Below are 217633 nucleotides of genomic sequence, written 5' to 3'. Positions count from 1 at the left end.
CCCATGAGGCTTTTGTTATTGTCTCTCCCTGTCCAGCTGAGGAGGGGAGTAGCAGAGCAGTCAAACTGCCACAGCACCCCTTTTGTTTCCATCTGGCTTTATTTCATTTGTGTTTTCCTCACTTGTACTCTGTGGCAGACCTTAATGTCAATGCCTGCACAGTGAGGGCTTCCAGCTAAATATTATCTCTAAGAAACAAAGCAGATACAAATTATGAAGGGCAGAGATAAGGATGATTACCCTGCTAGCACACTGAGGATACAGGGCCCACATGGCCAGTTGCTGCATCAACCATTTGATGGCTAAACTGGCTGCACTCCCATAAGTTTCTTTCCCTTCTAGGACAGATGGGAGCTTTTGAACTGATGGGGGGCAGTGAAGCATTGCAGCTTAGTCTTGGACCATTACAAATTACATAGGAAAGACTATTTGTTGGAGGGAAGCTTCATGGTTTGGAGGGAAAAGTGGAAGAAAATAAAAAGTCAGGGAGATTTGCAAGTGATGTACCACTGAGGAAATGGGAGAAATAAATACAGATTGAACATGAAGTAAGAACTCTGAATTACCTCATTTTAAAATCTTGAAAATATAGGGGAAAGGTCTACTGTTCTTGTGTCTAATAAAGCATACATAAGTTTTGCGATAGATTTTTGTGTTTGCAAATTCACAACCTCCATGGCTCAGGCTGGTTGTGGTCTTAATAGTGGGGTGTCCATTTAAAGCTACTGTGCTATTGCATATAAAAATCAAAAATAGGGACTCTAACCTCAGCACAACCACTGATTCCTGACCACAGCCCACTGCTTCTACCCGGGATACTTCAAAGACTGCTGCCTGGGCCATCAATACCCTGCTTTAACAGCTAGATCCCACATGCTGGCAATGCTCCCAGCACAGGGAGCAGGTCAGTATCTGATTTTTGCTGGCCTCTCCTGGGAAAGCTATGGGAGGTTTCTTCAGAATTATTTTGTTCCTTGCAGTTTTCTGTTAAACAGGCTGACGCTGGGTCTGCTGCAGAGAGAGGGATAAAAAAGAGGCTTTTGTAGCATAACAATGCGGTGTGCTGATGTGCAGTAGGCAATTATGTAACCAACGCTAAATCTTTCTATAATTAGAACAAGCACCTAGTTAGAGTGATCAGAGCTCTTTTGTGTGTGCCTGCACGGGGCTGTGCAAGAAAAACCTTGGTTTGAAAGAAAGATGCTGGCTTGATTTCCCTTCCCTTTTCAACTGGTGAATAAATTAAATCTCAGATTACCCCAAATTGCTGTGAAAGATAAACTGTGAAAAGTGTTTCCTTTTCATTCCTGTTGAAGACATTTGCAGCCCAGGTGTGAATCTCATGAAATGCAGATGCAAACCCAAAGACTCAGCCTCTCTGTCCCAAGAATGGAGCAACAAGAACAGCCAGACTACCTGAAGAGAGGACAAAAGGTCAGCATCAGCCCTCCCTATTGAGAATCGATGTCTTTTTTAGATCAAATTTGATGAAGAACATGACAAGATATCAGCAAAGGCTCACTTGTACTAGATATTCCTCGTGTATGGAGAGGAGGCGTGGGAAAAGATAACAAAACAGTCCCAGAAAGCATGTGATCCTATGGTTTTGTGGACCCAGAGAAGCATCTTAGTGGAGATATGAAAAGGTATGGTGAGAAATTGCTACCAGAACACCTTGACCCTTTGAATCTTCTGAACTCCATCCTGTGGATGGTCAGCAACACAAATATTGAGGCAGATCTATCTTCTGCAGCTATAAACGAGTTCAATTCTAAAAATCACTGTTGCAATGTCAATTTGTACAAGTTAAAGATGTGGCATGGGGGATCTCTACTGCTAGAGATCTGTACTTCTGAAATATTTTCTGGTTCTTTTCTGATTTGGTCAGGTCACCAGCTGAAATATTACAAATCTATCTGTATAATGGTTGACAGATGTGCAAAGCAAATGGAAGATAGGAAATGCAGCAACCTCCTACCTGTAGGTAATTCCAGAATATAACATATTCACAAAGGTCTTCTGACAGGTCAAACCCACCCCATTCTTGGTCTAACTTAAATGGATATTGGCAGGTCTTGCCTTTATATCAGCAATAGAAAGTTCAGAGCTGACTCTGGAAGCCATAAAATTTTTAAATAGCATCTTCTTACCAGTCATACTGTACAGAGCCAATATTTGGATAAAACATCTCTTAACAAAAACATGCCCATTGCCTAGGGTCATTCAGTCCCTGTGACTCAGTAGTCACCAAAGTCTGAATGTGACAATAGCAAGTGGTGTGCTCCTTGGAGAGCAGGGCTTTACATGAGCAGCAAATTCCACTTCTACCAGTATTTTGTTCCTTCAAGGCCTTTGTTCAGCCTTGTGTGGTATCAGTTTAGACAATTGCATGCCACCTCCATACCCCTCTCTCATAATTTCTGTTGGCAAAAGAAATTCCCCTTATTTTATTTGCTAAAGCTGTTGGTGCCTAAAGGGCACTTCACTTCCTCTTGCAGATTTTTGGGGAGGGTCAGTGGGCCAACATGTTCTGTGTGAAATGATCTTACCACCTGGAAGTGGAATGTTTCCAAGACCTTTGCAAAACACCCCCAGAGTCTGTGGTTTTTGCAGAAGTAATGAGAACATTTTTGCCTGAGAAAGTTTACTTTTCTACAGTATGCAAAAAAATAACAGAAATTAAACCAACCTTCATTTCAGTCGTTTCAGAGAACACAGACATGGCTCGAAGAATTTAATTTTTTTTACAAAAGCACTAATAAACCTTGTGATCTTTTCCCCCAGCTGTAATTATTCCTTCTAAATGCTGACTACAACCCCTAAGAGAATGTGAAATGCAGGCGTTGTTGATGTGGCAAACCTTTCCATCTAGTTAAATTTCTTCTCTTTCACTGTTTAGCGTCCTACCTGTCCATAATTTATCCCTTGAGTTAAGAAGAGTAATTTATTTTGATCATTTTTATCCGACTATGTGCAGCAACTGGTAGGCATACAGATATCTGATATTAACAATAGCTTATTCCATTACTTTGTATCATCATCTTCATTTGTTACAAGATATTTCATGAACCATTTAATTCTGGATTTGCAAATGTGAAAATTGCTGAAGTAGATAAAAAAGGTACAGAGGATTTAACAGTCTAAATCTACCCCAAAAGACTCCTCAGAACGCATCAGAAATATGTTATTAAAACCAGCTGTGATATTCTCATTAAACTAAAAATGTCCCTGCTCCCAACCTCCATAGAACCTGAACTCCTAACTTACCATACTGAGGATCATTTTGGCACAGTCATTTTGTGAATAGAGATGCATATAGAAACCTGGTATCATTGTCCAGAAAGATATTGTCCAAAAAATATCCTAAAACAGATAGGATAAAACAGATAAAAACAGAAAGGAATTAATACTTTTTTTCTTAGAGAGAGATTTCTATTTGGGGAAAATATGTTTCAGATTCTCAGAACCATTCCTTGCCTTGTGTTTCTTTTGAGAAATGCACAGAATAAGCTAAGTTGGAAGGGACACACAAGAACCATTGAGTCAAACTCCTGGCCCTGCACAGGACATCTCAAGAATCACACCATGTGCCAGAGAGCATTGTTCCGATGTTTCTTGAACTCTCTCAGCCTTGGTTCTGTGACCACTTCCCTGGGGAGCCTGTTCCAGTGCCCAGCCACCCTCTGGGTGTAAAATCTCTCTCTGATATCCAACCTAAACCTCCCCTGACACAGCTTCAGGCCATTCCCTGGGTTCTGTCACTGGTCACCACAGAGAAGAGATCAGTGTCTGTCCCTCCTCTTCCCCTTTTGAGGAAGCTGTAACTGCAGTGAGGTCTCCCCTCAGTCTTCTCCAGGTTGAACAGACTAAGTGACCTCAGTCACTCCTCAGAAGGCTTCCCCTCAAGGCCCTTCACCATCTTCTTAGCCCACCTTTGGACATTCTTTAATAGCTTTATGTCCTTCTTACACTGTGGTTCCCAGAACATCACACAGCACTCGAGGTGAGGCTGCACCAGTGCAGAGCAGAGCAGAGTGTGCGGAGTGGCAGAGCTCTGCCATTTGAACAATTACCAGGTCTGGTTCAGAAAAAGTCCAGACCTAGGAGATACATGAAGATGCACAGAGATCATCAGTTCAGAAGGGAATATTAACTTTTCTTGTCCCTCTGTGATTGTGGGACATTGAGTTTCATCTGACTGCTCCTGTATGGGCCCTGGCTGCTCAGGCTTGTCCAAAGCAGATCTGTGAATAATGAAACTGTCTCTTTCCAGAAGATTTCAGCTTTGATTAGAAGAAAAAACAGATCAAAAAGTGAGCACCTCCCACAGTTTTTCACAGGTTAATCACTCTCATTTTTAAGTATTCCAACCTAATTTCTCATTTGAATTTCCCTAATTTCCACTTCCAGTCGCTGGTTATTGTTTTGCCTGCCTCCGTGAGATGAAGGCGTGGCTTAATATCTTCCATTTCTAATTTGTACAAGGACATATACAAGATGATCAAATCTCCTCTCAATTTTTCGTAATAAACAAAATATACTAAATGTTTTCATTTGCTCACTCAGGTAATTTTTCCTTGTAATGTACTGGTCAAAGGACAGATAAATGGACTTAACCTCATTTTAATCTGGCAATAGTAATGTTTACCTCTTAAACTTCACTACAAAACAAATTTACTTATTGTATATCCCCTCCACCTCCAATTAACAATTGCCTTATAATACCTTTGTAGTCTTTTAACCCTCTTCTACCTCCCAGCATTGTTTTAGAAACTTGAAAACCAGGACAAAAGTCCCTCTAGAGTTCACCATACCCCTACTTCTACATCCATGGCCTGCATTATACTTTTTGTTATTTCTTAGCACATGAAGTTTGTTCTAAGCTGCTTGTCTCTCATAACCCTCATGGGGCCTTTTCAGAGTCACTGGTTCCCAGCACAGCCTGTACTTAACCCTACATTTCTTACTTACAGATATATGTTTGCAGAACGGCATGTTGAAACACAGCTCATTTAAATGGATTCTACTTACCAATCTAGCTCACACTGTATGACTCTCCTCCCAGTACCCCTGAATATTTTGCCACTCACTTTGAAACATACAGACTTTATGAATAGCAATTTCATATTGATAGCAAGCTGGTGAAAATGGTGACCAGTATAAATCATAGCGTGTCCCTTCCTCTGTAACTTCCTCAGAAATATATCATGCCACATTGATCCACTGCTGATTATTCCTTTGTATTTTGAAATGCCAGCCAAATATTTGTATTTTGAAATTCCCAAGCCCAGTGTCACGCTTCTTCAAGGGTTGCACTGTGCTAATTTTTAATCAAAACGTCATCAGAAGCAGTAGAAATAATGGGTAGTGGTGCGTTCCCCTCATACAGCATTAAATAATACTCCACAACAAAAGAAAGAAGGAGAAATATCAAAGTAGGAGGGATATAACACAATTTTTTCACTGAGACTAGTGTAACAGATGGGCTCAGAAGCCTTGGCAACTTCTAAGGGGGAAAGAAGGCTCCTGAAAATCAGGTGGCAGTATTGCCAGATTATGACAACAGCAATACTGTTACTTAATAAGTGACAGAAATGGGTGGAAGGGATGACAGATGAGTTTTGCTTAGGAAAATTATTGGTTAATGATGGGTGACAAAGTCTTGTATCTTTAGCTTTGTCTCAAGTGCTCATAAGACAGCAGGTATCTCAGAGAGAAGGGGACGTATCTGTCATTCACAGAGGTGGTGACAGAGCTGCTGTCACCAAAATGTTGAGCCAAAAGCTGATTCCCACTGGAGATGATGAGTTTGGGCATAGAGAGACTGCACAGGATTGCCCTTTTGCCCTTACCTTCCTCCAAATCTTCCCCATCCTAGAAGTTGTAGCAGATTAATTTAGCCTGCAAGAGTAGTCCACCCTTCAGATTAGAAGATGATATGGCAGACAAAATGATTAGAGGACTGCAAGACAGTTACTCTGCCATATCATATTCCTGCCTCTTATGGTATGATTTTTAATCTCTGATAGACCATATTTGTTTCTTTAGACATTCCACCCTTTTCTTCCTTTTCTGGCTTCTGTTTCTTTTCTAGATGAACTGTGCCCGCCTCAGTGGGACTCTTCTGCCTTTGATTCACTAGATGTCACATAACTGGTTTTTGTTAAATATGGTGCTATATATTGCCACTTTAAGTCAAATAGCGATTTTCCTATGTAAAGCTCCACCTAGCTCCCATGTATTACAACTTCCTGAAAAGTATTTTTCCATATTCCAATTTTTAATTATACTCTAAAGAGTGCACCTCTTGATTTGATTTCAAGAACTCCCATGTAGCATATGGATGCCCATTTAACATAGACAGCACAACTCCTTTTTAATGCAGAAGTTTTTCTATTTTAAATCAATATTTTTACGCCGCTTTAAATCTCTCGTCTTCCCTGCACTCCCATGTCCCAGTTCAACGATTTCTAAGCAGCAGGTATCACAATAAATTTTATTCCAATCCATTTGCTCTGTATTTTCTGCTTTTTACTGGGACATTTTCACCTGGATGAACTGTGGAGTTACTGAACTTGTTGGAGACTGTGTGAAGAGTGCAGGGGAGCGGAATAGGATTGCTGAACAAATAAACGGGTCTACTGTAAAACTACACATCCCAGGATGCTTTGCGGCCTGCCCGCGTGCGCCGCCGTGAACGAGTGCTGCCATGGAGACTACAACTCCCAGGCCACATTGCGGGCACGGCGCATGTGCGGGTGTCACCACCTTCCCCCTTCTCGGCGGCCCGGCTGCCGAGCGGACGGCGTACGCGGTCAAGATGGCGCTAACCAGGTGGGTCGGGCGGGCCCAGTCGGGCCGTGAAGGTGCTGGGGCTCTCCCCCGGCCGGGCCGGCAATTCCCTGCCGCGCTGCGGGGCTTCCCCGACGGGAGAGGCCGCGGTTAAGGAGCGCTCTGAGGGGCCGCGGCCTCTCCTGGGGAATGGGCCCACAGGCCGGGCCGCGGCCGCAAGGAGTATGGCGAGGGCCGGGCGGGCCTGGGGGAGTCCTGGCGGGAGGGGATGTTTGGCCCCTAGTCAGGGCTCTGCTTCTTTTGCGTGTACACTGCGGGTGGAAGGAGCTCCTCCATCTCGGTTGGGTCCGTGGTGTTTTCTCGAGGTTTCTTCACCGTCAGAGAGGGCGAGCGGTCTTTGTTATGAGTTGTAGTGTCTCTCGCAGGGCATGGGAGTGCAGTTCCGGTGGCTGCCCCGGAAAACCGAGTTTTTCTGGGTACTTTCTTCGTAAATGCGCAAATAGCTCTGTAGACAAAAAGAGCTGAAAAAGGAGAAGTGAAGAAATTTGGGTTCGACTTGCTCTTGGCAGGGAGGTGTCAGGCGTTGAGAGGGGAGGTTGTCAGATCTGTCTGTGGGTGTTTGCCTTGAGAGAAAGGAAGAGCGAGTCGTTGGGACTAGAGACATAGGAACATACTATTTCTTTCTTATTTGTAGTAGTGTAAAGAAAACCAGTGATATGTGACATTCCTGTTGGAAAAGGGGCATTGTCACTTTTCTGTTCAAACACAGTGTGGATGAATTTAGCACTAATTTTGTGAGGAATCTTCCAGAATGCTGAGAAAGCACACACTGCCTTTGCCACTCTAATTTCAGAAGTTTCTCACATTTATGAGTGTAATAGTCAAGTTTCATAAATAGTTTCTCAATCTGTAGAGAGTGATTGTAAAGAAAGAATTAACTTAGAAAGGAGTTGACTCAAACATAGTTGAGTGTCTATGAGTGAAATTACCAGAATCAACTTTTTATGTCATTCTCTTTTGGGTGCTGTCTATGGATGTCCAGTTTTTTGCCAGCTCCAACCCAGCTGTCCCAAGATCAGCTAGAGCTAGAAGAAAGAGCAAGAGCTCAGAGATCCAGGCAGACTGCTCTGGTCTCCTCACGAAGGGAACCTCCCCCATATGGTTACCGGAAAGGATGGATACCACGGGTCCTGGAGGTAAATATTTAAATTGATACAGTAATAGTGTGTCTGCTAAAGGGGGAAAAAATTCTGGAGTAGAAATAAACTCTGAGCACCTTGAATGTTGCTGAGAATTGTGCAAAGCCTTACAGTGTGCATCATCTAGACTGCTTCATATATTCTTGTGTTGGAAGAGGTTCCAATCCACCAGGTTTCTTAAAATATCTGATGGTAAACAGTATGGTCTATGTCTGCTTCTCTTCAGAGATTGTTGTGTTGTAATATAGGAATGCGACTGTGGTCCTTTGGGTTTACAGTCTCTGAACACAAGATTCCTGTGAGAAAGATAGCCATATTGTTCTCCTGTTAGTGTTAAATACACATTCTGGATTATAGATGAAATAAATGAACATGTGTGTATCAGTAAAGAGAACATTCATGTGTTCTGTTCAAAAAGATAGCTGCTGTTGGGGGACAAAGTTATTACAGTTGGAAGGAAACTTAAAAATTGGTCAAATATTTGTTGTTTAAGTATGTTACTGGCTGAAGGGCTTTGGACAATTTTGTGTTTCATTAATTGTAGTTTGTGCCAGTTTAATGTAATCTAAACTGGAACTGCTGAAGGTAGAAAGAAAATACTGATGCGTAGCTCTGATGACAAAAATGTTTTAGTAGTCTCTCACTGTGAGCTGGAAAAACCTTGTAATTTGAAGTGATCCTTGGCAATAACTTCTGAGACCTGTTCTGATGAGGCACAGGCCAGTGCTCTTGGGAACAAGCATGCCATTGAAGTTTTATTACACTAGTTCATGTATGATCCTACATTGTTTCCAAATGCCATCATTTCATCAGCTTCTAACAACATCAACATTTATGTTTGAGTGCCATTTTTGTAAATCTAACACTGTTCTGTGGTGATCCATGTACTTCAAACAGTAGTTCCACTGGTTCACTGAAAGAAAACATTCTTATATGGGTTCAGCACTTAGTCATATGCTGCATATGTATGATGTCAAAAATTATACTTTCATTATACCCAGTGTAGGTTTCCCTTCCTACGCTGTTGAGTGCTAAAGTTAATATTGTAGTGCTTATTCTTTCTTAATGTTAATAAAGATGTTTTTTAAGAAGCCAGGTGCTAAAGGTTTGCAAAGAGTTTCCAGCACCATTTATCCACAAATTAATACATATCCCAAAAAGCCTGTTAAGGGCTCCTTTCTGCTTCATAAAAATGTGCAAATTGCAGTAAATGCTTTCAAAGCATAGCCTTTGTCCAGTGACCCTGGACTGCAGTTGCTGGAAAATGCAAGACCTGCTCTTAATACATTATGAGTTATGGAAAAAAAAATTGAAGAACGACTGAATTTGATTCTAGCTAGTACTTTAACAACTAATTGTTGATTGTGAGACATCCAGTGGAAAACTTCTGATAATGGAAACTATGTTTCAAGGAGTATTTGCAGATGGCATAAGCACACTGTCCCTGTTTGGAAGTGTTCTTTGTCATTTCCAGTCTCAGTCCACTCTGTCCCAGTGGTGGTTACTGCTTGGTCACATGGTGAGCATGGAGGGAGATTGATGTGCTCAAGACACCTACTCTTATTTTTTTGATCTGTTTTGTTACCAGACTCCACCATGCCATGCCATTGCAGCAGAGAAAGGGATAGATGCTCATGCTGCTTTAAGCAAATACTTCCTACAAAGCATTGCATTTGAAACTGTAGCCTGAAGTTTTATGAATAGTACCACTGCATCCTCTGCGGTATTGAGCCAGGAAGATCTGCTTTAACAAGTCTTTTGGTTATCTGTTTATTAAATGCTTTTACACTAACAAGTTGTAGGAGAGAGGAATAAACTGTAAGAATATTGGGCTGTTGGGTGCTGGCCCAGTTTTCAGTGTATTTACACGTCAAAGTGTGGGAATGTTTCACACATGTAGCATTGTAAAGCTATGAGCTACAAGCTTTGAGAAGAGTGGAGTGCTTTATTTATTTTCTTCCCTTCATTATGGTGTGAAAAGCAACAGATAATCAGTAGAACTCTTCATTGAAATGCGCTCTTGTAATTTTAGTATCCACAGTTGCTTTATTTAAGAAGGTCAGTTTTTAAAGTTTAATTAATAACTCACATGAGAATTAAATACTTAATTTTGTATTGTCTGCAGCAGAGTGTTGCCTGCATATTATAGTCGGTAATATCTGTTCCTGCTTCATGCAGGTGATAATTACTGCAAGATGTCTCTACATTTCAGTGTCTTTTAGTAACCGTAAGTTCTCTTATTAATTGCTCTCTTACCAGTGAAATAATAAAGTGACTGGGGCATTCTTGCCAAGTTTTGTTGAAATGAATCTGCTCTTACATTCCATTTTGCATCTTTTTGACTTTTGGACATTCACTGCTTTTTCTTCTGTAGGATTTTGGAGATGGGGGTGCTTTCCCAGAAATTCATGTGGCCCAATATCCATTGGATATGGGTCGAAAGAAGAAGATGTCCAATGCTTTGGCTGTTCAGGTGGATGCAGAAGGAAAAATAAAATACGATGCAATTGCTCGACAAGGACAGTCAAAGGACAAGGTAATATTTCTTCCAGTATGTCAGGTGGCTCATATACTTGGAAAAGTTGTATGTACACATTGCATATACTTGAACTCATTGGTCTGGCATTAGCCACATGGATTATGTCCTCTTTTTTTGTTTAAGAATTAAAATAAAGTCAGACAGAAATTGTGACCTTCTCTGTAATATAATTAAGAGATAAGGTAAAAATGGTGAAAATCTCTACACAGGACTTAGTTGATGGCTTAGCAGTTTTCATTTTCTGATGAAGGCAAGAAACTGAAAACAGTTTTGTGGCCTCATTTCAGAAGTTAGAGAGAGGGAGCATAAAACTGGACAGGAAACACAGGTCAGCCTTTAGAATACTGCACCTTGTGTCTTTCTGATCCAGTATTTGATGCTTCTAGTTGTTTTCAATGTTTCTGGGTGTTCTGTTCACTTGAGGTCATAACTAGTTTTGAGGAGATCACGCACTTGGGTCTTCTAAGTCTACTTGAGGGAGTATTTACACCTGCCTTTTCAAGTGTAACCAAGTGGGCTACGTAGACTTCAGTGCTCTTAAGCAGGTGTTGGGGATTGGAAAACTGCTGAGGCCTGATAAAGTGTGTGACCAGCTGCTCCTTCCAGCAAGCATCTTCTGTAAACAGTAGGGTAACACAAAGAAAGTCTAAACAGAGCATTAACTACAGAGAGTGTTTTAGCTAATAGATATGAATTGTTGTTGTCAAAATAATTTGACTTCTTGGGCTTTAAGTTAGGGTGCCTCAAAAAGCTTATGGTTATGTAATGTGCCCCATGTGTTACTACATTTGAGGAAGGGAAGAAACCAAAATACAAATTTTACCTCTCAAACAAAAAAAAAAAAAAAAAGGATGGGGATTCTAAGAATACAGGGAAAATACTTCTAACAGATAAATTTGTTTCAAATATATCCTACAGCCAGTAGGATTTTATATTTAATTAGTACTCTTGAGTGTCAAAGCATCACATCCTTTATCCTATGCCTCATATGTAACCACAGTACCTTTGAAAAAGATGAGTGCAAACTGTACTGCATGCTGCCATGTGGAAGAAAATAGTTAGACTAAACAGAAGAAAACAGCAGTGGCAATATTTTTGAGGGGACTCTTCTTGGAGTTCCATCAGGCTTTATCTAATGTCTGGAATTATTTTTCAAGAAGAAGGTGTTAAAATATTAATTCTACTCAAAGAATTTTTTTACTAAATATTTGATATTTCACGCTAAGTAGAAATGTTGCTTTGTTGAAAGCATACAAAGTAATTTCAAGCAGATAATTTGGGGAAGCTGCGGGCCAAATGAGAAGAAAAAATTACTCTAGTTAAACCCTCATTTTTACAACTTGTCAAATACATCTTTGCTTACTTGTAGGATTATCTTTATAATTTGTATGTAATAGAGCTGTTCAGATTGGAATGTTTGAAAGCTAACTAGATGTGATAGTAGGCTTGAGGCAAAAGTGATCACAATCTTTTCCTGGGTCTTACTTGGTTTAGGGTTGGGAAAATGCTTCTTAACAGGTAGAGTTAAATGTAAGCTGGTAATGTTTGTCATATTTGATTAATGAGGACCTCTACTTTCATTAACTTTCCTTCATCTATAATGAAGGCAGTAATATTCTTTTTCTCATTCACCAAGATGGAATAGATGTGGGGCTTTTCCAAAACTAGGCTCTGTAGAACTGTAGAATTTGGGTTTCCTAAACCTGATCTCTCCCTTCTGTGTCAGGTTGATCTTCATTGCATCCAGCTGGATGTAAATGCTGAGAGTAAAGACTAAGTGTTGTAATTTAAAGGCAACTAAAACTGATGGAAGAATAGATCACAGATTGATAGAATGGTTTGGGTTGGGATACCGTTTGCCAGACTAGGTTGGTCAGAGCCTCATTCATTCTGGCCTTGAACTCTTCCAGGGATGGGCTGTCCACAGCTTGTCTGGGCAGCCTGTTCCTGCTTCACCACCCTCACAGTAAAGAATTTGTTCCTAATCCTGATTTAAACCTTCCTTCAGCTTAAAGCCCTTCCCTCTTGTCCTGTCACTACATGGCCTTGTAAGAAGTCCGTCTCCAGCCCGTAGGTTCCTTCAGGTACTGGACGGCTGCTGTAAGGTCTCTCTAGAGCCTTCTCTTCTTCAGGCTGAACACCACCAACTCTTAGCCTGTTTTCATAGGCTACAGAGGTGCTACAACCCTGTGGTCAACTTAATAGTCTCATCTGGACTCACTCCAACAGGTCAACGTTGTCTTTGAATTTGGGGCCTCCGAGCTGGATGCAGCACACCAGCTTGTATCTCACCAGGGCAAAGTAAAGGGGCACAATCACCTTCCTCGATCTGTTTGCCACGCTGCTTTTGATGTAGCTCAGGATAAAATTGACTTTCTGTGCTGCAACAGGTATTTGAAACAATTTCAATGGAAACAGCAGAACTACTATTGCTTGATTTTATTTGCTTTGCAGGAGAAATATTGGCAGAGATGTCGTAGGGTGCAGTTCTTTAGTGATCTGTGTTGAGTTGAATAATGTGGAATATTTTCTCTTAAGAGCTTCTGATAGTACAGCATCAGTAGGATTAGATACAGAAATTTCATTTTCCAGAGAGCTGTGGCCATTCATTCAGTATTTCTCCAATCTTAATACTTAGAGCTAAAAGAAACATACTTAGCCCGCCAGAAATGACATGGAGTTTATGAACCTATTCTAGGAGCTACTTGTTTGGTCTGAGTTATGAAGCAAATTTTGCTTTTGCTACAGCTTACGGATTTTTTGAAGTTGAATTTAGTATTCTGCCTTCTTGTAGAGGCAGCAGTTCCATCACCCAGCCCCTATCTCTAGATGACTTGTCAGCAGTTTCTACTATTGCAGTGGTTTATCTCCCTTGCATCTGTTTCCTTATGTATTTTAAAAAATAGTTGCTTTAGAGAATTTTCCTTGAAAAATGCTGTCATAAATGGTAGTCTGACAAGCTTTCTGTTTGGGTTTGGTAGAAAGTCTGCTAGACAAGAAATGCTGGATAACATTGACAGGCATTGATAGATCTGCAGATGGAGTTCCGACTGGTTGTCGAGATGAAGAATTTCTAGCATAGCTGTGTGGTTAGCTCTTGTGCTGCTGTAAATTCTTTCAGTACTTTCTCTACTTTCATTACTAAAAGCCAGGCTAAAATAATGCATCAATAGTGATATATTTTGGTGAGACTGATGCTGTCCCCTTATTAGGAAAACAAGAAGTAATCACATCCTGTGTTTTTGTGAATACAGAAGGAAGAGTGAAATCAAGAAATGGAACTGAGGTTGCTTACTTTTTTCCAGCAAGAATAACTTTTTGCTGAAGTTGGATTTCTTCCTCGTGGCTCAAGGCTCTGGCTTATTTGTTAAAGGAGGAAAAAACAATCCCAAAATTTACAGCTTTTTTTCCCCAAGATTGTCGATTCAATCAAAACAGTTACAAGAGAGTAGTTTCATTGTTGAACAAAGTCCTGTCACAGCTGTGAAACAGGTCAAGAGAAAATTAATCTAACTCAAATAATCAAGTGTTACTTACTCATAACTTACTTGCCTTTGTGGCTGAGCTTGGTTTGAGAGTTGGTTACCAGTTTTTTATCTGGTTTGTGTACCAGGCTTACAACCAGGTAATCTTAATGAGTCCAAAATTGTACATGCTTCATATGGAGAAACCATTCTTTGGCAAGGAAGGAATTAATGCTGCATTGCTTGATAGAAAATTCTTGATGTACATATAGGATTGATGAGCACTGTACGGGGCTGGTTGGGATATACAGACCAAAATATGCTGAGGATTTCTGTGTAGCAAATGAAGAAATTTCTGTCAAGACACTTGCATCTATTAAGTGCCTTGTGAGACTCTGAATGTGACTGATGTCTAAATCCTGCCATGTGGTACAGTATCTTAGCCAGTTAGGTAACATTGTTTTCTTTCTGATTGCAGTAGCATGCAGATTCCTAATTGTTGCCTGTTAAGGCTGCCCCAGCCTGGGAATTACATAACTGTAGCAAAACTTGGGGTTTTTCATTCTGCCTAAAAGGAGATTCTGCTTTTCAGTAGCAATCAGAGTGAAATAGCTAAAACACAGGCTGATGCTTCCTTTCAAATTTTGTGGATTGAAAAATAGTAGTGGGATGGGTACAGTATAATATCAAACAATCCCAGTCTCTTTTTTATCTTAGATGAATCAAATGTCTCAACATTACTGTAAAACAAGATAAATGTCTAGAAAAACAGCAGAAAAAGAATTCACATTTCTATCCGCCTCTTTGTACCATTTCAGAAAAGGATTACAATTAAAACATGCAAGTGTATCAAGTTTTTGATGGCAACAGAAATATTTGTATTTCTGTTAAAATAGATTAAACTATTTTAGGATAGTTTAATCTCTATTATATATTTATTCCATAATAAAGTATCTTGCAATTTTCATGCAGTACTTCAGAGTTTGAATAGCTCATGTAGATGATTTGTACCTCAGTGTAGTGTTTAGATCACTCTTGAACCACCACAGGGAGTACCTTCTTTTATTTTCTTTTTTTTTTGTCACTTGAGATGCTCTAAAGCTCCTTCAGCATACTTTGTTCTTCACATTCTTCTTCAGCAAGACACTTAAGTTAAGAATTACCTTAGAGGAACAGTTCTCTTCAGATATCCTTCATTCAGATCTGAGAAGCTAGAATATTCCTGATACTAATTCAAAGGATTAAAATTTTAGGAGTGAAGGCTAAGAAGCAGAAAATGGCTTTCATGTGGTTAATTAATACTGAGGCTAAAGGTTAATTTTGTAGTTGGACATGTACTGTATAATGAACTTGAAATAATAGTTCTTGACTTTTAACCCTTTGAAGTAAAACTTCCTATTCTGTTGGCTACATGTGAAGCATTCATGTAATGCAGTACGTTTTTCTCTGAAGGCATCTAATAGTGTTCTTTCCCTGTATTTAAAATTATTTAAAGCAGCCAGCAGCTAGCTTCATGTTGTGTGAAAACTCAAGTATCTATATAAGGGAAAGTGTCAAGACCAGATTTCTCAAATATTTATTTTTTCAAGAAAATAGTAAACATAATTAAATTTAAAAATCCAGATGCTAGAAAATACTTGTATCAAATTCTGGAGTAATCCTTGAAAACAGAAGTAAAAATGTACACGGTTTTATCAGTTTGGGGTCCCTAAAAAAGGAAAATACTACGAATGGGAAGCAGAAAACTGCTGTTTAATGCCAGTTCTGAGAGCAATTTCTACAATTACATTTAATCAGATTGCTTTGTTTCTTCCATTACTCAGTCTGTAAAATGGAGTCCAGAGTCTTTATGTAACCAGGTCTTCTATGGGAATAATTGAAAAACAGGTACTCGTAATGCATTTATAGTTGTATATTAATTTTAATTAGTACTCAAAGTATAGTCTAAGCCTGAAATGCTTCCTTTGATATATGTACATTTATAGTACATTTTTATACATTTAGTTCACCAGCACTAGTAAAATCTAATGTCTTCCAGGTTATTTACAGCAAGTACACAGATCTTGTGCCAAAAGAGGTCATGAATGTGGATGATCCTGAACTTCAAAGACCAGATGAGGAGGCAATTAGAGAGGTATTGTATGTACTGATGTGCCTATTTAGCAGTGGTATGCTTTATCTGTTGTAATGGGATGAGATGTACATCCAAAATACATGTGGTATTTTTTCTTCAGATAACAGAGAAGACAAGAGCAGCTTTGGAGAAATCAGTCTCCCAAAAAGTTGCAGCAGCCATGCCAGTTCGAGCTGCTGACAAACTAGCTCCTGCACAGTACATTCGGTATGTAGTGCTGGTGTTTGTGTAAGATGATGTGATATACAAAATGGATTAAAATTGGCATATTTGTTGAATTTCTGAGAACAGAATTCTATTCTTCTGTAAGGAATATGAAACTGGCTTCTGTATTTTGAATTCACCCACTAATGATCACCTAGTTTGAAAATGTAGAAAGTGTAGAAATATGTAGTTGGTAGAAAAGTGTAGTTTGAAAATGTTTGAAAGTGTAGAAATGTCTTTAATATGTCATGAGTTATGCCACTTTGGAGAGGTTACTGTTTTAGCAACAAAATACAGATTTGCCAGGATTGCTATTAATGATGATGCCCTTAAAGCAAAGTATTTACTGCAAGTTTCAAGCCACAACAAGACACATAGCTAAGTTCTTCCCTCACAGAAAATGAGCAGTTGAAGCAATTGGAATTATGAGGAGGCTGATACTTATTTATGATGATTTTCTGTTCAAACGCAAAAAAAAATCACAGCAGGGTTACACTTGGATTGAGGTTAATTATGAAAAAAGAAGTATGCAATGAGGTTCTTAATGAACAGTAAGAAGACACCAGGGCTTCACAGACATAGGTAGGGAGTATTGTGACAAGCTATGTCTGCTGTACTTGTTTTTCTTCTATTTCAGAATCTAGGTTGAAACAGAATATAGCCCTGAAGAGAAGTTCCATTCTGTCTGATGGAACTGAGTCTGCACTCAGTGCAGTATTATCTATGCCATTACCTGCTGCTGACATTCACAGTGGGGTAGTCTTAAACTGTTGTGGATAAAATGAAACCGCAGCTAGAGCAGTGAACTGAGTAAAGATGGAAGTGGGAAAGGACTATGTAGCTGTGTGCAGAGAACTGAGCACTCTGTTTTATTCAGGTACACACCATCTCAGCAAGGAGTTGCATTCAACTCTGGAGCAAAACAGAGAGTTATTCGGATGGTGGAAATGCAGAAGGACCCTATGGAGCCTCCAAGATTCAAGTAAGTATTCATGGCCTGTTCAAGGCAAATAGAAGATTCTGAAGTGCATTTGTGTGCAACATGCAGATTGTAATTGTAATTGTATTCTTAATTGCTCAGAATTAACAAGAAGATTCCACGAGGACCACCATCTCCTCCAGCACCTGTAATGCACTCTCCAAGTAGAAAGGTATGAAATGTCATAGCTGTTCTCAGTTTTGAATGCTTAGGTGGTTCCGAAAATTCTTCTTTGATCTAGTTAATTTCTGTGTGCTTACTCCTTACTGATCTTTTGATAAGATGTTAAGTGATGAACTTGGTGCCCAGTGCAGTCTTTTTTTTTTTTTTTTTCATTTGGGCAGTTCTGAAAGTAGCTGTCTTTTCAATTATCTTGTCAAACACTGAGTAGATGTCTCATATATTTTATGTAAGGCTGCATTGCTGAGTTTGTTCATGGCATGAATGAGTTAACCAAGGCTTTAGCCTTGGTACAGGTATGTTGCTTTTAGACAACACTGTTAAACTAATCCTTAATAACTCTAACTTCTGTCATTAAGGATTAGCTCCTGAGAGATGAGTGTAGTGGTGGTTCATCAGTTTGGTACAGCTTGAACAGCTGCTAAATGTGGGGATGTTAACAAGCTGGCTGTGAGTTACAATGAAAGCTTAAGAGGATGCTGAAGAGCTGTCAGGACTTTATTCAGTGTTGGCAAAGATACAGTGCAAAAATAAATCCCATGGCAGAGGGTTTGGGACCAGCTGATCTCTAAGGTATCTTCCAATCAAACCACTCCTTTATTCTGTAATCTTACTGCTGCCAAGAAGAGTTAGTTTTGTTGTGGAATCCTGAACTTTCAACTCTAACTTATTTCAATAGTTACATTTCAATAGCTGCCTTTGAGAAAGTAAACAGTATTTCCTTTTACTATAAATCTGAAGATGACTTTGCTTCTTCTCTTAAATCAGATGACTGTGAAAGAACAGCAAGAGTGGAAAATTCCTCCATGCATTTCAAACTGGAAAAATGCAAAGGTAATTAAATTGTCATAAATTTATTTTTCTAATGTTGATGGGAAACTTCTGTGAATGATTTAAGCTTGAATAATAATTATTTTAAACATCTAGAGTTAAGTAAACTGGCTGCTTCCAGCATGGCGAACACATGATGATACAGTTAATTTTTCTTCAATTGTCCAGTTGAGAGTATAAAACTGAGGGTGAATATGTTATTTCATGGCAGAGATTATACATTTTCAGGGGAAAAAATTTTATTAGTTAAAATCCCCATAATAGTGCAGTCCAAAGTCAAAATCTCTCAAGGTTGCAAAGTAAAGCCATCTAAACTGAAAAAGAGCATAGTATCAGACACCCAAGCATGTTTCTTTTTAATACTGCTGTCCATATTTCTGGGAAGTTTTCCTTGTTGCATTCTTTTGTTAATTTATTTTTTGTTTGAGTAGATATGTCTTGTCCCTTCGATTTTTATCAGTCATTAAGTTTATGTTTTGGAGAGAGGAGAACTTAGTGCTGCAGTAACTGGTCTAATCATTCTAAAACATACTAAACTGTTGTCCCAAGACAGCCTCTTCAATTGGAGGAAGGAAAAGCTGCATGTTTGGATGTTATTCTTTTGCTTATGCCCAACACAGCTGTCTAACTGGGTCTGATGCTAATTAGGAGATCAAATTTTAGGTTACAGATGCTAAAACCAAAGCAAAAAATTTTGTAGAGCTCATTAAAAAAATCTTAAAATATAATCTATAAATAATTTTGAATTTCAGCTTTGGAAAAATGAAATTGGCATTTAGTGTGTCTTACTTTTGCTGGCTGCCTTGTCCCTTACTTTCCTATTTTGAATCAGCTAATCTCTTAACAGGTATGGAAACAGTTTAGGTAAAACAATTTTTAAGCACGATATAGTAAAACAGCTTAGAGACTGGAGAAGCTATTATCTGTAGCTGTTAACACAAAGCAAACAATGGACGTTATCACTTGAAAACTGTCTTCCTAAGATGAACCTTGAAGGGAAGCTGTGATTCAGATTTGGTGGGAGGGTGGAATTGGAGTGAAGCTCTGTATTACCTGGCAAGAATTTGAAGTACATATGAAGAGGAGATCCATTGAGGTATAATAATGATGGGCTGTGAATTTTGTATGTTTTTGTATTCTTACACAACAAATATAGTAATGCTTGTTATAGCAAATACTGTTTCTGTAATTAACTGCCTCTCTGTTTCTACTGTAGGGTTACACCATTCCATTAGATAAACGACTGGCTGCAGATGGCAGAGGACTGCAGACTGTTCATATTAATGAAAATTTTGCCAAACTTGCTGAGGCACTCTATATTGCTGACAGAAAGGTAGTTCTTTAAACTGCTTTGTTCCATATAGTTTTACCATCTCTGTATGTCAGTTTCCTTCAGAAAATCAGCTGTGAATAGGCTATACCTTTTTCTTTATTACTTGCTTCTTTGCTAACGTGAGACTTAAGGCCTTATCCTGTCTCTGAATCATGGGCTCAGTGTGGAAGTCATGGGTCTTGTCTCTCAGCTCTAACTGCTGTGGCTGATGGGCTTTAAGCTTCCTAATTTTGACTTCATTTCTGTCCTGTTTACTAGCTAACTCCATGACAGATCTGCTTGTATCCCAGGTGCTATGCTTTCTGTAATTTTAACTGTGTCTTATTTGTGCAGGCTCGTGAGGCAGTAGAGATGCGTGCCCAGGTGGAGAGAAAGATGGCTCAGAAAGAAAAGGAGAAACATGAGGAAAAGCTCCGAGAAATGGCTCAGAAAGCCAGAGAGAGAAGAGCAGGGATCAAAACCCATGTTGAAAAAGGTACATTTCTTTGTTATATAGACGCTATGGCTTTTTTTAACACTCTGAAGTGTGGGTTTGGAGCAAAAATCTGAGAAATTATCTAAATACCAGCTGAAATGTCTAAGTATGGCATCAGTTCATGTCTTTATTGGTTAATTCACTGGCTGGTTTGATGGGGTGCAGGTTTGAAACTCACCATCAGTATTTTGGTGTATACAGGTTTAGGACACTGAGAATTTTGGAGTTAATAATGCATCAGTGCAAGTGATGGCTTTCATGGACTGTTCTAAACTGATTTTTATAAGCTTATTGCAAATGAGGAGCAGCTTTGTCTGGAAGAACTAAACAATCTTTAGGTTTTCCAGGGTGGTAAATGCAATATTCTGGCTCTTACACTGTTGTAACTGATCTTGCAGAGCTGCAATTTTGTTGGCCAGCAGGCCCCAAAGAACCGTACTGCCAACCTAACTGAATTGTCTCCATTGTGACAAGTCTTGCATTCTGGTTGAAATTACACTTCAAAGATCAGGATGATGAACTTAGCAGTTACAATCTCGTCAGAAGGTAGAGGGATATGGTCATATAATATGCCAAATCCTGTAGCTGGAATGTGCTAACCTCTTACCAAAAGGCTAGGGGGTGGCCAGCTGGAAAGCCACCCTGTTGGAAAGGACCCAGGAGTTGTAGTGGACAATATACTGCATATAAGCCAGCAGTGTGCCCTGGCAACAGTAAGGCTAAGGGAATACAAAGCTGCATCTGCAGGAGTGTAACCAGTAATTCAAGGCAAGTAATAATTTTAGACTGCATCTGGAATACTTTGTGCAGTTATGGGCCTCCAGGTACAAGAAAGACATTGATAAATGGGAGTCAGTTCAGTGGAAGGCCATGATAATGGTCATGGGGCTTGAGTGACTGCCTGTTCAGGAGATGCCGAGAGAATAAGGCTTGTTCTGCTAAGAGATGATGTGCCATTGGGGCCAGATAATGGGAAGGTTACCCACAAGGTCCTCCCACAGGTATTAGTAAATGATTATCAGAGCTCTTCACCAAGTCGCATGGTGCAAGTAGTCAAGAGTTGAAGTGGGAGGTTTCAACTATGTTTCAGGGAAAAAAATTTCACCATGAAGACAAACAGCAGTGGAACAGGTTGCCTAGGAAATCTATCAATCAAAACCTGCAATCTATCCTTGCAGGTTTTCCTCACCCGAATGGGAAAAAACCCTGAACAACCTGTTTTGAATTCAGCAATGATAGCAGGAGGTTGTGAATTTGACTCCCTTCCAACCTGAGTGATTTTCTAATTGATATTGCATCACTGAATGTTGTTCAAAACAGTTAAATCCCTGCATGTTTTAATGATATTTTTTTGCTCAGAATTATGATATCATGATCTGTAAACGTTTTAGGATATTATTTCCTAGACGGACAGTTATTCTCAGCTCTTGGAAGTTGGAAGAACATAGTTATTAGGATATGTCTGCTTTGACTTACCAAGGACAGTCACTTGCTTGGGCCTAAGAAAGACGTGGTGATTGTGTCTTCAATTTATTTAAAGTGTAACATTTTAAATAGTGCTAAGGGTCACTATGCTTCAGTAAAAGAATACTGAATTGAATTACTGTGCCGATGTCTGTGGCATAATTTATTCAAACTTCAAATGTTTGTCTATAATGAGCAATCTTGTACTTGTTCAGAGGATGGAGAAGCTAGAGAAAGAGATGAAATCAGACATGACAGGCGCAAAGAGAGACAGCATGACAGAAATCTTTCCCGGGCAGCCCCTGATAAAAGGTGAGTCACAAAAAAACGCTGGTTTATTCTTGCATTGGCACTGGCTTCCCCACTAGGGAACCTATTATTGAGCTTTCCTTTTCTTGATATTAGTGCCTGAATTATATCTTGTGGAGATAGTCACTGGTATGAAGCACAGTTTGTTCAGTGTATGAAAAGACATTTCCGTCTTCAAAACATAGAATTTTCCACATGAATGGGAGACAGGGGTGTACTGTGTTGGTCTTCGATGGGTTTTTCTTACAGGATTTCAGTACATTCAGGTTTAATTAACACATTGACAGCAAAGATTGAAACCTGAATCTTCTTATTTTGGTGAGACCAGAGTTATCAATAGTGGCTTTGTTTCTTGAAGCTGTTAATTTTAGGTAAGCTTAGATTTATGAAGGTAGGCTGAAATATCTTACTAGCTGAAGCCACTGAGATTTGAGTGCAAATGGTTTCTGGATGCTTAATGTCTCTAATAAGTTGTAATTGAATTGCTCAGCCCTTCCAGAATGTAATTACACTGATTCTTGCAAAAAAACAAATATGACATTTTAGACCAAGTCAGCTTGATGTGAATTGCAGATAGTGGAAAGCAAATTTAAATGTCATGCCCAGCTGAACATAACTTTTCCAAATGTTTCCTTTGCCAGGAGACAAATTTTAAATGTTACCTAGTAAGGAAGAACAACAGTCAAAATCTGGCTCCTGAGGCAAATCATTTGCAAGGAATACACGATCAGGTTGCAATTGAGCATGTCAACAAGTATGGCTTACTGACCTCATAAAACTTTCAAATTTTTAATTCAGGTCAAAGCTGCAAAGAAATGAGAACAGAGATATCAGTGAAGTTATTGCCCTGGGGGTACCCAACCCCAGGCCATCCAATGAAATCCAGTATGACCAGAGGCTGTTCAACCAGAGCAAGGTAAAATATCTTTTCACAGCTGTGTAACTTTCTATAAGAACATGCTTATCCTTTGTGGGTACAGCTAGACTATTAAAGGGAGCCTGTTCTCATGGTTGGTGTGGATACATTAAAAAATAAAATTCTTTACATAAGCAATTAGGAAACTATTGATTTCCTTTCTCCAGAGCCTATTAAAAAAAATATTCGAAGTGTATAGCTGGATTAAAGCATTTCTGTTGTGATTTTTCTCACTTGGGAGTGGGGAGAAAATCTATTTTGCCCTCAAGCTGCAGTGACCTCATTTTCTTCTCTTGTACAAATGCACTGACTGAATAGGAAATCTGCTTTCAGAGAGAAGCAAGTAAATACTTTCTATTCCCATTACTGCTTGTGTTAATATTGTGAAGATACAAACAGTTAACAGCAACATTTATTTTCCCTGAATTTTGTACTATTCAGAGACAAAATAGATGGGGCTTCAGCAAATCCCTCAAGAGACCTGCAGTTTGTCAATCACTCTTTTTCATGTCTCCAATGAAAGACTTGCAGGCAAGAAAGGAAAGCTGATGAACCAAAAATGAAAAAGCAGACACTTCTACTTTCAGAGTTTTTATAAGCCTCTGTGTGATTTGGATCAGTCAGCTTAAATCATGTTTTCCAGAAATTCTGAATAATACACATTTCTGTATGGTTGTACTTAGCTATTACAGACAGCTGTACTTGCAGGGCAGACTGAAATGATCCATTATTCTGAAATGCAGATGTCCTGCAATCCTTCCTGTTGCTATCTGGAAGAGTAGGACTGAAGATTCAATCCCAGACCCAAACCCACTCACTTAATGAGTGCTTGGACTCATTTGAAATCGGTCATAAATCACACCATGTCATCTTTATGTAACTATGTAACATCATCAGTCTATTTTGTTGTTAAAATAAGTTAGCTGACATTCTGTCGATTAACTTTTGCCGTTCTTCACAGGGTATGGACAGCGGCTTTGCTGGAGGAGAGGATGAAATTTATAATGTTTATGACCAGCCTTGGAGAAGTGGCAAGGATATGGCCCAAAACATCTACAGGCCAAGTAAAAATGTGGATAAGGACATGTATGGTGATGATCTAGAGGCTCGAATAAAGACCAACAGGTAAGGAAATAAATTTAAGAAATATTTTAAATTAGTACTCTGAAGATAAGTTAACTGAGTATCATCTTCTCTTGCAGGTTTGTTCCTGACAAAGAGTTTTCCAACTCGGATCGTAACACCAGAGGCAGGGGCAGAGATGGACCAGTTCAGTTTGAGGAGGATCCATTCGGTCTGGACAAGTTTCTGGAAGAAGCTAAGCAACATGGTGGTTCTAAGCGGCCATCAGACAGCAGCCGCCCGAAGGAACATGAGCATGAGAGCAAAAAGAGGAGGAAGGACTGAAAGCCTCTGCTCATTGAGAGGTAGGGAAATGGACTGCAATCTTGGACTTCATGCAAAAAGATTTTTCATATTGGGTGTACAGGAGGATGGCATTGTACCACAACCCTTCACAACTCTGGCCGTGTGGATATATACACACACACTAATTCTTCAGCTGTGTGAGGAGGGAGAAGACATGGAGACCACTTGGAAACATTTCATACGGGAATTAATTATTCTTTAGCAAGTTCTCTGACTTGGCTGATTTCCCATTGCCCAGCATCTCAGGGTAAGAATGTAGCCCCCTTCCTACAGCTTTAGTTTTTGGAGGTAGCTAAAGATTTAACTTGTCTGTTAAAAACTTTCCTGCTGTATATAATGATCATCATATGCTGTAACAGATGCTGGGGTATTAATGATTCAGTGTTTTAGTGTGGCTATACAGTTTATTTCAACAAGGGAGGGGAAACAGCTGGATTCTGTTTTAAAACAAGTACTCATTCATAGTTTCTCAGTAATCTTTATTTTAGTTTCTTTACATTTAGTGAAATAAAGCCTCCTTCCACTCACTCACTTTGACTCTTTCTTTGACTGTGTCTTCTACGGATCTGCTGTTTGAGAGTGAGCTGAAAACAATGGAAATTATTGAAATTAGCTAGGCAAGAAAGTTTGTTATTTTTCACTTCTGATTACCCAGGACATTGACAGAGAAAGCAGAAAATACGTTTATAACCAATTCAGTTTTGTAAGCCCCAAGCCAGGGCTTTCCTGACAGGAAAGTTGAGTATATATGCACAGCAGTTGCTAGTTGTACCACCAAAATGCATCTTAAAAACTTGTGCTTTCACAACTGGAATTAATGAAAAGTGACTATCTAAACTTAGCCTAGAAAGAAGTGGGAAAAGTGCTCATGTATTCTAGAGAAACCTCCATGAAAATAACTAATACTTGTGTTCTACTTTTTATTTCACTATAAAGAAGCCTCCTAGCTTGCACCTCTTGTGAGAGTATAGTCTTTGAAGTCCAGGCATTTTAAGTGCATGTGGCTATCCCTACAGCTTCAAGAATAAAAAAGCAGAAATTTTCAGGAAATTGACACTAAATACTGTGCTATTTCCAGTACCTAATGCGATAAGTGAATACAGATAACATCCTAGTTCAGCACAATTTATGAAGGACTAGCATACTGCCACTCTAATCACAGGTTAAGGGAGTCTTTTAATTTCTGCTCCCATTTTTGTACCACAGGGAACTGGCAGGTTGGTTCTTCTTGGGAATAGGTACTGAAGAAACCACAACCAACAATGACTTATGCAGCAACATGAACCATGGCAAGCAAAGTACCACAATCCAAATTCCACATCATTGAATTCTCTCATCAATTCCTTTTACTATCTTCTAGCATTTAAAGTCTCAAAATAAGAAACTAGTTGTCAAAAGAATATTGAAGAATTCGGACAGCCATTGACTCACTATCCTTTATTCCTTATCTGTCAACACTACTGTACACTAAATCTTGGGATAGCAGTGAGATGGCTTTGCTCTGCTTCTATGCTGGAGTGAAGCTGGAGAATACAGTTGTCTGGCTCTAGCTGACCAGTCAAGAACAGACATTTCTGTATGTGTACTCGACCATTATAGTGCCTTGATACCATACAGTAATACACTGAGATTGCTGAAGTGTTGTATTTTTTCCTTTACTAACATTTAAAAACTTAAAAGATGGAGAGAACAAGACCCTACACCAAAGTGAATTTAGAGTTGTCTTGAACACATGAAAGCAAGCACTTGATTTTTCCTGTATGAAATAGCAGCAGAAGAAAAATAAATTTCACTAAAGTTCAAAGCTTAGCATCACTTAGTTTATCCTGTTCCCCCTGCCACTCAACATCCAGATCGGATGTTGGAACCCACCCGCAGAAACCTGCGTTACAAACTGCAAACTAGCTGCATAGCAAATCCCAAACAGTTTTACTGCACTAGCATTACTTTAGCATAGCAGGAGTTTTTGGTCTTGAGAGTGATCTCGCTGGTATCTCTATGATCTTGACCCCTAACACCTCAAGCTGAGAGGAAGGAATAAACAGAAGTGGTAATGATTTTTAAAAACATTAAAAGCACGCTGAGTGGTAAAGTCCTTAACCGCACTTTGGAAAAATATGGTAATGTTTTCATGTTACTGTGTCCAGTTGAAGGCAGAATTCGAGTCAACTTGTCCCTTTATTTCATTAAAGGAACTGGCACATTACCTTGGAACCTTCAAGAATGTGGGGGTCCTTCTGTAACACATTCTGAACTTCTTCTGGAGTTGAGAATTTAATCCAGCAATAACGTCTGTGAAAGCCTGTATCTCTGTCCTAATTACCAATTAAAAAAAAATGCAATTACTACAGGAAATATTCACACAGGCTGTTTAAACCTTTATACAGATACTGAATTTAAGGATTCAGAAATTACCAGAGGAATTGTCACACTTGCTGTAGCAGGAGCCTTTTTCACACTAAGACATTTGCTGTCAGTGACAGCATGGGGGGGGGTCTAACAAAGGCTGTTTTACATCCCTTTCAATTTGAATCCAGCAATAGTAACAAAAAAATCATGATTTTAAGACACAATTGAAGCCTGGAATAATGTATAGACATTAGTTTCGAACTGCAGAATTTATCTACTAATTAAGCCTGTCATAACAGATCTGACATTTGGCCACAGTACTTGAAAAACATTCAGCAAGATAAAGCAGCTGCTTAAGAGACTACCAAGCAGAGTGCAATTCAAAATGACAAGCACTAACTGCACTTAAAATAAAAAAAAAAGTTATTTTTAGAAATAATCTGCCAGTCACAAAAGACAGTTGTCAATGAACATGTGACAGTGAGGAAAAGCCAGGTATATCCTATATATACACAAACACACATATACATATATAGCCTTCTAGCCCTACTCTGATCCCACTCAGAGCTCACAACAGCTCAGCCACTCGTCATCAGGCATAACTGGCGACACTTCCAAATCACCTACAAGGTACTGCCTGGTTTCAGTATCACAGTGATGTCTAAATTAGGCTGTCCACTGGTGATTCTTGTAGCTTGGGGTTTTAAGCATTGATGAAACTCCTCAATTAATCACTGACTCTAAACATACATGCATATTTTAAACAAACATTCACATACATCACATGAATCAGTGATGGAAGCTGGTTTGTGGCAAGCTACCAGACTTTGCAAGAAAAAAATGTAATCTGACCTGGGCTTGAGGAAAAACAAGACAGGCAGGCACCTAAGCTTCAAGTGTTCAAAACAACCAGCCTGTTTCAAACTCTCCATTTCCAAACTAATCCTCAAACTAATGGAGAGAGAACCCATCAGCTCACTAACTGAAATTCACCACAAAGTGTGCTTAAGTTAACAGGACTACTTCAAGTGGAGAAACACACACTAGGCAGAACCTTTACACTTTCAGAAATGGCCTGCAATTTACCTGCAAAGAAACACTTTTTTTGACTGTTCATCTCTAAAAAAGGGGCACTAGATACTATGATCCCTGACCTATACACTTACAATATAAGCAGCCAAAACGACAGAGGCATTGGCAGCACCCTGCAGAGGTTATGGGTTTTGTTAGCCCTGCATTCTGGATGGGGTCTGAATCCACAGCAAGAAGAAAAACGGTAGGTTCATACCCACACCTTTAGTTTTTGTCCAGTGAAACGAGGAACACAAAAACTTTATTCTGTCAGAAGAATGACAGAGAAGCTCAAAGCACTTTTAGATTAATTATTCAGAAATGGCAGCATCAACAGGATGTAAAGGACAAACAGCTCTGTAAATCTCTTTGAATGTCAGTGGAATTCACCAAGTTTAAATAAGGCCGAGCGCTCACAGGCAAATGGCGGCCCTCCTGGAAGAAGCTAAGGGTAGAGAGCACTGAAAACCTCAACAGAGTTCAAGATGAGGTGTCCAGAATGCAGCTCCGAGGGAGCGGGGAAGCTGCTTCGGGGCAAGGCCTCAGCCGCAGGAGCAGCCCGCGGCTCTTCCCCGCTTCGCCGAAAAGACGCGAACTGCGGCCCGGAGGACGCGCAGGTACTCACGAACGGCAGCTGGCACCTCTGCACCGACCCGAACTGGGAGAAGTATTCCTTCAGCTCCTCTGTGGGAAAACGCACCTGGTTACCCGGGCCCGGCGCTCCGCGCAGCCGCGCCGCCCCGGCCCGACCCCCAGCCGGTGCCGGCACACGCGGCGGGGCCGTCCAACCCCGCCAGCGGTGAAGGATGGGGGTGGGGAGCGCAGACTTACTGCTCGACACCGTCCAGGGAATCTCAGCCACGAAGATGTCGAAGAGCTGCCGGGAGCGGCGCCCGGCCGCCCGCACCGCACCGGCCGCCGCCATGTCGGAACGGCGGTGAGAGGGAGGGACGGAGAGAGGGAGGGACAGCCCCGCCCCGGCCGGCCCGAAATGGCGGCGGCCCTGACCCGTGAGGGCGGGGAGGATGCGTTCCGCCGGCTCTTTCGGTTCTATCGGCAGCGCGACGCGTCCGACCTGCGGGGTGTGGTGGACTTCTCCGCGCCGGGGGGCCAGGTAATGCTGGGCTGCTTCTGCCCCTGCCCCGCGGCGAGCGGCTCGGAGCGCGTCCCGCCCTCTGCGCGGTGTCTCTGTGCGGGGCTGTGGCGGTGTCGCTGTAGCCTGGTCTCTTCACCTGCTGTTCCTTTCGTGCCCGACGCCGAATCTCTAGTGCCGCCCCGCTTCTGGCTAGAGGACGCTGCACTCGAGCGCTGAGCCTCCTATGGCTTCCTGTTACGTTTTAAAAGTGAGGCCGTGACTCGAGAGGGGCAGCCGGGCCGGGCCCGGGGCCCCAAAGCCGGGCTCGCCCAGGGTGCCCCCGAGCCATGGGACGCTGCCGAGGGCACAGCCGCCCCGGCCAGCGCGGTGCCTAGTCACAGATTTACTACTTTTTCTTATATTTATGCTTTCCGTAATGTCTAATTAGCTCCCTACACTGCAGTAGGGGATCTTCCAAGCCTCTAATAAAACCACGTGGTGCCTTAAGTAGCGCAACTTGTGGACATAAAGCCCCCCAAGTTTCACTCTCGGAACTGACGGTGTTTCCTGGGCCTGCTAGCCCTTGTCTTAGCCCTTTAGTACCTGGGTGAGCCAGAATCAGCTTGACTTTTCTGTTCTGCCTTCCCCCTAGACAAGTTTCTTCTCCTTTCTCGCTCCTGTATAATAAATCAGTCATCAGGGCGCGTGCAGCTGTTACAGTGGGTTGGGGAATACAATCATCAGCACAGCTGAAAGTAGTAGCCATCATAGCAGTTTACCATGTCTTCAGTGATGAAGAAATTATCCTTAAAACTTGTCTACTCTTTTGTCACCTCACAAAAGGATGACACATATCTGCTAAAGTGTTGTTAACCAGGGATTTTCTACTTACGAGCTTATGTAAAAAAAAAAGTGAGGGATACAGTTAAAATGAAACTTTGCCTAATTTTTTCATAGTTTCAGTGCTTAGTCTTTTCTTTTTAGTGTTCTGTTAGGCTGTTTATTTTTCTGTCTTTTCAGACTATGATTTTGTGGTTGCTAGTAGAACACAAAACCTGTCCCATATTAAATTGTTAGAGGCATCAGAATTAACCAAGGAAGTTGTCAGCATTTCAGCCTTTCTAGAGCTTCCAGGAATCCTGTATTTGGTAAAGGATTACAACATTATGGCTCTTCTGGGAAATTCAAAGTATTTGAAAACATCAAAAGGATCTGTCTTCTCTCAATATGATTCTTTTTGTACCTGTTACCTTCTAAGATCAGGTGACAGCTGACTAGTGAAAACATCTTTTATTCCTCTTTCCCCCAGGTTAAAAACATCTGGCTTTTCTCTTTAAGAGCTACAGGCCAGGCAGATTGGCCCAGATAATATTGCTTCTTTTTTCTCAGTAAACTGCTTCAAGCAGTTGAGCTCCTCAGTGAAGTGTGACATACCCCATCTGCCCTGTTAGCAGGCTTATTTAACTGATTCAGCACATGTGTTTCTTCAGCACAGAAACATCTCCTGTTCTCCAGAAGCCCAGGCAATAGATGATGTGGAAGCCCTTTGAGTAGGCAGTGAGGTGTCAGAGTTTTAGTCAGAGGAGGAGCCTTCCTGGGGACACTCTGGACAGGACTGCAAAGTAAGATCAAGGCTGGCACTCACATAGCTGCCTTTGACAAAGAGCTGAAAAATGGGTACAACGGACTATATTGCCAGAAGGTGCTGTCCAGCAGTAGTTGAGAATTTCTTAGAAATTATGTGTATGTAATTTAGTCCTGTTGCTCAGAAAATGTTAACCAAAGCTCTCTGCTGCAAAGAGACTGATTTACACATACGCCACTACAGAGGCTCTGTGCAAAGATCTTAATTTGATATACATTTTAAGTTGTCATAGACAAAGTCTTGCAGTCTCTGCCTGTTTATTCCTACTGTGCCTGGCCATCTCTTTCCTTATATGAGCCTGTATCTTTCCACTGCTGCATGGAGAGCTGAACTGGGGAACTAAGCCAGAACAAAAACAGTGTGCCTTTACCTTGCCCTCCTCAGAGGGCATTTCCCTAAGTGAAGAAGGGATTGGGAGCAAGACAGAATGAGTTTGGTGGGTTTTTTCAGCAAATGTTAGCTTAAATACATGTGTTATTGCAGCTTAAGAGAGTTTGTCAAGTAAATGCATCTTGCCAAGCCTTGAGCTGTTGATCCTGCTGTTGGGAACATAATTGGCAGGGTGGCATTCAGAATTGACAAGGTTTCTGTAGTCCTTCTTATCTCAGCTTTGGCTACTTCATTGTTGTACTGTTTGTCCTTCTGCAAATTCAAGATGAGAATAGTCATCTACCCTATACGATCATGGGCAACTTGTATTTGGAATGTTCTTTGAAGGTAGAAAATGTTATGAGTATATTGCTCTCTAATGGAGGTTGATAATTATCAGAATGTTTTATAATGTGGAGGCTGTACTATGGAAATCGACAAATCATGGTGATTTTTTTCCTCATTGGTATATATTGTTTGAATTTTTTTATGAATGGGGGACATCACATCTCAAGGTAAAACCTGTAAGTACCTTTTGATTCTTACATTGAATCTGTCCTGGCTCTGTTCGCCCTGTCCTGGTCACAGCTGTTTAGACAGTAGTTCTGTGGTGGATTTGGCATTTTCATGAGAGTTACCTTCAGGCATGGTAGCACTCTTCCTTTCAGAAGCTATTTTTGGATGAGTTTTGTGTTTCTCACTCTTTTTTTTATCAGATCCATATTCTTTTCCAGGTGTTCAGATCACAGCTCAGTATTTCTTCAGTCAGTGATCAAGATGCCTACAGAGCAGGATTACAGCCAATTAGCCAGTGGAAAGCCTACGGTCTCACTGGTTATCCAGGTAGGTACCTCTTTATTTCAAGAAAAATTAAACATAACCTCATTGCTTTGAATTCATGCACTTTCAATCTTATCTTTCTTGTACTGCCTGAAAAAGCTATTTTGGTTTGCCTAAGTGTAATTTGATGTTGTAGTAAGTGCAGTAGGACAAACAAATCAGCTAAAGGGTGGGATACAGCAATATTTATGAAGGTGAGAAGAGCCAGTTGTTTCACAGTGAGATCAACCAGACCATAGCTCATGAGAATGGATTCCTGTTGCCTTTGGCACAGACTTTATTTCTATAGAATCTGTTTTTCCTCAATATATATCATGCACATTGGGTACATAGCTGAAATACAGTAGTTTCACAGTTGAAGTGTGGCATCTGCTTGTCAGTGTGGAATGTAGAGTACCATAAGTGCAAGAGAACCTTTTGGCCTATTCAGTATGCCAAGTAATTTCATTAGGCAGGTTCCTTCAGAAATGGAAATGTGTTTTAGGTTTGCAGTTTACCTGGTATAGTCACAGAGAGGTATTAGGTGGGAAAGCACCTCCAGAGGTCTAGGCCAACATCCTGCTTAAAGCAGGATGAAGTTGCAAGTTAAATCAGGATGCTGAGAGCTTGGTATGGGTAAATTCTGGAAATCTCCAAAGACAGAGATTATACACCCTCTCTGGACACCTGTATCAGTGTTAGGCCATGCTTTTTCCTAAACCTTATATCTAATAAAAATTTGTCTTGCTGTTTTTTGTGATTGTTTTCTGTCATAATCTTGCTGTGCACATCTGAGAAGAATCTGGCTCCTCTCCTGTCTCTTGCTTGTAGGTGGTGTTCACCAATACCATGATGTGTCACTAGCCCTTACTCCTGCTCACAGTTCATTCTCAAGGCAACCTGGCTTTGGTTTGGAGCTGCTCTTCACCCTTGGGCCGTACTGTTGTATGGGGTTATTCTGCACCAGATGCAGAATTACCAGTGTTGAATTTATGAGGTTCTCTTTAGCCCATTCTTCATTTGTCAAGGTCGTTTTCAGGGGCAGCAGTAGCCTCCAGCATATCCACTGCTGCCCCAGTTTAGTGTAATCTGTAAGTGAAATGAGGATGAACATCCCATCATCCATGTTGTTGATGTAGGTGTAGTTATCAGTCTTTGCCCCAGGATCAAAGAATGCAGCTCATAAAGGCTGCTGGTTAGACTCTGAATCATCAAATCACTGTTCTTTAAGCCCAGTGACCCAGCCACCTTTTGCTTACCTGTTCAATTTGCCAAAAAAATTTTTGGCTCCCAGTTTGGCTCCAATGGTGCTGTAGAAGACCAAGTGGTAAACTTTCCTTAAGCCAAGGTAAACATCATCCCCTGTTTTCCCCTTGCCTGGACATCTCACTGTAGCAGGTAGTAAGGCTGGTTAGACAAAATTTGCCTTCCACGCTGTCTATCCCCAACCACCGCATGTCTGGAAGTGGCTGCCATGAAAGTTTGCTTCATAATTTTATCAGGGATTTTGGTAAGGCTGATGAGCTTGTGGTTACCCAGATCCTCCTTATTTCAGGGATTTTTGTTTGATTAATTATGTTTTTTCTTATGTTTCTTTTGGTTCATTGGGATCTCAGTCAGTTACTGTGTTAATAGCTTTGAAGCCAGCTTAGCATTTCTGAAACTGAGGCAGCCATGCTATCCATCTGGCATATTTAATACACAGGGAATTGAATAACTTCAGGAGAAAGGCTTCTGCCTCTTCTTGCATCTGTAAATGTTTTGTTCCACTTACCTGTCATATTACAGCTGCCCTCGCTTGGTCTGCTTGTCATTTACTGTCTAAATGTCTTTCCTAGTAATTACATAGGGGGTGTGGGGAATCACAGGTGTTCTACTTAACTGCATTTCTCTTCTGCTTTGGCAAAAGAAACCTTTTACTAAAATGAAATACAAATACATTGACAAGTTATCTGTCCTGCTTAGAATCAAGTCATGTATGGACTTGAAGAGAATAATACTTTATCATTTTTCAGTTTCTTTTATCTGGACATCCTAAAACAGTAGGAGATGTGTAACCAGCTGTCCAATAGCCTTTTAAGTGAAGTAGGAATTTCTTTAGTTTTTCTATGAGCAAACGGAAGGGAAGTAATTTGGTTTCGTCACCACAGTACGCAGTGAAATAGAAGACTAAGGAATCTGGTTGAATTTCTATTGTGGTGTCCTGAGTTCTATGAGAAGCATGTGATGCTGTCTTTGGATCTTTGTAACTGACACTTTTTTTTTGAGAGGTTTTCCTTGTTGTTAGACATGTGCATGTCTTATCCTTCCTCTGGCTGAGGTTGGAGACCACTTTCATTAGGTGCAAATTAATTTGTAGTACATAGCAAAATAGTGCTGCAGTAAGAGAATTGCATCTGCTTCTTCAGGGCAGTTTCCTTTAGTATACAGATTCACAAAGAATAATGCTTTCGCCCTTGCCCCCTATATCTTTTAAAGCCAAGAAGCTCAATTATGTTGACTTTGAAGTTTGTCTGTGGTGTTCTTCAGTCAACTCAGAAAGTTTGCTACAGGAATATATTTCTTATTTCTTACTCTTCTCCCTCCTATGTGTGCAAGTCACTGATTTTAGTACTATTAGTCTTTGTTCTATGTTTGCATAGAATTTTATAGTAAAACTCTGTGAGAAGTTCAATTTCTGCCTTTCTTGACACAATAAGCATAGTAGTAACCCACTTTTTAGTTGTTACTGCTTTTGTAAACCTAGACAGTCTAGTCTAGGTCAAGGAAAGGTTTGAAGAGACATGAGCATGTTCTAAGTTTGTGATATAAAAGCCATAAAATCTGGATTCTTGTTCTCATCTCTGCTTGTAACTAACTCTCCAGGCTTCAATGCCTTCATTAATATCTGGGGATAATACATACATATTATAGTATAATTTCATGAATGTAGTAAAGTGCTTCAAGAGCCCCCCTTCAAAAGCTGTAGACAGGAAGGGCAGTATTATTATTCTGCTCTTTGCAGATGTCAACAGAAAGTAAATGTAATGCTTCTGGCAGAAAAACTTCTTATAGCCAAACCTGTCAGAAGGCTGCCATATTCTGAAAGTGCAGGGAACAGAATGAAGCGAATCACCATAAGTTATTAATACACTGAAGGCTTTTTTTCTTACCAGTTACTTTAATCTTGAGTCTGTGAGCTATGTTGGCAGGTTGCTCTTTTTGTGTTTTTATTACCACTTTCATAAGGCCACAAGGCAAGTTTATATCCTACTGAGACACCTAGCTTTGCTGCTTCTTTTTTCATCTTTTTTCATCATTTTGTATCTGTTAACTTGATATGACTGAGAAGTTCAAAAAGACACATTAGGCCGAAACCTTAAAACCTTCTTCTCCTTTGTTCCTCTTCTCTCTTCCACATCTCTCATATGGGCTGCTGCTTGAACCCTGCGTGAGGTGCCTGGCTAAATGAACACACAGAATAGCTGTGTGTCTATTTTGTTGTGTTAATTAACAATACCTGCAAAGTATTCACAGTCAACAACAAGCGCTTTGGGATTTAATTTGACTTTCATGCCCCTTTCTGAGTGTTACCATATCAAAATGCAAATATGGATATAACCAGAGTTACCTGGAAATAAACATGAAGCAAAGAGGAGGACACTTTACATTACTAGATACTTGCTCAACCCAGGGACTTCTTTCTGAATTAGAAGTAGGAAGACATTCAGAGACAGGTATAAAGTGAGTTTGAAGCACAGAAAGACTAGGCCAGAATTACTTTAAGTTCGCTGGGATTAAGAGAAAAGTCATGCTGAATAATTTTAAAAATAAAATTTACTCCAAAGCAATTTGGTTTCCATGTTCTTACTCCTCTATCTCCTTTACTCAATATGCCTTACATAGATACGTCCTTCATTGTAATTTTTTTGGACCAGTGTTGGCTGCCCTCTGCCTTCTACCTTGTGCCACCATTTGTTTTGTCTGAAAAAACAGTAAGTTTTAATTTAACAGTTTTCATCAGCTTGTATACACAATCAATGGTTGTATGTCTTAAGTGTTTTTTCACTACCTTCAACTTCTGTCCTTTGCTCTAGATTCAGAAAAAATACTGTAAAATGTCTAATCCTACTTCATCTCCATCCTCTCCTTTTTTCTTTGTGGTCAGGGTTTATTTTCATACCAAACCCTTTCCTCCCGGGCTGCCAGCGTCACTGGGTGAAGCAGTGTCTCAAGGTATACCCTGAAAAACCCAATGTCTGCAACCTGGACCTGCACATGGCTCCTGAGAAGACCACTGACCTGTGGGGACAGAGTAAGGAGCAGCTGAGGTAAATCCACTGTCACCTTTTGTGGTCAAAACTAATGATGCCAGATCTCACCTTTGAGAAGGTCTAAGAAAATTGAGCAGGAAAAGGAAGCTGAAGAAGATTGTGTACATGCTGGCAGAATGCAGATGGTGTCAGACATGCCAAGTTAAAGACAGATATTTAATGACTTCGTGTACATCCTTGTTAATTCTCTGCTTTCATTCTCAATGGAATTTTCTAGTAGCATATTGTTGTAAAGCCATTGGTTGAATGTTCAGTAGTGCCCCTGGCTGATGTGGTATTTGAAGCTTGCTAAGCTCAGCTACATCTGGAACCACGAAGTCCCTCTAGGCTTCAGTTTTCCTGAGGCAAAACGGATCCTTTCCAAAACTTCCCACTAATGGTAGCACTTCTTCCCAGTCAGCTCTTAGACCCAGTACACTATAGTTGAAACACTTTTAGTTGTACTTTCTTGAACTTCTCAAATCTACCAGTTTCTGTGTTCTTATTTTCTAAAGTATTTCTTTGGGTTTGGTTTTGTTTGTGGTTCTTCTAAATTCAGCATGACATTGAATTAAATATATTAAATGTACCATTTTAATGGCACTCCTGTTTCATCTGGAAGATTCCTTCAGGTTCAGAATTCTGTGGCTGATGCAGCTGCCTTTCCTTTACCTGATCTGGAATTTAGTGGAGAATTTGTCCTGGTTTTGAAGTCAAAAAAGGAAAACTTTGAAAAAGTTTGAACTTTAATAAAGTCACCTGTAAAAATACATGTAAGATTGTGTACTGTAAGCAGTCTATCTTTTAGCTATTTGGATATTTATCGTTATCTTATTGATTTCACTGCTTATTTTTCATAATGATTGTTTTGTGTTATGGCGCGATCAGAGTTCCTTACAATGCTTATCTTCACCTCAGTCTCTTAGTGAGGTTGACATGCTGAGGTTTTCTTCAAAAGAACTCTGGACATCTGCAAGATATGGAATGGCAAAAGCAAGATTGGAACAATTCTTCTGTTTGCACCTAGGAGGAAAGTTGTACTCTCACTTGCTCAGTCAGAATTAGTTACAGACATTTAGAAACCATTTTTGTGCTCCATCAAGAATGAAAAAGTGTTCTGTGAAAGGATTGTGCATTGTACCCAATGGCTGAAAAAAGTGGGGTACCTTTCCAGTTTGACAGGCCTCTTCCAGAAGTACCTCCTGCATGCAGAGAATGATCAGAACTGAGGTTAATTTGCAACTGAGTCCAGTTCAGTTGAAAACAGTGTTTGGAAGAGTGATGGCTGGCAGCAACCCTGGCAGTTTTATGAAGTACTTACCTGAGTTTTCTAGTGAACAAACTGCTGTATTTGTGCTTATACCTAGGGGCAGCACATCAAACTAGCCAGTCTCTCTTAGTATCTGGAGTAAAGGCTTTTCAGGGAGGCGAGAAACAGTGCTTAACTAAAAAGAGGTCTACTTCCTAGATGGGTCACAACTTTAATGCTATTTAAAGCCATCAGGAGAATGCATGCATGTGCTTGGGTCATGGCTTACCTCCTCTCTTCAGGATGCAGGAATCACAAGGTAGGGTGAATCTGTACAGTTCCTAGACATGCTTTCCTCACAGAGTGGAGCCTGATTATTTTCTCTGGTGTTGAGGACAGTTGAAAGCATAAAAGGGAATAGAACATTCCCATAAGGGAGATATAGATATGCAGATATATACATATATCTATTATTTTGTATAAGGAAATAGATGCAACAGATAGATGTATAGGTGTATAGATGCAATTATTACCAGCAAACAAGGGATCTTCAGTCCAAAGCTCTCATGCTGTTCAGTCGTTTTCTGACATAGTTATAGCAGACCTTTTCTATGCTTTCTTGTGGGATCTCATTGTTTCCAGATATACAGCACTCATACTTTCCCCTTCTTAGCAATTGCACATGAAATTACATGCAAAATAATCAAGTTCTGGGAATAAAGACTTGCCATAAGCATTTGGGCTCTTGCAGCTGTTCAAACATTCCAGCAATGTAGCAAAAGAAGGGCACTTTGGAAAGGCACATGCTAAAACTGTTTCATTATGAACATTGTTTGTGAGTTGAAAGATGTACAAGAACAAACTGTGGGCTCTCCCTTTTCTAAATGCTGTGTTACCTGCTTATGGGCTACACAGACTGTTCCAAGCAGCATGTATTTGACAGTTGCTGTGTTGTGTTTATGGTATGCAGTTGCTGTTACCCTATGACAGATGGAAATTGGAAAGAATATTATCAGTAATTAGTGAGTGAAGAAAAATTACTAAAGGTAAAGAAACTGGCCTTTTACTCCTGTTTCTGGTTTATCTTAGGAGTTATCAGTATGGCATAGTTGAAGGAACAAGCTGTGTATCCAGGTAGAAATGCACATTAAATGCAGATACTTGGCTGAGACTTGACCATGGCACCACAAATATCAATCCTTTTTTGTAGAAGAGAGCATATCATGCTGAACTAATAAGGCTATAAATGAGAGCCAGCCGTCTGGTATTGCTGTTTATCTTCTGACTGTATTTCCCTTTTCTGTCCTTTTTTTTTTTTTACCATAAACTATGACTTGGCTTGAGAAAAGTATGCTGAAATTGCTGGAATAAATAGACTAGAAGATAGATATGTATCTTCCTTTTTGTATTTGTCATTAACATATTTCCATCTGATTTAGTAACTTACACTCTGTAACTTTTCAAGGGCTTTTCCACAGTCTGTACTAGAAGCCACTCCTTGAAGTCTCTTCTTGCTGTCGTGACCTTCAAGTAAGAATGGTAAATTGGTGTGTGGCTTCAGACCACTCAGTCTGTGACAGCCCTTTACTTCAGGGCTGTCACATGAGAAGAACATTTCTTTGCCCTGCATAGCAGTCTGGATAAGGGGACACCTGCAGTCTAGACTTCTTGACACTGTGGTCATAGCTAGAGAAATCTTTACTTTTTACTGTGAGTCACTTTGTCCTAAGGACATTTTGTCAAAGTACCAAGTAGTAGAACTAACCATCCTTTGCAATGTTAGGCAGCATGCTATGCTTCACTGTTAGGCAACGCATTTTTCTTTCTTGTAATTTTCCATTAATTGCCTAGAGTATTTTTTCCTTGCATTTGCAGCTTTCAGATCTTCAGATTCTAGTCTTTCACTTTCAGGTGCTCAAATAGGACATGTTTAATTTGATTTGTTAATCTGAACTGCTCCTCGTGTTTCCATCCGATAACCTCTTCGGTACCATGTTGAAAATACAGACTTTCAAACTGACAACAGTTGGCAGTAGGCCCCATAGTTTGCACACATTCCATGAACTAAATTTTCAGGATCTTTGGAGGAAGAAAGTATTGGCACGAAAATAAAAGTTTAGCATTGATTTGTTTTAATAGCGTTGGCTGGTTTTAATAGGCTGTGAAATAGATGAATGAATCTCATTACTGCATGCTACACTACCAGAAGACCCCTTAGAAATTAACACATATCCTATATCTATGTTTTTTGTCTTTGTAGAAGGAAAGGTTCCAGTAAATGGGAGCCCAGGAGCCTATTGGAGAAGCTGCGCTGGGTGACCCTTGGTTACCATTATAACTGGGAGACTAAGGTATTGAGATTAAATTCTTCTCTTTTTCTTAGCCATAAGCACTCAGAATGGCAAACAGAGAAGGACATGAAGGAATAAAATGTTTATGATCCTACAAGACAGTCTTGAGCAAAGACACTAACAAACCATGCTTTTTAAAGAACATTTTAATCTGTATTGGTTTACTGTGAAGGGTTTAACAGCAAAAGTCCATTGCTGCATTCTGTCCTTTGAAAGTTAACATGATGGCATACACTCAGCTCTTAACCTGCCACTACTTCAGGGTAAGTGGCATTTTTACCTACCAAAAGGCATGATTACAAAAGCATTGCTAACACTTTAAGCTGAGTGTGACTTCTAGGAAACTACTCTTCTTTGGTGGGGTGAGCAGGAGCAAGAAGAGACTGCTGCTCATGTGATTTTGAATTTGAATGAGTCTGAACCACTATAGTGCATTTTTACCAACTAACAGCGATTTTGAGGATCCTGATCAAAATAAACTTTTTTTCATGAGACTGAGATAGATGGGGGCTGATAAACACTGGCAGAGTGACTATGCATCTTTTCTGTGTATTGCAGATAACCAAATCTGCTTGCAGCCTTTTATTTACCAGATCAACCTGTTACTGGATGACCTTAATAAAAGTTTGGTTATTATTTTCCAGTCCTCTCAGAATGACTTATGGGAGAGAGAAAAAGCAGATTTGCAACTGATTCCTTCGTGTTATTTATGGAGGAATAAAGATGCTTGTTTTGGGGCTGTGTTGATGAGCTACAGAACTGTCTTTCCATTGGCAGCTTCAGGTTGTGACTGAGAAGATCCTCAGGATGTTGGTACTAATCTTAACTGATTTAAAGTTTAGCATCTAGATATAATGATTAACTTCACAATTAATTGAATCTCTGGCAGTCTCAGCCTAGACCTTGAATTTAATGTTAGGTGGGAAATTTGCTCTGGTTCTGCCTGTCTTGTAGTCATTTTCTAGGTAAATGTGATGTCCTTCTCCACGAGTATCAGCCAGGGTTTTGAGTTCTTTTTCAATGTTTGTTTCCAAGTGTATTTGCTGCTCTGATGTGTTGGGTGTGGCTTTCTTTTTTTTTCCCTCCCCTCTCCTCCTTCCAGAAGTACTCAGCAAATCACCACACTCCTTTCCCCTCAGACCTTGCATTCCTATCAGAACAAGTGGCTGCAGCCTGTGGGTTTCGGGGTTTCCAAGCCCAAGCAGGGATCTTGAACTACTATCATTTTGACTCCTCACTGGGAATTCATGCGGATGAGTCTGAACTAGACCATTCTCGGCCCCTGTTATCATTCAGGTGAGTCAAGGAAAGCACACTTGAGTGTTACAGAAAGATCAATGGCTGTTTTCTAGGGCTGCATATGGTTATAGGAAGGCAGTATGATGTAGTTTGCTAACTGGGTACATAATCTTCACTCTCAGATGATCTGAGTAGCAGAAGGCTGTAGGTCAAAGACATAGGTTTTTCTTTAAGGACTGCTAGAATAGCATGGATGTAGTGCCTGGAGTGAAGAATTCTTTTGCAGAGAGCGCAGTTCTGTTCTAAAGCAGCAGAGTAGAGTGTCTGTTAGATACTAAAGAAGTATCTCTGCAGAGCTTCAAATATGGCAGGGCAGTTGCTCACACTGTGCCTGTCTTGAACCAGATCTCTTAGTCTCTTTGCCATGTTCCCACCTGAAAGTTGTTCTTAGGAGTCCCTCTGGTTTTTGTGATTGCTTGGGATGTTTTTTATAAAGGCATTTAACTACTGATATTTTCTTACTGTACAGAAAACTGTTCTCTACCTGATTTTTTTTTGTCTTCTCTCTCCCTCCTTATACCCTCTCTAGTTTTGGGCAATCCTCCATATTTTTGCTTGGGGGCCTGAAGCGGGAGGAGGCCCCAACAGCAATGTTCATGCACAGCGGAGACATCATGGTGATGTCTGGCTTCAGCCGCCTGCTGTACCATGCTGTCCCCCGGGTCCTCCCCAACCCTGAGGGGACAGCTCTGCCTTCGTGCCTCGACCAAGCTCCTTCAGACCTTCCTGTTGGCTCAGTCATTGAGCACAGCTCTGATGAGGATTGGCAGGTGTGTGCCAAGTACCTGCAGTCCTCCCGCATCAACATGACTATTCGACAGGTGTTGGCTGAGGGTCAGAAATTTCCAGAGGAATCTGGGACAAATGGAAAGGGCCAAGCACCCTCTGAAGACAGTTACCATGAGAACAGCAAAGCCAAAAGGCATAAACCAAACACACTCAGCTGAGACCAGGCAATCATACTGACATGGACCAGACAGGCAATCTCCATATGGAATTAGGAACCGGTGTCATACTGGAAGTCACTTATCTGTATGGTGGTTAATAAACTTGTGCAGAATAAATGTAGTCCTTCTTGCTGTAACAAATAGGTGGGAGGAGAAAAGGAATTTAAGAGGAAAAGAAGGATAAGTTCAAGACTTGTACTCAGGAGATTAACTCTGTTGGCATTTTGCAAATGTTTACTGCACTGTTTCCTTTAAAATACCTGTATGTCAGAGCACTTTAAGCTTAGTTAAGCTTAAATGGTTTAAGCTTTTGGTGAAGCTTGGTTTAAGCTTTAGGAGTGAAGCTTCTAAAGTGTTTTGAAATCATTGGGCAGAGAGTGTTACCAAAAGATACATAATTGCTATGTGATAGAGAATCCTGTTGGGCTTGTAAAGCTCAGCTGAAGCGAAGTAACAAGTATGAATGAGAATGGGCTGCTATGGGTGCAAGACCTACCTGCACTATTTTCCATATAATTACTTCTACAGGAAAAACGGGTTCGGTGGTCAGAAACTGGTAGCTCCTGCAAGCAGCACCTGCTGTAAGCTTGCTGTAGTCCTGTGCTCTCCTTTTGCCTGCTTGCATTCCCTCAACTGCCGCAGAATCTGCTTTTATGAATGGTACTGAACATCTTATCTCAGATTTTAGAGAGAAACAGTTGGGAACGATATCTGCTTCGAATATCTAGTAGCTCCCAACTGGGTCTCCTCCCAGCAGTAAGTATGTGACTGAGTCCAGTATCACCATTCTTTCAAAACTGCCCTCTCCTAAGTGCCTGTGTGTTACAGTTCTCAAGTCCCAAGCTAGCATATGTAAGGAACAGGATGACTTGCAAATAAAAGCAATGAAGCTATAAATTAAGTACCTAAAAAATTAATCAGTTACTATCTCTGTTACCCAAAGATAAATATATTGAAACAAAGAAAAGCACTAGCTTTTGTGCTAGTTCTTTTTAAGATTCAGACCTTCCTATCTACTTTTTACGCAATTTTAATTGTTGAAGTGGAATGCACTATCCCTGGGGTATTTTGTTGCACTTTCCCAATGAATAAACTTACTTGGTTTTTAAATTAAAGATCTCTATCAGTTTTGGGCTGGCTATTTTTTCCTTTTCTTTTTCTCCCTGTTAGTTATTTCAGTGTATTGTTAATGCTGCTATATCTTTTGTGCAGTTCCCTCCAGGCTTCTTTTGGATCTACTGCCTCTGCAATCTGCCAGCTCCTGTGGAGGAGCCCTGCATATGTCTGCAGGGCTGCTTTGCTTATGGGCAATTCAGGGTTTGTTGGGCAGTTGCAGAGAGGTGTTGCCTGCAGTATCAAAGTCCAATTTAATACACATGTGGCAGCTTTTCCTCATGGGTAAAATGTCTTGTCTGCTTATTTCATAGGAGGTGAATATGTGTTTGAATGCAGATAATTCTTTATACGATACTGTAAAGAGTTCCAGTAACTTAAGGTCTAAAATAATTAGATAAGAGTTTTAATATCTTACTCTATGCCAGATGTGTGTCCTTTCTGTAGCCTGGGCATGGTATATTTACAGCTGAGCCCTAAGAGAGTGAATATATTATGCAGAGAGGTTACATGACCAGAAAGGAAAGTTGAGTAAGTCAACTCGGAAAACAACAAAGCTCCCTTAGTTGCACATGAAGATGGAGAAGGATGGAGAGGAATATGTTTTCCTAACTGAGAAGGCAGACTGACTGTTCTTCACTCTGGAGAAGGAAGCAGAGATTGTCCAACTCATCATCTCTGATGATGAGACAAGACGGAGTCATGGACCTAGAAGGTGATGAATGGAAGGAGCTGTTTTCTTCATGTCACAGGCTGAATTGTAAGTTCATGGTTTTCATGTCTTTTATTCCCTATAAATATATAATTTATGACAAGCAACCATTTATGGTTCAAAGACAAGAAGCCATACTGTCTACTCTCTGCAATTAAAAATTTCAGTAAATCCTGCCAACTACTGATACCAATTGGTCATGAGAAGTATCCAGTCCATTGAAGCCTTATGTTTGTTTCTATGTGACTGAGTTGAGAATTTGTTGTTACTTACAGTCAAGCTTTTTACCTAATGCCACTGTAAGACAGCCCTGATCTAGTTCTGTATCAGACACCCAAAAAATGAAAAGTCCATGACCCAGAAAGGGAAATGACCCAGAAAAACAAAAAAGCATCAATGTACAAAGAGAAACAACAACAAGAGAGAATTTCCTAAACTGCCAGCCTAGCAGGATCATTGGTTCTGTGACCAGAGCAGAGTGGAGTGCAAGTGAGCAAACCACAGGACTTCTGTAGGCTCTGCAAACTATGCTTCCAGAACATAATTTCAAAGAGGCAGTAAGTCCTGGGAAGAAGGCAGGGAAAGGGCTGCATCCATTAATGCACTTGGGAACCACTCACCTACTTCACACAGCTTTTGGAGTCTGACATTTTCACTGCATTTACTTGGGTTTGTGATGACATAGGATTTTTTTCATAGCACTGGTCAAATTTTTGTATTTATGGGTACCACAAATAATTGTTTGTGTTCATATAGGTGCATGGTGAGATTATCTCTGTAGTTTGTAATTCTTCTGAGGGAGAGGAGGGAAAGAAGAGGACATCTGGACCCATTCTGCAAGAAAATTTATGTAATGAGTTGATTACAGGAAGATAAGCATGTATTTCATTCAAAGCCACCTGGAAATGAAGCAAATTGTTTATCACATGTATGCTGTTCATTATGTGATCTATAGATAAAGATAGCTGTCCAACAATTACTTGGTTTTTTTTTAATCCAGAATAAAGGGAAAATAAATCTCCAGGTAAATGAGGAAGTGCAGTGGGATGAATACTGGAAGCAGAAGAGGAAGCTGCCTGCACAAGCCAAAAATTTTCAGTCCTCTTGAGAGAACTGTGCTAGAACAATTCAGTATTACAACTGGACTGCTGGCTAGTTCCCAAGACGGATTTACTACATGGCCTCTCCATGCTGCCAGGCAGTAACTTATGGGCAAGGTAGTCCCTAAAGCTGTGCCTGCTGCTGGAAGGATTCTGATCATATGTATTTTTCCTTTGAGAGCTTGATGACATTCCTTCCTCACTGTTTTGCAGCAGATATTTCTACATATCGTAGTAAGGTGCACTTAAGCTCCTCTATCTTCCTGTGTGCTCTGCTGAGCTAGTAGGTAGAGAGAAGCAGGTGGCTGGGGAAGGAAGCTGGGTAGGGGCTGCCGAGATAGCAGCAGCATCACACTGCCCTGGCTGGGGTGAAGCTGGCCAGTATCTTACATAGTGCAGACAGCAGCTAAGATGTGTCTTGTTCTATTCATATAAGTTATTCTCTGCATCACACTTGAAACAGGATAGAATTAACACAGAAAAGAGACTTGTCAGTGATAAGATTGTCTTCTGCTTAATTAGGATGCAAAATTAATTGAGCAATAATTCAGTGTGCTCTAAGCATACTTTAGTTCTGATGAAATCATAAAACTTGCCTGAGTCTGAACACATTACCTCAAAAAGTTAACAGAAGTACATGGCCTGCAGACACTGATGATCCAGAAAAGTACATTGATAGAGGCCTCAAAAGACCCATGTATAAAAGGCTCTTTTTTTTTAAAATAATTATGCTAGAAGAGACTTGGAGAAAACCAGTGACAGTCATCCATGGGCTGCTGATACCTCCATAAATCATTGAAGACCAAAGCCTGTTGAAAATAGTCTATAGCATAGGTCAATAGGAGGCATAAGATGTGTCTGACACAAGTTTAGCACAGTACAAAACAAGTTTCATTATTTATACTCAGCAAATAATAATCACCATTTTCCTATACAAGGAACAATGACTAAGAATATGTTCATATGTCCTCTGGTAAAGTTGAGGTGAGATAAAAGTTGCTACTCTTTAAGTGACAGCTTTGGTCATACAAGCTATTTTCTTGCATCCTCATCTGGATTAGAAGGTAAAGGACCACGGAAATGGTGGTTGAAGAGACCTCTGGAGGTGTCTAGTCCAACCTCCCACTAGGAATTAGTGCTGTTGTCTACATGAGACTCAGAAACTGTCTGTCATGGAGACTCTACCATTTCTTTCAGTAACTTGTGCCCAATGCTGTCATACCTTGTGAAGAAATTTCACCAGAGTTTCCCAGAAAACAACCTCTATCCATTCTCTCTGCCTTTTTCCTACCATCTGTTAGCACCAGGAGTTTGCTGCCACTCTCTCTGTAACTCTTCTACAAATAATTGAAGTCTACATTTAGACCATCTCCCCTTTGTCTACTCTGAGCTGCATGGAAGGACCCCAGGAACCACAACATTTCCCCATAGATAAAGTGCCCTGGACCCCCACCTTTCTTCACTTTGACTCTGTTCAGAACCTTGTCTGATTTCAGGTGCTACATCACTCTCTCTCTGCTAGGGCTAATTTCTCTTATTATCAAAAAGCCAACAGCAAACTGACTTCTGAATCCTAGTTCCTAAATCTGCTGGATGCACTAGATTGACTATTTTATAGTGTCTCCTAAATTAAATAATTCTTCTTCCCATCTACATCATAACTAAATAAAAGTAGTAGTTTTTTGAGGTGCAGAATGAATGAGCTATGGTTCCCTATGGATTTCTGTTCCTGAAAAATTGAGTTCTCACTGAAGATTTTCATCTAGATGAGTACTTATATGTATTTTTTTTTTCCTATGTGATGTCCCTAGAGTTTAATACATGCACAGTGCACCATTTTCCTGAATCAGGATATTTATAGGGTCCCCTTTCCTCTAACTGGCTACCTACTACCTGCAGGAACTTTGCTGTGAAATTTATAAAATCTAACTAAAATAGACCAACATGTTTCAAAGTTACTGGACAGAAATGTGAGAACACACCAAGTTTAACACATCCACAACCCATTAGAACATATGCTTTCTTCCTCTAGGAAACCAGTCTCAAAAGGATACTTTCATGCTCTTAATGCAAGCTGATCTGGAATTCTGTTGCAGGTCTGCTTTGAAGGATTCTGCTCTTGACTTCCCAGAGAGAAGAGAAACAATCTGAAATATCAGAGTAATTTTAGTCCAGCGGGCACAATCCCCATCTGGTTCCTGCAATTATATCACACCCCACCCCCCCCACCCCCTTTAGAAGAAGCTGACTATGCACAGAGACTGAACTTAATCAGGTAAATGCTTATATCTCCAAGGTGGTGAATAAGTCTCTGGAGTACAGCAGGAAGTCAGATCTGATTTTTATTTGAAGCTAGGGCTTGTATTCAGATAGGCGTCATGGAAAGTACCACTTCCACTGGATCAGGGGTGAGGGAGAGGGGGGATAAAGTCTGGAAAAATTTGTAGTAGCCTTCTCTCTTTTATAGAATAGAGGTATTTATTCCTCAGGACGAGGAAGCAAAAGCTTGAACCTTGTGGAGACTCTTCCCATCTTGTTTTTTTCCAAGTCAGTAGAGATTATTCTGTGTCTGACCTTTTCCTGTGTGGCTGCTCAGTGTCCTCTTCCACAAAATCCCCATGTGTAGTGGAGTCTCCCCTGAGCTTCTCTGTGTAGCCTGACCCTTTTTGTCCATGTAATCATACATCTCAGCACTGGAGTTGTGCTCTCCTTCACCGTCACTCAGTGCTTAAATTTCCTTAATTCAAGAGCTCAGTGCTGCTGCCACCTGTCCACAATACAGCTTTTCTAATCTGTTTCAAAGCTTTTCCAAAGCATAGGTCAGGACCATTAGCCCCTAGAAGTTCAGAAGCAGAGCCAGTTTATAATAAAATGTGGGGAAACTGAAGGAGAGGTAATGTGAGGTAGCATTCACACTTACGTGTAGAAATGGTGCTTAGGGACTTGGTTTAGTGGTGGACTTGGCTGTCAGCTACAGCCAAGGTTTAGGTTTAAAAGTTAGATTTATGCTTGGGCTTGATTATCTTAGAGGTATTTTCCAAACTAAATAATTTTATGAATCTATGAGGCACAATGAAACACTATCCAAATATTCTTGTTGAACTATGTATAAAGAATAAAAAAGTGAGTCAGCCTCGAAGACATACAGTCTCTTTCTCCTCTGATGTTGAGAAGTCAGTATTTAACTTTTAGCTTCCTTGTAGGTGAATTTAAAATACTCACTCTGTATTTACTGAGGAAGGCCAGAAGAATCAATAAAGGCTTTGGCTTTCTAGAGGTGATCATCTCACCAATCATTCCTCCTCTGATCTGTGCTGAGATCTTAGATAAGAAGGTTTTGTTTTTGTTTTCTTTCTCCTTAACGGATAGGTTTCTTAATTAGGGTGGGGGAAAAATGACTGCAATTTTGCTGTGGCAAATTAAAACCAAAATGAGGTAGCAAAGAGCAGGATCTACAGGGGAGGGGGGGAAATCAGAGACAGCTATTGATTTGGAAATGATGGAGTAGCCAAAAGAGAGCACACAGCCTGGAAAGGAGGCTCATCTTTCAAAGCACTGCTCTTGCTGAAAACAATCAGTCCAGGCAGAGGTGTTGGTTGATGCTAAAGCTTCGGAGTTAGATTTGTTTCCAGACAGAATTTAAATTTTGGAAAGACTCACTGGTTCATAATGGTATAACTTCTTAGACAAATTCTGAGATTATGAAAGCCAGGAATCATGGAATGGAGCTGAAAAAAAAAGTAAACCTGAGTGGAGCATCAAGACATTTTTACCAGCAGTGGTAATAACAAACAGTTTGGAAATAGTTTTTTCCAAGGACAAAGTATCACTACTTACCATGGCCTGAGCAGGCAGAGAAATGGAAAAAAACATACACTGAATATGAGACAAGCACCAAAATCTAACATACCCTCACTACCAGGTGTTGAGTAACATGTCCCATCTTTTCTAGAACAGAAAGAATTGATTTGGCATCATCTTATCTGGTCCCAGTGACTGAGACCAAGCTTAGATACAGCTTTCTGCCACTCCAGTCAGTACATTTTCATTTTCACTGGCCTTTTCCCCCTTGACTTTTCAGACAACATTCCCCTAAGATTAGAGTCAGATGTTAGCCTGACCTTTTGTCAAGTTTAACCTAGAAAGGCTGTCAGAGAACTGCACCAATCTAGTGATGAGTGGTTTGAGTTTGTCACTTTGTTCTCATTGCTATGATGAAACCCGACTTGGAAGAATTGCTGATTGTCTGGTGTCTGTGACAAGTCAGGAAGATTTTAGCCACACTACTGCAAATAATCTGCAGCCATTCTAAACCCCACTGAATGCTGCACACAAATAAGCCTGTTTTCAGTCCACATAGCTGAAAACACACCTCAGGTCCTTTTAAAGCAAGGCTTTTGTTCCATCTTGCAGGAGAACTTCTGTTCTTCACAATGGCATTGCTCTATCAAATCCTCATCACAAGGCTGGTGAAAAATTGGCATCCCTTTTGCTTTTGGCGTAGCATGTGCCTTAGCATATCTTCTAGAAGGAACTGCTCCATGATCTTCCCAGGCACAGAGGTGAGGCTCACCAGTTCTCTAGTCCCCAGACCTGACCTGTCAAATATGAGTGTAGGGATATGATTGTCTCCAAGCCCTTTCTGGCCCAACACTGTAATTATGCTCCAGGAGAGATCTGAGTTTGGCATGCTGTTTTAATGGTTCAGCATTTACCTGAGCTGAAAGTGGAATGAGTCTGCAGACCAGCCCTGACTTGCATAGAAGTCTTAAGCATCAAAGCAAGTCTTGCAGAGTCTTATTACTACCACTGTCAAATTCACTACTACTTCTTTCCTTCTCTAAGATCAAAATTATAAAGAGGAAATTAAAGGAAAAGAGGATGCCAGGTGAGCAATCATAAAAAAAGTGAAGATATGGTATGCTCTTTCTGTCCCTGTGGCCTACTCAACCCCGCCTGCAGCTGCTAGCATCCACTGCACACCATCCTGGAACAGCAGAGGGGCTCAGTGCTGAAGGCTGCAATCTTTGGCTCCACAGATGTTTAATACTTCTTTTCCCTGAATTTCACACTAGAGATGCTTTTTTTTTCATGTGGCATGAAACCTACCAAGAAAACATGGATCCCATCTGGAGAGTGACTCTGCAAGTACTTTGTGTTTCATTCTATGAATATTATTTTCTGCAGCAGAAAAAAAAGTAAGAGAAAGAAGCATTATTCACATACATGCTTAATTGAGATCTAATGGCCAAGGTCAGTGCTCAGCCCAGAATAGATAGCAGAAGCCTCCTGTGATATATTTTTGTGATGAGAGGTTCATAGCACACAGACTGATCTATTATTGGGTTTCACTAAGAAAAATGTAGCTATCTCCTAGAATATGCTCAAATCTATTTTGCATCATTTCCTTTCTTTTTCATTTAAAAATATCTTTTCAGTGAGACCTCATGACCATGCAAATTAGCAAGTCTGTGCTGTGTGGAAAGATTGCTGAACCTCCACTGAAGTGCAGCTATTTGTTCCTTTGCCAGCCCTCTGCAAGATGACAATACCTGTTTGTCAGTGTCTAGAATGCTTTTCTGTGATTTAAACAAAAACCCTTACAGGGAAAAGATGAGTACTCTATGGAAGATGCTGCAATGGGCACATCAGTGGGAAGAAGCTCTGGACCATTGCCTTGAGCTGGGTTCTGCATGTCTGCAAAATACCAGTGCAGCAGAGCTGACACAATGACCTACTTGCTGGTCTACAGCACCTCCCTGGTTTCCTGTGGTACTTCAGCCTGCAGGACCAGCATGACCATCTATTTGGTTCCTGTTTCCAGCTTTTTCTCATGGGTCTGTGCAGGATGCATCAGTGTTGTTCCCCAAACCAAGCATCTTCTAACATTTTTAGTCCACAAAGCCTTTCCTCCGTCAAGTTTTCCTTATAGACCACAAAGTAACCATCACTCCAAACCTCTGAGAACACAGGAGAAACAGGATTTATAATAGCCTCACAGACCACTTAGAACTAGAGAGATGATGAAAGAAATAAGGCTTCTGAAGCTGAAAGGAGTAAGGTCTCTGCAGATGAAATACATAAGTCTTTGAGGAATGCACCTTAACACATGTGGTTATCTGAAAGATGCAGCTGTACTTTCTTTGCCAGGAAAACAGCATATAGGACATGATTAGATCCAACTAAGTAAGAACAGAGAACATGTTCCATGTGGGCATTAAAAGCAAGTGCAAAAAGGCTTTATATTCTGGTGCACCTTTGTCTCTTGTCTGTCCCTGGAGTCTTGCAGTACCTATTGCTGGTGAGTTCCAAACTCCTAGTAGCACCAGGATTGGAGCTGTTCACTGTGATGCTCCCTGGAGCACCTTGCAGCATGGGTGTGATGTCCTCCAACACACAGCTCTGTGCTCACATGCAGTTCGTGCCTAAGTGCTGGCAGCTGGCTCAGACCTCGCTGCTCCTGAGGACATTAAGTGGACACACAGAGCAAGAACCATAATGTGTCACAGTAATTTGAACCACAGCCCTTTTGTCTATGCACTGCAGTAGTGACCAGTGTAGGAGGTACCCAGACAGTGGTCCCTTCTACTGAAAGATGGAGTGTCCAGAAACCGCTCCATATCCTGGTGTTTACATTCTCCCAATCTGGAGACGGGGCAGGATGGTCCTCACCCTTCCCAAAAGGAGGGAGAGAGAGTTTGGGGGTTTTAGAGGAATGCACAAATATTATTGCCTGGAAGCCTGGCATCTGTCAGGGAGAGTATTGCAGTCACCATGGCAATTCTTCGCCTCATTTAACTGCCAAATGACCTCGTGTGGTTATTTGTAGCCATTCCCAGCACAGCAAACCCCTGCCCTCAGCCCACAGCTACACAACACAGCCCCTGCTGGGCAACACCGCTGCCCGTAGATAATATACAACATGTATGTGCTGAGAAATTCACACTCCTTCAGCTCTCTCCCCCTATCATCTACACCTCTAGATAACCACCCAATCCCTGCTCCTACAGCTATAGGTCCCTCTACTGCACAGAGATAAGGTGCTCTGGGAGCACAGGATCAGCACATGCATAGCCAGGCACCAAAAGATGCACCTACCCTGTCTCCCCAGCCTTGCCACCACACCTGCCTACAGCTCTTGTACAGTTTGTTCTTACATGCATTTTGTTTTCATGCTGTGGCATAAACAAGGAATAAATTCAACTCTGACCCATTCATTTTGCTCCATTTCTGCCTCTGACAACAACAACAAAAAGTCTCAGAGAAGCCTGAATGTGTCTCTGCGGAGCCAACCTATGGGAAGCTGGTGATCTGGTCATTTGGTGTTCCTGACTGGATCCTACTGCTCACATTTCTCAGCAAGTAACTACAGGAAATCAATCTTAGTACTGTTTCTCCTCAAAGAGCCATACACACATGACAGCTCCAGCTAACAGGGTCGCTGGGAGTCAGCAGGCACAAACTTGGTGAATTAGACCATAATTACATGGTCGAAGTATCCTTTTCTACCCTGTGCAGTGGTGAGTTTTAACAAGCATGTAACAAAGGCAGGCAGTCAGGGATGGCCCAGGACTGCAGGTACCTGAGTCTGACAGGGCAGCTGACCACCAAGACACACTTGTTACTGTTACACAGCTTGTGTGCTCTATTCATGTGGCCTGCAAAATGTGTTAGAGGGATGCTTCAGGCAAAATGTCTCCCTTAGAGAATATGCACGGTTGCCTGCCCATATCCTTTTGGACCTTTACTCCTCTTTGTAAATTTACTCTTTGTAAATCTTTCAAGCTTGCTGATTTCAGCTCTCTTTCTCCTGAGGTTCCCTGCCCTTCCTAAAAGCACCTCAATGTCACCATCCTTGAGCCTGGATGCCCTAATCAGAGTATGATCCAGCTAACACAACTAGACACGTGTATATGTGTGAGGAGAAAACTGAAATGAGATTTCCCCACCTGACTGCCCATCATCTCTGGACAAGACATCTCCAGTTCTCTCAGGACTGCACATCTCATCCTCCCCTATCTCCAGGAATTGGGAAGTGACAATTCACTTTCCCTCCCTTGCTCCCTTCTCACCCCAGCCCCATCATTGCTACCTGCACACCTGGCTGTGGCTGAGCTCACTCGTGCCTCCCAAGAGCGATCCTATTTTTAGCCCTGAAGTAGAGGTGGGACCCAGGCAGATCCACGGTGCTTGCGGAGCCCACAGCCAACACGGCTGCGGCTGCTCCAGCCCAGAGAAAGCACCTAATGCCTGAGCACACACTTCCCTCTTATGGCCATGTCCGATACAGCATCCACACAGGCCTGCAGCATCTGCACTGGAGATGTGGCTTTCCTGTGACTACTTAAAAATTTCCTATTAATTTATACCTATGAAATATTTCCCATAGGTTCCTCTTACACTTGTTGGACACAGACATGTCTCCCCTGCAGTCGAGACTCAAGCACAGAGTGAGCTTTGCAGCCCTGTCTGGCTGCTGCTGAGCAACCCATACTGCGAACAGAGTGAGTGGGAAAGACAGGAGTTCTCAGTCCCGCCTGCAGCATCACACTATTTCTCTGACGGAAGGCCAAGTATCAATCCCTGGTCCTGGGGTAGACTTCTCCTCTTGGTAGTGCACAGCCTCTAACCTTTTTCATCTCCTCAAGTTAAGTATGGTTTTTACTTCTTTTGACTTTGAAAGGAAAGTTTTTAACTCTCTAATTATGAGTAGTTAAGAACTCAGTTAAATTTCTCCTTTGCCCCATTGCACTGTATGGCAAAATCTCTCTCTCTGTCCTAGCTATAATAATATGCTTGCCAAAAAGAGAGACAACAGCCCTCTGTTTTCCTGTATTGACCTTTTTCTTTGAACTGAACTTCAGGTTCTTTCTGTGCTTCCATCACCCTTAATATTAGATTTTGTAATCAAAAAGCAGTTTGCTGCTCACATTAGTTTCCTATTATGTCTAATCTATGGTCATCTTCCTCTAGAAGGCTTCCTCCACAAGCCTGAAGAAAATTTTCCATGGGATAATTTTCTGTTGGATGAATTGAACTAACTCTCTCTCCACAAGTAGAAAGTTGAGCACTAAAAAAAACCAACCAAACAAACAAAAACCAAAAAACACCACAAAAACAACAAAAAAGCTCCTTTAGCCATATATTCTGCCAACTTGTCCATATTCTTCCTTCACTGTTTCTTTTTTTCTAAAGAGAGGTAGGAAAATAAGAACATGTAAAACTAGGCTTGTTACTGGAAAGGTGGCAAATTGCTCCTTCCTTCCTCTCCAAGCTAGGGTTTAGTCACTGCTCAGGTACTAGAGCATACTGTCCTCACAGTATGCTGTCTTTTCATATGCCACCTTTGTAATAACATCAGTACAGGATGAAATGAAAACTATCAACAAAGATACTTTCAAGGGAACATCATTTTTAGTTCTGTTGTTCTCATGGAAGAGGTGAATAAGGATGAACCTGTCCAGTCTCCTGCAGTACTAACAGCACTGTCAGAAGCAGCAGCAGCAGTTATGTTGCCCTTGAAGTCAGCCATAGCATCGTGCTCTCCTGGGCTCTGGGCCCTTTACCGGAGTTTCTCAGAGACCTCCACAGCCATGGATAAAGTAAGATCACATCAGCTCTGAACCTGTTTGCAGGGTTCTGATGGAAAGAGAGTAACTTCCATAGTCCCAACAGGTACATGCAGATCTTCGAAAGTATTTAAGCACCTAGAAAGCAGTTAGAAATACGGGCACTGAGGTCCTAATGAGGATGTAGTTATATTAGTATTTGGTGTTTTTGCTGATACAGCTGATGGTGCTCGGTAAAGTTCTGCTCAAAAAAGAGCCTCATTCTGCTGACATAAGCTGCCTGCACACAAGGAGGGCTTCACTGCTACAACTCTGCTGCTACAGCGATATCACAGGCATTTACATGTAAATTAGGGCTTTGTTTATACTGCACAGATGCAGCCTTTCACTTCATCCTGGATGGGGAATGGGGGCAGGGAGAGTAATGGGCTCACTACTCTCATATTTATGGACTAAGAAAGCAAGTCACAAACAAAATGAACTCACTAGTTCAGTATTACCCAACTTGGGTGTTAAAAAAGACAGAGATCCTGATCATAGCTTGCAACCATGGGACAGTTTTACTGTAGAGAGGGGGAGACAAGTGAGTCATCACTTGGCTCTTAGTAGCTTCACCATTATGTGAGGTCAAATTCCTGATGTGTTTGAGATGGAGGTGTTAGGAATGAATGCACCAGGGAGCCCTGAACACCTGAGCCCTGAAACAGGCATGGAGGCCTGTTTGGATGCACAGTCAGAAACTAACCTGAAGGCTGAAAGGTTTTAGTACACTGCTCCTCCACTCACCAACCTGAGTGGCAACAGGCATGAGTGACAAATAATGTCTGTGGAGGATGGACACGAAAGCTGAAGCAGCACGGGTGAATAGCTACACACCACAGGAACCAAATATGAGATCAGAAGCTACCAGAGATTACCTTGCTTCCAACTAGTGCCCCAAGTAAATACATACTGACTGCACCTCCATTCTGCCAGTACTCCTGTATCTTGACATCAGACCCTGCCAGGCCATATTTCCATTTACAAAAGGCAACGTAAGCCAAGAATAATGAAATAACTGATCACATTTCAGCCATTCATTCCCAAACATTGATCTGCATTGATTTGTCTGTGAACACCCCATGGAAGCCAAGATCCTTGTGCCTGACCAGTCTGTCAGATTTCTGCTATGAGGACCCTTCACTGAGCAGTCCTGCTGGATCATAGGGTGGTTCCACTGACTTAGTCAGGGACACATACCAACAGCATAAGGGAGACCCCTCAGTGGATCCTCCTCTTTATTTGAGTACATTACCCACTGCTGGTGGCTTCCAGTGCCCATGAAGGACTCACACATTTTATGGAAGAACACTTCACTAATATAAAACCATGACAGGCTAAGGTTTGATGAGTGCTGGTGATAGTATCTGACTGCAAAATCATATTCAAAGCAAAGTACACACAAGTTCTAATCCCCAGTAAAATATTCAGCATGCACAGTTTGGTTCTTACCCAATAGGTGTCTCTACAGGGGAGAAGACAGGTTCAGCCTATAAACTGATGGTTATGATGGAGTCTTCCCTAATTTCCCCCCCATTCTCAACTTACTTTTATACTACTTCTCTACATTTAGGTGGAGCCTGGGGGACTCCAGTCATACATCCCTTTATTACTTATTGGTTTAAAATTCTCTCATTTTGTTTTTAAACACACAGTCAAAAATATGGAGCACATGCCCCATGAGAAGTGTGTTTACCTCGGGAGTGGGTAACTTTGGGGTGGAAGTGTGTTTTAATGTTACAGTTAGGCTATGCTGAACCAAGTTCATCCAAGGAGAATGATTTCACCACAGCTGTTGACTCAGCAGCAGAACATCTCCTGTCTCCCTTGGCTTACAGGTTTTATGCAGTTTCTCAGCTGCAAAGTGCCACTGAGTTCCCCTCCCTGCATGGATTTCAACAGAGCCCAAATGAGGTGTCTCCACAACACCCTCTGCTCCATTCCCCTTTAGCAGGTGCTGTGGTTGCAGACTGTGGGTGTGGGGAATCATCATGGAATAGGTCTTGAGCATACCAACAGCATTCCATCCAGGGACCAGCAACTGTGTTTTATTCTGTAATTTTCGTACTGTTATAACCTCTATTATGCTGAGAATATAACCTCTCAGTTTCCTCTGCTATTACCCCCAGTCATCTTTCAATAGCTGGGTGAAATGCAGTGAAAGTGGATGGATGTTACTGCTGGTCTTACCTGAGCTATAAGATACAGTCTAGTTACATTGCAGAGAAACAGCCATCTCCGTTCCAAAACACTGCACAAGTCACTGCCCAAAGGAGGGCCAAATATCCAGAAAATTGAACTGAGGAGGGTGGGATGGGAACAAATCTTACTTTCAAAGTACTTGGAAGAAGTCTTGGGGACAGGGAACATAAGTAGAAGCAGATGAAGCATAGGAGGCTCCAAACAAAGCTATCTTGGTAGTCAGCCCTGACTAAAGTCTAGAGAAAAACAGCTCTTCGGTATGGTCTGAAAAAAGGTGTGGTGGTGCATGTCCCCTTCTTCCCCGCCTCTGGATGCACTACAATATAAGAAATGCTTGTCGGGCCTCAGCCTTAATGAAAAGCACCTGGGATCAGCTCCTCTTGAGCTTGTCAGAAACACAGTCTGTTCCCAGGAACTCATGCTGTCTAATCAGCTCCTGCTTTTCAACAAACAAATTTGGAAATTTACTTTTCTTGCCTGAATAACAACCCAAGTGTATCTTTGCTTTGAAAGCTTGATAGCATAAACAACTGGAATTGCAGCCAGCATGGAAAATTACTATGGCTAAAGCCAACTCTCTTGTGGCCCTACAGAGTGCAGTCCTAAGTGAAACTCTTGGAGCTCTCCAGGACTGCAGTGGGCTGTGACCACCAATCTACCTCTGAGTGGGACAGCTCTCAGAGCTCACAAACTTTCAAGTCTGGTACCCAATTGCTCCTTCTGGAACTTGTCCTTTTGCCATCTCCAAAGTTCACAACTCACCTCTCTGATCCATGCCCTGTGTTCAGGGCTTCCTGGTGCATTCATTCCTAACACCTCCACCTCAAACACAAACACTTCAGGAATTTGACCTCACATAATGGTGAAGCTACTAAGAACCAAGTGATGACTCATTTGTCTCCCCCCCTCTACAGCAAAAAACAGTCCCATGTCAGTATAATTCAATCTGTTTTGGTCAAAGGGAGAAGAGGCAGGAGGAAAATGCTTATATCCAACTATAGCAACAGGGGAAAAAATACTTCAGAAAGTCTACACTATGTGGTCCCCTAGTACATTTCTCTTTATTTCTCTTCCCCCCCCCCCCCCCCCATTATATTTATTAGTTTCCTCAGATTACTTCAACTCTGAGAAAGCCCTCCCCTGCTCATCCATAAATAAATCACCTGTGCCTCTTCCCCACCAGTGCTCCTCACCAAACACCTACTGCACCTACACCAAAGCCAGACCACTTGCACAAGCACTCAAGTACTAAGCAGGGGTACTTGCTGCTTTGATCCCAAAGTCCTTCCTAGTAACACTGGTCCCCACAAAGGTCCCAACCTGCAAGACAAGAGCTAGGACATGGCTCAGCCCATGTTAGCTGGTAGCTTTCTCTCACTGCCCATCAAAACCAGGTGAAGAAAGCTTACTACTGAGGTAAGTGCATACCTGCTTAGATATGGGAGTGGCCTCAGCAAGAAAAGGAACAAGGTCAAATACCCACCTTACGCTTGTTATTGCTGGGGCTGTGTTTGTACCCCTCATTACAAAAAGCCCTCTTGTTCAAAGGGGACAGGGAGACATGAAACAGACTGGACATGCACTGCTGCCTACAAATACACTGAGACCAGGCTGTGAAGCTTTCCTGTCTTTCTGAGAGAAGAAAAATGACTGTCTTTCACAGAAGCTAGTTCACTTGTTAGGTACTGTATGTTCATACCAAATTTGCATAAGATCTGTGACAAAGGCTCTAAGATGTAACTACAATACATAAAAATGACTATCAATAGTAGCAAATCAGAAAGAAAAGGATGAGACCATTCTCTCAAATTTATATGCTCAAACTTGATAACTCTTCATTTTGTTCTTCCCCTGTTGCTAAGTGCAAAGAAAAACCTCAGCCCTTCCCTGTAAATCACACTGGAGAAATCAAAGGTCACACTCTTCTATCTTTTCAGTGTGGGATTAAACACGTCTGGCTGTTTCCTTTCTGCCAACACTCCTGCAGCGCGGGAACTACTCCCTACTCCCTCACCAGGATTCATACAGGTGTTTAATAGCACACAAATACAGACACTTTGTGGCTTCCTTCCTTTTCCTTGTCTGTGTGATGCCTGGTCACTCAAACTGTACTCTCTTGTGTTGGTAATACCCACCCCCGAACTAAATACAGCATTTAGTTCACCTGGTCTTTGAACGAAACCAAACCCTGTCAGAAAACACCTTTGCACGTAACCCTAGTACGGTTTTTAAACAGAGTCGTGGGCAGAGCGAACAGCCGGGCAGCTCCAGCTGTCGGGGCCGACAGAGCTCAGCAGGGCGGTCAGCTCTGACCGAGGCTGCTCTGCATGGCTCCCTGCAAGAGCCTGCAATGTCCTGGCGGACGGCGGGCAAGTCACATCTCTTCTGAGCTGCTGGCGAGAGCATTAACTTTCCGGAGCTCTCACCCGGGGCTCTCCGACAGATGATTTCTTTAGGACACAGCCCAAGGCGTCCTGGAACAGCCATCCAGGTCTCGGAGGAGCCGCTCCGTTCATCAGCTCCCTCAACGCAAAACACCGAAGGGCTGTCCACTGCCTTAGCCTACCCCGGCCGTGTCCCCACTCCAGCACCAGCGTGCCCGAGGCACGGCTGCCGGCTTCCCGGCGGGAACGGCAGCAGCACCGACCCACGCGGCCCCCCATCATCCCCACCACGTGCGGGAACGGGCATGCCGGCGCTACCGGAGGAGGAGGAGGAGGAAGAGGAGGAAGAGGAGGAGGAAGAGGAAGAGGAGGAGGAAGAGGAGGAGGAAGAGGAGGAGGAAGAGGAGGAGGAAGAGGAGGAGGAAGAGGAGGAAGAAGAGGAGGAAGAAGAGGAGGAAGAAGAGGAGGAAGAAGAGGAGGAAGAAGAGGAGGAAGAAGAGGAGGAAGAAGCAGCTCCCAGCACCCCGTCCCGGCAGCCCCGCCACCACCAAGGCCCTGCCGTGCCGCCTCTTGTCTTGCTGTGCCTTGTCTTCCCTTCCCTCCCCGCGCCCTCCCATTGGGTGCCGCCTCAGCCCCGCCCCACTCCTCCCTCCGCCATTGGACGGACACTGCTTCTCGCTCGTTCCCCCTCCCTCGCTCTCGCGTTGTGATTGGCTAGCTATTCCCTTCCCCTTCGCTCCCCGTCCCATCTCTACCAAGTGATTGGGCAATGCCCACCCCCCGGCTCCTCCTCCCCACGGGCGTTCCGCTTTGCGATTGGGTGAGCGCCTCCCTTCGCCTTGCTCCCGTCCCACCCGGGCGCCGCGCGGGCTCTCATTGGGCCCCGGCCGCCCTCCTCGCACGCGCGCCGGCGCGTCCAGGCGGGGCCGTCCCCTCACGTGACGCGCGAGCCGGCCATTGGGGGAGCGCGGGTCGCGCTTCCGGTGCGGCGCGGCCCGGCCGGGCGGGGGCGGCGGAGCGGGCGCGGCGGGGCCGGCGCCATGGAGCGGCCCGAGCGGCCCCGCGCTAACGGCTGCGGCAGCGCCCACGCCCACGGCGCGCTCCGCAACGGCTTCGTGCGCGGCCCGTCTGGCACCCAGGTGTGCGCGGGGGAGGGAGGCGCCGGGGCGGGCGGGGAGCGCGGCGGCGGGGGGGTTCCCGGAAGGCACCGAGGTGTGGCTGTGAGGGATGTCGGCGGAACCCAGGTGGTCTGTGTCGTCGGCCCCGGTGCCTGGGGGTTGCCCATTCACCGCCCTGGTGGCGGCGTGCGAAATGACTGTCCCTCGAGTCACGGCTGTAACTTTACTGCTAGGCTTTTGCTGGTGGCAGAGCTTTGCACTTAAACCTCGGTGCAGCACAGTAGGTCCGTGGTTTGGAAGAAAAGGTTTTAGCAGTTCTCAGCACGGTTTAGTTGTTAGAGGTGCGGCGCGCGGGGCTGTGGGTACGAATAGCCCTGAGCAGGGACTTTCCTCTGGAGCAGAGTTAGAGGTTGATGCAGCACTGCCCGTCTGGCTCTGTTCGCGCCCTGTGGTGCGAGTATGATTCGTGCTTGCGGACTTCGGTTGTTTCTTGGCAAAACACTCAAGTTTTGTGTTATAGTGTAAGGAGCTTGAAGGTTGTCATGAAGTCAGCCTCAGCAGAAGGCCATAGGTTGTGTTTCCTTGAACACCTCAAGCTGCTTGAGAAAAGCCTTCGTCTGTCATCATCTCTCCTGCTGCTTCTGTTTTTCAGTCCTCTGCTATCTCTTCTATTTTTTCAGTGTAGACTTGTGCACTCACTGTGTGAACTGGATTGGGAACTGATGTAGGTAAAACAAAACTTTTTTTTTTTCTCTGAGTTTTCTTTAACTGAGGATAGTTACTGTATTTCTTTGACTGGATGAATGCTCATAATCTTGCCCTGGCCCTTGGGAGATACAGCACAGTACTGGAAGTGAACAAATGGAGGGAGATACAGTATTTTTATGTGGCAGCAGTGTCTGCTTGTACTGGTTCGGGGAGCCATGACTTTGGTAGTCCAGCTTTGCAAACACCACGCACTGCTAGCTATAAAACCCTATATATAAATCTTTGTAAAAAGACAAAGCGTGGTGATGGTGAGTGTTCTTCTATTCACTTAGTAGCTTGCACATGATACTATGCTCAGATATGTTTTGGAGACCTGGGGCATTTGAGATAACTTTCTAAAGGAGGCCAGGGCTCACTGGAGAAGTGGTTGTGAGAAATCTTACAAAAAAACCTGTAGTGGCACTGTAGTAGAGGATATAAGAAGAGTGTGGGAAAGTTTGGTATCTTTCTGGCAGCTGCTTCATGGTCAAACAGAGATTTATAATTAGGAGTATTATGTTATTTTCACTATAATTTTATGTGGGCCAACTTTCAAAGTGAGGGTCTGAATGTTAGAACTGGACTGGAAGAAGCAACTGTTTAGGGGAACTAATTATTTCCAGCTTTCTCAGACAACATCAGTGGTGTTAAGCTGCCAAAAGATGTGTTTACTGATATATCACAGATTTGGGTACTTGATTGGTCTTCTGCTTTTCCAATTTTGGTTTTTGGGCCTTGCTACAGAAGAAGGGAAGAATGTGAATGCTCACTTTATGTTGAATTTATTCATCTGTGCATGTATATACTAGGTACATGCCACATACAGCACCTGAGAATCTGCAACTGTAAGCAAGTACCAAAAAGGAGGCATCTTGCACAAAATAATGCAATTGTTACTTAGTAGGGAAAAAAACCCAAACAAACAGGAAAGTAAGGATGAGGAAAGTAACTTCTACAAGAAAGTCTTTCACGGTTTTTGTGCAAGAAATAAGAGGCAAAATGAGAACTAGCTAAAATGATGGGAGGAGGGGGGAGGAAAACTGTCAGTTTAAAGAGATGTTGCAGTCATTGACAATTTATCGGGAAAACTCTGGAGCTTCTGAGCTGAGAGCTTAAGAGTCAGGGTAGTGCATTACCATGCCCTCCAGTAGGGCTTGATAGTGCAGGAAAGCTGTACCCCTTTTTAACTATGTGGAAAAAAAAAAAAAGAAGTCCTTTTCTACCTAGGACATTTCTGCTCAGGTTATCTATATACATTTTGTTGGTTTTTTTTTAATTCTTGGTTTGTTTATGTTGTTTTGGGGGGTTTTATCCTAAAGAAAAGCTGAAATTCAAAGGTTTCTTTATGATACTCCCTCTGCCAAAGGTGATATTTGACATAGAGTGGGTTCTTTACTGTTACTCTAGCATGAACAGAAGAGGGTGAAATTGTTCACTTAATTTTCAAAGAGGTTGTATTTGTCTCCTTCTGAACTGCTAAACCTTTTTGGTAAGAGGAGAGGGAAGCTTGCTGCCTATGAAAACTGTGCAGTAACAGACTTTGGCTACCTTGGAGATTAATGAAATATCATCAGCGACTAGGAAAGTGACCATTTGAAGTTAGGATTCCAGCATAGTGAAAACATTCTGCTGAATTACCAAGATAAATAATAGCTCTTAGCTTTCCTGAGATGTCTTGTGTTCAAATTACTTGGCTTCTCCTTGGAGTTAATCTGTTTAGAGATTGAAATTCAGTGAATGCAACAATCTCATTATGAACACCTTAATTAAAAGAGGTTGAAGGACCATATAGAAATTAGAAATTGTGGAATGTTGGAGAAAAGTGACTTTTTTCTGACAGTGTACAGTTAAGGGAGTAGATGGTTAGAAAGAATAGTAATTTATGGATGAACTAATTGATTTAGAGCTCTGGTATAATACTGCACTATGCAAGATAAAGGCCTGACATCTCAAAGGGTATTGTCATGATGTGGGGAATTGAACATAGATAGGAGAAAAAGAGCAAAAGACATGTGAAGTTATCTCTTCAAGTTGTGCACGATTCTGCTTTTTATGCCCTGCTCTTTTGGAGAGAGTGTTGAGTTCAATATAAAAATGGTGTTTAGGAGCTACCAAGACACTTGGAATACTAAGTGGGGGAAATTTCTTTTTCTTTCTGCAATGCATTTTAAAACTGGAATGTATTTCTCCATTGGAATGTTTTGCATCTGACTAATGGTTTTCCAATGCTGCATCTGAAAAGATTTTTCTTTCTTAGAATAGGAAGACTGGGACATCTTTAATGGGAGAAGATGCCCTTATTTTCCAAAGTAATTTATTTGAAGCCACCTGTGATTATCTGAATCACAGAATCTGTGATTATTATTTGAATCCCCCTGTGAATCCACCAATAATTGTGAACAAATTATTAGTAATATGATTTTTTTTACTCCTTATTTGTGCTTCTCACATTGGAATGGTTGTGTTGTGCTTCTAGAAGTTAAAGAAGTAGTCTCAACCTAAAAAAATAAAATTGGAATGTAGGTTTTAGATATGAAGTTCTTAATTTCTGTTGTGTGCAGTATCTCCAAATCAGTTATATAGGAGCAGGAATTATATAAGCAAATTTTAATTTCACTGCTGTTTTTAGAAGGTTTTCAAATGCCATCCTATAACAACTTCCAGATAACATACATGCCTTTGTAAACAAGGTCTTGTAGTGCTTCCTCGGGAAGACAAGGAATAGTTTGGTTGAGAAAAGTGGGAGGACTGTGGGATTTGCGTTCCTTTAAGACTGTCACAAGTCCTGAATTCTAACAGCTATTAAAATGGCCAGCATAGATATTTCTTTCCTGGAAGCTTTGGTGTGGACATACAGAAAACAGCTTTTGTAGTCTTGTGGTTTGTTCTTGTTCTTACATAAGAGCAGATTGCTTATAGGTTCATCTTGTGGGATGCTTCAGGATGTAGGGCAACAGTGGTTTCATCCTGATTTTTAAGATGCTTTTGCTGGAATTCAAGTTAGTGTAGTTTCTTTCGGAGTGCACACTTAAGATGACTGTAGCAGATAGTGCAAGTTCTTCTTGCTGCAAGTGATTTAGCGGTAGCAGTGACGTGAATCTTGTTTCAGATGAAAATTAAGATAAGATAAATGTATTACAAATGGTTACTCTATCCACTGGTATAAAAAGGGTTTGGAGTACAGACTTGTGAGGTTTTTTCACATCTGTGTGCAAGTTTAAAATTAAAGTATTTCTGATGGAAAGAAAAATGATCATGTGAATCTAAATCTCATTAACTTCTTCATGACGTAGTGGTTGTTGCCCCTTACTCATCATTTGGGAGACTGCATCTTTCAAATGGTGTCTGGTTTGGAGTTTCTCAGAAAGATGCTGACATAACCACATCACTCTGTGAATCCAGTACAGGTCCCCAAGAAATGAAGGGGCTGCAGGAGCTGGGTTTGCACAACCTTAGGAAGAGAGAAGGCTTAACTAGGTGGCTGCAGGATATGGAGAAAATGGGGCCAGACTCTTGGAAGCATGTGGCAATAGTATGAGAGGCAACACATGGAGTTTGTAGGAATGGGAAATTTTGATTGCACATAAGGAAAAGAATTTTTCCCACGAGGGTGGTAAAATAATGAGAGAAGTTGCCCAAAGAGGTTGTGAAATCTCCATCCATGGAGGAGTTCAAGACTGTTGGACATGGCCCTTGGCAATCTGTTGTAATTAGCTCTGCTTTGAGTTGGGGCTTGGACATGATGGCCACTGGAGGGGCCTTCCAACCTTGGTTATTCCATGGTTACAGAGGTGAATTAATGGACTGCAGGAGAGTTTGTCCAGGTTTAGACATCAGCATTTAATCCCTGAACTCCTGTAAATATGGACGCCTTAGGGCTTGTAGCAGGTACTCTGAGGCTTATATCACACCTGAGGAAAGAAATCACTACTTTCTGACTCTTGCTTGGTTTTATGAGTGACTGTATTTATTGTGTTAGTAACGTAAAACTGAAGTGAAAAGAAATTTGTCTGATCTAAAAAAGACTGCAACCTTGTTCAGGTATTTTAATTGACTGAACTCTTTCATTTTTGAAAAAATGTGCTCGTGCAAAACGATGTTTTTCTACTACCGAATTCAGTTACAAAAGACTGTAAGCCTTTCTGGAAGGAATAACTACTCAACATTTTTCCTGGCTAAATGAATGCTTCAAGCCATCATATTAAATTAGTAGGCATAGTGCTAGTGTTGTACTTGTTGAGAATTTGTGTGTCTGTGCTGGTATAAAAACAAACGCCCATGGGAGCTGCTGATATGATGGGCTTCTCTTAGATTTGAGTATGTGCTACTGAGAAATTGGTTTGGGTGAAGTGTTAAAATCTCTTGATTACATTTGGACTTCTGTTTCACATTTAGCTGGTGATAAGCCTTAAATGCTCTAAGAAATAGTTGTAAATGTATACAAGTTATTTTTATTAATTATATCTACTTGAATAGTATATTTTTCTGTCTTAATTGTACAACAAAATCAATGTTTTTTCTAAATTTCATGTTTTCAATTTGTTCGGGGGACAAAAGCTTTATCTGGATTATCTGTTAACTTCTGTTTCTCTAGGTGGAGTGTAAAACATTGGCCCATCTTTAATGAGGTTTCCAGTTTTTTGTTTTGCCATCATTAAGAAATGAATCCTAAAAAAATAACTGTTTTTAATTCAAATGTATGTTTTTGAAGAATACTTATAGTTGAGAAAGCAGGAGTTGGAAGGTTTAGGAAGTAATGGGGTTTAATGTCTATAAAAATGAGATTGGATTCTGAAATATGTCAGGAAATGCTTTCAGAGGTATCTCAGGGCCTGGAGATTGACATGTCAGAGAAGCACTGCAGACCTGTTATGTCTTTTGAAATCTTTGTTGTAAATCATATTTAGTATTCTGTATGCCCAAAATCTGATGAACATAATAGATAAAGTTACATGTAAGGTTTAAGGTAATTTAAGGTAAAGTGTCAGAAAAATAATATATTCTCAGTAGGATTCAAATTGTCACCTATATGTAGCAAGCAAAAAACCCCAAGTTTAATTGCATCCTTTACTTGCTAATGGAGCGCAAGGGAGAACCCAAACCAAACAACTTTTAAAGATTATGAAGATTTGCACTGTTTTTGTAGATTTGGTAAGTGCATCTTAAACAAGGACTGTCAAATTTATTATGACTAACTAATTGTAAATAAAAATACTTGATAATACCTGTCAAGAGGTATTTAATTTTAAATGTACTCTTAAAGTCTGTTTTAAAAACAAGTTTATTTCCGCTGGGTTTTGTTTAAAGCTTAAAATATGATTCAAACCAGTTAATTCTAATTTTGGTAATAAATACTTGGTGTTTTTACCCATGCAACAGTCTTGAGATTTGAAGTCTGAGCAAGGCAGTGCAAGGAAAAGGGCTAGACGTGACAGTAAAACTACCACAGAAAATCTAACAGTTCAGAGCAGCTGCCTTCATGGAATTCTCACTGCTGTGGTTTCTGTAGTGCTGATTTCCTAAATCCTTTGTAATGAATGTGACCACTTTTGCATTCAGAGGCATACTCATGGATGTAGTCTTTCACAGTGTGTTTCTAAAAATAGAAGCGGCAAACCTGTTAGTAAAATTTCTGCAGCATGTGTGGTATGTGGCAATGAGAAGCTACTAAATTTTAATAAGAATTTAGCAAAGTTGTGTTCTGGCATAAATCATCTTTTTAATGTGTTTACATAAACTCTGCCAGGTTCTGAATTTGTTCTTCCTGTCAGCATGAAGTAAAACGTCCTCATTAATACAGAGCGCTGGACCTTTCCTGGATAGCAGCATTAAGCAGTTACTGTGTACTGCTCTCTTACTGTGTGCAGCATCTATTGCACTTGTAGCATCTTCTCTCCCTAAAGTGCATGCCTGCAATGCAAGGTGTGTGCCCACAGTCCTGTGGTAAACCCTGTGTGTTGTCTACAGTAGCATCTGCAAATATTCCCATGTTTCTGTATGGCTTTTGTCTTCTCACAAAGGATATAGAGAGCGTCCAAAGGAGGGCTACAGAGATGGTGAAAGGATCTGGAAGAAAAGCTTTACCAAGAGTCACTGAGGTCGCTTGGTCTGTTCAGCCTGGAGGAGACTGAGGGCACACCTCATTGCAGTTGCAATATTCTCAAGAGGGGAAGAGGAAGGGCAGGTACTCTTCAGTCTGGTGACCAGTGACAGGACCCAAGGGAAGTGAAAGAAGCTGTTCTAGGGCAGGTTTAGGTTGGATATTAGAAAAAAGTTCTTCACCTAGTGGGTGGTCAAGCACCATAACAGTGTCTCAGGGAAGTGGTCACAGCACCAAACCTGCTGACAGGGTTCAAGAAGCTCTTGGATATGTCCGTCAAATAGATGGTGTGACTCTTGGGGTTGTGCGGTGCAGGGCCAGGAGTTGGACTTGATGGTCCTTGTGGGTCCAGCTCAGTACATTCTGTGGTTATCATCAGACTCTGATGTGTTTTGCTTAGACCAGTGGAGTCCTTTCTAGCAGTAGCTGTGTGATGCTGCTGCTGCTCAGTAACTGCTGCCATACTGTATCATGTGATTTGCTTCCCCAAGAGTTTGGCCCAACACAGGCATTACCTGTGGCTGGTACTTTGCTGCCTTCTGTAACCAGCTGAGCTGTGCTCTCTGATTCTCCTGCAGCTGAGTTCCTTAATGTGATGGTGCTCTTCTGCATACATGTACTCTGCACAGTACAGGAAAGAGAGGTGTAGGGGAGCATACACATCCTTTTTTTGAGCCACGTGTTTAAGTGAACTCTGACTTTTCTTTGTACTTGGATATGCTGTATATTCTACTTCAAAGGTCATGGCTCACTCTATGATCTTAAGGCTTGTTGAAATCATAGAAGTCTTAATCTTCCACACATTTTTTTTGTCCTTCTGATAAAAGGAAATTAAGCACTGAACTGTAGCCACCTTGTTTCTTGGTCTCTGGAACTAAAATTGGTATTCTTTTGCAGCAGCTTTAGAACTTGCAGCATGTAAGCCTTCATTTGAAGGCTAATGTATGGATTTATAAGGTATTCTTAGAAAAACAAATAGGCTTGTCTTTAATGTGACTACAAATGTCTCTTCTGTTGTCATTCTAGAGCTTTTTTACAGTCTTATGCTTCATGAAGAGTTTGGAATTGCATTCAGTCTTTAATTTTTTGATGCAGTTAGGATAACACAAGCTTCTCAGCTGGTGTGGTAGCTGACATGCAAATTTAAGGATGTATTAGCACATAGGTGGAAGAACACCTATTGATTGGAGTATGGGTTGAATCAATACAGGTATTCCTAAAGCAGCCTTTCTTAGTGAAATATTTGGATTGCCCATATTGAATAGATTTTTTAGTTTTAGCATTTGTTACAAGCACAGGCACCTCCAAAGACCTAGAAAAAATTAGTACATTTTTATTCTGACTATGTTTGCATATAGATTTAGGTCTCTTAGTTGTTTTTTTTTTTCAGTAACTACTTTTTGGTATTTAGTAACCTCAGAATCATTATCTTAGGATGTAGCCTTTCATCTTTTCCAGATGAACTTCCAGTTACATGACAGAGACATGAGAAGCTTTTATGTGTTCTCTTGTTATTCAGTACTAGGTAATTTGTGAAGCAGTTGCTACCAATTTTCTGTCTGATTATCCACAAATCAGCTGCTGGTAGGCAGGCACAGGTGGCAGGTATTATAGTGTGCCTGTTCCTGAGCAGCTGCTATCACAGGCTGATCTGAAAGTGTGAGGATGCAAACTTCAACTTGCAATTTCCCAAGCTGTGACCACCTCCGTGGTGGTCAGAGCTTTGGTGCGTGGTTTTTCTTGTATCTGGATGCAACAGGATTGATAGTTTTTTGTACAGGAGCCATAGTGATACAGTTAAGCAATCCTGAGAATAGTAGAGAAGAGGCAGCTTCCATGGTTTTTCCTTTGTAGTGTTGGCTCACTGATTCTGCCATTGTCTTGGTGCTGCTGCCCCTCTTTCCAAAATCTGCTGCCTCTTGTTCACTGAGCTCTACTGAGTGACGTTGTGGAGCAGTGCTTTAAAGACTATTACAGTCTAATGAATAACCTTCTGCAAACGATTGTATTTTCAACATGGATCAGTTCAGTGTTGATGGGATGCTATACTGGTAATCAGATTTAGTTACTTTGGTTGTGCAAGCTGGAGGCTGGTGGAGATGGCTTAAAGTGGGAGTGAGTGGGGTAGGGGCAATTTCTTTGGCCAGGGCTGCTCATGAAGAGAACAGTTATGAACCTTTGGCCTGCATTAAAGCCTTGAATTGTCAGCACTTGAGCTGCAGTGTGGTAAGCATATGTTCCTACACTTGTGCCAAAGCCATGGTAATTTTCTGCCTTAAGCCACCACTGTATGCAGTGTGTTTTTAAAATAATGCTTCAGTATTAAACCTGGCCTCAAAGCACTACAAGTTAGTTACCTGTGTCTGTCTTTAAGTGCTGCTGCTAAAAGAGAAGTTCCTACTCTGTCTTTGGTATTTTGTTTCCATGCTAAGACATATTCTAAAGTCCCCACAATTATGGTGACCCAGTCAAGGATTTGCTTTCCTTAAAACTGTGTCAGCAGAAGGGAAGAGGTAGAAATGACTATCAGGAGGGAAGGTGCTGTTGTGGTTCATATGTGGTGACTGCATAGCTATAGCATAATTGTATTGCTAAGAACAGCCCCTTGCTTCTGAAAAATTGCTTTCACGATATTAATGACAGACTTGAAATACAGACTTGCTCCAGCACCTAAGATGAGCAGGTATCGCTTTCCAAATAACGTAGTGTCTGGTGATGCCAGCAAGTGTGTGTGCCTTACTGATTCATCAACTGTTGTAGAGCTTAGTACAATTCTACCTCACTTTCCCATATGATGAGTGACATAGGTAAATAACTGGTTTTATTCTGTCTGCTGGCCCAAACCCCTCAGGAATTATTTGCCATAGTCTCTTTCCTAGGTGTTGATGTTTCTTTGGTTAGTACATTTTAACAAATATATTTCTTATTTTTATATATGTGATGCTGCACAAAGGGGAATTATGTCTTGTAGAGTGTTATTTCATATGTAGCTATTCTATTATTATGCAGCCATTTTATAACATAGCCATGCAGAAAGCAATTTGCATTTATTGGATAGATTTCTGTGTTCTTGTTAATTCACTTATGAGATCTGACCTTTAACTTCACAATTTGAAAAAGTAGTCTAGTTAAAACCATGATCTTTTCCCCCAGTGTTAATATTGGGTGAGCACTTGCCTTATAGCTGTGAAGTTTTTCTGTAATAGTTGCAAGTATTGCATATTCCAGTAATTGTACTTGAGATAGACCCGCTGTATGTACTAGGCAGCTACTAAATCTCCCACCTTCAGATGACATGTAGGTAGCAAGATGACTTTTAGCGTGGATTTTATGCAGAAAGCCATGCTTTGTTCTGTATGCTGACATATATGCTGTGTTGAGACTCTGTATACAATGACTTTTTTGTCTGTGGTGTCATATCCACCTCATGGATGAGTGCAGTGTTTGTCAGCATCTTTAGGCTAACAGCTACAGAGACACGTGGATTGATTGTTTTGTTACACTAGTATAGGCTTCCAAGTGTGAGGATATATTGTTTAGATCAATAAAACTATTACTTTCTATTTTGTTTTTCTCTGTAGTAATCCTGGGATACATCACTGTTCTGCTAATTGTGCCCTCTTGGTGAAAGCACTTTTTCATTTTGGTTTGCCTAGATGTAAGCAATGCTCTGTATGTAGCTTTGAAACTAAATATTTTCATGAGCTGTTAGATTAAACTGGCTTGGATTGGTAACTGTGACTTGGGTTATATCAGCAACTTGACAACTTCATGTGTGGAGGCTGGCAGTATTTATTAATAATGGCTGAACTTAGCTGGGAGCAGTTTTTGCTGAGTGGTGGGGGATGCAGAGCTTATAACTGACCACAGGTCTGCGGACTACTCTGAAATGTCTATCTGCCTTTTTTTCAATTAATACCTCAGCTGCCTCTCTTTAAATCTTTACTATAGATAAATCATATTGTGCACAATGGAGGATTATACAAAAGGCCTTTCAATGAAGCTTTTGAAGAAACACCTATGCTGGTTGCTGTGCTCACCTATGTAGGCTATGGTGTTCTCACTCTCTTTGGATATCTGCGAGATTTCATGCGGCAGTGGAAGATTGAGAAGTGTCAAAATGCAACAGAAAGAGAAGAACAGAAGGTAATCACTGGGAAATAATGTTCGGTGGGAAATGATATGGCTGAGGCTTGAGTGTTTCTTTGGGCAGAAGTGATGTTCAAAGTTTTCTGCAGTTTTCCTTGTCTTCTGGATGCCCCAAATACTGTACAAATAGTCCTGTGTCATAAAAAATAATGTTTCTTTTGAGTTATTTTTCTTCAGAGTAGTGTCCTCATCTGTCTCAGTGCAAAGCTGCATCAACAGTTGCATCAATGTACTGAAAGATCCCCCAGCTTCAGAAACAAGAGTGTGGGGAAGAGAGACTGCGTGTTCCAGCATCAGTACCTAAAGAAAGGCTCTAGTTTTAGTTTGACACCAGTGGGAGGCTTTCTGATGCTGCTCTGATGGCTGAGTTTTGATTTAGAAATGTTATTCTTTTTATCTGAAGCAGTTGCAAAGAGAAGCTTGTGGGTCAGATCCAGAGCATGAGCTATATAACTTTAAATTCTTTTGGAGTCCAGAACACTAGCAGGTTAGCTGGTGAATAATTTGAGGTACTGACTTGTGGCTCACTGATAGTGGTTAGAAAGAATTAATTCATGTTAATACCTATTCACAAAAGCTTCTGTTACCAGATGAGAGGTCTTGCCTGCTTCAGCAGTTAGTCTGGAATGGATAATTCTGATTTTCAGTACTTGTAAATTATTTTTAGGGATCTTTATTCCCCACAGGAGTGAATTGTGTTTAGGAAGCTACTGTTAAAACATGAAGGTCACCAGTTATTTTCTAGTTAACTCTTTATGTGAGCCCTCTTAGAAAAGTGTGACTACCAGTGAGCTTGCTCCCAAGGTCTTACTCTTGCTGATTTGGGTTCTGTTTTTCTAAACTGCTTTGGAGAGCCATTGAGGCTTATAAAATGTTAAAGACTCCCTTTCCAGTTGCTGGTTTCTGTTTCTCTGTGCAGGCACACAAACAGTTGGCTAGCAGAAAATGGAGGGGGGGGGCGCAGAAAGGACATCTCAGTAAGGCTAAGGCAAACAAATAATTAAGGGTGGCAGGGAGGAACTAAGAAAGGAAAATCTCCTTTTGAGCTTTTTTTTTGGAGACAGCACTGGAGTAAAATGCATGTATTTTTACAATAGATTAGCTAAGGACCAGTGCCTAAAATTACCTCACAGTAGCTTCTTTCTGTGAACATTGTGAAGTAGAATTAAGCAGATTCATAGTAGGACACTAAATTCCAAAACAGAAGCATTCTTACAGGAGTTTAATAAGTAAAAGGCATTTCATATTGGTTAAAAGTACAGGAGTTTTAATTTACACTATTGCCAAAACTGACTTCTGGAATATGACAGTAAAATCTTGGTTCCCTTTCAACAGTTAAAATATCTGATTAAAGAATGCTGGTTAAAACTCAGCTTGAAACTTGATGTGTTCATTAGTGTCTTTTGAGCTACTTTGGTGGTTTATGGCACTTGGACATATGTTTTATGTGTCATGAAACATGACATATTTTTCTGTGTATAAAGTAGAAGTTGATACAGCAGAGAACAGTCAAAACAGTTGCAGAAAACTACCAAGACATTAGAATAAACATTTAAATATTGGTATGTGTTCATGGTGTTGAGGATTATAAAGGAGTAACTGAAGCGTTGGTGCAGTTACTCTGTACTGTAATTGTAACATTTCTTTTGCATGGTTATTGTGAAGCGCGTTTGTCCTGTTACCAGTGTGTAAGAACTGCTTACAGCAGCCCTTTTCTGTGGGAGCAGTCATGGCTCTTACATGAGTGAGTGTAAAAAAACAGGGCAGTAGGTCTAATTCAGTAATACATTATTGATATTAGGCTCTCAGTAAAGATTGCCACAGAGGTCCTTGAAGCACAGAGGTTGTTACCAAAGATTATCTTATTCCTAAAAGAAGTGAAGCCTTGAAGTTTTTTATAAATTAACTCAGCATTGCATCTTACCCTGAAAGACATTTGCTTAACGGGTATGTCTTCTGGACAGCTGAATTGAAACTCCTTCAGTTTCTGTGTTGGTTACAGCTTCCATGAAGAGATGCACGTATTCTGTCTTTGTTTTGTACATAGGATGTCTGTGGATTGAGCTAATAAGAAGTGCCAGTGAATATTGCGTAAGAACGAAAAATAGGAAATCCTGTTTAAAGAAGTTTTTGTGTTGGAGAAATCTCAGCTTAGTGTAGTTCCCCAAATCATTTCTCTAGCACTTAGATTGTAATAGCTGCTTCTGATATCAGACAAATAGAAAAGTGATCATGTGAGGTCTAGAACATGATACAGCACTTATCCTCACCCTTTGCTGCTGTACACTTTGCTTGCAAATGAATTGTTGAGAGCATGTTTTAGCATGTCTAATGTGGGGTTATTTTGGTGCAAGAGGTGGAGGGGGAGGTGTGTGCTCAGTTACATGTTTTGAAATTATTTTCTCCAATATTTGAGTCTCTTTGCTGGATAACAGCCCAGTCACCTTTTGGTAAGGAAATGCAGGTAATGTGTAGAAAAGGCTCAAAACTCAACTTTTTATTATTATTAATACATGCAAATCAGTGAACCCCTGTGATTACACTTGGATGCTTTCTGGCAGATTTGTGGAAATCTTTCCTCTGTGTGGAAAGTAACATTTTTATTTTTGAAATTCTGAAGAGCCCACTAGATTATTATGTTTTTTTTAAAGTGTCAAGCAAAAGGATTAGCCTTACCTTTTTGAAATAGGTCATAATTGCAGAGGTGAAAAGTTACAAAATTATGTAGTGTGAGGAAGTATTTTGTAATGGGCTGAATGAGCCTGTTCTGAAAATCACGGAATTGAACTATGTGGATTTTCTGTGGTGTGTTTCTGAAGGTGATTACATTTAAAACCATAACATAAACTTAGGTCCAAAATAGTATTAAAACAAACACAAGGAAAAGACTCAGTTTTTCTTTGTTATGGAGGGCAATTTATTTCAGTAGAGCAAGTCCTTCCTTAAATTGTCACTTAATGGTATATTCTTATTCTGCATCATAACTAGAAAACTGCACTTGACCAAACTTATTTAAAGAGCAGAGCAGGATTTTGAACAGGTTTGAGTTACAACTGTCTCTGATGGCAGGTAAATTCCTTGGAATTTAGCAGAGCCATACATTGATATGAAAGACTCCAGGAAAGCCTAATATTCACTCACTGTTGAAACACAAAAGGGTGAAAAGGGACAGATTTTTCTAGTACTGATTTCCAGGAAATAGTTTAATGGGTTTTAGCTTTGTTTAAAATATAGCCAGCTGAGCTTTTCCTGGAAACCAGTGTTGTGTAGCATATCCTCTCTGAAGCATTACTGCTCTGTTTTAAGCATGGATAAGTGGCAAGATTAACAATTCTCAATTACCCAGGAATCAATTTATGCTTACCCAGTTTAATGTGCTGTCTGGTCATACAGTATAGTTAAATCTGCAAAATGCTTCCAGGATTTTACAGGCTGGATGAAAATCAGTTTTACCTTTCCTCCAGTCTGATTTGCTTGTTGATTTCCTTATATGTTTTGTTTTTGGGAGTGGCTGTAAATGAGGCTGCTAACTGTCTAATATCCTGCTTCATGCTCTGTAGCTTGCTCAGTTAGTGTTTCTGGCATCTGGGGTTTTTGAACACGTGTTCACAGGAGTCCAGCTGTAGGAATATTTCAGGGGCAGTAAACTGGAGTCGTTTGTTCGATATTGTCTTAGCATCTGTGTAGCTCATCAGAGGCCTCCTGATGATACAAACATTACCCACAGTTATTGCTCCACTTTTCTTGACTGATGTAACAGTGAGATGAAACTAGTCTTTCTGCTTCCTTTTAGAAGCCTGAAATTTGTTGCAATTGTCTGCTGGATTTCTGTTCAGAGTCAGTTATGTGTTATCGGAGAGCACATTATGTGAATTGTCGATAAGCCCTGCTGGTGCTCATGGCACCATTTGTTAGATTAGGTGCAATGCTGTGAAAACTTGGCTCTTAAAGTAGCATAATCACTGCATTTGCATGTCCCTGTTCCCTGAGCTAAAGGCTACAAAGCTCTCATTATGACCTTCACTTGTTGCAATATTAATTTGGAGTATGATGTAATAATGGATTCCCAAATCACCTATGCTAAGGTGTTGCACCCTAAGGGAGGATTTTATTCTTCCCTTGATTTGCTTTGCTTTTCATTGAAATTGCTGTGCTTTTCAGGCTTCTAGGAGGCCACTAGTACTTTGGTTTCTTCATCCCCTCATTAATAGGGAATGTGTTCTAAGCTGAAATTGACAGGAATAGAGCTGTTTAGGATTTATTTAGGTCCATAAATGAAAGAACTTGCTGCTTTTGCTGCCTCTTTTGGGTCCAGTGTTGCAGTTGTTTGACTCTTTTAACCAGTAGATTGCTCTGAGAAGCAACTCCTAGAATATTTTTCCTCTGAATGAAACTGTTTCATCTCAGACTGATATTCTTAGGGACCCTTACAGCTAGGAATAGTGTTGGATCTGAAATAATATGAGAACTTGATAAAAAAATAACAAGATCTGAAGGCCGTTTAAAGGTGACAGTGGTTGCTTCCAGCCCTAGGACACTGTTGCAGCAGAGCACTGTGGCTGCATGTGTCAAAAATTTGAAATCATTGAATATGCTAAGGTGGAAGGTACCCTCAAGGACATTGAAGTCCAGCACTTAGGCCTGCACAGGAATCCCAAAGAGTCACACCATGTGCCTGAGAGGGTTTCCAAACTTCTCAATCTCAGTCAGGCTTGGTGCTGTGACCACTTCCCTTTGGGAGCCTCTTCCAGTGCTCTCTGGGTGAAAAGTATGGATTGATAGAGTTCATCCCTCCCTCCCCAGGTGTTTACTTTTTTGGTTCAAAGATTGAAAACATTAAATTAGCATGAGGAATTCAAGTGTTCTTTTTGTTGTACTATCTACTCTTCATCTGGAATGCCACACTGTAGAAGGATGGAGGAGGTAAACAAACCAACCAACCAACCCCCAAACCAACCAGCAGGCCATCTGCTCTGTATGCCAGCTCCAAAAGAGAGCTCTGAAACTCTGGAAGTCAGTATCAGTTTATAAAGGCACAATATCCTTAGCTTTTGTTTTTTACATTCTCAGATGCGTGGGTCCTGAGAACCCCTCAGTGGGGTTAGGATCACTGAGGAAATAGACAATCCATTTTTGCGTTATGCCAAAATAACACTTCCTGCTTGTCCTATTCCAAGGACCATTTTCATGAGACCTATCTGAGGTTTGTTGGAGGGAGCAGTACATGTATAGATAATGGAGGAGTTGACAGTGTGCTGATACCTACACTTAAAGTCCTTTACTATAATCCTACAACTTCATACTCTGAAAAACTAAAGCTAGTGTCCCATATTAAACCTTAATTCCCTTACCCGTAATTTATTCCTTGAGTTCTTATTGACTTAAAACACATTTTTTCCTTATCATAATCCAGTAGGTTCAGAGAACTTCTCTCCTTCACAGTAACTTTAAACTTAGTTCTAGTCCTGGCTTTTAAGATCATGCTTGTGTTACATATACTGGTGGTGCCAACTGATTGTGGGTGATTGTCCTTATCTCACCAGTTGAGCTTGTTACTGTTCTGGCCTTGTCAGCTTGGGTTTCAAAAGAAAACTCATCTGATGAGTAATCTGAAGTGGGATTGGGCTATATCAACCCAGGAATACCTGCTTGAGTTGGTATAATGACTCATTTCCAGCCTCCCCCTCCTAGCCAAAAACCTTGGCTAAAATACCAGCTGTTTCTCGGGCTCACATAGTAGGTGTGCTTAGATAACTATTGCAAAACTAAACTCCTGTGTGTAGATGGTTAAGAGGAGTTGAAAATACTTAGAAGCATCTCAGTAGATTATACTTAGATTTAACAAGTTTCTCAAGTGTTGATCTTCTAATGTGCCAGGGTTTCTTTTTGATCTCACTTCCCGCACCCCTCTACAAGTAACATAGCAGAGGGTTTGGGACAGGAACATGGAAGAAATAATTGCCCTTCTGTGCATCTTAGGTCCTAGAAATTTTATTCCCACTGTCTGTCTTTGAGAAAGGACATACCTGTGATTCTCTGACAGAGTGATTGCTAGCTAAATTTGGGTTGTTTTTCCATAATTGAAATGATGGAAATGAATATCTTTGTGCCTTTTTGGCTCAGGCAGATTGGAAATGGGTTTAGGTGCAGCTGTATCTGCTTGCCAAAAGTTGGCACTTCTGGGCTTGGTCTTTTCTGTGCAGCTGCTGGTAGGAGGATGCAAAGCTGTGAACCTAAATGTTCCTTTACTCCAAACTGCAGGGACAATGTTGTTAAAACATTAAAATAGGAAAGAAATGAAAAAAGTACTCCTCATGCATCCAAGCATTGTAAGAGGTTTTAAGTTCCTGTTTGTGTTTTTATCAAAAATCTGCCATAAATGCTCCAAGTTTTGCTTCAAATGTCTGGTACAAATGTCTGACACCATAGTACATGGTAAGATACTCTGCCTTTCTTATACTGTCACCAAAAATAAAATTCCTGTCACAGTGTTTGTGTTTTTCTTGCAAAAAAACAGGAATAAATGCTCTGCTATCTCTTATCTTTGTAATAAATTCTACTTTTTCCTTCTGTAGATGATTAAAAAGGTGGGTTTTTCTCCCCCAAGAGAAGCAAATTAATTATGCATTCTTATCTCTACTAAATGTCAAACTTTCTTTAATTAAATAGTAAAAAGGAAACCTGTGACTTTGGAGAAAGAACAAAGTATCCTTGAGTGCTCAGATGTCCTTGCTGCCACATAGTTTGACATTCTTGTATTATCCATTCAAGCCAATCACTTATTTTCCTGGAAAACATTGGAAGGGAATGTAAAATACGGGAAAGGCTCATTAATAAAAATCATATGGGACTTCAGTGTTGATAAGCTGTGCAGAAGAATGGTGCCATAATGTAGCTTATTAGCTTCTACTGAAAGCAAAAAATTGTGGAAGGTTCTAATGGCAATGTGCAAAATAATGCTAGTGGTGCTATATTAAATGCACTCCTTATGCACAGAATAAAATAGGGTAGAGCACCTTAGTTTTCAAAGTCTTTGTGTATTCAGTACAGCAGTGCATACTGTATGGTGCCAAAAAGCATGTTCCCTTGCTCTGCTTAACTCAAAGGCTGACTATACCTGTCCTGCAAAGATTATATGTCCATGATTTAATGAAGGGGGTTATTTTATGTTTTTGTGTTTTCTTGAGCTTTTTCATTACACCAGAATGACAGAAAATGATTATCCCTCTTATTTTGCTGTCATATATCTTTTCCTTTTACTTTGAGTGCTTTTGATGTGTTTCAGGACTTTGTCCCATTGTACCAGGACTTTGAAAATTTCTACAACAGGAACCTCTACATGCGCATTCGGGACAGCTGGAACCGTCCAATCTGTAGTGTGCCAGGGGCCAAAGTGGACATGATGGAAAGAGTTTCCCATGACTATAACTGGACATTCACGTGAGTTAGAATTGAAGAAAACACTTGCAAGACCTGTCTTGAAATACTGGGTCTCTAAAAGCAAGTTGCAGGCTGTGAGGTTAAAGGAGCAGTGAGTTATGAGCTGTATTATGAAATTTGGAGCTTTCTAGCGGCTTGAATCAGTAAATTTTGGTCTTTTAAGATGCATTTAGGCACCAAGGTAATGGTTTGGGTACTTTAAAGTACCAAGGGTACTTTATTAAGATTTCCTGGGCATAAAATTAAAAAAATAAATAAATTAACAATTAATTTATTAAAATTAATACCTTTCTGCGTGATAACAGAAACCTGGTGTGGATAGTTTGGATTGCACTGCTGCTAGTCACTTTGTGTTGATTTAGAAGTTCTGTCACTTGAAGTAAATGCTGCTGCTTGAACTGAATTTGAAAACATGATTGTTTTGAATCAGAACTGAAGTAGTCTGTAGAAACAAAATGAGAAATGCAATAAAAGATTTTTACAAATTGGAAATGACTTATCACAGGTTTGATGTGAAGGGGTTTGCAGCACACACTTGGTGAAACTAGTTATGTCTCTTCTTGGGTTTCAAGGGCAAGAGAGTTAAAATTGATTTTTTTCTGCTAAACTTCTTCCTTATTCTTCTTTGTCATGTATTGTTAGCACAGAAGTGTCAGATGTGTTTCCTTTCTGTGGCTAGAGGATATCCCGCTTGAGGGACTGCCAAGTTAATTGATGTGGAGTTGTTATTTTGTAATTGATAGAAAAGTTGTATGTTACTGGGATGGAGGGAGAAACATGTCAGAGCAACAGATGGTTTGAGAAGCCTCAAGCATTTTTATGAGTGACAGCAAATTCACCTGTAAATGAAAACTCTTCCTTCTGGGAATTAATTTGAGATTGTAAGATAGGGAGAGAATCTTTTTCACTGATTGTTGCAGTTTGATGATGAGAGGCAGTGCTGAAATAATTTATTGGTTGCTTCTATTGAGTTTTAACATTTCAGTGTATAGTCTAGGAAAGTGAAAAAATATCTCGTGTAGATAATTTTTAAAATTTTGGGTGTCCTAACTTGTGCTGTTTTTAAAACACAGATACACAGGGAGAGTGATAAAAGATATCATAAATATGGGGTCCTACAACTACCTTGGGTTTGCACAGAAGACTGGGGCTTGCCAAGAAGCAGCTGCTAAAGTTCTGTCCCAGTATGGAGCTGGGGTGTGCAGCACTAGGCAGGAGATGGGTAAGTTGGAGGATGATAGTATGTTCCCTGAATGTGTATTTCAGGGTCTGTATCTCATTGCAGGTCTTTGAAACATTAATTGTTTTAGCATTGAACTTTAGTCTAACTGATAAAGCAGCTATTACTTCAGTGAAGACAAATGGACTTCCTGGATTTAGTTTACATTGCACAGCAGTCATCTTATTTGTATTTTCATATATGGGGTTTGTTCAGTGTTCCCTTGCAGGCCTTTAAATAAAGCACAGCATGGTTGGTGGAAGTTATCTTTGTAAAATTTAGCAATAGTGAAAGCTTCTCCTTACTCTAAATTTCCCATTTGTTTTATGTGCAGGAAACTTGGACAAGCATGAGGAGCTGGAAAAGCTAGTTGCCAGGTTCCTAGGTGTGGAATCTGCAATGGCATATGGAATGGGATTTGCAACCAACTCTATGAACATTCCTGCTTTAGTTGGCAAGGTATGGCTTAAATCATGGACAAAAGCTCACCTAACAAGAATCTAGTGGTTAATTTTTCTAAAAGCTACTTGTTTGCTTTTGTGTTTCCTCAGTGGCAGTCCCTGCAGATATTCTCTATGGAAACTGTAGGTTGCAGTATGCATCTCTAATCATTGCAAAAATCTCTTTGTGAAACAGTATCCACGGAACCAGTAGCAGCCCAGAACTTTCTCTCTGGGAGAAAGCCTAACATGTTTGCTTCCTCAGGCTACTCCTTGCTGTGTGAAATGGTGGCTGATTAAGAGAATGATTGGCTGAAGGTATTTCGGTGCTTTTGAGACACTAAAAACCGACTGTGTCAGCTACACAGATAGGCTGAATTGCATGCTGTTTCACAGAGAATCTGTTATCTTTGAGTGACAACTAAAAAATCCTTCGACAAAGTAGAAAGGCTGTTTGACGGAAATAGGGTCAACTTAAAGACTCATGATGTTTACTGTGTGCCCCATAAAACAGTAGACAATTAGTCTGAGTGTCCAGTATCTCCATCTATGCTATTTTAGTTATTGGAAAATGAAATCAAAATGAAAGTTTTCTTTGCCTCTTCTGATGCAAAATACATGATCTCTTCACTCTTCCATAGAGTAAAATAGCACAAGTACTGGAACAGCTTTTTTTTTTTTTTTTGAAAATTATTCACTGTCAGCCAGATACCACTAGTCTATTGGAATTGTTTGTCCCTGTGTAGTGAATTATTTTCTTTTAATTTATTTTTTTTTCCACTTCCTGAGATTACTTCGTCAGTCATCCACTTGTGATAGCTGCAGATCATAAATTTGCTGCCTTGTTCTTCCTGGCAACTTTTCTTCCTGGTGATTCTCTTTTGATTTAGCTTCAGTGTCTTCCTGCATGCTATTTTTTTTTTCTTTTTTTGGTAACAAGGAAGTAGCACCGTGTACATAATGTGCCTTTCAGTCTGTTAAGTTTTAAATATCAAATTCTTTGCATAATAAAAAAAAACCAAACATTTTTGAGTCTGGTGCTAAAGAGAAATTCAGTGATTCAAATCTAATCTTTCTGGAGTCAAATACTTCTGCAGTGCTGTGAATCTCAGCAACATACGTTACTTGTGATGTGTCTTTTACCTGCATTTTTTGGCTGTTTGTCTTCCCATATCTCTCCTTTTTTATGTTCAACAAAAAAATGATTCATGATTTCTGTGAGACCTTTCAGATTCAGTACATAATGTCAGATACATTTAAGTAGATTGCTCATTTTTGTCACTACAAATTACTCCTTCCTGCAAACTTAATCTTTTTTTCTGTGTGGATTACTGTGTATCTTCAATACCTTATGAGAATACCCTTGAGACACCTTACTCACATCCTGAGTTTTCACCTTTGAACTTCAGCCGGTTTTACACCCTTTGAGAGAATTCGAACAGTACATTTCAAAGCATGTAACAAAACTGGTTTTATGCTCATTTTACTAAGCCAACTCTTGCCATAAATGGGTACAGCAGTCCATACTGGGTTAGACATGAGGATACTTAGTTTCTTGTACATTTGAAACAAAGTAGTAAGAAGCTTTTGCCTCCTAACAATGCAAGTGCCCTTATACTCGGGTGACTAGTCTGAACAGAAATTGCACTCTGGTGAAGAAAAGAGTTCTTGTCAAATAAACCATCTCACAGTCCAGAATGTTCACTAAATGTTTTTTTTTGGCTGGCTGAAGTTGCTTCTCACTGCACATTGGATTTCTTCATTGTCTGCAAATAAGGACACATAAATCCTGAATTTTGGCACCACCCAGTACACAATTAATTGTGTGTGCACAACCTGTTTGGCAGTGCTTTGATAGTCCTCAGTAAAGCTCAGAGATTCTCATGCTTGATTAAATTCTTGGGCCTTTTGTTTTTTAATGTCTGTTTGTGTCTTTTTGCATGTCCTACTTATGTTTTCAACTGCAGGGCTGCTTGGAACACAAGATATCTTTGAAGTTAATGGTATCTGGGCTTCTATATTACTACTTAATTACCTAAAAACAAGCTACTGAGTATAGTTGGTCACATACACCAGACCACCTGCTTTTTTTTCTGCTCTGTGAAATGCTGAAGCACTTAGTTTATGTTCCTTCTGAATCTTCTTTTAATAGTAACATATATAGTCTGAGTATCCTAGATTCATCTCTCTGCCATAATTTGATCAGCATAATTAGTCAGCAAAAGTAATTCAAAAGCTTCATCATTATTTAATTGATCTTTATTCACTATCCCTTGCTAACAGCAGCCTCTACTCAGCAGATGCTGAAAATAGGTATAGTTGGTGTTGTTGTATTTCAGCACTGTAAAAGCACCACTAAAAACAGTTCTTTCTGCACCTGGCAGTTCTCAAGCAGTAGAGACCCTCTGTTCACAGCCAAGTTGTCGTGTGCCTGGTACAGTCGCTGACAAGTATGCTGAGCCACAGATAATGTGAAATTTGAGGTTTACTTAGAAACTTTTAGACCATTTGAGCTAAGCTAGACTCTCAAACTGGCCTGTTTTGGATTAAGTATCATAAATATAGTCAATATAAATAGGTAATAACACCATTCTGTACTGCCTTTAGCACAGAGCTTTTCATCATAGTGCTGGATTGAGAGACTAGGCAATTGAGTTAAAGCAATGATGCTCAAAGGCTATTTTTTTGGTTCTCAGAAAGCAAATTGATTTCTATATATAGGTGAGTTGTAAAATTAAGTGCTCAGGACTGAATTACACGGTTCATTTCCATAGCACTCTGTAGTAAGATGTGGCATTCACTTCAGTTTGCCTTGCAGGATGCGGTGGTAAGCCTGATCTTCACTGACATATTTTTCTAGAGCCCAGGTATTGTTCTCTCCAGTTCCTGTTAGCCTTGTCCTGTATGCTTTCTCAAATGTAAATTTGCAGATAAATGCAACTGAAGTCCTATCATTGTAGTAGCATCACCCAGTCTTACATATAATCATCAGTGACTGCTATACTGTTCCAGTGGCTTATGTGGTCCACTACCCTCTCTCTAGTGGCAGACAGTACTAGACTAGTTACTACTTCTTCAGTTTCAAATTAATTTGTTTCTAATTGAATGTCCTGTTAGCAGAGGGTAAAAAGAGGCTGCTGCTGTTAATCATTTTAAGTCTACTTTCTCCACCAAAAGCTCTTGTTTTTATGGAAAAGCTTTTTCTAGGCAATTAATTTTTTTTTAATCTATCACTTTTCCTACTTTCTACCATTCAAGAAGGATACTAGTACTGGATTATTATATTCACGTTGGAAATTTCCATGCTTCATATGCCAAAATCTATGAAACGTGTAATGTGAATGTTTGTAACAGCAGTATGAACGCATGGCATTTGTTGCCGTTTCTGAGGAAAACCAGTCTTGAGCTTTCTCAGAAGGTAGAATGTTTCTAGGTGCATCGCAGTTCTAGTGCAGTTTCTTTTGTTCTGGAGAAAGTACTCCTGTTGTCTGGGACACTCCTTGTATAACTATAGGAATGCTTTTCACAGGCCTTTCTAGTAATTCCTATTGCAGAAAAGAAATCCTCTTGGTTCTTCCCTCAATCAGTTGTTATTAGAGAAACATGGAATGAGCATGTTTCAGTGTTAGATCTTCAGCATCTTTCCACCCTTTCTTGATTTTTTTAACTGAGCAAAGTCACTTCTAAAGTTGCAGCATGTTTACATAGTAATTGGAGTGGGCCAAGGTTATTTAGAAATATTGTTGCTCCCTTATATATTAATCCCCCAATATGCATACATTCCTCTAGTCCACAGTGATAATGCTGTGACTGAGTGTTCAGCATATCAGTTATTGACCTGTAATCATCACTGCTCTTAAAACATACATATCTTGTTTTAATGTTTGTCCAAGGATTTATCTTCTGGGTTTATTTGAAAAAGCAAATTAATTCAGTATCATGATTAATGGCTTCAGGAAATTTCTCCATTTTACCATGCAATTCTGTTTTCCACTTTCTGTCTCTTGTATATTGCCCCCACCTACATGTGGGTTTAATCAGTGGTTGCCTCCTAATGAAAATAATAGTGCAGCTTTGATAAGGCCTTTAACCTAGGTCTTCAGTGTCCTGTTTCTTAGCAGCACTGTCAACTTGCTGAGTTAACTGTGGCAAGCTGCTCTGCTCCATGTTTTACCTGACTGCATAGGAGGATTAGTACTCATCAACAGCATGAGATATTCAGGCAGATTCAGCTGCAGGACTTCCAGGAAAAGTGCAACTTGGGTGGTTCTCTCAGTTAAGTTGTGTATTTTTATTTGCCGTACTACCACTGCAAATTTGATCCTAGCAAGTCTTGCCTGAACTAACCTGTATTTATGTTAGAAATTTTTTTTCTTAAATGATCTTGAAGCACTTCAGAACTGAAAGGTATTGCATGCTTGGGTGTGAAATGTAACCTTTTCAATATCTTCCTCTTTCCCCTTCTAATTCAGGGCTGTCTGATTCTGAGTGATGAACTGAATCATGCATCACTAGTGCTCGGAGCAAGACTGTCAGGAGCAACTATTCGAATCTTTAAGCACAACAGTAAGTATCAGATGATGGATTCTGCCTTTCTGCAGATGCTATGGATCAGATACAGTATTTTGTATCTTCTAATAGCTGGAAGTCCAATTTCATGCAAGGGAAACAATTGCTAGTTACATTAAAGGTCAGAAGACTGCTGCTACTGAAAGTTGAATCAATCTGAGTCAGATTTTTTTAATATGTTCAGTCCCAACTAGTAACACTTTTATCCTGAAGCTGTTCTGGCCACATCTGCATATGGAGAGCATGCTACCCTTTGGCCAGTCTGGTGTTTTAAGATGGTTTCTGTTCTACCATGCTTGGGTTAACTCAGTGTGGTTAGACTTTTCTAACAGTGTGTCACATAATGCAGTCTTGTAGGGATCTGGGTTACAGTTTGGAGAATAGGAAAGTTTAATTTTAGGACTAGATGCTAATATGCTCCTACAGTAACAAAAGCTTATGATTGACTAAACTAGACAGTCGTGAATTGGCACAATGTAGTACTAAAAGAATTTTTGGGACATGAAGCACAGATTAAGTTCAATGAATTACTTACTTTAAGTATTTAAGTATTTGTTTCCAAAATACACAGAATTTTAAATTTCCTAGTTTCATCTTCCTCCAAAGGAGGTATTTATAAAAACTTTCAGGTTAAGACTACCTAGGATTTCCTTTTCTTGTTTTGATGAAAGAGGCATTGGTTGTTCTTGATTCGTAAGAACTACCTTCGTTCTTCAGGTACTCCTAATACTCCTTATAGTGTCAGTCTCTGAGATCACAATGACTCTTGCTCTCTTAGAAGTGTGTGATGGTAACAGCAAAACTTGGGTGACTATAATTATTTTTCTCTCTTTGTCCTTCTTGATAGTATGGATTCTCTCTGCTGTGCTTACTGTTTCTTTTGTGTTCGCTCTTTCTTGTTTTCTATCATTTGAATAATTTGTTTTACAAAAAAGTAGAGCTTATTGTAACATTCATTTTTTCTTTTTATTCTTCATAAGTTTTGGTTGCTGGGCAAGATCACAAAAGCTTTGCATTCAACTTCTGCATTTTTATGGACGTACTTCTAAGCATTGCATCCAGGTGCAGAATTTCAAAGAACATTTGTGACAAACATAGTTCTGGCTATGGGGAGAAGGACTTAGAAGCTGCTGTGATGAAAAATAGAAGTTTTGTGGGAATGGGCTACAAACTAGCCCTGGTGAAATTGTGGGATACTCTAGAAACAGTCTGGGTTATGGGTTTCTGTGGAAGAGAATGTAATGGCTGATTAGAATCAAGGCAAAATGCAAACAATGGTCTTGGCCTTTCAAGATGATATTCGGTTCATATTTCTGTATGTGTTCTCAGTCCTACTCTTGTTATACTCTGTGCTGCCTTTTTAATGTCATTTTCTTGAGATATTAGTGGCTTCATTCATATTCAGATTTTTGGAAATTAAGGGGGGGTGAAGTGAAAAATTCCCCTGAAATTCCTTGTTCAGTGTTTTTTTATTTTTCCCACCTTATTCTGTAGTTTGTCCTTTTTATTAAGACTCATCTTCCCCTCCTTCTTGGAAAATCAGAGTAGAACTTTATTTTCCATTGTTCTTCCTAATTGCACTAACCTTGTCTTTCCTTCGCCAAGAGACCTATTTGAGACAGGGACTACACTACTGATTTCTTCATCATTGACTTTCTGAATATTAGCTGTCTTTTATCCGTCCATTAACTGACCTACTTTGCTGTTTAGTTTTAGCCAAGATCTAGTTCACAATCACCTCTTGCTGCTAAAGCTGCCCTAGTCTACCTGTTCTCCTTCCATGATTAATTTGTGCTCTTTTTCTGCCCTAGTATTTGTTCACATTAGTTAGGTCTCGTAAGATCACATCAAGTGTTTGTAAGTAAAGCTTGTAAGATTTCAGAATATATTTCTATTAACAGTTTCATCTGTTTCTGATATGCTGATATTCTGATAGTTTCTGATATGCTGAACATTGTCCTCTTTCCTACACTGGTGGCTTTTTTTTCCCTTTTCTCCTTTGTTTAGAGGCTTTCTGTTCCCACTTCCAATCCCTTCAATTGTAAACAAAGAAATAAAAAACTACACTTGCCTTGCTTCTTTTCCTGCACTTTGATCTGTCTTCTGCTTATCTTTAATTGATTATCCTTGAACTTGTTGCATTCTAGCTCTATTCTGTTGTTCTATTCTGTATTATTTCTATCCATAAGGACATTCTTACTACCTAAATTGCCTTCTCTTTTCATCAGAATGAGATACGTTCCCTTTTTTATCCCCCCCAACTTTCTTTGTGCCTAATACTCTAACTTGTGCTTTTAGTTTAGAATGGTGAAATTTGTCCTTGGACTTCATAGAGTCACCTATTCCCTTCAATCTCATCCATGGGGCCTGTAGGTAGATGAAGCCTATGCTTATTGACTTGTATATGGTCTGTCCTTCATGCTGGAGCAGTTTGTGCCTTTCTGGAGTATTGCTGTCTTTAGTCATGTCAAAGTTCAAGCTGGTAGCTGTTTTGGTACCATTTAACAGTAATTTCTGGTGCAGATATGCAAAGCCTGGAGAAGCTGCTCAAAGATGCTATTGTGCATGGGCAACCTCGTACACGGAGGCCCTGGAAAAAAATTCTTATCTTGGTGGAAGGAATATACAGGTACAAACTATTCTTTATATTCCCAAGCCCCTCCACATGAGATCTAAATGCTTAGTGTGTGGGTTTCTTTGCCAAATCAAACTGTGAATATTGTCACTTCATAGTTATTCCATTAGTCTCATCTGTGAATTAAATTACACTGTGTATGTCTCACATCCTGGGCTTTCTGTTGCTAGAATTGTAGCTGCACCTGGTGTTATCTTAATGCTTCCCACATCCTGATTAGGTTGAAGAAGTTAATTAAATCCAAACTGATTATTTATATCAGAGCTGAGATCTTAAGTTGCTTGTCCATTCCATTCTTTCTGTGCTCACTAGATTATGCTAGTGTGAATGGAATTGCACAGATTTAATGTTTTTGCTAAGAATGAGTAGGAGCAGTAGGCATAGCTGTGTTAGGCATTTAAATCCTAGTGACGTCCAGTACAAAACGTGGTGTTTTGGAATGTTACTGATGGAAACATAGTTCTTAGAAACATCAGGTAAGTAGATGTCAAGTCAGAATACTGACATAAGGATGGAAGTAAAACTGAGATAATTTTATAAATGAATTATCACTGAACACATTCCTGTGCCCTAACTTCTGTTGCTGCTAGTGTTTAGTCTGTGTGTCTACATCCCAGAGATGCTGAACAGGTGTGAAGCAGAGATCTGAGCCCCGGGTGAAAGGAGGAGAGGTGCATCTCTGCAGACTGTGATGGGTCTAGCAAATTTTAAGTGCTTGTAATTACAGAAAGAGTAACGAAAGAGTAAAAAATGCAAGCTTACTGACTATAGCCTCTATAAGGTGGTCCCAACTATTAAATCAACTTACACTGAATTTTTGTTTCTCAACAGTATGGAGGGATCCATAGTCCGTTTGCCTGAAGTGATTGCTCTTAAGAAGAAGTATAAATCCTATCTGTACCTTGATGAAGCTCATAGTATAGGTGCCCTGGGTCCCAATGGCCGGGGTGTAGTGGAATATTTTGGACTCAATCCTGAAGATGTGGATGTTATGATGGGAACATTCACCAAAAGCTTTGGAGCTGCAGGAGGATACATTGGGGGCAAGAAGGTAAAAAGCTGGGAATCTTATGGCTGGTGGTCAAGTTCATTTGAGGCAGGAGGTGGAATTCTTCATTAAGCATTTAAAATTTAATCTATACCTCAGGTACCCTATTGTCCATTTGTTTCCTAATTTTGCATGCCATCTAATACTGTGAAAGTTGGCAGTGCAGAAGAGTCTAGTGTAGTAAATACCTCATAAATTGTGTAGTTCTCACATAGTCAGTGATGATCTGAGTTTGCAGGATGTACAGTAGGAATGTAATATCTTTCTGGGAAGGGCTAGGAGCCAGGAAGCAGGGATTTCTTGATGTTACTTTTAATGAGATTTAAAGGAAAAATGCCAAAAGCTTAAGTTTTTCAATGCGTTTGGAGGAAAATCCTCTTAGGTTAGTCTGGTAGAATTGATTTCCCCTGGGCACAAGCAGTTTGCTTTCTGAAAAGACACTTTTTCCCTTTTTCTTTTTGGGTGGTTGATTGTTTTGGGTTATGTTTGTTTCTTTCGAAACAAACAACATTTTGTTTGTTTGTGGTTTTAGGGTTTTGGGGACTTTTTTTTTGGCTACTGTCTCTTTCAGTTGGAGAGTGCAGCTAGAAAGTGTCGCCCTTGCCAAACCTCTAATTCTCAGAGGGATGGTGAAGACAATTCCCTGTGTCACCTTGCTCATATCATAAAATATCTGATCTCATAGATCAGGCTTCTAAGCTTTATTGGGGGGTAAAATTCTACCATTTTCCTACCAGGAAAATAATTTTTTATGTATTAATTGTGATAATTAGTTCCATCTATCCAAATGGAGATGGAACTTGGAGATATTCCTTGTTTACTACAGTTAGATTAAAATTACTTCAACAACTTCCCCAGAAAAACAAAGTCATATAAATCTTTTTCCAAAGGTAGTGAGCTGGTGGGATTGACTCCATGACATAAGATAAAGCACCTAAGAGTCCTTTTCAACTGTTTTAGCTACTGATGGAGGGATTGCTTCAGAGATAAGAGGCCTTGAATCCTCTTACCTAGTTTATTTCAAAGTCCCTTTAAGACTTCCTTTCCTTTAACTCTGGCCCTAGGCAGACAGCAACAGAACACTTCCGGGCATGTTTATAATACATATGCAGCTTGTGATAGCTACAGAGCTGTCATAATTAATTTTATGATAGCAAAAAACAGAATCTCTCATGGCATTCATACTGATGTTTGTAATATTTTAGCATGGTTTTGTTACAGTTAACAAGCAGCCTAGATGTAAGGTGTATTGGTCCTTTGCTCCTATATGAGCTGCTTTTGCACTCCAAGAAAAATAGAAAATGTGTTTAAGTGGGAAAAGCAGAAGGATTAGACTGAGGTTCGTGCTCTCTTAAATTATACCTACTGCTTTACTTATATTGTGCTGATGAATGAGAGAGATTTTGTGACCTGTTCCCTTGTTTGGTGGTTTTTGTGGGGACAAAAAGTGTATTTGGCATGATCCATAAACACCTATGGATCCTGCTTCCCACTATTTCATTTGCTTTATATTCACACTGTTATAATAAACACTTTTGAAACTCATCCTGGGCACAGTTTGAGTGATGCAAACGTAATGCAAACTCAGTTGCAATCCACTGCTGATGGTGTTAGCTAAACAAGTCTGTCATAGACATTCGTCTCTGATCAGCACACGTTCTTGCCCTGTGACATTATTTTGAGTTGTCATGTCCCTGCTATTTCTTGTAAAATTAATCCTTGAGATACTTGTTCTCATATGGGGTATTCTGAAAGAGGTTTTTTGTGGTGCCCTGTTTTATTGTGATTGAAGATATGACAGAAGAATTTCTCTGAGTGCTGGGAAGGTTATGTCTGATGCCTCTTGTGTTTTGCTAGGAACTGATTGATTACCTCAGGACATACTCTCACAGCGCTGCATATGCAACATCAATGTCACCTCCTGTTGTAGAGCAAATCATCACCTCTGTGAAATGCATTATGGGTGAAGATGGTACAACTATTGGTGAGTCTTTCTAGCAGTAAGCGTGTAGAAAGGGGATGCCAAAAAGAGGCTTTATCACCTTGACAGATAATACATTCAGTGAACACTTTAATAATTAACTATTAGTAATTCTACAGTTGGAATTTCTGGATCAGTAAGCCAGTTAACAATTCTTCTTGGCAGATCAACCTAATAATAGCATAAAGAGTTTTCAGCTAGAGGTAAGTCATCTTAGTCTTGTCTAAGACACACCATTTTCTTGTACTGATTTTTGTTCTCTGCTAAGGTATTCTAGCTACCTTCCTTTTCTTCCCATTGTCTGTAATATTATCTCCAGTTTAAACATTGCTTTCAGAGTATTTTGCTGTTGTATCTTTTACAGCTGTGTGCTGGTTTATTGCTGGGATAGTGCTTTCAATTTTCATCTCCAGTATAATTTGATATTTGCATCTCAGTTAAAGTAGATGTGGAAATGTTGCTGAATCTGAAATACCTTTTTACTTGGGGAGCTGGAGGTATTTTTTAACATCAGTGAACTTAATGGACTAGGAGAAGAAATTCAGCATATTTGTATTTATTGTCTTAGTTTTCCTGTTTCATTATAGAAATAAAAAAGGGTAAATTTGTACTACTCTCTGGGCACTCAAAGTCTTGACAGTTCCTTGTGTCTCATTTGCCTATGGGTAGCAGCTTTCTTCAGTTACAGCATGAATTAAATAGCTCTTTAAGCTGCCTTGAAGCAGAAATGGTACAGTTTACATGTTGGTTACTTTTCCCTCATAGGTAATTAAAAAGTAATGAGCAGCTCACACAGGATGCTGATGTAATTTGTTGAGGATCTGCTGGTGGTATTTAGTTCAGAGGCTCTTAGAATTCTAGCTGCAGTATATATTGAATTGTTGGAGCTTGAGGCATCTGGCCACGAGGTGGTGATGGTGTATGCTGAAGAAATGAATTGGCTTTTGAACATGCGTCTCTGATGAACCAACCTGTTGGATAATTTACAGTGGAAAAGCTCACTGAAGAAATGACTTGAGAATTTTCCTGTTTATAACAGTTTTCATTTGGTTTGCTTGTATTATCTGAGAACAGATTTAAGTGCCAGCAGTTGGTGGTGGTGGTTTCTCAGTAGAGACATCATCAGTGAGGCAAGTACATCTGGGCAGCAGCCTGTGTCTGTGCTAGCTTTGAGCACTTCTGAGTGGCCCATGTGAGAGACCTGTACCAAGAGCCAGGAGCTGACTCCCTGCTCTCCAGTACAGGTATTAAGCAAGCTTCACACTACACAAAAAGTTGTCTTGCTATAGTCTTAAAAGTAATTGTTTGAGGTTTTTATAGCTGATGATTTGCCAACAATCTGTAGTCTGCTTAGGCGTTGCTTGTTTTGGGTTTCTTCCAGTGTCTGTTTTGCTTAATGAAGCGGGAAGCAAGGAATGTGTAACTGATTTCTGTTTGCAGTATTTAAACTCAGGCATTTTTGTCTCTTTCTCAGGCTACAGTGTGATATTTGTTCAAGCCAGGAGAATGGATGTAACTTCCATTCCACACTGTTCTCCTGCCATTATGCCATCAAGATCCATCTGAGCTGAAAGGCAAACCGGATTAGGAACCAATATGGCAAAAAAATGAACTCAAAAGATCATTTTTGTTCTCATGTTGCTTAAAATGCATGTTGAGCTACAACCTAATAATTTGGTGCCAAGAAGTACCAGAATTCCTAGGCACCTATTTCTAATGAGAAAATGAGTGATTCTGGTGTTTGATATGTGTCTTGTTTCCAGGAAGTCTTTGCATATACACTTTATATAGAAAGTGCTTTAGCACTTTTCTTAAGTGATGGTTATAACAGCTGGAAAGCCAGAACACTGTCAAATCTCGAAGGATTTCTCAGCTATAGGTCTTGTGAAAGTGTTACTGGCTTTTTAAGCATCTAATTCAACTTCAAATTAAGATAAGCACCTTATGATGATTTCTGCATGAAAGTGCCTTCCTGTTTATTTTCTTCAGAGTGCTGTTTCCCACTCATGCATTTTTTTAAATTGCCTTAAGTCTTTAGAGATAATATTACTTTGTAGACCTTTTCTGTAGACAAAGTTGGCAAAAGTTCAATTGGGTGAACTAAGAAGCTGATTAGTGATAACAAATGTGATGACAAAATTTTTTCTTTGTCTAAGAGCTTTGGCTGAAAAACTTCTGTTTGGATTCTGTGGCATTACAAGTGGCACTCTGAAGGACCACCGCCTGCAGCTGGTTTTGACTGTGAATTAATAAGGAGTAGATGGATGCTGGTAATAGATGTGTTAACTTTGAAATACAAGTGGAGAAATAGTGTTACACTGGGTCACTGGTGAGCACCTCTGAATTGACTGTGCACTACAAAAATTTCATTGCTTTTTAGTTAGCCAAGCTAAACAAATCAGCTTATAGGAAACTGAGATAGGGCAGTGGTTTTACAAGAGCACTGGAGTTGGAGCTGGAATCAGAACAGTAGATGGCTAGCTCCCAACCTCATGTTGTGGACCACATCTGAATCTTTTAATAGCTTCAAAAATGCTTTCTTGAAAAGAGCCTTTGCGGCTTCTTTGTCTGCCTGCTTCTGTTTACCACATGCTATTTGTAAAACCTGCTGTCCTCCATGGCATCAAATCTTCGTGGAAATTGTCATGTCACATTGAGATATTCCTCAGCTACAGACTAAGTAATAGGAACCAAGTAGTTCTTGAAGATGAAAGAGTTTTTGTATATCATTTTACAAGGGTATGTTAGTTGCCTAGATTATTTCTAAATCTAAAGAAGCATCTGAAGACTCTAAACTTAAAATATAAGGTGTTGTAATTACTAAAGCCTTACATAACTAAAAAAAGTGAATGTCTCCTTTCAGATTTTTCCAGCAAGTTGCCAGTGACTAAATAAGATATTGGTAGGAGGCAGCACAGACAAAATACACACGCTGTGAAAAGCTTCTCTACAGAGAATGTAAGATACGTGCTTATGCGTAAATGTGCTGCCTTAGTTGGCACAGTAGTTTCCTTTTGTCTTGATATCTATTTGAATTCATCTGTTACTTCTTTGTACGGTGTATGCATGTAGGTGACTAGAAGACTTCAGTCACCCTGAAGACGGTTACAGCAGTCTAATTATATATGAATATATTACTTGTTCCTTCATCCAGACTGAAAAAACTACCCCAGCAGCTAAAGCAATAGCAGAGCCACCTTAGGGGTTCTTGGTAATGGTGCTTCCAGTACTGCAGCTCCTTTACATTATCAGATCAATACTCTGTTTGTCCTATTTTACTTTGCATTACTTGATTTGTACTGTAATTGGCTAGAAGACCATCATGGCATCTTAAACAAAACATACTTGTTCTGTGATCCCCTTGAGAATTTCTTCAAAGGAGCAGTCATCTTCAAGAGTGTTTAATGTGTTGAGCATATAGACTCTCTTCAGAGAACTCAGGTGACAAGGTACATTAATATCTTGTATATCGTCATATTTGGCTTTAATATATAGTAGAGCAAAGTGAACAGGAGAGATGGAGAAGTCTTCTTTCTGCAAAAATAAACTTTTGGAGCTGTTTTCCAATTCAAAGTCGCTATGATTGAAAACTTCAATGAGAAAGTGTTGCAGATGCATGTCAGAAGTTTGGTGAACATTGCTCTTGCTCTGTTCAGCCACAAAATGAATGGATGTCAGATAGTTTTGTAGATAAAGGAGCTTTTTAAACAATGATAATAAAAAGACACAATAAGCAGACTTTTCAGGGTCATAGTGTATACATACACAAAGATGACAAATTGACTCTTGGAATGGTGTTCTGGAACAGCCCTGTAGCATAGAGCCACTTGATTCTTGCTGTTATTTAAATTGACTGTAGGGAAAATGAGACAGCTTGGTTCTTGTCATGGTAAATGAGACATTGTTGTGATTTATGATGTTAAGTACTTGACCTGTCTTGGTGAATTTTTCAGCATCAATGATTTGGTTTGAGTTGAAAGCTGGATTTTTTGCCACTATGATCTCGCTAGGACTGGGAATCCAGCTGGCTCCTTTCTGTTATTTACATAAGAGCCAGTGACACATCCTGTACAACTGGAGTTCTGTTAGCATTGTAGCTGTTCAGGACCCAGCCTGTTTGTTGCTGTGATAACATTGCTGGGGGCAAGTGGAAGAAAATCATAAGTAACCCAAGTGAGATGAAGGCAAATCAAAGCATGCAAAGCGAAACCAGTCTTAGGGACTGGCTAACGACCTTCAGAGGTGAAACTTAGTTTGCTCTCCTATGTATCGAAAACTGAAGATGAGCCTTAAATCCAGGTGTATTTTAGGTTTCAACTAAAGCTGGCAGTACTAATGGCTTGTAACAGAGGTGAATTATTTCTTTCCACAGACCTTAACTCAGTAATAGTAATTATACCTCTTGACATTTGTAACAAGTTTAACTGACTTCCATGTGAGTTTTAGGAGGCAAATATTCCACACCTAGTCACAGTGCCATACACAGCATGTATAGAACAAGTCATGGATAGACCTTGCTCAAGATTTCTCTTAAATTTTGACTGAACGTTGTCTTGAGCACTGTATAGAAATGATTATTATCCAGCATAGTTCAGTGAAGGTAGCAGTTGCATTGGCATTCCCAGCTGCTAAACTACTGGAAACAAATAGCTGCTCTTTGAAGGCTGGTCAGTCAGTTAGCAGAGCAGAGTCACATTGGTATTTGTCTCAGGTTTTTGCACCTCCTTTGTGAAGAGCCAGTAATTGATTCCATCTCATCGGTGAAAACATTAAGAAAAGTTTAAAAGAATTCTATTCTTGCCATTGCTATGTGCAACAGTATTGAGTGCGTTAAATCAGAGAAGGCAGTTAAACCAATTATAACCAGAAGTAATAAGAATGTACAGCTGTCTTGGTAGAAAATTGAGCATAACTGAGCTGTTCAAATTCAGGACCATTGTTATACTGTTAATATGCCAGGGGGAAGTGTGCTGGGGAAGAAAAAAACAAACTAAGCTTAGATTGTCTGCTTAAATTCTGGAGGAGAAAGGAGTGCAATTAGTATTTTAACTTCCAAGTGGTTTATCAGGCCCTCAAGTGAAGATAGGACCTCAGCAGTTCAATCATCTGCCTAATTAGCAGGTTTCTTGAAGTTGGACATTTTGTAACATTACCTTTTTCTTTCCAAAGACAAACCGGAATTATATGCAAGTACAAGTGTAAGCAGTAATGAAGGAATAGCCCATGTTTCGGTGCCTAGAATTGAATTTTAAGTAGCTTATGGTGTATTTATAAATGAAGTCTGTACTTTGCCATTCGTTACCAGCAATCAATCCACAAATGGAACCAGTGGCTGCTGTTGTACTCCAAGGGGGAAATACTCCTTCTGCAGGCGAGGCTGAAAACATTCAATTATCATTAAAATCGGTTCATTTGAATTTCCTCCAATAATGCACTTGTTAATGAGGTGTTAAATTATCACCTTGGGAACCTGGGGACCAGTCAAAACTAATTCGAGCAAAGTGATTTTTTTGTTGTTGTTGTTGCTGCCCTTGAGAATCTCTAGCTGAGCTGGGAAGCTGTTGGAAAAACAAATACTCTGGGGGTCATAAAGAGAGTTTCCTGCTTCTCTCCAGGGGTCTAACAGTTTTAAACATCATTCTCTGTATTTGTACTTCCAGCTGAGGATCTTTTAAATCCAGCTTGTTGCTGCATCCCTACCTCCCTCCCACAGAGCATGGCAAGCTTCCAGAAAAACTGCTTTAACCTGGGCTGGGCAGGAGAAATCTTTCAGCCTTTGATGCTTTGAAGAGTGTTTACAGACGTTAGCAGGGTTGTACCCTTTGTGTTGTATATGGAAATGTGAGAACTCTTCAGTGCCTCTTCTTTTGGGCTTTATTCAACATTGTAATTTTTGTATAGGGCTTATAAACCTTTATAAGTGTACACCTGCTTTGTTCTCTTAACATTCTGCTTCTTGCTATTTCTGTTAAGATAGGAGTGTCATCCTATGTCTTCATAGACTAAACACTGATCTATCAGAGCAGAAATGCAACTAGAAATGTTGCTTTTTGAAGTAATTTAATTTTTCTTAATTTCTTATACTACATTTGATTTAAAGTATGTCTTGCTTTTTACTCTCAGTAGCATATGAGGTGCCAGGTTTCTACAGAATGCTGGTATGCTGCTCATACTGGAAAAGGAGAAAATACCGAAAAAGGAGAAAATATATATAGTATATATTGTTAGCAACAGCACAACTAAAATGCTTCTAAATCAGTAACATTAAGGTAAAGCATTTCAACAGGAGTAGTCACACATGAGGTGATGTGTGCTCTGTCTTTCTCTGGGTTAGTGTGAAATAGAGGTCATGGTTCCCGAGGAGGTACATGATTTACTAGAGCAGAGATTTTAGGAAATACCTGAATGACCCACACAACCACTATCTCTTATCATCAATCCTGGCAACTGCACCAGTTTTGTACATAGAAAAAATAATACTAGTATTGCAACAATGTGTGCAGTATAGAGACTTCTAGGAAAACTAAGTGGTATAATTGTTTCTATCTTCTTTGGAAACGGGCAATAGTCAGTAATGGAGCCCTTTCTGTGGGCTGTGTTAGGCTATGTGGGACTTGCAGGCCAGCTGAGCTACTGTCCATGCCTACTTTAGTGGGCTCTGGTGGAAAATATGTTTGGCATGAGGTCAGCTCATGCCATTTCACATCAATGCAGTTGACATACCACAAATCCCCAAATACAGACAATCTTGACAGTCTACAATGTGTGCTTGTGTCCTGCTAGAGTGCAGATGTTTGTTAATGTTTCAGAATTAATAAACTTTCTTAGTACAGATTTAATCTTTAAAGGAGGAAGCTGTCTGAAAAACCTGCATGCCAATTAATGTGTTTTAAGATTATATGGCCAGAGGAGAGGTTTGAGATTACTTTAAATGAGATTGAGTGGATTCTCAATTTTGGTATTGGGGTTTAGTTCAAGACAAATTGATTTGTCAAGGACAGGATAAACCAACCTGTAGGGCTTCTTTCTTCCACAGTAAGCTTCTGTTAATGCTCAGGTTATTGCCTAATTGTTGCGTAGTGGAAGAATTGTGGTTACAATGCTGCCTACACGGGGGAAAATGTGTTACAGAGTATGCATGCTTCTCAAGTTCATGTTGGCTAGCAGCTCCTAAGATTTCTTAACTGTTTGTCCATGGACACTGGGATTGCAAAAAAAAAAAAAAGAAGAAGAAAAAAGGCGCCAGTAAAATACTTCTGAAGCTTTTTAAGACTTCTAAGCATGCCTTCCAGCTTGTCAGCTTAATATTGTATCATATATGTGTGTTGGCAAACTCAGGCTCTAAATGGGTGGTGGAGAACTCATTTATCCTGCAACTAGCATCTCTAGAACTAAGTACTCTGTGCAAACAGATGTCACTCTTATGGAATAATTATACCAGGAGCTGGAAGCCAAATGTCAAGTACCTCCAATATGAAATATAGCTTGTCTTTTCTAGGATTATAGCTATATTCCTGACAAATATCTTTTTGTTCAGGACATGGCAGCATAGAGGCAATTTTGGGTTTTATGTGCACAACTTTGATCTTTCCAGTATCCTTGGAAAACAGAGCTGTTCAGGAAAACCAAGTCTGTAAATGTCAAAGGAGAGACAAGGTCCCAAGGGTTTAGGCCTTTTCAGGCACAAAGCCTGCTCTTCCACCTCACTGCAATTCCAGGTGGCAGGATACCAGAAGCTTCTTGCCAAATACAACTCACTAACTTGGGAAAGCTCAACACCCTCGCTGTTGAAATTATTGCAGAGTTTTAGGGTAAATCTGAGAGCACACTGTAGAAGTACAAGTATGACTACTATAACAGATACACAGGCAGATGTGGGCAACTCTGACTTGGTGAGAAATTTGCAGGCTGTAGTTTTTATCATAAGCTGAACTTGGCTAGAAGCATCTTTGATATCAAAGAGAAGCTTGAAATGTTGTGAAGGACCTCATTGAAATGTTGTGAAGACCTTGATTGAATGGATCAAAGTCTTCACAGAAAGATGTATGAAGATGTGTTCTGTGAAAGATTCAGGTGCTGCCTCCTCAATGACTTTGTACAAAAGCTTCCTATTAAAAAAAATAAACCAAACTAACTCATTCACTCAGAATGAAAGTTCTTAATTTTAGGACACATTAGTAAAGAGCACATAGACACTTGCAGCATCCTGTCTCTCCCATTGTGCTTTGTGTTAGGTGAAATTTGAAGCAATATTATATTGGGAGGTATATCAAAGTCCTGTTGAAGGACAGAAAGAACTTTGGAACTGAATGTGCTCCATTCCATAAGGTCCCATTTAGTACCACTGATGAGAAGTAGGTATTGAGGACTATTCTGTTCACTTTCTCTAGACCCGAAAGGGTTCTTCTGTGAAGAGACATAGTAGAAGGTAGTCTGTTTGCCAGACTGCTTTTCTGGATTTTCAGACTAACACAGAGATAAATACTTCTCTTAGTACCTTACAGTATCAATTACTGGTGAAAGCATACTTCTCTGTAGGATCTCATTATTACCTCGAGCTCATGGATCCTGTTTCATAGCACTCTTGGCATCATTTCTTTATAGAGCTGGCTTCTGTTCTGTTTGGCCAGAAGACAGTACTTAGTGTTTATGGCTGCCACCTCCCAAAGGAGGTTGTTGAAGAGTACACTAGTCAAACACATCCCATCCGTCAGGTGGTACCCCCTCAGGGATACCTCACTATCCAGATAAGAGAATGGACGCCCTAGCTCTATTTGTTGCTTTCTAGAGGAAGCTGATTATTTCTAACCAAAGCTGGCTATTTCTGACCAAAGGTGGCCACTTTGTAGGTGGCTGGTGCATCTTTTCCAGTGAATGACAAGCCTTGCTGTGCTGGAACTTGAGCATTAGTCCAGCTGCTTTAGCAGCAATGCTGTTAGAGGCTTTTACGGTGTTGACATGGAGTGTGACCAGTCAGCTGACTTTTGCTGAATACTGTTTCTTGCACTTAGAACATTCCTATCTGATTTTAAATTTAAGAGCAGCACTTCAGTATGTGGCTAATGCAGCTGCAGGGAATGAGGGTGAAAACTGTTGCTAGTCATCTGCAGTTAATTTGCACTGTTTCTTAATCTACCTTATTGCTTGTGATTTATATGATGTACAAATCCCTCTATGTGGCCAAACTGGCTTTGAGTTTTAAAAGAATAGATTAAGAACAATGGATGTTGTAAAACCTTGTGCTTTTATACTGATTTGATGTAAAATGTAAAAAACAATGCAGAAGGAAAAAATTAATTTTTTTGACCACCTAGCAAGAGTTCCATAGGGAAGCTAGTGTATTAAAGATCAGTCAGAAGAGCTACTGAATTACTGCACTAAAGCTGAGTACTTGGCTATCTTGTCCAGTCTATGGATTCTATTATGAACTTCTTAGAGATGTGGCTAATGGCAGGATAAATATACTGACAAACTAAACGTTAGTACTGTTAATAAATAATAACTTTTCCATAAAACTGCACAGACTACACTTGACTGCATTTCCCTTAAAGCTATTCTTGTATTTGAGAATTTTAGGGAAACAATTGTGCTTTTTTTCCTGAAACACAACAGAGCTAATTATTTTCCAAGTTTGGTTTTGGGAGGTGTTTCCTGTTAACACAGGTTATTCAGTGACATCGGGTATGGTTGTCAGACTCATCTTTTCTAATCCTATAGCTTTGGCTATAACCTGTGTTCTATGCAGTAATTTTTATAGGATATTAATACTTTTCATTTTTAGAGTACTTCATACTTGTACCTTCTTTCTTCATTATATTTTGAGAGAAGTGAGAACAGTTTGGGGTAGAAGAAGGCTACATGGCCACTTTGGGCTTTTTTGGTTGGTTTTGTTGAGGTTTTTTTGGTTGCTGTCGTTTTTTGTGGTTTTTTGGGGGCTTTTTGGGGTTTTGTTTTGGGGTTTTTCTGGGCCTGTTTTTGTGGGTCTTTTTATGGATTTTTGGGGTTTTTGTTGTTTATCTAGTTTGGTTTTGGTGTGGTTTTTTTGTTGATTAGTTGTTTGTTTGCTTTTTGGGTTTTGTTTTGTTATGGTTTTGGTTTGTTCTTTTGTTTTTTGGTAGGATTTTCTCCTTGAGGAAGAAGGTGTTAGTAGCTTGTAACCTGTTGATTCAGGATATGGCACCCTAATAGCCTGGTTGAGTCCATAGATTTTGGTACTTAACTTGGATATTTTAGTACCAAGGGAAACCTTTGTATAGTGTTAGGGAGATTAAAAAAAAATCCACTACAAGTGTTTGTCTTGGGATTAGTTCTTTTGACAATTCATAGTGAAATGAAGTGAAGGATTTGCATAACAGTGTCTTCATGGTAGATACCTGGTAAACAAGGGGAATTACACTGTGTTTTGGGAAGTAGATGTATAGGATCTGGGGTTTTTGATAACTGTTGTAATGGCATTTATTGGAATGGTGGGAGACACTGCTGCTGCTCAGGCATGGTCTTGGATCCATAAAATACCCTAAGTTTTGGGTTTTATGTATTCAGTGGGATTGAAGGCTCATACAAGGGACTTCAGGAATATTTTTCATAGCAGGGTTTTTCCTGACTCAGGGTATAAGTGTCCTCTGACTTCCCTTTAGATTTGAGGGTAGTCCAGCGTGTGACCACAGGAGCTGTATATTCTATACACATTTGTTTTTCTGTAGTAGTAATGTACTGTGAAGTGTTTAAAGTGCTTTTTATTTTAAAGTGTTGTCTGTATAGATCACACCTATTAAAGTTAAGCATTGTGCTTTTTCTTGGAAAAACTGGTGTGCACTGCAGCTTTTTTGTGTTCTGAGAAAAGAAATACTATTTTCTGCACTATTTCCTGTGGTCTGTGCATGTAGAGAATAGCCAGGCCATATAATATAGGGTGAACTCCAGCCTAACAGCAGCAGAATGGCAGAACTTGTGCTGACAGTATGTGAGTACAATAGATGCTTTGTTTTTTGTTTTATCAGTTTTAATGTGGACAGATTCAGAAGAATTTTTATGCTACCACTGTAAATGCACTTTGGAGATGGAAGGAGCTATTCCAATGCTAGTATTTTTGTTTTCCTGAAGAAGTACTTACAGTGCTGTCCTTTTTGTTCTTCTCATGCTTGACCTAAAGCTGATTTCAAGTTTTATAGTGACAGTGTCTTTCTATTTTTGATTATAGCACTCTTAAAATGTGGGAAGGGGCTCCTTTGCTCTTCTTATTGCACATGTTCAGCTGGAGGTGATAATCTGTCTCGTTCTATGAAGTTTTTTTATATCTGTATGATGTTTTACAATTAATAAACACAGTAATATTAGCTGAAACTAGGTGACTGCTACATTATGTGTAATGCTTCCTGCTTGAAATAAGGGGTCTTCATCACATATTTTTGTGTATATATTTAATAGCCATTCATATCCTCCATCTTCTCTTGTACTGCGTAGGAAAAGAGATTTCTTTACTCCTTTGTGTTGCTGTTCAAAGTCCCAAGGAGCAGTTAGCTTTGATACTGTCTTCCATTGTAAAAAATGAAGTCTGCACAAAACAGATGGAAAATATAGTTCACACTCTTTGTTGCTATGTTGTAAAGCTACTGAACTGTCTCCATGGAAGTAGATTATAAACATCCTTAATATAATATGTTTTGTCAAAGCTTGCACATTCCTTAACTTCTAAAGAAATGTGGTGTTTGTATGTGTTCCTGATGTTTTTGCTCTCTGTGACTTCAATTTGCCATAAAAGCTTGCCAACCTCTTTGTACTGTACAAAGGTTTGATTCTTTTTTTTTGTTTTGTGTCTTCTTCACTGATGCTTTCTATTCAGATTTTTAAGAGCAAAGATGTGATTTTTTTAAATTTCAGTGTCCATGGTATCATAATAAAAAGAAAACAGAAGGTTTTAATTGCTTGCTTTTTTTCAACAATTCAATTAATTTGGCAAGGTAAGTTTCATTGAAATTATACAAAGGTAATTTTTTTCATGATTCTGACTTTATAATGAAGGTGCCATAACTAGTTCAGAAGAACGGCCTGATGAGAGCACTTATCTTTTCTTTTTTCTCAGCAAGACACAAGAATAGCTGTCAAACAAGATATGTATAGCTGTCTTTTTAATAATTATTAATGCCTTTATGATGACTGAATTTATGATAATATAAAATCTGTATGAGCTAATGTGTAAGTAGTGTTAGTACAATCCCACAAATCCTCCCAGTGATTAATATGTACAGTTATACAATACATTTACCCAAGCAACGCTAACTTAATTTCTTTGTTCTGGAGGGATAACTCTAATCACAGTCTTTAAAATTACCTGTTGATCTGAACTAATGCTTTATAATTTCAATGACTGTAAATCAAAATTGTTAGGATGTAGGGAATTTTAGTCATGTGATGACAGTGCAACCAGATATAGTGAGCAAGGTATAAACAAACAGGAATAGCTATTGTGAATTGCATTTCAGAAATTGCTTTCTGGATTGCCCAGATGGGGAGCAGGGGGGAATTCTTGCAGGCAGTACTGGTATTCTTCAGCAGATCCTTCAGCTAGTGTCAGAGTTAGGTTGGCTGGTAATGTGCTTTTGTTCCTTTTGTTCTCACTTCCTATCAGAGTAGATGTGGTTTTTTGTCTATATGGCTAATTTATTTAGCTGTGATAATTCTAGAGAGAACTTAAACTGCTTTCAGTAGAAATTCAGCCTCTGGAAAAATTCTGTGTGAAAATATATGGTGGTAGACATGGAGTTGGAAATAGGAAACCCTTCTGGGTCTCATGAGCCTAGTCTCTCACTGCAACAGGGCTTGAAACATATCAGAGGAGATGAGTGCATTGTTACCATGAAATATAACTGTTTTTCCTATACAATTATTTGCATATGAAATAATTTTGTGTTCAGCCAGTCTTAATATTTTTTAGTTCCATAAGCACATGCTATTGCTTTCTTGTTCTTTTATTTTTATTGGTAAAATAGTGTTCACGGATAATTTTAGCAACTTAGTTGACCAGGCATTATCTTGAATTCTCCTTTAAGTGGAAAGGGCTTGTGTGCTTCTGACAGCCTTCTGACAGGAGGTGGTGTTTTGGTTTGATTTTGTTTGTTGTTGTTGCCTTGGACAAGATCCATTCTTCATCAAAGACCTCAAATCCTACTTCTGTCTAGGTGGATTTCCTATGAAGAGTCCTAAACACAAAAAGAGAGCATGGGATCTTTTCCTCTGTGTTGTGTGAACTTTAAAGTAGACACAGTTGCTATTTCTGCAGTGTCTGGTATTCCATTGAGTTAGTACTGGGGGAAAAAATTAAAAGCAAATTGCCAGATAGATGTGATTCTAGTAGTCATTAAGGAATCCAATGGTACCAGCAACCAGCAGTCTTTTTAGACTTTCCTAACAGTTAAAAAAGCAGGTTTTTGTAATTCAAAGTGCATTTTGACTGAAAAGAAGTGGCAAGGGATGGTATTATGACTTCCCATCTCTTGAAACCGAGTTATTGCAATTGATTGCAAGTTAGTATTACATTTGAGGACGTGGTTCTCTTTTACATGGATAACTCCAGTAGATTATTTACATGATGTGGACCTACTCTCTTATAATTTTTGTATCTTTAAAATCAAGGGACTGCTGAAGGTAAACTATGGGAGCAATTCCATTTTACTTTGCATGCTGTCTTGCATAAGGTAGAACCCTGCATAGATGTAAATTGGAATTGTGATTGTATTTGGGGCATGCTTTTGAAAGGGATTGAATTTTTTGTGGTTGGTTTGCTTTGTTTTTCCCTGATGTTAATTTATTAGTAATTCAGACCCAAAGAAATCTATGCTTGCTGCATGACAGGCTCTTGCATGTTAGGCTTAAATGAAACACTGCTGTACAAACTCTGTTTCACAGCATTCCTTAAACATTCTCTACAACCACAAGTTTTTCTGGCAGCCCAGGTGTTTTCAGGTTTTGAGAGAACCACTACTCCAGCAGAGCTTTTGGAGAGGTAGGCCTAGGGGGATGTATGGGATCCATGTCCTGCTGACTAGTCCTTCCCTGTTCTATAGGTAATGTTTATGCAGACTTCAAAGACTGCTTGAGGTCAGCAGATCATTTCCTCTGATTATCACACAGGGAGTCTGAGATGGTAATGACTCTGTATCCCTGTTTTGTGTAATTTTCTTATCTATACAGAGGGAAAGGGCAGTTTTTAAAATTAGGGTAAAAAGCACTGCAGCTCAAGTGTTAAACCTTGTGAAGGTTGCTGCTACAAGCTCAGTAGTTCTTAAGACCTCTTTTAAAGGTTAACAAATGTAAACACATGCATTTTGTTGAATTACAGCCAGATTAGGCTGTTAGTATCCCTTTAGCTGTGAATTCCTGAGGGCTGGATGTACCTTATAGAAGAAATAAATGGTCTGATGAAAAAGCTCCAGGTTCAGAGAGCTGATCTCTCCAACTACCTGAGTGTGTGGGAGGAGGTGCTGTTCTGGCCAGGGCATCAACTGATGAACCTCAAATAACAGCACAGAACTTCACACACTTCAGTGACAAATATGTAGCATGTCTCAAATGCCAGACTTGCATAGGAGTTATCCTGGTATTAAGACAGCTGAAATGTTTCCATATTAAATTACAAATAATCCTGTCTTTTGGATCTACCCAAGAGTTGTATGTTGTTCCTGTTGTGGAGCAATATTTTAAACAGAGAGATTTGAAAGTTCATCTGTTGAAATAGTCAGTGTATTCTATTGGTTGTATTTTTATTAGAATGTTGAAAATATCTGCTGTTTTTAAAAATGCTAGTCAGTATGCAAGCCATGATGTTGCATACCAGTGGAGCCTTTAAAAATCTGTATTCCCCAGAACTGTACTGTAATTCACTTCATTACAGCTCACACAAAGTTCAGCAAAATTGATCATTGGTGCCTTGTGTATTTGGTTAGTTGTGGGCTTTTCTAGGGGGTGTCCACTTGTTTCATTTAATTACATCTCAGTGCAGAAATCAATTTATCAGTTCATTCTGTGTGTCAAGAGGAACTAAGGTGTTTCAGTTAAGAAAATAGATTAATTCAGTTCCTGGCTCTAGAAAATTTGGATTAATTAGGAAATCTAAATTGCAGACTAGTAGGAAGACTCATAAGAAAATCTACATGAAAACTGTTCTGACATGTTTGCCCATAGAATTGTATTCCATGATTTTAATATGGTGTTAATTAGAAGGTGATATCACTTCTTCAGTCACTTACTGGAGCTGGAGATTGATCAAGAGGAAGATTCTGAACATGCTGCATTCTGGTTCTGCCTTGGTCTAAATGCTGACATAATTAGCACCACATCTGTGCTGTGGTGTAGCCCACGTTCTTTGGCTTTATTTTTCCAAGTACTATGCATGAGTTGATATTGATGTTTCTGAATGTATTTTCTTCATGTAAAGACGAATGCCTTCAGTTACCTTCAGCTTGGTTGGGGATTGACTAGTTTCTGTTTGCTCTACGTTTTTATTAACATTGCTTTAATAGTTGTGGCAACATTAATGCTTTCTAGCTGTTGAGGAATCTCAAAAAAGATGATTTTGTAGTATACTCTCTTTGTAATATGGCAGAGTTGGAGATAACTGTATTGTACAAAACAAAAAGAGTAAAAATGTTTTGTTATCAAGGTGAGACTAACTGTTTTGCGTTGGAAAACCAGCAAAAGCCTCCAGCTTGGAAAGGGCACTGAGCTTTTTCTTTTGTGCTTCTTTGCACAATGCGTGTGATTTGCTGCACACCTGTGTCTGGGCTTTGGAAAAGCCTGCAAAATCTCCTTTAAGGCTACTGCATAGGTGCAAGAAATGCCTAAAATCTGAGATCGGTTCTAAGTGTTAGTAAAAATAGATTTGTATCTGTATGTCTGTGGAAGTTTATCAGTTTATGTCTCTGTTGTTCTATGTCCCCACTGCATGTGCTTAGTAAGAGTGAACAACAAAAAGATTTTCCAGTGATACTTCAAGTTCTGGTGGGGTTGGACCCTGGTATCCTAAGGTAAGAGCCACTCTTGCTCATTCAGACAGGGAAGACAACTTATTCTTTCTCTGAAACTTTTTGTTAATGCACATAACTGTGCTTCTTGGGAGAACCAAAGGATCATGCTTTATCTTCTACCTTTTTTAATGGGTTGTGGTCTTCTGGATGTAAGTCATCAGCTACTTATTACAGCTTCTGGAGGTGATGAGCAGAAATTTATCAGCTGAGATTTTTTTGTAGTCTTGAATGCTGTTCAATTGTTGTGGTAGGTATTTTTGTTTGTTTGTTTGTTTTGTTTTTTGTTTTTTTTTTAGGAAACAAAATATCATATTTTACCATGATGTATTTTTCTTCTAAGGCTGTAAATCACACATAAAATAGAACAAAATCTATAAGAGCATCTTTCAGGCAACTGCTACATGAAGAGAAGAATATACTGATTTGATCTTAGCTAGAGAGAGGGTCAATCAAAAGTAAACTGAACTAAGGCATCTTTTAACACATTTGTTACCACTGTGGAACTGAAACTGCAGGAATATTTCTGTTCTATTCTGTTAGATGCAATTCTTGGAAATGGTCACTCTTGGGCTTCCAGCTCATGTTTAATTTCCCAAGCTAGACAGTTATTCTACTTTTTTGAGGTGAACAAAATGTTCTGGTGTTATGAAAAAAAGATGTGTTTCTTAACCACTTCATTAAATATGTACTGTTGAAAGAAGGACAAGTTGAAAGTCAGTTTCTGGCATGGAAGTAGGCTCAGAAAATGCTTTGAGTGTTCAAATAATTACTGCTTTTTATTTGGCGGGGTTTGAAACTCAAGGGGAAATTTAGTATATAGTGAAATTGATCCAGTTTCTTGCATTGCTCAAAGTGAAGGTACCATGTGGTTATGTTGTAACTTGTTTAATTATCCCGCAAGGTCCAGTCCTCTGAATTACTCCAGTATGATTGCCATGTGTTTCCAGATGTCAGAGGAGTGTCAACCTAGTAGTGCTTTGGTGTGTGACACACAACTTTCTGTTCTTTAGCAATTGCTTCCTAGTTAATTTTAGTTCTCTGTGCTTTACAACCTTTCATCCCTAAATAAATGTTGATTCTCTAACTTTTGAGATGCATTGCAAAGCAATCAATATCTTCTGTAGTTTACCTGAAAGGCCTGGGACTGAGGTGGCATTTTAAGGCAATATAGCTACTTTTGCTGTAAATTTTGTGATGAAAAAAGTCTATACAAAAAGCTTTTAAAGAAGATTCAAAATGCCTTTACTGTTGTTTTTTTTTTTTAATTGTATGTCAGCAACATCCTCTAAGACACTTGCGCTATGTTTTTAACAAATGGTCTCCTTCACTTCTGTGAGTCTAATGAATCCTGGAGCTGCACAGTGGGAGTCTTGACAGACTGGAAGTTACATTAAACAGCTTTAGGTTTTTATTGAAAGCATTGTCCTTGGTTGGAAGGAAAGGTAATTCTGCCCTGGAATGATAGCGGCCCCTCCTTTATTGACAGCACGCCACCTGGTTGTGATAAATTACATGGCTGTGGCAAGGCTGCAGCTTTTTGGTAGCAATGGGTGACGTAAAAGCTTTATGTCCAGATGGTAGAAAATAAGAAATAAAGATTGTTTATATAAATGGCACACTTCCCCGTGTATGGTGTCATGGTTTAACCCCCAATGAGTCACTAAATTTTTGGGGGTTTTTTAACATCTTTTAGATGTATCTCTAAAGGAAGATTTCAGAAAGCAAGGTATTTTATAGCATTTTTTAGGAGCTAGTTCTTGCTGCAATGTAAATTCTGGTAATCTGTTGAGGGAGAGCTTGAAAAAATGATGATGGAAGTCTTGAGTATTTCAGGTGTAATTCACACCATTTATTCTACTTTACCACCCAGGGATTGTTAGTGTATTTCTCACGTAGCAGTAAGAACAGTGCAGATTATTAAAGGGTTTTTCTCAAGAATTGGTTGTACTTAAACTTGTTTGTTGCTGTAGCTTCAGTGAGGTAGGTTCTTTTTCTGAGAGCTTGCCATGTAGTCAGTTTACATCTATACATAAAAGTTCAGAGTGCTGTTAGATAGTTTGTTTGCAAATTTGTTCTCCTGGCAGCTACTTCTTTTTCTTGCTGTCCTAACCAAAGTATTATTTCTTCTTCTAACCTTTTTAATTTTATGATACCATTTAATGGTATGATATGGTATGATATGGTATGATATATTCAGGCGCAGTTCTTATGCCCTGACAAAAATAAGCATCTCAGCCAGTGGTGATTATTAAACAGAAAGGTCTGCAAGAGTCTTGGAGGGTAAAGGCAGTTTTGGTTCTCAGAATGTCTGAATTAGAATTGTAAGACAGGCTTAAATGTTTGTGAGTAAAACATACTGCATGTGACTTCCTATAATGTCTGATGTGTTGAGAATGTTGTCTGGTACCTATTTCCAGACTTTATTTCAGAACTCAGTTTTAAATTATCTTGCCACACTTACTGTTTAGGGTTTAGAAATTTCTTCCATTTGTTGTTTTCATTTGTTTTAAAAATATAATCACAGCTCCCTGTGATGAAGCTTATTCTTGACAAGGTCTTCTGGTATCTTTTGTGAGGCTAGTTGATGCAGAGGAAAATGTCATCAACTAACTCTGCCAAGCATTTAAGTCTTTTTGATTTGGGCTGAGGTAGAGGTAATACCACTCAATACTAGTTCTTGCTTTCCTACTACTGCTTTTTTTGGATTTGGATCCTTGCAGTTATATTTGCACAATGTGGCATGAATAACATTTATCTTAGATTTAGATGTAAAGAGGAAACACTTTGAACCTGGCATTGCTATGCTTGTTATTTCTGTGGCTAGGCAGTTTGGACATGTATGTGGGGATTGGCCACAGGTTAAAATAACTCTGAAGCCATGTTGAGTTGTTACTAAAATTCAGTCAAGAATTCTGTGTATAATGAGTAAAGTACCCTGGCATGTTTGACTCACTGTTTGGCTGCCAGGGCACAGAAGAAGTGGATGTATATTATTCTGGAGTTTGGCAGCTTAGACCTTCACCTTTTGTGGGCAAAATGCCTCAGCAGCTTCAAACTATTTAGGCTAAAGCCTCATATCTAATATGCACAGTTTGTGGATGAGCAAAAGTTACAAAGTGCTCATTTATTATTAGTCTCTCAAACCAATAAACTTGAAATTTTATCCTCTATTGTGGAAGACAGCTTAAAGTACAAGGTAGAACTAAGTGTATGTAATTGTAGTGTGTATTGATTAATGTGTGTAATGTTTTCTGCACTTAGTAAATTTTAAGTCTTTAAAAATTTTAGGATTTACCAAAGAGGGAAAGTATTTCTGAAAGCTCAAACTATGAGTGTGCTCAAGCCTTGGAACATACTGCTCATGGAGGCTGTACAGACTCCATCTGTGAAGAGAGTCAAAACCCCAACTAGATACAGTTCTGGGCAACCTACTCTAGGTGATTGTACCTGTACAGGCAGGTTGGACTGACTGATTTCAAGACATCTATTCCAACCTAAAGAATTTGTGAAAAGTGAGTGGTACTTTCCATGTCAGTGACAGCTCTTTTGACCACTTGGGGACATTTTATATTTTTACACAGAGAATCATAAATCTGCAGGTTTTTTTACATTCCACCAAAGCCTTTTTCAGGGCCATAGGAGTGGTGCAGAGCAGATGTTTCCAGAGTCATTGTCTGTGCTAAAATCACCTCATTGTATTGACACTTGTAATGATATCAGTTCCTGATGCTTTATAGGTGATTTATGTTTGCTTGCTTATGGCCAGTTCTGACCTATGGTCAAAGAAGCTGACCTGTCCTTTGATGAGATTCCTTCTGATGGGCTTTGACAAGCCAATACAACATGTAACTTGGCCCATCCTACTAGACCTGGCCAGGTGAGGGTAATTCTAGCATCTCATTTCTTGGACAGACCCTAGATACATTACATACTCTCAGACCTGATTGAGCAGAATCACATCAGGAGATCATCAAAGCATTTGGAACCTCTGTCTGGAGTTGAATGGTGGCCATGTGTAGAACACTGTCACACTTAAAAAGGATATGCCAATCAGTAAGCAGGCAAGACCCAGGGGGACATTCTTACCTTGCCAAGTCAACTGTTTCGTGCCATGAACAAGCTGTTATGTGTCCCTTGCTCAGCAGTTCTGGAGTAGTTGTTTGATTACTGTCTTTCAGATTTACCCATTGTTTAGATAGGTTTCTTGCACCTTCATCTGATGTCTTACTTATGTCTTTGAGATGCCATTTTCTCCATTCAGTTACCCTGTAGTCCTGAAGTAACAAAGCAGTCCAATAAAGGTGTTTCCTTCAGTAAAAAAACTTCTGTAAGACAAATTCCAGTTTTCATTCCTACTATACTTACACACCTCATAAAGGTCACAGTCAGTTTGTCTTCCCTTCTCTGAGGATTACTGTTTTGGTGATCTTGCTGCAAAGGAATGGCTGACAGCTTTTAGTTGTTTTTTTTTGTTGTTGTTTGTTTGGGTTTTTTTTAGTTTTTTTTTTTCCTAATGATTCACTTTCATCCAAATCTTCTTGCATTTTCAATTTATTTAAGCTTTGTACTTCAGGTCTGAAGCTTCCAGTAATAGACAGCAATCAAATCTTGTTAAAGGCTTCAGTTTATCAGTGGCTGCAGTCTCTCCATGAACTATTAGGATTGGTTACAGAAGTCTTCTCTAGTAATGGAAGTATGCTCTGCTAAAGTATTCTAACATAGCCCAAAATCAGACACCCACAGGTCCATCAATCTTACATTTCAGTCGTGGCTTCATCAGAATCCCTGCCACTGGTACAGTATATGATAGTGATGCTACCTTTGATAAAGTAGTCCTCTATTCATATATGTTTTAAAGACTTGGACCCGTTGTTGGCTAATTGTAATGATAGGGACTGATTGGAGTCTTTTATCCTGATTTTTAGATTTACCTTTCTTAACAGTTGGTATGTTATTTTCATGCATAACAACCTTCCTCTGGGTCCTTAGTCCTACATGAGTAGGACTCATGTATGGCTGAATATTAGACTTGTCTCGATCACAAGGGGGAAGATGCAGGTTGCTATACAGTTCTGCCAAGTACAAATGTAAAAAATAAAGAACTTGATTACCAATGATGTATGTGCACACAGAAGATTAAACTTACATGCACACAAGATAATTAAAGAATAGGGTTATCAAGAAGTGATTTTCTTTCCACTTTAATGACTATGGATTAATAATTTCTAAGTTTCAGCTATCAGCATTTTCAGTGGAATTTACTAATTTTACATATTTGCAGCTATTACTAAATGTTTGGTGTATGCTTGGTTTAGGAGCCAAGGTTGGCCAGATTTGAGGCAGGGTGAACTATTAACCCATCTGTTTTTTTTCTGTAGGATCAGTAGAGTTCTACTGGTTTAATTTCCCTTCTCTTTAAAGCTTGAATTTTCAGGTCCTTATAAAAAGTATTTTTGCTGTAGAAAAGCTGACTCCTGTAGTTAGATAAACATTGTCTCAGTTTAAATCAGTTCATTGTAATACTGCCTTTACTAACTCCTTAATGTTTATTCATGCTGGTCTCCTTAGCACATGTATCTTATTTCAAAGTCTTTTCTGCTCACTTGGTAAAGCCTGCTGTTTGAGGCAAATTAGGACTAATCAAATAATTACATTATTATCAGGACTGTGCGCAGAGGAGTGGCCGTTTTTGCTGATTTTATTGCAATGTCATTTTGTAACATCTTTGTGTCCCCATATTGCAGAAACGCTTTGACATGAGCTAAGACTGTTGTGCTCACTGCTGTACACATATTTTCACTGCTCTAGAGAAGTTTAAATGATACAGAGAGCAGGACAGTATGAAGAAATCAGGCTTACAGATACTGTTTTATTGACTACAGCAAGGTTGGGCGTTGCTACTACTGTGATATTTGAAGTGCATATGCAGCCAGATCCTTCAAGTTCTTTTGTGGTCACCAACACAGATATTCTATTAATACAACAATAAACTGTGAAACATGTGCTATTTTGAACAATTAGTAGGATCCTTTGGCAAAGTGCCTTTATTGTGGCCTTTCTGTAGTTAAAGGGAGCTTAGGTGAAAGATGGGGATAAACATTTTGGTAGGACCTGTTGCAGTAAGACAAGAGGCAATGGTTTTAAACTAAAAGAAGGTAAATTCAGACTAGATAAAAGGAAGACTGTTTTTTTGCAAGGGTGGTGGAACACAGGCTCAAATTCCCCAGAGAGTGGTGGATGCCCCATCCCTGGAATCATTCCAGGCCAGGCTGGATGGGGCTCTGAGCAGCCTGGTCTAGTGTTAGGTGTCCCTGCTTATGGCAGCAGTGTTGGAACTAGATGATCTTCAAGGTCTCTTCCAACCCAAACTGTTCTGTGATTCTAACAGATTGCATCTCTTTCCTGACACATCAAGCAACATGAGCTCTTCTTGGTGAGAGCTGCATCTTTTTATGATGAAGTTCATGGGGAGAGCAGGCTGCCTTGGAATTCTCTAAATGTAGTTGGTAGTTGCAAACAAAATCAGAAAGGGCAAATATAAAAACACTCTTCTGGGCTCTGGAATATGCCAAAGGCTTCAATCTCACCAGTGCATATAAACTCAGTGAATACACAGCACAGGCACCCAACTGTTTTTTTGGCATGCCTTTAGACTCCACTGGAACTATTTAGTTTGATAGCAAATGCAATGACAGATACTTAATATTAGCATAAATTTTGTTTCTCTGAGACATTTTATTGCCAAGAATATCAACCATAATTTTTCTTTTCTCCTTTTTCCATTTCTGATTCTCTTTGGCTTTACCATTGCCAGTGTTTAAAATCAGATTTAGCTGTTCTCCTCTCTCCTTTAAAGCACTGAGCATTTTTACCATCACCTTTACAGTGGTTCCATACTGAGAACCCACATAATCCAGGCAAATCCCCTGCATTCAGTGTTGTTAAGAGCCACAGTTATGGTTAACTCAGAATGGTCACAAGCCAAGCCCTTCACTGCTCCTCCTAAAATAAATTGTTGCTTATGCTGCTGCCATATGGCCAACAAACATGAGCTCACTGTCTTCTGATCTCCTCGTCCATGCTTTCAAGGGTGCTGACTCTTAAACTGGTCTTCTCCCCCCATGTTATTTGTAGTTTCTCTCCTGAGTGGTGAACTTGGGAAGCGTGCAAGTATGTCAGAAGAATAAATAACTTGACTCAGCTGTCCCGCTAGTGTCTGCTGGGTGAATTCAGCACGGTCTTCCGGTGCTGCAGTGCAGCCCTTTTGTGGGGAGCACAGGCTGTGAGCAGGTACCATGGCTGGGGACTCCTGGGGTGCAGCTCTGGCCTCTAGTGGAATGGGCCTGGTCCTTCTGGTGGCCTCAGGCTTGAGGCATGCAGCCCAAAGACTCCTCCCATTCCCAAATTTGCTTCAAACCTGGATTCCCCACCAGCCCTCCGAAAAAACCCAGTGAGTTGATTCTGTCTTCTGATCGGTTTGCTAAATACTACAGTTTGAGTTATTAAGCAGTAATATAATAGCACTGAGTTAAGGAATTATTCTAATTACTTTCTTTAGGTTTCTTATTGTGCTTGGAGGTTCTCTTGGCATTTGCTGATGTGAGCTGGTTCTTCCTAGTGTAAAACTGGGGGAATACAGTATTCTGGCCCATACATTTTAATATATCTCTGTGCTATCTCAGCATTGTATAATTATATATTATACTTTTCTGAAGATCCGTAATGAAAATCTGCAGACAGCATGTGAAGGGGAGGATGTAAAATTCTTACTGCAAATACTGGCAGTGATGCAGTGTTCACGTAAGTAAACTTGGAGGAAACAAACTGAAACATGTGGAGTTGCCTTGTCACTGGAACTTAAATTATGAGATAGGAAAAGTATTCTGAAAGATAAGAAATCTGTAGGTAATATATAACAAAACTTTATTTATTTTGTATAGTAATGTCTCAGAAGAAACCAGCAAAACTTTGCCTTATGCCTCCATCTTGTTTATGAGCTGTTGTAAATCACTTTTTTTAGGCTGACAGAGTAGGCTGCTGTAGGAGGTCACTTCTCCCTTATTGTGTGGGTGAGTGATGCCTTTGGGTTGGTTGTGCAGGTGAATCACTGTTGATCCCTCTTTCTGCCTTGGGATGTGAGTTTGTGTCATGAGTCTGCTTTCTGACAGATGATGTTACAAGTCTCTTAAAATCAGCTCAAAAATCGGCACATGCTTGTTCCTTAAACATGCATGACAGCATTTTAACAACATTGTGCTCTCTCTGTCTCTTAGTGCAACCTTTCCTTAAAAGGCAAAAGTTTTGGAATTTAATCACTGTTGAAGTGGAATTCTGTTTAGTGTTCTTTTTTGGTTTAAAATCTCACTCTTAAAACTCTGGTTTTAAGGTACTCATTCTAGCCCCTAATAGGTACTACTTTGTTTCTGATCTGACCTTTGCTTCCAGTCAGATATTCATAAGCTGTGCTTGTCTTTTTTGCCAGTTGGCAAATCCAAAAACATTTTGCTAGTTTTTATCATCATGCAAATATTATAAGAAGTCATGCTTGACATGTGCTTTTCAGGAGAAGCCTTCAAGAGTAGAATTTTCTATATCTTCTATGAAAAACATGTTCATGGCAGTAAAAGGGTAGTAGTGCTTTTATGTCTTCTCAGAAAAAGACATTGGCTGTTGTGTTGGTTTTTTTAATGTTGAGGTATTTACAAGTATAGTGTCCAGAAAACAACTTGTCTTATTATGTTAACATTGCAAAAGTTCTTCATAAGCCCTTGGGAGGCAACTTAGCTTCTGAAAGCTTAGTGGAGAATCTGTTAAATCAGCAGAAGAATATTGAATTCCTGGTTGAGATTTGAAAAATGCTTGTTTCCAAAACAGAATATGCTGAATTATGTCTTTCACTGAAACAGCCAGCCAAAAGATGGAATTGTAGGAATAATAAACAGAATTAAAGAATAAGCCTTTGCAAAAACAAGGGGGTTTTAATGTGGAAAAATTTACAAGCTTGATTGTATAATAGCATCACTCTGACTTCAAGAAACAAACTTTTAGAGCATGATATATGTAACCAAGTTTCCCTTGCCAGTTTATTTTGATTTAGGCACTTCCCAATGTCTGAAAATACAGGCTTTTTGAAGTGGAAATTTTATTTTCTTTTGTTTGGCCCATTGATAGCAAGGTATATGGAGAAAAAGCTATGAACTGTATAAACTATACATGTTAATGAAATAGTGCTTTGTCTTCTCTGTCGTTGATAATGGTGCTCTCAGAAAAGCAGTAAGAGAGTATTGCAGCCTTATCCATATCCTTGCAGTGTAGGTTCTTTGTAGCCATAGTCTGGGGAAACAGGACACAATGGCATTGTATTGTTCTGTGGGCCATTGAAGTGGATTATTATTTCCTTCTCTTTGTTTTGTTTCCTGTGATGGAGGACTTCTAATTGTATATATGTCTGCTAAAAATTGTAGTAAGGTTACGTGGTTCAGGACTTCTGTAAAATTGGTAAAATTCTGTAAAATTTAGGTTGATCATGTAGTTTGGGAACAATGGTGGATTCTACAGAACTTAATGTTTCCACAAACTCTTTATTCTACGTAACAGTCAGTAAACATTAATGCTTAGGTTATAAAATGCCTTTCAGCATTATTTCCTGAAAAAGTAGGTTGAGATCTGCTGCTTTGATCTCTTTTCGCACTAAATGCATGCTGCTTTCCTTCATGGCTGACTTGCTGGGAAGCAGCTCTGTGGACAAAGATGAGGGGGTCCTGGTGGACAAGAAGCTATCCATGAGCCAGCAGTGTGCCCTGGGGGCCAGGAAGGCCAATGGTATCTTGGGGTGCATTAGGAAGAGCATTGCCTGCAGGTCCAGGGAGGTGATCCTGACACTCTGCTCAGCCCTGGTGAGGCCACAGCTGGAGGACTGTGTCCAGTTCTGGGCTCCTCAGTCCAAGAGAGACATGGAGCTGCTCCTGGAGTAGGTCCAGTGGAGGGCAGCAAAGATGATTAAGGGGCTGGAGCATCTCTCTCATGAGGAAAGGTTGAGTGAGGGAACTGGGCCTGTTCAGCCTTGAGAAGAGACAACGGAGAGGGGACCTTGTCAATGTACACAAGTATCTGAAGGGAGGGTGGGAAGAGGAAGGATCCAGGCTCTTCTTGGTGATGCCAAGGAATAGGACAAAGGGCAATGGGCAGAAACTGATGCATAGGAAATTCCATCTGAATATGAGGAAGAAATTCTTTTTTGTGCAGGTGACTGAGCTGCAACAGGTTGTCCAGAGTGGTTGTGGAATCACTCTCACTGGAGGTACTACAGAAGTGTCTGGATACAATCCTGTGCAGAGTGCTCTAGGCTGACCCTGCTTGAGCAAGGCAGTTTGATGAAATGACCCACCTTGGTCCCTTTCTTACCCATTCTGTGTATATATGCACTCAGAGCTCCCATAATCCCCGTAAGTATTTACTTGGCCAAGTACCTTCTTTTAGTTAGCTTTATTTTTATTTTTAGTTCTAAGAAAGACCAAAGCTTGTTTAGTTCTGAGAAAGCATTTGTACAAGGAAGGGAAAAGTTTTATTATGTTCCCTGGATTGTGGCGATCAGGGGAGGAGAAGACAAGAAGCTTGTTCAGGTGAGCAGTCCTATAGAATTCATAGTCCTCCTAGCAAAGTGTATCTGCAGAGGACATGATAACATCAGTAAAGTTGTGGTATTCAGTAGGATAAACTGATTGCTGGATAAATCCCTTCCATGACTTAAAGTAGCTCTACTAAGATAAATGATTCTGCCACAAAATAAGGATGGCACATCTATCAATAGTTAATACAATGCTTCTCACCTCCAACAGCAAGAATTCATAAGATGGGACCAGCTTGAAAAACAGTGTGAAGTGAATTACAATAGAGACTGAAAGCAACTTTTCCACAAAGAATTAATAGATTATTTTCATATTAAAGGTGCCTTATGGATCTGATATGAACTTGCTACAGTCTTCTTACAGTGATTTAAAACAGCTTTAATATGCACCCGACAATCTTGTTCGCAAAACCTATTTTTTGTTAGAGACATACTGAGTCTTGCCAGAGGCTGTGTACTACTGTCAGACTACATCTTCACAAGTTCTTACAGAATTCTTACAAATCTCTGCTAATAAATGTTTTCATTTCCTTGATCACATAATGAAAACTGAACCTGAAGGTGTTTGATCGCATTACTGCATGAGCTGTTATCGAGGGACAGAGTAATTGGGCCAGTAAATATGTATCACAAGTGGAATGATTCTGCATGTACTGAATTCCAATCTGTTTGTATCAAGAGGTTTTTTCATTCTACATTTTTCATTTCATCATTAATAACAAATATTTTCGGTTTTGATCGGTATGTAAGGCAAAGGCATGAAATTGCTTGGTTTAGCCTTTCTTTCAATGTTGACAACAAAGCTAATAGGTTAAATTAGGGCTGCAATAATAAAATTCTAATATTACTGTTGAGCATCTATAAGATTGGTTAATGAAAGAATATAGTGTAACTTCATCATAGCTGCCTAGTGTGAACTGGTATTTGTTTACCAACAAGAGCTTGTGCATACAACTTAAATTTTCACTCATTAGCAGTCATTTTTCAAGATGTGTCCTACTATTTTGCCTTGAAGTCTTTGTAAGAACTAATTAAAAATGTAAAGTTTCCCTTGTATTGCAGTAAGTATCTTTGTTTTTGATCCAGGAGGCAGTGATCCCTAGTGTGACAAGCAGATAAAATCCTGCCTGTGTGTGGTTTTGCCTGTCTGAAGTTGGTTTGCCCCTTTGAGTTCAGAGTCAGAGGGTAGTCTGTCTGTGTATAATGCAACATGCTTTTTATTTCTCAAGAAGCTGTGCTGATGAAGTGTTGCACTGTTTAGAACAGATTTGTGATTTCTTTCCAATTACTGTGTAGAGATCAGGGCAAGGGGAGGAAAACAAGTACATCCTGGTTGAACTGAATTTTCTTTCATGTTGAATACCATCTATGATAGCTTATTTATCAACCTTAATAGATCACAGAAATGTTATGCATACTAGATTTTTATGAGAAAGTAACTTCCACAAATTCTTGGGATTCTCTGTTGAGATTTTTTTTTTAGCATGGAATTAAGAAGTCAGTCACAGACATCAGCTCTACTGTCTTCCTTTTTATTTTTTTTCCCAAAGGCTGAGTTCATCCCAGCCTTGCAAAAATTTTTACTTGCTGAGCAATTGTTGTTTATTTATTAAACAGACTTTTGCAAATCTCGGTTGTATGGGAATCCTTGAGTATATGGACTGTTAGTTTAAGCATGAGTTTTTATGAGAGAATGAGGTTAAATACAGGTGACTTTCTTTGTTGGTGTGTGTCATTGGTAAACCCATTGCAAAAGGCTTTTAGATGTACTGTGGTGGAATGTGGAGCTCCCTTTTTATCCTGCTGATAATGATAGTCAATATAAACTCAATTTCTATTTCAATCAAGAAGAAATGTGTTTAATTATCTCTTACATAACAGAATCACACACTAGGTGAGGTTGGAAAGGTCCCCAGTGGGTCATTTGGTCCAACCATCCTGCTCAAGCAGGGTTACCCTTGAACACTTGGCACAGGATTGTATCCAGACATTTTTTTAATACCTGGGCCCCTCAGTTTAGGAAGGATGTTGAGATGTTCACATGCATCCAGAGGAGGGCAACAAAGCTGGTGAAGGGTCTGGAACATAAGCCCTGTGAAGAGCATCTGAGGGAGCTGGGGTTGTTTAGCCTGGAAAAAAGGAGGCTCAGGGAAGACCTTATCACTCTCTACAACTACCTGAAAGGAGGTTATAGCCAGGGAGGGGTTGGTCTCTTCTCCCAGGCAACCAGTGATAGAACAAGAGGACAGTTTTAAATTGCACTGGGGAAGTTTAGGTGAGATGTCAGAAAAAAATTCTTCACTGAAAGAGAGTTTGGCCAATGGAATCCTCTGCCCATAGAGGTGGTGGAGTCACAGTCCCTGGATGTGTTTAAAAAAAAGACTGGACATGGCACTTAGTGCCATGGTTTAAGTTGATGGGGAGGCATTAGGTTAGGTCATAGGTTGGACTTGATGATCTCAAAGGTCTTTTCCAACCTAGTTCATTCGGTAATACCTGTGAGAGTGATTCCACAACCACTCTGGACAACCTGTTGCAGTGCTCAGTCACCTGCACAAAAAAGAATTTCTTCCTCATATTCAGATGGAATTTCCTGTGCATCAGTTTCTGCCCATTGCCCTTTGTCCTATTCCTTGGCATCACCAAGAAGAGCCTGGATCCTTCCTCTTCCCACCCTCCCTTCAGATACTTGTGTACATTGACAAGGTCCCCTCTCCGTTGTCTCTTCTCAAGGCTGAACAGGCCCAGTTCCCTCACTCAACCTTTCCTCATGAGAGAGATGCTCCAGTCCCTTAATCATCTTTGCTGCCCTCCACTGGACCTACTCCAGGAGCAGCTCCATGTCTCTCTTGGACTGAGGAGCCCAGAACTGGACACAGCCCTCCAGCTGTGGCCTCACCAGGGCTGAGCAGAGTGTCAGGATCACCTCCCTGGACCTGCAGGCAATGCTCTTCCTAATGCACCCCAAGATACCATTGGCCTTCCTGGCCCCCAGGGCACACTGCTGGCTCATGGATAGCTTCTTGTCCACCAGGACTCCCTCGTCCTTTTCCACAGCTGCTTCCCAGCAGGTTGGCTGCCAAGCCTGTGCTGGTGCATGGGGTTATTCCTCCCCAGATGCAGGACCCTGCATTTGCCATTATTGAATTTCAGACTGTTCTTCTCTGCCCATCTCTCCAAACTGTTGAGGTCCCTCTGAACAGCACTCTGGGGTATTGACCACTCTTTCCAGCTTCATGTTCTTGGTGAACTTGTTGAGGAGGTATCTATCTCTCTTCCATCCAAGTAATTGATGAACAAGTTAAACAATACTGTGCCCAGTATTGGACCTTCAGGGACACCGCCAGTGACAGGTATCCAACTGGACCTTGTGCCATTGATTACAACGCTCTGGAGTCTGCTGTTCTTCCAGTTCTCAATCCATCTCCTTGTCCACTCATCCATTCCACACTTCCTGAATTTTTCTGTGAGGATATTGTAAGAGATAGTATCAAAAGTCTTACTGAAGTCTAGGTAGATAATATCCATTCTCTCCCCTCATCCATCCAGGTAGTTGTTTCATCACAGAAGTCAATCAGGTTCATCAAACATGATTTACCCTTACTGAATCCATGCTGATTACTCCTGAGCACCTTTTTGTCATCCGTGTGAATAGAGATGGTCTCCAGAATGAGGTGCTCCCCCACCTTCCCTGGGATTGCGGTGAGACTGACTAGCTGGTAGTTTTCTGGGCTCTCTTTCTCATTTTGAAGACCAGGGGGACGCTTGCTTTCTTCCAGTCCTCTGGCACCTTTCCTGCTCACCTGGACTTTTCAAAGATGATTATGAGCTGCCTTGCTGTGGTGTCCAGAAGCTCTCTCTGCTCTCTCAGTTGTGGATGCATCCTGCATGGCCCATGGATTTATGGATGTCAAGTCTGCTTAGGTTTTTTCTAACCCAGTCCTCCTTCACAGGGGGAGAGTCATCTTTACAATACTCCTTTACTCTTCCTGGTCTTCTGGGTCAGAGGTTCCTGAGGACTTGTTTTGTCCCTGAAGACTGACATGAAGGCATTCAGTAACTGCCTTCTCTGCTTCCTATTTTCATTATAACTTCTGGCTTTCTGAGCATTATGACCTCTAAAGCAGACACCTTCACAAGTGATAAAGTGTTATTCACAGAATCACTGAATATCATGAGTTGGAAGGGACCCACAAGGATTGTGAAGTCCAGCTCTTACATGAATGACCCATACAGGTATTGGATCCACAACCATGCTCTAATCATCTGAGCTAATCTCAGGGTCATTGTTTTAAGCTATGGGAACCTGTTCTGGCAGAGACACTGATTTACTTCCAGTGGTTGCAAGGAATATGCATCTCACATGCTTTCAGATTCATAATGGAGTACTTTCTCTAGGGTGTTGAATTTTTTTTTCAGGTACACACTAGCTGCATTTTTTAAAGAATATTTCTTACATTGTATATTTATGACAGGAGAGTGTTTCTCCCCTTTCGATGGTGTGTGACCTTTACCTCTGATACAATGGCATCATATTCTTTGGGAGATATATTTGTACTTTAGACTAAATGATGCCCAGGCTACTACAAGCAAGGAAGTGTTTTACTAAATTGGAAGAGCAGTCTTGATATGACTGCAGTAAACTTGCAAAAGGGTATAGAAGTACAGGAAAAGTTATTAGTTATCCTCTAATTTCAGTGTTGCTCTGTCAGTAGCTAGTTTAAGCTATTTATAGGACCTATGAGGGACTTGAGATGAGTTGATCTGATAAACAGTTCTAGTTTTTTTAACCTTTTGAAGAATTCAGTTCCAGTAATCATCCTTTTCTTCCTCCTTTCCTTCCTTTGCTGAAGGTCATCACATTCCAGTTTCCTAGATGAAAGGATGTTACCAGAATCATTGCACAACTTCTATGCAAGAACAATTGGCAACGTGGTGTCTGATCTGGCCTTTTTTGTGTGGTCTTAAAAATGCAGCTGCATACTGCCAAAAAAGCCAGTTGCTGGAGATTTTATACAGCCCTGGCAATTGTTCTAGGCTTACAGTTGAGCAGTTGTGTACAAAGCTCTAACCTTCAGGAGATGATTGGGCTGGGAAGGGATTTAGCGGTCCTGTTTGAGTGCTCAAGCACTGTTTGGGTTGCAAGTGGGAGTAGCAATAATACCTACTCACTGCTGTTTCCAACACTGCTTGGTTTGTTTTTATAGTTCCAGAAAACATGGTGGAACTGTACTAGCAGTTAACAGCCTGCTACACCAGTGTGTACCAGTGGGGCTGAACCAACAAATGGTAGTAGAGCCGAACAATGGATATGTGCTTGATGCAGAATATTGCAAGCCTTATTCAATTAGCATGTGGAATCAGTCTTCCAAATATAGGATTTTATAGTGGAGTAGGAGACTAAACTTGCTGAAGTACAGAGAAGAATACTTGTCCAGAATGCAAGGACAAAGACAAGGACAAAGGCAAGCAGAGGACAAGTAAGCTGTGCTCAATTTTTGTTTGATTCCTGGTGCTTTGTTTCACCACAACTACAGTTCTCTTCAGATGGTAGCAACATGTGATGGGTAGTGAGCTATTGGGTAGAGATACCACCGAGTATGTTTTCAGGTTCTTGGTAATATTATTGTAGCCACAAGTTTTTAAAGAAGTACTAATTTCATTAAATTACGTGATGACTCTAGAGTGAAGTAAAAGCTGATAGACTTTTGAGACCCACAGTCCTGAAGAAGGCAACATCTTCCAAAACTGTTGGTTGCTTTTAATAGGTGATTACATCTCTGTAGGGAGCTGAAAGACTCATTCTTGAGGCTTGTTTACATCACAAAACATGCTTCAATCTATAAGGACAAATCTAGAATCATAACCTTTTATATTGGTAGGAGTTTAAGGAAGACTGTGAAGTAGTTGCCAACTACAAATTAAGATTACTCTTTAATCTTTAGCCTGGAACGCTCTCAACAACATGGAAAAGGGTGTGAATGTATAGAGGGGAAGACCATTAATGTGATGAAATTTCTTTCTGCTTCAACACTGTAAACTGTGTGTTTTATGGGAACACAGAAAAGGTGAACGTATGGCAAAAGCTGCATTCCTTTTCCAGGGTGAGGGGCTGATCACAGCAGCTGTGTATGTTAACTTACTATTCCATAGTGGTGGAATCTGATTTGTATTTTGATGCAATTGTACATCACTGACCTGACATATCAGAAATTGTTGCATTTCTATATGTATGTGCAAATGCAGCTTTCTCAGAAGATGCCAAAATAGATTTTTTTCTGCATGTAGTTTGCTGTGGACACTTGTGTATTTATTGATTGCCTCAATATTAGAAATTCAAGTAGTGACCCACTATTTTTAGTATCTTGCAGTATCTAAGCCTGGTTCTTTTAATTTTATTGAGTTTGTTTCTTCTTTTCAACTTCATTTTGCAGTCTAGGTTATTTTAAATTACCAAATAATTGGTTTGAAAACGTAAGAGAAGGCTGGGTCTTCAGTAGAGGATCTGATCTGATGTGAATAAATTAAAAATTTAGTTTCATAAATTCAAGAAGCCTTTGTGTTTTACTGAAATCTTGCTGCTTTTTGGGGAAGAAGAATTAAGCTTCTAGAGAAACTCTGGGGGAGACAATATTAAGAAATAATGCTGTTAATGGAGAAAAAGAGATGTCTTAAGTGGCAGTCAGTGCTATTAAAAATACCAGCTTCTACCCACTTATGATAGGTCAAGTTTTGCAAACTTAACAGGTTTTCCCTTTTTTTTCTTATGCTATGCCTTTGATGGGTTTTTGCTTTTGATTGCCTGGTTGTGGGTGGAATGTCTGACACTCTTGGCAACAAATACTATATAGGTTCTTGAAATTACTTTTGTTCTGGCCTGGAGCAGAGCTGAGTGGGTGTTGGATGTTTCTTTGAGATCTGGCATTCCTGTTAATCACCTTATGTTATCTACAGCTTTAAAGGAAGATAATTAATGTCTAGCAACCACCTTCACTGTGGCATAGATCTGCATGCTGTACATTTAAGGGTTCAGTTTATGCATCACCCACCTGGGCTAGGCAGTGTTTGGGTAATCAGTTATCCAGAAATAAACATTGTGGACCAGAGACAAGTGAGTTAAGTGTTACTTTCTATCATCTCATGAATGGCATAGTGCTTAATCTCTTAAGCAACATCACAGTATTAGTTGATCAGAAATTTATTGTGATATGCTTAAGTGAAATAATGTGAACCTTTTTCTGAGCAATACAGGAATGTAGTACAGTGTGCTAGGCTAGAATTTAATTAACTGATAAATAGGTTGTTCTATGCATATATCTGAACATCTGAAATATTTAAATTTTACAAGCTGTCTAATGTCCTGTGTACTAATTTTGACAAATATCAAAGAATCCCTATGGAAATGGCTGAATACATGATAAATTGGCTGCTGCCACTTAAGTGAAGTGAGCTGGATTATCAGAAGTAATTGGTTTAATTTAAACCCAGCTCATTTTAACTGGAAAAGGTTAGGGAGCAGCCACGTGAATAGTTCAGCAAAGAGATCTAAAGAGAAAAGTAGTAATTTACAATAAAGCAGGCAAGCAGGATAAAATACGGTGAACAACACCGGCTGATTCAATAGGTTTCCATTAATTATTTAAAGTGTAAGCAAACTCTCCTTCAAGATGCAGTTACTAGTGAATTCTGATAAAAATTCGAATCTTGTTTAAAAGCAGGTAACTGCCTTTTTTTTTTGCCATGTACCTCTTGATTAAAAGAGAACCTGATGTGAGAAAACTAAGCATTACTTGGACTTGATAGTTGTGCCTTTCCTGGTCCATTCAGACGTGTCAGAAAATGCATGATTAATCTTGGTTACATGAAGGAGAAGAAACTGCAAATCCCAATTTGCATTTATTTTTAACACTTCCGTAAGCACAAGCAGGACATTAATGTCTTGTACTTTTATTTGAGGCCTTGTATTGCAGTTATGGATGTGACTTGAATTGAATTCAGTTTCACCTTCAATTCTTTTCTAGGGAGAGCACGTGTGCAGCAGCTAGCAGAGAACACGAGATATTTCAGGAGACGACTGAAAGAGATGGGCTTTATCATCTATGGAAATGAAGATTCCCCTGTTGTGCCTCTGATGCTGTACATGCCAGCAAAAATTGGGTATGTTTGACAGCATAACTTTTTACCCGTCTTCTTTAAAGCTAGGTTGGTGTAAGAATATGAAGAGTTTTCTAAACATAAGAAAAGATGAGTTTGACTTTTGCCTTTATGATCATTTCTGAGTCTTATAAAATATGGAAACTTTGAGAAAATCGAAGCTTGTAGCACCAAGAAATCACTTCAGGGAAACAATTTTGATTCTTTTGTCATGTTTTAAAGGCTGGGTTGTGTTTCCCTTATATTTATATGTAAAGTGTATAAATTTGCTAAAGAGGAGCTGAAATTGAATGGAAATTAACATTAAAAGTCACTGGAGGAAGTCTTTCAATTTGCTTCTGGACCAGAAGGAGCCAACTTTTTCCTTGATGAACTTTGAAAATTAGGAAAGGAAAAACAGTGGGGCAAGACATGATGGGACGCAACAACATGTATTTGATGACTCCCAAGTTTTTAGGAGGTCTGGATATAATCATTCAGGTATTGGTATTGTAAATACTAAAACAACTGTAGCACATAGGTTTTTAAGTGCTGATTTGTGGAGTGCTGTGTGGATAATTAAGGCTAAAATTCTGCAAGGAGGATATATAAAGTATATATTGAAAATATTTTCAACATAAACAGAACATTATTTCAAGGACAGGTTGGCTTTGGTTGCTTCTTTTCAGGGTCTGTATAATACAGTGCTCAATCAACACTTTCAAATTTGGAAAACATAATTTCCTATTAATATGTACTGGACATCTCCAGTGCTTGACTAGCTCAGGCTGCAGTCAGGCACTTTTTATGAAGCTAAATAAGGGTTCTCCACCCTTCTCAGTGTAACAAAGTTTTAAAAGGCCTGTTACCTTTGTGGGTGTTGCAGACTATACCTCTAGCACACAGCAGCAGCTGTTCCCACTGCCCAGTTTCTCTACCAATCAATACAATCTTTTCCTTGGAAATGTACATGGAAATATTTATTAGCTGAGTACTTGGGCCAGTATCTTACTTAAAATGAGCAAGAACAGAGAGCTCTGAGAGTTGGCCCTTAGGATCTACATTGGGTTTACTTGATCCTTTCTTTGTCCCTGGTAGCCTGTTTTTAAAAGAGTTCAGGAGCACTAAATGGATACAAAATGAAGTGTATCAGGATGCACCTCTTTATAAGGAAAACAGTTGTGGCAGAAAATTTAAAGACCTAGTAAAAGAATGTTATTTTTATATGTCTTTATAAACCTCTTAAGTTCATTGTTACTTCTCACAACAAGGTCAGTTCAAAAGGGATTAATCATTTCCTGTGGCCTACAGAAACACCCCCAACTGCACTGCCATTACAGATCTGATCGATATCTTTGTGCCTCTCATTGTATAATGTCACTACTTTAGTTAATCTCCTTAAGTATTTGTTTCGTTTAAGATAGTGTGTGACAGTTGTATGGTATTTTTGCACCTTCCTTAAAAATATTAGGTGTCATGTTAGATGATCTCAATTTACTGTGGTGGTTCAGTGGTTCCTGTGATACTTATAAAGCGGTACATTCTGTGATGCAATAATGTACTGTAATCAAATTAAGTTTATGAAAACAAAACATCTTGAAATTGCAGAAACATCCGTTTTGGGGTATTGCAGCATGAGGGATTCCTTGTATAGTCAAACTTCTGAGCCAAAATCATTCTTTCCTATTGGAAACATTTCCAAGCTTACAAATCCATTTAGAAACAGCCTGCTAAAAGACCAGTCTCTGCCACGTGTAATTTTTCATCTTTGTTAGAACTTAATACACTGAAACCATTTGAGAAGGACCACCTTGGGACTGAATTTTATAAAGGCTTTTGTGATCAAGCATTTCCGCCAAAGCACTGGAAGCTCCAAACTGTGATATGACAGTGTTGCTGCAACAGAGGCCTGTATCACCTGGGTCACCATACAGATTCCCTCATGCTCCTGCTTTGCCACCACTGGAATAATTGTGACAATCTCGTTCTCTCTGCCAGTGCGTTTGGGCGTGAGATGCTGAAGCGGAACATCGGTGTTGTGGTTGTGGGCTTCCCTGCCACCCCCATCATTGAGTCCAGAGCCAGATTCTGTTTGTCTGCAGCTCATACCAAAGAGATGCTTGATACAGTAAGTGTCTCGTCTTGTCTTCCTTCTGCTCATGCCTGCTAATAAACAGATGCAACAATTGTCTGGGTTTTGTACACTGGTTCAATGTTTTGTACATGACATAGTTAAACCTAATCTTCCAAGCCCTTTGCAGTAGAGCCGGCAGTGACTCCATCTTTCCTCGCTTCAGCAGTGCAGAATGGCTACTTAGAGTAAATCTCTGGACCTTTCTGTCCTTTTTTAAAAGAAGACAGTCTCATTCTTGTGAGACAATGCTTTTTACCCTCTTTAAAGGCTATACCTTGCTTTGAGCTGGTTAGAAAGAAACATTTTGCGTCTTTTGATCCTAAATGCTAATGGCAAGGAAAAAAAAAATAAGAGGGCCTGAGAACCTCCAAAACATTTATATTCCTCTCAAAAGGAAGCCCATGATTTCTAGTGATAATTTTTATTCCAGAGATTACTATTCCTGTTCTTGTTTAAAGCTTCAGAGCACTGTATCTTAAATGAACCTGTCCTAGTGAGTCTGTCCCACATGCAATGCCTTACTTACTCTTACCAGCACTTGCAGAGGGATTGGAGGTCCCCTCGAAGGAGGCCTTGCATCAGTTAGGAGATGCTGCCTTCAAAAAGTAAGGGTGGTGGTTAATCTCTGACTAACAGAGTTGAAGGAGGATTATATGAATGTCTGGCTATTCTTAATATGTCTTGGTGTGGTAGCTACATTCAATTTTGAGTCTTCTGAATAATCTTTTTTGATGGACATATGTACATGGGTTGTCTTAGGCACTGCCAGAGTTCTGCATTGCACTTTCCTGCTTTGAGGGTCTGTGACTCAGAATATAAACTAGGTTGAGTCATGAATGTGGACTTCATGAGAGTAGACTCTGTTCAGTTCAGAGACTTACTTGAAAGAATCATGTAGGATACAGTCTCAAAGAGCAGAGGTGGCCAGGACAGCTAATTGATTTTTCCTCCCCACTCCTTCCCTGAGGAATGATCTATCCTGACTGAAAGGAGAGTGAATGTGGTGGGAAGCCTTCATGGATGAACAAACCAACAAAAATATATCATAAAAGTGTGTAAGAGGTGCAAGCACAGACAGGTGACCAAGGAAGAGCAGAGACACAGTCCTGAGCGTGCAGGGATGGGGTCTGGAAAACCAAAGCCCACCTGGAACTCAGTCTATCAAAGGACATCAAATGCAGCAGGCAGAGCTTTTATGGGACATTAGTAGCAAAAGAAAGAGCAGAAAAAATGTGGAGGACTGCTGATGAATGGCACAGGGTATCAGGTGAGAAATGCATGCAAGAGGCAAGGGTACTCAGTGCCTTTGTTGTCTCAGTCTGATGGTGGGACTTAGGAATCCTGGGACCATGAGATCGGTGGAAAAGTATGGAGCAGTAAAGACTTACCTTTGGTGTGAAGGAGCCTCCAATAAGGGAACATTTAAACAAGATCAACATGCACAAGTCCATGGGACCTAATGAGCTGCATCCACAAGTGTTAGCTGTCACTGCAAGGCCACTCTTGATTGTCATCTTAGGAGGAAGAGTTCGTGGTGGTTGGGGGAGGCTCCTGAGGACTGGAAGAGAGAGCAAATGTCACCTTCTTCTTAAAGAAGATTAAAAAAATGTGAGGAATTGCAGGTTGGAAAGCTTTGCCTTTATCTTGAGAAAATTGTGGAGAAAAAAAGTCTTGAAACTATTTTTGAACATTTTGTGGATAAGGTAGTTGAGAGTAGTCATGGAGTTAGGAAGGGGAAATCATACCTGATGTCCAAATATAATCAGGTGGTAAGACTTCCGTATGTGAACAGCAAATAGGATATTGAACAGATATTTACTAATGTTTTGTAAAAAAATATATAGACTCAACCTTTTCACATTTGACTGCTGCAGAACTTACATAAAAATCAAAATTACATGCTTTTTAAATTTAATTTCTGTTAAAAACCAGTAAGGCAGTGTGTGGTGTGAGCAGTTTCATAATATGTGTGTAGTGTCATTGAGTAGTATCAACCTGCTATGTATCTGCAGTGCTGTACTTGCTGCTTCTGCATTGTTTCTGCCTTGTGAGAGATTCCCTAATGTAACACTGCAACAGCAGACTGCTTCAGGAGTTCCTTCTCAGCTACTTGTCCTGCTACTTTTCCCTTAATTATTTAAATTTAGTTGTTTCTGTTCCAAATAAAGCTTTTGAACCAGTATGTTCAGAGAAGACCCTCTCCTTTGCTTCCTTTCCCCCTGTATAAAATAAATAGTATCAGACTTGGCTCAGAGCATGGTGAAAGACCTGAGTTCATTGACACAAATGAGGGAGCAGTAACTTCTGAACAGGTGGTCATGAAGTAGGGGTGAATGGATAAGAGGTGGGAGGAAGGAAAATAAAGAAAACTGAAGTCTCTGAAATCATATTTCTGCAAATTGAGCTAAAACAATACCAACTTGATGTAGTACCTGAGCAATCATGCAGTTTTACAGTTGGTTAGGTTCTTGGTCTTCTCTTTTAGTGACTAGCTGGGGCCGTTGCCATAACAAGGCACTCTTGTAGGGTCTGTATAAGTACCACATTTGCTCTCTTGCAAAATCTATCTGTAATTTTTATTACTCTGCTTTAAAAACCTCTTTTCCTGTCAATTCTTTCTGCATTTTCCAAAAAATGTTTGAAATCGTGTGCATTTAGCGTAAGACTCATTGCTAGAGTTTGTCTGTAAGTGTTAAATGTACTAAATTGAGGAAATGCTTGTTCAATATATTAGAGCTTGTCTGCTAAGAAAATTAATCCAGAGCAAAATGAGGTGTGAATTTTGAAGTGAATGAAGAAATCCTGATTTAGCTCAGTATGTGGAGGCTTTTTTCCAAGTTCGCATAATCCCCTTTATGGTTCAAAATAGCTGCATGCTCAGAACCCAGAACATTGGCAAGAGGAGTTAATAAGGAGCAAGTCTTTGTGTCAGTGACTTTGTGCTGTGTTTTCTTGGGTTGCAGTGAAAAGGGATTGATTTCAGGCAGCTAATTGTTAAGGCAGACCTCGGGTCTAATCCCTCTGCTAACTATGGCAACAATGTCCAGGAGCAGGAAGAACTAAAATGAATGGACCTGGGGAGAGCTGGCAGACAGCTTCTTCAAGTCACTGACAGAGAGGACAACTTGGTATCCCATCTGTGTATTTATGGATGCTGACTAGAGCTCTTGTGGTATTCTTTTAAACAAAATTTATCCAGGTTTGAAGCACAGGGAAGAGAAGCTTGTCTTGCAAATAGTGGTATTTGTAATGCTTCTTTGTTCTTATTAAATATACCCACATGATGAGGAACAGTTCTTAGTTAAAATTTTAACTGTTTTATGTAAATAAAACTTCCTTGCCTAAAAATATTTGGCTTAGGATCAGAGTGAAATCCTTCATAACCTGCATCGCTGTGGGCTGTGCTTTCTTTTCAGTGAGGAAAAATACATTACACTCTCCTAAAGTTAGAGTACACCAATGCCATTTCCTTTGTAGTCTTTGCTGGTCACATGGCCCTTTTTGTTTTAAATTAATAAAATCCTAAATCTGCATTCAAGAATAACAGTTAACATACTCTTTCAACAGAAATTCAGCTTTAAATTGCTTCCATATGGGATCTCTACTTAAGGCTCTGGCAGACTGTGCCCACACTTTTGTTTTGCTTTGTTTTTACCGAGATCCAAATTCTGGGTTTGTCGTTCCCCCAGATTTTAGAGTGCAGAGGTTTTTGCTACCAGATATAACAAGCGTGAAGGGCCATTGTTTAAAGAAACAAAAACTTGAACTATCCATCTAGGAAGAAAAAACATGTAGAGCTATTAACCCCCATCTGCCAACTGTCCTCAAGAGACAAGCATTTGACCCAGATTGGAGCATTAATGTTGAATTAGTGACATTCTGAAGCAGTGCTGAATGTACCTATCTCAATACATATACAATTCAAAGCAGCAAAGTATGCCAGCCTTTGAATTCAAAAACATCACATTGGACTTGGAAGTGATATTCTGAATTAATTTTTGTCACTTGCCTGTATAAAATAACTAGCATCACATGCTATCACAGATTTGTCTGCAGCAACTGATTTATTTTGTACTTTGCTCTAGGAGCGTTCTGTAGAGAAGTGAAGTTTAGGATTTGGCATTTAACAGACCCTATTGTGTGTGGACCAATGTCTTATCAGAGATTGTAACATAATGGCAGTATGATTAACTGAGCTAGGACTTCCCTAATTTCTTACGCAAGCAGATGTTTGATCTCTGGTAAGCTTCATAATATTTGAGTTCAGGTCAAAATGGTGGAAGGCTGTGCTAATTCAGTAGCAGTGTTCTGGGTCATCAGTTGCTTGAGTGCTGCCTTTGTAGCAACCTCAGTGGGACTTGCTTTCCAAGGACAAAATGCTTAGAGTCCTACCCAGAATGACTTTTTATTTTTCTTTGCTTGGATTGTCTGGCAAAATTCTCCTATGCTATGTTGTTTATGAGACATAGCTTGCATCTCTAGTTGTACATGAACAATTCAAATTAACCAAATGTAAATATAACAAATGCATCTATAGAACTTGTTAGCTCACTATTGTAGTTTGCCTTTGCTGTTTTACAGTTTAAAAAATACAGTAGATCAGGTTTGCTAACACAGGTTGTTTTCAAACTGAATGATACATAAGGAGTCAAACCTCAAACAAAACGTACATTTTTTTTCTATTTCAACTTTATTATTTCCAGGAAGGGAAGAATATTATTTTGTTTTTCTGTCTATTAATAGTCATGGGGTTTGCTGGATATTATGAGCCTGTTCTGGAATTGGAGTAGTCAGGTGGATGCATAGGCACTCTCAGTTAAGTGACTGGTGCTGTTTATGTGGTCTCAAAATTTCTGAATGTTAAAATAAAAAAAAAATCTTGTGCACTTCTGAAGGTGCCGGCTTCTTGCACGGTAAAATCTCAAGTAAAGTGGCTGTCAGAGTAGTCTGCAGTAGTATGCATAAAGGAAAATGTGCAGATAACTTGTTTCTGTCTCCTCTGCTGATCTACTTTGGTCTCTTTGTCAGGCTTTAAAAGAAATCAATGAAGTTGGGGACCTTTTACAACTGAAATATTCCCGTCGCCGTTTGGTACCTCTGTTGGACCGGCCGTTTGACGAGACAACGTATGAAGAAACAGAAGACTGAACTCCCTCCATGTGCCTCAGTGGGAGGGACACACCCATGGGACACTCCGTGGCACACAGGCCACAACATCTGTGAACAACACACTTCTGACTGCTTAGTATAAGAGACATTTCCTCACAATACTGAAGTGGCCACATCAGTTCTAAATGGCATTTTGTAAATAGGGAGAGGAGGAAAAATTCTTTGATTCCTCTGTCTTCAGGGTCTGGCCCTAGAGGTGCTTGGCTTTATTTTTTTTCTTGTTGTTTTTTTAATTTATTTGTCTCAATGAATTCACAGCAACCCGAGTTGGCTGTGACTGATCAGTTCAGACTTTGTATGCACCATTAGCCTCCCAAATGCTGGCTGAGATGTTGTGAGCATGTGTGACGCTGGCATGGCAGCATTTTCAGTGTCACTGCTAGGTGTCTGATCTTCCCAATAAGGAATGAATGGACCTGTCTGTTTCTGGAGACTTCCTAGAGAAACTGTTGATTGCTAACTTCGACATATTTTAACAAGATGGGTAATCAACCAAAGTTGTTTTTTTTTTTTTTCATTTGCAGTTACTTATGTTTAAAACTTGAATTTAGCCTTTTTAAAATAAATGTGTTGTTGACATGTCACTGACAGGACCATTGTTCCCAAACGTTACTTACTTTTGTAAGCCACAGGCAGAAGGACTTCTGGAACTGTAGCCTCTTTTCCTTCCCAGTATGGATACCAGATTTTCTCCTGGTTTTGACACTAACTGTCCCTTTGATAGAGGGTAAGTGATGGAGAGAGGTTTGTTTTGTTTTTAATACTTCTGTTTAAAAAGAAGAAAAAGTATGGGTGTTGTGTGTGATGCTTTCTCATCTTCAGGTTACTTTCTCTTGCTTTAGACTTATCATAAAGTCATTAATAAGTCAGTAAGTGCTAGAAGGGTGCTTTTGCGTTTAAACAAACTAGAGCAAGTCTCAGTCTTAAGACTAAGCCCCCTCAATAAGCAGGCCTATACAAGAGATGACTACTAGGAGACCCATCTATTTCATGCAGATCTGTGAAGGACTGCTGCCCTTCGCTATGCTAACTCACTGTTTCTTGTCATCTTTGAGGTGTTCTTCACTGGCCCTGTCACACATATGGACAGCTTGAATCTTGTAGCTATAGATTATATTTTGGCTGCAAAGTCCCCATTAGCAGCTGCATGTTTGTAGGCCTTCCCTGAAGAGAGAGAATGTCCTCACAATTGCATTTAGTTTGATATCTTTTATTCTTTTGTACTTCTGTTACTGATCAACACTGCTCAAATGACTGTTGGCTGAGCCAGTTGCTATTCGGATTCTTTATTTGCAAGTTTCATTCTGTCCCTCTGTTTCAAATAGATGCCTTTGCTCTAACACACCTTAGAACTGATCTGCTACTTAGTCTTTACATCTTGAATTCTTTCAGTGAAAAGAATGGATCAACAAAAAGGTACCAAAAATTTTAAATATTAGTCAATTGCAGTATAGTTTGTTTCTCTATTTTATATTCAGACATACACAATTTCTGCAAAGATAGCAAAATGTTAACGTTGTGTCAATTGAGTTAGGCCAGCTCTTCAGTTAGAGTTAGCAAGATACTTTTTGCAGGTTACTGAGGTTTTAGAAACAGACTTATCATTGTAATACTAAAGCAGAGAGCAACTCAAAGCTCTTTGTGTGGTGCTGAAAAAAAAAATCATTCTTTTAAAGTTCTTTAATGTTCACTCTGCAACTAACAGGGAGGGAGTGTTTTGGCCACTAGAACCAAGCAGTTCTGCAAATACATGAGTTTAAAGCAGAATTGTCTTCTATTTTATATACTATCTAACTTCATGCATTTATAGATCTTGTTACATTTTAATGTAATGGAACTTCAAAACACTGGTTCATTTTGTTTACCATTGAATTTCAGAAATTAAATGAGAAGAACTGAAATTGACTGTTTGAAAATAGGTCCAGATAACTATTTATGTCTTAGTCCATTAATGTTTGTTGGCTCTTCTTCTGGAGCTGAGTGAGTGCAGAGTCTGAGAAGTCTGTATATGCATCTTGGATAGCTATGAAGTAATCTCACATGTTCAGCAAGAGTGAATAAACAGCAGTTAGTTGAGCTTACTGTCTTGCCTGTGTTCTGCCCAGGACTAGCTCTAACATTCCAGCAGATTACCTGCTTTCTGACTTCAAGAAGCTTTACCTCAAAGAATTATTGGCTTTTTTCCTCTCTGGATTGTACTAGGGAACAAGAGCAGGTTAGTACAAGAAACCCTGACTTCAGTCATGATCCTGTTTACTTGATCATGAAATGGTTTAAGAGCAGACAAAACTAACCAATTTAAAGGCTTGGATCAGTAGATAGCTGTTTTTATGCATTTACAAATGTACAGTATGTTTGTCTGCTGTGTAATCAAGTCAGTTGTAATCAAGTGAGTTTGGAAACTGTGATGTATTAAGTTAAAAATGGGTTGTCATAGATTCTACAAGTGTTGAATCTTAATCTTGTCTCTGGAAATCAGTTTTAGAGCAGCTTGTCTTTGGAAGGGAGAAAAGCATCTGAAAAATCTCCATAATATAGATAAATCCTATGTAATACTTCTGAAGTGGTCAGTGTTTAAAAATTACTAAATTGCTAATTACTAGTGTCTATTTGGTTTCTGGTTGCACCTGTTGAGGAAATTGCATTCAAGCTTCTGCCGTTTAGTATCTTTCTGCTGTATTACACTGTCTGCATATAACTTTGAATTTGGGTTCTGGCAGTTGGCATTTGTAAACTGCTTCGTTACATTTCAGCCTTGCCATATCCTTTTTGGGAAGCAAATCCCCCCCACTCCTCTCTGAAGCCTTTTGTTCAAGAGAGACTGTTTTGCCAAAGTCTGGTAAAAATAATGAAACCTGTTGAAACTACTTCTGAAAAAGTAAAGAGTTACAAGTTCAAGATTTCACACTTTAATTTAGTAATTCACTGAGCTTGAAAGCCAAGAAAACCATTTTGCATCTACTAAAAAACCTCAAATAAGGGCTTGTGCTAGGAAACCCTACAGCATGTACGCTGTCACAGTATGTGTAGGATGGATTGCTGCTTTGATATTTATGTACTGACCAGAAATCTGTCTCCTTTTTCTCCTGGCAGTAGAAATGAATGAAAGAACCAATCTTGAGAGATCACAAAGGAAGAAAAGCTGCTTAAGAAATAAAACTTCAGTCCCTGCCAACTTTTCAGAGACATTCTAATTGAAAATGACTCCTGGTATTTCTTAAGAGATGCAAAATTGAAAAGAAAATGAAGGCTGCTTTTGAACAAAGGATTTTTGCCCAGTACTGTATATTGGCTAAACTTACTCATAAATATACAATAGTTACCTTCCCAGTACCTCTCTGAAGAACTAAGCAAGCAGGTTTTTGCCTCTGTTGAGCAGAGTAAAGAGTTTAGAACTATTACTGGTTTTAAGGCTAATGGCCATATGCTTTCACTGGTAAGAAAATTGAGAAGCTCCTATTACCGAGCATCAGCAAAGAGTGGGAGATCTGCTTCTTGTTAGAAACTGGCTTTCCCAAGTAGATCTTTGTCTTAAGGAACATGATTCGTAGTTTTCCTTTAGTTCTTTGACAGAGAAGAAACCAGTTTTTTTGTGTCTGAATATTCAGGGCCTTCATTTTTGTTTTTTACATGACATAAGCTTTTGTATAGTATGTATATGGTATATTTAACTCTTTAGTTGCTGTATCTTTTCCCTTCTTAGTATCATCCTTAATTAACAGTTCTGGTTCTTGAGTTACAGGTGTAGTATGCTTCTGCTTTAGGCAAAGACTGAGGAGCAAGTTGACCAAACATCTGAAGGAATTGCGTTATCTATCCTCCTCTTGCTAATAGTGCAGATGTGGTACTCACCTTCACAAAGAACAGGCAAGAGAAGTGTACCCATCTGTGCTGTGTGGTTAAAGGACTGATACAGCAGAGGTGGAGAAGAGGGGTAGTCAATCATTGCTTATTTTCAGCTATACAGGGATCTTTCACATGTACTTGAATAAGTATCCTTAAATCAGCAGTGCAACTTTCAGTGCCTGAATGGACACTCCTCTAAAACTTTTCCACACCAAGTAAATACAACTTCTTCATTGCAAATTTGGATTTATTTACCTCTGAAAAGCATTTGGCTTACAGCTGTTTGCTTGTTCAGAAGCTATTATCCATTCAAGGAGACCATATGAGAGGTTGGAGGAAAGCATGAGTATGACTCTTCATTTCATTTAATAGAACACCTTGCAGCACTGGATCTGGAGCACCATGCATGAGCCCCCTTGCTGCATCACAGAGAAGGAGACTTGTGGAGATTCATACAACTGTATATTGTATCTCAATATACAATGCTCAGTCAGAATGTATAGAGTTTATATATATTATTTTTACAGTTTATATTCAGCCTATTAAAGTGTCAAGCTTGCTGGGGTCTGTGAATGGCACCTTCTGCATGGAGATTTGAGGCACCTTCAGTCTGTTCAGCACTAGTGAAGTGCTGAGCTGTTTAGGAATGCTTAGTATGACCCCTCAGCAGGTGCACTGTTGGCTTTGGTGCTGGACCTGACACCCATGGGGCATTGGGCCACTACTTAGGAAAATCACGAGTCATTTGACCTGCATAACCCTAACATGGTTTTAAAAGAAAAAAAATCTGCAATGCCATTCTGATGGCTTTGTATTGCTGTAAACATTCCCAGCCTTGCAGTTGCTCACCTGTTCAAGGATTCAGACATAATACTAGAGCACAAACATGAACTGTTTGTGTGAAGTATTGTGCTTTACCTTTCACTAAAAAGAAGCATTTATTGCAGACATTGGAGCTGTTGTGTTTATATCCCCAAAAGGGGCTGGCTGAAAGAAGATGATGACTGTGGTGTGTGTTGAAGGCCTTAAACTGTGATTCTTGGTATGAAGAATTGAAATTAAGACTGACCTTGAAGAATGCAGTGGATTTTAACCCACAGAAGAATACATGGTGCTCTGAGTTAAGTAGTATGAACTGCTGTTTTCTTGGGAAGGAGAGGTTCAAAACTCAATTTGTCTGTGACCCTGGCTAGCAGCTGTTTACGGAGATGTCTGTACATGGGAGCCAAAAGTAGTGCAGTTCTCTGCACCGATGTTCCTGTGTAGCTTACATAGCTCCTGCGTAGTTCCATCAGTCACTTGTTGTGGGCTGCTGGAAGTGGGAAACTTAGTGAGACAGTCAGGGACTTCAGACCCAGTGGCAGCTAGCAAATTAATTTCCTCAGCGGGAAAGGTCTCACATCAATATGCCAAGGGTTTGTGCCATTCCAAAAATACCCACGGTTAGGTGAAACATGCACCAAAATATCTGACCTTTTGTCAACTTTTTTTTTTTTTTTTTTTGCCAAAGCTCCTCCTATTCAGACAGTATTTCTGCTACCCCCTAATGGTATATTAAGCTTAATGCAACTCTAGCCTCCCAATATCAACTTTGTACTCATTTGAGAGAACTGAGGAATGCTGGAGCCTGAGGCTTTAGGTTAGCAGCCCCAAAGCCAATGGTGGCCCACATTTCCACAAGCCCTGGGCAGAATTAAGTCACAGCACTTCATTTTAGATTGCACTGTATTCTTATGCCTCTTTGTTGCTATAATGTACATATATATTGGAAATTTTTGTAGATAAGACATTTTAGATAAAATTTTTAAATGGGCTCCCCCTCAAAATATTTTATGCCAGATGTCTAATTTTTTTTACACTTGTGATTAACATGAATATGGATGCTCTATGGGCAGGGAAAAAGATAAATGGATGGTACATTGGCTTTAAAAAGGTAACAATGCATGTTTAAAAAAAAACACTGGAGAAAAAATGCTTGGGAAAAAATTCATTCAAATATATTCTATGTTCTGCATAATAAAGACTTTGAAAAAATACTGTAGCATGATTTTGGCACTTTTTTCCTTAATGAGGCTTTTCCCTGTTAAAGAGACTGGACCCTCTTTTTTTCCTTCCCAGTCCCTCTCCTACCCACCCCCAAAATAAAAACCTCAAAAAAGAAATCGGCACATGAGATTCATACTGGAATGACTGGGTAAAACCATAGCCTGTTTGAGAGCTCAGACAGATCATTATTCCCCTCTAGCCTTGTACTTCAGACCCAGGAAACCTTGCATGCGAGATGGATGCTTAGCTGTTTTTTGGCAGTGTCTGGTCCATCCTACAGCAACAGCTTTGATGTGCAATCTAGAAAAGCCACTTCTGTTGCAGAGAGACGCCTGCAGTTGTAGCTGCTGCTCCTGATATGCAGCACTCCCACGATGAGTGCCCGCTCTAGCTCAGTGCTGGCCCCAAAAAGCTGCTGTGCTTGAAAGCTAGGCTGCTACCCTTGGGTGCTGTTAGAGAGTCAGACTGCTCTCAGCTGCGGACTGCTAATGAGATAGTTGAAAGGGCTTCTTGATCCATCTCGCATGGGATTCTTGACCTCACATCTGTCTTGCAGTGTGTATCTTGTTTTAAATATTTCCTTCCATTCATCTCAGCCCTAAGTGTGCATAAACCAGATGTCGGTATTTGAAAAGGAGGTGCAGGTCCTGATTTTAGCTGTGGGTACACAAATGGGCCCAGGTAATTTGCAGCTTTGAGCTAAGGCTACTGTAGAAATGTTGGGTTTTCCCTTCTAGGTCTCTCTTTCTGGGACCGTGCCAGCACTAGCACTTCTCAGTGGGCTGCAAAGCCTCCTTTCAGTGTCCTTCCCTAATATCTTTTTTCCTTTTCCTAATTTCCTTCATAGGCTCACGAATGTCTGATAGAAATCCTGGAAAAGATACTCTCTACGCCCCAAGTAAACAGTCACTCCATGTTTCCAACAGGTTTTAAAGGCTGGATAAGATGCTGCCGGACTACAAGAGAGCAGATCGTGGAATAAAGACGTTTTTGAGTGGTAGAAACTTTCTCCCACAATTCGGGAAGAGCCGGGGCTTTCACCCGGGAGCACAGAGCCCCGTTTCTGCCTGTCGCGGGGCGGGGGAGCCCGTCCTCCCCCCTCCTCCCGCAGAGCGGCCCCGCCGCTGGCGCCCGGAGAAGGGGGAAAAGGGGCGCTTTCTGCAAGCTCTTTTCGCCGGGGGAGCGGAGGGAGGCTCTGAGCCCCCTGCCCGGCCGCGTCCCCGCTCCCGCCCCTCAGTCCAAGGCGCCTCCATCCTCCCCGCCTCGTGCGGCCGGGCCGGAGCCGCCGGGGCCCGCGGCCGCCCCGCCCCGCCGGGAGGGCGCAGCGGCGGCGGGGCTGCCCCGGCGGGGCTGCCGCTGCCGCGGGGCTTGCGCGAGGCCGGCGCCGCCGAGGCGCGGAACAAAGAGCCCCGGGCCGGGCCGGCCCCGCCGCAGGGGCAGCGCCCCGCGGGCACCGCCGGGTGGAGGGGGCGGCGGCCGCCCCGGCCATGCAGCTGGCGGGAGGGGAGGAGCGGAGCGGGCGGTGGCGCCCCGGAGGGGGCAGCGCCCGGAGGGAGAGGGGGGAGGTCTGGCCGTGCCGGCAGCCTCCGAGCGGGGCAGGGGAGCGGCGCGGCCGTGCCCGGGGCCGGCAACCGCGGAGGTCGCCCGGGAGGGGCTGGAGCGCGCTTCATGCGAGCAGGAGCCTCTCCTCGCCGAGCGGCCTCCCGTCCGCCCTCCGGTGCCCGGGGAGGAGAAGAGGAGGAAAAGAAATCGGATTGCCGAAAGGATTAGGAAGTGGGGTGGAGAGCCGAAGCCCTCTCTCTGCCTCCCGCCCTGCACACGTTTGTGCAGCTTTTCAGAGTTCCCTTCAGCATCAGTACCGGCAGGCGACCCGGGGGAGCCGCGACAGCGGAAGGTGCTCGGCAAACTGCAAGAGCGATCAGAGGGAGCGGAGTGGCGCGGCCGGCGGACCCTACCCCGGCCCCTGCCCACGCCGCGGGGCACCGCATTTCCAGGCTCCAGTGGTTTATATATATAAATATATATATGTATGTGTGTGTGTATATATAAATATATACACATATTTGTTTTATGTTTGTACTGCTCCTATCGGAGCACAAGATTTAGAGCATTAAGGGCGGGCGTGCTGCCAGACTGCCTGCCCTGGACGTGCGAGGTGGGGAGAGAGGAAGGGAGAAATGCCTCTGATTAGAGGGAAAGTCGTGCTCATCCTCGGATTCGTCTTCCTGACAACTTTCCTGGCTGCGGTGAGAGGGCTGCCCGTGAGGGGCAAACAGCGCAGCAATAGCCCGAAGGAGAGGAGCTCCAAGCTGGCGGAGGTAGGGCAATCTTTGGGGAAATACGGAGAGCCGGGAGGGTGCTAGGGCGAGCCCTTCCTCAGCCTGCGCACCCCCTCCTGTGGCCGGGAAAGCTGAGTGGGACAGCCGGTCCCTGGGCGGTCACTGGGGCTCCCTCGGAGGTAGCTGCGCATCTCGGACGGGAGCAGCGCCCAACACGTGTCCCGCGGCCCGACCGCCCGGAGCACCGGGGAAAGAAGCAGCAGCGGGGAGAAGCAGGTTTTGGGGCACCCCCCTCCTATCGGCTGTTTCCTCACTCGCTGAGGGGCAGAGCCCATTCCTGGCCTGCGGGTTTATCGGGAAGCCTCAGGTCTTCGCACTGCACAGAGGCTGAAGGAAAGGGGATGCTTTAGGCTTGCTGAGTTCGGGGCCGAGTGCCATGACCCCGGGGAAGATCCCTTGCCTCTGGCGGCCAGCATCCCAGGTGGGAGAGAGGGGTCTGGCTGCAGCCAAATTAGCAATTGGTGCCCTGCCAGGCACGCCAAATCTCCTCTGCCAGAAACCTAAGACACGAGAGATTTCAGCCATCTCTCCTCCCCGCCCCGCCGAAACGCTCCCGGGGCAGGTTCCGGAGCGGCCATGCTCCCTCCCTTCTTATCCCGCAGCCTGCGCCCCCGCAATGTCCCCCGGGCAGGCGGCCCTGGGAGCCCCTCGGCCGGGAGCAGGGCATGTCCCTCGCTCCTCTGAGCGCCGGCTCCTGGCCCGCACTGGCTGCCGAGCGCGGACTGTGGAAGGGGAAACTTCAGCAGGCAATGAGGGAATGGTCAGACTGGGAGCCAAGTGGTGGGATCTGATGGGGATGACAGGAACGGATTGGGAAAGAAACTACCGGGAGAGCGGGTAGTAAGGAAGACTACTCGATGGTTAAAACAAGCTGTTTTCCATCTTGAAATTATTCTCTGGAGGAAAAGTCATTCAGGCAGCAGAGCTGTGTTTAAAAAGTACTCTTTCAAAGAATGCTGCTGCTAAAAGTAGGTGAAAGGAAAGATTGAGAAAAGTGGTGATAGGAGGGGTTTGAGTAGGACAGGGCATCATCGCTGGCGATATGCAATAGTATGGAAAGCAGGAGATTTGTTCTCCAGTGTCAGTCAGCCTGGGAGAGGAGGTGCAAAGTGATAGGAATACACTGAATTGCAAGTTAATGCCAAAACGGGGTCTGTTCTGCAGAGGAGTCATGCTGGCAGCTCCTGTCAGACGCACTAAAACTCCATTCCAGCATGAAGCCCAGGGCACAAGTGTGAGGGGGGAATCTGCCACATGGAATGCTTGGCCAAGGGGCAAGAGAGGGCACAGGCTGCACCCAGCCAAGTACCACTAGTCAAGCCTGGTGGTGGTTTTGATTGGAGTGTGGACTGAGCAGATGCGAAGAGAACTGCTGGGGATGATGTGCTGCAGTGCTGGTAATACCATGTTGATGCTGTACTTTGCTGGTGAAACTTCAACCATAGATGTAAATGCTGCTTCAATCGCCAGACAAATGTCAAGCAGAGTGGCCTCGGGCTCCAGCTGCAGGAGTGGGGATTTACACTTGAAATCCAGGAAGGTATCGCAGCTCTGTGGCAGGGACCAAGGATAGGGACAAGCTGTCTGTTGGGAAGTTGTGCATGCCCCCACCACGGGACCTTGCAGCTCAGTCTCAGGCTCCTTTTTATCTGACATCTAAAGTACACGGGAGAGCATGTGAGCTGCTGTCAGTCGCGGCTTGTGAATGGCTGTGAATGGGGAGCGTTGTGCGGCCAGCCAAAGATCACACATGGCACTTACACAGCGCAGCCTCTGTCCCCGGGACCTTTGCTTCTTGCAGAAATACAAACATGCAGGAAGGGTATAAGCAAAGGTTTGAGGGTGGAGGTTAGGAGCAAGGAGGAAGTTGAATAATGGATTCCTCTGGCAGTCTGTTGATGCACCCTGCATCCCTCAGAGTGCTGGGGGCACAGTTCTCATGGCAGGGAGGAAGCAGTAGGTATTGGCATGTGTCTCCTAGCTGTGTTTTGGAATGAAATCCTCCATTTCTGGAGCGTGCATGCGACAATTTCGAGTAGTCATGCCCAGCTGTTCGAACTAATGCAGAGAGCACAAGCACAGCAGCACGGTGGTTAAAAAAAATCGAGTGATTTTGGGTCATACACACAGATGGTTCCTGTTGCAGCACTGATACGTCCTGTCTCTATGGCAGCAGGGCAGCCACAGCTGGAGTATTGGTTACACTATGGGTAATGCCCTACAGATGTGGGTAGGATGAAGTGGGCTGTGAGGAGAAAAGTAGAAATGACAGAGCAGAGCAGATAGACAATCAAAGCCATTAAACAATTACATAACTTGGACTTACTTTAATAACTTTGTTTAAAGCAAACATTTTTTCCTTGGTTTATAATTGAATGGGAATTTTTATAGTCTGTGCTGAGCCTTAGAGTTGCAGTTCTATACTAAAATAGTTCAGAAAAATGTAAACAAATAAGTTTTTCAGTAAAGTTTTTGAGATAAAAAGTCTTATTATTGTAGGAAGGATGGAGGGAACACATGCTTTATTTTTGGGTGTTAGCCTTATTAATTAGTATGTCCAAAGTCCTGTACCTCAGTCAGGATCCAGTATTTCCAGCCATTACCAAAAGAGCAAGTACTTGTGTTTACATTATCTCAGCAATGACACCGGTCAGCAAAGCTTTGCCTGAATTATACTGTGCTCAGCATAAACAACAGATGTAGTGAGAATATTCTGCTATTTCTTCGGTCTATTTGACTGGGAATTGAAAAGGCATGATGAAAAAGTTGAAAGGCAGTTTGCTTTCCAAGCTGTGACTTGAATCTAACAAGAGAAGTTACCTGCTCATTTGGGGGTTTGTTGGTGATGTTTGGGAAGGTAGGTGGGTTCAGAAACAGCAGACAGGTGTACAGCAGGGGTTTGAGAAGTGCTTTTGCAGGTTGGGTGCATCATACTTTATGTGAGCAGAAATGTGGCAGGATGAAGCACTGACTATTAAGTGACTCTTCAGATTTTGGTAACAATATTTGGAGAAACTTGTGTACCTTGTGGAGACAAAGTACAGCTCATCACATCACTTAATGGTATATTTATTTATGAAGTTAAGAGGTATAAATGAAAAATACATTTTGATAAACTCACTGGATTTCAAAATACTGGCTCTGAAGATCGTTAATAGCTGTTTGGATTCTTTCCAGCTGATACCAATCAGTTATGGTGCTCTTCTGGTAAACGGAAAACAGCCATAGTACTAACGTGCTACAAATGTCAACATTAAGAGTGTGAAATCTGTGCGAACTAAGAGGAGAGTTTCAATAGCTGTGAACAGGAATAATCCTGCTGGCAGAAATGGTGATGGGAGTGTTAGAGCATTCTGACGCTGACAGGGTGAGGCAGAGCAAGCCATTAGTGTTTTATGGAGGGTCCAGGCCACCCAGTCCAGCTCTGGTGGACTTGGTGGCTGCTCTTTTGCAGGAGAGAACCACTCTTTAGAGAGGACCCAAAGAGCAACTGCCCAAAGCACTCAGAGTGTTATTACTGCAGGGCTGGGACAGGGGGCAGATCCAGGCTGCAACTTGCTGTTGGATTTCCCCAGGTCTGAGGCTATGAGCAAAGCAAGTCTGGCATCTGAGATAGGAGATAATGGAAGGCAACGAAATAAATATCAAGTGTAGCACAGAGGCTGAGATGGCTGAAAATCAGTGGGTTTGTGCAGCACCTGATACGACTGCAGCTGGCCCCTGAGAAATAAGGAAACAAGTAACACTACACATTATTTACTGGTTAAACCAGGCAGTGAGAAAAACAGTGGGGTACTACTTGTAAAACTGGAGGTCTACACTTGATAAGAAATCATTTAAGAATTAAATGTATAGCAGTGATGTGATGTCTGGCCGGAGATGCCAGACAGAGAATGAAGGAGCTCCAAGATGTCACGGTGTGGCTGTACTATATTTAAAAAGTGTTAAGGGGAAAGAAATATCAGCTGGGCTTGAATGGAGTTCGTCGGGAGGCTGTAAGTCGCGGTAGCCCTGTCAATTGGGAACCCTAATGTAGCCTAGACACATTGGACTGGGGGAGACCACCGGGGTGATGGGCTGCGCAGGCACAGAGGTTTGCGGGAGCCTGCCCTATGCTCCCCCTCAGCTCTTGCTCCCTCTCGACTCCTCTAGGGCTCTGCCAGGCAGAGCATCTCAGTTTCCCCAGAGCCGTCTGGCCCTGCTGTGTGTCCCCATCCTGAGTCGCCCACGCGTGCCCCGCGGGAGCAGCGTGCGGGGCTGAGCCCAGCTGCGCTACGAGCGGGCGGCTGGGCCGGTGCTGGCTGCCTGCACTGCCGCGTCCCGCCGCCGCTGCGGGCTGTGTCAGTAGCAGAGTCATTTTGCCTGAGGATGTGCTTTTTACCTTTTCATTTCTTCAGCAATTAAGCGTTCTTGTCCCTGGCTTTGTCCTTGGCGGAGGTCGGATTTGTGGGTACAAAACGTTCAGTGAAGCATCCTTCCGCTCTGAAAGGGGCTCTTTGTGCGCAGGGAGGTACTTCGCCCTTTGTAGCAAATTCCCTTTTGAGAAGTGCCAAATTATCTTAGTCAACACAGTTGAAAACCCTCCCGCCCTGGGGCTGAGACAGCAGCAGAAACAAAGGAGAGCCGGGTGTAGGGAAAGCTGCCAACAAGGGGGCTTCTTCCTTTTTCACTGCACAAATAGGTCTGCTTCGTCCCCATTGTTACAATCAAAGGGGTTCCTTTAAAAGGCACATGTAAGGGGAAGAGATTAGGCATAAATCGCCCCACAAGGTATTGCCCAGCACTCTCTCTGGGTTCCCAAAATTGTCCAGCTTGTGCAGACCCTTTCCTCAAAGACAGTCAAGCTGGGGGACTCCTCCTGCCTCCAGCCATGATCCTTCCCAGTGGGGTGATACAGGGAGCATGCTAGAGAGTAATTTCTGCTTTCCTGTTGTCATTGTCTTAGGGGTAGGGAGTGCAAACTGGTTCACAGTAGCAGTAAATAATCTTCCTCTCAGAATAAGCCTCAAAACAAGAAGCCTGATGTTTCCCTTAGGGAAGCTTGAGGACAACCTGAGCTGCAGACAGGACAGCAAGGTGCTGTCCAGGTACCTGTGCTGTCCTGTTCCTTCAAAGCAAATGTTATCAGCCAGGGGCTCAGGTTCTGTGTAATATACTGGAACAAGGAAGAGATTCCAGCATATTTCAATGTTAAATCAGATTTGTTTCAGACAGAAGCTTGCAAAATTGCAGTGTAAGAACTATTTGTTTGCTTGTTTTGATAGAATGTTTTTTTGCAAGGAACCTTCATTGGGCAGCCTGATGCTTTTATGTGGCCAGCTGTAAAAGTCAGCCTGCACGGAGTTGCTTCTAAGCAATTCAGTTTCTCCTGTTTCTTCTGTGTAGATACTCTGGGGCCTTGTCTGAGAAGCTCTTTGAGATGTACTTTCATTTCAGCACTTGGAAGATGAAGACACCACAAATATGGTGACCTATATGCCTCTGAGTCCTAGGTGGCCTGTGGCATGAAGGGCAACAATGCCTCTTGGAGTTCAGGTTGGTTTAGTGTCCAGGGCAAGGATACATCTTCAAAGGGAACAAAATGCAGTAAATTGCTGCCTTCTGGTGTCCTCTGGCACACAAGACAGGCACAGGGTAGAGACCTGGCTGCAGACAGCCATGAAACATCCATGAAACATCCATGCATGCAGGGAAGAGATGGTGAGGCATGGGTTTATTTTGGATTAGGAGCTGGTGGTTGGCCTGGTCTTTCAGGGTCTTATCTGGCACTTTGCTGCAGGACTTGGGCTGCAGGGATTGTGTGGGAACATGTCCCAGACAAAGGGAGCCACTACCATGCAGAGCTCAACAGGAGGCTGGCACATGACATGGGTACAGCGCCCTTCAGGTGAGCCACCTTCCATCCCAGCCTTGGCAGCCCTAGCCTGGGGTGAGCAGGGCAGCCCTGGCTCTTTCCCAGCAGCGGAGTCCCCAGGTACCTGCTGGCTCAGGAGGCAGTGTTTGCTGGATGGCCTGGAGGTGCTCTGGGAGGTGCCCCATGTGGAAAGTTGATTTTTCTTTGCCTCCCTGGGATTTCCTCTCTTTCTTAACACTTTGACACTCCCTCCTGCTGTCTTCCCTGCCCTCCTCTTCACCTGTAGCCATTCCCACAGCAGCCAAAATCACAGGGAATTCCGGCTGCACTGTGCCATACCATGAGCTGCTCCATCGAGAGAAAGTGTTGTACAGATGTCCCCACATATGCACTTCCCAACACCTTCCCCTCTGGAGACAGTGTGGGTTTATTACATGCTAAAGCTGCTGGCTCCTTAAAATCAAAGCTGGCTGGGGAGGGGAGTTGGGCTTGACCACAGGCTGGGGAGCTACAGCCAAGCACCTGGGGCAGGGGGCTGCTGGCTCAAGGTCATCCCAGCTTTGCCCCTTCAGGAGGACAAGATGCAGCATTGCTGCCTGGATCCCCTCCTGTGCAGGGCATGGAGATATTCCAAGCATCCAAGTCTGGCTCAGATGCCCATTTTGTCTGTTGTTGAAGGGATCCCTGATGGATTTGCCTTTGTTTGGTTGACTGCATTCCTTGCCGCACTGCTTGCATGAAGGGGCAGCCTGTGCACCCTTCCTGGGACAAGGGGAGCAGGTGCCCCCTGCACTCCCTCCCGCCTGTGATTCCCTCCACCACCTCTTCTAGCCCGCAGGGGGAGGCTGCTGTCGATCTGGACCTGTCAGTTTCTACACCTGCTTTTTGACATTGGGGTTTTCTTCCTTTTGCAGTTTTGCCTGGGCTACGGCCAGCGAGGAAGCAGCAGCTGGAGCAGTGGGAGGGTTACAGTGTGCAGACTAGCAAATGCAGATCATTAGCTGGAACAAGTTAATGGTTACTGAAGCACATGGGGTTTAGAGCTGGAACAGGTTAGCAGTGACTCCCTCTGATGCGTTGGGAGCTTATGTGTATTACTGCTCAACTGTGTTAACAGAAACCATGTGCCCTAGCAGGAGCATTTGCCAGAGAGCACCAGGGGATGTGGATGTGTGTCTGTTCATCTCTCTGGGGGACCTCTCCGTGCAGTCTCTGTGGGGGCCTTTCTCCCATACCCATGACTGAGCAGAAGTCTCAGGGTCTTCAAGTGCCAGATGCCTTGTCGTCAGCTGGTGAACCTGCAGCAGACACCTCCCCTCAAGAATTGGCCCTTGGGACTCATGTGCTTGGGCAGAGTCCGGTGTGAGGACAGCCCCATCTGCTGTGCTGGGACATATCAGTGGTGCCTAGGAAATGCTCCAGTTTCTCCACTACAAGGCCTGTGTGGTTCATCTGTGTGGAAAGTTGACCACTTCTCCCTTCAAGGCAGGTGGGGAGAAGAAGTTGAGCTGTGGTGAACCTTTTCGGGTGTCTTCTCCAAGTACGACAGGGGAGATCCACATGTCTGCCTGGCCTTGCCATGGGCTACCTGAGGAGAATGTCTTTGTCTGCAAAATGGGAGTTTTGCAGACAAAGAAATTTGTCTCAGTGTTAAAGAGGAAGATGTTTATGGTAGAGGAACATCTGCCAGTGAAACAACCATGATCTGCATGAGGAGGGCAACAGATTGGCATGGTGAGGTGAAAGGCTTTGAGGCTGCTGCTTTTCCTCCTTGTGTTACAAGTGATCAGTGGAGTGAGGATGCCATGGGCAAGTTACTCGAGCACACCCACAAGAGAGCCGACTGGGGAGAGGAGCTGGGCTGTGCCAGGGGGGTGCATGGTGAGCAGCATTCTCAGTAGCCTGGACAACCTTCCCATTTTCCATCTTGCACAAAGTCAATTGTGCTGTGTCCTTGCTCTTCATGGTGCTGTGTGCTGCTGCTTCTCTGTGCTATGGTGTCTTCTGCTCCAGGGCTGGCTCTGCCTCAGGGGCAACTGAGTCACCGACCTTGGAAAGAGTTTTGAGATTACAGTTGTTGCAACTGTGAGACATGAAAGTAAGTGTGAAACTTGAGGAAGCCTTTGATGCTGCCTCCTGCAGCTCCCTACCCAAGACAGTTGGAATGAAGCTAGTTAGAAAAGAAAGTGATACCATATGATCTGAAGTATTTTGATAACTGCATAAAAATTATAATCATGAGGATGTAATAATTATCTGCACAGCCCACAGCTTGCTGCTGGCTCCTGCTGGTCTGTCAGAAACAGGATCTGCCCACATAAGCATGATAACCAAGTGCCTTGTCTGTTTCATGAGCACTTGCAGAACTCTCCTAAAACCTAAAGGGAGTCTTCATTAAAAGAAAAGAACAAACCAACAAAAACCAACCAACAAACAAACAAACCAATAACCACCCCCCGCCCCCAGCACCCATGTAAGTTGATCCTGTGATGGACCAGATAGCACAACATTTGGGAAATCTCCCTTTTGCTCTTCACCTGTGCCACAGGCCCTTTGTGGGCAGGAGTGTAGCCCAGAGCACAAAAGAAGGAGGCAACTGGAGGTGTTGTCTTCTGGCAGATCTTCCAGAAATCACACATCAAAATCCTGAGTGATAGCTCCTGCTAAGCCACCTGCCTGTAAGTCTAAATATCCTGGATCTGATGGCTGGGATTGTGGCATAGAAGGACTTACAGACAGTAATAACAGGAACTGAGCAGCATGTTTGCCTTCCCTGTTATCTCATAGGTGCCCACCCAGCTCTTGACACCTCTAGAAGATGCTGTGCTCTGTCACAGCTCTGGGAAATCCCTTAAGTGGGTGATGAGCTGATGGGTGGCAGAGGTCACTTGCCTGAGTCCCGTGGATTTTCCATCTGGCTGAAAGACTGCCAGTAGACAGGTTATGTGCTGGTGGATGGGTTATGAGACAGGAGGATCAAACTACAGCCCTCAGGAGGCTGCAGTGGTTTCAGCTGGCTGGGCAAAAAACCCCTTTATTTGAGCAGTGCCTCATAGAGGAGAAAGCATGTACTGTGGAAGGGAGGCATCATGGCACACTACATTTGTTCCTGGTGATCACCCTGCTGTTCAACCTTACTTTATTTTAAAGAGACAACAGTGTTACCTCTTAGCACTAGGAAAACCTCCCTTTCTCTCCATCCCACCAGCAAAAATTGTCATGAGCCTTTTTGCAAACTGCAGCCCCAGAGCTAACCCCCAGACATGCTGGACTTCCTTCTAATGCAACCAACCAGCTTTCTCTACTTCCATAGCTTTATAGTATGGCTTTATAGTAAAGTCCTGCTCTGGAGTTGTTTCTCCCCAGTTTCAGTCCAAAGATAATTTATTGTAATACTTTCTCCAGATCCCTGCAGTCCATTTAGGTAAATATAAAAATAAAACTTTTATGGATTAAGAAAAAAGGAAAGTACTTTGACTAATTCATAAATGGGCAAGTTTGCAGCAGACAGATTTTAAAATAATGTTGGAGAGAGCTTGGGGGAAAGAGAAGGAAGGTCTATTCAGGAAAAGATCAATAGTTCTTCTGGTGGTTTCTTGTTTCAATACAGCATGGTAAAACTGTTCAAAGGAAACCTAACACAAGCAGTAATGATTAAGCAACAAAAGCTCCCATTCCTTATAATTACAGCTCAGTGTGATACCGGCCTTTAGCAAATACGTCATTTTCTTCACTGCAGTGTTAACAAGCCCAAAGCACAGCCTGAATGTTGCCTCTGATCCGACTGCCGTGTGCACAGGTTTCTTTGGTTCGAGTTGAATGAGTTTATGTGCTCGATAATTGGCTTGGGATAGGTGTGGGTAGAAGCTGCATCCTCTGAGCTTGTCCTGTGCTGGTGACTTGCTTGCTCCACTGACTGCTGATGCATGAGCTCTGGCAGTGCAGGGGAGTTCTCTCAAGTGCACTTGGATTGGTTTAACCCCATGATGAGGGGCAGCTCTGATCAGCAGCATATGTAGTTACAAAGAGCAGTGCTGTTGGGTGCTCTGGCAACTTGCAACACCTACAGAGATGCTAAGGAATGTGCTGGAGGGACAAGTACCTGTGGTTGTGTAAGTGGCAGTGTGGTGGTATCCCTGGTTGCCAAAGGGCAGTACAGCACAGGAGCTAGTCTGATATTTTCAGGTTTTAAACTGTTGTAGAATCTGAAATGCCCTGTCTCTAATGGTAAGAGCTGCAGCACATGAACACTGGTCTTTTGCTTCTTTAACTCAGATTTAGTTCAAAGCCTTACAGACCTTTCTAGCAAAATAACGAATTTTAAGAGCAGAAGAAATTACTGGAGCCTTGAATTTCTTCCCTAGTGCAGTTGCAGTACTCATGTGTTGAGCCCAGGGATGTGGGTTTGACAGTCTCCACAAGAGAAATTGTCGCTTTTCTTCTTAATTGTTCCTGAGGTTAATTACCTATAGCACTGAAAGCATAATCCTTATTCCTCAACTAAATTTGTTTGGCTTTGACTTGAGCACATTGCTTCCTATTATGTGTTTCTGTTCTGGATTATGGAGTCTCTGGTGCTTTATGGATTACTGCCTTAAAGAACTGGAAAACTGAGTCATTGCTTTCTTTTTTCAGCATGACAAACAAATTGAATTGTACAAGTCTTTCACTGGAAAAGTCTTTCCATCCCCAGAAATGTTTTTGTGGCTGCTCTCTTCATCATCTCCAGATTTCTGAGCAATTCTAATAGAGGTGTATGGACTAGAAATGGAAAAATGTCAGCCTTTAATCTCTAGAGCAATGATGTGTGGCCTTTTCCCACACCTTTTCCACACATCTTATTGCCCAGGTTATGTAAAAGGTAGGCATGACACTGGGGTGAATTACTAATGAGTTACTTCCCCTTCCAAACATCTCTTCTAAGCTTGTGATTCAAGGTGTTTCAGTGGTCAGTCCTATATGTGGGACAGCCTGGATTTTGTGGGAAGGGGCTGGTAGGTAAGCAGGTGTGATCCTGCTTATAGCCTTCAGTCAAAACATGATCTTCACAAATGGAAAGTCCATGCTCTTTCCTGAGTGCTGCCCCAGAGTTTCTCTCAGGTTCCTGCCCTAGGAACCCTTATTCCCAGCCATGTAGGATATGCCAAGTGTAAGCAGGAGCAGCTGTGGCAATTCCTTGTTGAGCTTTTTCCTTTGCTTGGTGCTGGCTGATCACAGGAGAAGGCTGCAAGACATTGATGGCTTCCCAGCATACACTCTGCTTCCATGGTGGTGGAAGAAGAAGGGAGCTGCTAAAGACCAGCTCTCTAATGGTTTGCAGGCTTTCTCCTGTGCTCTGTAGAGAGCAGGGGAATAGAGTGTTCCCTCCGGACAAGCGAAGTCTTGCCTTAGCCCACTGCAGTGGCTTAGCTCCAGGCTTGATGGCTTCATCCAGCTGCTCCTGGGACAGTGCAGAAGAGAGGGTAGGTGTGATGCAGCAGGAGTGCAAACCTCCGGGTCAGCTGTTTGTGTGGCTGTCAGGGAACCCTGATGACTTGGAGAAGACACATCTGATGCCATGGATGCTCTGATCTGGAGGGAGAGCATGGGAGCACTTCTGAGAGCTTATTAAATCCATGGACTGATTGTCTGGGGCAGGACACTGAGCCTTACACAGAAGGGACATCTGATGCAGGGACAGATTTTAACCCGGCAAAGCTTCAGAGTGATGCAGATGCCAGCAGGAGGGAAGTGTTAGGTGGCACATTGTAGTGACCATTGCTGAAGGGCTCTTCCAGGGTGGTCGCCACTGTTGTGCTTATGCCTCCAGAGTATCTGGGAGCTGTGGGGATTCTGTTTGCCCTGCAACACTCTTGCAACCAGTTCCCTTGGAGCAGTTTTACATTTTCCCTGTGGGAATTATACTCTGAATTTCTTGAGCTTGTTTGGGCGTAAAATCTGAATTAGGCGCTGAGTGTAAATTTGGAGACTTTGAGTCTTTTCCTGGCTTGCTTGCTCTGGTGTCCTTGGGTGAGCTCAGATCTTGTTGCTAGAGGAGACCTCACTTTCCATGTGTGTGAAATTTGAGTTGTGTGTCAAATGAGCTTACCCAACCCAATAAGCTCTTTTCAAATTAGGCAAGAAAGCCAGCCTTGCAGGGCTGTTGTCAGTCTCATGTGCAGGGGTGGTGTTGGGCATGTGCAGCTGGCAGCAAACCCAGCACCAACAGGCAGTGTCATGCAGCCAGCACTGGGACATGGCTAGGTTTGCCTGCTCAGTCCCCCTTGATGTTTCTGTTCTACCTGGGCTCCTTGCTATTTGTCAAGGACTCCTGGGACATGACAGGGGACCTGGCAAGGGGCTAAGGTACTGGGAAATGGGCTGAGACAGAGCCAGGCATGATTCCCATGCATTCTTCCCGATACCATTGTGGTTTGGATAGGGACAGAGGGAGCTGGGAGGGGAAGGTGTGTGCAGGGGTTTGCTACCAGCAGTGGCACAGGAGTCCTTCATGACAGGGAGGGGTAAAAGCCCCAAATGCTCTGTCTGGGAAGCACAGGTTCTGTCCTCTCTGCAGCCCTCTCTCCTCCAGACCCATCTGGTGAAGTCTGTCACCGGCCCTTCCCTGCGTTCAGCCTGCTCTGGGCAGCAGCCAAGGGACCAGCAGCGTCCCTGCTGCTCTTTTCCCTCCCCCGGGGATGGAGGGATCGTGGGCTTTGATGTACAGGGACAGGGCTGGGGACGGGCTGTGTGCGCTCATGAGAGTCTGGCTAGGCTCCAGCTGCCTTTGAAGTGCTCCAGTGATCAGGATAAAAGGGAGGGGAGTCCTTCCCCAAACCATCTGGCTCTAATTGCAGGTAGAAATGCCTCTCTGCGTGCCCCCCTCCGCCCGGCGCTGTGGGGAGGGGGCACTCCATGCTCTTCGTTAATCCCACGGCTCTCGGCTGGGCTGATGCGAAGGGTGAGAGCTTGGGAACAAAAGGGGGTTTCAGCTGGGCAGCCAGAAATAGGCAGACACTGGTGGAGATGCTGGGAGTTAGGGCACCTCTGCTCTCAGACTGGAGCTGCGGGGCCCTGCAGGCTTCCCAAGGACGCCCATGCCTTAGGGGGGGCTTTGCCAGTTGTTCCCATCTCGGGTTTCCTGGGCACACTGGAGCCTGCTGGCCCCTGGAGTCCCTGTGCTTTTCGTGCCAGCGCGCACTGAGTGCAGGAGGTGGGATGGGAACTCGGTGGGAGCGAAGTCATTTGGCAGCATTTGCTGGCCACCTCCCTGGCCCCCGGAGGACTGCTGCTGCCTTTGGGCAAGGCTCCCTGTCCGCTGCTGCCCCTGCTCCTCCTGGCACTGGAGGGCTAGCCGTGTGCCCCTGGAGTGGCAGCAGCACTTAGGGCCACTGGCAGCACTCACAAACGAGTTTTGTTGGCTTGTTTGGCTGGGCATCTTCCCTTTCCCAAAGAGCTGAAGGAGCTTGGTTATATCTGCTAGCAGTTTCTTTCTCTCTTTGTGGTAGCCTTTGGGCACCATCGGAAATTTCAGTTAAATTGCTTGAAGTCATCTGCCCTAATACCAATACCACAGAACTATTTATTTTGGTGAGGTTTTCCCCTTTGTTCTAAAGCCATGGTTATAAACTTCTAATATAAATATATAAAATTATTAAACATGACTCGTGGTAGCTATGTGGCCAGAAGCAACCCTTGCTGTTAACCCATTTCCAGGGACTGAGAAATAGCTAAAAAGGGAGCATGAAAAGTGGAAAGCCAGGCAAGATGGGTAATGGGACAGCAGAGGGGTGCAGAGAGGGTGGTCATGGGGTTGGGAAGTACCAGTCTGAACAGACCTGTAGGTTCAGGTGCAGCAGAACTGAGCACAGGACATTTGGTATTAACTTGATTGATTAACCTGTTAATTGCTGTCCTGATGCTGCAAAAAAGAGAAGGTGGAGGAACTGTTTGGGGTGGGAGACCAGACCATCTTTGCTGGGTAGTGGACTGCTCCCTGTCCTGCACCACCCCCCTCAAGAGATGTTCTCTCTGACTCGTCCCTCTCCAGGTCTCAGCATCATCCAGCCCCCGTTCAGCAGGGGATGAGGAGCTGCCACCATCGGGCAAGGCACGGGGGCTGAGGCGGAGTGGCCAGGCTGGCCCGCGGCGGCACCGGCGCAGAGGGGTGGCTCAGCAGGCTGCCAGGAGCCCAGCGCTGCCACAGCCCAGTGGTGCTGGCCAGGAGGAGAGCCTGCCCTTCATGCTGGACCTGCAAAACTTGCCAGGGCTGGCCAATGTGGACCTGAGTGCCCAGAACCCAAACATCCAGGTGGGGAGTGGGTCTGGGAAGGCCCCGGGGGGGATGTGGGTGAGTGCTGTGGTGGAAGTGGTGCTCTCCAGGCTCCTTTGGTCCCTTAAGAGAAAAGATCTCATGAGCAGGGTCTGTGTGGCCACTGTCATCTGTTTTCTTGGTGACTGCCAGCTGCAGATAGCTGCCATGGAGAAGCTCCTTGACTGAGGAATTTGCTCACAGCCTTTCCCCTGTTCCCCCCAGCCCCAATTCACAGAGCAGGAGTAAACCCTCCTAACATGAGTGACCTCTCAATTTCTGAGGGTGGCGTTGGCCCCTGTGGGTGACCACTAGGAACCCTGTGCTTCCTACTGTGTTCCTGCTCAGTCCCTCTGGATGAGCAGAGACCACTTGTGCTCCTTATACAGTCCTGCAGCCCAGAGTGTCTCTGGCCTCTTGGGCTGGGAACCAGTGCATGGTCTGGTAGGTCTGTCCAAGGGCTGTGCCCCAGCTCACTGTCTTGCCTTGTATCTGCCCACCAGGTAACCATTGAAGTGGTGGATGATCCTCAGGCTGAGATGGAGATGGATTTATTGAAGGAGACAAGCAATGACTGGTCTCTGACATCCTCTGAGTGGTTATCTCACAAAGACCTATTCTGGCCCCTCTTCTGGGAATACACTGACCCTGCTGAGGGAGAGGAGGAGGAAGAAGAAGAAGAGGAGGAGGAGGAGGAAGAGGAGGAAGAGGATGACAACCTGGATGTAGGGGACAGGGAAGAAGAAGAAGAGGATGATGATGAAGAGCAAGATTACACAGCAGAGTATGAAGAGGAGGAGTCCATGCTTAGTGGAGTAGGTGGTAACTGGGACCAGCAATGGCCTGGGCAGAAGAACTGGATCTTTAAGGAAAAATATAATTATGGTGAGTTCTCTTGGCATGTGCAGCTGCCCTGCAGACCAGCAATGCCCTCCCCTGTCCTGGCTGATCCGCAGCCCTGAACCAGGAATCACAGTACACGGGTGCTCAGTCCCTACTTACAAACAAAGCAAGCATGCCAAGGAGCAAGGCCAGCACACTCAGCTGGGGCTGCCAGCAGTCAGACATGCAGTGTCCCAGTGGGAGTTGTCCTTGCATGTAATCACACTGGAACATGTGCGAGCCTTCTAGCGAAGGCATGCTCAGATGAGACATACAATGTAAATGTTTAATGACAAATGCTACTGCCATTGGCTCAGGTCGCTGTAGTGACATCAGTGCCAGAAGCCTTTTCCACAGACCTGGGTGCCCCCCAGGAGTGGAGCTGCAGGGAGCTAGATGGCGGATTCTAGTGGAAAGGTGGGCCAGGGCACCTTAGCAGCTCCCTCCTGCCTCTTCGTGGCCATGACCTCAAAACCAGCCAACCTTTGCTAATACATGATGTTGGCAACATGGGCAGTGTGCTAGGCCACGTGGGGATGGGCAGCGATAGCTGTTTGGGTTGGTATGACTGGGAACAAAGCTGTGAGAATGAGAGTCTCTGTCAGGGCTGCTTCCCTGCAGCTGGCAGTGAGGATGGGCTTGGCCCTTGGCATTGCATGGCTGGGCACCTCTGTGTGCCCCAGCCAGCACTGTCCCTGTTCAGGGATGGAGGCAGAGCTGAGGGAGGGCCCAGGTGGCTGTTGTCTCCCCTCCTGCTAAAGCTTTGCTGAGGTCTGTCACCCTCTGCCTCTTCCCTGCCTTGCACAGACTATGAAGATGAGGAGGAGTGGAGCCCATGGTCCCCTTGCAGCATCACCTGTGGCAGTGGCAACCAGAAGAGGACCCGGTCCTGTGGCTATGCCTGCACAGCAACAGAGTCAAGGACCTGCGATCTGATACACTGCCCTGGTGAGCTCCTGGCCATATCAGTCCTTGGGTACTGTCTGACTTTGATGTGGGCTGACCCCCCACTGGGACTGGAAAAGCAGGCTGGGCATTGCTCTTGCTTGAAGAATTAGTTATCACATTAATGTGATCAGGGCTAATGACCATGGGGCATTGTTTCCACAAATAAGCTATTTTTGGGATTCATGGCTCCCCAGGCAGTTGTGTGGGGCCCAGGGGTGGTAGAGCTGGAATCAAGTTTGGTGTGTGATTTCTTGCACCTCTTTCACATTGGGAGCTTGAAATCTTCTCCTGAGGCATATTGAGACTCAGCTCTTTCCACTGGGATTTGCATAATTAACAGCCTCTGTTGGGCCAATCTTGCAGCTCGCCCTTCCTTCTAAACACACAGCCATGTTACCAAAGAAGTGGTAGGAGTGGTCCTGGGAGATGGATGGTGTCTGGTGCACATACAGAGGGGAAAAAAACCACCATTCCTCCTGGTGTTCAACTGGGCTCTTTGTTTTGTTTTTGTTTTTTTTTTTTCTGTCTCAAGGAGCAGGGGAAATGGTCTTCCCCACAGAAGAGACACCTTTCAAAAGCGACAACACCACGGAGCTGTTCAGCTCAGGTCAGCCTCCACCTCTGCTTTGCACTGTGGGCTTCGGTGGCAGACCTTGGGAGGGTCGTAACTGGCTGGCAGGGAGGGCGCAGCCAAGGTGTCCTGTGTCTGGTGTCCAGACATAATTCACCCAAACCACTGCCATGTGCAGGCTTCAGCGGTCATGCTGGGAAACCCAGTTTCCCACAGCCCTGGTAGAACACAGTCCTGCTTTAGGTTAGTGGCTGAGGCCGGCCTGCCACATGCCCTCTCCTGTGAGGGAAGGTTGCCAGCCTGGCCACAGCACAAAACCCCCTTCCTCTGTCACTGTCTTGGCAGCAGAGCGTGGCTCCAGCTCATCCCAAGAACTGGCTGCTCTTCCTGGTGGTTGCAGGCTCCACTTGTGGTGCTGGCATAGCTTCAGGCAAATGGCAGCTGGGTAAAGTGGGGTGCAGAGTGGGCATGCCCTCACCCTTTTGGTACTTTCCCCCAGAGGTGGACAGCTGTGAGAAGTGGCTGAACTGCAAGAGCGACTTCCTCACCAAGTACCTGAGCAAGGTACTGACGGACCTGCCCAGCTGTCCCTGCTCCTACCCGCTGGAGGCCGTCTACAGTGCCGTCAACCTGCGGGACGAGCAGCAGGGCAAGAGCTTCCGATGGCGGGATGCCAGCGGCCCCAAGGAGCGCCTGGACATCTACAAGCCAACGGCACGCTTCTGCCTGCGCTCCATGCTCTCCCTGGACAGCACCACCTTGGCTGCCCAGCACTGCTGCTATGACGAGCACACCCGCCTCATCACCCGTGGCAAGGGGGCTGGCGTCCCCAACCTCATCAGCACCGAGTTTTCTCCAGAGCTGCACTACAAGGTGGACATGCTGCCCTGGATCCTCTGCAAGGGTGACTGGAGCCGGTACCACGCGGTCCGGCCCCCCAACAATGGGCAGCGGTGTGCAGACAACCCCACAGAGGAGGAGTACCTGTCCCAGCTGCAGGAGGCCAAGGAGTACTAGCCATGGCCACTCTCAAAGGTGCCATGACCACCACTGGCTTGCATCTCTGCACAGCCTGGCCAGCCCTGACCCTGCTCATGGGTTCCTCGGTGGTGCCAGGCAAAATGGGGAGGATGCACGCTCAGAGGGGTTTCTCAGTCCCCCTCCAATTTCTGAGGGTGCTGGAGGTTATTGTGGTGCAATCCCTGCTGTGCTACCCAGGGCAGTCCTCCAGTCCAGAGCTCCTGGCCTGGCATGTGGAGAGCAGCAGGGGCTGGGAAGTATAAAGGGAACAAGGGTCTGTTCCTGTCTGCTTTTATTCTCTATGTCCTTTGAACGCAGCCTGAAAGCTGAGCACAGGGTGAGCTGGGCTCAGCTCCTGCTGGCTTCACACCACATCTGAGGAGCTGTCACAGGCATGGCTGCCTGCTCTTGTCTGTACACCTGCTCTGGCACAGGCTGGTTTATGTCTGAAACTGGGGGTAGGTCTTCCTAGAGAGTGTAGGGCTGTTCCAGCCGCACATACAGAGCAGGACCTTCCCCATCCTTGGGTTTGTGCATGCAGGGTTGGAAAGGAGTACAGAAAGGCTTATCAGGGTCTGTGGGTCAGGGGGAGGGGGCTGTGGGGCAGGACACTGCCTGCCTGGGCTTCCTCAGCAGGATTGCCTAGCCACCAGGGTTTTGGCTGCCAAAGCTACACATAGGTGGACTTCAGAGGAGGTCAGCATGGGGACACACCACCTGTGTGCATGTCAGCCCCTCTGCCTCAGTGCTTGGGCAACAGGGTAGTAGCATCTGTGCAAGTCACAGCACTAGCCCTCTACCAGACCTTGGCCCCTTGGCAGTCCCCAGAGGGTCTCAGGAGCACCTGAGACACAGTCCAAAAGAAAGTCCTGTGTTCTCCACTCACAGCTCTGCCAGGGGCAGGAAGCACCTTGGCCATTGCTCATGCCATTGCTGGTGAGGAAAAAAAAGCACTGAGCCAGGCTAGGCCCTGTTCCATGCTGAGTCTGCCCATGTCCCCAGCTGCTCCATTCTGTGTCTGCCCAGGTCCCCACCTGGAGGCAGCCCGGACAAACCAAACTGAGCCATGGACGCCTCAGGCTCACTTCCAGGCCAGGCTCACAAGTGTGGCTCCAGAGAAGGAAGACACACATGCTAATAATGTCAATACCAGGTGTCCACAGATCGGGGATCCTGACACTCTCTGTTGGCACTTTGATCTTGCCTGGGTTTTATTCAGCTTTTCACAGGTCCGTGGCAGTGTTTCCCAGCATATTTTGGAAGCTTTTTTTGCAGAGAAACTAGGCTGAGAACCTTTGTCCATGGACATTCAGTTGCTGAACTGGCAGAAAATTTATAGCTTTTATTTAAAAAAATTTATGCATCAGGGGAAATAAAAGTCAAGCACAGATAAAGAAGAATTGAGTCATTTCTACACTAGAGGTTTCATGCAAAGCTGCTAGCTACTCTGCGTACTTCTGCAGGGCACTGTTGAACCAAAACACTGGTTGCAGAGGTCTTTAGTTGACCATCCTGTGCTGTCTATTCTTCTTACAGGAACTTTCTTCAGCTTCAGTGAATATCCTTGGTCTGAAAATTCTCTGGGGAGTCTTTCTGGGGGCATCTTTGTATCTGTTGAGCATATGTTGAACCATTTGCCTTGGTTACTGATATAATATTGCATCTTTGGTCACCCATACCTAAGACTTCATAGCTGGTAAAACAAAAGTATTAATGAAGTTTTCACTGAATTATTCTTACTCAACTATTATTACACCCGTGTATCCCTAGACTCTGGATATGGGTTCTATCAAAATACAGGCAGACATCACCCATTTCCCAACAGACATGCAGTCTGAGATGACCAGTGTTCTGTAAATGGTGAGAAAGAAGAGAACCAAATAAGCATGGATGGAGACCTAGACCTTGGAACATTTTTATCATCACTACATGTTCTCTAGCCCAAATCACTCACTAGTTTCTGGCAAAGAGGTAGGTCATATAGAGGTGGTCAAGAGAGGGTGACAGTGATCTGGTGGCTCCCCTGGTTCTGGGAGCCAGGGAGGCTCAGCAAGAGACATGGAAGCAAACAAATTGAGCATCTGAAGCCATGGAAGGATGAGTTTGTAAACTGCAGTCATTCAGCAGAGCATATTTCTGCTCCCATACCATATGCCATCATTAACATCATCAAATTCTCAGTGGAGTTTATTTACCATCAGGGCAGACTTCTTTAAAGCAACCTCCTGTTGAACATGCCTGGTGTTCAGTATTGGACCCACATATGGAAGTAGGACTTCTACAAACAGTCTTTCTTGAAGAAGACTTGCCAAAGCTCAACCAATTTGTTTGTTAGACTGGCTGCTCTCTGAGGAAGTGCTCTTTACAGTATCAGTGTTACCCACGATTTTGACCATCCTCTTTACACTGGCTATGTCAACCAGTCTAACCCCAGAAAAAAAAACCTTGTGATTTCTGTAATAACTGAAGTTCCTGTACAAGGGCAAGTAAAATAATTTCTTGCATTGATACTCCCCCGTTCCCTGACACCCCCACAAAAACTAGTTGAGAGCCAAGTAGCTGTTCTGCTTTGCTGCCTCTGTGGTTTGGACAATACAGGCACAAACTGGAGCATGAGAAACAAGCATCATTGTTCCTCATACAAGCACCTTACACACTGTGAGGCATTGCAGAGCACCATGAGAAAAGTAGACATTAAGCAAGGCTTTATTTTTATATCCTGTCATAGATTCTGTCCAGCCCACTGCTATTTAAGTTATGAATCTCTAAGCTTTCACTCCTTAAGTTTATTGGTTTTTTTATATATATAATATATATATAATGTCTTTTATTCCTACAGAATTTCACAGAGAAGAATTCTTTAATCTGATGCTGCAATAAAGCACTTTATATATGTATATGTCATGCCGATGTCATTCAGTTGTGACTGAAGCATGTGTTGCTATTTATTTGGGTTGAGAGGGATGATATGTTTAATGCTGTATGTCTTGGGTTCCCAGGCCCAGGTGGGGGGCCCTGATGGCTTTGCTTCCTACCCTGAACATTTGCATTTGAAATTGTCTGGCTGCAAAAATCACAGGTAAGAAAGACTATCTGGAGCCCATGGGATATGTGAAGTTCTGCTTACAGGGAAGGAAGCCTCCTTACAAGAAGACCCTCAGGGTCAGTGCTGAGGAGGAAATGCACTGCCTGTGCCCCAGCCATGACCTTAGGTTTTATTCCATGGTCAACCTGGTCAGAGCTGGATACTGGCTGATGGTCCAGCACACCATTTCAAGCAGGATTATTAAGCATGGAAGCAGAGGGGAAAAAGCCCCAGCATCATCCCAGCTGAAAAACTGGTTTGGCAAACCACCTCCAGAGCCAACAGCTAATTACAGCAGGAGGATTTGCAAAGGATCACGACTTTTTGTTGCTGTTAATTTAGCGCATAAATAATGAACACTTCCAAGCTCTTGCTGTTTCCAGCTGTTTCCCCTCCTCTCTTGCTCCTTTTGCTTTGTGCTGGCTGCACATCTATCAAGGGTTATCTGCTCCTCTGGCATGGGACTCTGCTTCACAGCTGCCTGGCACCATTCCTGGCCCCTGCCTGGGGGCAGCAGGTGACTCCTCTCAGTGAAGGATGCTAGTGGCTTCCTACTGGCCTTCTGCAACATCAAAAACTGTGTTGCATGGAGCCCAAGCCAGGGAGAGCAGGCTGAGCTCCCCTCTGCTCAGAGAAAATCACTCTTTCCCTGGTGGGGTAGTCAGCAGTTACTGCTATGTATATAACATGCCTAATGTGCTTTTATCCTCTGCAACAAGGTCCTTGCTGTGTTGGATGATGAACCCTGCTGTGAAACTCCTGGGATATAGAAATCCCACTGCCAGAGGATGGAAGCAGGAAGAATTCCTGCCCTAATTCTGCAAGTGCTGAAGACCTGGAGATGTCACCTGAAATCATAGAGTCTGTGGCGGTCTTAAGCTGCACTTTTGCCTGCTGCTTTGAACACAAAATTTGACTAGCTGCTGTTGAGTTGTCTTATTCTGCCAGCCTGGACTGGAGCTGAGCTGGACCAGTCCCCTGGCATGTGGAGTGCAGTGGTGTTTTCTGTACACAGAAGGAGCTGTGCCCAGATTTTGCTGGGGCACAGGTGGGGTGAGTAAAGCCCATCTCTCAGGATGAACATGAGATTATGTAGGAACATGTTTACAACATGTAGCAACAGAGATCCCATTACCCGTCTGATCTTTTTCAGGGCTCCAGCTCCAAGAATCCGCCTCTTTGAAAGCACACAAAATGCGGGGCCCAGAAGGATCTCCTCTGGAAGGAGAAACAGAATGATAATGCCAGGAGAGTTTAGCCAAAGCCTGTGCAGAGCCTGAACTGCAAAGCCTGGTATTAACCTAGGAAAGAGCAAGATGTGGCTGTGGCCTGTAGATCTTGAGTTCAAATTGTAGTTCTAGAGAAGAAACAAGCCTTTCAGACACCACTGTTCTGGCCTGTGAAGGGACACACACCACTGCGTGGCCACATTAGTCTTCTGTGCTGGTGGCACACCTCTGGAGCAGAAGACTAGAAAAAAAAACAAACCCCAACATGATGCAGATTTTCAGCTGTAGTCCTGCTGCTGACCTGACTTTTCCACTTGGTCAAGACAATTTTTGACACTAAACTTGTGTCCTTGTCTTTTATAGCATCAGTGGCAATGTATTCTTTACTTTTAAATTATCAAGTATATTATTTTCTATACCAAAATGTACTGGATTCATTGCAGCTTTATTAGGCCTTTCCTTATTTACTAATAAAACTTACAGAAGGCATTGACTACAGTTTTAAAAAGGTTCAAAGACCCCTTTTGGTTTATTGTTTGATGGTTGCTCCTTACCCATCTCCAAGTGCCTCATAATGGCATAGTCAGTGAGGATCCACCTCTGACTTTCATCACTGGGTAAAATTCACTTATTTTTCTGGTTTTATAACCTTTGTTTTCCTTAATTTACACGACTTTCCCTCTTACTCTATGTCAGATTCTTATAGAGCCTTCAGGCCAAGAGCGTACTGAACCTTGCTTTTCTCCCTAATTTTACACGTATCTCCCTTCCCCAGATAGCTGAAGGACTACTAAACTGTGACTGTCTTCCAAGACTTCCAGGCAAAGCAGAGGTGTGGGGTTTCTCATTAGCACCGTGTAGCTGCACCAGAGGTCAGCTGTAGCTGAAGGAATGTGTGTCTGCTGGCAACAGGCAGATGTAGTGCAGCAACCTTCTCTAGCATGACTTAAGGCTCAGATCTCCTTCACCAAGTAAACATCTTAAGAGGTGTAAGGCCTTAATTACCATTGCTGTGCCCTGTTAGAGCTGGCACAGCCTGGCACACTCTGCCTGAGTGCACAGCCTGGCCTTTTAGCACAAGCTTTCCTTCACTGCCAGGTTAGTCCAAGAGGTCCACGTGTGAACAGCAGCCAAGGCATGGCTACATTACAGCGCCTGTTCTGCTGCTGTGGGGATGGTGATTTCCAGCCTGTGGGGCAGGGAGCCTGCTGGGGAAGCACCAGCATAACTCAGGGTAGTCAGTGTTGCTGGAAGAGCCCTCAAATGGCCTCCAAGCAAAGCCATGAGTCCATGAGCCTCATGCATGTGGGTTGCTGGCCAAGGCCAAAGCATGCCCTATTAGAGTAGCAGTAGGATGCCTGAAGTAAACCCTGCTTGTGATGAAAGGAAGGCAATTAAAATTCCACTTCAATTGCCTTTCTGTACCTCTTCCTAACCTTCCAGCAGCAGGTGATTAGCAGGGCCTGCCTTCCGCTGCCCTGGGCCAGCTGTGCCAGCAGAGCCTGCAACAGGAGAGCACTACTACCATGGCATAGTTGCCAAAGCACAGCAAAGAGATCACAATGCAGCTGCCATGTTTGTCTCAAGCTGACTTAGAACAAGCTCATTTTTTTTTCAGGCTTTTAATAATTTTGCTTTTAATTTACCAAATATTTGACTGTGAATTCACTTGTTAGCCCTGCTGTTTAAGGCTCCCTATCTTTCTGTCCAGGATTTCCCAAACAGAAAACCAAGCATACAGGCTGTACAGTGAGATCAGTGTGGCTCCATCATGTTACCCACCCCCTGCAGCCTACTGGCTTAATACAGTAGTTGAGCTGTGCACAAAATCCTGGCAAAGTACCTGCATCCATTTTTCCATCCAGACAGTGCTTCAAGGAAGACAACACTGCATGGCACAGGGAAGCTCTGCCATATTTACAGCTGCCTCTTTGTACAACTTCATCTGCTCTCACAGGTCAGTTCAGGGATGAGGACACATTACAGAATTTAGTTCTAGGCTGCCCACTTTTATCATGATTTTTTCATACTTCAGCACTTCGGAGTAGTGAGAACAGGCATAAAAATGCTCTTCATAATTTAAAAGGAGACACCAACAACTACACTCAGGGTCTTTTTTAAATAGGCACTGAAGTTTTTTTCCTGTCTCTTCTGTTGAAGGAAACAGTTACAACAATTCAGATTTTTAAAAATGGGGAAAAAAAAAAACCCAAGACAAATCTCCAGACCAGTAAATTTCACCCAGTAACATTACTCTCTTCTAGCTTACTAAAGGAGCTCTGCAGGAAACACTAGGAGAAAATAAGCTATACAAGAAAAGCTCATGCCTCAAAAAGACAACCAAACACTTCTGGCATCCTTGAGGTTAAGCAGATTGACACTTCTGATCAGTCAGATTTTTACCCCTCCTATAAGCAATTTTATTGTATTTGAAGACAGCTCCAGGAACTAATGTATTAGAACAAGCTTTTTTCCTCCCTCACCAGTTAAAGCAATGGATGAGCAAAAAGTACTGCACTCTGTAGACTCTAAATAGAGATGGGATGTCTGAAAAAAAAACCAGTTTGCTTTGGTCTGAAGCTCTGGGAGGTAGCTGGCACTGGGGCCCACAGCCTTCTAGAACCATTGTGCAGCTGGGAGTTTCCCTAAGCACTTGTTTGTATGATTCTCTTTCTTGTAGAGCAGACCAGCAGAAGTTTAAGAAATGACTGTGTTGAAGGGGATATGCAAAGAAGAGGAACAGCTTGAACAGGATCACAGATCCCTTCAAAAATGGGAAGGGTTTGAAGCATTTACTACCAGCAGATCAAAAGCAAAGGGAAAATGAGCAGCTGCTCAGACTAAAAACTGCATCAAGCTCATGCTCTCTACTCCCCCAGAAGTGAGGAGTAAATCACACTAGCATCAGCAATCCTCATTGATCAGTGTTTTTCCAGACAGATCTTTCCCTCAGCCTATTGCCCAACCCTTTGAACTCAAGTCAATTTGAGGACACAAATTCCACAGTGTTTTTTTTTTAAGTTAGGTTTATTTAGCAATAGAAGTATGTACATGTAAGAGAATCCCCTGCAGCACAAGACATGCACAAAGCAGTGAGGGACTGAAAGTGGTGCTGCTCCATGGCCTTCTTCATCACCTGTCATCCCACTTTACTCAGCGGCAGGGCCAAGATTAGAAAGGAACCGGCAAGAAATTTATCAGTCCATGTGGCCAAGTCTTCAGGAAGAGCCTCCCAGCAACCGGTATTAAAACAAGCGGGCACCGTAACCAAATGTCTGTTTAATACCCTCGAAGTAGTAGCGCTGCCAGCCTTGCTTTGTTCTTTCTTCCTCACTGGCAGGAATGCCCTTGCCTTCCAAGCACACCTCTGTTTCACCACCTTTGTCATTGAAGTTCAAGGTAATGGTTGCAAAGTGCCCTAGAGGAACCAAAGCAAATCTGTCAGCAGTGTGTAGTGCAGTGCATATAGCCCCCAGAGGCTGCTCTGACCCTCCTTTTACAGGGCACCATTTAAGATTCTTCCAAGGCCTTCCCAGAGGGTTTACTGAGGGCAGCTGTAGGCCTTCCCTAGAAACACAGCTAGGAGAGGGCTCCCTCTTCCTGCGGTTTAAAGCAGCTGCAGCTACAGCTGCACAAGCAGCTACTTCATCCTTCCTACCTGGTCATTGCCCTACATAGTGGCTGAAGATGCTGCCATGATAAGGTGGGATAGAAAGCTGGGATAACACTGGAGCAGCTCCCACAACATCGTGTGCTCCCCAATCACGAGCCACAATGAAGTGTGGCAAACAGGGCTGCTATCCTTCAAAGATAGACAAGTCCATTTGTGGACTACTTACCAGCTGGCCAAGATTTAAATCTCCATTTCATAACAAGTTGCTTCTCAGGAACCTTGAAAAGGGAGAAAAAGACTAAGTAGTAATTTTTGGTAAATCCTGCGGTCTAATAGAAAACACCTAGAATTGTGTTGATATGAATGAAGCCTTAGAGATCCCTTGAGAAACACACACACAGAGGGAAAGAGATTTTAAGTGTCCTTTTCTTTCCAATCCCCTTCTAGAAAGGTATGCAATAGTACAGCCCCAAATTCTGAGACAGAGTCCCTGTCCAGAAGACTTAAGCGACAACTGACACAAAGAGACAAAGGGTCAGTTATCATCTTTAACACTCCTCCAACCCCTGGTAAGTAAAACCACACCAAGACAGGGGAGATCTATGACTGGAAGCCACATTTTCTCCCCAGACTGAAGTGCCATGCATTAATCCATACTACTAGGAAGCTTCAGCAGCCACAGAAATTATAGATAACTACTGGGCACCAGGTAGAACCCCACAGTTAGCTAACAGAAGCATTGTAAACAGAACTGATAACAAGTTAGAGCCTGGTAACAGTGCTGCCTCTGAGCAAAAGGCACTGGAACTGGTTAGTACTTACTAAGTCAACAAACTCTCCTGTGACACTGCCATCCAGCAACTGAAACTTGCCTCCTTTATCAGCCTCCAAGGTGGCTTGTGCGTGGGTGAAAGCTTGGACCATCTGAAAAGAATTCAGGAGCAGACCTGTATTACTTCACATTATCTTCCTGCAAACTTGTTGCCTCATGCCTCTCACCCAGATACAAAAGTTCTGGAAGAAGAGGTAAGTCAATAGTGTAAGGTCTTCAGCAAAAGACAAACCCCATGCCCTGGCCAGAACAGCAAGTTTTCAGTCACTACAGCAACATTTCACCTGCCCAAGGAAAAGAACCTGCAGCTTTCTAGTGCTATGCAGTGTTCTGAGTCACACGGTGATTTAGTTTGTTGATTTCTTAATGAAACCTAGTTCTAAGAAAAAATATTCTTTGCATTTTTCATTTTTATGAAAATAGGAAGAACAAGACTAAGACCATGTTTAAATAATGATACAATGCTGCTATCTCATCCTAAACTACATAATAGCATGCAGAAAAGTGGAAGCTGTTCCCAAAGCACGCTTTTGATACCACCCAACCTTAAAAGGAAAAAGCAAAAACCAGAAGGACACAACTGTAAATCCCAAGGGATCTAGCCACATGCAGTAAAGCATACACCTACACATAGGGGCTGACCACTATCTGGAACTTGCTTCTGGTTGGCATGAATCTCCTCAGGTCAGCTGTGTAAAAAGATGCACACACAATCTTTCAAGCAACTACTCTGCAGAACAGCTTTCTTATTCCATTCCCATGGATTGTGAGTGTCCTACAGAACTTTTTGAAAAGCTTATTAGGAAGAGCCTCCTATGTGCAAAGAACAACTCTTGAGAACACGCCAGGCATTACCTCCTGAGTAACAAATACCCGGTAGAGCTCCTCAGGAGATGTCAGGAAGGTATCCTTCAAACTGATCTTACAGGTTGGGATCTTGACTCCTATGGATTTGGGCTGCGATGCGGCAGTACTGCTCTTGGCAGCCGTCTAACAAAACAGGGAAAACAAACACATAGACACTTCTTTTCACCAAAAAAAAACCCCAAAACCAAAATGAACGAATGGTTCACATATCCAAGGAGAAAAAAAAGGCTCTTGGTAAAGATGCAATTACATACAACCATGCTTAAATGCAAAAAGCAGATTTACCACTTTGCTTGGAAGAAACATCATGTGCTGTCAGTGGAGACAGTCACACCTATTCTGCAGATCGTCAGTCCCTGAATGAATATATCCTATACACAACACAGGTTGCTCCTGTAAATCCCACAGTCTAAAACAGCATACCTTTCTTCACTGATCCCAAAGCACGTTTGCAGTTTTGTTTACCTTGCGGTCTTCTGCTTTAGGAGCCACCTGAGGTGCTGTTTCCATATGTTCACCATTCACTGTGGGCAAAATCATGCCCTGGGTGAATTCTGGAAAGACAGGAATGTGCCCATGAAACCAATAAAAGATCAAGTAAACCTTTTGACTATACTTTGAAATACACAACCAGAAAGGGCTTCTTGGTTTCCCCCTTGCTCTTGCTAGCAACCATGACTTGAAACAGTTTTTAGAAAATGTAAACAGATCTCTTTTTATAAACAATTAATTCTTTCCCTCATTACTCTCTACCAAAGGCACTGTCAGAACCTGCCTATAGAAACAATTAGGAACTTACCTCTTCTTCGCAGCCTAGACATCACATCTTCCACACACTGTTCTCACATTAATGTTGGTTAGCCTTAGACTTACATAAGTTTTTTCCTCACTCACTCTCTAATATAAATTGCAATTACACCTCAAAAACTTTTGCCTTGTTGGCCTAGACACACCAAACCAAGCTTTTCCATTTCTTTTCACAGTGGCTCTTCATTTCTTGAATTACTGCAGTAAACAACAGTAACTTCTAACTCCCTCTTTGATTTATCTTTATCAACACCAGATGCCAGGACTACACATGGAAAGCCAGGCAAGCCTTGCCAGTGCCCTGTCCAGCAGTACTAACACTTTTGTAACTCCATCAGAACCTTCAGCCTTGTTCAGAATTACATTTACTTTCTCTCCAGCTCAGTGACTTCTGCTTTTACCAATTATACAACATTTTGCTCCTTTTTCTTCTTCTTCATCTGTTCAGAATAGCAAAATTCCACTAGAAAGCAGAATTTTATCATATATGCATAAACCTGTATCCTGCAATACTTTGATCCCACTTATTCTCATTTATTGCAACCCACAAGATCATAGAGATTTTTTTGGACAAGCATTCTTATCTTTCACTGGGTGACTGCATCTCCCAGCCTTAACACTACAGTACCCGAAAAAAACCAAAGAGAACAGAAATTTGATCCTGGAAAAACAGCAGTGGTGGTTTGTGCCCAGCATACCTAGAACATGTAGTGTAATATAGGTAAATGGATACAAAAAGCAACTGTAGCATTCCCAGCCTGTATTTGAGAGGAAAGCCAAACTCAGCAAAAGTACATTAATTTAACTCCAACTGCTGGACTCAGATTTAACTTTAAAAAATTAAATTTCATCCAGATGCTGAGACAACTCATTACAAGACATCAATAAAATCTGCAGAGCAATTCCAGACATCAGTTATTCTAAAACCCAAGTAACACTACATGTCTTTATCAGTGTGGCAACAAGGGGAAAAAAAAAAACCACACCCAAAAAACCTGGAGAAGATATCACCTTCCAAGAGAGTAAGCAAAGTGAAGGCCAGATTGTGCCACAGGCAGTGACTATGCCACTGGATAACCTACACATTTTACTGGCTTTCATTTTCTCTACAGCTTCAGGCGATGAAGGGCATTATCACTTTTAAAACATAAATTCAAAAATACTGTTTATTAATGCATTATCACCAAAACCAATCTTTCTGGGCTTTGCTGAACTGTCTAGAGCCAGAAATGCTTATTCTCAAAGTTACTGTTATTGTTCTGAAACCTTTCTGTTGAGACAGAGTGAGCAACTCCTCTCTTTACCCCATCCCTTCTTTAGAATTAGTCTATATGGGTTCTCATAACACTTGTCCCTTCCAGTTACATACCTGTTTTAAGAGTGCTGATATAAGTTTTTATTGCATCTCTAATTTTCTTTGCACCCTCTTGCTTCATCAGGGTCTTCAAGTTAGTGTCAGGCTCATCTTTAGCAAGGCTGACAAGGATCTAAACAACAAAGACAAGCACTGATTAACAAGGACAAATGTGCACAGACCTCTTACTACTCAATTCAACATGACAGACTTTGGCTAAATTTTCATAAGCAGCCCTGCAGTTTTATTCACCTTTCACTTCATCTCCCTCAACCCACAGCACAGTATGTATATGCCTAAGTACTTTCTTGTGCTACAGAGCCCTTTGCATCTAGAAGACAGGAATTAATTTGGTAAAGATACAACCTGATAGGGGAGCAACTCTCTATCAGGGAGTACACTGACAGAATGAAAGGCAACGGTTTTCAGTTGAAAGAGGAAAGATTTAGAATAAAAATTAGAAGGAAATTCTTTATTCTAATTCTTTACTCTAAGGGTGGTGTGGCACAGGAACAGGTTGCCCAGAGAATCCGTGGATGCTCCATCCCTGGAGGTGTTCAAGGCCAGGTTGGATGGAGCTCTGAGTAACCTAATCTAGTGACAGATGTCCCTACTTATGGCTGAGAAGTTGGTAGGAGATGACCTTTAAAGATCTCATCCAGGCCAAAAATATTCTTTGATTCTATTGACTTAAGCAGTCCCTAGCAGTAAAAAATTCTATGCAAACGTTCAAAGGTACTAGGGAAGGAAATATTAATGCTGTGAGTATTCCTGTTAGAATACTCCAAAAATCCAGCTGTACTCACCTCAACTTCATCAATGTCATTTTCATCTGAGAGATTAGGAATCTCCACATAACCTTTGTACTTCACTCCTGTCTTTGAGGTTCCTGCAATTACAATTATATGGTTCAGATCAACCTTTTTTACTCTGGTCGTTGTCAAAGCAAACTTGCATTGCATCAAAATACAGTACTTCCTTTTATTATTATTTCCCAACTGAGGTAAGTATCCTTACCCTTGATATTATACATACATCTGACCTTGCAACAGGAGGGGTGCACCTTACTCACCAGTCCATGCTAGCTTGATAGCCCACTCGTAGAAGAAGATAAGTTTCCCCTTGCGGTTGTTAATGGAGGCCTCTCCATCCAGTTTACTCACTTCTGTCACCTCACACGCCCCTTCCTCACCCTCCACCCTGACAGGCAGGAGGAGAGCTTTCAGCCGCTCCGTGGACCAGTTGGAGGCATCCCTCTCCGTCCTGCAGGAAAACCGAGAGGGGTGAAAATCTGGGACAGGTCATCCTAGGAATGCATAACGGGGGTATCCAGTGCTCCCCAGTCTTGCCTCCCTACTCCGCTTCACCACAAACACACAGAGATTTATTCCTCAGGCTACCTTCACGCATTCCCCCGGCACACCTCGGCTTGAGCACCCCCTTATACACGCACGCAGCCCCGCAGGATTAGCCCGGATAGCTGCGTCTCAGCACCAGCCCCCGAGGAGGGGACGGGAGGCGGCCCCTCTGCCTGCGACTCCGGCCGCGCAGCCCCCTCCGCCCCGGGGCCTCCCGGAAAGGCTGAGAGCAGCCGCCCCGCTCACCAGTGCCAGTTGTTGACGTTGGTGGCGTCCGCCCGCTGCTCCACGATCCAGCGTGGGTCTCCCTCCCCCCACTTGGCCATCGGGACCGGGATTGCCGCCTCCGCTCCGAGCGCCCGTGGAAGCTGCTAGAACCGCCGCGCCGCCTCCCGCCTTCCGCCCGGCGCGGGCCCTATCCGGCACGCCCCCCCCGCGCGGCGCAACGCCGGTTAATTGGTTCCGCCCAGCTAATTGGTTCCGCCACGCCGCAGGCAGCTGAAGCTGGCACTCGCGGTCCCGTCCCGTCCCGTCTCGTCCCGTCTCGTCTCGTCTCGTCTCGTCCCCCAGCCCCCAGAGTCAGCCCACAGTTCCCAAAGCCCCGATCCCGGCTGCCGTCCCAGACACTCACAGCCCGCTGGGACTGGTAGTCCGAAGTCACGCCAATGCGGCCCGCGGGGCACGCCGGAACTCGTAGTGCGTAAACGAGGAGCGGCAGCGCCGCGCCCAGCCGGAGAACTACATGTGCCGGCGTGCCCCGCGCGCGGCTGCCCCGCCCCGCCGTGAAGACGCCGGTGCTGCTGGCGCGGGAGGGGCGGTGAGGTGAGAGAGGGGCCGCGGGCGGCGGGGCCGGGACCAGGGCCAGGGCAGGGCCAGGGGTAGTTCCCCCAGGCAGCCACTCACTCCCTCTGCTGAGGCAGCTGTGCGGTGCCGTTGCAGATGAGTAGGGTGCGAGCGGACGAGGAGGAGTACTGGCACAGTTCCAAGTTCCGGGCCTTCACCTTCGACGATGAGGATGACGAGCTCTCGCAGGTAGGGAGGGTCCGACCCCGGGACTGCTGATAAGACACCCTCGCCGGGTGGGCCCCTGTAGCCGTCCCAGCCCAGGCCTCGGCCCCGCACATCGCGGAGAGTTGATGCTCTGTAGGTGGATTGTCACCTACTGCGGAGGGTGCCGAGGGCTCTACATTAGCCAGTCCGAAATCTCATTAGGAAGGGGTTCCTCGCCCACGCACCAAACTGCACCTCCCGCTGGTTGAGCTGTTGGTGTCCGTGTGGGTGTCCTTGGGGTTCCCAGAGGTGAGGACGGGCTACCGTGTTTGCTGCACACCTACGGGACTGAAATGCCATCCCGAGAAGAAGCAATGGAAGCTGAAGATGATGTATTTGAAGTTCTTTGGGAGATGTTCAATGGTAATAGGAAACGAAGTGTATTCTTCAATTCTGATGGTCCTTATGCTAGGTCGCTCTTTTGTGTGTAGCTAAAGGAATCCAAACGGGCAGTGAACAGCCTTCGGGATATTGTTGATGATGATGATGACGACGACCTCGAGAGGGTCAGCTGGAGTGGAGAACCTGTGGGAAGTAAGTGCAGAAGTACTGTAAATTATCCTTGAGACAGAGGGGATTTAAAATTGACACTTAAGTCAGGAGTATTGTTCACTATCTAATCCTGCATATCTAATCTGATTCTAGTCTCCCAGGTCACATTGTGAGCTACTTGATTTACCTGAGCAGATCCACTGAAAAGAGGGTGAGCAGAAGCCCAAACTGTGTGAAAAAGAGAAGTGCAGACAAGTGGAGGGAATTCACTGTGTTTTTGCTAATATGTAGTCAAGGTCAGAGCAGGTATTTTGGTGGTTATGGATGGATACTAATCATTCTCAGGTGGTCTGCAAGATTCTAGGTAATCATTTCCTTCACATCACTGCCTGAAATGGCACTATTTAAAGTTTCTATGTTTTGACCCCACAGCACTTTAAGCAGACAATCCAAGGTTTAATGGGTGTTTATTGAATTACTGTTATGCTTGAAATGTGAAAGGGAGCTGTAAACATTAAGCAGATGTGTTTCTAGTGATGATGGGAGTGAGCTTATGGCCCACACACAAGCGCTGTGCTTTTGAGTTTATGACCCACAGAATTGTGACACTTACTAGCCAGTGTCAAGCCATGAAAATTACACATGGATCACCCAAAGGACCTTTTAAGACTGATCTTCTTGTCCTTTGCTGTAGCTTCTCCTTCTGCTTTCTTTTCCCACCCAGGGTCTCTCTACCAATTTTGGTTTTTTGTCTGTCATTCTGATCCTGAAATATGTGTGTTGTGCAGCTGTGTGAAAATGAGGGGAAACTGTATTGAACAGGCAGGAGGGAGACATAGGCATTGTTGCCAGCAGAGGCAACAATGGAAGCTGCTTTATCTGTGTAGGGAGGAAAACTATCTTATGCTTTCCTGAACACTGAATGCTGCTCTTAGGCTTCTGCAATTTGAGGTAGGCCAGGGACTCTGTCTTGCTCTGTACTTTTAGAACAGCGACTATGCTTTGCTCCATGCAACAATATATAAATGGTGGGGATGTTTATGTATTCCTTTTGCACAAGCTGTAGCCAGCTGTACAACATTGCTGAAACCTGCCATTTCTGGAGGACAACATGCCACTGCTTAACAAGTAGCATTACCTGAGACTGGAATTCTGCATGGAGAGATGCACTGCATCTACTTAGTGCTGGGGCTCAGACTTACCAAGATGTTCTAGTGTAGAACTGACCAGCACGCGTCTGGTAATGTTTTTACTGTGCCAGATTATTCTTTACAGGCTCTTTCTCAGTTAAAAGTGACCTGTCTGCACACAGGTATCTCCTGGTCAATCAAAGAGACAGCTTCTGGCAGCACTGGCTCCTTGGATGGCCGAGACTCCAGCCTACAGAAGGGCCCTTCTTCCTATGCTGCTCTTCCCAAACAAGCTTCTTCCTACTCCCTAAGCAGCCTGTTCAAAGGTGAGGTTCATTATATACCATATTGACAAATATGGTATATAGCAGATGCATATATAATATAATGTATTTAATACATTATTATATACATTTTGTGTTATATATATTATAATATATACAGGACTGTCAAGGGGTATCTGTGCTATCTTGTGTAAATTGTTTTATCTGAAGTGTGTTGCAAGACAGGGAAGCTCCAATCCCTCCTCAGGGTGGAAATGTATTGCTCACTGGTTAGAAATTGAAGACTGTCTCATGCAGTAGATCACATGTTTTTGTGGAGTGGGAAGGGGCTTTGAAGATTATGTCTTCTTAAAATCCAGGTTCCAAAGAAAGCAAGGTAGAGCATAGCACTGGGTGGCAATCCGTTTGGTTGGTGGAAAAGAGCAGGCTGCAAAGGGACTGGTTTGACCCGTGTAGCCATCATTTGATTTTCTTTCTGTAGAGAAGACAGATTGATTATCCTTTATTTGGAGCTGAGCTGGCTGCTGTTGGTGTTGGTTCAGCAAACAAGTGATAGTGGCAGCATAGCTGGTTACAGGGCAACTGTGCAGCAGGCCATGGATAAACATACACAGCTTGCAGGAGTTCAGCTCTGTTCTCTCACAGCCAGACAACAAAACAGCTTTTACTTTGTCTCTCTTTCTTTGGGATGTGTTTTTACTCTCAACTTTGACAATAAAGTGATGAAGAAAGGCATCCAAATTGCAGCCCCAATGAATGCAGCTGTCCATGTTGCCATGGCCTATGTTGCAGTGGTGCTTGAGCTGCTCTGCAGATAGACGAGTGAATTCAGTCTCTAACCTCTCCTGGCCTCTGCACCAAGAGAGCAGATAGGGATGGAGTGTGATGTGGTTTGCGATGCCACAGTTTCAGTGCCTTAGAATGTAAGCAGATGAGCTCCAGCTTTGCTGGTGTAGTGTGAATCACTGTACAGGGTGGCTTGTTCTACAGTGGCATAGCTGCAGTAAACTGGCTTGCAGTCTAGTCTTACATTCCCTGTGCAGGAGATGTTGCTGATGAAGGGACAGTATCTCATCAGTGTTTTTGTTTCAGGACGAAACAAACTCTCAAGTTTTCAGTCCCTTTCAGATGGTAAGTTTTGGGTCCCTGCCTCATTTTGGGAGGGGTTCAGATTTACATGAAACAAAACATTTCCCAAAAAAAGGGAAGTGTCATCTGCCTTATGATGCAAAAAGGGAAACTGAATCATGTGCTGTCTAAAAGTTCAATCATAGGTGGTTCTTTCCTCAAAGAAGTTAAATTGGCATGATGATTTGGGGTAAATGTACAACTGACAACTCTTTGTTTTAGAGTAATGCTGTATTGCCATTTAGGGCTTAAGTTTGGGTCTTCTGCCATGCAAACCAAGAAAGGGATGGATTTGGAAGTGGATGTGAATCAGGATTTTTATGTGCTACTCATCTGTGCCTTTCCCTCTCAGCCCTCACTGACACAGGAATTAAAAACTATGCCCCAGAGCTGCGCAGACCGAAAGCTGAGTACAAGGTGAGCAGCCTGTGCTTGTTGTATGCTGAGATTGGTGAACTTCCTACTCTACTGGTTTCATGGGAAGTGGTTAGTTGCTGTTTCAGACAGAAGAGGGCAATGCAGGGAATAGGACAGGAACTGCAAAATGATGCAGCCTTGCAGTAATTTAAGCACTCTCTGCTTTTGCTCAGAAGTCCAGAGCTTTGCTAGGCATCTTTTTTTTGGTTACTTCTTTTAATGAATTGCCCAGCAGTCTTTGCGGAAAGGATTTCAAAGTAGTGCTTTGCCTGTAAGCTGCTTTTATTCTGATACACTGGCATCATATGGGATTTTTAATTTTTTTAAAATATGACTGTTTTGAAATTTCCTGTTTGTGAATCACTGGGACAACACAGAGAGAGTTGTGCAGAGGCAGTGTTCCAATTGGCAGGGATGTTTGCCTATCAGATATGCAGTGATAGGTGTTGGAGAATCTAGAGGATTTTGGGACTGGGTGGATTCCTCTAACTAGGTGTGAGATTGTGGTTCCATGTCCCTAGGTCCAGGCAGTAACAGGACTGAGCCCATAATCCCTACAGATACAGACATGCACAACCCTAACATAGCTGCCTGCATGGATTAACACAGACAGACACCAATGCCTTTATGAATATATACATGCAGATAACACTCAAGCTTGATCCTGAGCTTCCTTTCTGTCTGACAAATTCCATTAGTGAACATACACACACTCTATGGGTCCCTCCAGTTGCTGGTCTTTGGTGTCTGGTTTGTTTTGTAGCTAAATCCCAGACTCCAGTCTCTTCCAGTAGCTGGTACTTGCATCCTTGAGCAGCTAGGAGTCATGGTCCACCTGTCCTTGGCCACGTGATCCTCCCCAAGTTGGTGTGTTTTGTCAATTAGCCATTAATAACATAACCTAACAGACAGCACTTCCTCAAAGCATGGCAGGAGAAACAAGACTGCCCTGTTGTGTTCTGTTCTGGACCTGCAGAAGCAGTGAAACAGGAAGGAGAAGGATTATACAGCCTCTTAAATGCAGACAGGGGTGGTGTAAGTGAAGTGGAACAAAGAAGGGAAAGTTAGTGGCAGCTTTTGATGAGTGTCCTGACAATGATAGGCTGAGAAGCTGCCTCTGGCCAGAGGTGCTGGAGGGAACCCTGGTGCTCAGGATAATTTGACACTCACTGTACATTGCTTTGAGAGACTTGTGTGCAGAGGTTTCCTAATAAGACTGGGTCAGACCTTTCATCCTTAGATTTGGACTTTGAGTAAATCTTCAGTGGATTTAAAATTCAGTGTCCTCAGAGCTGGTTCTTGTTACTCCCTTTCTCTGGGCCTTCTGAGGCAGAAAGCTAAATTGCAACCACTGGCTTGAGTGCCTCACAGAGACCTAGATGACTTTATGGTGTCTGAGTTAGGAGTGGCTCAGGCCACCATCACCTTTTTTCCAGTGCTTCAGATCATAGTGTCTGCTTGCTGCAGGGGGAAAATTCTGGTCGTTGCAGCAGTGGTAGCATATTATGTTAAGATGGTCCTCCAGGCTTCAATGCCCTTGTCACATTGTCCTTGTCTTGTGCAACTCCCCAGGTGCTTGCCTGAGGCTGTTGCCCCTGTGCTCTCCACACTGCTGTGGAAGGCTCACCAGCAGAAGTCTGTCTGAATTGTAACAAGAAACTGACTCCTTGCCCTTCAGTTTTGGGCTAGTCTGTTTTGCATGTACTTTGTTTGTCCTGAAAGCAACATAGTTTGCAAGGAGAACAACCTGATGCAGTGCACTTCTTATAAAGGATATGATCACAGACCTTACTGAGGCAATAGAAGGGCTGTGCTAACATATGAGCCTTTAGCTTCCCTCCACACCAGCATATGCAGAGTCTGAGGGCTCAGCATTTGCACATGAAAAATGTACATACACATCCTACTAACACCTTTCCTGGAGAAGCTGAATGATAAGTGTGAGTAGCTACATGTGGACCATCACTGATGCAGCAGAAATGGAAAGCGGCTTGGAGACTACTGAAATAATCTGAGGCTTAAGAGTGCTTTATTTTTCTTGTGGCAGGATTACAGCAGTGACTGGAGCCCAAAAGATACAGTCAGGCGAATGCAGAGGGGCAAGGTAAGGACTTTGAACTCCCACCTGCTTGTAAGAGATGGAGAGTGGGTGGTCCCAAAATGCTTTACACTTTCTGTGCTCCTGGCTGTTCTGGGAGCAAGGAGGGGATCAGTGTTGTTTGCAGCACCTAGCAGGGATGGTGGTCTGCCTGTCTGTTACTTTGCCAGGTGGCAGTGCTGGAATCACACTAGCTCAGGAACAGCAGGAGAATTTCAGGGTTTTGTTGCTTTGTTTACTTGAGTTGTCCCCTCAGCAAGGCTCTGATAGTAGGTATCTATACTGCTGTGTCCCTTTCTGCTCCGTGGGGCTGGGTTTATTTTAAAAATCTGAGGGGTTGAGGCTGTATCTCCATTCTCAGTTGGTGGCAGATGGAGGGAGAAAGACAAAAAATGGTTTAACTGGAGTTGTAATCTTAGTCTCAGCTGCCTCAGTGTGCAGTGAACACATAGGGAGATTGTGTTTTCACTCTGCATGTGTCTCCTCAAAGGCTGAGGTGAACTAAAGGCTGAGAGAGGCCACAGATGTGGGGTAGGAAGAAGGGAGAAAGAGTTATGACTCTACTCTTCTGGTCTCCTTTGTGGAAAGGGGCCTGCAGAGTTTCCTCCTCCTGTCAGGGCTAGTGGTTTGTGGTGTACAGGTAAGTTTTGTCTTGTTACAAGGGTGTTTGTGCTGAATGTACCTTGTGTGCTGTCCTAGACTGGGCAGTAATGAGGTTTGACTGCAACTGCTGTGGATAATTTCCAGGGATTATGCAGCATGTGATTTCAGCTAAATGAGAATTTCTCCACTCATTGGGAGGGCAGTTATTCATGTTGCTGAAGGCCTTCTGGGAGAGGAATAAATAATACCTTGGATTCAGCCTGAGGACTGTCTCATGTCTCACGTGCCTACTTCTTCCTGTTCTGTCTCTAGATCTGCTCTCTAGAGAGATTTCGGTCCCTGCAGGACAAGCTGCTGCTCTTGGATGAAGCTGTGGCAGGGCATGATGGGAATGTCATTACTGCTGTGAGTCCTGTACAGGGCTGGGACTTCTGGGTGGCCCTACAGAGAGTGCTCATAAGAATGCAGTCAGCACCCAGTCTTGCAAGACTGGAGGGTGTTCTTTAGTTCAAACCAAACAGTTACTGGAAAGTGTCAAAGCTGAAGACTTTAAGGGAAATTCTGTATTCCTGCTGTCTTTCCTGCCACTTTGCAGAACTGATGTTAATAAGAAAGAATCTGATGCATCAGATTTTTGCAACTGCTTCTTGAAGGTCAAGGTTTATTCTGCTCATTGTAGTACAGATCTGGGACCTGGCGCCTCACCAGTTTTTCTGGCTTCTAAAGGAAATGGGATTGTGTCAGAGCTTCCTTCATCCAGATCTTTTAATTCCTTGGATTTTGCATGGAAATGTTTTCCTTTGCAAATTTTGGTCTCACTCATCTAAACTCCAGAGTAGGAGCTTAGGCAAGAACCTAGGTAGCTGTGGCCCAGGCTCACTGCTTGTCCTGGGTGCTGTGGGTACTAGAATTAAGTTCAGTGCTGTAAGATCTGTGTTTTCAGAGGCCTTTTGCAAAAGCTTCCCTAGACCTTGACCAGTGTGATGTTTGTTTGTCTTAAATCTGAGCTATCTGTCTGTGCTCACAGGTCCTGATATTCCTGAAACGGACGCTAAGGAGAGGTGAGCATGGCTGGAGCTGGGATTTCTGTAGTGTGCTTCAGTGAAGGACAGAGGGGGTAATTCTTTCACTGGGTGCAATTTACAAAGAGAGCATCTGGGGTATTGCTTTTTTTCTAAGCATGAAATATTTTTGTAGCAAGCATAATGTGGGAGGCAGGGAGGATTGTGATGCCTACAAAGTCTCCAGAGAGGAGCTTTAAGCAGGGGTAGGTGGTGGTGATCAGATGAATGAAAATGAATCTGTAGAGGTAGTGCATGGAGGTGGATTTAGCTGTTGGCCCAGTGATTGGGGTTTTCTATGCTCCAGCTTCCAAGATTGTGATTTGAGATGGGATAAGGTTGTTGAATCCTGCCAGTGACTTCCAACTTCATCCATTGTGCTAAGTACTGTCTGCTTGGTAGTGCTATCTTACCTTACCCACCTGTATATAAACTCTCTCCCCTCCAGAGATCTTGTTTCGGGAACTGGAGGTGCGGCAGGTGGCCTTGTGCCATCTGATCCATTTCCTCAGAGAGATGGGTGAGCAGAAATTCCTTCTGGATCTGCTCAGGTGAGGCTGTTGATCCTTCTTGTCGCAGGGCTAAGCACAGTGCCACAAGCCTGCCTCCAAGTTAATGCTTGCTAATTCCCTTTTTCAGGTTCTTAGATAGGACTGAGGAAGTTGCTGTGAGTATTCCCAGGAGCATAAGCTCCCTTACTGCAGGGGGAGGCTGGCTGCAGAGTGTGTGGGAATCAGGCAAAAGCTTTTTGTCCCCATTTAATCCTCTGGAATACTGTATCTCCCAAATCCATGAGAATTGACTGCTTCTTTCCCCTCTCCCTCCAGCTGTCTCAGTACCGGGAGCATTTGAACATCCAGGATGTAGAAAAAAGGAGGGAATTTCTGAAAGGTTGCATCGGGTAAGACAAAATGCAAAAGCAGGGGAGGGATGTGGATTCTTCATAGAAGGTGGTAGTGAAGAAAATTAGAGCTCTGTGCCAGTGGGTATGTGGTTTGAGAGCTGATGTCAGTTTTCCCTTAGTGGGGAATGGGAGTAGAGTTGTGGATACAGTGTAGACCAGAGAGAAATCATTTGTGGTGATCACTAGTCCAGCAGCTTTTGCTTTTTATTCAGGAGGAAAGATGCTTCAAGGGACTTCCTGACATTCGTCCTTCAGACTGTAATGGGTGAAAATCTGGGTGCCTGAGCTCTTGAGGAAGTTGGTAGCATCCACTTTAGGTTATTCTGTGAGAGGTCCTGCGTAATGTTTCTTTCTCTGGAGCCTGTCTAGGAGAGTGCCAGTTGGAGAGGGCAGGGGGTCAAGAACTTGAGTACCCACTAGCCATTCAAGCTGGGAAGAATAAGAGCTTGTTTGGTAGAAAAAAAAAATTCTTCTGAGTGTACTTAGTAGCAAATGAAGGATTCTTTACTTAAGAGCTGGTTACAGTGTCTCTTTCCTTCATGTTTGGCCAGGCTGCCATTTTCAGCTGAGGATACCTCCCACATCCAAGACCATTATACCTTGTTGGAGCGACAGATCATCATTGAGGTATGAAATCTCTGCTGGTCAGGAGATGGCTGGAACTACCTGTGAGATCTCTTGCTGTCCCTAACTAACACCACTTTGAATCAACAAGCCTGCTCTGGTTAGTGTAGTTGTGATTGCTATTCAGGCTGCTGTGCCAGGCACATGTGAAATACCAGATCTGAGACTTGATAGCATGTTGAGGCTGTGCTTGCGCATTGCTGTCACAACACTCTCTCTAGGTCTCTATCCCACAGCTAGACAGGCAGTTGTCCTGGTTCATATTTACCCTGTCTGTCTTCCTGTTTCCACAGGCTAATGACCGGCACTTGGAGATGGCTGGGCAGTCAGAACTATTTCGGAAATATCCTCGCAAGGCTTCAATTCTCAACATGCCACTAGTGACCACCCTCTTCTATTCCTGTTTCTACCACTACACAGAGGCTGAGGTAAGGATGATGTGGCAGAAGGTAAGGTTGCATCTCATCCTTGTAGCCCTCAAGATGTGGGGTGGTCATATTAAGGAAAAAAAGGGAAAGAGAGGTCATATTTAATCCCTCAGAGACACTTTGTCCCATGGCACCAGTTTGGAATTTTGTGATCCAAGACATTCAACCTGGCACAGTTTGTCAGGGAGTTGCCCCCTAGAAACCACTGTAAATCCCATGAGGCTGAGGTGCGTGGTACTGGTCTTGGAAGTGCTGGAGGTGCACCAATTGAGGATGTGGGGAAACTAGACCAGACAGCTAATGGGGTGGGATAGTTGCTCTCTTCTGCCAGCTGCTTCCTCCTGTGGCACTGGCATGAGCAAAAAGCAGTAAAATCTTGAGAAGATTGACTATGTGCAAGGCAGATACCTTACAACAGGTGTTTGAACCCCTGCTGTGGCCTGCCCTTTGAGTTTGCACTGACTTGTCTGCTTTCTCTAGGGTATGTTCAGCAGCCCCACCAACCTGAAGAAGACATTTAAGGTGCGTGAGTCTTCCCTGTTGTGGCAGCACTAGCTGAAAACGTGCAGACTAACTGTATATCATGAAGGGGCTCAGTAGAAGGAATTTGAGGGGCTCAGCATTGAGCTAGGGAGGGGCCCATGACATCCTTTTTGAGCAGGGCCCTTCTGGATTCTCAGAAAGGCCAGTGGGAGCTATGTGGAGATGGATATGGATGTACCCTGTCTGCAGCAGCACTTACAAATCCCCACTTACTACTCTCTGTGGTCCTGTGTCTGGCGTCAGGCAACATCTTGCCTCTTTGCCTGGCTGTTGGTGTGGGTCCTGACAGGGCCGGGGCAGATGCCATTCTTGTCCAGCCCACACAGGCCTTCTGAGCTGTGCTACTGTTCTGACTGCAGCTCTCTGCCTTGCAGATTCCTGATAAGCAGTATGTGCTGACTGCCCTGGCTGCCCGTGCCAAGCTGCGGGCCTGGGGTGATGTGGATGCCCTCCTCACCACCAAGGTGAGCTGCAGAAAGCCTTGCTGGGGACACAGTCCCAAGTACTGGTGTCTGCTGCTGATAACTGGCTTGTTCTGGGGTTACTGGACAGACTGGTTTTATTTCAGCAGGGCCCAGCACCTCTGCTGCAGGGTGTTGCAATACTTTCCTCCTCTCCCTGCCCAAGACCTCTGCTGGGCCTGGCTTGGCTTTGGCAATAAGGTCAGAGAAGGGGGCTGCCCCTGAGCCCTGTAACCAAAAAGATTGCAGCCAGCCTGTGCCCAGCCACTGTGTGAAGGGCTCTGCCATGGGGTGCATGTGTTGGCTGTGGAGTATGTTGCTGGCACTGGGAGAAAAAAAAAACACATTTTCTTGGCTGGAAGGATTGTCCTTTTGTGTTAACAAAGGTTTGGTTGTCATTTCAGAACTGGCTGGGTTACACCAAGAAGAAGGCACCTATTGGCTTCCACCGGGTGGTGGAGATCTTGCAGAGGAACAATGCTCCTGTGCAGGTGAGCCAGGAAACCCTGCTTATGTCCTGCTCTTTATTGGGATTTGGTGTATGAATGACTCCTCAGGTGAGCTGCTTCCTAGCTGGAAGTGGGAGAAGCTTGCTGATCTTCTGGCTTTGCCAGGTGGACGCAGCACTCAGCTGAGCAACCCATGCATGAACAGATGTGTGGGTGGTATTGAGGGCTGGGTCCTAGCTCTGACTGCAAGAGGGACAGCAGGCCAAAGGTGGCTGGGAGCTCTTCCCATGTGCATTGCCACCTTTCTTTGCTGCATTAAATTTTCTTGCTCTTTATCTGGCTGGCAGTGGTTAACCTGATCTGTAGGAACCAGGTAGCCTAAGACTCTGTTGATAGGAGGAAAAGTGCCAGGAAAAACTCTGGACATGTGGAGAACAGAGTTCAGGCTGCTCAGGGTAAAGTTCCCTGGGATAATGTTTTTGCAGGCAGTGGGGTCCATCAGTCACTTTTTAAACATGACCTTCTAAGGGAATAGGAGCAGGCAATTTCCAAATGTTGGAAGTCAGGCAGGCAAGGCAGAAGGCCAGCTTAACTGAACAGGAGTCTTCTTGTGGAAATAAGACAAAAAAAGGTGTAGAAGCAAGGTGAAATGACATGAGAAGAATGCAGAGATACTGCTTGCCACTGTAGGGAGAAAAGTTGAAGCTGGCCAGAACTGTGGGGAACAACAGACAGAGTTTTTACAAATATTTTAATGGCAATTGGCAGTGTAGAAATAACACTGGCCCATTACAGGATGAGAATGGTCGCCTCACAAACAGATGATGGATCAAGTGGGTCTCAGTGCCCTGAATTGGAAGATGATGACTGTGAAAATGGTCAGCTCCCAGTCGACCCTGAATCTATGCAGGATCTGCTGCTTTGGTTGGAAATCTATGGGGCATGATGGGATTCATCAGCTAATCCTCAAAGAGCCAGCTGATGTCATCACAAAACTTGTCAATAATTTTTTGGGTCTTAGGACACTGGAGAGATCCCAGATGACTGGAGACTGGTTAATGTCCCAATTTTCCAGAAGGCAAGAAGGGGACCTTGGAGACTGTAGGCTTGCTAGTCTTATTTCAGTGCATGGTAAAGTTATGGAGAAGTTTAAACTGGGAGATATTGAAAAACCTGGAGCACAACACAGTCGTTGGTCACAGCCAGCATAGCTTCATGAGAGGAAAGTTCTACTTGTCAAATCTGATTTCCCTTTATGACAAGGTAACCCACTTGGTTGACCAAGGGAAGCCACTCCATGTAATGTTTTTAGATTTCAGTAAAGCTTTTCATGTCTCTCACAGTATCCTTCTGGACAAAGCATCCAGCATGTAAGTGGATAAACGAGTGATGAGATGGGTGAGCATTTGGTTCATAAGTTGGGCATAAAGAATTGCAGTGAATAGGATGACATCAGACTGGTGACTGGTCACTAGTGGGGTTTCACAGGGCTCCAACCTCAGCCCTGTGCCCTTCAACATCTTTATAAATGACTTGGATGCAGGACTGGAGCAGATACTAAGCAAGTTCATAGATGATACAAAACTGGCAGGAATTGCTGACTGCCTAGAAGGCAAGGAGGCTCTGCAGAGAGATCTCAACAAATTAAAGGGCTGGGCAGTCACCAAAATTAAATGGAGTTCAGCAATGGAAGGTGACTGATTCTACATCTGGGGTGGAGCAGTCCAGGATGTATGGACACACTGGAGAATGAGAGACTGGAGAGCAGCACCAGGGACCCTGGTCACATTCGATGCAGGTTGAATCTCAGACAACAGTGCCCTGGCAGCCAGGAGGGCCAACCCTGTCCTGGAGTGCATCAGGCACAGCGTGGCCAGCCAGGCAAGGGAGGGGATTGTCCTGCTCTGCTCTGGGGCAGCCTCACCTTGACTCCTGTGTGCGTTTTTGGGCACCACAATTTAGAAAGGTTATAAATCTATTAGAGAGTGTCTAACAGAGGTGAAGATGGTGAAGAGCCTTGAGAGGAAGATGTATGAGGAGCAGCTGAGGTGACTTGGTCTGTTCAGCCTGGAGAAAAACATGAGGGGAAACCTCATGGCAGCCTACAACTTCTTTGTGAGGGGAAGAGGAGGGGTGACCAGTGACAGGACCCAAAGGAGTGGCCTGAAGTTGTGTCAGGGTAGGTTTAGGTTGGATACTGGGAAGAGTTCTTTCACCCAGAGGGTAACTGGGGACTGGAAAAGGCTACCTCAGGAAGTGGTCACAGCATGAAGCCTGACAGAATTTGAGAAACATTCGGATAATGCTCTCAGGCACATGTTCTGACCCTTCTGGGTGGTGCTGTGCTGGGACAGGAGTTGTACTCTGTGTTCCTTGTGGGTCCCTTCTAACTCTTTTTCTACAACTCTGAGCTTTGTAAGCAAAACCTCTGGGATCCTGAACAGTCTTGTTGGGGTCGCTTGTTCCCTAAAGAAGGGGCAAAGTCTATATGACCAGCAACCTAGAAAGGTTTTAGGGCTGGGGTGGGGGAAAAGAGGCAGGACATACCTGCAGAAGGGAGCTGAGCCATTCTTCTGTCTCTCACAGGTGCTGCAGGAATATGTGCGCCTGGTGGAAGATGTGGAGACTCGGCTGAACCTCGCTAGCAAATACAAGTGCCATGATGTTGTCATAGAGGTAGATTGCTGCTGTGTAAAGAGATGGGACATGGGCCTACTTTTTCTCTCTAGCTTTTCTGCTCTCTGCCATGTGCCGCTTCTGTGATGTGTCTGTGGGGTTTATTTATCCCTGCGGCCTGGGAAAAATGATAAGGTTCCCAGTAGAAGTCCATGAGCCAGGAGAGTGGCTCCTAGTGTTTGTGCTGTGAAATTGTTCTATGTTGGGAACTGGATGGGGGATTGTAGAGTTGCCCTGCCCATCTGCAGGACACTATCTAACCATGGAAGTGTCCCTTTCTCTCAGCTGGGTACTGGTTTTGCCCTTTATCTAGACCTACCGGGATCTAAAGGATCGTGTCCAGCTGACAGCATATAAGTGCAAGGTGGAGAGGGGCTCTGCAGAAGAAGAGAAGATACAGAGCATTCTCAGCAACATGGTAAGAAATGCTTGCTCTTTCTTCCAGACACTCTCATCAGCAACAGATATAGATTAGGTGTAGGGGCTTGGCTGACCTATGTACTTCCTATCCCTGCTGGGAAGGTAATTATCTGTTTGGGGTTGCATTCAGGAGAGGAATGAATGGTTATACCGATAGAAATGGCACGCTCTGGCCATAGCTGTCCTTGTCAGGGATTGGGAGTCACTAAGTTGGCTTCTAGGGCTCTGTGTTCAGCATTGCTGTTAGTCATGTCCTGTTCTCTCTTTTAGCAAATCCGGTGGAAGAACTGAGCACCTGTGAAACAGCCTGTTTGGCCATTCTTGTCACTGAAAGAGGGAACTGCAAAACCCAGTCCAGTGCCAACAGAGCAGCTCTGTTACTACTCATTGCATGATCAATGTTCGTCGGTGACAATGGGTGCCTGTGGCTGTGGGACCGTGGCGTTCAGGCTGGTTGAAGACAGCTACTAAAATGTAGCTGGTGAAACCATGGTACTGATCCACCAGGGTTGATTGTTTTTGGAATCTGATTGTCTTTGTGGCTGTAAGCCAGGCATCATTTGTGTATATGGAGGGAAGTTGCTGGACACAGCAAGATGAATGGTTGCTCTGGGTGGTGCCTGGGCTTACTCTTCCAAGAGGAATGTGTCAAGTCACACTCATGAGTCTCTCCACCAGAGTTCTCACCAGTCCCTGTAACACTCAAGCTGGCTTGGGCATCACTAATGGCTGTGGCTGGAGTAAAACCTACCTGGACCATGTTCTCCCTGTGTGAAAGTGTTGGAGGAAAGGACCAGTTGCACTTTTATTTTGATTCTGGCTCACCCTAGGAAAAGAGGTGTGTGAACTCCTGCAGAGAGCCAGGACAGCAACCTTTGCCAGTATCCTTCTGCTAGCACTTTGCAGCATTTGGAAGATCCCTTTATCAGGGAAATACCTTGTGTGGAGGTGGTCAGAGTCCTGATGGGTTGGATGGAGAGCAAGCAGGGACCTCTCTGTTGACACAAACCTGCTGGCCCCAGCAGCTCTTTTCTCTGAAAATGTTATGCCAGGAAGGATTGAAATGCACTTTTTCAGAAACACAACTCCTCAGGCAGCTGCTGGCTTCATCTTTTCTGACCTCACTTCATTTCTGTAAATAAAGCTGTCTATTTATCCTTGGGCTGTTTTTTTTTCCTTCCCCCACTAAGCACATTGTCATTCTTATATGTTAATCCTGAGCAATTTATCACCTCCCACAAAAATAAGTTGCAGGATCTTTTTTTAATGTTCTGAAAAGCACAGTGCATATCACCATGGAGTGACATTGCTTGCAGCAGTACCTTATTTCACACCTTCAGTGCCATGGCACAGATGAATTAATTTTAAAGAGTTTGTAGGAGAGTTTGCTGCCACAGAGGGTCACAGGAGAGTAGATTTGGATTCCAGCCTCCCTGCTGCACTGTGAACTGGTTTTCTTCTTCTGTTGGTGTTGATTCCGTAAAAAAAGAAAATAATTTGGGTTGGAAGGGATCTCTTGGTCATCAAGTCTACTCCTGCTTTAGCAGGATCACCTGGAACTGGCAGACCAGGAACTGTGGCTGTGTGGGTTTTCAGTATCATCACAGCTGGAGATGACTCAGCTTCTCTGGGAAACCTGTTCTGAATTTGGCAATACTCACAATATATGGTGGCTTTGTGTCTTCAGATGGACCAGCACATTTCAGTTTGTGCCCCGTGCCCTTGGTTATCACTGGGCACCACTGAAGAGAGTCTGTGTCCCTTTTCTTCATTCCCTCTCATCACATACTTGGACAAATTGATAAGATTGTCCTTGATGTAGGACCATTTTAGGTGAGGGATGCTAAAATTAATAGTAACAAGTCTAATACAGCTTGTATTTTATGTAGCTCATACTAACTGAATAAACAGAAGTTTTTTACGGGCTGCATAAAGTCATATAACCCCATAAACTTTTAGATAAGACAGATGGGGAAAATGGTCCTCCAGGGAGATGTTTGGAATAAAATCCTGTTTCTAGTCAGAGAAGAGATGATGCAGGGATTATTAAATAGCTTTTTATAGATCTTGAAAACTAGCCAGGTCCCAAGGCTCAGCTGTTTCAGCTGAAGACTTTAAATCAGCCTGCAAGTACTGGGCTAGGCAGCTGAGCTCTTTGCATGTTTATTCCTTTGTGTCACTCTGCTGCTGCTCTTTGCTATGTCAGAACAGTGCTGGGCAGCCACCAAAGCAAGGGTTTGTATTTCACCTGCATGTGGCAGAGCACAGGTAATTTTGTTCCAGTGCCTAGAGGCATGGGTTGATCAGCTCTGCTATCTCTCTGGGCTTTTGAGTCCCTTTTTCCTTGTCTAGTGCAGTAGTCCTGCAGAAGTAGAGCTTTACATGCTTTTATAACAATTATCAGTCTGGGAGGACACTGTGCTCCTCTGCTACCTCCTGTCACATGCTGTCTGCCTGCTGTCATTTGTCCTGTTATTGTACACCCTTGACACCTCTATCCCTTCCCTCAAGAAAAATGGAGCATGTCATTTCAAAGTCTGGAACTGTCACTAAACTCAGGAAGGAATTAAACACTCTGACCCTATTTTTGAAATGTCTGTGAATTGCATTACTTTATTCTGGCCAAGATGTGCAGTGAAAATCATTCCAATTGCACATGTCCTGTATAAGACTTTTCACATATCTATACACTTATCAGAAACAATTTTTGAGCAAACAAGCTTTATGTCACGGGTGTCCCTATGTCAATTTTTCTTTTAATGCTGGCAGATTCAACACATAACTCATTCTTCTTAACACACACACAAAATATTGACATACTGCACTGAACTCGTACAACTCCCTTAGAGTTAAAAGAACCCAAAGCATCTGAGCAAACTCTGCCATAAAAGCTACTAACTTACACGTGGCCTAAAAAAATTTCACAGTGCACCTTTCACCATAGAATGTCACTACAGGATTTTCTGCAGGACTCAAACCTGCAATTTCTGGGTTTTGCCACTGGATGGGACTCGAAACCATTGTTTCTACAAAAGGGGACCCAAAACATCTGAAAAACCACCCTGCAATTAGGAGTTGCTGAGTGTGCTTGAAGAACCCATGGTGTTCACCCTGCCATCATGGCCGAATGGTTATGTGACTTTATATGCAGCCTGTCAAGGACTTCTGTTTACAAAATTAGTATGAGCTACATAAAATACAAGCTATATTAGACTTGTTAATACTAATTTTAGCATCCCACACCTGAAATCGTCCCAGATCAGAGGTTTCAAACCAAACAGGTCTGGTTGTCAGTGCGATTCCTCACAGCAGTGTGAGATGAGACTATCCCTTCACATCTGTGTGCACACTGGTAATTGATACTTGATTTTGTTGATACTGCAAGAAAAATAAAATTCCATTAATAGTGGGTAGTTATTTTTATGCAGGCCTGAACAGCATCATGTAGCAAAATCTGCCTCACCAGAAGGCACTGAAACTAAGCAATGACCTCAGCTTTCCTGAAGGCTGCCTCATCTGTGCAGAGCAAAAACCTTCCTGCCCAGGTTCGTTGGCAAGAGTTTTGTCAGCAAAGATTTTTCCTCTTCAATTACATAAGAGGAGAAAGTAGACAGCTGAATGCTGAGGTACTGCTTGTCTCTGCTTTGCACCTGGCCTCATCTCACATAAAACATAGGCCACCTTGTCGGGTTGGAAGGTGCTGAACTCTGTGTTGTCCTTAGGACCACATCTCTGCTCTAGGAATTGCCTTAAACAATTTATTAGCAACAGAAGGCCCGAACTGAAAAATTTTGTCCCTAGATCCTACTTAACAAGGCAGTCTGAAGCAACTGATCAACACTAGGGTATTGGATGCAAAACCAACCAAAAAAAAAAAAAAAACCTTCCTATGGGAATATCTAGAGAGGCCAGTTCTTGAGGATAATGATCATGAACAGTTCATGAGCTGTTGAGGATGTTAAGTCAGAGGAACGCTGCTTGAGGGAAAGGATTCCAGCATTTGCAGGACTATTCTAGAGCCATTAGTCTCAGTTTTACTTCACTTGACAGAGTGATGCCTTGAATATTTTATATTCAAGTCTCTGAATCTCATGGTTTCTCAAAGGCCCAAGAAAGTCTTGTGATCAGATACTGAAGAAAACCACTATTTGTTACATTATTAGCAAGCTGCTTTGGACTGTTGTTACCAATAAATGTTTCCACTTGTTTTCCCTTCCCAGAACCTTCCCCTGGTTTGACCTGACAGCTGTGCCACTGAGGAAGTCTCTCTTTAGCCAGTTGCTAGAAAAGAGAGAGCTTGTCTGGTGCCATCTGATGCCTGGTGCTCTACTGTACCAGGTACCCTCTGGAGACTGTCCTACAAAGTAAAGTGGGCCAGTCAGTACCAAGACATCTCTTACTTCAGCTGTAGTGGAGCCTAGTGTGATATTGGATGACAAATCTCCATTCTCCACAGCTGCTTTCAACAATTTCTCAGAAATTCCAGAGGAAAATGGTGATTATGGTTCTAAATCTTCATAAACCATAGCGAGGCCCATAAGGAATGCTTTGCTAAGAGCTCATCCCAGCCCCCCTTCATGGGACTAAGCAGTGCAAGAACCAGCACTGTTAACTCTCAGACTCTTGAAACTATTCCAGCCAATAACCCTATGTACACATTCTGTTCTTATTACATAGTATTCTTGGCCTATGAACTGCTTTCAGTTTCACAGTGTTTCTATTGAAGCTTCAATACAAACCTGAATTAGAAAACCAATTACAGTTACTTTGTAGTGGCTACAGATTTGTTATAACAAACTAAACAGGATCAGGCCCAGTCTTTTTTTGTTGTATTTTTTCATTCCCCTGGGGGATCTTGAGAAAGGCATTAAGTCCTGACAGCATACTAATGATTTAGTCAGGAGCACTCTTTCTGTTGAGCCAGGCTTTCATGACCACTCACTTCTACTTCCTTGATGGTGATAATGCATCCCACCCTCACCACCACAGACTATATGATATGTCCTTCAAGGAAAAAGGTTACTGGATACTCTGTCCAAATCCACCTGGGACAATGACATTTTTATTCTCCAAATTCTCTAGTTCAGTGTTCTTTTGTACTTTCTGCCACCATCTATCATGTGTTTCAGTACTGTTTACCATGATAAAACACTGCCTGCCTGGTTTTGCCTCACAGGAAATCATTTACCTCACCTCTGTGGTGAGGCCAAGGATTAGTTATGCATGTTGCACCTAGACCCCTTGCTTAATTATGATTTCTGACAACAACTGTCACCACACCTGCACACCAGTTATTGTATATGCCATTTATCTTACATCTGGGTTTCAGAGCAAGCCCAGTCTGCAGACACTGAAGCCTGGGAGAAATCTATTCACTTGAGCATCTGGGAAATTCTTATCAATCATTTGTGCCTAAAATATTTGCCTAATTGTTTTTTGGACTTTTTAAATCAACTGTGAAGCAGAAATGAAAGACAGGCAATGATACAGTCTGATCTACAACCTCCACTTCACTTAGTTCCTGTAAACAAATGAAGTATTGCAGAAAAGAGACAATGTGGTGTAATAAAACATCTAAGACCTGCAGTGGCAGTGCAGTGCACAATTTTTTTGTAATTGTGTAAAGGTGGATCTGTACCTCCTTGAACAATCTCCAAGGTAATAAGGGTACAGTGGCTGTGGCTGCTGGGCTTCTTACAAGGGCAAAAGTGCAGTATGAGTCTCTAATTCTGCCTCTGCATGTCCTGTGATGCAGGAAGAGCATCCACTTCCATCATGGTCTGGGATCCTTGCAAAGAAGGAACTGTAGTATATGGCTCCAGTCCTGCTTTTTGGATAAACTGTGAGAAAGTGAGGGCATCTGCCCTCTTTCCTGTTGGTGCCTTTCTCTCTAGGAAGAGACCCATATTGTCTCTGTATGGGAGGGCAATGGATCTGCTGAATAGAGGCTCCTCAATCCCCAGCAGCTCTCGCACGTGTCGTGAAATTTCCTGAAACACAAGACAAAACACCAGAAATTCTCATTTTTCAAACCAAGACAATAGGGAAACAGCTAAAACCATCTATTCCATGTCAGAGCAGCAGGAAAAAATAAGTGATATTCTGAATTTTGTACAGTTTCAAGTTGCAACTGTAAACACAGTGCATATCACCTTCTCTTAAGATTTACTATCAGGGATGGCCTCACATCTGGTCTCTTAGTGGTATAAATATAGCTCTGCTTTCATGCTTGCACTTCAAGGACAAACAAGTTATGGGTGAATGAAGTGCAGTCTCTTCTGCTTAATGTAAAATCATCGTTCTTTGTTAAATTATAATGTGAATGACAATCTACACAAAGGTGTAAAAAGTGATTAGCAAAAAGTCATATTGTTCATTTAGAAAATGATGAGTGTATTGTTGTCTGAGCCAGCTGGACCTGGAACTGTGAGCAGAGTCTTACCATTGTTTCTGAAGCAACTTCTGAGAATTTAACTATCTAATTTATCTGAAGCTTTAAAATACAATTTGCAAGGGTTTACTGATCTTTCAGAATATCTGTTCAAAACTTCCCCCAGTTTCATCTTGACTCTGAAAAGTAGTACCCTTCCTTTTGTGATAACAAAAGAACACCAGACTTGTATCTTGAGTGGTATCGATATTTAAAATACCAGTACAGTGGGATTAAAACCAGCAGTAATGTCACTTGTCCACGCTGCATAGCTTTCACATAATTAGCTGTGTAATTCTCTACCAAACTGCCATTTTCCCTAAACTGCAAACAGTTTCTGTCTCACTGAGCTGATGCTATCGCTCTTATTTCTATAGTAACTGTATCAGTTTCAACTGCCTTTAACTTTTCACCTGTTCTAGTAGACACTTCCTGAAAGACCCACAGGGACACATCCTGCAGAGCTCTGCATATTGGGATTCTCTCCAAATAAAATTCTTTCAAACACAAATAACCGGCAGGATAGGACATGACCTTTGAGAACATCTAGGTTTCACTGAAGTCTGTGAGATGTTCCTGATTTACTTGCAAGCTTTAGAAAACATTACTGAGACAGTCTCACTTCCAAGCTTGTGGCAGTATCCTGGCTGTCTATTGCTTATCTGGAGGAATTTCAGTTCCTGTGAGAGGAAGAATGGGTTACAGTTGATATGTCACACCCATGGCCTAATATTACTCAGCAGTTGAACTAAGACCGTACATAATCCCTATATCCCAATAAGAGGGTGAGGCTTACAATGCTTATACAATTCTTCCACTCTTGTAAAGCACAAATTACTATGGTCTCTATCTGCTTGTACCAAATATATTCATGAAGGTTTACTGTCTGAAAAACTTAGTGTTAAATTTATGCCTTTCTCTCAAAGCAACAGGCAAAGTCATGGCACTAGGTAGTGTTTTTGGTGGCATAACTAGTTTCAAACAGTTAAGATTGTGCAACCAGATAGAACTGCGGTGCAATTGCATTTTGGTACTATAGAATAAAATAAACAATGTTAATACTCTAGTCACTGGAGCATAAAGCTGCTTCTTTCTTCTTGGTTTGAACTTCTACCTGTGTCTTCTGGTGAAAGCAACTTCAAATTGTGATGCAAAACAGATGATTTGGCTCTGTAAATGCAGTCCCTCTGTGGTTTCCACTAGGAGAGGGAAATAGGGTAATGACATTTAAGACAACTTGTTGATTTTCTGAACTTTTAGGGAGCTTTGGAAGGTCAGACTGTAGCCCTGAAGTTCAGTCTTAACTATCAGTATTTGTTAAAGAAAATATGTAGGTTTGAAAGGAAAAAGACCAATTACATGTTTATAAAATAAGGAAGAAACAGAGCTCCCACTTGTGTCCAGCAAAGCGTAAAAGGAGGAAATGAAAACAAGTGGCTGTTTTGCTGCTTGAGATCAGTGGCTCAATTGCTGCAGGTTAAATCTAACTAGGTTTTCGTAAGTTCTACGAATCAGTAAGTGGAAAATTATTTAAAAGAAATTTTGAGCGTGCATGCATCTTACTAAGCAGTTTTATGGGGCTAGAGGGCAACATATACTTAAAGAAAGACAAAGCACTCATGGTGCCCTAGAAAAGTCTTAGATCTGCAGCCATCTAAAGACCCGAATAGACTTATACTCTAAAACTATGACTGTATAAATTCGGTTGTCCAGTTTTAGGCGCACTCTGAATCAGCGCTCTGCCCGGGCACAGAGGCCATAGCCCGGCCCGCCTGCCAGCGGGCAGGGGCAGCGCTGGGCTGGGCCGAGGGGCTGAGCAGGGAGCTCCGGGAGCCGCAGCCCACCTGCGTGTGGCCGAAGTCCGTGACGCCCATGCCGGGCAGGTTGGAGCAGTTCACCTGGATGAGGCGGCGGCCGGTGACGCCGTTGGCCCTGAAGCATTCCTGTGCAGGGAAGCGGAAGGAAAAGGCGAATCGCCTCTGCCACTACCGGCCCCCCGCCGCTCACACACGCACACGCTCACACACACACACTGAGTTCAGGGCTACCGGCCCAGGCGGCGCCTTGGGCCGCTGTTTCCCGCCCGGACCGACAGTCCCGCACCTCGTACTGGGGGAAGCCGAGCTGCGCCACCCACTCAGCCACTTCCTCGACGCTCCAGGTCAGGAAGGGCCAGACGGACGGCTGTCTCCCCGCGCCCCCGGGCTCAGGCTGCGGCCCTTCAGCCACTCCAGGCCTCGCGGGACCCGGGCGCGGCTCCATCGGCTCCAATCCCCAGGTCGCCACGGCAACGCGTCTTCAGGGGACCCCGTTACCGTGGCGACCATCACTTCCTGGAGGTGCGCCCCCTTCTCCCTTCCGCCACTCCCTCCCTGCTGTCAGCCTGCAACGCCGCCCGCGCCCCGCGCCTCTGCAGAACTAAGTGCTGATTGGCTGCGTTGTCGAGGGGGGAGGCTGAGGCATGAGCACCGAAGCGCCACCGTCTCCCTGCGGCCCGGCTCACACGCGCTCGCTCGGTGTTTCCGCCCCCTCACCCCCCCCCCCCCCCCCCCCCGCTCGGGTGTTTCCGGCCGCCTCGCCCCGGCCACGCTCGGGTGCTTCCGGCCGCCCGCCGAGCCGTGCCCATGTCGGACGCGCTCTCCGCCGGCTCCCGCTCCGAGCCCCCGGGCGGCGACGCCGCGCCCCGGGGTCCCGCAGGTACGGGGTGGGCAGGGCAGGGGGCAGCCCGTGTTTAGCGTTGGCCTTGCGGGGCGAGTTTCCTATACGTGGTGGGTTTGCTCGTTTGTGCCGGAGAAGCCGTGTTTCCGGGTGGCAGCTCCCCGCGGTGGCAGCGCGATGCCCGCTGCGGACGGACAGCAGCGCTGCGGGTGCCGGGGCTGAGTGGAGAGGGACGGACTGTGGTCTCTGCGCCACTTCCCTGCCGCTCGGGCCCTGGAGCTGCAGCAAGAGTTCCTCCCGTGCAGCGGGAAGAGCGAGCAGTGATGGAGGTTTGTGCTCTCCCCGGTGGGAGAGGCCCCGTCTAGCCGAGAGCGGGACTGTGCCGAGGGCTCCGTGCCCCTGGGCTGGAGCTGTCTCCTTCCCGCCCTGACTCTCGGGAATCCTCCGAGGGGCATCAGCAGCCTGCACAAGCCGGAACTTGTCTGTGCCCTGTTCACTGCCTTAACGCGGTCGGAGAGCAGGGCTGTGAAGCGCGTACCGCAGATCTATGGGGACCGAGTTAAGCAGACTCGGGAAGGACCAGGAGCCGTCTTTATGGACGGTCCTTTCAACTGACCTAGGAATTTCTATCTCATCAGTGCCCTTTGTGAGCTGCTGCTGCATGATTTCTTTTTCCAGGGCTTTGTCAGCTCAGCTTTACGTGATGAAATTTGGCCTTGTTCTGTCCTTCTGAAGCTAGAATTAGTAGTTCCTGAATGAACCCTGCTTCTGAGAATGGCTTTACACCAAAAACATGCGTAGATTTTTGTTCTCCCTTTTGTAGGGTTGAGGCCACTAAAAATCTTCGTTCTGCAAGGTTCTAGATACAGCTCGTAACATGAAAAACTGGTTGGCACAGGTCTTTGTTCCACAGCTGTGTGACCTTGTCAGTGTTTGAGTGCTGGCTTCAGATTTTTTCCTGTCAGTGTGTTATAAACACCAATATTTATTTTACCTTCTCTTCCTGTATTCTGTTTGTTGTTAGCAAATGAAGACTCAGCCCAAAAGACAGAGGTTGCAGATCAGCTAGTTGATTCTTTGGAGTCCAGTGCTTCGCAGAGCGGGTAGGAAAACATTTTTGTGTGTTGTGGCCCACATGCATGACGGTCTGTTTCATTCCTGTGAGCTCTTCCATATGGCAGTTTATTCTGTGCAGGTAAAAAGAGGGGACTAGAGACTGAACTGTCTGCTTTGGGACAGTATATACCAGAATCAGTATGGGAGGACCTGTTTTTACGGGCTTTAAGGTTGTTTTGAAGCTTGTGAAATGTAGTTCATGGCTCAGCTATTCAAATCATAGAATCATTCAGCTTGAAAGGAGCCCTTTGTGATTTTATAATCCATTATAAGAGCTACTACATTTTCAGGGGGAAATTTTCTATATCTTGTCTGAAGGATACTTTAATAGTTGAGCATGCCTACTGTCTGTAAATCTGGTGGAAGCTTGTACAAGAAAATACCTTTTACTATTTTCTGGACAATCTTTTGTCTTTTTTCTTTGTCAGTTGTTTTCTGTGTCTCTCCATTAATGCTGCTTACCAACCCTATTATCAGGTGTTTGCCGTGTTGGTACCAGCTGGGCATGTGATGTTTGTGGCCAAGTAATTTCAGTGGTTACAAGCACTAATACTGTGCAGTGCAGTGCAGTTTCATTTGCCATTATACCTTTGTTGCACAGGATACAATTTCAGAAATGTGTGAGTTAATTACAGTAGGTAATCCACAGCTTCATCAAAAAACATGTAAAAATCCAGGAAAAAACCCCTACATCAAACTACCCTTCTTCCCAAAACAGCAGTTTGATGCCATCCTGTTTTGATGCTGCTGACCTCTCTACCAGACTTTCTGACTTTAGAGGATATAATAAAAAGATGGAAGAATTCATTTAATTTTCTTTAAAGAGATTAATACACACTGTGAGCAAAAGAGCCAAAGTAGATTATGGATACTTGTGGACATTACCTATTAAATTTGTCTTAATTTAGATCTTGTTTGAAAGGGATGCAGATGGTTCAAAAGGTTTGTGTGAGGAGGAATCAGCTGAACTCTGTCTTTGTAACTCTGCTTGTAAAGCTTGTGTAACTCTTCCTAATCTTTCAGTGAGACTCTTGGGTATCAGTGGTATCTAGAGGAAAAAATTCCCAAACTGAAAGCTGCTGTGTTGATGGAAGAGTTTGGAGCACCTATGGTAACAAATGACCAAATAGCCCATCTAGGTGTGTTCATGCAAGTGCTAAACTGAAATGCAAATAGGCTGGAAAACAATAGCATAGAAGTCCAAGAATTCTTCCTTTAAAAAATTGTTCCCATGTGTTCTTATCTTGTCCATCTGCTGCCATTTTGTGAACCTGCTATTAATTTCATTAGAGTTGTTCTTACAGATATTCTGGTCTATCGTGTCAGTTCTAGGAAAGGAAATCACACTGTTGAGAGAATATAAGTAAAAAATTTCTTTGTTTCTGGATAAATTCTGTAGTGCCATAGGAGTAACAATTTGAGAACAAAAGCCACATTTTCCCTCTTCATGTCTGCCCTGTGGATGCAAAATGTGTATATTTTATTTTATTTTTATTTATTCCAAACTATATTCATAGTCTGCTTCCTTGCTAATGAAAATATTTCTCATTTCTGAAAGGAGACATTTGAAGAAATGCATTTTTTTCTTCCATTAATGGTGTGTTCTCATGTTTCTGATTCTTTAGAGCAAAGCAGTTGACATTGGTTTTATAGTGCTGTGGGAAGGTTTTGATTTTCAGAAGTGCAAATATTTCTATTCCTATTTAATACTAGGTTGCTTCTCACAGAAGTTTCACATATGTAATGAGAGTGTTACAGAGGACACTCTTCTGGCATCTGAGTTCATTTGGGATTTTAAGTCTAGCTATAGACAACATGCAGCAATTTTTTTCAATATAACTTAGAAGAAAACCCTCAGCAGAGGATAAACGCTTTCTTGCCCATTCTTTTCCTGCTACGTACCATTCTTATTGTTTTAGCATGTCCATTTTCTTTTGTTACACTGCAGTACTTGGACCTCCTTGCTTAAGTTATTGTGCTGCCCATTGTATGTCTTACTGCTTGCTTATCTGTGGAGTGTATTTCCATATGGCAGAGAGACACTTGGGTGCTCCCTGTATCTGTTGGGATGGCTAGTAGGAAAGGCATAAGGGACCACTTAAATAGATGGCATTCTCAGGATGGCTGTCAAAATTGTTCTGCATTCTTTCACTGATACAGTTGATCTCTGAGGGAGTATGCAGATGCCATGCAGTAGCTGGCATAAAAGAAGTTGTCCTTTCTTGGTCAGAAAAGTTGCTACTCATGTCCATCCTTCGTATAGTGTTGGTGAGCTAGCATGCTGTGGGGTGAGTGCAGTGAATTTCTGCCATCTAAAGGATGGTAATTACAGAGTATCCCACTGAAGTTGCTCCCCTGGCTCACATGGGACGTAATCATGCAGAGCTGGCAGGACTGAGGTGGGTAGGGGTTCTTTGTCCAGTTGGCAGGTGCTGACCACAGAAGCTTGTTCCTTCAGTTCGTTTGAATTTGAGTTCCAGAGCAGCGATTCCTCTGCTGACTGTGCCCTGGGTGCAAGTGCTGAATTTGCTCTCTTCCTCCAAAAGGTCACAGGCTTGGGCGCACCTGAGCGCGGGCACAACAGAGCATTTGAAGGAAGAGATTGGCACGCTGGGAGACCAGAAAGTGGCTGAACTAGAAGAGAACCTGCCTAACCAAACCAGATCTATCAGAAAGGTAGATGGATGTTTCTTATGTCTGAGAACAAAGACGGAAGTGCAGCAGCAGTTCTCCCACCCTACTACTGTGCTTGCCGCAATGGGACTGAGGCTTTAAGGGTTGTGTTAAGATAAAAGTAGTATTAATATAGATTTAGTTACATTTTTTCCTGTATATTAGTGGGAGATAAATGGTATCAGTCTAATGTGCAAAATCCCTCTGGTGTCTTCAGCTAGTCCTTGCTTCCTTGCTCATTGAGGCTTCAAGGTAATTGTCATCTTCTGCACTTATCTGGTCTTTCTGGAAATTCCATTCTTGCAGATTTATGGAAGAGGGAACTGAAAGTCCCTTGTTTCTTCTTGTGAGCAGCCAATATGCCTTACAGATAGAGACAGGAAAACCTGACTCTGTTTGCATATATGAGAAGAGAGGTCCTAGTGAACCAGATGGACTTCTGACTGAGATGCATCAATGACAGTTTGATTGTGGCTGTAGTCTAGATGCACACAGAGCTGAAAGGCTCTCCCTAGAGAGATTGTGTGTTGGGAATTCTTTCCAAGAATAGTTGACTAAATCTATAAGGCTGTTGCTTTCTTGAGGGGTGACAACTCTGATGCAAGTGTGAAAACGTGCTTGCCCAGGACTCCCAGGGAGGCCAAGGGGAGTGAAATTTGTGACACAAATGCAGCATTTGACTTCAAAGTTCATGAGTTTGGTGCAGTGGGGAAACAATGCTGAGAGGTGTCTCAGAGCTAGCCTACACTAATAATAGAAGCTTCTGCAGATCTGACTTGGTTTCATAAAGACGCCTAAGTTACTAACGACTTGTTTCAAATCTAGGCAGGGACTTTTTAACCAGGATGGTCTTTGTGACAATGTTTATGTGCTTTGTGCAGGAAGCCATTCCATTAACCAGATACCATGTGCCTCAGGGAATAGGGGATATAGTCATGATTCAGTCAGATCACACTGGTGCTGTGGATATCCTTTCAGCCGAGCTGGAGACTGCAGACCTCCTTGGGGAGCAGAGGAAAGGTGAGTCCTGAAGGCAGAACTCTTGTCTGGGTAACTTTTTAGGTGCCTGCCCTGGCTAGAAGAGCAGAGGCTGCCCTAGAGACACTTCTAATTTCTGCTGGAAATTTGGGCTCCTGCCTAGTGAGTGGAAAAACTTCACATCTGGGGCTTTTGGGAGCAGGTCCTGGAATGCAGGCTCCTTGCCAGAAATAGCTTCACCATTTTCAGTTAACAGTTTGTCAGTAGTGAAAAGTCATGTAAACCTGTGAAATTTTCCATTGTCTCAGCTCAGCCTCCCCCTCTGGCTCCACCCACCATGTGGACCACTGAGAAGATGAAGGAATTCAAAGCTAAGATTGGAAAGGAGAAGAATGGCCGGATGGTGGTGAAGCGAGGCGAGGTGGTGACAGTCCGTGTGCCAACCCATCCTGAAGGGAAATGCATTTGCTGGGAGTTTGCTACAGATGACTATGACATTGGGTTTGGAGTCTATTTTGACTGGACCACAGTTACTAGCACTGCCATTACTGTTCAGGTCAGTGAATCCAGTGATGAGGAGGATGAAGAGGAGGACGAGGAAATTGAAGGTTAGTGCAGATCTTATAAGGGTTAATTTGTGTAGCTTGTTGCCATGTTGCTGAGAGTATCTGTCAGATGCTGTAGTTTCCATCTACTTTGTTTAGTCAGCCATTTTGCTATCTGCAGCCTTTTGGGTTTTGATAAGAAAGCAGTTGGCCCTTTCTGCTTCAGCATGTCAATGGCTGTCCTCTCAAGAGCATTCTTAAAATTGAACACACGGAAAAATAAAATCAGAATTCACTCAGTGAATTGAGAAATTTTAGCCTGGCTCTTTTTGTTAGACTCTCAGACTGAGAAATTTCTGGTGGTGAGTGGAGCAAGATTTTGTTTTGAGTTGTTTTTATGGGCTTTGTTTGTGGGGCTTTTTTGTTGGTTGGCTTTTTTTAATTTTTTTTAGGTGGGCTTAGTGGTTTTTTTTTTGGTTTTTTTGTTTTGTTTTGTTTTCTTGGTTTTGTTTTTTTTTTTGGGTGGGTTGCTTGTTTTTTGTTTTTTTCTCCCATGTCTTCCTGTGTCTGCAATGTTTGCTACCTGTGTCAATGTGCTTGGGAAACACAGACTAATGTTGCCCATTCTGTGGCTTCAGTGTATGTGTGACCAGTGTAGCTGGGAGGTTTGTGTCTGAATTTTGCAGGCTCTGTAAGCAGGGGTAGGTTCCTTTATAAGGAATCCTCTTGGAGAAGTGATTTGAGGACATAGACACTATGAGATAACAGCTAAGAGCTTTCCTGCCTCTCTTTGCTTCAAGTCTATATCACATGACTGATGTGTGTATAAAAGCAGCAAGGTGTCTAAAAGGTAAGTTAAAGCAGAGAGGAGACTGGGCTAGGCTAGTAAATACTGTCCCATCAGTATTCCCAAGAGAACTGGTTCTTGGTATGACCTTTGTTATGATAAGGAAGGCTGGACTTTGTGGGAATTATTTGCAGAAAGGTCAGAGGAAATGCTCTGGGTAATGCTACCACAGTTAGCCTTCCATATAGCTGCACGTCTGTGCTGCATTCTGGTCTTGTTGGTTCTTTATCTGGATTATGTAATGGTTCTGGCCTGCTTACTTGTCTCCTCTCTCCAATTCAGGACTGTCCCCTGTAGGCGATGTGGAACGGGGTTCCAAAAGCTACCTGCGGAACCGCTATGGGGAGATCATGCCTGTGTACCGGAGGAACAGCCACCGGGAGGTACAGGCAGGCAGCCACGAGTACCCGGGCGAGGGCATCTACCTGCTGAAATTTGATAACTCGTACTCTCTGCTCCGCAATAAGACTCTGTTCTTTCACGTCTACTACACTAGCTGAAGAAGAGGGAAGGGGCAAGGATGGCAGGAAGGTGATGGTGAGTGTAGCAGGCTGCCACCCAGCCCTGGTACTGCCTGATGGGCACTGCTGTGTGACAGAACCACAGCACAATTCTGCCAGCTCTTCTTTGGACGTGAACTGGTTTCTCCGCACACCCTTCTTCCCCACTGTCCCAGGGAAGAAAGGTAGTTGTGACTGCCTGGTTGTTCTCAGGCAGCTGCTCTTTCTCTAAAACTTTGGGAGGTCTGCTCTATGCAGGCGTTGGGCTGGGCCTTCACATCACAGCTGGCAATTGCCTAGAAACCACGTTCAGGTGGTTGTGATTCTGATCTGTTGTGCTGGTACAAAAATGAAGTGAAAGTAATCTGTTACTATTTTGTGAATACCTTTTCGAACTCTCCTGCTGCGTCTGCATCACTAGAGGGCAGCTGTTACCTTCAGTGAGCCAGAAGCACAGCTGGCTTGTCACTTAGCCAGGGTAACTCCATGGTTTACCATCGCTACAGTCACCAGCAGTCAGTGCTTCCTTCCCTCACGTGAGTGGGTGGGAGTGCAGCTGGCCAGCAGCAGCCCATGCTGCAGTGGCTTGGCAGTGCTACAACAGGTGGGCCCAAATAGCAGCCACAACTCATTTTTGAACAGGGGGTGGGAGCAGGGTGCACACCTCATAGCTCATAGGAAGGCTTTTCTGTAGATTAAGAATTGGATGTTATATCTGCTGATTGTAGGCATATATAGATGATTAAAACCTCAGTGATTACCAGAAGTTTTTTCTGTAATCCAGATGTGAAGCAGAAGTCATTACTTTACTGCCATGCTGAATGAATACAAAATGGTTGGAATACAACCAATAAATATAGAGGAAATTTTTCTTAGTAGCAGGATGTTGGTTCACTGGTATTGCAACCATATATAGCAAGGAAAAGGCTCTGATAGAAATGCAGTTTGTCAGCTGCTATTGCTGTTGCAAAGGTATTATTAGAAAGTTCCTTGGCATGTTTCGGTGACTAGTGATGGTATTAGTTATCATCTTCTGCATAAGCAGTGGCTGAGTTGAACAAGGAGAAGTTAATCCATCAGAGGGGAATTTTAAAACATATTTATTTGTAACTGTTGTTTATTTTAATACTTTTAACTTGAAATTGTTCTCTTTTCTAAGAATACTGCTGTATTTACATTTTGATACCTCTTTGCAGAGACACAAAATTACTTTCCATGGTGATACTAGAAAAGTTTTGAGTTGTATTTTTAAATCATCCAGGTAAAGCACCTCTATTTAGTCCATTCCTTCTATTGAGAGGAAATGATGGACAGAATTATTTGGGGTAGTTAAAGCCAAAGATTTTGCTCTCATAGGAGGGCTGCATATTTTCAATTAAGGGTATATTGTAATGCTGTACCATCTGCTCTGTATTCAGGCTTACTTTTAACTATATCTACTTACTGATTCACTGCTCCAGAGCACTTAACTGGTCAAAATGGTAAGAGAGGAAGCAGTCAGTCTACAGTAGAGCAGCCCAAGCTGGGGGCAGGAGGAGTGGAAATTGGAAGAGCACTGCTTGGAGCACAGTGGCTTTCTGGGGAAGTAGGCAAGGAGCAGAATTGTTGCTACTTTGGGCCCTGAGATGGGGAGAAAATACCTTCCTCAAAAGAGAGTGTGTATTCACCAGGGTGGGGAAGAACTGCAAAGCTGCCTTATTCAAGCAGGTCAAGCACAGGGAGACAGGGCAGTACGGCTTGGTATGTGTCAGAGCAAGATGTTCTTTGAGTTAGTAGCTTGCAGAGGGCTATTCCTTCCTTTAACCTCTCATGGATGAAATGAAGAATCATCCCGTGGCCTTTCTACAGCACTTGAATCAGGCCTGAGCAATTTAGGTTAAGGTGTTTGGATTTTTTTTATCCTTTGTTTATCAGGTTCCTAGATATTGCTGATGGAGTGACTCATTTCACTTCTAAGAAAGAAGTATGTTTGCTGATATAAAACATCAGTTTAACAACATTTCATAGTTGATGTGTTGTGTGTAGACTAGGGAATGAGAGGCTGGAGAGCAGCACTGCAGAAAGGGATGTGGGGGTCCTGGTTGATGGCAAGTTGATCACAAGTTAGCAGTGCCTTGGCAGCCAGGAGGGACAGCCTTGCCCTGGGGTGCATCAGGCACAGCATGGCCAGCCAGGGGAGGGAGGGATTGTCCTGCTCTGCTCTGCACTGGGGCAGCCTGACCTTGAGTACTGGGGGCAGTTTTGGGAGCCACAATATAAAAAAGCCAATTAAGCCATTAAAGACCAACCAAAAGAGGGCCACAAGGATCATGACGATCATGATGGGTCTCTTCCAACTCAACATACTCTATGATTCTATGACCCTTTTGTTCTGAGTCACTGGAAAACACCTTAAAACTATTTATGATCACACAGAAAACACTATGGGCCAATGACAGGAGAAAAGTTGCACATAAAATACAGAAGTTTGTCATGTCCCAGAGCAATAAGATCAGCAACATACATGTGTGGTCAATGCCAGGGTTCTTCAGTCTGTTCTGCAGCCTCTGGGAAAACTTGCTGGTGTTGGAAGTCAGTGGTGAAGTTCTGCAAGACTGTTGAAGGAAATAAAAACATAGGAATTACAGTTTTCTTAGAGGTTTCACTAGGTTGTTTCTTACATTATTTTTAGTGTTGTTAATTTGGAAAAAATACTTTTGTTCATCACTCCATGCATGTCAGGGAAATGTTTTGTAAAAGTGGGTACACTTAAGCTTATGACAATTTGGAGTTCACAGATTGACTTAAGTTTATGGGATTTCACTTAGTTTCATTACCTAAAAGACTGCATCAGGTGGAACCTTACAGTAGAGGATTAGACTAATAATTTTTTTCAAAGAGATAATGTAGGAAGTAAAGGTATCAACAACAGGGAAATGGCAGATTTATTTAGTAAATGCTTTAACAACACAAGCCAGTCTCTGAAAATAAGGTCAGTGCTGAAATTAAGGTCAGTGCCAAATTGTCAGGAGATGGGACTATACTTCTTTTCCAGCTTCAGTGCGTCTTATGACAAAGAGGGAAAAGGGTCTGTATCCTTACAAATTATAGTCTCTATCTGTCCATCTGATAGGCACTGTAGAAGCTGATGTGAAGCAGGAGAATCTGAGGAATTGCAATAATTCACATTCTGATAGAAATTGCAGAAATTCTCAAAAATTTCCGGGCTCTTCAGGCCTTTAGACTCAGAGAAGTGTTTAAATAACTGGTTTTAAGAAATGAGATTTTTTTATGGGTTGTTTTGTAAAAGAAATAAACATTTCATTAAAAGTTTATTGAAAATGTCATTGCTGATAACATCTGAATTATTGAAACCTCTAGAAACACTAAACACAGTAACAGTTTCATTATATTTTGTACAACTATTCATACCCATATAGTAAAAAATTCCTTAAAAAGCTGGTAACCAAATCCAGCAGTAGCAGTTGAGTATTATGAAGACACTTCTGCAGCTCAGGCCACCTGAGTTACTCATCACATTCTGCAATTGACATTATTCTTTCATAACAGCTTCTGGTTTAAAGGAGAGTTGAGTTAGAAAAGCAAATCACAAGCAAATCTGTTGGGGAATTTTACTCCCCCATCCTTTTTAAACTATTGGTTTGCGAATAATCAAAGTTACTGATTAAAAATGTGACCGATTCATGAAGCGTAATTCACATAGCAGGCTTCAGTCATGTCAGTCAGGTACAAAATACTTGGACAGACAAGGACTGTAAGGCAAGGCTGTGCCAGGAACATCAGAAATTATTATGACATGGCTGCAATGTGCAACTCCTCCAGTACTTAAGGAGTACAGTACACCTGTGCCTCATGAAGCACTACATGCAGCAGTAACTGGAACATGCCCAGTTTTCCCCAGATGTTCTCAAGGCTGTTCTTGTGGCTTCCAAACCCATCCCCTCTCCCTCCTCACCAGGTATCCTGCACTCAGGTCAGTGCTGTGAACCAGGTGTAACCCATCTCCTGCACACACATCCCCACAGGTACAGCACCCCAGCACGTGTAACCTCTCTCTCACAGCCCTGCAGGTACAGCAACCTGGTCTAGTTGAAGGTGTCTCTGCCCATGGGAAAACAGCTGGAACTAGATGATATTCAAGGTCCTCTTCCAATCCAAAGCATTCTATGATTTTATGAGTAAATGTGACAATACTTTAACAAGATATGATGGCACTACTTAATTGTTTACTGCATAGAGGACAGGGTCAGATAAAACTGTCAGGGAGACCCTCTGCTGAGTCATGAGGTTCAGGAAGGACCCCTTATTTTTTTTAAACTCTCTTCTTGAGAATTTAGGTGTGTCTGGATCCAGACTTAGTCCCAGACTTGGCCAGCAGTTTACATCTAGAGGATTATGTGTATAGTCAATCCTGTATCTCAGCTAAGATTTCAAAGTTTTGTATGCTATTAAGCACTTAGTGAGAATTCCTTAGCAAAGAATCTCTCAGCCTCAAGAAGTTAACCCTAATAGGCATCCCTGCTTGAGTGGAGATCCTGGAGCACAGCATACTACCATGCAGGAGAGGGTAACAGGCCCTGGGCTGTCCACTATCTAGAGTGAGACGATTGACTTTATTTATGCAATAAAAAGTCATATTTCCATACAGGCTGTATGTTGGGTTTCCTTGTGCCCAACTGGCTCTAAGCTATTGAGCAAGACTGACGGCCTTTTAACTATTGTGTTTTTATCTGTCTTCTCAGAGACCAGCTTAAGCCTGATACAGTCCTCCCAGCCACCACTGGTGGCTGGCTATTGCTCAAGCAGAAGTGGGAGGGGAGAGCACACTGTCAGCCAAAGCACCAAACAGAAGAAGATGGAATAGACCCTTCAGTCTGACCACATTGCCCTACTCAATGATTGCTGTTGGTCCTTGGCTGTGAGATCTGCAGAATCCTGTGTGTGTGCTAGTTAACATATGATGGACTATTTGGCACCTACTCCACTTTTTAACTAGGACTTATTTATTGTTGAAGGGATCTCTGGCCTGTATGTACATGAGATATTCCAGAATTGTTGATCCTCAGCTGCACAGCTTGTTGTAGGCTAGTGGGTTATCTCCATTTAAAACTATACTGTGGCATCCCTGTTGCTAGCTTGCAGCTACTTCCCTCTTCTGTCTGTTGCTCATAATAAGGTGTGAAATGCATTTTGGCATGTTTTAAAAAATTAATAAGGCCTGCCTTACAACCAGTTTAATCACTTGGTGACATAGAGATAGTATGTGCCAGTTTTCAAGCCATTAGTTAATGGGGTTTTTTTTTAAGATAAATTGCACTGTAAATGGCAAACCTTTTCTTCAGTTCTTGCTTTCTGAAGTGTGGACCAATCTTTAATAAGACTCGAGTCACTCTTTTGGAACTGTGTCCATCTACTTGGTCTCACTGACTTAAGCCCAAAAGCAGCATTGAGTGTGGGATGTCATCCCAATGAGTGTGTGCCCAGCCTGCAAATGCAGCCTGCCCACAGACAGGCCTGCTGCAGTGGAACCAAAAGCATTTGGTGTGTGTTGTTTCACTGCTTAAGTTTCCCAGAAGTATCTTATGACACAAGATAGTTTTAGGAATATTTAATCTTCAGGAGAGCATCACAGTTGTACAGGATAATTCCTCTTCTTGTTTATTATATTTCCACATTATACAAGTATGTAGTTTTTCAGATATTCAAATAGCATTCATTATCGAAGTGACAACTTCTTTTTGGAAGGATAGAGAGTTTTTTATTAATTTTCTGATAAATCCAATACTTTGTCTGTGTAATTAGTGATTAACAGCAGCCATTCCCATTCAATATCAAACCCACAGTTGTTTCAGAGAAACAATCTTATTTTGCATGTGTAATATTTTCAGTTTGGTATTTGTATTCAATCCTGCTAGCTGCCTTAGGCAGTTATGGTAGCCCTACTTATTTAAATAGAGATCTTTGGAATTAGACCTTGGGTCAAGAAAGAAAAATAAAGTTTAAATGCAGTTGAACTTCAGAGAGGGGAAAATAATTCTCAGGAAAGGAAAATTTCTTCTTTGTTTCCATGGAAGGAAGATTTTAATTAGGTTTTTAATATATGTTTTCTTTCCTTCTAAATTGTCTCTAGAAATTCAGAAAACTAAATCAAGGAAGAAGTTTCTTTTGCATTTTGGGTTTGCTTTTGTGAAAGCACAAAATTATTTTCCATTTTGTTTTGAATATAATTTAGATCTAAATAAAATTTACATGTTCAGAGACATATCCTGTAACAAAGGACTTGTATAAAAATTACCTTGCGTAAGTGTTTAGTTATAATAATGGTACAAATCTGTTGGACATTTTTTGTCAGAGAAGGTAATAAGCTGTCCATTGTTTTCTCTTTTTTGCTTTAGGTGTAATGTAGCAGCAGGAGTTTAAAATGTATGTGTTATATCGAGAGCAGAGAATTAAAATTGCTTAAATCAAGGACCACTAATGGTACTGCTTACGTGTACTCAGACTCTTTGGAGGCCTGTAACACATGTTCTCAGGAAAGGTTACTGGTGTCAGACACAGGCTTGTAGAAAATTAATGCTCGGGATCCATTTAATATGCACAAGCAGGTAGGATGAAAATGTGTTAAGAGGAAGAGCTTAGTTACCTGACTTCAGGTGCTAAGAAGGTTGAGTTACTATGCACTAGTCTAGAAGGCAGCCACATGCCTTTCTTTGTGGCTCTACCCTGTCAGATTGTCTCCTTGTACCTGTGTGTGCATGTAACCTCCATCAATGGCCTGCAGTGGGTCAGTCATTGTGGTGCTAAACCTGGTGAGGTGAATTTGAAGCAAACCTTATTACAGGTCTAGCTGCTGAAAGATTTTGTCCTTGTGGGGAATTAGGGTAGATAATGAATCCCTAAATGAGTTCACGTTCATCCCCACTGTTTATACTCTTCCTTCTTGTCTCACTACCCCTATTAAAGCCACTCTACAGAGGATTTATCACGAGGTGCCTTAGGAATAAAGAGCATGTCTGAAATAAGAACCATAGGTGTCATTAACACAGGAGATTTTCTCTTATTTCTCTGCCCATTTGGGTAGGGGGTGATACTTGCTAAGGTCAGGCAGGGAGAGTCCCTCTAGGCTGTTCCTGGAGGTCTGATCTGTTCATAGACCGCCTTGTTGCTGTAAGATGAGTAGTACAATGGAATTTGAATTTCCTGGTGCCATACATTCTTTGCCTTCATATGCTGCTGTCAGATGTCTAGGAACACCAGAGGACTACTCCTTTTGATATGCTGACACTAAACCCAAGGACCAGGGGAACGGTAGATAGACACAAAAAAGAGTTTCTTATGGTCATTCATAATTTTCTCTAAAAAGAGTGTTGAAATCCAGAGTTGTAAGTGGTGTGTGCTTATGCATATTGAGTGTGGATGAGAGATCAAAGCAACAAAGTTTTTTGTTTGTTTGTTTTTTATTTCTATAAGTGTGAAAGAAAATACTATTTCTCCTTATATCTAGGAAAATCTCATATCTATCGGGTGTGACAATGTCATGTAGACATTGTCTACATGAGAATGAGAACTTCACAACTGGCAGAATTAAGAACTGGGAACTGATTGTATTAAATACATTGCTAATTAGACTGCGAAAGAAGACAGGAGTTTATCAGGAGTTAAAGTGCTATGGCATTTATCTAAAGACATTGATTTGCAGTAAATACCAATTAAATAAAGTTTTGGAAGATACATAAAACAGCAGAGTTCAAATGTATATTGCAAGAAGAGTTTTCTGGGGTTATAGTCCACATTTGCTTGGAGAAAGTATCTGGCTATGTAATCTGAAACTGTTGCTGTTGCAGCTGAAGGTGCATCAGGCCAGGTGGATGGTGGATCTGAGTCCCCTTGGCTTTTCTAGGTTCCATTCTGGATATTACATGTTGCTTTCTCAGATTCATCATACATTAAATGTAGCCTTTATTGGGAAGCGAGGAAGAATTTTCTGATGCATCAGTGAGAGTTATCTGTTTTAAACCCATCTGGACTGGTGAGTCAAGTCCCTTGGACAAGAAACAGGATGCCAGACACAAAATTCAGAGCTAAGGAGACATTGCCAAGTAATGACCTTGACATTTAGAAGCTGTGTTTGGAAATTATAAATATCTGGAGATAACCTCCTTGCAACCTCCAAGATGCTCTGGGGACATCTCTCCTCAGAGGGAAGCAGGCTGCTTTCCACTCACAGCTCCAGGCCATTAGCACAGGCTTTCAATGGGGAGCACCTTGTAGCTTGTCATACCTTTTTCAGACCTATGCTCTTGTGAACTATGATGGTTGTATGTCAGTCCTTATCTATGTGATGTGAATATTTTTGATGTCCTGTGATTTCAAAATTGAGTTCTCAGCACCGTTTGCTTTTCATGCACTCACCAAGAGGTGAGTTTTAAATAGAGGATATTTTAACAAAATGTGGCACTGGACTCTTTCTGAAGGGCACATATGAAGGCTATATTTATAGTGTGCTTGCATTCCTTCTACAATTGGTTTGTATTGTTTGTATTTGATGTGTTGTCGTTGATTTGTAATAATATATTGGAACTTACTCCCGTTAAATAAACTTTTCACTATGCAACCAAGAACTCTGTCTTCTGTTTAAGGCAAGTGAATATCTTGATATGAAAATTCAACTACAAACTTTCCAACAAAACAAGAAGGCAGTTAGCTTTAGGAGCAAAGAAGAGGCAAATATGCAAAATATACTTTGCAGTATACAGGAGATTCTTATGCAAATGGATAGGAAAATGCTGTGTTGTCAGCTTGCGATGATGGTTCCAGCCAGGAAATCTTCTGTGTGTAAAATGACTTGCTGGAATATTTTTCTTGAGATTATACTGAATGCTTGAGAAATTGGAGAGGAACAAGCAAGTAGCCAAGCTCATATAATGGACATAGGTATAGGCAGAGTTTGAATACTTTACCCTCCAGTTTTTCATACTGGTACTTGTCACCTCCATTTGCAGAGATCCCCTAGCTCCTTTGTTACTTCAGCTTTCAATCTGGAGGATTTAAAAACATCTCTTCAGTTACCAGATACTAAATAAATTGTTTAGAGGAAAGTGTTTGCCCTTCCCAGCTTCTCACAGCTGCTTTGCCCATCAGCTTTATCACACCACAAAGGCTCTGTTTACATGTCCTGAAAGAAGCACTTGCTGGTCAAAATGAGGAATGATGCCTGTAGTGGGAGTCATTTTTTCTCACCTATCTCATTTGAAGTTAGGCAGGACAAGTGCTGCAGAGGTTCAATTCTCTGTTATAGTCTGATGTTCCCTTGGAGCACGCACTTTTATAAACTAATTGATGGGCAGGAGCAATAATAAACCAAGCTGATCCAAAGGATAGATTATTCTGCCAAGTTAAAGATGTTTCATTGCATTTTAAGACCACCAAAGAGAAACAGTGTTACAGCTATTTGATTATGAAGCACTCAGGATACATCATTGTGCTTGGCTCATGCATATGGCCAAGAGGAAAACTAAGGAAAACTGTGGGGATGGAGGGAAGTGATGCAAAATTTCACATCAGTTCTTCTCATCCACCCCCACTCTGCCACTCCCCCCTTCGGTAATTTTTGTGGATGGGCAGCAACAGTAACACTCTGATCATGAGGTGTTCAGTGAAGGCCTTGCAGCAGGCTTTGTTGCCTCTGCCAAGGAAGTGGCCCTTCTCTGTTTCAGTTGAATAGTGAGAATACTGTACTTTGGCTGCTGAAGTCCTGGAGCTGCTTTTAGTAGTGTTTGATTACTAACTAACAGCAGTTTTAAGCTTAGCAGATCTCATTGTTATACAACTGGTATCAGTTACCCAGTGGGGCACACACATAGTAATACACACATGTAATTACTATTTAAGGAGTACCTGCCACCATCCTACCTTCAATATGAGCCCTGACTGCAGAGCAAGAAAAACACGGTTCACACCTTTTTCAAATGAAGGCTACAAGAAATGCATTCAGATACCATCATTTAGGAATCAGCAAGCAAATTATCCCCTCTGGAAAGGGTTATATGGCTTGGGCTCTAGAAATGGTGAATGTCTGGAGCACAGGTTCTTTGAGGAGTGGCTGAGGGAGCTGGGGTTGTTTAGGCTGGAGAAAAGGAGGTTCAGGGGAGACCTTATCACTCTCTTCAACTCCCTGAAAGGAGGTTGTAGCCAGGTGGGAACTGGTCTACCCTGTCAGGCAGCCAGTGACAGGACAAGAGAACATAATCTCAGGATGTGCCAGGACAGGATCAGGTTGGACATTAGAATTAATTTCTTCACAGGGTGATTATATAATGGACATTATTATATAATGGACTGCACGGGGAGGTGGTAGAGGTACTATCCCTGGAGATGTTTAAGGAAAGACTGGATGTGTAGCGCCCATGTCTAGCTGACATGGTGGAGTTCGGTCACTGGCTGTTGATGATCTCAGAGGCCTTTTCCAAACTAATTAATTCTATAATTCTCTAGAGGCTAATGTGGAATAAAGGCAAGGCTGGTCCCGGTTTCGGAAGGCCTGAGCAGCCGGCCCTTCTCCCCCGACCTCCTCCCGGCCTGGCAGGGCTGCGGCCGGCACCGCCGCTAACGGAGATGGCCGCGGGCAGGGCGGGCCCCGCCGGGCCCGTCCGCAGCTGCGGGGCCGGGCCGGGGAATGCGGGGCCGCCCCCGCTGCGCCGCGGTGCTTTAATGTCGGCCCCGGCAGCCCCCGCCCTGCTCACCGCCATGCAGCGCTCTCGCCGCCGGGGCTGGCCGGGGTCCGCGGGCAGCGCCCGGCAGGGCGGCCTCGCCTTCTACGTGCTGTGGGCTCTGCGGGAGCCGCCGCGGCGCCTCGGCTGGTGCGGCCCGGCCCGGCCCCGTCAGGGCTGGGCTCCCCCGCGGGCCGGGGCACCTGCACGCCATGCCTTGGCCCGCTCTGGAAATGCCGCTGGCGTGGCTGCTGGGCTCCAGCCCCTGGCGGTTCTCTCTTTCCACCGGTTATTTCCCTCCCTGCATCCTTGCATAGTTTCATCTTTAAATGACACAAGCCCTCTCCTTTCACCCTTCCCTGGCATAAACCTGTTTTCAGGCGTTTTCCTATATTTTTTTGCCTTTTATTTTACTCCTTGATTATTGCCTCTCATTTTTTCTTCACTCCCCTTGCAGCCAGTCCAGCCAGATGGGTTTCCAGGCTTGGCTGCCCCTGCCGTTGCCAAGGCAGCTGGTGGTGTTCGGGCTGGGAGACTGGAGCTGTTTCTCTGCGGACACGAGCATCGCAGTGGATGTACTGGTGTCCCCAGGCGTTGCGCCACAGCGGGTCGGCACGCTGGAGCCCAGCCGCAGGTTACAGCAGCAGCTGCCAGGGTGTCACGAGAGGCAAACTGGAAAAGCTTTCTGATTTCTGGTGCTGCTTGATTCTGTTGCTGTTATCTAAAAGCTTCTCAGGCCTGCTGGTCCTCCACCATGGTGTTTCTCTCTAGTGATGCTGGCTGCTTTCAGGGTTGGATCTCCTTTGGCTTTGGGCTGTTATCATCTAGTACAGAAGCAGGAATTTTGTCCTGGTCAGTGTCACTTGTGAGCTGAAAAGCCATGGTCCTTTGTGCAGGTCTCTGGTGTGGGAAGATGACTGGAGAACAGATATTTTCATGGCCTCATTGAAAGAGATGGACAAAGGCAACCCTGTGAGGCTTGTCCTGACTGTCAATGGACAGGTAAAAGAATTGACACTCTCCTCTCTTCCTGCCCGGGGTTTCAAATGTTGCCACTTCTGAGCCCCAGAACCTCCTCTTCCTGTTTTTCCTTCTCTGCTGCTCCAAGGTAGAGCTGACAAACAGGGACCTGTTAATGTACATCTGTGCTGAGCCTGAAACTTCTGTGATGTTCCAGGCCTATCCTCTGAACATAGTTTTGCCAGAACACCCTGTGTGTCACAGGAGACGGGCAGCAGACAGCTGTTGACTTCCATTTCCACTCTCTCCTGAGTCTTTGCCATTTATGTAGCTGTTTTTACCTTAAGCTGAAACCAATGGATTTAGCATCTTGCAGTGCCTAGGTTTCCTTTTCCTAGTTTGTTCTGTTGGTATGGGAGATGAAAGGCAGGGAGTTTGTCCCTTGCAAGGCATGTTTTTGTTCATCCTTTGTGTGGATGTAGGCTAGCACACTTATGGCCTTTTATTCTGTTGCTGTTTCTGCTGCAGCTGCTCCAAGGTGTCTCCAGCAGTACACCTGCCCATCCCTTCCTTGTACCAGAGACCACCCAGTCACCAGTGCTCCCAGAAGATGATAGACGTCTTGGCCAGAACCTAGAAGATCCTACCGGGGTATGTGTATTTTGGATTTGTCTTTTTATTTCACCTTTTTCTTAGTATCTTCTCCCTCACCACTAGCCATTCAGTTGATGTCTAGCTGAAGAATTTGCTGCCATTTTTTCAGTGGAGATATGGCTAAGCAAGTTCTGGAGCCAAATTTTCTCTTGTGCTAAAGAAAGATAGATAGATTCTCCATTAAAATGTCTTTTTAAATGTTGAATATAGTAGTCCTTGGTGAGATGGTAAATTTGTAGCACAGATAGATTTTTTTTGCCCTTCCATGTTGTAGTTGTGCCCAGCAGCCAGCAGTCTGGAAAACAACTACAGCACACAACAGCAGATAGCTGCATTGCTCAGCATTTCTTTGGCAGCTGATACTGATGGCATGTTCACCCTTAAAACTCAGTAAGAAGATGAGTCTAAAAACAGTTACCACATCTCTGGCTCAGTAAGATGCAAATCACAGTAGCCTCAGGTATCTTTCTTCAGCCCTGATTTGGCTGGGACTCATGTCGCAGGTTGAGAGTCAGAGCTCAGAGGTGGCTGCCAGAACATCCAGGCCTGTGAAGAAGGATGTCCAGCCACCACTGAGTACTGTAGTGGCACCCTGTGCCCTGAAGTCACCAGCTGGAAAGGTGGAATCCAGTGAGGCCTGGAGGAAGAGTCCTGACCAAGGACCCCCAAGAGTCCACTCCAAAAAGCCGAGGAAAGTTTTATTTGAACCTACAGCATCTGAGAGAGATCTTGATGAAGAAGGTAACTCTGATAGCTTCCAACTTTATTTTACAGGTCTTGTCTGAATGATTTGTCAGTGCTGCTGGGCTGAACCTTCCCAGTCCATTTCTCTGTGTACCTCCAAAGCATGATGGGCTTATATGCTTGGCTTTGAAATACTGAGAATGCTCTTTATTCCTGAATCAGATGCTTGATTAGTTTTTGCCTGCTGGGAAAAGGCCAGAAATAGAACATGGGATATTCTTAGTGCTACTACTTCTTACTGTGACATAATGCCTATCTTTTCATACAAGTAAAAGTGTTTTATAAGTTAAGGCAAATATCATTAACCCTGTTTTACAAAAGAGTAAATTGAGGCACACTAAAGTTACCTACTCTGATGTTCTGTAACCTCTGCTTTAGTCTGTTTGTATCCCTACTAACAGCATACTGCTTGGTTCATAGAAGACATTGGTTATTATTATTATATATTCCTACAAAAATATATATGTATATATATAAAATATATATGTATATGTAAATAATATGTATGTATATATATATATAAAAAATATATATGTAATTAGTATAACGGTAGTGACTTTTGAGTAGTGAGAATGTAACTGCTAAGGAGTTTGGAAACAAAACCTTAAGCTTCTGGAGTGGGAATTCCAAGTCAGCTCCAGAGTGTGACCAAGTTTATGTGTAAAAGTTTGGCAATAACTTAGTGTAGTCCCCATAAGAAATTACTTACTGGAACTTGGCTTGCTTGTTATAAAGGCAAATATAGCTCTATCATAAAGTTTTTTCTGCTGCAGGCAGTATGAGAAGGGGGAAAAAAACTTCCATCAGAAGGATAAAATGCAATGGTGACAGCATTTGACAGTCAGAGGAAGTGTGTCCTGCTCTTACCTATGTTCTGCACTTCTTCTGACAAGACTTAGTTCATGATTCTTGGTCTTGCACCTTGTTTGTTGCAGTGAGGTAGTTTTGTGCTGGAGGTTGGAGGGAGGAAGGTCAAAGGGCTCTTACACAGTGGAGCTGAGCACTTTCCACAGTGTCTGATGGCTGCTTTATGGGGCCATCTCTGTGTTTCCTCTGCAGATCTGGCAGTGAAGGAGTTGCAAGGTGAGGATTTGGTTCCTAGACCCTGGTCTGTCTTTTCAGTCACTCAGTGATGATATTCCTTCCCTTCAACATCAGAAGTCTCTCGTGCTTCACCCTGTATCTCCCCAGTGATCAAGAATAACAAGTAGGTTGTGTGTATATACTGTTCCTCTTCGTGCAATTGCCATCAGTGCTTCCAGTGCTGTCAGGCTTTCAAGTATGTTTCTTTAGCCCCTCTGAATCTCAGGCACTCCTCTGGGTACATAGCTCTTTGAAGAAAAAAGGTAAGATATGAAACAGGTTTTGATTTAAAAGTATTTTTGTTAGCTTGCTCAGCAAACTGCAGGGGCCTGAAAGTGGAAGGGAGGAGGAACAGAGCAGTACAAGGAATACCCCTGGAAGCAGCTCCAGGCTTCTGATTGTTCTATCGTAGGCACTGACAAGCTGTTCCTGGGTAGCCTTCCCTCACGAGCAGTAGCGTGGGGCAAGTAGCACAACTGGGATATCATTTCTGGAGATGGGGTAGTAAATGGGGGACATCCAAGCCTGTCTGAAGTGGCAGCCTGAATGCATCCTACATCCAACTACTCCTTGTTCCTGAGGTCTCTCTAAGTACAGCAGTTATTTCCCCAAGCCAACTGAAAAAATTGCTCAGGGAGGTATGTCTTTTTCCCTTGCAGAGGGAAGGGACCAGGGGCCCTTGCCTTACCATTTCCCCTCTCTGAGCATTCAGGTGGTTTGTTCTCCCCAGCAAGGAAGGGAATTGAGGGTGTCTTGTCTGACTGCTCACAGGCCTGTGCTCTTCCCTCCCCAGGCAGTCCCAGCCCTCGGTGGTGCCATGCCATGTGCCTCAGTGACCTGGGGACAGCTGTTCTCATTGGTGGAGAAGGTGTCAATCAACAGTCCTGCAGGGATGCTCTATGGAAGCTGGAAATTGGTGGGGACTTTAGGGTTGTCAAAAGCAATGGGGTCAGTGGTACTTGAGGACAGCTCATGCAGATGGGAGGGGGTACTTGGGCATCTCCGCATATGGAGGGGACAGCAAAGGCATCACATATGGCACGTCGCCAGGCTAAGGTGACAGCACAGAGTGCCTGTCACCTTATGAGGTTCTGGGACTTGAGAGCCCTCTAGGAGCTAAGGTACAAGTTCTGGAAAGAGCTGGAATTTTAAGGGGCAAAAGCAACAGTGCAGTTTGCAGTCTGTGTGTGATGACTGGTGGGGAAGTGTGAGATACAATTCCAGTGCCTTGTGTCTTTCTGCACCTCGCTGGTCTTTCACCTTGTTCTTCCCCATCATTCCTCATTAAAACAATTCTGTGTGAGTTCCCTCTAGTCCTGAATCAAAGGAGAGGGGGAGAAAAAATGAGCAAAGTTTAGAGTAAATATTTTATGGCATATTTTTTAAATCTAGAGAAATCAAGAACATTTTTGAGCTCCCACACCATGTGTCTGCTGTTGCTCCCACAGACAGTGATTTATGGCTTCCAGTGGGTTTCCAGCTACAAAATGCCATGCCATCGTGCTTGCATGGTCACACAGCTACCTTTGACCCTGACACCAAGCGTATCTACATCTTTGGGGGCATAAGGGAGGACAAAGACTACAGCACAATCTACATTCTGGACACAGTCACCTGGAAATGGCTCCTTGTGGCTGTGAGTACTGCATCTCTTCCAAGATAAA

General features: G+C 42.5%; 9 protein-coding genes across 11 annotated transcripts; 6 read left to right on the top strand and 3 right to left on the bottom strand.

Moving 5' to 3' along the window:
- Positions 1-6777: 6777 nt before the first annotated feature.
- On the top strand, positions 6778-24774 carry SNW1 (SNW domain containing 1). Its single transcript, XM_062495238.1, has 14 exons — positions 6778-6834; positions 7835-7988; positions 10366-10527; positions 16033-16128; positions 16229-16335; positions 17210-17314; positions 17414-17483; positions 18260-18325; positions 19539-19655; positions 19989-20130; positions 21810-21906; positions 22702-22819; positions 23781-23944; positions 24022-24774. Exons 1-14 carry the CDS (start codon positions 6821-6823, stop codon positions 24224-24226), a joined length of 1617 nt encoding a protein of 538 aa, XP_062351222.1. The 5' UTR covers positions 6778-6820; the 3' UTR covers positions 24227-24774.
- SLIRP (SRA stem-loop interacting RNA binding protein) lies at positions 24710-28630 on the bottom strand. The gene is made up of 4 exons (XM_062495241.1): positions 28499-28630; positions 28293-28351; positions 26455-26562; positions 24710-24831 (listed from the first exon to the last, which is right to left on the bottom strand). Exons 1-4 carry the CDS (start codon positions 28590-28592, stop codon positions 24772-24774), a joined length of 321 nt encoding a protein of 106 aa, XP_062351225.1. The 5' UTR covers positions 28593-28630; the 3' UTR covers positions 24710-24771.
- Positions 28631-28657: 27 nt separating this feature from the next.
- ALKBH1 (alkB homolog 1, histone H2A dioxygenase) lies at positions 28658-41825 on the top strand. Of its 2 annotated transcripts, XM_062495239.1 has the most exons (7): positions 28658-28776; positions 29031-29065; positions 31491-31599; positions 35723-35885; positions 39377-39467; positions 40570-40763; positions 41296-41825. In XM_062495239.1, exons 1-7 carry the CDS (start codon positions 28659-28661, stop codon positions 41711-41713), a joined length of 1128 nt encoding a protein of 375 aa, XP_062351223.1. In that variant the 5' UTR covers position 28658; the 3' UTR covers positions 41714-41825. The 2 variants fall into 2 exon arrangements, with proteins under 2 accessions (XP_062351223.1, XP_062351224.1); XM_062495240.1 differs by lacking the exon at positions 29031-29065 and having other exon boundaries at positions 28659-28781.
- An 18044-nt stretch (positions 41826-59869) lies between these two features.
- On the top strand, positions 59870-138235 carry SPTLC2 (serine palmitoyltransferase long chain base subunit 2). The gene is made up of 12 exons (XM_062495231.1): positions 59870-59971; positions 70749-70943; positions 78232-78386; positions 79460-79608; positions 79940-80064; positions 84518-84611; positions 87138-87243; positions 88081-88300; positions 90155-90281; positions 124949-125084; positions 127059-127188; positions 132223-138235. The coding sequence occupies exons 1-12, from the start codon at positions 59873-59875 to the stop codon at positions 132340-132342; spliced, it is 1656 nt and encodes a 551-aa protein (XP_062351215.1). The 5' UTR covers positions 59870-59872; the 3' UTR covers positions 132343-138235.
- Positions 138236-140423: 2188 nt separating this feature from the next.
- On the top strand, positions 140424-158717 carry ISM2 (isthmin 2). The gene is made up of 6 exons (XM_062494895.1): positions 140424-140573; positions 154478-154738; positions 155242-155623; positions 156428-156568; positions 157101-157175; positions 157639-158717. Exons 1-6 carry the CDS (start codon positions 140433-140435, stop codon positions 158154-158156), a joined length of 1518 nt encoding a protein of 505 aa, XP_062350879.1. The 5' UTR covers positions 140424-140432; the 3' UTR covers positions 158157-158717.
- A 6772-nt stretch (positions 158718-165489) lies between these two features.
- Positions 165490-171693, bottom strand: AHSA1 (activator of HSP90 ATPase activity 1). Its single transcript, XM_062495222.1, has 9 exons — positions 171551-171693; positions 171019-171209; positions 170753-170835; positions 169962-170079; positions 168251-168339; positions 167774-167908; positions 166909-167010; positions 166313-166364; positions 165490-165891 (listed from the first exon to the last, which is right to left on the bottom strand). Exons 1-9 carry the CDS (start codon positions 171628-171630, stop codon positions 165719-165721), a joined length of 1023 nt encoding a protein of 340 aa, XP_062351206.1. The 5' UTR covers positions 171631-171693; the 3' UTR covers positions 165490-165718.
- Positions 171694-172093: 400 nt separating this feature from the next.
- On the top strand, positions 172094-187232 carry VIPAS39 (VPS33B interacting protein, apical-basolateral polarity regulator, spe-39 homolog). Of its 2 annotated transcripts, XM_062495220.1 has the most exons (20): positions 172094-172126; positions 172244-172336; positions 172786-172888; positions 174159-174302; positions 175353-175391; positions 175741-175805; positions 177853-177909; positions 178819-178911; positions 179534-179567; positions 180016-180118; positions 180207-180234; positions 180395-180468; positions 181023-181098; positions 181389-181523; positions 182004-182045; positions 182441-182530; positions 182932-183018; positions 185563-185652; positions 185966-186070; positions 186343-187232. In XM_062495220.1, the coding sequence occupies exons 2-20, from the start codon at positions 172244-172246 to the stop codon at positions 186361-186363; spliced, it is 1479 nt and encodes a 492-aa protein (XP_062351204.1). In that variant the 5' UTR covers positions 172094-172126; the 3' UTR covers positions 186364-187232. The 2 variants fall into 2 exon arrangements, with proteins under 2 accessions (XP_062351204.1, XP_062351205.1); XM_062495221.1 differs by lacking the exon at positions 177853-177909.
- A 4549-nt stretch (positions 187233-191781) lies between these two features.
- SAMD15 (sterile alpha motif domain containing 15) lies at positions 191782-194764 on the bottom strand. The gene is made up of 3 exons (XM_062495393.1): positions 194606-194764; positions 194347-194445; positions 191782-192062 (listed from the first exon to the last, which is right to left on the bottom strand). Exons 1-3 carry the CDS (start codon positions 194762-194764, stop codon positions 191796-191798), a joined length of 525 nt encoding a protein of 174 aa, XP_062351377.1. The 3' UTR covers positions 191782-191795.
- A 362-nt stretch (positions 194765-195126) lies between these two features.
- On the top strand, positions 195127-210427 carry TMED8 (transmembrane p24 trafficking protein family member 8). The gene is made up of 7 exons (XM_062495213.1): positions 195127-195199; positions 196185-196263; positions 198823-198952; positions 199831-199969; positions 200236-200535; positions 201602-201856; positions 206562-210427. Exons 1-6 carry the CDS (start codon positions 195127-195129, stop codon positions 201817-201819), a joined length of 939 nt encoding a protein of 312 aa, XP_062351197.1. The 3' UTR covers positions 201820-201856; positions 206562-210427.
- Positions 210428-217633: the final 7206 nt, after the last annotated feature.

The sequence above is a fragment of the Cinclus cinclus genome, chromosome 6, assembly GCF_963662255.1.
Source record: "Cinclus cinclus chromosome 6, bCinCin1.1, whole genome shotgun sequence".
Classification (NCBI taxonomy): domain Eukaryota; kingdom Metazoa; phylum Chordata; class Aves; order Passeriformes; family Cinclidae; genus Cinclus; species Cinclus cinclus.
Note: the sequence above shows the minus strand (reverse complement) of the source record. Positions and strands in the feature narration are given on the sequence as shown.

What these genes read in the sequence shown, in the direction of transcription:
- SNW1 (XM_062495238.1), top strand. An exon ending in ATGAGGAGGCAATTAGAGAG is followed by an intron (nt 16,129 to 16,228) that starts GTATTGTATGTA and finishes TTTTTTCTTCAG; the next exon opens with ATAACAGAGAAGACAAGAGC. An exon ending in GCTCGAATAAAGACCAACAG is followed by an intron (nt 23,945 to 24,021) that starts GTAAGGAAATAA and finishes CTTCTCTTGCAG; the next exon opens with GTTTGTTCCTGACAAAGAGT.
- SPTLC2 (XM_062495231.1), top strand. Translation starts at nt 59,873, where the DNA reads ATGGAGCGGCCCGAGCGGCCCCGCGCTAACGGCTGCGGCAGCGCCCAC. An exon ending in TGAAGATGGTACAACTATTG is followed by an intron (nt 90,282 to 124,948) that starts GTGAGTCTTTCT and finishes ATTCTTTTCTAG; the next exon opens with GGAGAGCACGTGTGCAGCAG. An exon ending in CCAAAGAGATGCTTGATACA is followed by an intron (nt 127,189 to 132,222) that starts GTAAGTGTCTCG and finishes TCTCTTTGTCAG; the next exon opens with GCTTTAAAAGAAATCAATGA.
- TMED8 (XM_062495213.1), top strand. Translation starts at nt 195,127, where the DNA reads ATGTCGGACGCGCTCTCCGCCGGCTCCCGCTCCGAGCCCCCGGGCGGC. An exon ending in CGCGCCCCGGGGTCCCGCAG is followed by an intron (nt 195,200 to 196,184) that starts GTACGGGGTGGG and finishes GTTTGTTGTTAG; the next exon opens with CAAATGAAGACTCAGCCCAA. An exon ending in TCCAGTGCTTCGCAGAGCGG is followed by an intron (nt 196,264 to 198,822) that starts GTAGGAAAACAT and finishes TTCCTCCAAAAG; the next exon opens with GTCACAGGCTTGGGCGCACC.
- VIPAS39 (XM_062495220.1), top strand. Translation starts at nt 172,244, where the DNA reads ATGAGTAGGGTGCGAGCGGACGAGGAGGAGTACTGGCACAGTTCCAAG. An exon ending in GACCGAAAGCTGAGTACAAG is followed by an intron (nt 175,806 to 177,852) that starts GTGAGCAGCCTG and finishes TTCTTGTGGCAG; the next exon opens with GATTACAGCAGTGACTGGAG. An exon ending in GCCATGATGTTGTCATAGAG is followed by an intron (nt 185,653 to 185,965) that starts GTAGATTGCTGC and finishes CCCTTTATCTAG; the next exon opens with ACCTACCGGGATCTAAAGGA.
- ISM2 (XM_062494895.1), top strand. Translation starts at nt 140,433, where the DNA reads ATGCCTCTGATTAGAGGGAAAGTCGTGCTCATCCTCGGATTCGTCTTC. An exon ending in TAAGGAAAAATATAATTATG is followed by an intron (nt 155,624 to 156,427) that starts GTGAGTTCTCTT and finishes TGCCTTGCACAG; the next exon opens with ACTATGAAGATGAGGAGGAG. An exon ending in CACGGAGCTGTTCAGCTCAG is followed by an intron (nt 157,176 to 157,638) that starts GTCAGCCTCCAC and finishes ACTTTCCCCCAG; the next exon opens with AGGTGGACAGCTGTGAGAAG.
- SAMD15 (XM_062495393.1), bottom strand. Translation starts at nt 194,764, where the DNA reads ATGGAGCCGCGCCCGGGTCCCGCGAGGCCTGGAGTGGCTGAAGGGCCG. An exon ending in TCGGCTTCCCCCAGTACGAG is followed by an intron (nt 194,446 to 194,605) that starts GTGCGGGACTGT and finishes TTCCCTGCACAG; the next exon opens with GAATGCTTCAGGGCCAACGG. An exon ending in CGGACTTCGGCCACACGCAG is followed by an intron (nt 192,063 to 194,346) that starts GTGGGCTGCGGC and finishes CTTGTGTTTCAG; the next exon opens with GAAATTTCACGACACGTGCG.
- SLIRP (XM_062495241.1), bottom strand. Translation starts at nt 28,592, where the DNA reads ATGGCGGCGGCCGGTGCGGTGCGGGCGGCCGGGCGCCGCTCCCGGCAG. An exon ending in TCCCTGGACGGTGTCGAGCA is followed by an intron (nt 28,352 to 28,498) that starts GTAAGTCTGCGC and finishes GTTTTCCCACAG; the next exon opens with AGGAGCTGAAGGAATACTTC. An exon ending in ACATTCTTGAAGGTTCCAAG is followed by an intron (nt 24,832 to 26,454) that starts GTAATGTGCCAG and finishes CATTGTTTTCAG; the next exon opens with CTCACTCTCAAACAGCAGAT.
- ALKBH1 (XM_062495239.1), top strand. Translation starts at nt 28,659, where the DNA reads ATGGCGGCGGCCCTGACCCGTGAGGGCGGGGAGGATGCGTTCCGCCGG. An exon ending in CGGTCTCACTGGTTATCCAG is followed by an intron (nt 31,600 to 35,722) that starts GTAGGTACCTCT and finishes CTTTGTGGTCAG; the next exon opens with GGTTTATTTTCATACCAAAC. An exon ending in CAGAGTAAGGAGCAGCTGAG is followed by an intron (nt 35,886 to 39,376) that starts GTAAATCCACTG and finishes TTGTCTTTGTAG; the next exon opens with AAGGAAAGGTTCCAGTAAAT.
- AHSA1 (XM_062495222.1), bottom strand. Translation starts at nt 171,630, where the DNA reads ATGGCCAAGTGGGGGGAGGGAGACCCACGCTGGATCGTGGAGCAGCGG. An exon ending in CTAAAGCAGAAGACCGCAAG is followed by an intron (nt 167,909 to 168,250) that starts GTAAACAAAACT and finishes CTGTTTTGTTAG; the next exon opens with ACGGCTGCCAAGAGCAGTAC. An exon ending in GGGTATTTGTTACTCAGGAG is followed by an intron (nt 167,011 to 167,773) that starts GTAATGCCTGGC and finishes AATTCTTTTCAG; the next exon opens with ATGGTCCAAGCTTTCACCCA.